General features: G+C 38.3%; 9 protein-coding genes across 15 annotated transcripts in view; 5 read left to right on the top strand and 4 right to left on the bottom strand.

Annotated features, from left to right (window-relative positions):
* The first annotated feature begins 5306 nt into the window (after window positions 1–5306).
* Window positions 5307–18425, top strand: LOC121374212. Of its 4 annotated transcripts, XM_041501207.1 has the most exons (4): window positions 5385–5412; window positions 9167–15804; window positions 16131–16267; window positions 18192–18425. In XM_041501207.1, the coding sequence occupies exon 2, from the start codon at window positions 9216–9218 to the stop codon at window positions 12060–12062; it is 2847 nt and encodes a 948-aa protein (XP_041357141.1). In that variant the 5' UTR covers window positions 5385–5412; window positions 9167–9215; the 3' UTR covers window positions 12063–15804; window positions 16131–16267; window positions 18192–18425. The 4 variants fall into 4 exon arrangements, 1 of the variants encoding a protein (XP_041357141.1); XR_005958209.1 differs by lacking the exon at window positions 9167–15804 and having other exon boundaries at window positions 5307–5402; XR_005958207.1 differs by lacking the exon at window positions 9167–15804 and having other exon boundaries at window positions 5334–5412.
* Window positions 18426–29172: 10747 nt separating this feature from the next.
* Window positions 29173–30213, bottom strand: LOC121377302 (neuropeptides capa receptor-like). The gene has a single exon (XM_041505274.1). It carries the CDS (start codon window positions 30211–30213, stop codon window positions 29173–29175), a length of 1041 nt encoding a protein of 346 aa, XP_041361208.1.
* A 34140-nt stretch (window positions 30214–64353) lies between these two features.
* On the top strand, window positions 64354–69088 carry LOC121367843 (leukocyte elastase inhibitor-like). The gene is made up of 2 exons (XM_041492263.1): window positions 64354–64477; window positions 67654–69088. The coding sequence occupies exons 1-2, from the start codon at window positions 64429–64431 to the stop codon at window positions 68889–68891; spliced, it is 1287 nt and encodes a 428-aa protein (XP_041348197.1). The 5' UTR covers window positions 64354–64428; the 3' UTR covers window positions 68892–69088.
* A 12769-nt stretch (window positions 69089–81857) lies between these two features.
* Window positions 81858–84486, top strand: LOC121377215 (monocarboxylate transporter 12-like). Its single transcript, XM_041505159.1, has 3 exons — window positions 81858–81944; window positions 83829–84059; window positions 84097–84486. Exons 1-3 carry the CDS (start codon window positions 81858–81860, stop codon window positions 84484–84486), a joined length of 708 nt encoding a protein of 235 aa, XP_041361093.1.
* A 15193-nt stretch (window positions 84487–99679) lies between these two features.
* Window positions 99680–122389, bottom strand: LOC121374188. Of its 4 annotated transcripts, none has more exons than XM_041501180.1 (6): window positions 122278–122389; window positions 120658–120770; window positions 113884–113979; window positions 109985–110866; window positions 108258–108290; window positions 99680–106121 (listed from the first exon to the last, which is right to left on the bottom strand). In XM_041501180.1, exons 4-6 carry the CDS (start codon window positions 110859–110861, stop codon window positions 100879–100881), a joined length of 6153 nt encoding a protein of 2050 aa, XP_041357114.1. In that variant the 5' UTR covers window positions 110862–110866; window positions 113884–113979; window positions 120658–120770; window positions 122278–122389; the 3' UTR covers window positions 99680–100878. The 4 variants fall into 4 exon arrangements, with proteins under 4 accessions (XP_041357114.1, XP_041357107.1, XP_041357122.1 ...); XM_041501173.1 differs by having other exon boundaries at window positions 113884–113969; XM_041501188.1 differs by lacking the exons at window positions 120658–120770; window positions 122278–122389 and adding an exon at window positions 119567–119619 and having other exon boundaries at window positions 113884–113969.
* Window positions 122390–129099: 6710 nt separating this feature from the next.
* On the bottom strand, window positions 129100–190724 carry LOC121374180 (cullin-3-like). The gene is made up of 21 exons (XM_041501162.1): window positions 190384–190724; window positions 181957–182052; window positions 173356–173553; window positions 166645–166758; window positions 163910–164070; window positions 162680–162794; window positions 160180–160311; window positions 157435–157482; window positions 155596–155644; window positions 155110–155258; window positions 154028–154204; window positions 152327–152497; window positions 150793–150900; window positions 145240–145364; window positions 143416–143635; window positions 141814–141931; window positions 139902–139970; window positions 138628–138703; window positions 137551–137620; window positions 133416–133522; window positions 129100–132390 (listed from the first exon to the last, which is right to left on the bottom strand). The coding sequence occupies exons 1-21, from the start codon at window positions 190387–190389 to the stop codon at window positions 132366–132368; spliced, it is 2334 nt and encodes a 777-aa protein (XP_041357096.1). The 5' UTR covers window positions 190390–190724; the 3' UTR covers window positions 129100–132365.
* Window positions 190725–190764: 40 nt separating this feature from the next.
* Window positions 190765–219262, top strand: LOC121374172. The gene is made up of 10 exons (XM_041501149.1): window positions 190765–191497; window positions 194854–195022; window positions 196801–197280; window positions 204980–205223; window positions 207964–208146; window positions 211036–211202; window positions 211788–211909; window positions 212657–212816; window positions 214071–214132; window positions 217397–219262. The coding sequence occupies exons 1-10, from the start codon at window positions 191051–191053 to the stop codon at window positions 217643–217645; spliced, it is 2283 nt and encodes a 760-aa protein (XP_041357083.1). The 5' UTR covers window positions 190765–191050; the 3' UTR covers window positions 217646–219262.
* A 15598-nt stretch (window positions 219263–234860) lies between these two features.
* Window positions 234861–245675, bottom strand: LOC121374164 (protein phosphatase 1L-like). The gene is made up of 4 exons (XM_041501136.1): window positions 245208–245675; window positions 242180–242348; window positions 237875–238005; window positions 234861–236368 (listed from the first exon to the last, which is right to left on the bottom strand). Exons 1-4 carry the CDS (start codon window positions 245580–245582, stop codon window positions 235979–235981), a joined length of 1065 nt encoding a protein of 354 aa, XP_041357070.1. The 5' UTR covers window positions 245583–245675; the 3' UTR covers window positions 234861–235978.
* A 909-nt stretch (window positions 245676–246584) lies between these two features.
* The window catches only part of LOC121374155 (RCC1 and BTB domain-containing protein 1-like), a 90787-nt gene continuing 64039 nt past the window's right edge, over window positions 246585–273332 (top strand). The window contains exons 1-5 of the mRNA XM_041501126.1: window positions 246585–246679; window positions 254868–255298; window positions 262251–262358; window positions 264196–264362; window positions 266588–266678. Coding sequence (XP_041357060.1) covers window positions 255013–255298; window positions 262251–262358; window positions 264196–264362; window positions 266588–266678 — 652 coding nt within the window. The 5' untranslated portion in view covers window positions 246585–246679; window positions 254868–255012. The remainder of the gene's footprint in view (window positions 246680–254867; window positions 255299–262250; window positions 262359–264195; window positions 264363–266587; window positions 266679–273332) is intronic.

Here is a 273332-nt window from a genome sequence, read left to right as displayed (position 1 = left end):
ATTGTCGAGAGGGATGACATGGATTTCACTCCATCATGGTTCAGTTAAGGTGATGCGATAGCTAGTTTTGGTTTCCAACAATTAATGTAATTTTTATTCGTTATCCGTTTTTAGAGAAATAAGGTCCTTAAATTCATGACAGTATGCCTTTAAACGCACGTACGCGCACGCATACACACACACATACACACGCGCGCGCACACACTACTTTGTCAGAAATCAATTGATAATTAATAGCACAAAATATTGAACACAAAGTAACGATATCTAAAATAAACAACAAAACACACATTGATCAAACAGTTTCATTTATTCAAACACAAATCGAGACGTGGCCAGGGTCAAAACGACTAGGCCAAGATTGATAGGGGCCGAATCGACTAGGCCGAGATTGATAGGGGCCGAAACGACTAGGCCGAGATTGATGGGGGTCGAAACGTCCTGTAAGCGTCGTGGTGCACTGACTGGAAAGAGAAATAGCCCAATCATGGCCAATGGACTAACCAACGGAGATCGATCCCACACCGACCGCGTATCAAGCGAACGCTTTGCCACTGGGCTACGTTTTTAAAGTTACGTTCTCTGGTTACCATTATATAGATCCCTAGAGTAATGTATCCCAGTTGTAAAGCGCTCGCTTGATACGCGGTCGGTGTTGGATCGATCACCGTCGGTGGGCCTATCGGGCTATTTCTCGTTCCAGCCACGACTGATATATCAAAGGCCGTGGTATGTTCTACCATCTCTGTGGGATGGTGCATATAAAATATCCCTTGCTGCTAAAAAGATGTAGCGGGTTCCCTCTCTAAGACTATATGTCAAAATTACCTAATGTTTGACATCCAGTAGCCGATGATTAATAAATCAATGTGCTCTAGTTGTGTCGTTAAAAAAAAAAATTCCCTCGAGTTAACACGTAACTTGTTCGATACTCGGCTGACGGCAGATGCCTCGGACCACACAGAACCAGAACATCGGTTATTGGATGTCAAACATTTAATAACTCTGACACGTAGTCTTGAGAGGAAACCTGTCACATTTTTCCATTAACAGCAAAGGGTCTTTTATATGCATTTTCCCCACAGACAGGACGGCGCATACAAAAGCCTTTGATATACCAGTCGTGGGGATCTGGTTAAACCATTTAAAGGCATGTGGCAATTTTGAAACTGTGCATGTGCGTGCCCAAACGAGTGGGATTTTCGCTCGGTTGTAATCCGTTCGTTTGAAATGGACTACAAGGGTCGATCCTCTTGGTGAAGCTATTGAGTTTTCCTATTCCAAACAATGATTCATGTAATGATACATCATAGACTGCTGTTTAAATATGTACATACAATATATGTATACGTGTGTGTGTGTGTGTGTGTGTTTTGTGTGTGCTTATTTGCGAATGTGCGTGTATCTATGTATGCATGTTTGGGTGGAGGTATGTAGGCAGGTAGGTAGGTAGTTGGGTTGGTACATAAGTAGGTATGGATGGAAAAATTGCAATCTAATTAAAATTAGCTCCACTATTACATGTGGATCTAACAGCAGCCAGTTGGAGCTCATGTCCACCAATCAAAACCTTACTTGCAGAATCATGCCATTGATTTGAAAATAACTTGAAAACATTCCGAATTATCCTGAGGGTATAAGACATGTTTCGTGTGAATTACAAATACCTTAAAACATGTTTTTTTTTTAAAATAAATAAATAATTTGTAATGTAAAATTGAAGACTGATAACCCATCCCGTACCTATTGGTATGGTTCGCTGTACTGCGGCCACTAAAATAGACTCGCCCAATATTTTTAGAATTTGTATGCTCCCAAATAACGTTATAAAAGGCGAAGTGTGATTGGTCAATTTTTAATTTATATTTACAGACGAAATGTTACTTGGACATTGGAGACTATGCAGTGTTGTTAGCAATCTGATTAAAATTATTTCTACTGGTCTAAATAAGGTATTTGTAATTCACACGAAACATGTCTTATACCCTCAGGATAATTCGGAATGTTTTCATGTTATTTTCAAATCACTGGCATGATTCTGCAAGTAAGGTTTTGATTGGTGGACACGAGCTCCAACTGGCTGCTGTTAGATCCACATGTAATAGTGGAGCTAATTTTAATTAGAGTGGAAAAATTGATGTTTAAAATTTGTTTTGATTAACGACACCACTACAGCACATTGATCTATTACGGCTATTGAATGCCAAACATTTGGTAATCTTTACATAGAGGTTTAGAGAGGACACTCACTATATTTTTGTTTCATTAGTATCAAGGGATATTTTGTATGCACCATCCCACAAACTAGACAGCACATACCACGGTCTTTGATATATCACTCGTGGCGCACTGACTGGAACGATAAATAGTCCAATGGATCCACCGAATGGGTATCGATCCTAGACCTATCGCGCACCAAACGAGCTGTTTACCACTGAGCTAAGTTCTGTCTTGGATGGATGGATGCATGCCTACCGATTATCGTCGACTCGACAGTCGCGTCGGCATTAGGGCAATTCCACGGTGACACACGCGACAATCCGACACATCACCAACATATTAGACACTGGTGACGGGTTGGGCAGGAATGTCCCAAAAGGGTAGGTGACACACGTGACGTGAAATTGGACAAAGTTTTGAAATGTCATGCATTTAATTCAAAAACTCTGTGAAGTGTTCACAAATAACAAGTTAATGACAAAGTGTGTTCATAGAGGGAAAGATGGTCTACATGTACCAGCTTAAAATAAAGGATAGTTATTCATAGTCTCTCTGGCCCTTGCGCGTGCTGTAACCTCACCGTGGTGCAGGGGTGTAACATTCTCGTTGAGAATGGCCAATACAGCACAAATTGAAGTTTAGAGTAAAATTCGGTGTCCGTAAAATTCTGTGATATTTGTATTTGTATTTTTGGCACAGTTCTTTACACTGTTTTTGTTTAAACCTTGAATTTTTATATTGATGTTGATCATCACTTTATTTATTTGCATTACCATAGTTTGACACCCAATAGCCGATGTATTTTTCGTGCTGGGGTGTCGTTAAACATTCATTCATTCATTAGTCTCTCTGGAATCTAAGTCTGAGATCGTGGTAATACACGTGACATAGAGTAACACACGTGGCACTGTCCGAAAATGTCACCAGAACCATTTAGAAAAGACATTCAAAGCAATATGAAACTACGTTTTTGACTTTAAAACAATGTTTTGGGGAATTCCAGAAATAGCTATACAATTCCAAACTGTTAATAAATTATAGTAGTTGCTACTCAATATTCAACTGATCACTGTCGCTAATAAAAGTTTTAAAAACAAAATGTTCCCTGGTTTCATTATTATATTTAAAGTTTTCAACACATCAAATGGGTTCATAATTTATAGGGAAGACAATAATAATAATAATAATAATAATAATAATAATAATAATAAAAATACAATTTTTTTTAAAGAAAGACAATGTTTTGTAGATATTCTGACTAAAATCCTCTAAACATGACCCCAACCCTTACGGATATTTTTCAAGCAACAAAAAGTTAAAGTTTGTTCTGTTTAGTGACACCACTTGAGCACACTGATTTATTAGTCCCCTACCGGTCCAACTTTGTCCGTCCTTCTGTCTGTCTGTCCGTCCCGCATATAGTTTTCCAGATGGGTTTTGTTCCACAATGCTTCGAGCTACTGAGCTACAATTTTGTATATAGCTTTATCATATACTATTACATATCAAAGTTTGACTTTCATGACAATTTAACCAGGTTGGACAGAGTTACGTGATACGGAAGTACGTTTTCCGGACATTTCTCCCAGTGCCTCAAGACACTGAGCTGAAATTATGTGTACAGCTTTATCGTGTAATGTTACAGATCAGTTTTGACTTTCATGATTTACTCATTTTTGAAAGAGTTATATCCCTTGAACTTAGGAGATGCATACATTTATTTTCCAAACTTTTTGTTTTGTTTTTTTGCAATGCCTCAAGATACTGAGCTCAAATTTTATATATGGCTTTATCATGTTCTGTTACAAAGTAAGTTTGACTTTCGTGGCAATTTACACATTTCTTACAGAGTTATGGCCTTTTCGAACTCTCGAGATACGATAATATGCTTTCCAGACTTAGTTTTCTTATGTCTAAATAAATATATATTGAGATTGAATTTTGTATATAGCTATATCATGTACTGTTACAGATCAAGTTTATCGTTCTTGGCGATTTACTTATTTTTCACAGAGTTATGGCCCTTGAACTTAGGAGAAATGAAAATATGTTGGGCCAGGAGGTACTGGTGGTATGTATTGAATTAGCAGTACAGTACTCTCAGAATGCTTGTTAATAATTTGCTATTGAATGTCAAACACTTGATACTTTTGAAATGTATAGTCTTAGTTGAAACCTGCTACATTTTTCGATTAGCAGCAACGGGTACTTTATATCCACTTTCCAATAGACAGCACAACACTAACCATGGCTTTTGTAGGGCATTGGTTGGGACGGGGGAAAAACCCAATGAGAGGATAGGTTCACCGAGGGAGTTTCATCATACAACCATAGAACGTCAGGCGATTACTATTCCGACTGAGCTAGACCCCGCCCCTTCTCAAGCAACGAAGACAACATACACGTACAATACTTAGTAAGATTGTTCAGATATACATGTATGTAGATCCATATAAATTCACTCAGCATCGATTAGTTATGTATCCTCAAGACACACCCACAGTGGCCCACCCATCCATTTAGTTTCCAGATTAGCTGCCAATGCTGAAATATTCTAAACAGGGTATGTGAAAACCTTACCACTGTATGTTGTCTTCCTTTCAGATTTCAGACTACAACCATTAGACATCTTGAGTAATCTTATCACCTTCGCTGAGTTAGAAGTTGTTCTGGGGGTGACATTATACCTTTAACCATTATTGTATAACAATAGTTCTTCATTATTTACCAATGGTTTCATAAAGTGCCATAATTGCTAATATTTATTTTTATGCTTGTTGAGCTATTTTTTTTGCAATGATATTTTTTTCCGTCCACTCAAGATAATGTTAAGTAGCTGAACTAGTAGGTAACAAGTTGCATATATGAATTATACAGTACGGTTTAGTTATCTCGGGCCTTTAGCCTTGCAAACTAACAATAAACCACAATCAGAAAGTATGTTTAGGATTTTCACCCTGAGGTTGATGTTTTCGTGGAATTGCCCATTACTACTGCCGACGCGACAGTCGATTAGACGTTAATCTGTGGGTGTGCGCCGAACATAATATTCTTTAAGAGGGGTGTACGGATGTGACGTATTCTAACTACAGTATGACATGCGCTCAGCTAACGTATAAAAGCAATCGCCATGACGTCATATAAATTACGTCACATTCTTCAGAGGAAGAGAAAACCTAATGGTAGTTAAAGGTAGGAAAGTAATAATTATTTATCGTAGTTGTTAACAGTGTGGTTCAGACTTTAGTAAGGGTGTATTTTTTGTTACGATCTTTATGACACACCAGGAAGTTATAATAATAGGCCCTCGATTGATAAATATAATAAATGGGGGCAAGAAATGGCACCCACGGTAAGACAGATACGATAAAATAAGATAAGATAAGATAAGTTAAGATAAGATAAGATATTATAATTTCTTTAGTGTAAGCCAGGCCTTTATTTCTTTCGCGACTCTCTAAGACCCGGCCTCTATTCAAGGTAGGCTTCTACTCACGGCAGACCACAATCCAAAGATTAATGCTAAGCGCACACCGGCCCGACAAGACAGTCTAGTCGGCGATAACGCCAACTCGATCGTCTTGTTGGGTTGGTGTGCACTAGCAGCCGACTAAATTGTCGTCACTAATCACTTGTTTTGGGCCTATTAAAATACTGAGAAAAGACTCGATTGTCGGCTGTATTCTTGGTCTGCGCTGCATTTCAGTCCGACGCGATCGTCAGCGCTATGCTCACCAATCACTGCACATCATCTGATCATGTGATATCAGTCATGATGGCGGCCTGGTTCAATTCCGAATAGCTGCTCTGTAGTTTGTGTCAGTATTCTCTATTATTGGGAAATAGAATTTGCTAAGCATTCAAAAATGTCAGGGGGCATTCTAAAAATGTTAGTATACGCTGGGATCTCATGGTGTTTTAACCCAGGTATTAGAGTCTTATAATATTTATGCTCCTTCTTCCCTCATTAAAATGCGTGGCCGCACCCACACTTTCCTTTTCGACTGTTGTCGACGACGCCGCCTCCGTACCACCAGCATAGCAAGAAGTGAAGCAGAAACAACTTTCTCGCAAATTGCGCAAAAGTATTTCCATCCCAATTTGATTGAGCTTCGACAGTCGTGTCGGCTTTGTGTGCGCTGAAAAAACGTTCCGCCAACTAGCGCCGATTTTTTCGAGTTGACGTTATCGGCGACAAGACCGTCTTGTCGGGCCGGTGTGAGCTTAGCATTACGGTAACCGTAATTAAAATGTGTTGAGATCTTCGTTAATAACACATTCATTCATTCATTCATTCTGTTAAGATGGAAAAAAAACCCCACTAAACAAACAATAACAACTTCAGCAATAATAATAATAATAATAATAATAATAATAAAGCAAGCGCTAATGACGGATTCCCAAGCTATAATAGCTGTACATTACTCATATTTATAGGTTATTTAATTACAGCAATAATTATACCCCCCCTCCGCCCCCCTTCACAACCCACATACATGCACACACTGCAACTTAGTGTAGGCGTAGTGCTCAGACTTATGTTATCTAATTATATCCATAATTACTCCCCAACCCACATAGGCCTACACGCACATACTGTCTCCTAACCAACTGCCAAATTCCAGCAAATTCGTCCCAGAACGTAATTTACAAACAGCAATAAAACCTTTTTAAAAACCCACACATAAAACCCTATACAGAACAAGGCCAGCTATCGATGGCTGACCTGTTATACACAGCGTTGACTATTGCTCACTGCATCTCAACCAGTTGCCATGCGCGCAGAATGTATTTTAGTTAGGCTATTTCATTAAATGTCTTGTCATGTTAACAAATAACATTGCACTTGTTTTATATTTTACACGTTAATAAAGAAGTAAATGATTAATCTTAACATATACATTTATTTCTGTCTCTTTCATAGATTTAAAGATACAAACTGCGCAAAAATGTGCAAATTTCATTTACAAAATCTATCTGAAAAAAAGAATAAATCGACAGTTTATTACGCTCTAAAGAGTAGATTACAACAGTGAAAACAATAGTGTCGTAAATTCTAAACTTCTCGACATACATTAATTTTCGGTTATAAAAATGAAAACACTGCCTCAAATGGGACGAACTTAACATTAGAAATCCCAATTCCCCCAGAAGCAAACAGCGCGTTAATTCACTATTACTACACTTTTATGTAGATAGATTTTTTTTTTTTTTTTAGAATTTCAAGAGGTTTTACCTGTAAATGTCATAGACACTGACATATAATTCGAAATTCGCGATAGCAGCCAATACACATAACCTACACACATCATTTGTTAATACAATCAACCCCCCTGGTGGAGCTAACTACCTACCAAATTTCACTTATATGGGTCCAGAACGTTTCTTACAAAATGACAAAATAGGCGGCACAAAAATATTTTTAATACAAAAAAAACAACAAAAAAACAACAACAAACAAATGGCAATTGAGACCAATACACATAATCTATCTATATCTTTATATATATTTTTAATATACTCTGTCAAAAACAGAAAGGCATTGACGAAATATTCATGGAATTATCTCTTTAATACAAAGTGGCATAATTTCATTATTTATGATCGTATGACAGTCAAATTTGACTTGAGTATGTGACAATGTTCTTGCTATGGACTGACGGCAGTGGCATTGTCCTGCTAAAAGAGTTCTTTCTGTCGATCCAAAATGGGAAGCATGTGACGGCGAAGAATTTCACCCCGGTAGCGTACAGCTGTCAGGTTGCCTTGTACGAACACAAGTTCACTTCTACCGGTGTATGGGATGGCTCCCCACATCATTACACTCCCTCTACCGAATCTGTTAACTTGGGCGACGCAGTGGTTGGCAAAACGTTCATTGCGGCGTCTGTAAACACGTTGTTGTCCATCACGTCGCTGTAGAAGGAAACGTGACTCGTCGCTGAACCATACTCGCCGCCAGTTTCCCAAGTTCCACACCTGTACATTCGTGCACCAGCGAACACGTAAATGTCGATGTTGACGTCGCAGGACGGGGCCAACATACGGTCTCCTAGCCCGTAAACCAGCTTCTCGAAGTCGGTTCCGAATGGTTTGTGCAGACGCCCTTCTCAAATCAGGTATGCGTCCAGCAGTGTTCGTTGCTGTGGCAGTTCGGTGACGCAAGTGCAGAACCCGGATGTAGCGATATTGTGCTGCAGTTGTTATGCGAGGTCTTCCACTTCTGGGCCGGTCTTCAGCTGATTGAAACTGCTGGTACCTGTCCCAGAGACCTGAAATGGTGCTCTGATGGACGTTCATGTGGCGTGCGACTGCTGACTGCGATTCACCTAACTGGATGCGGCCTATTGCAATGTTTTGATTCGGCAGGTTTAGTCTTGGCATCTTGTAACTTGTCTACGTCGAAATGGAAATGAGACATCATTGCGAGCATTGCAGCTTTAAATACCCATCACTACCCCAATCTTTTCCCCGAGTTTCACATGCATTCGCCAAAATCTGACCATTTCACGCCGATTTCCTGCATTTGTCGCACAACGTGCGTTAAATTTGTTTTAGGGTGCATTTGGGAATGCTGTCCCATTCCAGCAACATTAACAAACATGGTCATTCAGCAACATTGTACGAAAAAACTATATTTTGTAAAATCAAACACTTTTCTTCTTTTCCTATCACCTGTGCGTTTCTTTTTTGACAGAGTATATCTATCTATCTATCTATCTATCTATATGCATGCATACACACACACACACACACAAAAAACAATAGGTTCCCCAGCCGATAAGGCTTGGGAACCTAATAATAAACATAAGTCCGCAACCCCCTTCCGATACTTAGAAAAAAATAAATAAGAAATAATAATAGACAAATTGATAAATGAATTAGTTTATTATTAATAATTCATTTAATACTTTTCTTTCTTTTCTTTTCTTCCCCTCACCCACAGAGTTGAAGTATCGAAGTATCACAAGTATTTTTCATAAGATGTCTGCTTGATGATGAAATCGCGTAGCACTGTGCCCAGCGACTTTTATGACGTAGACCGCATCCACGTCAGCAACGTCCTTCCGCCTCGGATCGGGAGAGTAATGACGCCGTGTGTTGGCGACGTGGCTGACGTCACGCCAAAGAGTCTGGAGTACGTGAATGACAGAATTGACCCGAGAGCCGAAGATGACGACGACTCTCCCAGCTCGACGACAACAGCAGACGAGCGTCGGACTGGGGTGTCTACCGCTCAGCAGAAGATATATTTGAAAAGAGAAACCGCCTTGCAGTCGAACTGTCATCCAGAGTCACTCAGTATCTCGCAGCGCAAACTAGCAACCAAAGAGTCACCCAGTACCTCGAAGTACAAACTAGCGCCGAAAGAGTCACTCAGTACCTCGCAGTGCAAACTAGCGCTGAAAGAGTCACTCAGTACCTCGCAGTGTAAACTAGCGCTGAAAGAGTCACTAAGTATCTCACAGTGCAAACTAGCGCTGAAAGAGTCACCCAATACCTCAAAGTACAAACTAGCGCCGAAAGAGTCACCCAGTACTTCACAGTGCAAACTAGCGCTGAAAAAGGCACTCAGAATCTCGAAGTACAAACTAGCGCCGAAAGAGTCACTCAGTACCTCGCAGTGCAAACTAGCACCGAAAGAGTCACTCAGTACCTCGCAGTGCAAACTAGCACCGAAAGAGTCACTCAGTACCTCGCAGTGCAAACTAGCGCCGAATGAGTCACTCCGTATCTCGCAGTGCAAACTAGCGCTGAAAGAGTCACTCAGTATCTCGCAGTGCAAACTAGCACCGAAAGAGTCACTCCGTATCTCGCAGTGCAAACTAGCGCTGAAAGAGTCACTCAGTACCTCGCAGTGCAAACTAGCGCTGAAAGAGTCACTCAGTACCTCGCAGTGCAAACTAGCGCTGAAAGAGTCACTCAGTACCTCGCAGTGCAAACTAGCACCGAAAGAGTCACTCAGTACCTCGCAGTGCAAACTAGCGCCGAATGAGTCACTCCGTATCTCGCAGTGCAAACTAGCGCCGAAAGAGTCACTCAGTACCTCGAAGTACAAACTAGCGCTGAAAGAGTCGCTCAGTACCTCGATGTACAAAGTAGTGCCAAAAGAGTCGCTCAGTACCTCGCAGTGCAAACTAGCGCTGAAAGAGTCACTCAGTATCTCACAGTGCGAACTAGTGCTGTTAGAGTCATCCAGTACCTCACAGTACAAACTAGTGCTGAAAGAATCACCCAGTATCTCACAGTGCAAACTAGCGCCGAAAGAGTCACTCAGTACCTCGCAGTGCAAACTAGCGTTGAAAGAGTCACTCGGTATCTCACAGTGTGAACTAGTGCTGGAAGAGTCAATCAGTACCTCACAGTGCAAACTAGCGCTGAAAGAGTCACCCTGTACCTCACAGTACAAACTCGCACCGAATCAGTCAGTCAGTATCTCACCGTGCAAACTAGCGACGAAAGAGTCACTCAGTACCTCGCAGTGCAAACTAGCGCTAGAAGAATCACTCAGTATCTCACAATGCAAACTAGCACTGAAAGAGTCACCCAGAGTCTCACAGTTCAAACTATCGCCGAAAGAGTCAATCGTTACATCACAGTGCAAAGTAGCGCCGAAAGATTCACCCAGTACCCCGTACAAACTAGCGCCGAAAAAGTCACTCTGTAGCTCACAGTACAAACTAACGCCCAAAGAGTCACTCAGTACCTCGCAGTGTAAACTACCCCTGAAAAAGTCACTCAATACCTCGAAGTACAAACTAACGCCGAAAGAGTCACTCGGTACCTCGAAGTACAAACTAGCGCCGAAAGAGTCATGCAGTACCTCACAGTACAAACTAGCGCCGAAAGAGTCAGTCAGGATCTCACAGTGCAAACTAGCGCTAGAAGAGTCACTCAGTATCTCACAATGCAAACTAGCACTGAAAGAGTCACCCAGAACTTCACACTTCAAACTATCGCCGAAAGAGTCAATCGTTACATCACAGTGCAAAGTAGCGCCGAAAGAGTCACACAGTACCCCATACAAACTAACGCCGAAAGAGTCATTCGGTACTTCACAGTACAAACTAGCGCCGAAAGAGTCACTCGGTAGCTCACAGTACAAATTAACGCCGAAAGAGTCACTCAGTACCTCGCAGTGCAAACTACCCCTGAAAAAGTCACTCAGTACCTCGAAGTACAAACTAGCGCTGAAAGAGTCACTCGGTACCTCGCAGTGCAAACTAGCGCTGAAAGAGTCACTCACTACCTCGCAGTGCAAACTAGCGCTAAAAGAATCACCCAGTACTTCACAGTGCAAACTAGCGCTGAAAGAGTCACACGGTACCCCACAGTACAAAGTAGCGCTAAAACAGTCGCTTAGTATCTCACAGTGCGAACTAGCGCTGAAAGAGTCCCACAGTACCTCGCAGTGCGAAATAACGCTGAAAGAGTTACTCGGTACTTCACAGTACAAACTAGTGCCGAAAGAGTCACTCAGTATCTCACAGTGCAAACTAGCGCTGAAAGAGTCATTCAGTACGCTGCAGTGCGAACTAGCGCTGAAAGAGTCACTGGGTACCCCACAGTACAAACTAGAGCTGAAAGCGTCACCCAGTGTCTCACAGTACAAACTAGCGCTGAAAGAGTCACCCAGTACCTCGCAGTGCGAACTACCGCTAAAAGAGTCACTCAGTACATCGCAGTACAAAATAGCGCCGAAAGAGTCACTCAGTACCTCACAGTACAAAATAGCGCCGAAAGAGTCACTCGGTACATCGCAGTACAGAATAGCGCCGAAAGAGTCACTCGGTATCTCACAATGCAAACTAGACGAGGGCAGTTGCAGTTTTCAAAGTTAAACCAATGTGCAAAATATATGGCAATTTACCACGGAAACACTAAACCAACCAAACGTATTCACATTTCTCTCAAAAATCTCTTTCTAAAAATATGATTGTTTTGGGGGTTGGGAGGGGAGGGGAGAGTGGTACGCTCCCCTAGCACCCTGTCCTCAATTCACGTCTGCTGTATCAGTGGGAGACACGTTACAATAACAGTCTCTTTAAAATTTAATGTAAAACTACTGGTTTCTATAGCGATATATAGGCCTACTTTAAAAAATCGCATGTAAATATGTTACTTTGTTTTGTTTTTAATTGCGATACGTATTTACGGTTTAAGATTTTAAAAACATGAAGGTGAAGTTTGAAAAGAGAAAGCGCCTTGCAGCTGAACTGTCATCCAGAGTCACTCAGTACCTCGCAGTACAAACTAGTGCTGAAAGAGTCACCCAGTACCTCACAATGCAAACTAGCGCTGAAAGAGTCACTCAGTATCTCACAGTGCAAACTAGCGCTGAAAGAGTCACTCAGTACCTCGCAGTGAAAACTAGCGCTGAAAGAGTCGCTCAGTATCTCACAGTGCAAACTAGCGCCGAAAGAGTCACCCAGTACCTCACAGTGAAAACTAGCGCTGAAAGAGTCGCTCAGTATCTCACAGTGCAAAGTAGCGCTGAAAGTGTCACCCAGTACCTCACAGTGAAACTAGCGCTGAAGGTTTTACTTGGTACCTCACCGTGCAAACTAGCGCTGATAAGTCACTCGGTATCTCGCAGTACAAACTAGCGCTGAAAGAGTTACCCAGTACCTCACAGTGCAAACTAGCGCCGAAAGAGTCACCCAGTACCTCACAGTGCAAACTAGCGCCGAAAGAGTCACTCAGTGCCCCACAGTACAAACGATCACTGAAAGAATCACTCAGTATCTCACAGTGCAAAATAGCGATGAAGGAGTCACCCAGTATCTCACAGAGAAAACTAGCGCTGAAAGAGTCACCCAGTGTCTCAAAGTGCAAACTGCACTGAAAAAGTCACCCAGTACCTCGAAGTACAAACTAGCGCCGAAAAAGTCACTCGGTACCTCACAGTACAACTAGCGCCGAAGGTTTTACTCGGTACTTCACAGTACAAACTAGCGCCGAAAGAGTCACTCGGTAGCTCACAGTACAAATTAACGCCGAAAGAGTCACTCAGTACCTCGCAGTGCAAACTACCCCTGAAAAAGTCACTCAGTACCTCGAAGTACAAACTAGCGCTGAAAGAGTCACTCGGTACCTCGCAGTGCAAACTAGCGCTGAAAGAGTCACTCACTACCTCGCAGTGCAAACTAGCGCTAAAAGAATCACCCAGTACTTCACAGTGCAAACTAGCGCTGAAAGAGTCACACGGTACCCCACAGTACAAAGTAGCGCTAAAACAGTCGCTTAGTATCTCACAGTGCGAACTAGCGCTGAAAGAGTCCCACAGTACCTCGCAGTGCGAAATAACGCTGAAAGAGTTACTCGGTACTTCACAGTACAAACTAGTGCCGAAAGAGTCACTCAGTATCTCACAGTGCAAACTAGCGCTGAAAGAGTCATTCAGTACGCTGCAGTGCGAACTAGCGCTGAAAGAGTCACTGGGTACCCCACAGTACAAACTAGAGCTGAAAGCGTCACCCAGTGTCTCACAGTACAAACTAGCGCTGAAAGAGTCACCCAGTACCTCGCAGTGCGAACTACCGCTAAAAGAGTCACTCAGTACATCGCAGTACAAAATAGCGCCGAAAGAGTCACTCAGTACCTCACAGTACAAAATAGCGCCGAAAGAGTCACTCGGTACATCGCAGTACAGAATAGCGCCGAAAGAGTCACTCGGTATCTCACAATGCAAACTAGACGAGGGCAGTTGCAGTTTTCAAAGTTAAACCAATGTGCAAAATATATGGCAATTTACCACGGAAACACTAAACCAACCAAACGTATTCACATTTCTCTCAAAAATCTCTTTCTAAAAATATGATTGTTTTGGGGGTTGGGAGGGGAGGGGAGAGTGGTACGCTCCCCTAGCACCCTGTCCTCAATTCACGTCTGCTGTATCAGTGGGAGACACGTTACAATAACAGTCTCTTTAAAATTTAATGTAAAACTACTGGTTTCTATAGCGATATATAGGCCTACTTTAAAAAATCGCATGTAAATATGTTACTTTGTTTTGTTTTTAATTGCGATACGTATTTACGGTTTAAGATTTTAAAAACATGAAGGTGAAGTTTGAAAAGAGAAAGCGCCTTGCAGCTGAACTGTCATCCAGAGTCACTCAGTACCTCGCAGTACAAACTAGTGCTGAAAGAGTCACCCAGTACCTCACAATGCAAACTAGCGCTGAAAGAGTCACTCAGTATCTCACAGTGCAAACTAGCGCTGAAAGAGTCACTCAGTACCTCGCAGTGAAAACTAGCGCTGAAAGAGTCGCTCAGTATCTCACAGTGCAAACTAGCGCCGAAAGAGTCACCCAGTACCTCACAGTGAAAACTAGCGCTGAAAGAGTCGCTCAGTATCTCACAGTGCAAAGTAGCGCTGAAAGTGTCACCCAGTACCTCACAGTGAAACTAGCGCTGAAGGTTTTACTTGGTACCTCACCGTGCAAACTAGCGCTGATAAGTCACTCGGTATCTCGCAGTACAAACTAGCGCTGAAAGAGTTACCCAGTACCTCACAGTGCAAACTAGCGCCGAAAGAGTCACCCAGTACCTCACAGTGCAAACTAGCGCCGAAAGAGTCACTCAGTGCCCCACAGTACAAACGATCACTGAAAGAATCACTCAGTATCTCACAGTGCAAAATAGCGATGAAGGAGTCACCCAGTATCTCACAGAGAAAACTAGCGCTGAAAGAGTCACCCAGTGTCTCAAAGTGCAAACTGCACTGAAAAAGTCACCCAGTACCTCGAAGTACAAACTAGCGCCGAAAAAGTCACTCGGTACCTCACAGTACAACTAGCGCCGAAGGTTTTACTCGGTACTTCCGAGTGCAAACTAGCGCCAAAACAGTCACTCAATACCTCACCGTGCAAACTAGTGCTGAAAGAGTCAGCCAGTGTCTCACAGTACAAACTAGTGCTAAAAGAGTCACTAAGTACCTCAGAATGGAAACTAGCGCTGAAGAGTCACCCAGTACCTCACAGTACAAACTAGCGCTGAAAGAGTCACTCAGTATCTCACAGTGCAAACTAGCGACGAAGGAGTCACGTAGTATCTCACAGTGCAAACTAGCGACGAAGGAGTCACCCAGTATCTCACAGAGAAAACTAGCGCTGAAAGAGTCACCCAGTGTCTCACAGTGCAAACTATCGCCGAAAGAGTCACTCGGTACCTCACAGTACAAATTAGCGCCGAAAGTTTTACTCGGTACTTCACAGTGTAAACTAGCGCTGAAGAGTCACTCGGTATCTTGCAGTGCAAACTAGCACTGCAAGAGTCACCCAGTACCTCACAGTACAAACTAGCGCTAAAAGAGTCACTCAGTATCTCACAGTGCAAACTAGCGCCGAGAGAGTCACTCGGTACCACACAGTGCAAACTAGCGCCGAAAGAGTCGCTCAGTACCTCACAGTGCAAACTAGCGCTGAAAGAGTCACTCACTACCTCACAGTGCAAACTAGCGCTGAAAGAGTCACCCAGTATCTCACAGTGCCAACTAGCTCCGAAAGAGTCACCCAGTATCTCACAGTGCAAACTAGCGGAGGGCAGTTGCAGTTTTTAAAGTTATACCAACGTGCCAAATGTATGACAAATTACCACAGAAACACTAAACCAACCAGTCGTATTCACATTTCTCTCTAAAATCAATTAAATTAATTCAATAAAGTTTCTAAAAATATGATTGTTTTTGGGGATGGGAGGGGAGGGGAGAGTGGTACGCTCCCCTAGCACCCTGTCCTGAATTCACGCCTGCTGTATTAGTGAGAGACACGTTACAGTAACAGTCTCTTTAAAATTTTATATAAAACTACTGGTTTCTATAGCGATACGTAGTTGCACTTAAAAAAAATCCCATGTAAAATGTTATTTAGTTTTGTTTTTAATTGCGATACGTATTTACGGTTTCAGATTTTGAAAACATGAAGGTGAAGTTTGATGAGTTGACGTTCACAAGTTGAAGACTCTACGGCTTGAAGATTCATAAACTGACCTTCCAGAAGTCGAGGTCAGAACTGGACACCATGACCCTCCAACTCCAAGGTCAGGTGAGTTACACAAACAGTACCGGACACAGAGCGAGGATAGAAACAGTTGAGTCCCCACCTCATTCCATATTACACACCAGCCCTCGCCTCCAGAAAAATACAAATATGTTAATATGTGTGTTGTTTAGGTTCAAAGGAGCCTGGAGCGACAAGAACCTGTATTACAATATCTTGTTTGTTTGTTTTTTTTTGTTTTTTTTACTGCCGCGCCCCATAATATATTTTACTGTACCTTCTTTTCACTTCAGATCTATTTTAATTTTAACATGATGACAAAGCGCATCGCATGGGCGGATCCAGGACATTTTAGGGGAGGTGGGCAACAAAAAAGGAATACATTGACTCGTTAAATGGGCATCTTAATAAAAAGTTTTAATATTTGCAGTTAATATGAATGCGTTTATGTATATATCACAGTGTACGAACGGAAGTGTACACTAAATGACTAGCTGCGGTTTTCTGTAGCGCTATATTAATAATAAACAATTATTATATGAGCTTTGAGACCCGTCGGAGCATGTTTTTTAAAGTGGGGTGGGCTAGTGATCAGGGTCGTTCTTAACCATGGCACGAGATGTGTAGGGTGGTCCGGGGGCATGGTCCCTCGAGGAAATTTTAAAAACTGGATGGCTTTAAACGCCTCTTCTTAACATCCGAATCGCAAAATTAGCCATTTTTAAACAATAATTTAAAAACTATTTTAAGCATTATTTAGCATTGTATTATGACCAAAGAAGAGTTCAAACCCGTTACTCTTAGATCTAAATCACTAAAATCCATTACTCTTAGATCCCAGTCACTAAAACCCGTTACTCTTAGATCTCAATCACTAAATCGTGAATTTTAGCGTTGATCGGGGACGGGAGAACGGGGAGGGGGGGGGGGGGGGGGAGCCATAAAATCAACTTTGCTTCGTATATAAGTATGACTATCATATATTTCATTGTAATTTGATTTTGATCACTTTTTTAAATGGCACTGTTCTGGAGACGGATCTGTCTAGGTAAGGCAGATATAGCCTACAACCCCCCCCCCCCAAAAAAAACAAAACGATACAAAGGGGCTCTTAAAATTATAACTTTAAAGGGCACTATTCTAGGGACGGCTCGGTCTAGGTAGGGCAGTTATACATAAAAAAACGATACAAAGGGAAATTTGTAAATTCTAGAAACAGCTGTCTAGGTAGGGCAGATATACATAAAAATTACAGAGCCTATTTTTCATTTGTAATTTTGAAAAGCTATAGAATTTCAAAGCAAAAACTATTAGGCTATCATTATGCAACTTTGATCACGCAACTTGAAGGCGCTCATTACTCACGTTAGACAATGTGGTGAGCTCCATTGAGACTCAGTAACACAGACATGTGCACATCTGCAAGCTTGCGCATACACGCACAACGTAACTTCATGCAGCTAAAATACTTCCTCCTGGTTCCTCACCTGGATCCACCTCTGCACCGGAGACACTCGTGATCGAAAAAAAAAGAGAACATTTCTAGCAGCAATTGCCGTTTTAGTTTGAATGTTACAGAACCTTGTCAGAAGGGAAGGATCGTGGATGGGTTTATTGTCCTCTATATCCGTCCATCTATGTCTGTCTATCTTCATGTTTGTCCTGTCTATCTGTCCCTATGTCTATGAATCTCTATAGGCCCTACCCTTATATTTCTCTCTCTTTCTGCCTCAATATCACACTATCTCTCTCTCTCTCTCTCTCTCTCTCTCTCTCTCTCTCTCTCTCTCTCTCTCTCTCTCTCTCTCTCTCTCTCTGACTGTCTGTCCCACCCACCCCTCCTACTCCATTCCGGTGTCTCTCTTCCTCAATCTACCTCACTGTCGGCTTCCGCCCCCCCCCCCTCTCTCTCTCTCCCCCGTATTCTCCCCACACTAGCAATGTCCGACTATTCCAACTGTTATTTCAGTGAGGAGCTGGCGAAAGTGAAGGACGAGCTGAAGGTGAAGGACTCTGAGCTGGCCGAAACTCGCCGATCTGTCCGAAAAATTCCGGACCTTCACGAATTTTCACGATCTTATTAAGAGAAGAGCTATATAATTAGGACAATAATTGTTAACTATTAATCTGTATATTCATGAATTTTTGTCTGTGTATGTCTAATGTGTATTTGTATTAAAAACACAAAGGTGTATTTTTTATATTCACACTTGTATATAATATGTAGGTAGACGTAAACAGTGGAAAAAGTGTACTACTTGAATGTGATTTCTACGTACATAACTGAGGCGCGAATATTATGGAATGAGTGGAGGGGACATGACGACGCCCATCGGGCATGCATTAGTAACGTGAACAATGAATGTGCGGTGAGCTTAAAACAACTTCTGAACCCATCCCTGACTGACTCGCCCACCCATCCCACTGAGATTGTTTACCCTCCACACTGGTATTGCTTATCCACACCACGGAGTATGTTTACTCACCCAACGGATTGTTTACTTAACCACCCAAAGAATGTTTACTCACCCAAAGAATTGTTTACGCAACCCAAGTAGATTGTTACTAACCCACTGGCATTGTTTACTCACACCACCGAGAATGTTTACTCACCCAAATGATTGCTTACTCAACCCAGTTAGATTGATACGTAGGAAGCGAGGGGAGGGGGTATGTGCACCCCACATTTTAGCAGGAGGGTTGGTTTTTACATATTTATACATGTTTGTCTATCTGTTATGGGTCTCTCCCTCTGTATGTGTGTGTGTGTGTGTGCTTCCCCCATTTTGGCACCTTCCTACGCCCGTGCTCATCCACTGGAATTGTTTACCCACACCACTGAGAATGTTTAGTCACCCACTGGGATTGCTTACCAACCCAACTGATTGCTTACTCACACTCTGGGATTGTTTACTTACTTACCCACTGGGATTGTATACCACCTCAATGGAATTGTTTACACACCGAGTGACATTATTTACCCACGTCACTGGAATTGTTTGGTTGTTAGGGCCAAATACATTTTATGAAAACTTACATTGAACCATTTGTTTATATCATCATATCATGTACAAATAGTAATTATTAGTAGTGGATCGCTCGTCTTAGTAACCACTAGTGGTGGAATTCAGCTCGGTCGGTAGATTGCTCGTCTTAGTAACCACTAGTGGTGGAATTCAGCTCGGTCGGTAGATCGCTCGTCTTAGTGACCACTAGTGGTGGAATTCAGCTCGGTCGGTAGATCGCTCGTCTTAGTGACCACTAATGGTGCAATTCAGCGCGGTCAGTAGATCGCTCGTCTTAGTGACCACTAGTGATGGAATTCAGCTCGGTCGGTAGATCGCTCGTCTTAGTGACCACTAATGATGGGGTTCAGCTCAGTCGGTAGATCGCTCGTCTTAGTGACCACTAGTGATGGGGTTCAGCTCAGTCGGTAGATCACTCGTCTTAGTAACCACTAATAATGGGGTTCAGCTCAGTCGGTAGATCGTCGGTAGATCACTCGTCTTATTGACCACTAATGATGGGGTTCAGCTCAGTCGGTAGATCGCTCGTTTTTGTCACCACTAGAAATGGGGTTCAGCTCAGTCGGTAAATCGCTCGTCTTAGTGACCACTAATGATGGGGTTCAGCTCAGTCGGTAAATCGCTCGTCTTAGTAACCACTAATGATGGGGTTCAGCTCAGTCGGTCAATCGCTCGTCTTAATGACCACTAGTGGTGGAATTCAGCTCGGTCGGTAGATCGCTCGTCTTAGTGACCACTAGTGGTGGAATTCAGCTCGGTCGGTAGATCGCTCGTCTTAGTGACCACTAGTGGTGGAATTCAGCTCGGTCGGTAGATCGCTCGTCTTAGTGACCACTAGTGATGGGGTTCAGCTCAGTCGGTAGATCGCTCGTCTTAGTGACCACTAGTGATGGGGTTCAGCTCAGTCGGTAGATCACTCGTCTTAGTGACCACTAATGATGGGGTTCAGCTCAGTCGGTAGATCGTCGGTAGATCACTCGTCTTATTGACCACTAATGATGGGGTTCAGCTCAGTCGGTAGATCACTCGTCTTTGTCACCACTAATGATGGGGTTCAGCTCAGTTGGTAGATCACTCGTCTTAGTAACCACTAATGATGGGGTTCAGCTCAGTCGGTAGATCACTCGTCTTAGTAACCACTAATGATGGGGTTCAGCTCAGTCGGTAGATCACTCGTCTTAATGACCACTAGTGATGGGGTTCAGCTCAGTCGGTAGATCGTCGTAGATCACTCGTCTTAATGACCACTAGTGATGGGGTTCAGCTCAGTCGGTAGATCGCTCGTCTTAATGACCACTAATGATGGGGTTCAGCTCAGTCGGTAGATCGCTCGTCTTAATGACCACTAGTGATGGGGTTCAGCTCAGTCGGTAGATCACTCGTCTTAATGACCACTAGTGATGGGGTTCAGCTCAGTCGGTAGATCACTCGTCTTATTGACCACTAATGATGGGGTTCAGCTCAGTCGGTAGATCGCTCGTCTTTGTCACCACTAATGATGGGGTTCAGCTCAGTCGGTAGATCGCTCGTCTTTGTCACCACTAATGATGGGGTTCAGCTCAGTCGGTAGATCGCTTGTCTTAGTCACCACTAATGATGGGGTTCAGCTCAGTCGGTAGATCGCTCGTCTTAGTAACCACTAATGATGGGGTTCAGCTCAGTCGGTAAATCGCTCGTCTTAGTAACCACTAATGATGGGGTTCAGCTCAGTCGGTAAATCGCTCGTCTTAGTAACCACTAATGATGGGGTTCAGCTCAGTCGGTAAATCGCTCGTCTTAGTAACCACTAATGATGGGGTTCAGCTCAGTTGGTAGATCACTCGTCTTAGTAACCACTAATGATGGGGTTCAGCTCAGTCGGTAGATCGTCGGTAGATCACTCGTCTTATTGACCACTAATGCTGGGGTTCAGCTCAGTCGGTAGATCGCTCGTCTTTGTGACCACTAATGATGGGGTTCAGCTCAGTCGGTAGATCGCTCGTCTTTGTCACCACTAATGATGGGGTTCAGCTCAGTCGGTAGATCGCTCGTTTTTGTCACCACTAGAAATGGGGTTCAGCTCAGTCGGTAAATCGCTTGTCTTAGTGACCACTAATGATGGGGTTCAGCTCAGTCGGTAGATCGCTCGTCTTAGTAACCACTAATGATGGGGTTCAGCTCAGTCGGTAGATCGCTCGTCTTAGTAACCACTAATGATGGGGTTCAGCTCAGTCGGTAAATCGCTCGTCTTAGTAACCACTAATGATGGGGTTCAGCTCAGTCGGTAAATCGCTCGTCTTAGTAACCACTAATGATGGGGTTCAGCTCAGTTGGTAGATCACTCGTCTTAGTAACCACTAATGATGGGGTTCAGCTCAGTCGGTAGATCGTCGGTAGATCACTCGTCTTATTGACCACTAATGCTGGGGTTCAGCTCAGTCGGTAGATCGCTCGTCTTTGTGACCACTAATGATGGGGTTCAGCTCAGTCGGTAGATCGCTCGTCTTTGTCACCACTAATGATGGGGTTCAGCTCAGTCGGTAGATCGCTCGTTTTTGTCACCACTAGAAATGGGGTTTAGCTCAGTCGGTAAATCGCTCGTCTTAGTGCCCACTAATGATGGGGTTCAGCTCAGTCGGTAAATCGCTCGTCTTAATGACCACTAGTGGTGGAATTCAGCTCGGTCGGTAGATCGCTCGTCTTAGTGACCACTAGTGGTGGAATTCAGCTCGGTCGGTAGATCGCTCGTCTTAGTGACCACTAGTGGTGGAATTCAGCTCGGTCGGTAGATCGCTCGTCTTAGTGACCACTAGTGGTGGAATTCAGCTCGGTCGGTAGATCGCTCGTCTTAGTGACCACTAGTGGTGGAATTCAGCTCGGTCGGTAGATCGCTCGTCTTAGTAACCACTAGTGGTGGAATTCAGCTCGGTCGGTAGATCGCACGTCTTAGTGACCACTAGTGGTGGAATTCAGCTCCGTCGGTAGATCGCTCGTCTTAGTGACCACTAGTGATGGGGTTCAGCTCCGTCGGTAGATCGCTCGTCTTAGTGACCACTAGTGATGGGGTTCAGCTCAGTCGGTAGATCACTCGTCTCCGTAACCACTAATGATGGGGTTCAGCTCAGTCGGTAGATCGCTTGTCTTAGTCACCACTAATGATGGGGTTCAGCTCAGTCGGTAGATCGCTCGTCTTAGTAACCACTAATGATGGGGTTCAGCTCAGTCGGTAAATCGCTCGTCTTAGTAACCACTAATGATGGGGTTCAGCTCAGTCGGTAAATCGCTCGTCTTAGTAACCACTAATGATGGGGTTCAGCTCAGTCGGTAAATCGCTCGTCTTAGTAACCACTAATGATGGGGTTCAGCTCAGTTGGTAGATCACTCGTCTTAGTAACCACTAATGATGGGGTTCAGCTCAGTCGGTAGATCGTCGGTAGATCACTCGTCTTATTGACCACTAATGCTGGGGTTCAGCTCAGTCGGTAGATCGCTCGTCTTTGTGACCACTAATGATGGGGTTCAGCTCAGTCGGTAGATCGCTCGTCTTTGTCACCACTAATGATGGGGTTCAGCTCAGTCGGTAGATCGCTCGTTTTTGTCACCACTAGAAATGGGGTTCAGCTCAGTCGGTAAATCGCTTGTCTTAGTGACCACTAATGATGGGGTTCAGCTCAGTCGGTAGATCGCTCGTCTTAGTAACCACTAATGATGGGGTTCAGCTCAGTCGGTAGATCGCTCGTCTTAGTAACCACTAATGATGGGGTTCAGCTCAGTCGGTAAATCGCTCGTCTTAGTAACCACTAATGATGGGGTTCAGCTCAGTCGGTAAATCGCTCGTCTTAGTAACCACTAATGATGGGGTTCAGCTCAGTTGGTAGATCACTCGTCTTAGTAACCACTAATGATGGGGTTCAGCTCAGTCGGTAGATCGTCGGTAGATCACTCGTCTTATTGACCACTAATGCTGGGGTTCAGCTCAGTCGGTAGATCGCTCGTCTTTGTGACCACTAATGATGGGGTTCAGCTCAGTCGGTAGATCGCTCGTCTTTGTCACCACTAATGATGGGGTTCAGCTCAGTCGGTAGATCGCTCGTTTTTGTCACCACTAGAAATGGGGTTTAGCTCAGTCGGTAAATCGCTCGTCTTAGTGCCCACTAATGATGGGGTTCAGCTCAGTCGGTAAATCGCTCGTCTTAATGACCACTAGTGGTGGAATTCAGCTCGGTCGGTAGATCGCTCGTCTTAGTGACCACTAGTGGTGGAATTCAGCTCGGTCGGTAGATCGCTCGTCTTAGTGACCACTAGTGGTGGAATTCAGCTCGGTCGGTAGATCGCTCGTCTTAGTGACCACTAGTGGTGGAATTCAGCTCGGTCGGTAGATCGCTCGTCTTAGTGACCACTAGTGGTGGAATTCAGCTCGGTCGGTAGATCGCTCGTCTTAGTAACCACTAGTGGTGGAATTCAGCTCGGTCGGTAGATCGCACGTCTTAGTGACCACTAGTGGTGGAATTCAGCTCCGTCGGTAGATCGCTCGTCTTAGTGACCACTAGTGATGGGGTTCAGCTCCGTCGGTAGATCGCTCGTCTTAGTGACCACTAGTGATGGGGTTCAGCTCAGTCGGTAGATCACTCGTCTCCGTAACCACTAATGATGGGGTTCAGCTCAGTCGGTAGATCGTCGGTAGATCACTCGTCGTATTGACCACAAATGATGGGGTTCAGCTTAGTCGGTAAATCGCTCGTCTTAGTAACCACTAATGATGGGGTTCAGCTCAGTCGGTAGATCACTCGTCTTAGTAACCACTAATGATAGGGTTCAGCTCAGTCGGTAGATCACTCGTCTTAGTGACCACTAGTGATGGGGTTCAGCTCAGTCGGTAGATCACTCGTCTTAGTGACCACTAGTGATGGGGTTCAGCTCAGTCGGTAGATCACTCGTCTTAGTGACCACTAATGATAGGGTTCAGCTCAGTTGGTAGATCACTCGTCTTAGTGACCACTAATGATGGGGTTAAGCTCAGTCGGTAGATCGCTCGTTTTTGTAACCGCAAGTGGTGGGGTTCAGCTCAGTCGGTAGATCGCTCGTCTTAGTGACTACTAGTGGTGGGGTTCAGATCAGTCGGTAGATCGCTCGTCTTAGTGACCACTAGTGGTGGGGTTCAGCTCAGTGGGTAGATCGCTCGTCTTAGTGACCACTAGTGGTGGGGATCAGCTCGGTCGGTAGAGTAAAGTTTGTTTTATTTAACGACGTCACTAGAGCACATTGATTTTTTTTTATCTTATCATCGGCTATTGGACGTCAAACATATGGTCATTCTGACACTGTTTTTAGAGGAAACCCGCTGTCGCCATATAGGCTACTCTTTTTACGTCAGGCAGCAAGGGATCTTTTATTTGCGCTTCCCACAGGCAGGATAGCACAAACCATGGCCTTTGTTGAACCAGTTATGGATCACTGGTCGGTGCAAGTGGTTTACACCTACCCATTGAGCCTTGCGGAGCACTCACTGAGAGTTTGGAGTCGGTATGTAGATTAAAAATCCCATGCCTCGACTGGGATCCGAACCCAGTACCTACCAGCCTGTAGACCGATGGCCTGCCACGACGCCACCGAGGCCGGTCGGTCGGTAGAGTGCTGATCACTAGTGGTGGGGTTCAGCTCAGTCGGTAGATCGCTCACCTCAGTAACTACCGACTGACGTGAACCCCACCAACCATTTTATCCGTTTTAGCAGAAACAACATCTTGAGAGGAGAGATTTTTGTAAATCTCTTCCTCACAAACTCACGCTAAATCTCTTGATCTAATCACTCCCTTAGATGAATTAATGGAGGAATGTAGTTTCACATTAATAGCTATGTTACATAAAAGTTTAGATCTATGAAGGTTTCTGGAATGGCTCACGGTGGCACATTCTATCAACAAAGATTCTTCCCGCAATTTCTTTACATTTCAATTTGCCAGGTAGAATATTTGGTACGTTGTCTCCGCTTTCTGCTGTTAGATTATACACTTTATGAATTAAATGTCTAAAGCATTCCTGTTTGTTCTCAGTAAGCACAATTTTTTTTAAAGAATCGTTTAAAGGGACATAACCTAGTTTTTAAACACTAAGGCATATTTTTTAAATATTAGAGCCGTTTTTGCTTTACTTAGATTTTATTATTTAGATAATCCATTTCCGCACATTCGAAGTGTTTTTGGTCATCCTGGTGTTTTAATATCACAAAATGCATTTTTCTTATTTTAAAAACGCATGTGCGTCTGAGAAGTGACAGCTATGGAGTCGAGTACTGTTTTAGTCTACTTTAGTGGGTATTTCAGCATTTCAAAGTCACAGACTCATGTTTCACTCAATTGTAACTTTATCCAAATGTGTTACAGGTTTGTAGATTAACTAACCTTAGTGTTAATTTTCACGGGTTCAAACTAGGGTCTGTCCCTTTAATTTGCCTTGAAATACCATAACATATGAAATAATAGTATTGCATCTCGGAGCATGAAAAGCAACCAAACTCAACATTCTGGTAGTAAAAGGTGTTTTCTAATATTATATTTATAGAAATGGTTTTTTTGAAAATATTTTCAATTGATACATGTATATTTGACATGTGGAAAAGCAAAAACCAACAGAATATCAGTGTCTCACTAATATATACAGCAATATTTAGTCAGATAGGTTTTTAATTACTATTTTGGTATCAGATTCCCCGCGCTTGGTCTTTGGTTATTCAACATTCAATTCAGTGTTACTACTCTACACTGCATCATCCTCAGTGAAACCATCCACCCATATTGTATTTAAATGCAAAGTTTAAAAAAACAGTTTCAAACAGGAAATTAGTTAATTTTACATTGCTTTCTGTTCAGTATGAGGCATTGGCATCATTCTTACGGGTTTGTATATCTCTTATTTGTGCATTTAGTTTGGTTAACAGAGACTTGTAGCGATCAAATACAACATATCAGCATATTTCTCAAACATTTTGTTCCCTTTGTCTTTTGGACTTTGAACCAATGCCCGTCCGTCAACAATCAAGACTGACTTCCCGTGATTTTTTTTTTTTAGATACATTTGAATCTTGAGTTTGTTTCAATGGGTATTGGTGTAGTAGTGTAGGTATAAAGTGCTCCTACTGGCAGTAGCTAGTGGGGAATCCCCAAATTTCCCTATTAGCTCAGTCAGTAGAATACTGGACCCTTGTACTGAGTCTATGGTTCGAATCCCCTCAGTGGAGGTTGATTTATCTCTTACATTTGGAGCCGACGTAATCACTGGGTGTGTACTTTATACCAGAATATAATTCCAATCTCTAAAAATCCCTTTATTATAAACCCTTGGATTGGTCAAATTCGTATCACGTGATGATAAAAACTGGCATTCATAGCACCATGAATCTCAGTTTAGCACTATTTTTGGCTATATAGCCGGAACTACTTTATGAATTATGTCAACAAAGGAATCCCCGAGGAATTTCCTTGAGATTCTATTTTTAGACATTGAACGTGAATATTTTTGAGTTTCATGCTAGTATGAAACGCAAAACCGCTTTACACACTTTAGTATGAATGGCTTCGCGCTAACGCGCTACGCCATTCATACAGTGTGTAAAGCGGTTTTGCGTTTCATACTAGCATGAAACTCAACAAATTTCACGTTCAATTCTTAAATAATTATAACTCAGTGAGGAACTGTAACAGTTCAACTGCCCGCGGCCCACAGCTCCGGGACGTAACTTCACTTGAGGGGGCAGGATGTAGTAGTTTTGGTGTAAAGTGCTCTTACTGGAACTGGCTAGTGAGAATTTCCCTGTTAGCTCAGTTGGTAGAGCGTGGGACTCTCGTACCAAAGGTCTTGGTTCGAATCCCCACAGTGGAGTTTTTTTTTATTTTTTTATTTTTTATTTACACATTGGTATGGGTAGCAAGTCATTCTTTATGATCAGCTATGTATTCACTTCCAAGCCGGCTTGGTATGCTGTAAATAGTGTGTGTAAAATGTCTTATTGAAATCAAGGATTGTACCTTATTGTACTATGTTGCAGTTTAGCGCTTTGGGCCGTTTGACCACAAAATTACCACATAAAAATGTATACAGGATTTCATGTTGCAACCGATGAGCATCTGCGTGATATAATAGACAGTGCATCATCGACTGTAAATGTGATCATACAAATGTATCTATAAAACCATGGCAACATGTACCACTACGAGTACAGATACTGATCCCAGTGATCGTCAAGCTCTGTCCTTAATATTCAACACTGAAACCATTAATCAAAATTTAAAATTAGCATTCTGATTAATATTAAATTGTGTGAAGTAACTTGTGAAAGAGCAATAAGAACATACAACGTTGTCATACAAATTTTTATTTTAATTAGTCTTTGGTGAATGTTTCTGTAATTCTGTTCTATGAAAATCATTAATTGCAAACATTAAACGTTGGAGTGCTTGAGATGCTAGCTTATGAGCTCTCATGTCTCTCGTGTATTGTTTTCCTGCCAATTCCTGGGGGTGCAAACTGAAGAGATGAGTTATTAAATGTGCTGTTGTGTTTGAGATTGTTACATAATTATACACAAAATATGTACACACAATTGTTATATAACAATATTGATTGTCTATAATCAACTCCGCCGTATTCTTGTATTTAGATTGCCTTTCAACGGGGTGGGGGGGGGGGGGGGTGGGGGGCAACGCATACACTGACCTCTCAAGGCATTTGCAAAATAAAGGATATAAATTATCAATCCTCTGATTTTAGCTTCAGGGCGTCAATATTTTTATCACCTACAAATCGAAACTTATATTAAAGAGCCATTTTAACGATAGTAATTACATATCAAATATATTTTTTTTCTGCATAAAATGTTAGTGACGTTATATTAAACGTGTTTCTGATCGTTCTAATATATTTACTAGGTTAAATTTAATTTAATTTCCTAAAATATTGTTTTTTTTTTATACGCACGAAATTATTTGAAGACAGAATCCAGTTTGGTCTTCCTACAAATATTAAGACGATCAGAAACACATTGAATATACAGACACTGATAGTGTAAGCAAGAAAATATATTTAATATGTAAGTTTAATCGTAGAAATATGTTATCAGTCAGAAAAATCTTACAATGCAACAAACTCAGGAATGTCCCTTTAACCAATCGATCCCCATTACATTGATATTACTCCCACACACCCACCCCCAAAAATGTTAGATCATGTATATGGTAGGTACAGACATAAAATCTTCCAAAAATTGATGTTAACATGTAGATTTAGGCTCTCCCCCCCCCCTTTTTAACTATTTAAAATACATTAAACAAAAATGCAATTCCCAATCTCAGATCGTAAACTCATTCTCCCTAAATTTCGTTCAGACGGTTGCCTCTAATGTCGATGCCTGTAAACACATTTGTATCTACATTGTTTGAAAACATAGATGTTTTGTTTTTCTATTCTAATATAGGTTTGCTGAATACAAATATATATGTTGTCCATTTGAAAAATTACATTTAAGAGTTTCATAATATGAATGTCTGCACATGTCGAAAATGCGTTGTATATCCAAGTATAAAGGCGTGTTTTCTTTATTGTTATTTTGACTAAATAAGCATTATTTAAAAAAAAAAGCCATCACATCTTTTTGAATTCAGCATATTTAAATTTGGTTAGAAAAATATGTTGGAAACAATCCTAAAGAAATTAACACACAAAAATAGATAAAAACATAATCTGTGACATTCTATTATACTCAGATACAATGCAATTTCAACACACTCCTAATTTCGTATACTACCATTTTGTTTTTGTCACTTTGACTCCCTAAACGTAATTTCTCAGATGATATAATGATATGACATTTTGATATAATCCTGAAGAAATACTCGTACTTCGATAAATAAGCACCTTTTAAAAAAGAAATGGGACCTGAATAGAACAAAATCACACAAAGGTTCTTTCGTTAAGTTTATACTTGTTGCACTTGAAAACACAGCCGATCAGACCCTTACACAGATTGCGTAAAGTCTTTCTAAAGTTTCTACTGAAAATGAGAAACAGAAACACTTTAATGGAACAGTTGGAATATGAAACGAACAAGAGTACCAGGTGCATGAGTCCCTCCCCGTATGACAGATCCGCGATGGTGGGCGAGTTGGACCGCAGCAAATAGTACAACCTGACCACGTGTATGGGCGAGTTCATCACCAAGAACGACACCGACAAAGCGAACAGCATTTTGGCCACTCGAACTTGAGGATTAGCAGCAGACAGCCGTCTGCCCATGAGTTCCCTGTTGGGGCTGCTCTCAGTCCTCCAGCGGAAGGAGTTGGCGGTTGAGAGGACCATGGCGGTGAGCATGATGGCGATCCCGGACAGCGGGATGAGGAGGGTGATGATCGAGTCGACGTACGTGAAGATCGACGTCAGCGTCTGGTACTCGAGGTTCTTTTCGCACAGAGCGCGGGGGCTTCCCGGACTTTGTCTCACCTTCGTGATCATCACCGACAGGCTGTACATGATGAGGGCCGCCAGCGCCAGCACGATGACCACGGTGGTGGCGCGCGCGCGCGTGCACATGATCTGCACGTGCGTCGGGTGGCAGATGGTGATGAAGTTCTCCACGGTGACGCACACCATGTACCAGACAGAGAGGAAGCTGCAGACGTAGGTGAGGTAGACGAGCACCTGGCACACGCCCTGCGCGTGGTTTAGGTAGTAACCGAGCACCTCGAGCCACACGAACAGCAGACTGACCAGGAAGCCCGTGTCGGACACCAGCACGGCCAGCACGTACACGCTGGACGAAAGCTTGCGCAGCGACTTCCTGAAGAAGACCCATATGGAGAGGCTGTTTCCTATGAAGCCGCTCCCCACGATCACTGGCAGGATGTAAGTGTAGAGGACCGTGCCGATCTTCTGGATGAGGATGTCCTCGGCTAGCCACAAGTGGGTGGTGTTCTTCCAGGTCATGTTCCACGCCATCTATTCTAAAACAGAGAATACGAGTCATAAGCTAAACATGCAATCTTTAATCTCCAATGTTTAGCATCCATTCTGAAACAGAAATAAAAAGGAGCTTGGTACTGTTGTTCTTCCTAGTCAAGCTACACGCCATCCACTTTAAAACAGAGAATACGAGTCATAACTGAACCTGCAATTCTTAATCTCCAATGTTTAGCATCCATTCTGAAAGCAAACGACGAGCTTGGCACTATTGTCCCAAATCGTGCTCTCTGAAACCAATTATTAGCTAAACATCCATTTTAGCCATTTTACATCAGTTTCAGCTAATGATATACATTTGCATTATTCAAATTACATAATACAAAGACACCATGTTTTGTTCGTAGTATCTCAATATCTGTGGGGTTGTTTATGGGGTTTTGGTGCGTCTAAAATAAAGGCGTTTAAAGAAAGAAAAAATAGCTGCGGTAATAAATAGAACAAACTCTCAAATTTATATCCCTCGTGAAATAATTTTCATTTGTCACTCGCTAAAGCTCGTGATAACTATTCAGTATTTCACTCAGGACATAAATTCGATAACTGGTATCTCGTTTATTATCCTCTATTTATTATTTATTATTATTATTATTATTATTATTATGGTGACAAACAGAAGTCTTGTTAGGACTGACAACTTAGGAAAGTCCCTTTAATCCTCATTAAGGGGCGGGGCGTAGCCCAGTGGTAAAGCGCTCGTCGGGAGCGTTGTAGCTCTAGGATCGATCCCCGCCAGTGGGCCGATTGGGCTATGTCTTGTCCCAATCATGCACCACGACTTGTACATCTAATGCCGTGGTATGTGCTAGATATTTCAATATTCTCTAGCCCAAAATATATAAATTATGATGGAAAAAACCCCTCTGGACATTGAAATACAGACTAGAGAGGTTTATTCTGAGCTAGCCTGTTTTAGACCCCGGGGTATATTCTGGGCTAGTCCAGTTTATACCCCGGGTATAGTTTGGCGGGGAGTATATTTTGGGCTATTACACCTGGACTGTACATCCATGACAGTAGGTTTAAAAACAATAGTTTTTGTTGAACGACACCACCAGAGCACATTGATTTATTAATCATCGGGTATTGGATGTCAAACATTTTATAATTTTGAGATTTAGTCTTAAGAGTGGAAACCCGCTACATTTTTTCCATTAGTGGCACCATTAGTAATTTATATGCATCATCCCACAGGCAGGGTAGCACATACCACGGCCTTTGATATGCCAGTCGTGGCGCACTGACAGCAGATTAAGAGTTAGTTGTTAGTGGTTAGTGAGAGACAAGTCGGAGCCGGTATCGGGATACGAACCTCAAAACTACCAGCCTTAAGTCTAATGGCTTAACCACTAAGGCACTAAGTCCGGTCAATGCTACTAATTTGATTTCATTTCTTTTTCAGGCTTATAGCCAATTAAGGGTCAGACACTAATACTACAACGTCAATGTTCCCATTTCACTCCTATTAGGTAGCATAACGAGTTAATACTATCCAGATGCAGATCCGGTCAGGCAAATTAATCCAACTAACGGTGTGCGTAGGTTAACACAACACGAGAGACCGCAGGTCAATCAACAGAAAGTCAACAGCACTGAGATATTGAAGAGAATAACAAAGTCTTGGTCTTTGACCGTTTCCTGTACAATATACAGTTTCCGTCAAGAGATAACCAATAGTTATTAACTATTATAATCAAAGATACGTAACGCATGATGATTAGTTGGGGCATTTTCGTAAATAGGGCAGTAATTACTGTTACATTTCATTTCAAATCATATTCGTGCGTATATCCAGTTAAGGTTCAAGCACGCTGTCCTGGGTACACACCTCGGCTATCTGGGCCGTCTGTCCAGGACAGTAGGTTAGTTGTTAGTGGTTACCGAGAGAGAAGAGGGCGTAGTGGTCTTACACCTACCCATTGAGTTTTTAAAACTCGCTCTGGGTGAAAGCCGGTACCGGGCTGCGACCCCTGTACCCACCAGTCTTATGTCCGATGGCTTAACCACGACTCCACTGAGGGCGGTTACTGCTACAAGACGAAATTGAATATAATATTACCAGCGGATCTAACACATCATGTGATGGAAAAGAGGGAAACAAAAATTTGCCAGGACTTTATATTGTGGGGGTACCCACACTGTGTGTGTGTGTGTGTGTGTGTGGTGTGTGTGTGGTGTGTGTGTGGTGTGTGTGTGTGTGTGTGTGGTGTGTGTGTGTGGTGTGTGTGGTGTGTGGTGTGTGTGTGTGTGTGTGTGTGTGTGTGTGTGTGGTGTGTGTGTGTGTGTGTGTGTGTGTGTGTGTGTGTGTGTGTGTGTGTGTGTGTGTGTGTGTGTGTGTGTGTGTGTGTGTGTGTGTGTGTGTGTGTGTGTGTGTGTGTGTGTGTGTGTGTGTGTGTGTGTGTGTGTGTGTGTGTGTGTGTGTGTGTGTGTGTGTGTGTGTGTGTGTGTGTGTGTGTGTGTGTGTGTGTGTGTGTGTGTGTGTGTGTGTGTGTGTGTGTGTGTGTGTGTGTGTGTGTGTGTGTGTGTGTGTGTGTGTGTGTGTGTGTGTGTGTGTGTGTGTGTGTGTGTGTGTGTGTGTGTGTGTGTGTGTGTGTGTGTGTGTGTGTGTGTGTGTGTGTGTGTGTGTGTGTGTGTGTGTGTGTGTGTGTGTGTGTGTGTGTGTGTGTGTGTGTGTGTGTGTGTGTGTGTGTGTGTGTGTGTGTGTGTGTGTGTGTGTGTGTGTGTGTGTGTGTGGTGTGTGTGTGTGTGTGTGTGTGTGTGTGTGTGTGTGTGTGTGTGTGTGTGTGTGTGTGTGTGTGTGTGTGTGTGTGTGTGTGTGTGTGTGTGTGTGTGTGTGTGTGTGTGTGTGTGTGTGTGTGTGTGTGTGTGTGTGTGTGTGTGTGTGTGTGTGTGTGTGTGTGTGTGTGTGTGTGTGTGTGTGTGTGTGTGTGTGTGTGTGTGTGTGTGTGTGTGTGTGTGTGTGTGTGTGTGTGTGTGTGTGTGTGTGTGTGTGTGTGTGTGTGTGTGTGTGTGTGTGTGTGTGTGTGTGTGTGTGTGGTGTGTGTGTGTGTGTGTGTGTGTGTGTGTGTGTGTGTGTGTGTGTGTGTGTGTGTGTGTGTGTGTGTGTGTGTGTGTGTGTGTGTGTGTGTGTGTGTGTGTGTGTGTGTGTGTGTGTGTGTGTGTGTGTGTGTGTGTGTGTGTGTGTGTGTGTGTGTGTGTGTGTGTGTGTGTGTGTGTGTGTGTGTGTGTGTGTGTGGTGTGTGTGTGGTGTGTGTGTGTGTGTGTGTGGTGTGTGTGGTGTGTGTGTGTGTGTGGTGTGTGTGTGTGTGTGGTGTGTGTGTGTGTGTGGTGTGTGTGTGTGGTGTGTGTGTGTGGTGTGTGTGTGTGTGTGGTTTGTGTGTGTGTGGTGTGTGTGTGTGTGTGTGTGAGGGGGTGCACCCACACTGTCTTTGACACGTGCTATGAGGCGACAGGAAATTATAAAAGATTGTGGGGGGGGGGGGGGGGAGAGAAACGCCCCTCACCATGCTTCCATCGGCTACGCCAGTTGTTGTCGATGTTATTGTTCTCGTTGTTGTTGTTAAAGCCCGCCTGGCCATCCTCAAAATAAAACGAAGTGAAATGCGCTACATCTACGCACCAAATGCAACACCTGTCGTACATGTATATAGCTATTGAAGAAAGGTTTTTAGCGCCTTTTCTCACTTGTGCCATCAAGTGATATTCCTCCTACAGACGGGGTTGGAACCATATATAGTGGACAAGATCAGCTCTCCTAGGCCTTTGCAGGCAAAGTACCCGCTAGTAAGGTATACTCCAGGAATCTATCATAACTACTTTGAGAATCAGTATTGTGCACAGATAGGGTACTGGAAATGTATGTCATGGTTTCAGTTACACACTGTCACAACCCACGGAGAATATCACGACTGAAGTACACTGTACCACACTATACAGAAATACTATGAGAATATCACGAGTGGAGTACACTGTACCACACTATAGAGAAATAATATGAGAACATCACGACTGGTTTACACTGTACCACACTATAGAGAAATAATATGAGAATATCACGACTGGAGTACACTGTACTACACTATAGAGAAATACTATGAGAATACCATGACTGTAGTACACTGTACCACACTATAGAAAAAAGAAAGAAATGTTTTATTTAACGACGCACTCAACACATTTTATTTAAGGTTATATGGCGTCAGACATATGGTTAAGGACAACACAGAGTTTGAGAGAAAACCCGCTGTCGCCACTACATGGGCTACTCTTTCCGATTAGCAGCAAGGGATCTTTTATTTGCGCTTCCCACAGGCAGGATAGCACAAACCATGGCCTTTGTTGAACCAGTTATGGATCACTGGTCGGTGCAAGTGGTTTACACCTACCCAGTGAGCCTTGCGGAGCACTCACTCCGGGTTTGGAGTCGGTACCTGGATTAAAAATCCCATGCCTCGACTGGGATCCGAACCCAGTACCTACCAGCCTGTAGACCGATGGCCTAACCAAGACGCCACCGAGGCCGGTCTGTACCACACTATAGATAAATAATACGAGAATATCACGACTGGAGTACACTGTACCACACTATAGAGAAATAATATGAGAACATCACGACTGGAGTACACTGTACCACACTATAGAGAAATAATATGAGAATATCACGACTTTAGTACACTGTACCTCACTATAGAGAAATAATATGAGAACATCACGACTGGAGTACACTGTATTACACTATAGAGAAATAATATGAGAATATCACGACTGGAGTACACTGTACCACACTATAAAGAAATAATATGAGAATATCACGACTTTAGTACACTGTACCACACTATAGAGAAATAATATGAGAATATCACGACTGGAGTACACTGTACTACACTATAGAGAAATAATACGACTGGAGTACACTGTACTACACTATAGAGAAATACTATGAGAATATCACGAGTGGAGTACACTGTACCACACTATAGAGAAATAATGAGAACATCATAGAGAAATAATGAGAACATCACGACTGGAGTACACTGTATTACACTATAGAGAAATAATATGAGAACCTCACGACTGGAGTAAACTGTACTACACTATAGAGAAATACTATGAGAATATCACGACTGGAGTACACCATACAACACTATAGAGAAATAATATGAGAATATCACGACTGGAGTACACCGTACAACACTATAGAGAAATAATATGAGAATATTACGACTAAAGCACACTGTACTACACTGTAGAGAAATAATATGAGAATATCATGACTGGAGTACACTGTACTACACTATAGAGATATAATGTGAGAATATCACGACTGGAGTACACTGTACCACACTATAGAGAGATAATATGAGAATATCACGACTGTAGTACACTGTACCACACTATAGAGAGATAATATGAGAATACCATGACTGGAGTACACTGTACCACACTATAGAGAAATACTATGAGAATATTACGACTGGAGCACACTGTACTACACTATAGAGAAATAATATGAGAATACCATGACTGGAGCACACTGTACTACACTATAGAGAAATAATGTGAGAATATCGTGACTGGAGTACACTGTACTACACTATAGAGAAATAATATGAGAATATCACGACTGGAGTACACTGTACTACACTATAGAGAAATACTATGAGAATATTACGACTTTAGTACACTGTACTACACTATAGAGAAATACTATGAGAATATTACGACTTTAGTACACTGTACTACACTATAGAGAAATAATATGAGAATATTACGACTTTAGTACACTGTACCACACTATAGAGAAATACTATGAGAATATCACGAGTGGAGTACACTGTACTACACTACAGAGAAATACTATGAGAATATTACGACTTTAGTACACTGTACAACACTGTAGAGAGATAATATGAGAATATCACGACTGGAGTACACTGTACCACACTATAGAGAAATACTATGAGAATATTACGACTTTAGTACACATAGCTCGAGTCACCTCTAGCCCTCCCCTTATTGATATATTGTTGTTGTTTGGGGGGGGGGGGGGCTAATGAGGACTGTGTGTATCACTTCGGTAATCATCGACAACCAAATGATAGCTAGCTGCTGTGTCTAAAATGCAGATTTGTTCCTAAATCTGATGCCACAGAGTTTTAGTTTAATTATTCTCGAGTCCAGTAATGACATATAACTTACATGTTGTTAACCAGTACCAACGTGTCACGTGGACACACACTTTGCTCTACGTCACCACTCGAAAGCACAGTACAGATTCGTTTCGCATAGAGACATCGGGTTTCCTCGTGTAGCGTTGGTGCTGGTTAACAACCTGAATAGTGTGGCAAGTACACCGTAGTACATTACAGATACGTAATATGGCGGTACTATATGAGTACAAGTACACCATAGTACAGGACAGATACGTAATACGGCGGTACTATTTGAGTACAAGTACACCGTAGTACACCGTAGTACATTACAGATACGTAATATCGCGGTACTATTTGAGTACAAGTACACCGTAGTACATTACAGATACGTAATATCGCGGTACTATTTGAGTACAAGTACACCGTAGTACATTACAGATACGTAATATCGCGGTACTATTTGAGTACAAGTACACCGTAGTACATTACAGATACGTAATATCGCGGTACTATTTGAGTACAAGTACACCGTAGTACAGGGCAGATACGTAATACGGCGGTACTATTTGAGTACAAGTACACCGTAGTACATTACAGATACGTAATATCGCGGTACTATTTGAGTACAAGTACACCGTAGTACAGGACAGATACGTAATATCGCGGTACTATTTGAGTACACTGCAATACACTGATGCGAAGTCATAAACACCATGACTCAAGTACACTGTGCATACTACCCTACAGAAAAGTAGTATGAGGGTGTTATCGGAGTACACTATTCTACGCTATAAAGTAATTCGTATGTATGTATATGTATGTATGTATGTATGTATGTATTTATGTGTGTATGTATTGATGTATGTATTGATGTATGCATATCTATATATATTGTATGTATGTCGAGGTTGACTATTACATACATTGATATTAACGCACTGGCGCAGGAGATAATTAGATTATTTCTGGCCTCGAACCTATGGCATCGAATCGCCCGCAACTTGCAGACTTGCCACGATACGTTCTGAGTTATCGAGGTATGTATGTATGTATCGAGGTATGTATGTATGTATGTATGTATGTATGTATGTATGTATGTATGTATATATGTATGATGTATGTATCTATGTATTGATGTATGAATATCTATTTACTTTATGTACCTGTACGCATAGACGTACGAGACAGGGGGCAGGGGGCAATTGCCGCCCCCATCCCCGCTAGTGCTGGAGCAAATCCTCAAATTCGGAGAAAAACGATAGACATTCGGGGAAAATGTGCTAACCTTTGGCCTTTTGATTATGTATTTCTGTCATTCTACTCGCAACATTAGTTGTAATCCATGTAAAATGCGCAGTGATTCTTTTGCAACCCTATATAGCTGTTTGGCAGTGATGCTAATATGAACAAAATATTGTCATTCAGATTTGGGCATTTTCGTTTAATTCGGGCAGCCTAAACCAACCTACCCTCTCCCAAAAATACAAATAATTTTTTTTTTATGAATGTATGTATGTGCGTGTGTTTGCGTGTGCATACATACGTGTGCGCGTGTGCGTGTGCGTGTGCGCGCACATAGGTATAATATATGCATGCATGTACTAGTGGGTACTTGTGTGTATATTACACTGTGGGGGGGGGGGGGATGAAAAAAGTAGGAAGGAAAGACAAAAAGGGAAGACACAAACAAACTAAGAAGCAAAACAAAACAAAAACAAAAACGAACAAACGGAAGAAAACCGCTCTTAACAAATGCTACTTAATTATTACTTACAGATTCTCGATATATTCGTCTAACACATGTAATAAAATAACTCTTGGACTGGCATTCAATTTTGTTGCACAGCCAAATGGAAGAATATCCAACTATATGTTGTAAAATATTCCTACGCGCTCTGGGTGTTCCTTTAGAGCATTAGAATAAAGTGTCTGATAACATATCCGTACTGGGTACCCGGGAAGCATAGTCCTATACACACATCCATCATTTATTACTGCTTCATGTCAATCGTTATTTCGTTGCGTGTTGAAAGAAACTGTTATTATTTGACAAAACGTGCATGTGATTGCCAAGCCCGAGTACTCTGACGGTAAGATAGACAGACAGACATTTGGACAGTTATCAACACTCTCTTACCGTCAGGAAGGAAATGTTTTATTTAACGACGCACTCAACACATTTTATTTATAGTTATATGGCGTCAGACATATGGTTAAGGACCAAACAGATACTGAGAGAGGAAACACGCTATCACCACTTCATGGGCTACTCTTTTCGATTAGCAGCAAGGGATCTTTTATATGTACCATACTACAGACAGGATAACACATACTACAACCTTTGTTACACCAGTTGTGGAACACTGGCTGGAACGAGAAATAGCCCAATGGGTCCACCGACGGGGGTCGATCCTAGACCGACCGCGCATCAAGCGAACGTTTTACCACTGAGCTACGTCCCGCCCCTCTTACCGTCAGAGACTAATCTATATAAATGCTGCGCAATCGCTGCCTATCAAACGGAAGTCAAAGATTCCCGCTCTAATTCTACACAATCCTATGTTTAACGTTAAATACATTTACATTGATAATTTTCGAGCTCCCCGTCAGCATCTACGTATTCAAACAGAACATTATTATGTCGGGTTTCTTCCTGTATTGTGTGTATTAGTAATTGATGTGTGATTAAAAAACAAAAGATCGATGTAACGGTATTTGATGTCAAACATAGCATTGTTGTTGTATTAGAGTGGGAATCTATTACTACCATTTGATAGGCAGCGAATTTATATAGATTGGTCTCTGAGAGTAAGAGAGAGTTGATAATTGTCCAAATGTTCGTCTAGCTGTCTCACCGTCAGAGTATATTCGGGCTGGCGATTACCTAGCATTTCAACACTGATATTAATTCAGCATTATCAGTCGAAGCTTCACTGTTTCCCTCTTCTTTCGATTCAGGCTCATATGTGTAGCAATGTCCGCAGAGATGGCCTAGATTAAGGGAAGCGAAATTTATAGGGGGTCGAGACATGCTCACCTGCAAAATGTTTTGTAAAAAAATTAAAGTTACTTGTGCAGGGGGATTCGACCTCCGAAACCCTCCGTCTGCACGCGCGCCTGCTTTCATTCTCTTTCTTTCTTTCTTTTCGTCTTTCTTTTTTCATTAATTCTTTTTGATTATGTATTTATTTCATATCTTCCTTTTTTATTCTCTTTTATTTCCTTTTTTTTCAAAGCTGTGATATTAAACTTGTAGCATCATAGTCGCATGTACATATTTCGTTATTTTAACATTTATTTGTGATAACTAACTACAAATTTATCGATGCTGGACACAATCTTTGCATAAATAACTCTGTAACATCGAAATTGAAATGTGCTTGCACACCATATAAACGTGGGTTGCGTTTAGTATCACTTATATTGTTGTGACAATGTTATCAAGTTCAAGTTCTTTATTGCGTTAAGTTTTGAAACTTATCAACATTATAACAATGAAATACATAGAGAATACTAAACGAGTCCCCGTGAGAGACCGTTTATATTACAACGAGTGTGTTTTCGATCGTACATCACTCGCTTCCGCTCGTGATGTACGATCGACAACACACGAGTTGTAATATAAACGGTCTCTCACGGGGACGAGTATAGTATTCTATTTATTACAACGCGCTACATTATTAATTTGAGTCGCCAAATATATTTTTTGTCTCTCACTAAACAGGACACTGAACGTAAACAAAACAGCGGAGTGATTCAGAGGGCATAACCCTTCTTTGCCTATGCACTCTTTTTATACTATTAAAGTATTTATGCTTTCGCAATGTCATAGAGTCCCTCCATCCCAAAAATAAAAATAATTAAAACAAATAACACACACTAGTAGTAAACAGCTGTAAATTGTAAAGCATGTGTATACTAAAAAGCAAACAAATACATAGAAATTGAAATAATTAGTTTTGAATTTGAATGACGTCGGTATTCCAATGACGTCACTTTGCATCTCCTTACAATAACTATAAATTGGGTACATGACGTTTCCGTTTTAAGAATGCTGGAAAAATTTCAGTGCAAAATTGCTATTGATTTTTTTTTTTTTTTAACAACACACCTGAATGTGTTTGAAGAAAATCTTGTGATTAAAACATTGTACCTTTTACTAAATATGGCTTTCAAGAGAAATTACGGTAAGATATGCTACATTTATTATGTACAAAGCCAAAACAAGGGTGCGAAAAGTGATCGGAGGTCATGACCTCTCAAAAAGCATATCTCACATTGTGGGATATGAAAAATCTCTCACGGGTATCTCCGTCACCGCGGTGTAATAAAATATTATGTACAATAGTGCGGAACAATGGTGGAGGATGACTTACATATAGGGAATAAATGGTTACTGTCTGAAGATATCGGCTTTATCCTGAGCAGGATAAAGCCGATATCTTTAGACAGTAACCAGTTAATTCTTTTATCCTGCAATCCTACAGTAATAGTCGGAAAATCATTATTTATTCCAGTTTTGTGTACGCAAATAGAGTATTGTCAACCTAGCAATGATTTTGCCGCATGACGTCATACAAGATACATGATGTCATTACGCTAGCTACATTCTGACACATTAAAAAAGCGTTTCTAAACTCTAATTCATAAATAAATATATATGTTTTGTATTGTTATCGCAAAATTAAAAGTTATTTGTATTTACTGTACTTCAACAAATGATTTAAAGAATATGTTTATTGAAAATCTACTCTGAAAAACTCGAGTCGAGTCAGGCTTATGTCACGTGATCTATATTTTTGGTCAGTGACCGAAAATATAGAGATTTATCGAGTCATCATATCTTGCCAATGTATAGGCCCTACAGTGATTGCTGGAGGGATGGGATTTGGGGGCTCAGCCCCCTTTTTTCGCCAGTTTTTATTTTGGGACTTTAAAATGTCTTATAATGCTAATACGGAAACCTGACGATAGAACAACCATAAAAATGAGCCCCCCTCCCCCCACTTTGAAAATCCGTCCCACGGGCCTGTAATATTACATAATGTACATACTCTTTGTTTTCTATCGATATATGTTTGTACCTACCAGCTTCAATATTTAGCCTATGTGCACAAATTCTCATTTTTGTTATTTCTTTTATTATTACGTGAATCAATTGGCTTCGTCAGATATGTTTGTAATTGATATTCCTTTATTAAGGGTTTATATAGTGATCCTTTTGGCGACGCTGAACATTATTATACTGTAGAACTTTTGTTTAAATATATCAAATTATCTTTCTTTAATTATGTAATAAAAACAGATATGGGTATGGGTCGATTTCCACATATAACTTATGAAACCGACAATTCCACAATATCTGGCAAGTTGATTGCCGGTAGTTAAGTGAAGTTAGCGACAGATGAGGTGCACAAATCTAGCAAACTTACAATCAACACCCGCTGACCGCCTCAACAAATCCGTCGGCCTATTAGTTAATTGAATTATTTTATGGTTATATATTTGAAGGCATAATGTTTAACAAAAAGTAAATTATCAGTTATAAAACACTACAATCATCACTCTTGGTTCTTTTAAACATACTGTTTTGTCGTTTCAGATTCAGATTGATTTAGATAAGGCTTACAATAGCACGCGGAAGTATTGCATTTTAAAAGACCTTCATAACATGGACCTAAACGGTCGATTCCCTTAATTTAGTTTTAAACATTGAAAAGAAGGAACGTTAACCTACGAGTGAGATCCACTGTATCTGATTCTCACTGCCAAGAGATGGGTGTGCCCCAAGGTAGCATCATGGCAGTAGCGTTATTTTCCGTGAAAATTAACAGCATCACCTTTAAAACCTCGTGTTGATAGCTCGATATGTGTCGATGATTTTCAGATTTGCTACATATCGTCCAATACGAGTATCATTGAACATCAGTTGCAGATTTGTTTGAATAAACTGACATTGGCTTTAGATTACCAGTCAAACACTGTCTGTATGCATATCTGCCAGACTACGTTTCTAGGGGTTATATTTGACAGGAGGCTATATGATGTTGCCCATGTTATAATATGTTAAAAAAACAAAACCCAAACAGTCCTCAACATTTTGAAAGTTAGTAGAAAGAGTGATTGGGGAGCACGGCCATATTTTGCGCATTAAGTCCATCTCTCTGGTCTATCATTAATTAGTCACACGTCTCATTAAAGCTTCGAATTACACCCACACACAACAAAGACATATTTCTCTGTCTAGCTTGATTTTCAAATTCTGATACGATGTATGTTTCGCGTGATGCGCAGCATGATTGATTGAAATGGAAGTGAACACACTGTGTGACAAAGCGATTCCTGGGAGATATCACATCTGTATTCATTTCATGGCGGACGCGAACGGATACCCGACGACACGACAAATGGCACGTGCATTTATAGTAATTTTGTTCTGTAATTCTTGTCTCAAACTGTCAACTGCCACGACGAAGTTGGCCAACTTGGCGGTTGCGTTGTAATTTCTCCAACTCTCGACTTACGACAGGTGCGCTCAGATTAACTAATGGGTTATATGATGAGAATCGAGTTGCAAGAACGCTAGTACTAGCAACTGAACAGTGGTAAAAGTCGTGACAGCAGAAAGTGAGCTAACTTTGTGGTGGCAGTTGGTAGTTTTAGCCTAGCATAAGTATACTTGACGAAACGATAAATGGCACGTTTATAACACACACACACACACACACACACACACACACACACACACTGGTCAAGTGAATTTATTTTTTAGTAAAAAACAATAACAACATAGGAAATTTAATACACATTGATATGCTACACCCAAAGAGAATCAATAGTCGATGCAACACAGGCGGTCAGTGTAAACAAACTCATATCTTACTTTCAAGTTTGACATTAGCTGTATGCAGGTCTAACCAAGACCAATGCCACGGCATGTCGAGATGATCTTATATTCTTATATTCAACCAATCAAAATTCTTACAGAAGAATGACTTTTCGGACAATCATTTGGTAGAGAAATGTCACCTGAAAATTAAGTAACATCCAATAATATTAGATATGTTGATGGGAAGAAAGAGCGAAACGAACAGAAACTGTTTAAAAACACCTCAGCACATTTAAAACTATGGCTATTAGGTGTTTAACATATTGTTATTTGAACCCTTGTCGAAAGAGAGAGAGAGAGAGAGAGAGAGAGAGAGAGAGAGAGAGAGAGAGAGAGAGAGAGAGAGAGAGAGAGAGAGAGAGAGAGAGAAAAAAAGAGAGAGAGAGGAATATATAGAGAGAAACATATTTTGACTTTTTATAGACACTAATTTTCTATAATTGCCATATAAAAAGCCATATATCCTTTATAAAAACGAAATGACTTGACAAAGACCTTTTCTCAGATATGCAATCTTGTGAAGAAGTATGGAGAATTCTTTTTACATTAAATCAATTTAATTATATCAATGGTTTGAATGTAACTTTTTTTAACATCGGTGAGTTATTAATTCGCTCAAGGAATATCTTAAGAGAATGGTTATTAATAATATAGAAACAAATATTCCTCAAGACGAATATCCGGTTGAAGGAAAACTGCTATAATTTCACTTAGCTTTTGATGTCGCATTTTTGCTGTTTACAAAATTAAATCTGTTGCCATTTTAAAATTAAATTACCTAAACATCAAAGCTACAATTCCCATACTTTTAAAAATAATCCTATATTCAGTAGCCACATGTGTTATTATTTTATTATTATATACTCTGTCAAAAAAGGAAACGCAAAGGCGAAATATTCATGGAATTATCTCTTTAATACAAAGTGGCATAATTTCGTTATTTATGATCGTATCACAGTCAAAGTTGACATGAGTATGTGACAATGTTCTTGCTATGAACTGACGGCAGTGGGGGCGTTTTCGTCGCCAAACAGCGTCGCATGAGGGCGCTGAAATCAGTACCTTGTGTGGCCACTGAATGAGTCTCTGAATCCGGGCACGTGGAATCCTAGCCCATTTTTCCTGCAGTGCATGTGACAGTTGCGGAATCGTCTGAGGCTCCGGGTCACGCTGGCGTACACATCTGTCCAGTTCGTCCCATAGATGTTGAATGGGGTTGAGATCTGGCGATCTTGATAGCCATGGCAGCGCATTAATGTTCTCATTCTGTAGGAAATCCATTGTTACACGTGCCGTATGCGGCCTGGCATTGTCCTGCTGAAAGAGTTCTCTCTGTCGATCCAAAATGGGAAGCATGTGATGGCGAATAATTTCATCCAGGTAGCGTACAGCTGTCAGGTTGCCAGGTTGCCTTCTGCCGGTGTATGAGATGGCTCCCCACATCATGACACTCCCTCCACCGAATCTGTCAACTTGGGCGACGCAGTTATTGGTAAACACGCTGTCTTCCATCACGTCGCTGTAGAAGGAAACGTGACTCGTCGCTAAAACATACTCGCCGCCAGTTTCCCAAGTTCCACCCATGTACATCCGTGCACCAGCGAACACGTAAATGTTGACGTTGACGTCGTAGGACGGGGCCAACATATGGTCTCCTAGTCCGTAAACCAGCTTCTCGAAGTCGGTTCCGAATGGTTTGTGCAAACACCCTTCTCAAACCAGGTATGCGTCCAGCAGTGTTCGTTGCTGTGGCAGTTCGGTGACGCAAGTGCAGAACCCGGATGTAGCGATCTTGTGCTGCAGTTATGCGAGGTCTTCCACTTCTGGGCCGGTCTTCAGCTGATTGAAACTGCTGGTACCTGTCCCAGAGAGGTGAAATGGTGCTCTGATGGACGTTCATGTGGCGTGCGACTGCTGACTGCGATTCACCTAACTGGAGACGGCTTATTGCAATGTTTCGATTTGGCAGGCATAGTCTTGGCATCTTGTAACTCGTCTAAGTCGAAATGGAAATGAGGCATCATTGCGAGCATTGCAACTTTAAATACCCATCACTATCCCAATCTTTTCCCCGAGTTTCACGTGCATTCGCCAAAATCTGACCATTTCACGCCGATTTCCTGCAATTGTCGCACAACGTGCGTTAAATTTGTTTTAGGGTGCATTTGGGCATGCTGTCCCATTTCAGGAACATTAACAAACATGGTCATTCGGCAACATTGTAGAAAAAACTGATATTTTGTAAAATCAAACACTTTTCTTCTTCCCTATCACCTATGCGTTTCTTTTTTGACAGAGTATATATCAGGTGCCCCCCACCCCACCCCCCAAAAACCCCCCCAAAAACCCCAACAACAAATAATAATTACAAAAACCAAAAAAAAACCCCAACCCATACGGCTACTGAACATAGGATTATTTAAAAAGTATGTGAATTGTAACTTTGATATTTAGGTCAAATAATATTCGCTGAATAGCAGAATCGAAACAACCTCAAATGACCTACTTGCCCACCTGCGCTGTACAAGTGTGTACGTCAAATCTGTATGTGTGAATCGCTGGCACAAGCTAATGTATATTATGTAATCACTTTTGTATGTGATGTTTAAATATATTCTATGGATCACTGGTCTGAAATAAAAATTATATTATTATTATTATTATTATTATTATTATTATTATTATATATGTATATATAAATATATATATATAATGTATATACTATTAATATTATATTAATTATGCTAAAAATAATTTAAGAACCAATAATAACAATAACTGTTTACTGTCTTAAGATATCGACTTTATCCTGTGAAGGTAAGAATGGCGAATGCCGCGAGGCTCTGCCGAGCTGCTTATGGGAAAATGCAGCTGTTTCCTCTGTAAAACTCTGTTACAATTACCAAATGTTTAACATCCAATAGCCGATGATTATTAAATCAATGTGCTCTAACGGTGCCATAGACCTGGACCTAGTCGGCCTGTGCATTAATACGGCTCTGGGTGCAGCGAAGTAAGATCCCTGTTTAAATCTTAAATTGCACCTAATGACATTTTGTAAAAATTTCAAACATAAAATGTGTCTGAAATCCCGGAAACCAAATGTTTTCTTTTAACAGAATGTCATCTGGTTGTGAAGAAAAACGAAATTAAAATTGGCATATGTTGAGAAATGGAAAAAAAGAAAGCCCGCACTGTCACTTCTATTACCGTTAAATCAATAAATATCATCACGGGATACGTCACGTGGTCTGTGCTGTAATACATAGGATAGAAGTGTAAACTAGCGTTCTGTATGGAAATAGATTTTTCTTGAAAAATGAAAAGCATATGGGGGGAATGCAAGGGAATCGTTGTTTAACAATAGCTGTATACATTTTGTCCTACGGTTATATGATGTCTAACGTACACCTGTATTGGTATTTCGACACTAGATCGATCGACTGATTAAGACAGAGAATGGAATGGATGAACTGCACCCCAGCACACAATGAACGAATGAATGAATGTTTAACGACACCAACTCCTTAAACGGTCAAGAAGAGAATTTTCATTAAGTTTCTATAATTTTCTCGGGTTTTTTTTCTTGCCCCTCCCCCCACCGCTAGCTACGGCCCTGCCAGCATCTAAACAAAAAACAAGCGACAATTGGGTGTCTAACTAAGTTATATGATGATCAACACCAATGTAAAAATTATTAATAAAAAAATAGTGTAGACATCAATGAAAGAGTCACATTTGTGAAGAATAAAGTATATTAAAGTTAAAAAAACAAAAACACCAACCCCTCCCACCCCCACCCCATCCCCGAATCGTCAAAACGTTAATAAACGTTATTTTCAGACCATGAAAAGAGTATATTGAGTTGTGGTAAACAAACCAATATTGAAAAACCCAACAATAACCCAGATTTCACAGTAAACAACTGCGAAAGTTCAACACAACACACCGAAAATAAAATCTAAGAAAAGGCAAAAAAAAAGATAGAAAAAAACAGAAGCCCTGTGGTCCGACCGTGTATGGAGTTGTGGTAAACAAACCGATATTGCACAAAATGAAACACATATACTTAGCCAAAACAGTTTAGCAATTTGGTAAATGTGCTTAAATAAAAGAAAACTCATGAGTTATAAAATAAAATCAGACACTGGATTTAATTCAGGCATCATTTGTCAGTATAAGTAACAGGAGATTTACAATACAAATTGTATGTCTTAATAGCTGCTTCACTCAGCAATACTAACCAGCGCATATGCGTTCAAGGGCGCCATTACCAGCTCACGCCCTATGAACGTAAGCCCAGTAAATGTTTCCACTGTCAGCAGTGGGGATATAGTGCGGCTAAGTGCCGCCATCACAGAGAACTTCCCACCTGTCACAGGTGTGGACACAAACATGAAAGATCATCACGCAACTCACCCTGTACCAGACCTGTGCAATGCCCTAACTGCCTTAGCCGGCGCATGGCTCACGACACCAGATGCCACCACTATCAGAAGGCGCTTCGCAAATTAAACAGAACTAGCGAAAAAACAAATAAACCAGCCAACCAAAAAACGTTTAGCGTTAAGTCATTTCCTACAGTTAATCAAAACTGCTCCTATGCAGAAAAACTAAAAACCAACTCACCGTCAGAAGTTAGTGAACTCAAATCCATCATTCAAACTCTAGTACAGGAAATATCAACATTTAAAGCTAGTCTAATTACCCCCAAAAATTAACCTAATTAAATCTAAAAATAACTAAAAACGTAAAAAAAACATCGGGCCAGGGTCATGGGAGACAAGTCTCTATACGTCCCCGCTAATAATTCAACCATAGGAAATAAGGGCCTTAGCGTTTTCCAGTCGAACGCTAAAGGCCTCCATTCAATGGGACATGGTGCCGAACTCATTCAACTCATTAGCACTAGCAACATCAAGCCAGATATAATTTGCCTGCAAGAAACTTGGCTAGGAATCGGCACTAAAGATAAAAAAAAACCTAAAGTATTTAAAATTCCAGGATATACAAGTTATTATAAAAATAGAGAAAATTGTACCAGAGGTGGAATAGCCACTCTAATTAAAAATACCATACCACATACTAAAATTAAATATGATTCTATTAATAAAAACTTATAAGTCCTAGGACTTACTATACAAAACGATAAAATGCCTATTGATATCATCAATGTTTATAGCCCACCGGGAACAGCCCATAATCAACTAACGTTAAGAGAGTACAATAAACTCATAAATTCAAACAATAACTTAATTCTTGTAGGAGATTTTAATTGTCATAGCACACTGTGGGGAGGTCTGCACTCCGACGCACAGGGAGACAACTAGAGGAATTCATCAATATACACAATCTAGTATGTCTCAACGATGGCAGTACTACTTTTATACATGACTATCTGGGCACATCCGCCATCGACCTAACTATCACCTCTAACAATATAGATGCAAGTGCCCAATGGGAGGCGTTAGAAGCTCTCAATAGCGACCACCTCCCCATTCTAACCAGCTATAAATGTAATACTATTTATACAGAAGAAGAAAAATTTATACCTAAATTTACATTTAATAAAGCTAACTGAGCTGGCTTTACAAACGACTGTAGCAAAATTAAGTTAGAAAATAGCCTAAACATTGACGACGCCACTAATAAACTTACTAATAAAATAATAGAAATAGCTGAAAAGAATATTCCTAAAACTAAACCCTTCAATAAAAATAGACCAGTTAACTGGTGGACGGACGAAATTAAATCCAAATGCGGCTTTAGGAAGAGGATGCGTAAACTTTATTAAAAGAAACAGGGAAACAAGACTATCACACTAAATATAAAATAGCCAAAAACGAAGTAGGTAAGCTTATCATCAATGCTAAACAAGCCAGCTGGCATAAATTTTGCGGTGAAATTATCAATAGAACATCTATTAGAGAAATGTGGAAAAAAATTAAGGCTATTCAAGGACAACGCGCTAATTCCACAGTCCTTCAAAAACATAAAACAGCAACTATTAATAAACAAAAGGCCGACCTTCTCAGTAAAACTTTCAGTAAAAACAGTAGCAACGGAAATTTTCCTAAGCAATGTTTTTGAGAAACTTAAGAAAGATAACTCTCTACCAACTAATGATACTAAAACAGCAAATCACCCAACTACTGATAATTTAGAATTTAATAAACCGATAACAATGTTTGAATTAAAAACAGCTAAAAAAGATACTGCCACCGGGCCTGATCAAATAAGTTACACATTACTCAAGCACATGCCGGACGTAGCCCTAAAGGTAGTGTTATCGCTCTTTAACCGAATCTGGAGGGAGGGTCAAATGCCCACTGCGTGGAAACATGCAGAATGCTTTAGTCTCCCTAAAGTGGGAAAAGACCATTCCCTCCCAGGGAGTTATAGACCGATAACACTCACGTCCCACATGTGCAAAACCTTAGAAACTATTATCAATAAACGACTCAACAATTACCTACTCGAAAATAACCTAATAACTCTGTACGAGCGGATTTAGAACTAAACATTCAACAATAGATCAAATAGTTAGATTACAAAATAGTATTAATGATGCATTTCGAAAATCTCATAAGGTTTTAACAATATTCATAGATATTGAAAAAGCTTTTGATATGGTATGGCGTCAAGGTCTACTAAATAAACTACAGAGTAACGGTATTAAAGGTAATATGTTTAATTTTATCAACAATTTGATCCATAATAGATCAATATCAGTTAGAGTGAACGGTCACTATTTAGATAGAACCGAAATAATTAATGGCATACCACAAGGTTCGGTCCTCTCACCAACCTTATTCAACATTTTTATTAATGACATAACTAAAGCACTTAATACTAAAGGAAAATCAAAAACGACCACGCCATTAAACACAGCACTATTTGCCAATGATTGCGCCATCTGGCGCACAGGCAACACAACCACTAATTTATTTCACCTAATGCAAGCTGATATGAATAGACTTAACAAATGGGCCCTGGACTGGGGCATTAAACTATCAGAAACTAAAACTGTCTATATGCTTTTTAATAAAGTCAATAAATCATATAATCACCAACTTAAATTAGGTGATAAAATAATTCCAAGAGTCAAAAATTTTTAATTTCTAGATGTAACTTTTGACTCAAAACTAACCTTTAGTGACCATATCAATGACATAGTCAGGAACTCAAAAAGTACTCTAAACTTGTTAAGAGCCATCTCAGGTACCAGTTGGGGAGCGCAAACAGAGGCAATGCTTATGGTTTACAAAGCATGCATACTCTCCAGAATAGATTATGGAGCCCAAGCCTACAGTTGCGCCGCCCCCAAACTGTTACATAAATTAGATGTTATTCAAAACCAAGCTCTTAGAATCATAGCTAAAGTTCCATCAAATACCAGCGGACAGAGCTTAGAAGTTGAGTTTAACATTATGCCACTGAAATATCGTCGCAATCTTCAACATCTTAATTATCATCTAAAAATCCACTCTCTTAAACTAGATCACCCAGTTCAGGAACTCACTCCTAACATAGCTAAACGAGGACTAGTATTCAAAACCAATCAAAATCTTAATGATTGTTTCGCCACTAAAGCTAGTAAAATAGAAATAGAAGTAGGTATAGATAACACGCCAGTGGCACTATACCATATCAATCAGCCAGTCGAGTGCCACACACCTTATCTAATTAAACAAGCTACGGATTCAACTCCATTTCCACCATTTAAGAAAATCCTGTTCGAAGCCACAGCCAACGAAAATTACCCTGAGCACATCCATATCTACACGGATGGCTAAACAAATCTAGATAACGGTAGGGTTGGCTTCACAGTAGTTGAAGAAAAAATATCTAAACACTCTAAATTAATTAAATACGCCAGGATGTCAGATAACCTATCAGTCTATACAGCAGAACTGACAGCCATCTATGAAGCCCTAATCTGGATTAAAACTAAACAATACTCTAAAAGCGTTATTTTTTCAGATAGTCTTAGCTCTATCCAATCACTTCGAACTAATAAATCTACCAGGCCAGATATCCTCGCAGCCATCCACAATAAACTTCATGAACTAAACCAGCTTAATTTAACAGTGGTATTCGAATGGGTCCCAGCTCACGTAGGTATAATTGGCAATGAAATAGCTGACTATGGAGCCAAAACTGCACTTTCAATCACTAGTAAAATTACAGCACTACCTTTAGGAATATCAGAACTAATGTCAAAAGCAAGAAAACACCACATTAATCAATGGCAGGCCAACTGAGACCTAACAACCAATACATGGCACTATAACATCAAACCACTAGTCAACTCTATCCGACCTAAACACTTAAACACTTATATGGATAAAATAATTACTAAATTGCACATAGGTAAATCTTCGCAGCTCAACAGCTGCTCTTTCACCAATAAAAACCCTGACTGTGAGTGTGGCACCCGGGAAGACATGAAACACTATCTCCTGGATTGCACGCTACACAACAGCCAGAGAAAACTAATGATAGAATCAATAACCGAAGCCAGCCACAATAAACCAATTACACCTAACTGTTTACTTAACCCTGATAAATATCTAAAACATAAAACCTTCAAAGCAGTATAACAATTCGTCCAGTCCACCAAACCAAAACTATAAGTGCCACGTACTGCCCGCAGGCAGGATGGAAAACCGTTGCACACCCATCGGGCTCCTGACAGTCATAAAGTTAAAAACTAAAATTAGAAAATGATCGCAACCACCCGCCTGTACGTCTCCCGGAGGGAAGAGCGACCTTAATCTATAATTAAAATAAGTAATTAATACGCTGCTTAACTCGTGACACCCGTGACTCCCTGGATGGAACATCCACCCTACGCACTCGAACAGACCACGTATTCCAAACCGGGGAGAGAACGGTGAAACGACAAAAGTAAAAGCATATACCTAGCCAAATTAGCTGGCATAAATTTAACAATATAAATTAACAATTACTCAAAACCACCCGCCTGTACATCCCTTGGATGGAAGAGCGTGGGGGTACCAGCCAGACCTAACCACGATAACCATATTATTTTACTGTAAATATATATTCATGTTCTGAAACTCGTGATTGGCAATTGGTATATATCACTTCCATTAGCGAAACAGCAGCTTTTTTGTTTTTTTTCACTAAGACAGGATCGAAGTCGCAGTAACCCAATTGGCTAATTAACCAGCCAATCAACATCGTTAGATAATCAACCAAGATAGGACACCAATAATTATCGCCTATTTTTTGCAGCACTCTCATTGGTCCAATCCAGCCAATCACGGATCAAGAACCCCACTACACCTAACTGTAAATAAACTGCACGAATTTGTCTTTGCACCCGCACCATGTTTTTCATTACTGATGCATTCCATCCTAGCTAAGGTAAGTCAACTAGGGTTCCAGAAGCAACGACATGCAGGAAAACCGATACACAACTATCCAGATAGCCTGAAGACAAACCAAGTAAGCCTACTAAAATACTATATTTAGGGGGCGGGAATCAAAATTCTTCAAACTAAGTACCTAGATTGGTGCATATATGTATACAACTGCTACTTGCCACCGTTAGTTTCGTTTCATTGCATTGGTAATAAAGTTAAGTATGCCGAGCACTAGGCTTTTTAAACCAATACCTACACTATAAGGGTTTAATCCTTCAAATTAGATAGCTAGGCTAGTTTAAATCCCCCTCCGTCATTGTATTCAGTGCTATACAAGGATGGAGGGGGATGGGTGGTCATGAATAACCGTTGAACTCACTAGAATAGGGACTTAAGACGATAGGTACAACCTTAACACAAAACTAGGATTCACACACAGACTACACGCTCACTGCATCAGTACACAGGGTGCATTGACTAATGATAACAATGCACCCGCCCCCATTTAATGGCCCAGCACGTACTCTAATAAGGAACCGGAGTGGTTAAGTCATCGGACTACAGGCTGGTAGGTAATGGGTTCGTAGCCTGGTACCGACTTCAACCCAGAGCGAGGTCTTAAGGGCTTAATGGGTAGATGTAAGACCACTACACCTCTCACTATCCACTAATAAACTACCCCACTGTCCTGGACAGACAGCCCAGATAGCCAAGGTGTGTGCCCAGGACAGCGTGCTTGAACCTTAATTGGATATAACCTACAAAATAAGTTGAAATGAATGTCACGTCGTTAAATGATGCTTGGGGGTCCATACACGAAAATCTAAAAATTGTCAGTAATGTGTCTGAGCTTGTTTTTAGTATATTTTAGTATATTTGAAAACATTATCACAGATAAAGTTTGTTTTGTTTAACGATACCACTAGAGCACACTGATTTAATTCATCATCAGCTATTGGATGTCAAACATTTAGTAATTCTGACTCGTAGTCACAGAGGATACCCGCTACATTTTTCCTAATGAAGCAAGGGATCTTTTATATGCACCATCCCACAGACAGGAAAGCACATACCACGGCCTTTGTCCAGATGTGGTGCACTGGTTGGAACGAGAAAAAATCCAATCAGCTGAATGGATCCACCGATGTGGTTCGATCCTCAAGCGAGCAATCAACCGACTGAGCTAAATCCCGCCATACATTATCACAGTAAAGTTTGTTTTATTTAACGACGCCACTAGAGCACATTGATTTTTAATCTTATCATCGGCTATTGGACGTCAAACATATGGTCATTCTGACACTGTTTTTAGAGGAAACCCGCTGTCGCCACATAGGCTACTCTTCTTTACGACAGGCAGCAAGGGATCTTTTATTTGCGCTTCCCACAGGCAGGATAGCACAAACCATGGCCTTTGTTGAACCAGTTATGGATCACTGGTCGGTGCAAGTGGTTTACACCTACCCATTGAGCCTTGCGGAGCACTCACTCAGGGTTTGGAGTCGGTATCTGGATTAAAAATCCCATGCCTCGACTGGGATCCGAACCCAGTACCTACCAGCCTGTAGACCGATGGCCTGCCACAACGCCACCGAGGCCGGTACATTATCACAGATGCTTGTAGAACTTGTTTTAAAATGTCCAAGAGACGTCGAATATGTGCTACAAAAAACAACAAAACAAAACAACAAAAACATACAAAAAAAAACAAACAAACAACAAACAAATGATAACCCTATTGAATATGAAATTGTCTGAAAATATGCATTCATTACTATATGGACAAATATTGTTAAAATAGCAATTATAATTAAAAGAAAATGCGACGACAAAAGCTAGGTGAAATTTTATTACTACTATACTTTGAGGGATCCAAAAAGGGAAGCAATTCTTATTACACCTCAATAGAGAGGCAACTTACTTACAACGATGCACTCAACACATTTTATTTACGGTTATATGGCGTCAGACATATGGTTAAGGACCACATAGATATTCAGAGAGGAATCCCGCTGTCGCCACTTAATGGGCTACTCTTTTGGATTAGCAGCAAGGGATCTTTTATATTCACCACTCCATAGATAGGATAGTACATACCACGGCCTTTGTTACACAAGTTGTGGGGATGGGGGGGGGGGGGGGACGTATCTCAGTGGTACAGCGCTCACCTGATGCGCGATTCATCTTGGGTCGATTCCCGTCGGTGGGCCCATTGGGCTATTTCTTGTTCCAGCCAGTGCCCCCCACCTCCCATTGAGATATAGATGCAGGAATCAACTATATTTGTACTCTATACTGTTAAATATTGGACACCTCCTTTTTTAATATTACATATAACCTAACAGTGAAATCAGTTCCGATTGCAACAAAATCAAAAACAGAAAATTGCCACTGTTTTCAGAGGAACTATATTCGGCCTACAAGCCACTGGTTGGCTGAAATAGAGGCATGGACCCGTAAGTTCTGAGTTTGCTTCTCTTGTAACACGATTCAGACAAACCGAACATTTGTAACCGCTAAAATTACATCTTAAACAGTGGTGGATCCATTTGTGGAGGTGGTGGTGGAGGTGTGTGTGTGGGGGGGGGGGGGGGCGCAATTACAACGATTTCGAAGAGATTCATCGGATTCTCCAACATAAAATATTAAAAAGTAAAATAAAAATATAACTCTGTTGCAAAATTTAAGGGGGCGGAGGAGAAGCGGGCTTTGATCCGCAACCGTTAAACACATTTTCATGTTTTAAAAACAATAGCCCAAACCGTAATTTATCGCTAAATAATTTGGTACTTCCGAAAACATTTATATTAGGAAGTAAAATAAAATTCGAGCCACCACCAACATTAGAACCACATTGGAAATACAGAAACTGATATTGTAAACACTAAACAGTATTCCAGATGTAACTATTTCTCGTTCCAACCAGTGCACCACAACTGGTATATTTATGGCCGTGGCATGTGTGAGATATAAAAGAGTACATATAAAAGATCCCTTGCTGCTACTAATGGAACCATGTAGCGGGTTTCCTCTCTAAGACTATATGTCGCAGGCTGGTTTTTACCCGAATTAAACAAAAATAACCAAATTTATTCATATTAGCATTACTACTAAACAGCTATATTATAGGGTTGCAAACGAATCACTACGCAATATTGTATATGGATTACAACTAATTTTGAGAAGGAAGAAAATGTTTTATTTAACGACGCACTCAACACATTTTATTTACTGTTATATGGCATCAGACATATGGTTAAGGACAACACGGATATTGAGAACCCGACCCTACCGTGACGAAAAAGATCAGAGCACTTCTTTGTTTTAATGTGCGATTTTTAAAAATATATATATGAAGGGAGTGAAAATGTAGTTTTTGTTTAAAACTTACCCTACCTAATTTCTTTCGGCACGTTACCGGAATAACATTGTTTTTAGGCCTAAACAAAATGTAAGACTAACAGAAAACAACAACTATGGCTAATAGTCCTGGGTTTGCATCCCCGTATCGGTGTAAAAGGAACGCAGGTCCGTGGGAACCGAGGGCCGTAGGAACAATAGTCCTATCGGACCGCCATAGCTTAGGAACCATAGTCCTACCCGGACTTTCATACCTAGTTTATTTTAAAGTTGTTTTTATCCTAGGACTTGTATGTAGGACTTAAATTCCTTCTACAGCAGTGACAGAAATACTAGTCCGGCAAATTAGATGTCCGTTTGTTATACTCTGCAATTTGCACGAGCTGCCAGAAAGATACGAGAAAAAGTTAGTTTTGGGCAGCCTTCCCTCGTAGTGTGATGGATAAGTGTATGAATCTTAAGATTATTGTGGGTTCAAATCTCTGTCAAAAACGAATATTGTTAAGTTTAAGTATCAACTTAATTTTTTCTTTTCTTTTTTTTACATCATAGACTTGTGGATCAGACACGGAAGTGAATTTTTGTAATCGTCTTAGGTCTCACTACACAGATCACTTCCGGGTGAAAGTTGATTGATGACGGTCCACTATAGTTCCTAATTGTGACACAGGTTATGGTTCACATATTCACTTCTTGGAAATGGTGAAGAATTAAAACAATATGTATGTTTAATGGTAAGCCTTCTGGCTGTATTTTACCCATGTTATTTTGTAATATTGTGCATCGACCTTTTGGGACATGGGTGTACAGCGCAAGAGCCAGCCGGAGTGAATCGGTTAATGAACCACCTGTTCGGACCGGTAGTACAGCCAGATGCGGTCATATAGCAAAAAACTGAGACGGAAATGTTCTCAATTTTGGAGTGAAAATAAATGCTTATATAATGTATATACGCAATGGTGTATGTTGTTAGTGCCAATGAGAACCCGTTCTATTGGAAATCTTCGTTCGAAGTTGGGCAATTTAACATGGGTTTCAATGGGAGATGACATCTGTGTAGTGAGACCTTACATTTTTGTGGGCATATTGAAGTAGGACGAACATCTTGCTTTTTTTAAAGTATATAATACAACTACCGATATAAAGTAGGCTATATGTTCATGTGTTCAACACGAAGAAATATATATATATATATATATATATATATATATATATATATATATATATATATATATATATACACACACAAAAATGTATATAGCCCAAAACTGTTTTTAAATATATATATGAAAACTGGTCACTCCAAAAAACGTAACATTTGGAGAACAACAAAAGACAATTTCTATATACACCAACACAATTTTTAATAATATGTTTTATAAGTTTATATTTTGACGGTAAGTCACAATCTGATTAATTGTGATTTTCTTAATCTTTGTCCAATCATTTCCATTCCTCGGAATCCCAGTCTGTTGGACTTGCATTCCTAGGAATTTAAGTCTGTGAGACGTGCATTCCGAGGAATGTAAGTCCGTGGGACGTTTATTCCTGGTACTCCTAGTCCACAGGACTTTCAATCCTAGTATTCCTAGTCCTCTGGAATTTATTTCCGATATTTTGCTTATACATATATATGATTCCTGAAAATCCCTGAAATAAAACTTTGAAAACTGTACTTAGTTCTAGCAATTAGTACTAATAACTAGTACTATAATGACCAGTTACTACAAAAAAAAACACACAAAAAAACCATGAATAATAAGCATAAAAAGGTGCCTTTCATTGATGAACAATTAAAAATAGCACCAAAACACTTGAAATTAATTATGATTGACTGCCGTATGGCAGTTTTGACCATAAGAGACGAGTTGGGGAAAGAGTCTCTGTATTATTATACCTGGTCGTTAGGAACAACTTAAGCGTTCGAGACTGGGTAGAGTTGGGGATCGGTCACTCCCCCAGGTGCTGGGGGGGGGGGGGGGGGCAATGGACACGTTCGGGCAAAATAGCTGGCCTGAAATCTTCACCATATAATTCCATCATTCTACTCACAACGTTAGTTGTAATCCATGTAAAAATGCAGACTGATTTGTTTGGAATCCTATATAGCGTCTTGGTAGTAATGCGAATACGTTGTGTTCGGGCAATAAAAATCAGCCTGCCCCCCCCCCCCCCCCCCCCCACTTCTCCCAAAAACTGTCAGGTGTAAAAGTGTTATGAGTAGGTTTATCTGTTTAAAAGCATCTTTGTAAATTGTGTGTGCATATTATTGACAGTATGATAGTTGTTCAGGGGTTACTGTTTTGTTTTAGTCGGTACCCACTGAGCTGCTAAAACCTACTCTTAGTCATTGATATTTCCATTAATTTATAAACTTTAATAAAAACAATTTAACATATTTTGTATCGATGGTATGGTTGGTTGGGACTAAGATATCATAGAGCCCAGAGTCTGATATGTTAGATGTTAGACCAAATTAAGTTTTGAAAATGAGCAAAATTGACAAAGCAGGCACATGTTCAGTAAATTATGCAGTGGGAGGTCTAGACTGTGGCAAGTAGAAATTTGCTTTGAAGAGGGGTGTTTAGACCACGCCACCCCACCCCGCATCCTATGTACACACGCCTGCAACATTAATGACAAAAAGGCACAAACTTAAAATTATATAATAACACTGATAATTTATATAACGCAAATAACACATTTTTTTAGTTGAATTATTATTATTATTATTATTATTATTATTATTATTATTATCAAATACCAGTACATTATGTCTAACAGATAATTGTGTTGGTATATCATATGGGCAAGTTATACTTATTTGCGAGTACTAATACATGCTTGGAATTATGGAAAATCCTTTCGAGTTCCTTTTAAATGTTTAAACATTTATAAGTTGCAATTATTACACGCAATGAATAAAGACCTTGGTTCTGCTCATGTTATAAGGTAAAAAATAAAATGTGTACATACTTTTGCAAATGATATTAATGGAAAATACATGTACTGAAATAAACAGAAAATATTTAAATAAAGAGAGGCGCCAGTATCCTAAGTTAATTAAATAAACCAGAAAGGAAACTGCTTTTCGTTTTGTTTTACCACCGGACTTAAACTTGATATCCTGGCAGTCAGACCAGTATTCCTAAGGAACGTAAGTCCTAGGATTTGCATTCCTAGGTATATTAGACCAAGGATAGGTATTCCTAGGAGATCATGACCGGGCAGACAACTGTTCCTACGGACATGCATTCCTAGGTATATTAGACCAAGGATAGGTATTCCTAGGAGATCATGACCGGGCAGACAACTGTTCCTACGGACATGCATTCCTAGGTATATTAGACCAAGGATAGGTATTCCTAGGAGATCATGACCGGGCAGACAACTGTTCCTACGGACATGCATTCCTAGGTATATTAGACCAAGGATAGGTATTCCTAGGAGATCATGACCGGGCAGACAACTGTTCCGTTTACACCGGCTCCCACCCAGAGCGAGTTTAATAACTCAATGTGTAGGTGTAAGCACGGTGTAAGACCACTGTACAGACATCGTTCTCACTACCCCCCCCCCCCCCCCCCCCCCTAAAAACAACAACATCGTTTGTTTTGTTTAACGACACCAGTGGAGCACATTGATTAATTAATCATCAGCTATTGCATGTCAAACATTTAGTAATTCTGACACGTAGTCATCATGGAAAACCCTCTACACTTTCCCTAATGCAGGGGACGAGAAATACTAACTAACCACTAACCACTAACCTACTGGGAGCGGGATTTAACTCAGTCGGTTGAGTGCTTGCCTGAGGTGCTTGCGTCGCAGGATCGAACCACCTCGCTGGATCCATTCAACTGATTGTTTTTTTCTCGTTCCAAGCAGTGCACTATAACTGATCAAAGGCCGTGGCGCGTGCTTTCCTGTCTGTGGGAAAGTGCATATAAAAGATCCCTTTCTGCATTAGGAGAAATATAGCGGGTTTCCTCTGCTGACTACGAGTCAGACTTACCAGATGTTTGACATCCAATAGCCGATGCTTAATTAATCAATGTGCTCTAGTGGTGTCGTTAAACAGCACAAACTAACCCTCTGTTCTAGAACAGTCCAAACAGCTGAGGTGTGAACGTTAATTGGATATAAGTACGAAAATAAGTGCCAATAAATAAACAAACGAACAACAACTGGATAAAAGCACCAAAATAGATTGAAATAAATAAACCTACCTCCATTAAATGTTAGATCACATATGATGCATCTGCCACTATACACAAGATAAAAAACCCTATATATTTGACAAAAGAACGTGAACTACATCAGAGAAGAAGCACTACATATTATTTCTCCGCAGACGTGATTTTTAGCCAATCAGGATCACCGACGAGGCACTACCATGGCGCGCGGAGAACTAAAGATGCAAGTAGGCTCGCGGACACACAATAATGAGAATTTGTATTGCTTCATCGCTTCAGGGGACTCACCGGAAGTAGCGAGTAACTCGACAGACTCGGTTCGCACTGCACGAGATGCGCCTTTCACTCGGGATCTTTAATTGGTCTCGCGCTACAGGCACGCGCAGAGAACGTGAAAGGAATCAGAAGTGGTTAAAAAGTCGCCGCCAAGGGGCGTCTTGCTGACATTATTCTGCGTATAATTACGGAATTTTACCATCGTACAGTATAGTCGGTGTTTAATTGGGTGACGTCCGTATAAACACTTATTGTTATTCTTACATAAATGCCCAAATAAGATTTCACGCCTACAGTGCACTATTTTCGTATTTTCTGTTTCGCTTCGAATCCAAAAAAAAGAAGAAAAAAAAAGAAAGAAGAAAGTATTACTGTGCCAATTTTGAGAACGTAAAGGCAAAACACTTCACTTTAACTTATTTTCGTGCTTATATCAAATTAAGGTTCAAGCAAGCTGTCCTGGTTAAACACCTCAGCTATCTGGGTTGTCTGTCTAGGACAGTGGGTTAGTTGTTAGTGATTAGAGAGAGAGAGAGAGAGAGAGAGAGAGAGAGAGAGAGAGAGAGAGAGAGAGAGAGAGAGAGAGAGAGTGTGTGTGTGTGTGTATGTGTGTAGTAGTCTTACACCTACCCACTGAATCATTAAAACTCGCTCTGGCTGGGAGCCGGTACCGGGCTGTGAACCCTGTACCTACCAGCCTCATGTCCGATGGCTTAACCACGACACCACAGGCCGGCAAAAGCAGGATGAACGAGGTGGGAGGGGAAGGTAAATATAATCGTGCGTAGAACAGACATTTCTATTTATTATTTATTTTCGTACTTATATCGATTTAAAATTGAAGCACGTTGTTAGCGAGACAGTAAAGTGTGTTTTGTTTAACGATGCCACTAGAGAGAGAGAGAGAGAGAGAGAGAGAGAGAGAGAGAGAGAGAGAGAGAGAGAGAGAGAGAGAGAGACGGAGGGGAGAGAGAGAGAGAGAGAGAGAGAGAGAGAGAGAGAGAGAGAGAGAGAGAGAGAGAGAGAGGGAAGACGGAGGGGAGGTAGACAGAGAAACAGAGACAAGGAAGGGGTAGGGAACCAGTACGTTTCATGATATTTAGCTGAAGGATGGGTTCTATAACATGATGGTGGTATTTGGCTGAAGGATGGGTTCTATAACATGATGCTGGTATTTGGCTGAATGATGGGTTCTATAACATGATGGTGGTATTTGGCTGAAGGATGGGTTCTATAACCTGATGGTGGTGTTTGGCTGAAGGCACTGGATGGGTTCTATAACATGATAGTGGTATTTGGCTGAAGGCACTGGATGGGTTCTATAACATGATAGTGGTATTTGGCTGAAGGCACTGGATGGGTTCTATAACATGATGGTGGTATTTGGCTGAAGGATGGGTTCTATAACATGATGGTGGTATTTAGCTGAAGGCACTGGATGGGTTCTATAACATGATAGTGGTATTTGGCTGAAGACACTGGATGGGTTCTATAACATGATGGTGGTATTTGGCTGAAGGCACTGGATGGGTTCTATAACATGATGGTGGTATTTGGCTTGAGGCACTGGATGGGTTCCAAAAAGTAATAGTGGTATTTAACATTGGATGGGTTCCAGGAAATGTTCATGGTATTTGACATAAGATACTATATGGGTTTCACGAAATGATCATGGTATTTGACATAAGATACTATATGGGTTTCACGAAATGTCCATGGTATTTGACATAAGATACTATATGGGTTTCACGAAATATTCATGGTATTTGACATAAGATACTATATGGGTTTCACGAAATGATCATGGTATTTGACATAAGATACTATATGGGTTTCACGAAATGTTGATGGTATTTGACATAAGATACTATATGAGTTTCACGAAATATTCATGGTATTTGACATAAGATACTATATGGGTTTCACGAAATGATCATGGTATTTGACATAAGATACTATATGGGTTTCACGAAATGTTGATGGTATTTGACATAAGATACTATATGGGTTTCACGAAATGTTCATGGTATTTGACATAAGATACTATATATGGGTTTAACGAAATGATCATGGTATTTGACATAAGATACTATATGGGTTTCACGAAATGGTCATAGTATTTGACATAAGATACTATATATGGGTTTCACGAAATGTTCATGGTATTTGACATAAGATACTATATGGGTTTCACGAAATGTTTATGGTATTTGACATAAGATACTATATGGGTTTCACGAAATGTTCATGGTATTTGACATAAGATACTATATATGGGTTTCACGAAATGATCATGGTATTTGACATAAGATATTATATGGGTTTTACGAAATGATCATAGTATTTGACATAAGATACTATATATGGGTTTCACGAAATGATCATGGTATTTGACATAAGATACTATATGGGTTTCACGAAATGTTTATGGTATTCGACATAAGATACTATATATGGGTTCCACGAAATGTTCATGGTATTTGACATAAGATACTATATGGGTTCCACGAAATGTTTATGGTATTTGACATAAGATACTATATGGGTTTCACGAAATGATTATGGTATTTGACATAAGATACAATATGGGTTTCACGAAATGATCATGGTATTTGACATAAAATACTATATATGGGTTCCACAAAATGATCATGGTATTTGACATAGGATATTATATATGGGTTTCACGAAATTATCATGTTATTTGACATAAGATACTATATGGGTTTCACGAAATTATCATGTTATTTGACATAGGATACTATATATGGGTTTCACGAAATGATCATGGTATTTGACATAGGATACTATATATGGGTTTCACGAAATGATCATGGTATTTGACATAAGATACTATATATGAGTTTCACGAAATGATCATGGTATTTGACATGAGATACTATATGGGTTTCACGAAATGTTCATGGTATTTGACATAAGATACTATATGGGTTTCACGAAATTATCATGTTATTTGACATAGGATACTATATATGGGTTTCACGAAATGATCATGGTATTTGACATAGGATACTATATATGGGTTTCACGAAATGATCATGGTATTTGACATGAGATACTATATGGGTTTCACGAAATGTTCATGGTATTTGACATGAGATACTATATGGGTTCCACGAAATGTTCATGGTATTTGACATAAGATACTATATATGGGTTCCACGAAATGTTCATGGTATTTGAAATAGGGCACTGGATGGGTTCCACGAAATGATCATGGTATTTGACGTAGGGCACTGGATGGGTTCCATGAAGTGTTCATGGTATTTGACATAGGGTACTGGATGGGTTCCACGAAATGATCATGGTATTTGACATAGGACACTGGATGGGTTCCACGAAATGATCATGGTATTTGACATAGGGCACTGGATGGGTTCCACGAAATGATCATGGTATTTGACATAGGCACTGGATGGGTTCCACAAAATGATCTAACAGGAGGTTCGGGTGGGGTTGAAAAGAAAGAGAAAGTTTGTGACACCCCGCCACTGGCTATTATGCTACTACATGGGAATTGCGCCATTTTCTTCTCGTCTGCTTTTTTTTTTTAAATTCTTATTTTCGTGTTCATAAGCTATCTATGCTGTCTGTCCAAGACTGTATGTTAATAGTTAATGGTTAGTGATAAAAAAAAAGTCGCTGTGGTACATTTACACCTACCCAGTGAGTCGTTAAACTCGCTCTGGGTGGGAGCTAGTACCAGGAGATAAACCCAGTACCTACCAGTCTTAAGCCCGATGGCTTAACCTGTACACCACCGAGGTCTGTTGTCGAGAGTTGTAATGAATCTGTGTTTTGTTTACCAGAATGTTCTCGGCTTTCACTTGCGACTGATAGCCTAGTTCTAACCACTAATTATTAGAACACGTGTCACAGAGTGCTGCCAACGTGCCATCGTACACATCATGAAGACGTCGCGACTGTCGTTTATAAGTCTGACTAGCTTATGCTACGGTGGGTATATATTCTACTTTAAGTTGTTTTATATGTCAGTGTGTGTGTGTATGTGTGTGTATCAGTGTGTGTGTGTGTGTGTGTGTGTGTGTGTGTGTGTGTGTCAGTGTGTGTGTGTGTGTGTATGTATGTGTGTGTATCAGTGTGTGTGTGTGTTTGTATGTATCAGTGTGTGTATGTGTGTGTGTGTGTGTCAGTTTATGCGTGTGTATGTATGTGTGTGTCAGTGTATGCGTGTGTGTGTGTGTGTGTGTGTGTCAGTGTGTGCATGTGTGTTTGTGTATCTCTCTCTCTCTCTCTCTCTCTCTCTCTCTCTCTCTCTCTCTCTCTCTCTCTGTGTGTGTGTGAGTTTGTAAAATGTAGATACATACATATACAATCTCACACATATACAAGTTTATGTATTTGCATCTCTCTCTCTCTCTCTCTCTCTCTCTCTCTCTCTCTCTCTCTCTCTCTCTCTCTCTCTCTCTCTCTCTCTCTCTCTCTCTCTGTAAAATATATTTGACATCCAAAAGCCAATGCTTAATATCTGTCATCTCTCTCTCTCTCTCTCTCTCTCTCTCTCTCTCTCTCTCTCTCTCTCTCTCTCTCTCTCTCTCTCTCTCTCTCTCTCTCTCTTTCAAAAACTACTAGAAAAACAACAAAACAAACAAACACTCAAAACAACTGACATGTTTCCCACCAACAGAGCCTTTGTAAACAAGAAAATTACATATTGTTTAGACTATTAATTAATGTGTGTCGCTTTAAACGTGTACACACAGTATCTTATACTTCATTATAATTCGTCATATATTTGGTTTTCGTATTAATAAATTATTGGGAGGTTAAATCCAATATGAGCTTCTACAAACAGTCGGATACTCGTAGTTTGTTTTGTTTAACGACACCACTAGAGTACATTGATTTATTAATCATCGGCTATTAGATGTCAAACATTTGGTAATTTGTCATATAATCTTAAAGAGGAAACCCACTACATTTTCCTATTAATTAATAACAAGGGATCTTTTATATGCACCATCCCACAGACAGGGTAGTACATACCACGGCCTTTGATATACCAGTCATGGTGCACTGGCGGGAACGAGAAATAGCCCAATGGGCCCACAGACGGGGATCGATCCCAGACCGACCGCGCGTCGAGCGAGTGCTACACAAGTGCATATATTTAATGTAATGGTCTGCTACACAAGTGCATATATTTAATGTAATGGTCTGCTACACAAGTGCATATATTTAATGTAATGGTCTGCTACACAAGTGCATATATTTAATGTAATGGTCTGCTACACAAGTACATATATTTAATGTAACGGTGTGCTACACAAGTACATATATTTTATGTAATGGTGTGCTACACAAGTACATGTATTTAATTTAATGTAATGGTGTGCTACACAAGTACATGTATTTAATGTAATGGTATGTTACACAAGTACATGTATTTAATGTAATGGTATGTAACACAAGTACATGTATTTAATGTAATAGTATGTTACACAAGTACATATATTTAATGTAATGGTTTGCTACACAAGTACATGTATCTAATTTAATGTAATGGTATGCTACATAAGTACATGTATTTAATGTAATGGTATGCTACACAAGTACATATATTTAATGTCATCGTATGCTACACAAGTACATACATTTAATGTAATGGTTTGCTTCACAAGTACATATATTTAATGTAATGATATACTACACAAGTACATACAGTGAAATTGTCCGGTTTTAAGGACTGTGAAAAATGTCCGATTTTGGGGTAATTCCGGTTGATAGAGGGTCCGGTTTTAAGAGGTTTCACTGTATATTTAATGTAATGGTATGCTACACAAGTACATAATTTTAATGTAATGGTATGCTACAAAAGTACATATATTTAATGTAATGGTATGCTACACAAGTACATATATTTAAAGTAATGGTATACTACACAAGCACATATATTTAATGTAATGGTATGCTACAAAAGTACATATATTTTAATGTAATGGTATGCTACACAAGACATATATTTAATGTAATTTTTGTCCTTAAACAAGTTATATTAATTGAAAACATGTTACAATAGCACCAAACGTAGTATGGTCTCTTTAAATATTTAAAATGCGTTTAGACTTTTGACACTTTCCCGGATCTATTGGATAGTTCGGTGTTCCTACCAGTGCCTCGCGACTGGTATATCAAAGACCATGTTATGTACTGTTCTGTCTGTGGGAATGTATACATGGAAGATCGATCAATTGATCAATGTGCTCTAGCGGTATCGTCCCAAACAAAACATTCATTTCATTTCAACTTATGTTCGTGCTTATATTCAATTGAGGTTCAAGCACGCTGTCCTGGGCACACACCTCAGCTAACTGGGCTGTCTGTCCAGAACAGTGGTTAGTTAGTAAACAAATATAATTATCTGTACAGGTCATCTGGCCAATATCAATTACACAGAAATACATAATACACGACAGCAAGTGTGAAGCTTAATTAAACAGGCACAGCGTTGTAGCAAGAACAGGAGTGGGGCTCGCTTGGGGTGCGATGGCTCGTAGGATCGACCCCTCTTGGTAGATCAATACAGTTGGGTTTGTTCCAGCCAAAGCTGGTTGATCAAACTCAGTGATATGTGCTATACCGTTGATGGACTGTGAAAGATTAGGTCCATCGAGCTGGATCGATCCCATGACCCATCGCATTTCAGACGAGCTCTCTACCATTGATCCTACATTCGCCTACAATCACCCGACAGACATAGTTCCAAATGCTTTTTTCAACTTCGTTTTTCTTTTCGTGTTTTGTTTAGTTTTGCCCCCCCCCCCCCCCCTTTTATATTTAAGTAACCACCTATCGAATACAGCATTCCCCCTACCTGTTATTTACACAAAGGTTATTAATTTTCATGTTTGTTTGTTTTTTCGACTATATTTTCAATATTGCGAAATTGCTAAATTTTAATCAAAAAAGTCTTTATTTAATTTATTTTAACTGTTAAAATAATAAAACCCCAAACAAAATATGAACCGAACTTAAAATTTAACTGACATTCAATGTCATGATACTGTGTCACCATTATTTGGCTTCCCGTTAATTGCACTTCATATTCTTTATTATATTTTTTTATGTTTGTCGTTTAAAAACTCTTCTTTTTTCTTCTTTTTTTTTTGCAGTGTTCCTCGCGACAATAGACGTGGACCAAGCGGTCTCAGGCGACGAAGATGCGAACAATGACGTCATCACTAGAACGTCAAGACGAGGAGGCAGACGATGTTATGGCGGAGGAAGAGATCTGCTGGGGCAGCTGTCGTCTGCTGTGACGTACTTCTCAGCTAATTTGCATACTACGGCCATCGTCAGGATGCCCAACTGCATCTACTCCCCGTACAGCGTCTTCCAAGCTCTGGGCATGACGTATCTGGGCGCGCGCAGACTGACGGCGTACGAGATGAAGAAGACGATGAGCCTGAGGACTCTTGGGAGATGCGCCCACGAAGCCATCCACCTAGCCGCCGCCAACATGTCCCAGCCAGGCGGCCTCGTTCTAAAGTCAGCCAATCGGATTTACATTCGAGACGACGTACAACTGGCGGATGAGTTCCAGCAGACACTAAGATCGAGCTACAACTCGTCCATCCAGCCGCTCGACTGGGACGACGAGAGGGGGCCGGAGGGGCCGATCAATGACTGGGTGTCCAGTGCTACAGAAGGTCTCATTCCCGATCTCCTGTTACAAGGAACTATTAGCTCTGACACCGCAATGGTTCTCGTTAACGCCATATACTTCAAAGCAAACTGGACAACAGTGTTTAAGTCGTCGGACACGACGAACGAGACGTTCCACCAGCCCACGCAGCAGCAGACGACAGTACCCATGATGCATCTGGAGGGCAGGTTCCGGTTCGCACGTCTGGATGACCACCACGCCCAGGTGCTGTTCCTCCCGTATACCGGAAATAGGTTTGGGATGTTCGTCATTCTTCCAGACGACATTGACGGTCTTCCCGCCGTAGAGTCTGCTCTGACGTCTATTCTTGCAGACAGCCTGGACAGCCTGAGTTCCACCGACGTTAGAGTCTCCCTGCCAAAGTTCAAACTGGAGTCCTCGTTCGACCTCAAGGAAGCTTTGATAGACGTGGGGATGGTGCGCCCGTTTTCTGCCAGACACGCCGATTTCTCGAGGATGACCGGACGCAACAATCTCTACATGTCGCGAGTCATCCACAGGGCCGTCGTCGACGTCACAGAGACGGGGACGGAGGCAGCGGGCTTGACGGCTATCAGCATCAGTCTGACATCTTTCATAAGAAGCTGGACAGATTTCAAGGCGGACCACCCCTTCGTGTTCGTCATTCGAGATAATCTCACAAAGATACCGCTCTTCGTTGGAAAGTATTCAGGTGGTGATTAACTGAAACTAGCTGAGCAAGCGTGTGTGTAGGGTGGGGCTCGGGGGTCGGACCCGTCCCCCCACCCGCCGCTCAAGCAAATGTTCTTTTTTTCTCCCTTTATATTTTTCGGGGGTAGCAAGACTGTCACATGTATGTGTATGTGCGCGCATGCGTGCCCACGTGTGTGTATGTGTGTCCAAATAAAGTTAAACTACTACTTTTATTATTAGAAGTCGCATTACTTAGCCATTTAAAACAGACATTCCGCATTACTTTTCTTAACATTACTTTTATTTAGCCTTTCATGGACGAATGAGCCGGCATAAGTCGACACCTGCGCCCATGACAGGCGTGCACTACAACAGCTTGCTCTGAACGTGCACGTAAAGACTGTTAACCTAACCTATTCTTTGATATCATTTGCTATAATAGCTAATCAACGTGTATTTTATTAACCCTAACTCTAAACTTAACCCATTTTCATTCTGGGCGATGCCCCCCTGTTGACTGTGATTGCATTCAATTCCATAACGCCATAACCAAATATTTATTTCTGACAGAAACACTGATTTTAACAACCATATGAGGGGCAATTTTTTACTGTTTTGTGATACAAAGTATAACCTTAAAAACCAAGTTAAAGTTACAGTTTGTTTAAACAACACCACTAGAGCACACTGATTTATTAATCATCAGCTATTGGATGAGAATATTTTGGTAATTCTGATACGTAGTCATCAGAGAAAATCCACTACAGTTTTTCTAATGTAGCAAGATATTTTTTTATATGAACTTTCCCACAGACAGGAAAGCACATACCACGGTCTTTGACCAGTTGTGGTGCACTAGTTGGAACGAGACAACATTAATCAGTTGAATGGATCCACCGAGGTGGTTCGATCCTGCGACACGCGCACCTCAAGCTAGCACTCAACCGACTTGGCTAAATCCCGCCCTATATTTAAAAACAATGCAACACACTTGTATGCTGTATGAACGTGATCAATGATAATCTTTGACAGTAATAGCAAATGGGTTTATTAAAATGGAAAGTGCAGATTTGCATTAGTAGTTGATGTTACAACAGGTGATGTGAGATGACAGATTTAACCATTTGAAGGCCTAGTGTCCAACAAATGTCCAAACAGACAGTCAATATTATAAAAGGTCGTGTATGTCAAGGTTAAGATGAAAACTTTTAAAACAAAACAACTATATAATTATTAAGAGTTGTTGTTAAATCATGTTCGCTTAGGTATCAATACTCCATGAAGGAAGGAACTGTTTTATTTAACGACGCACTCAACACATTTTATTTACGGTTATATGACGTCAGACATATGGTTAAGGACCAAACAGATATTGAGAGAGGAAACCCGCTGTCGCCACTTCATGGGCTACTCTTTTCGATTAGCAACAAGGGATATTTTATATGCACCATCCCACAGGTAGGATAATACATACCACGGCCTTTGTTACACCAGTTGTGAAGCACTGGCTGGAACAACAATACTCCACGAATGCAGAGTTTAAAATGCAAAATTCAATTATTATAAATTATCAAAAGTGTGACATTACAGGTTATTTGTTTGAACCCTTCATATAGAAAAGATCAGCCATGTTTTACCACATCTGTTTACAGATATATAGCACTTTGTTGAGTTTCAGAATCCTTGGGGGCCATCTTGAATCAAGCAGGTTATCGTTGGCACAAACCTTAACTATCCGAGACAGTTGTTAATGGTTACCGGTTGATCACACTGAAAGTTTCCTTTGTTTAACAACACCGCTAGAGCATATTTCGGGCCGTATGAATGTACGTTGTTTTGTCCTACTCTATTTAAATAAAGGTAAACATATGGCTTGCCCTCCAATGGATACTGTATAAACACACACCCACACCCACACATCCACCCACATCCACACATCCACCCACACCCACCCACACCCACCCACCCACACATCCCACCACACACACACACACACCCACACATCCACACACACCCACACCCACACACACACATCCACCCACACCCACCCACACCCACACACACATTATTCATAGACTATTGGATTTTAAACATTTTGTAATTTCGACATATAGTCTTAGAGAGGAAACCCACTACATGTTTCTATTTATAGGTAGTACTAAACCAAATAACTTCCATCTGGGTCAAACGTTTGATAGAGCAATTAGCACCACCAATCCTGTGATTGGTGACAAATGTATGTGTGTTGGCTGTGAAAAAAAATAGTTTCATCTAGTACCACTGTGTCAAGTAGCCTTGTGCTTGAAACATGTATGGGTACCTGTAAACAAAAGTACTCAAATTTGGTGCTTCTTAGGGTAGTCATAGACGCTATCCGTGTTAACTCCCATTTTTGTTCTGATTCACTCTAAGGGTGAGAGGTGGTAGTATTTATATCCGTGGGGTTTATGTCGATTCATACGATGCGGGTAGGAGTTTTAGACGCATATGTTACTATTGTCGGTTATGGGATTTGATTTGGTGGTATACACCCAGTAGCAAGGGAACTTTTATATGCATCATCTCACAGACAGGATAACACATACCAAGGCCTTTGATTTACCAGTCATAGTTCACTGGCTGGAACGAAAACGAGTAATAGTCCAATGGGTCCACCGACGGGGATCGATCCTAGGCCGACCGCTCATCAGTCGAGCGATTTACCACTGGTTTACATCCTACTCGTGTTAGACTGTAGTGGTCTTACAACTCCGCACAGAGTCGATAACGGGATGCGAACCCAGCACCTGTGACCTGTCAGCCATCAACCTGATGATCTAGAAAAGACTCTCTCTCTCTCTCTCTCTCTCTCTCTCTCTCTCTCTCTCTCTCTGTCTCTGTCTGTCTCTGTCTGTCTCTGTCTCTCTCTCCGTGTCTTTCTCTCCATCTCTGTCTCTTTCTTTCTCTCTGTCTCTCTCCGTATCTTTCTCTCCATCTCTGTCTCTTTCTTTCTCTCTATCTCTCGCTCTCTATCTCTGTCTGTCTGTCTGTCTGTCTGTCTGTCTCTCTCTCTCTCTCTCTCTCTCTCTCTCTCTCTCTCTCTCTCTCTCTCTCTCTCTCTCTCTCTCTCTCTCTCTCTCTCTCTCTCTCTCTCTCTCTCTCTCTCTCTCTCTCTCGTCAATTAGCACAAGGCTATTATTACCTGTTACCGCGCTAGGAAGAGAACGTATTAAAGAGGCTGCTACATTAAAATTTGTCTTTTCAATAAAATGTGCTGTAGATCTAGTGAATAAATAAATAAATAAATAAATAAATAAATAAATGTCTTAACAGTTAAACACCGCTTTAATTTGTTATGTAGTCATGTTTTTGTTTTTTTCATCACCAGCACAGAATGGGATCTATACGTCGAGTACAGCGACGGCTGAGGTAGTGTCTCGATAGTTTGGAGATGGGATTCATTGACAGGAATATAGACCGACACTGGGCCTGGATAATTGTGGCTTCGTCATTCTTCGCCCATCTGATATATTTTGGCGTCGCCTGGACGACAGGAGTGTTCAATGCGATCTTTCTCGAAGAGTTCCGAGAATCCAAAGTGGTGACGTCATGGGCGGGATCGCTGATGCCAGCGTGTATGTTTATTGCAGGTATAGTATATAGATATTATTATACGAGTTTGTGTATCTACTAGTTTTACCAATCGAGTGATGCCAGCGTGTATGTTTATTGCAGGTATAGTATATAGAGATTATTATACGAGCTTGCGTATCTACTAGTTTTACCAATCGAGTGATGCCAGCGTGTATGTTTATTGCAGGTATAGTATATAGAGATTGTTATACGAGCTTTTGTATCTACTAGTTTTACCAATCAAGTGTCTGGATTATTTTATTACATACCTATTCAATCTTACTATAGTGATAAAGACATGTTCAAACCGTGTGATAAATTAATCTTGTATCACACATATGTGCAATCTTGACCGGAACTTATTTTTTACTGTTTACTGTTATTTTTACTGGAGTTAGCGCCTTTTATAACTAACTTTTATGTCTGATTGACAAATTACGTCATATCGTATTTGAAACATGACACAAGATTTTCCGCAGAGTATTATTCTTATGGTTTAAAAGTAAATCCAGGAAAGGAGGATTGATTAATAGATTTTAAAAAGTGTAGTTATGACATTAAATTATAAACAGTTTTTGTAAAAAAATAAAATAAAAGAAGGTACAGAACTTCACATACGTTGTTTTCACTTCATATTTATTGCACGAGTTTATTTTGCGCAAGAATATTTTGGGGGTGGTGGGGTGGGGTGGTGGATTGGTGGAGATAATTATTTCAGCTATAACACTGTTGTGATTTCTGGGCTGGCAAAATGTCCCTCGTCCGGAGATTGCTAATTGTAAGCGGTCCCGGGACCTGGGCGGAATTCGTTCACGCTTCGCCTGGACGCGCATTTGACAAACATTTTGATGTATTCAACAGCAACTGTCGATATATATGCATAAAACATGTGAAGCGTACCTTGATGCACTCAAGACAGAATACACATTCACAAGCGAAGCATCGTGGCCCTGTGGGTGAGCAGGGATGGGTGGGGGGGGGGGGGGGGTCAGGTATGGTGTTCATGGAAATTAGGGACATGTTGGGCATGAATAAAATACTGACGCACAGTGACTCACAAACACAAGTAAAACACACACATAAACACAAATTAAACACTGTCACAAACCCAAGTAAAACACACACACACATAAACACAAATTAAACACTGTCACAAACACAAGTAAAACACACACACATAAACACAAATTAAACAGTGTCACAAACACAAGTAAAACACACACACACACACACACACACACATAAACACAAATTAAACAGTCACAAACACACACACATAAACACACACACATAATACACACACACACACATATATACACACACATATATACACACACATCAACACAAACGCACACACACATAAACATACACACATAAACACACATATAAACACACACACACACACACACACACACACACACTGCCCCACCTCTTTTGAAAACGTTTCATAACATTTATGTTCTCTCACCCTCCACATCTTTTACAAATCGTGTCCACGACGGGCGTGCCTAATTAATGTCCTATCTGGGACTCTGATATCGGTTGTGTTCAGTTCACGAAGTAAGACCAGGTCCAATAGCATTGACTGGGGAGCACGTTCTTCTATAAATGCCCCTACCCCCATTTAACAATAAAGTGTCATTCTACGAACGCCAAGGGGCGGGATTTAGCTCAGTCGGTTGAGCGCTTACTTGAGGTGCTTGCGTCGCAGGATCGAACCACCTCGGTGGATCCATTTAACTGATTTTTCCAACCAGTGCACCACAACTGGGCAAAAGCTGTGGTATGTAGCGGGTTTCCTCTAATGACCACGAGTCAGAATTACCAAGTGTTTGACATCTGCAGTTTTGCTCTAGTGGTCTAGGTCCCCTCCCTGAAATATTTCCCATGATGCTCTTGATGTACGTTCAGTCGCGAGGCCCTAGTAATGGTTTTAGTGGGCGGGATCTAGCTCAGTCGGTAGAGTGCTCACCTGAGGTGCTTGTGTCGTAGGATCGAACCAGCTCAGTGGACCCATTCTCTGATTGTGTTTTTTACCGTCCTAAACAGGGCACCACGACTGATATATCAAAGGCCGTGATATGTGCTGTCCTGTCTGTGGGAAAGTGCATATAAAAGATCCCTTGCTGCTGATGGAAAAAATGTTTCCTCTAAGACTATGTTTAAATAATCACCAAATGTTTGACATCCATTAACCAATGATTAATAAATTAATGTGCTCTAGTGGTGTTGTTAACCAAAACGAACTTTACCTTTAACTATTAGTGACTGGACTGGTCGTCACCCTGTCACATTAATATTTAACCGTTGTTAGATTCACCCTAACAGAATATTGTTTACACCCATTGTTTAAATAGTAAAACAGGAAGATACTATTATATGGCTTGGATAGAAACCGGGACGAGACGAACCCCAGTGGTAAAGCGCTTGCTTGATGCTCGGTCGGTTTGGGATCGATCCCCATCGGTGGGCCCATTGGGTTATTTCTCGTTCCAGCCAGTGCACAACGACTGGTATATCAAAGGCCGTGGTATGTGCTATCTTGTCTGTCGGATGGTGCATATAAAAGATCTCTTGCTACTAATGGAACAATGTATGGATTTCTTCCCTAAATTACCAAATGTTTGACATCCAATAGCCGATGATTAATAAATCAATGTGTTCTAGTGGTGTCGTTAAAAAAAAAACTTTGGGTAGAAACCGACGTGTTTGCATCTTCTGTTTTAGAAATGTTGATGATGAATTTTAAAGGGGGGGGGGGGGTGAGACGTAGCCCAGTGGTAAAGCGCTCGCTTGATACGCTGTCGGTTCGGGACCGATCCCCGTCAGTGGGCCCATTAAGCTATTTCTCGCTCCAGCTAGTGCACCACGACTGGTACATCAAACGCCGTGGTATATGCTATCCTAATCGAAAATAGTTGCCCATGAAGTGGCGACAGCGGATTTCCTCTCTCAATATCTGTGTGGTCCTTAACCATATGTCTGACGCCATATAACCGTCAATAAAATGTGTTGAGTGCGTCGTTAAATAAACCATTTCCTGGAACCATTTCCTTCATTTTAAAAGTGTCTATCCATAATTCAATGAATTATTTCTTAAACACACTACGACGCAAGCACCTCAGGCGACTGAGCTAGATCCCCCCTCCCCCACCCCACCCCACCCACCAAGTATCAGAGTGATTACTAACATGTGTAAATGTCTATGTTGCTACAGTAAAACCTAGATCACAAGGCTAGTTGCGTGCCCCACCAACCCTAGCAGTTATGTACCTGCACTGTTTAATAATTGATATTTACTGTTATGTTGTACGGTCAATTGTTTTCATAGTTTGTGTGTAGTTCACCAGGTTGTTGAACATTGGCGCCCAACAGCCGATGATTAATTAATCAGTATGCTCTTGAGGTGTCGTTAAACAAAACACTCTTTTAACTGCATCTGTAATCACCTACTAAAGTTAAAGTTTGTTTTGTTTAACGACACCACTAGAGCACATTGATTTATTAACCGTAGGATATAATACTGGATGTTAAATATTCGGTAATTCTGACAAAACCGCTACTTTTTTCCATGTTTTACATGCACCATTCCACATACAGGACAGCACATACCACGGTTTTTGATGTACCAGTCATAATACACTGGCTGGAACGAGAAATGGCCCAATGGGCCCACCGATAGGGATTGATCCCAAAACCGACCGCAAATAAGGCGAGTGCTTTTTTCCTGAGCTCTCGTACTATACCCATGTCTAAAATTCTGGATAACATTTTTTTTGCCAGCAGAATGTCATCTTGTTTTGAAGAAAATGGAAAATAAGATTGGCATATGTTGGGAAACGTAGATAAAAGAAAGCTCGACTGTGGGCGGGACGTAGCCCAGTGGTGAAAGCCTTCATCTGATGCGCGGTCGGTCTAGGGTCCATTGTGCTATTTCTCATTCCAGCCAGTGTGCATCACGACTAGGTGGTTAGACGCTTAGGCGTAGGCGATTTGGCCATAAGGAGTGATAGGTATGTCCGGGGACGGCCCTTGCCCCCCCCCCCCCCCGTTTCTCCCCCATTCTGCCTTCCACGCCAACGTTCCCGATACAATTGATAACCCTCTTTTCCTTTTTTTAATCCCAACCAATAAACAAAACTTCCTGGGCGGGGGTTGCTACCCCCCCCTCCCCTTTTTTTTTTCCTGCCCAACATTTCCCTCTTTTTTTAGTCTATGGGGCAATTAATTTGTAAGGATAAATAGTATAGTTTATTTAATTTTAGATAGCCCAATCTTTCCTGCGACCAAAATTAAAATTAAATTAAAATCCTAGAGCTATGTAAGTATTATTTTTATTTTTTCGGAATGCGCATCCAAACTTAATAAAGTCCCATTTTTTATTTTCAGATTTAAAATTCAAAATTGCCCATTAAAGTTTTCTGCCCCGAGTCAGGCCACTGGTATCCAGAGACGGGACTCGGGATAGACATGCTCGAAACCTTCGTGGTATATGAGCATGGAAAAACTCTCAAGTCAAGTCAAGAATCACGACTGGTATACCAAAGGCCGTGGTATGTGATATCCTGTGTGGGAAAGTGCATATAAAATATCTCTTGCTGCTTGTGGAACAATGTAGCGGCTTTCCTCTGAACACTACGAATCAATTTACCAAATGTCTGACTTCCAATAACCGATGAATAATAAATCAATGTGCTCAAGTGGTGTCATTAACCAATACAAACTTTAACTTTCAATTAATGCTAAATCAACAAATAGCTTTAACAGACAGTTTGCCAAGGACACCGGTTAATGTTAGGGCTGTGCCTACAAAGAGGCAGGTGGGCTGTGTATTAGTAATACCTAATTCTTAGTTTTATCTCCTTCACCCCCTATTTAGTTTAGGCCAGGTCCGGCCCTGGTGTAGAGTAGTACTTGATGTCTATATCGGGTGAAAGTACCCTTGAATTCGTGTCCAAATGTTTGACAATGTCAAGTAAAACAATGAACAGGTATATCGCCACGTCATCAAGGCAAGATAAACAATATAATATAATACATTCTGTATTGCATCCTTTGCATTTGTTCATTGGTTAAGGGGAATTTTCCCCATTAAGAAAACAAATATATGAACTGGTTGTAACACAAGTAAACAACAGAGATTTGACTTAAAATACTACCCAGAAAAAAAGTTAAGCAATTTAATGTGGTTATGGTTGTTGTTGATTTGTTTTTTGTATATTTATTTATTTTCCTTCTTCTTTCATTTTCTCAATACCTGTGTGGCCCTTAACCATATGTCTGACGCCATATAACCGTAAATAAAATGTGTTGAGTGCGTCATTAAATAAAACAATTCTTTCTTTCTTTCTTTCTTCTTTCATTTTCTGTAAATCATCTTTCCCTCTAATTTAGACATGTTTAATCAATAGCACATCATACTCATTTTCCTGGTGGGGCGGGATCTAGCTCAGTTGGTAGAGCATTTTCCTGGTGGGGCGGGATCTAGCTCAGTTGGTAGAGCGCTTTCCTGGTGGGGCGGGATCTAGCTCAGTTGGTAGAGCGCTTTCCTGGTGGGGCGGGATCTAGCTCAGTTGGAAGAGCGCTTTCCTGGTGGGGCGGGATCTAGCTCAGTCGGTAGAGCGCTTTCCTGGTGGGGCGGGATCTAGCTCAGTCGGTAGAGCGCTTTCCTGGTGGGGCGGGATCTAGCTCAGTTGGTAGAGCGCTTTCCTGGTGGGGCGGGATCTAGCTCAGTTGGTAGAGCGCTTTCCTGGGGTGCGTGCGTCGTAGGGTCGAATCACTTCAGTAGATCCATACTGTAATTGTTTTTAATCCGTCCCAGCCAGTGCACCACGACTGGTATATCAAAGACCGTTATATTGTATGGCCTGTCTGTGGTGAAAAAGAAGTTTGTTTTGTTTAACGACACCACTAGAGCACTGATTTATTAATCATTTCGATGGCTATTGGATGCCAAACATTTCGTAATTTTGAAATATAGTCTTAGAGGAAACCCGCTGCATTTTTCCGTTAGTAGCAAGGAATCTGTTATATGCACTGGCTATAACGGGAAACTGCCTGTAGTGAAGTGCATATAACCACAGACGATTTCTCGTTTTAACCAGTGCACCACGACTGGTATATCAAAGCCCGTCGTATGTGCTGTCCTGCCTGTAGTAAAGTGCATATAACCACAGACGATTTCTCGTTTTAACCATTGCACCACGACTGGTATATCAAAACCCGTCGTATGTGCTGTCCTGTCTGTGGTAAAGTGCATATAAAAAGATCCCTTGCTACTAATGAATTTTTTTTTATCTGGTTTCCTCTCTAAGACTACCAATTACCAAACGTTTGACATCCAATAGCCGATGATTAAAGTGCTTTAGTAGTGTCGTTAAACAAAACAAACTTTAACGTATGCAGGACCACGAGTTTTACGTATTACAATGCATGTTATCAGGTGCTTCAGGGGCGTAGCGTGATCTGGACCTGGGGGGGGGGGGGGGGGTGTTCGAATATGAACAAAGTGGACCTTTTTCCATTTTGTTTTTGCAACGCCAGAAACTCCATATGTATAAACCTGTATGTTTTAGTTCTGAAAGCGGACCATTTGCTTCAGCGGGGGTGGGGGTGGGGGTGGGTGGTGGGGGTTGTTCGCCCGAACCCCCCCCCGAACCCCCGTAGCCTACGCCTCTGTGCTTACTGGTATATTGTACACTGGTTGAGTCGCACATTGCACGACCACGAGGTTTACGTATTACAATACATGTTGTTATCAGGCGCTTGTCGGTATATTGTACACTGGCTGAGTCGCACATTGCACCTCCTCGAGCTTTACGTATTACAATGCATGTTATCACGCGCTTACTGGTATATTGTACACTGGCTGAGTCGCACATTGCACCTCTACGAGTTTAGGAGGCGTGACGTCAACGTTCGGGTTCGTCTTGAGCTGTTTCGCGCCAAATATTACAGTGCTGTACTTTACATTCGGGATCATCACAGGTAGCCACTGCATAAAGTTAAACAGGAAAATAATGTTTAACGACATCCCAGCACCTTGTTCAGTCAGCAGATATTAAAGGGACTTTTTGGCGACTACTATTTCATACTAAATACATGTTCTTGTTTAGAATACCAGTGTCTGTATATCGAATGTGTTTGCGGTCGTATACTATTAAATGTTTGTAGCACTCAGTTTTTACTTCATGACATATATTTTTTCGTATGTAAGATGTAAAATCCGGTTTGGGCTACTACAAGTATTAGGACAATAACAAACACCTTGTAAATACAGACACTGATATTCTTAATAAGAAAGTGTATGTAATGTGTATGTTACGTCATCGGAAAGGCTCTATCGGTCGGAAACATTTTACACCCGTGTCTTAACTTGGTATGCAATACATTTCTCTTCTATTACTGTCATTACTATTAATTTCGGGAAAGTCTGACATGGCTATGACAAAGAGGCGGGATTTAGCTCAGTCGGTAGAACGCTCGGTTACGGCGCTTAGGTTGTGGGACCGCACTGAAATAATCCTATATGGTATATATTCCCAAAACGCAAGCCGCAGACGCAACAGTCTGACCGCACGCATGCACCGCATCCAGTCGACATGAGCTTTATATGAGTCTTTAGGTGTTTGGTTCATGTGCCTGTATGCGCATATATAACTCTGTGGAGAAGATTTGCTTGTTTGTTTAACGACACCACTAGAGCACATCGATTTATTAATCATTGGTTATTGGATGTCAAACATTTGGTACTTGAGACATATAGTCTTACACAGGAAACTTATTTTCGTGCTTATATCCAATTAAGGTTTAATTGGTGGGAAACATTTTACAACTCAGGACTGTCCCTTTAACTGACGGATTGATTGAAACATATTTTATTGCTTTTTAAAGGGAACAAATGGATTAGACACGAGTTATAAAACTTACAAGGCCTTCTCCATAATACATACATGTCACGACAGTAATATAGTATTTGCTATTTAAATATGAACAGAAATAAATATTGAAAGAAAGAAAGAAAGAATGAATGAAACAGAGAAAAGACGCAATGAAGTTATCTATGTGTTCAATAATTAGACAGCAGGTTTGATAAAAGAAAACACAAAACAGAAACAAGGTAATAGCAACAAACAAAATAATAACAGAAAAAATGCATATATTATTTACTAATTAAGGGAAACGTTTTGTTTGATTTAAATACTTATGTACGTGAAACAATATTTCTTCAGTTCGAGCACTTTTACCATTTAAAACCAGTTATAAATATCTGCAAAGAATTCCAGAGAATGCGTCTTTGCCTTTTATATAAAATGCAATCACAAAAAATAAAATAAAAATGGTTTCGAAATCGTATCCACAACTAGACGAGGAATCGGTACTAAGGCCAACTCGATATACGTCTGCTTTTAAATTAATAACTACACCCGTGTCTTAACTTGTTATGCAATATATTTCTCTTCTATTAGCCTACCGTTATAACTATTAACTATCGGGAAAGTCTGGCAAAGAGGCGAGATTTAGCTCAGTCGGTAGAACGCTCGATTAAGGCGCTTAGGTTGTGGGACAGAACCTCATCGGTGGACACATCGTGTTTTTTCACATCCCAAACAGTCCTCCTACGACTGGTATATCAAAAGCCGTGGTATCTTCCGTCCAGTCTGTGGCAAAGTGTATATAAAAGATTCCTTGTCTTGAACACGAATGTAGGATGTTTTTCTCTTCTGAAGATTATGTGTCAGAATTACCAAATGTTTGACATCCAATAGCCGATGATCAAAGTGGTATTTACAAAACTTAGAAACTGCTTGATGCGCCGTCGGTCTAGATTGGATCCCCGTCGTTGGGCCTATTGAGCTAATTGTCGTTGCAGAGCGTGCACCACAACTGGTATATCAATTTGCTATCATGTCTGTGGGATGGTGCATATAAAATATCCCTTGCTACTAATGGACAAATTTAGAGACTTTCCTCTCTAGGACTATATGACCGGCCTCGGTGGCGTCGTGGCAGGCCATCGGTCTACAGGCTGGTAGGTACTGGGTTCGGATCCCAGTCGAGGCATGGGATTTTTAATCCAGATACCGACTCCAAACCCTGAGTGAGTGCTCCGCAAGGCTCAATGGGTAGGTGTAAACCACTTGTACCGACCAGTGATCCATAACTGGTTCAACAAAGGCCATGGTTTGTGCTATCCTGCCTGTGGGAAGCGCAAATAAAAGATCCCTTGCTGCTAATCGGAAGAGTAGCCCATGTAATGGCGACAGCGGGTTTCCTCTCAAAATCTGTGGTCCTTAACCATATGTCTGACGCCATATAACCGTAAATAAAATGTGTTGAGTGCGTCGTTAAATAGGACTATATGTCAAATTACCACTATTTAACATGCAGTTAGGTTCTTCATGGGTATTCTGGTACTCGGGCACGGACCTCGAGTTCCTGAGCAAGGAAGAGCACTCTCATTTGATTACGGTATATTTTTACGTCATTTTGCCATGTTTTCCAACGGTTACATTATAGAGCTATGAGATATGAAGGGAAAACAAAATAAAAGTCGAATGTGTGGAATGCATGATTTGGCATCCATGTTCAGCGCTTGAAGTAAGATGCATAATGCTATTTTACTTTATGTCTTAGTTTTATTATGATATAGTGTAACTGGCGGGTACTTAGTCAGGGTCGAGTTTCACCCTCGAGTACTCAAAGCCAATATTTTGGACTCGTGGAGGCCCTAAATGCACTAGTCGATGATTAATAAATAAATACATTGTGCTTTAGTGCTGTCGTTAAAGGTAGAGTAAACTCAAACAAGAGATTTATGTGTTGGAAAGATGCATACCCGGACCACCAACACATACTGACACTTTTATAAACGAAAAACGCGTAATTTTAGAGTTAATAAAAAAACCTTGATTATTCCTGCTAACTGGGGGCAGCCATTTTGTTTCGTTTTTGTGACGTCCAGTAGTATAGCTTGGGGCGAAGTGACGTCAGCTCCGTCCATCTGCTCTATGCACAGTGTAAACAAACGCTCTAATTTACGACAAGGCGCTTCGCTTTCATCAACCTGACTTGTAAAACAACATAAATGACTTGATAGTATATTAAACTATTTAACTAAATACATTTCAATTTGCATCAATAGATCGAAATGGAGTTATAGTATTTTTTTTTTTAAATCCGAAGAAAAAAATTCCTTTTGATATGCTATGTTCGAGCAAAAACGACCACTCACGATATCCAAGTGGGACTACGTAATTGGTCAGTTTTGTGATTTTAGATAGGAAAGTCTACTTAATCAAGGGTTTTACAGAATTACTTACAATAATAAAGCAAGACGGCTGATCGATTACGATTAGAAGGGGGTCCGTGCGGTTAACACACAATACCCTGTGAACTTAATAAAAGAGACACGTCTCTTTAGTGTGTCTAGACACAGTGTCTGAGAACCGTCTAAATATACACCTGCCAATCAGGAACTACAGGTACAGGCCACGGAAAGAAACGACCAATTAACTAAGAAAACACTCCGATTATTATTTCAGTTTGTGGGTTAATTTATGTACATACCATAATACAGTTATTTCAACACTTTGACAATGGTGGTTTATTTTGTATTAAATATAATATATAATTTTTGCTTGCTTATTGGGATGACTATTATTATAGAATATTGTGATGCATCCGCAAAAATCAGGTATGTTTTGTTTCTTCAGTTAGAAGACTAATTCCTGACGGGACACGTTAGGTATTACGTAACTACCTGCTCGCTAGAGAGCGTATTTACTGGGATGATACAAAATGGCTGCGCCCGTAATATATAATAGCCGTCACATTTAACCGTTTTATTAATTAACTATACGATTATACTTGTTGATATTTAGCAATAATGTGCATTATATATCGTTGAATACGCCTACTTGATGATGATGGTAACTAGAGAGGGTGCATTTGACACCAAACCAAAGTGCTAATTGCAACAAGTGGGCCTACTTGATGATGGTCTTAACTAGAGAGGGGGCATTTGACAGAAAAGTAAAAGTAGGACAAGATGCCCCTATACTTCGCTGCATTCCTCAATTTGTTTCCGTCTGTTATTTTTCTTGACTGAAAACTTATTTCTCCAGGGTTGTGATAGGGCGTCCACAAACACTTAGGTAGCCGAGTTGGGTGGCGTAGAAGGCCGAGGGTCCACGCTGGATCACTGATCCTGAATAAAACATGGCGGTTCTACATGGCGATTTTCATATTGTGCTCCTTGCCACCTTATAAGCATGTCACATCTTGTTTACTCTATAACCCCAAAATATGTTTTCAATTTTGCGTCTTTTGTGTTTTGACTTTTTGTTTTCTCAGGGTTTGAGTTTTGAAGCGGCCGATCTAGCTGCCATCACCGCGGTGACCTTCTACTTTGACAAGTTCCGTAACGTAGCCACGGCTGTGGCCGTAACCGGCGTGGGGATGGGCACGCTGATCTTCCCTCCCTTGATACGGGCCCTGGTCGACTTCTACTCCTGGAGGGGCGCCATGCTGCTGCTGGGAGCCGTCAGTCTCAACCTGTGTGTCTTCGGAACCGGAACTGAAGAAGTCCTAGAGTTCCCTCGACCCGACGATGTTCCGGAAGCTGGACTACTGGATGCTGTCCACGAACAACTTCTTCGTCTGCTTCGGTCTGTCCATCACGTACCTGCACCTTACTGCGTACGCCGAGAACAGAGAGGTGGACTTCGAGCGAAGCGCTCTGCTCATGTTTGGAATCGGTATCTCCAACCTCGTGGGAAGACTCGCCATGGGTCTGGTCGCGCAGCAACAGGGCGTGGACACCATACTCCTCTATCTGATCTCGTTTCTCGTTAGCGGGGCCTTCGTGGCGTGCATGGCCGCACTCGGGACATTTGCGGGTCTTCTGGTGATGGCGCTGGTATTCGGGACCTTCACGGTAGGTATCGAGACCCTCTCGGTGCCCATCTTAGCCGACATCCTTGGAATTCAAAGATTCACTGGCGGTTATTGATTCCTCAGCATCGTAAGCGGCCTGTGACAGGTGGTTGGTGGACCAGTGGCAGGTAACGTTACAAAACGGCATATGATCCAATAAGGACGAGGTCCCCTGACAAATGTGAAGGCTTTTCGTCACATCCTGTCGTACCACACTTATTAAAATCCAAACAAACCAACCAAACACGAAAAACACTTTATTATAAAACTAACTGAATAAAGAAAGAAAGAAACTAAAGAAAACAATCCAATGTAATATAAAGTATATACTACTCAAAACAATTTAAGGGTCAGACGATATTTTCGACATTATTTTCTGAATGTCAATTATATTAGCTAGACCATAATGTCACGCATGGTATTGTTCCATTTTGACGAAAGTGGGTCTAAGCAACCCATAAATGAATTAAAACCCACTGTCATTGACACTGTCGACTAGTTCTAATGGTGAAAACATGCTTACATTTGCACGTAAATTAGGGCGAAAGCGAAAGGTCTGCTAAGTGCCCATTACTTGCTTTTTCACAAAGCGCTTCATTTGTACGCTTTGCACGTGTATTCCATGTTCCCAATACTGAATTTCCGTATAATTGGAGCTTGCGTTCGTGTACGGTGCACACTCCAAATTCGACAATGGTACGACTTCAACTGACTATCGAAAATCGAGGAAGGGCTATTGCTTGGCTTCAGGATGGCAATACGCAAAGAAATGTTGCTCTGAGACTTGGTGTCAGTCAGAGTGTCGTTGGCCGACTGTGGCAACGGTACCAAGCAACGAATTCTGTTCGAAATCGTCCACGTTCGGGAAGACCCCGAAGCACTACAAATAGAGAGGACCGCTACATCACCAATATGGCTCTACGTCAACGCACAACCACTGCACGCCGATTACGTGACAATCTGCGGACTGCGACTGGAACTCGAGTGTCTGATTAAACCATACGCAATCGTCTGAGAGCCAATAATCTACGCTGCCGTCGCCAGGCTGTTCGACCACCACTCCTACCACGTCACAGAACGGCCAGACGTCACTGGTGCACGCTTCATCTGCGGTGGCAACGTGTTCAGTGGGGTCGAGTGATGTTCACTGATAAGTCCAGGTTTAGTCTCCAGTTCAACGACGGTCGGGTTCGTGTCTACAGACGTCCTGGGGAGCGCTTCGCTGACGTTAACGTTAGACAACGTCACCGTTTCGGTGGTGGCAGCATCATGGTGTGGGGCGGCATCTCTATCCACCACAGGACCCCCCTCTGTGGTGGATGGCAATCTGAATAGAATCCGCTATCTGAATGAGATTATCCGGCCGTTGGTTCTCCCAGGCCTTCAGCAGATTGGCGGCGGGGCAGTTCTGCAGGATGACAATGCCAGACCCCACCGCGCCAGGGTGGTAACGGACTTTCTCAGACAACAAGGTATCGGTTTGATGGATTGGCCAGCATATTCGCCTGACTTGGCCCCAATAGAGCACGCCTGGGACGAATTAGGCAGGAGAGTTCGGGATAACCATGCCCCTCCGGCCAACCTTCATGATCTGGGTCAACTTCTTATGGCAGAGTGGCAGGCCATTCCCCAAGAGTTCTTCAGACGTCTGATCAACAGCATGAGGCAACGAAGTGTCGAGTGTATTCGCGCCAGGGGTGGATTCACACACTATTAAACGAATGTTCTAATGTGTAAAATCCATGTTTGACAACCTTCAACTTTGACAGCATGTCATGTGACTCTCTTGTATACAGTGACGTTTATTTGTGGGTTTTTGTAAATATGGAACAATAAATAAAAAAGTTGGTGTAGTTTACATCATCAATCTAATACACTCTGAAACTTATTTGGTAATAAATTTTTGACCCTTAAATTGTTTTGAGTAGTATATATTATTATTATGATTATTATTATGATTATTATATTTTAGTCCTTCACTCGACTGATTGGCGCGCTCGATGTTGACAATCGCAGGCTTGTATTGACAGTCCACTGTCTGTGGGATGGTGCATATAAAAGGTCCCTTGCTGCTAACCGAAAAGAGTAGCCCATGAAGTGGCGACAGCGGGTTTCCTCTCTCAATATCTATGTGGTCCTTAACCATGTTTGACGCCATATAAACATAAATAAAATGTGTCTAGATAACCGTCCAGATTACCGTAAATCTCCTGTTTCAGGTCTGATGTACGACCAGACCATTTCCTACATCTGGATAACCCTCCAGATTACCGTAAATCTTCTGTTTGAGGTCGGATGTACGACCAGACCCGTACCTACATCTATAAAACCCTCCAGATTACCGTAAATCTTCTGTTTCAGGTCTGATGTACGGCCAGACCCGTACCTACGTCTAGATAACCGTCCACATTACTGTATATCGTCTGTTTCAGGTCTGATGTTCGACCAGATCCGTACCTACATCTAGATAACCATCCAGATTACCGTATATCGTCTGTTTCAGGTCTGATGTACGACCAGACCCGTACCTACGTCTGGTCCTTTCTTGTCGGCGGGTTCAGTCTGTGTCTCAGCAATGTTCATGATCGTTCCATTCAGACGCATGCGCAGGATTTCAAAAATACAGACAACTCAAGAAAAATATGTTTTTGATTCTGGACAGAAGGTTGCTATGTTGAAAGGAGATGAAACGAGTACAATGTATCCAAGTATATTCACTATTATTGTTCATTATTTATGATAGATATCGGTGAACATTAGTACATTTTTTCCGTATTTCTATGTAATTCATATATATATATATATATATATATATATATATATATATATATATATATATATATATATATATATATATATATGAAGGGTCTACAGGAATAAACTGTGATGCCACACTTTTAGTAATATATTTTTAAATTTTAATGTTTACAACCCTGCAATCGTGGAATATTCATACTTTTAAGGTCCTACCATAATTAAAGGTTTTTATTTTCTTATGTCAATGTGACCTGAAATACACATAAAACCCAATGACCTGCTATGAAATCCCTATTAAGAAAGAATGTATTATGCTATAGAGGATCTCCTCGAGAATGGCTGTCCTCCTATAGACGAGGCACTAGGCAGAGATTCATGGAATCAACCAGTTTTACTAAAGACCTATTCGACTCTGCATTGTGAGACTGACCACCCCAGCCAAAGATCGATACAATTATTCTACTTATCCCTTCACTTTATCCTTCATCTCCCCTTTTTTTGTCCGTCCCTCCCCCCCCCCCCCCCCGTCATAATTCTTCATGTTTTGCTCTTCTTCATGGATTGTCCATTGCAGAACATCACTGAACTGTCTTTGACTTGTTGATGTATATATTATGTAAATATATAAATATATGCATATGTAACATAATATATGTGTATATCTAACGTAATGTATATGTAATGTATATGTATGCATATGTCTTGTTATTATTGTTGTAATTTGTCAATGTAATTATTAATCCGCTATATTAAGGGAGGGAACTCGATTTACGTGCACATGTCCAATGAAGGTTCAGACACGCCCATCCCGGACGTAACCTCTGACTTCGCCAATTACTAATTCTGGGACGTGGGGAGAGTGGGAGTGGGGGGTGGGGGTGGGGGTGGGGGGGTCTGTGTGTTGAGGTGGGAGGAATTTTTAAAACTTGAGTAAAGTCAAGAATAACCATGTGTGGTAAAATCCGCTGCATAGCCATGTCACATGCATATGTAGTGTGATCTGTACATGTGGCAATACATGAAATAAATAATAATAAATTTTTAAAAAGAAGAAAGATCGACACAAACACTACAGGAACCATACTGTGCGTCACGGGATGACTGGAAGAACGTCCGCCAATGCACCATTCAGAATGTTGCTAGATCCATGCATCGTCGTGGTGTAGGCATGATTGCAACACGGGCAGGATAGGGCATAGCATGCCACATACTGAACCCTATGATTGAAACCCAGTTGCACAAGCAAATGTTCTGTTTTCAGTATAGTTTCTTAGGGAGCATGACGCGACCCTCCTATATACTACTCAAAAGAATTCAAGGGTCAGACGATATTTTCGACATTATTTTCTGAATGTCAATTATATTAGCTAGACCATAATGTCACGCATGGTATTGTTCCATTTTGACGAAAGTGGGTCTAAGCAACCCATAAATGAATTAAAATCCACTGTCATTGACAATGTCGACTAGTTCTAATGGCGAAAACATGCTTACATTTGCACGTAAATTAGGGCGAAAGCGAAAGGTCTGCTAAGTGCCCATAACTTGCTTTTTCACAAAGCGCTTCATTTGCACGCTTTGCACGTGTATTCCATGTTCCCAATGCTGAATTTCCGTATAATTGGAGCTTGCGTTCGTGTACGGTGCACACTCCAAATTCGACAATGGTACGACTTCAACTGACTATCGAAGATCGAGGAAGGGCTATTGCTTGGCTTCAGGATGGCAATACGCAAAGAAATGTTGCTCTGAGACTTGGTGTCAGTCAGAGTGTCGTTGGCCGACTGTGGCAACGGTACCAAGCAACGAATTCTGTTCGAAATCGTCCACGTTCGGGAAGACCCCGAAGCACTACAAATAGAGAGGACCGCTACATCACCAATATGGCTCTACGTCAACGCACAACCACTGCACGCCGATTACGTGACAATCTGCGGACTGCGACTGGAACTCGAGTGTCTGATCAAACCATACGCAATCGTCTGAGAGCCAATAATCTACGCTGCCGTCGCCAGGCTGTTCGACCACCACTCCTACCATGTCACAGAACGGCCAGACGTCACTGGTGCACGCTTCATCTGCGGTGGCAACGTGTTCAGTGGGGTCGAGTGATGTTCACTGATGAGTCCAGGTTTAGTCTCCAGTTCAACGACGGTCGGTTTCGTGTCTACAGACGTCCTGGGGAGCGCTTTGCTGACGTTAATGTTAGACAACGTCACCGGTTCGGTGGTGGCAGCGTCATGGTGTGGGGTGGCATCTCTATCCACCACAGGACCCCCCTCTATGTGGTGGATGGCAATCTGAATGGAATCCGCTATCTGAATGAGATTATCCGGCCGTTGGTTCTCCCAGGCCTTCAGCAGATTGGCGGCGGGGCAGTTCTGCAGGATGACAATGCCAGACCCCACCGCGCCAGGGTGGTAACGGACTTTCTCAGACAACAAGGTATCGCCAGGATGGATTGGCCAGCATATTCGCCTGACTTGGCCCCAATAGAGAACGCCTGGGACGAATTAGGCAGGAGAGTTCGGGATAGCCATGCCCCTCCGGCCAACCTTCATGATCTGGGTCAACTTCTTATGGCAGAGTGGCAGGCCATTCCCCAAGAGTTCTTCAGACGTCTGATCAACAGCACGAGGCAACGATGTGTCGAGTGTATTCGCGCCAGGGGTGGATTCACACACTATTAAACGAATGTTCTAATGTGTAAAATCCATGTTTGACAACCTTCAACTTTGACAGCATGTCATGTGACTTTCTTGTATACAGTGACGTTTATTTGTGGTTTTTTGTAAATATGGAACAATAAATAAAAAAATTGGTGTAGTTTACACCATCAATCTAATACACTCTGAAACTTATTTTGTTATAAATGTTTGACCCTTAAATTCTTTTGAGTAGTATATATACTTTGCCTGTCACAACAACCCCTGTAAATGTCCACGGCATGTTTGTTTTTGTCGTAGGCAGTTTCTTAATTGCAGGAGTTGCACAATCCACTAATGAGTAAAATGTGTTATTCCTACTTTTGTGTTCAAATAAGCGCTGCATTGTGTCTTACAGAATAACTACATTCAAAACTGTATCCGAAAACACTGGGTCTGGGTCTGGGGTCTGGGTCTGGGTCTGTATCTGGGTCTGGGTCTGGGTCTGGGTCTGGGTCTGGGTCTGGGGTCTGGGTCTGGGTCTGTATCTGGGTCTGGCGAGTGTGGCATAGCATATACTGGACCCTATGATTGACCGAAACCCACCAACTGCACCAGCAAATGTACTGTTTTGAGTATATTTTCCTAGGGAGCATGACATGACCCTCCTATAAACATCGCCCGCCACAACACAACCTGGCGTATGTTGACGTCTGGGTCTGTAACTGTAACATGTTATCAATATATACTCGAGGAAAAAAGTTCCTGTACTCGAAATAATTGCATATAGAATATTGTTTACTTCAAATCTGGTCATAAAACTTTCAGTAAATGAACGTGTAACCACTCTCTTCGATATTCCAGCGGTGTCATGTCATTTGCAAGAGCTATTTAAGTTTTGTGATCATAAGTAACATTACTAGCATTTGTGGTCACGTGCTCCTGTTTGACATCATTTTTCTTATCATCGGACTCTTAAAACAATTGTATGGATTCTAATCACTGAGAAAAATACTTTTGTTCGTATCTGATCGTCGTCAGTGTGATGCCACGCCTTCAAGAAAACGAACGATGGGTATGATTGAGGTTGGAATGGCACAAACGTTGTTGCTATTTATTTTCGTGTTCATTGATGTTTGTCAGGAAACTATGCAGTGTCTGCGAAGATATTTTCGACAGTTTAGGGATACTAGGGATCTTCCATGTTTAGGAAGTCGACACGTGACGTCACGTTAACAAATCGTCAAAATCAAGCAGGTACACATATGAAATCATTTGGAAATGACAAGTTTAACATCCCAATACACCCCTTAGTTAAGGCCAATCAGTGGAAGAACTGTCCACAACCGATAAGGTGATCACATACGACCATGACCGTACATCAATACGTTGTTCTGTTACATCATCACCGACGGCGCACCATTGTGTAGACCACACTTCAGGTTCAGAAGGCAGGAGAGGATCACTGTACTTTTAACAGATAAATAGTACATCTATGTACAACACAATATTTTAAAATTTTAAAAATATAAATCTCATTGAAATTTTAATGATGCACAGGAACTTCCTTCCATGAGATATATTAATGCGTTCATATCTTTAGATAAATTTACTTCTATAAACATCAACAATAAGTATGAGGAATCCACATTGATTAATATATACCTTTCCTGTTGGTTATTAAGAAAAATGAACGAGTAAGGTTCGAACTTTGTGCAGCTACCAGTCTGGCACTTTGAAAATATAGCGCATGTTATATAACGTCTGTTGTCAGATCTGTAGTTGACGTCATCCCAGACGTGGTGTGTTTTGTCACATTCGATTCAATGCGTTAGTTTGGATTGGCACCATACTCGCCAGACCCAGACCAAGACCCAGGCCCAGTGTGTTTTGGGCCTTAGACATAACGTCATTTTAATATTTTCAGTACGTACCATTGTCTATAACATGTATATATAAACTGGTATACACAGATGTATAGCTGTCTACTACATTGATAGTGTAAATAATCAACGCAGATTATTTACAAATTGGTGATATGTGGCATACATGTACTTATAATATCCTAAATAACTTAGTGGACATTTTTACACATCTGTAGTTCTTCATGTTATTCGCCAAGCGAATTATATTAACCATTTAAATTAAACTGAAAGTTGTAGGTCAAATCAGACCCATAGTTTTATCTGTGGTACACTGTCTGCCATTTTATTGTTTTTACGTCTTAGTATATATTATATTGGAAAACTAGACATTTATATATCTTTGTGAAGAACTGGGTTTCTTTTATATTTTATTTCAATTTATATTCTTAATATATCTCTTTTATCAGTAAATTAAAATAATTACTATGTCTTTCTTGGTTTAGAAATATAATTATCGAATAAAGACTTTTTATTTTTTTTAACACAGTGTCTTGTTTTTTATTTGTTGTTTGTTTGTGATGCTTTCGTTTGTTTTGTTTTGGGGTTTTCATTATTTTTTGTTTACTTGTTTGTACAAAGGGTCTGAGAAGTGATATGTCGTAATATCGATCCCACACTGTTTAGAGAGATGTATGTTTTTCCATTCCAACTAGTGCTATACGGCTAACATACCAAACATATGCTTTGTGTCCTTTTTTACATTTACCTGTCGTCCTGTAACACAACTCATATACAGTGCCCCAACCCTTGTACCCACCACCACCGCCCATGTGGGTTGCCCCAATGTAAAATCCTGGCTACGCCAATGGTTGAGAACCCACCCCACCCCCACATGTGGGTTGCCCCAATGTAAAATCCTGGCTACGCCAATGGTTGAGAACATATCTTATAGCTTGAGGGGGGGGACGTAGCCCAGTGGTACAGCGCTCGCTTGATGTGCGGTCGGTCTAGGATCTAACCCCGTCGGTAGGCCAATTGGGCTATTTCTCGTTCCAGCCAGTGGACGACTGGTATATCAAAGGCCGTGGTATGTGCTATCCTGTCTGTGGGTTGGTGCATATAAAGTATCCCTTGCTACATGTTAAAAACTGTAGCGGGTTTTCTCTCCATGACTGTCAAAATGACAATATGTTTCACATCCAAAAGCCGATGATTAATAAACAATCAATGCACTCTAGTAGTGTCGTTAAACAAAACATTTCTGTTTGAACTTATACCTTGAATGGAAATATAAAACAACTCAGTATTTGTGTTTATGTTTTGCCAGTGTACAGAATTATCACCCTTACTAGTCTAGTAGCTTATGTCGGAATTTTCTTGAATTGTTCAAAATATGAAAATAGTGTGTTAAGTGCATACTGGAAGTGTTTAATTCTCTTTCATATAAAAGCAGGACATTCTGATTTTCAAAATGACCGCCATAGAAAAACAAAATGCCAATAGTTTGGATCCCAGGACACATAAATACTTGATCTAAGTTAATAATTCCATGTTTTCACACCAAAAGAATTCAATAAACACAGTAACAATAATGCATATTTATCTCTTTATACTTGAAAATAAAATATGGGACCGATAATACAGAAAATGTTGTGAAAAACCAAATTAGTTGCACATTATTCAACTTATAGTCAGTCTGTAGGACAAGACATTCCAGTTCAAGTACATAGTTCAGTAAATGGAATCAATGCTGTTAAAACTGTCCAAGAAGGTCTTTATCAATCCCATACACGATTTGGCTGCATAAAGTAAATATAAATATCGTCAAGTCACTAGCGTTTGTATTGTAAATTAAATTGAAGAACAAGAAACTTGACTCGTATCAACTGTAATATCACATTATTTTAATTTCCGAATCATGTGTATTAGTCTATACAAATGAACATTTGACTAATACTTTCACTGATTATAATTAAGTGAAATTAAGAACTATAAATTGATAAGATTATTTTGGTGTTAATGACATCAGTAGTCTACAAAATATAGATTATATCGCATGGTTATATTTAAATCCATTGATTGTTAGATTTACTTGTGTTATTTTGATTATATTCGTTTTATTTATCAGGACTAGTTGTTATAAAACGAGTCTAGACTCAGAACTGTAATAGAAAGAAAGAAGTGTTTTATTTAACGACGCACTCAACACATTTTATTTACGGTTATATGGCGTCAGACATATGGTTAAGGACCACACAGATTTTGAGAGGAAACCCGCTGTCGCCACTACATGGGCTACTCTTCCGATTAGCAGCAAGGGATCTTTCATTTGCGCTTCCCACAGGCAGGATAGCACAAACCATGGCCTTTGTTGAACCAGTTATGGATCACTGGTCGGTGCAAGTGGTTTACACCTACCCATTGAGCCTTGCGGAGCACTCACTCAGGGTTTGGAGTCGGTATCTGGATTAAAAATCCCATGCCTCGACTGGGATCCGAACCCAGTACCTACCAGCCTGTAGACCGATGGCCTGCCACGACGCCACCGAGGCCGGTCAGAACAGAACTGTAATAGAGTCCGATACTTTAACGTCACGATAATGTCATACAAACTACATGCGTGTGACGTCATCAAAATGGAGTCTGGACAAGTTTTATAAGCACTAGATGATATTCCTTTTAATTAGTTTTTATATATGTCGTTACATGACGAATACTTATATTTACTATGCATATAATTATATAGCGAGCGTAAACAAGTTTTTATTCTCAAGGCAAATAGCTATAAAGACTGAGTTATTATATGATGCAATTTAAAAATGTGTTCAGAATTTTAAACAACAGATTTCAGTGTTCAAGAATTATGGATACCACAAAAAAAGAAGAAGAAGAAGAAGAAGAAGAAAAATCATTCAAAGAAAAGAAAACAAAAACAAAAGTAAAAACAAACATACAACACGCTAGTTAAAATTAATTCACACAAACGTGTAAAATCAGTATGTATGTATGTTTCAATAAATATTGATAAAATCACTGGCCTAATGTTTATACTCTAAATGAAACTGGGTACTTGTAACTTGGTATAAAATTTTCTCACATAGCTACAACAGCAGGAGCTGGCCTTTATGTAAGGCGAGCTTCTATTAAAGACAGGCCTCTCTTTAAGAATTTACAGTATGAGTTCATTTTCTGTATTTTAATTTTAAAAAGATATTTGTTAAAATACATTAATTAAGGCGAATTTAAACAAAATATTTCTGAATGTACATTATGGCATGAATTTCAACCAATATTTGTTTTACTAAATGCTCTGTAACAGTTAGAAACAAATACATCATAATACATGTACAGATACTATAAGATGTATGTCAAATACAAAACTATGTCAAATATTAATAATTAAGTAATATACCAGTATTCTAAATATGAAGTCGATTACTGGGTACGTTCATTATGCACAGTAATGTGTCCTAGAATCATTACAAATAAATGTCACTATCCGTTACAATATTCATGAAATGCACAGTAATAAATATATGTCACTATTCATTAACATATTTATAAAATGCCACATTAATTAGTTTCACTGTACAAGAATATTTTATAGAACTCTTCTAGTTCTGTTTCCCAGTATAAAATAAACTATTCCAGATTGGTAACAAATAATTGTTTTCAATATGTACAATAATAAAATGCAATATTTGTTTTCACGATTTACAATTCTATATTCCACAATTGTCATATAAATATTTATAAATATGTACAATACTATATTTCAGATTTCAAACATTGTTTTCACTATGTACATGTACACTACTACATTCCAGAATTGTGACAAACGTATTTCAATGTGTATATAAAGTGTTATAAATTTCTTTCACTAAATACATCACTATATTCGAGAATTTTCGGAATTGTATTTCACCATGTACAGTACATCACAGATTTAATTCATTATACAGAGTAATATATTTCAGACTTGACACAACTATGTATTATCACAAACCTATTTTACTATGTATATTATTTGTTTCACTATTAAGAACAATTATATAATATATAATTATGCAATTGTTATAACTTCTAGACTTGTCACAATGTCGTCTCTCGGTTCACAGTGCTATGTACCAGAATTAAGAGATAAGTTTCAGTACCCACATTAACACAGTCAAGTGTGTACAATCATATATTCCAGAATTAATGGAGAATTAATAGTGACTTAATTAAGCCAATACATGAATGTCCTGGACTTTGAGTGACAGGTAATGTATTGTACACAGTACAATGTATTAAGATAAGTTAATCAATCAATTAATCAATCAATCAGTGTCCAAAATAACATTGTTTCCAACAAATCAAGTGTTGAAGCCAGATAGTAATAACTTGAGTTCACTAAGAAACACGTCATTAAATACTTCATTGCAACACCATTCTCAAACAACTGGTTCTGTCAAAGTTTTGCAGTAGTTTATTAGTACAGATTGCCCAATGTTTGCACAAATAAGGATTATGAAACAATATTTTCAGTAAAGCAAAGACACACACGATAAATATTATTAACAGTAGACAATATTTACACACACGCATACACAGACAAATTACGAAAATATAGAATAAAACAGTATGTGCAAATGTTATGCTAAATGTATATAACACATGGGTCAAAGCTAAAATTTTGCTACTCATGCAGGCTTTACAAATTATATTAGCCATTAAAATAATACATTCACTAAATCAGATGCATGCTGTTAAACGCGCTCTCTCAGATGGTTGACCTAATTATTGGCCCAACAAGGTATTATATGACAATATATGCATTTAATTTGTACCTAAAAGTACTTTATTCAACCATCTACATAACCACCATATCACACTTATTATTGATATTTTATTTAAAAAAATAACTAAATTATGGGTACAGTCCATAATTCTGAGAAAAATAACCGCCATTTGGAGAGCAGAGTTGTGACGTATTATTTTGAGTCACGTGACAGGCATTCCTCGAATAACAGCAATGCCAAAATGGTTTACCAAGCTCGTGTAACGAGAACGCTTGACCGTCCTCTGCGACGTAGGGTAAATAGAAAGAAAAAAAACACAATAAAAATAAGTTATTAAAAAATAATAAAAACATGTACTGAATGATAATAAGCTTATACATTAATTATTTTAGTAACAAAAGCATGTTAAACGTCGACAATCTCGACTAGTTAGGCCTTTGCATCTATAGGTAAATTTATTGTTAGCCGTACGCGAAAAACTAAACATCTGGATCACAAACACCGTCATTTTCCACCTTGTCAGATTCATTATTATACAAAATATGCCGTAACAGCCGACTTGGGATAGGAATTATTACATTTTTAAAGAATACTCTGATCTAGACGGTGTTTATATATGATGTAACTATATAAACGAGGGCTGGCTATATTCACAGCAAAAATGTATATAGGCGGTAAATAAGTACATGTATTTGATTGATCCATATTACCGAACCATCTGGAACATGAGGAATACATACTAAGTACTGTACGAACAGTGCATTTTGTGAACAGGGGAGGGGTGGGGGAGTATATGAATTTAGCGGATCCTTTTGTATACGTTTTCCATAGATATATGAATAGCATCATAGTACAGTACTAACAATTTTTTTATAAATAATAATAATAATAATAATAATAATAGTAATAATAATAATAATAATGAATAAATAAATAAATAAATAAATAAAAATAACAATTACAAATTATCAGCGGCTGAGATAGATGAACTGAAAGAGAAACTAACTACGGACAGTACACAAACTAACAAAAGGGCTTGAACTTAATAATTTTTCACTGATTGCAATTTTGAGGCTGCTTACGTAAATTTTGTAAAAAAGTTAATTTTATCATAAATAAATATGACTAAAGGTTATTTTGCTGTATTTAGTCACATTTCAAATGCTCAAAATTGAAGAGGCAATAAAAGTCAAAATACATTTTTTTTTATAGGCTACTAGTAAAGCTGAGACCACTCCCGGGTCCCCCTCTAAATTTATGTAATGTTTTTGTAACCACCACCCCAACCCACCACACCCCACCCACCACGACATGATTTTACCAACATTATAATACATGTAATAATAATAATAATAATAAATTGTGAGTTCATGTTCCAACTGTTTATTATTTTATTTCAGCGTATTCGTGTTTATTTTAATCATGAAATAATATATTTTTTATTATTTGCCATGTATATAGCCGGCCCTCATTTGTCAAGTCTCTATACACGGCGATCGTTTATATAAAATCCAAAAATACATTATACGGTTGTCGTATATATATAGCCTCATCACTACAAGTCTGTTTTTCCTTATTTTTTCAGGTGTCATCACAAGAAGACTTCCAAATTTTAAAAAAGAAAGCGTATCATGGAATTCCCTCGATGGTAGTTCAATTAAAATATTTTGAATCATACAATAACTAGGTTTGGTATTCCAATTCGAAATAAATGTAAGTTTCATTTATAATACATATTTAGAGAAACAAGGCACACTAAATCCGTGATTGAGCTCCTTTAATACACATCTATTACTTACAGGCAAATTTAATACTAGTAAAAGTTATATAAATCAAAACTGTCAAATAAATAAGATACACACCTAATACTTACAGGCAAATTTAATACTAGTAGGAGTTGTGCATCTTGTTACTGTTATACACATCTTCTAGTACTTGCAGTAGGAATTTCATAAAACTGTGAAATAATACAAGCATAACTCCGAGAGATGCACAGTGTACTAGCTACACATATATTACATAGCTATTTATATACACTATCTCCCCCACCCAACCCCCAAACCTTTACTTTCTACAGATTACATTATATAATCACAAAATATAGAACAGTAACATAACAGTATATAGATACATTGTATGCAATGTCACATAATTGGGGTTTGTTATAATTTCATTATGAATATAAATCCATGTACTAAAAACATTTTGCAATGGCAGAGTACAATCTGATTAAAATTAGCTCTACTGGTAATAGTAATTAACCAGTGGAGGTAATTTTAATCAGATTGGGCAGAGTATACACGATAATGCCTGTTACACGTTTGGTAGCTTTTTGCCATGTCAAAACATACAAGAAAATGTCCAGCTATAGAAAGTTTGTTTTGTTTAACACCACTGAAGCACATTGGTTATTGAATATTAAACATTTGGGAATTCTGACATATAGTCAACAGAGGAAACCCACTACATTTTTCCTAATGCAACAAGGGATCTTTTATATGCACTTTCCTAGACAGGAAAGCACATACCACAGACTTTGACCAGTTGTGGTGCACTGGTTGGAACGAAAAACAGCCCAATCAGTTTAATGGATCCACTGAAATGGTTCGATCCTGCGATGCAAGCACCTTAAGCGAGCACTCAATCGACTGAGCTAAATCCTGCCCCAGCTATAGGAAGTGTCTGCTAGATTGCTATTATGCCCAGTTATCAGTTGCTAACCCTGTACATACACATCAGAGTTGATAAGGACAGTTGTTTCTCACACAGGCTAACTTCAATCTTCTAAATACTGACTTTCAGTGATTTAGATAAAAGATTATCTTGCGACATTTGCTCATATTCTCCTTCTCAAGACAAAGCTTCATTTTACTGAAAGCTAGATCAAAAGCAGTGATTCCATCATTATTTTTACTATCCACAACGCCAGACTCTAACAATGTCTCCACAGCCTCAACCTGCAACCTCTCCACAGCATAATGCAACACAGTTACCATCAGTGTCTACACGTGACACATCAGCACCTCTGTTCAACAGAAACCTGAGGTTTTTAAGCTCATCACACTTAACACAAACATGTAATGCTGTTTGTCCTGCTTCATTTCTAGCATCAACACAGCAGCCGTGGTCAAGTAACCAGTCTCCTGCATGGACACCATGGACCTTTTTCATATGGTATGACTTATCTGATTTGTCACACAGGTTATCACACAACATATCATTGATGTATTTTTCATCTATGTTAACAGAACAGAACAGAACTTTATTTCACTCAAAGCCACCATCCGGTGGCATCAGAGGAGTACATTATATATATACATATACATGTATACGTTAAGTAACAAGTGTTTATAACAAACAAATAAGTAAGATTAAGCCATATAAAATGGGTTTTCAGGAGGTAAAGTGGTTATTTATAATATTATAAGTTCAAAGTTTTTTTAAGGATGCTGACACGTTTACAGTTCAACAGTTCTCTAAATTTAATTACATTTGGTCTAATAACATAGTATGGCTATAGTAATCTTTTTCGTTCCTTGTTGAATCTATCACAAATAAAAATATAATGAAACTCAATCTCCGATATCACCTATATTACATAATGTACATGTTGTATCTTCTTTTGGAACATTGGACCACCTTGCCCTTTTCAATTGGTAAGACATGATTAGACATATGAAATCGGAGAAAAGTGGTATAATGCTTCGTGTTAAGTATATTAAAATAGCTTTCAAATTCTATTTTCTCTTTAAAAAGCAGGTATGTAGAACATTTCCCCGATTCAGTAATACTATTGTGCCAGTTCTGAGTATATTGGTCTTCTAGTCATAGCTTAATGGTTCGTTTTAGACATGGAACAGATATAAAATGATGTGCGTCCCATACATTATTATAACCCAAGTCTGTAAAATATATCTTGCATATGTACAATCCATTTATATTCTGTGCCATATTGAATAGTCATAAAATATTAGTTTGTAAACACACATGGGTAATTTTGTAATTCTACCTGTTAAAAGTCAACCAAATATTGCGCACTGCCATATGGGTGGACTATTGCCAGACTGTGTAAGAACATTCAGATCTGAACTGCTGCTGTGATATTTCCAAGATTAGGGTCTGCACCTTTTTCTAGTAAACAAAATCACATTATCAGTCTTTGTACACGTACATGCTAAAATCAATGGTGTGTACTTTTTATTATTTTTACAATCAGCTGCTGCTCCATTTTCAAACATGAAATTTACCATTCCCATTGAACAGAGAACTGCAGTATGGTGAAGTGCAGTGTCCCCATTCTCAATTTGTATATTTACATCTGCTCCTCTTCCAACAAGATAAGTTACCAATTTACTTGACTGGTGTTTTGTAGCATGTGTAGAAGAGTGAACCCACTTTCATTTTGTATACTGACCTGTGCTCATTTTTCAACAAGGTAAGTTTCCTCTTCCAGTGAGCAGTGTTCTGCAGCATAGTGAAAAGGAGTGTCCCCACTTTTATTTTGTATATCAACCTGTGCTCCTTTTTCAACAAGGTAAGATACGATTTCCATTGACTTGTGTTTTGCAGCATAGTGAAGAGGAGTGTCCCCACTTTCATTTTGTATATTTAACTGTGCTCCTTTTTCAACAAGGTAACTTACCACTTCCAGTGACCAGTGTTCAGCGGCATAGTGAAGAGGAGTGTCCCCACCTTCATTTTGTATATTTACCTGTGCTGCTTTTTCAACGAGGTAAGTTACCACTTCCAGTGCCTCCTGTTTTGCACCATAATGAAGAGGAGTGTCCCCACTTTTATTTTGCATATTTACCTCTGCTCCTTTTTCCACCAGGTAGGATACGACTTCCAGTAACCAGTGTTCTGCAGCATAGTGAAGAGGAGTATCCCCACTTTCGTTTGGCATATTTACCTGTGCTCCTTTTTCAACAAGATAAGTTACCACTTCCAGTGACATGTGGTTTGCAGCATAGTGAAGAGAAGTGTCCCTACACTGATTTTGTATATTTTCCTGTTCTCCTTTTTCAACAATGCAACTTACCACTTCCAATGACATGTGATTTGCACCAAAGATACAATGTTTTGCAGCATAGTGAACAGCAGTGTCCCCACTTTCGTTTTGTATATTTATCTGTGCTCCTTTTTCAACAAGGTAAGTTATTACTTCTAGTGATTTATGTTTTGCAGCATAGTGAAGAGGAGTTTCCCCACTTTTATTTTGTAAATTTACCTGTGCTCCTTTGACAACAAAGTAAGTTACCACTTCAAGTGACTTGTGGTTTGCACCAAAGATACAATATTTTACAGCATAGTGAAGAGGAGTGTCTCCACATTCATTTTGTTTATTTACCTGTGCTCCTTTTTCAACAAGGTAAGTTACCACTTCCAGTGACCAGTGTTCTGCAGCATTGTGAAGAGGAGTGTCCCCACTTTCATTTTGTATATTTACATATGCTCCTTTTTCAACAAAGTAAGCTACCACTTTCAGTGACTTGTGGTTTGCACCACAGATACAATATTTTACAGCATAGTGAAGAGCTGTGTCCCCACTTTCATTTTGTATATTTACCTGTGCTCCTTTTCCAACAAGGTATGTTACCACTTTCAGTGACCGGTGTTCTCCAGCAGAGTGAAGAGGAGTGTCCCCACTTTTATTTTGTATATTTACCTGTGCTCCTTGTTCAACAAGGAAAGTTACCATTTCACTTGACTGGTGTTCTGCAGCATAGTGAAGAGGAGTGTCCCCACTTTCATTTTGTATATTTACCTGTGCTCCTTTTTCAACAAGGTAAGTTACCACATCCTGTGACTTGTGTTTTGCAGCACAGTGTAGAGGAGTGTCCCTACTTTCATTTTGTATATTTACCTGTGCTCCTTTATCAACAAGGTAAGTTACCACTTTCAGTGACTGGTGTTTTGCAGCATAGTGAAGAGGAGTGTCCCCACTTTCATTTTGTATATTTACCTGTGCTCCTTTTTCAACAAGGTAAGTTACCACTTCCAGTGACTGGTGTTTTGCAGCATAGTGAAGAGGAGTGTCCCCACTTTCATTTTGTATATTTACCTGTGCTCCTTGTTCAACAAGGTAAGTTACCAGTTCCAGTGACTGGAGTTCTGCAGCATAGTGAAGAGGAGTGTCCCCACTTTCATTTTGTATATTTACCTGTGCTCCTTGTTCAACAAGGTAAGTTACCAGTTCCAGTGACTCGAGTTGTACAGCATAGTGAAGAGGAGTGTCCCCACTTTTATTTTGTATATTTACCTGTGCTCCTTTTTCAACAAGGTAAGTTACCACTTTCAGTGACTGGTATTTTGCAGCATAGTGAAGAGGAGTGTTGCCACTTTTATTTTGTATAATTACATGTGCTCCTCTTTCAACAAGGTAAGTTACCACTTTCAGTGACTGGCATTTTGCAGCATGGTGAAGAGGAGTGTCCCCACTTTCATTTTGTATATTTACATATGCTCCTTTTTCAACAAAGTAAGTCACCACTTCCAGTGACTGGTGTTCTGCAGCAGAGTGAAGAGGAGTGTCTCCATTTTCATTTTGTAAATTTACCTGTGCTCCTTTTTCAACAAGGTAAGTTACCATTTCCTGTGACTGGTGTTCTGCAGCATAGTGAAGAGGAGTGTCCCCACTTTCATTTTGCATATTTACCTGTGCTCCTTTTTCAACAAGGTAAGCTACCACTTCCAGCGACTTGTGGTTTGCACCAAAGATACAATATTTTGCAGCATAGTGAAGAGGAGTGTCCCCCCTTTTATTTTGTATATTTATCTGTTCGCCTTTCTCAACAAGGAAAGTTACCACTTTCAAAGATCGGTGTTCTCCAGCAGAGTGAAGAGGTGTGTCCCCACTTTTATTTTGTATATTTATCTGCGCTCCTTGTTCAACAAGGTAAGTTACCATTTCCCGTGACTGGTGTTCTGCAGCATAGTGAAGAGGGGTGTCCCCACTTTCATTTTGTATATTTACCTGTGCTCCTTTTTCAACAAGGTAAGTTACCACTTCCAGTGACTGGTGTTTTGCAGCATCGTGAAGAGGAGTGTTCCCACTTTCATTTTGTATATTTACATGTGCTCCTTTTTCAACAAGGTAAGTTACCATTTCCAGTAACCTGTTATATGCAGCATAGTGAAGAGGAGTGTCCCCCCTTTTATTTTGTATATTTATATTTGCTCCTTTTCCAACAAGGTAAGTTACCACTTTCAGTGACTTGTGTTTTGCAGCATAGTGAAGAGGAGTGTCCCGACTTTTATTTTGTATATTTACCTGTGCTCCTTTTTCAACAAGGTAAGATATCAACTCTAGTGTATACCATTTTGCAGCATAGTGAAGAGGAGTGTTCCCTCTTTTATTTTGTATATTTACCTGTGATCCTTGTTCAACGAGGTACGTTACCATTTCCATTGACCAGCGTTTTGCAGCATAGTGAAGTGGACTATTTAGTTCGTCATCTGCAACATCTAATACAGCTCCTTTATCAACTAATGCTTTAAGTATATCACAGCGAACGTAATGAGCTGCAAAATGGAGTGCAGTCTGCTTGTCTGAATTGACAGCGTTGATGTCTAACCCATGATCTAATAACGTATTCAGTGATTCCAGGCATCCATATTTGGCAGTATTATGTAAGAGAGTTTCACCTTCAGTTACTGTATTCAGTAAAGCTGGGTTAATGTTAATGATGTATTTTAAAACACATGCATGTTTGTACTGCGCTGCCAGTGTAATGGCAAGTCTATAAGTGCATACTTTTGAATATGTGTGTAACCATCTAAACAGATTAGCTGCAGCTTCAGGTTTACATGTCCTATTGAAACTCGAGCAATATCTATCTTCATGAACTATAATATAAAGTAGCCGTTTGACAGCTTCATCAAGGACCCTGACATGGTTCTGCATTGCACCAATTTTATCAATCAACACATGTGATATTTTTTCATTTCTCTCTTCAAGTGCTAGAAATAGCAAGTGTCCTAAATTATCGACATCCAGGTCATTTTTCTTCTCAAAAAGATTAATGAGGATTGAGACACCATCTGTGTCTGACACAGCAGCAGCATTAAATGTATCATTAGTAGGTACAACACCACCTTTTAATAAAATATCAACTACTTCAGTATTACCCTTCAGACATGCAGCTTTCAAAAGATCTTGTTGAAGTTCACTACTGGAATTCAACTTAACAAGATTGCTTGCAAAATAAGTTGACAGCTTGTTTGTATTGTTATTGACAGCTATAGATGCCAGTGTTGCTGTAGTAACAGTAAATTCTTCACAATCGATATGTGGTAAACGTTTTATAGCAGCCATCCTCCAGGTCATATTAACTGCATGCTGTTTCTTCAGCATCACCGTTTTTTCTACTTGTGTGTATAATTTCATGGACAAAATGTTTTGCAGTATTTCAGAATTCCAGAAATGTGTGATTAAATACTCCACAAATAGTTCATCTTTGAACGACGGATGTGAAAGTGTGACTCTGACACTACCTGCATTTTTTAACAATTCTGTAAACCTTTTAGCAAGAATAGAATACTTCTTTTCTCCATCAACCATCAGTGTAAGAGGACCTTGATTTGACACGCCAGGGGTGACAACATATTCCACCAACACTGGAGCAGGACAGATCATAATACTTTGTTCAAAATACTCTGATGAAAACTGCAGAAACAATGTATCAAACACTGACTGGTGAATGAATGAATAGCCCTTGTTGAATCTATTGTGATCTCCATCAACATAGTACACAAGATATACACCACAGAGAGAGTCAGCAGACCATTTGATTTCCCCCAGTGTAACCTTACTGTTAATTCTACATACATCTTTCAGCTTCTTAATTAGATTTGTGGTATCGATGTCATCTTTAAATGTATCCAAACATTCAGGCCTCAGGATTCCCTGTTTAAACATAACCAATAACAGAACAAGATATTGGAGTGAATTGTCTGATTTTATCTGATCAAACTCTGTCTTCAGGTATTCAATTGGCTTTTCGAAAAATTCTGCTCCTCGCTTATGAGCATCTGTAGATTTTACAAAAAACACACAACACTGAGGAAAGCCCAACTCTTTAAATGTCTGTCCTACAGCCATAATCTTATCATTTTTATCCATGATTATTTTGTTGTTTCTCTTAAGATGGTGTTCAAGAATATTTAGTTTGTCAGATTTAGTTAAGGACAAATGCGTAAAATTTAGAAAAGCCTGATATTCTTTCATTGTGGAGCTTTTGTCACATTCAGAATATATCTGGGTTCTCAGTGTAATTAGTACCTTGATTAATCCATAAGTCACTAGTGACCTAATTTTTGGAAATTGTTTTTCCCATGATTCTTTCTCACTCTGATCAAGATTTGCCTTTCCAAACATGTCATCAATCAATACTACATAAGTGTCTTTGGTATTTTTATTCCCCCAATCTTCAGGAACTGGAATAAGGTCAAGCTCTGAAGGCTTTGTTAACATTAACGGCTGTTGTTTCCCCTTTTCACAGATGTGCTTCATGAGAATCCACCCAAGAGTTGTTTTTCCTGATCCTGGACTTCCAATCAAAGACACAGCACCAACCTCACTCAGCTTTTTCTCGATTTCCTGGTATCCTTCAATCTGGACATAGTCTTCGGCTTTGAAGTCTTTCAATCTGCGTGACGACAGATCTGTATGAACAATACATAGTTTACCAATACATCTGACTAATACAAGTAATATTCATTAGTCTAAATTTTACTATACACAAAAGCATTAAGTATGACAGAACCGGCATTTTATTACTTGAGCTCTTGGATGGAGATTCATTCTTAGCAATAAGGTTGTCTTGTACTGTTCACAAGTTCGACAGTGATCTGTACCACCAAAACAACAAACTAAGAATATTATAATGTAACTGCATGCTGTATGCTTTTGCTTCACCAGTCATGCTGTGTGAATTGAAAATCAACGGCAATTATTTTACGATAAATGCACACATGTAGACCTACCATTTTCTACTATTAAAACCACCATGAAAATTCATAGAATGGAATCCAACCACTATTTCATGAGTATAAAACTGGGTATACGTAGAGGGTTTAGTCTAGTTCAGACTTAGGCTGTTTCAGCTGCCTTCACGCGAAAATGGAGTTAGTGTTCCTGAACTTTCTGTGGCATCCCATTACAAATATTAATAATGTCCGAACTAGTGGGCATCGCTAAATTTAAATCTGTTGTATTAAAATAATTCCAATTTCCAAAATACAAAAATGGCGAGACAACACTTGTAAAAGAAACAAGTATGCAGACTGTGTCAACACGCCATAAGGATTACAGTATGTATTAAAATGTTATTTTTTTCAAAATACCTGATAATGGCTCAGATGTTTGTGAATTAATTTATTGTCACAAATAAAATAGTGATATATGGATCTCATGATCAGTTAAGCTACATTCAACTCTTTAACATATATTATCTACATGTTCCCACAAAAAGCACCACCTTTCTGCGGAAAATGACGAGTACACAAATTCAGATATAATTTTAGTAATTGATGGCTTTATTGGCTAATATTAAATTATTATAAGTCAGTCCATCATCTTCGATAGCTAAGGTATACCATTTCATCTATTAATTGATTCCATTTAAAATTAAATAAATGGTAGATGGAATGACCGTTCAGCTAATGCTTAGCTGGCGAAAATGCAGAATGCTAAATTATACGCTGATGGAACTGAACTTGGCAGAGACATTCACGAAAAGAAATCAATCGAGGTTTTCCGAATGATGTCAGATATTTATATGAACCCAAGTGCATTTGGTAAACTTCGGTCAATTTCGGTATCCGAAATACATAATATATAGAATTAATGTTTAATTATTTTTATGAGAATTTGACGATATTAAAGCGAGGTCTATTTACATAATTGTACTTCAATTCATATTTTGCTAATTGGTGAAGAAGGAAGGAAATATTATATTGAACGACACATATATTGAGAGGAAAACCAGTCGCCACTTCATGGGCTACTCTTTTTGATTAGCAGTAAGCAATCTTTTATATCCACCATCCCACAGACAGGATAGCACATACCATGGACTTTGTTACACCAGTTGTGGTGCACTTGCTAGAATGAGAAATATTCCAATGGGGCCACCGACGGGGATCGATCCCAAACTGACCATGTATCAGACAGACACTTTACCACTGGGCTACGTCCCACCCTGGTGAAAAAGAGGCTTTATGTTTAACTGTAATACGAACTACATGTATTAAAAACATTTAAAATGTGAAGTTGTTTCACTATTATTGGTATTATATAAGTTTTAGTTCCTAAATGTATCCAGTGTATGATTCAGTGTGCATCAAAGGGAGGTCCAATTGGGAATAAGTCCCCATTAAATATTAGTGCTCTTTAGATATTAATGTAATATATTTTTGTTATTTTTGTTATCCATTGAAAATAGTGTTATTTGCAATGAATTTTCCTCTATTACTCTTTTTATGGGTTGGTGCATGACTGTATGTACAGAGAGCTGCACATTCTTTTGAACATTTAATTATTTATTTTTTAAAGATAAACATTGTACATGTATAATTGATTAAGCAAATGTATGATATTACCAAAGACTAACGTTTAATTAACCATGTCGTCATTATCAATTGTATTGTATTCATGAATAAATAGTTTTATTTTTCACCTTATTTTTGTGATACATGTGTATTCATTACCCTGTGTATTCATTACACCTATAATATTTTATAAGAACAATCAGCAGACATTTTGAATAAATGATGAAGTAATATTAAACAGAAACTTACTTTTGAGGTTAGAAAACTTGCGACTCTCAGTTTCTGAAATTCAAAATATAGAAAGATTTAATATCAACACAGTAACAACAAAACATTCTATGATACAACCCCCCCCCCCCCCCCTTAAAAACACATTCCAAAACAGATACTTAAGTGGTTTAAAAATGTCTTTTCTATAATTGGCAAAACAGATCATTAAGATAAAAGGAGAAAATTAAAAATTAAAAGACACATATGATAGTAGTCTAAAGGTACAGACCCTAGTTTTTAAACACTAAGGCATATTTTTCAGCTAGAAATTAGTTTTAACCCGTAAAAATGGACACAAGTTTGGTTAATTTACAAACCTGTAACAAATTTGGATACAACAGTCTGTGATGTTGAAATACTCTTAAAAATAGACTAAAACGCGACTCCATAACCATTAGGGTTGGGATTTAGCTCAGATAACAATTCCACCATAAATCATTTGAGCTCTTTTGTTAAAAAAACTCAGCTTCATTGGAATTATTGATGTTCATTATTTTCCATTCAAAACTGCATTGTGGGTGTGGGTGGGGCTGGGGTCGGGGAGGATTTGGAGGGGGTGGGGGAGGCTGTAATTATTCCCACATATCTGTATGTACTGATACTAATGTCATAAAATAACCTGCCCGTTAAACGTGACAAACTAGGGTACCACTGCTGGTTCTAATAGACCAAATCAATTCCTATTGCCGATATTGTTAACGTTTTCTAATAAAACTGAGATAAGCAGCATATAAACACACCCAGGAAGTACAGCAATAAAAAAAAAAGTGTGGCACCTCACATCTAATCTACCTGCAAGAAACTGTCATTTTTTGCTGAAAATTGCAGTTCCATTTTTGGGGGTACACTGCATTAGTTTCAACCTCTGGTATATAGTGCATAACAAGTGTATAAGAAATAAAAGTGTATTTATTTATTGTCAATGGATAATAGTATTTCCACAAATAATCAATGTCACATATTACAACCAATCACAGCCACAGCTGTTTTCACTCCGTAAATAGTTGACGGTACACCTCAAAGTTTGACACGAAATGCTCTTCTTTCGTAACATGCAACCTGCTCAATATAGTGGCCCTGCTTGCGATAGTATCATTTCCCTTAAACACAGAATAATACTTTTGGTATTTCGTCAGAGGTTTTTGGGGTCAAAGAATTAATTTTAACCATTACTCGATTGGTCTGGAATTACATTATATAGTAAATTCAAGATGGCCACCAATATTACCAAAGATGTGAAATGGAAGCCATTTTGGATGCCAGCTTGAATTTCCCAAATCAACTGACAAAAGTAAACTACATGTCTATACAGAATTTCCAGCTTTGATTCTTCTGGTTGACTCATATTTCTTGAAAGAAATACCTTCAACAATGTACCTGTAGAAACTTGAACAAATTATTTGCTCTGTCCCACTTTCCAATGATGTCACTAGATTTGCAGGTGTCATTGTCTGTTTGATGACTGGTTCCCTTGCCGACTTCAGGAGCAAAGTCAAGTCTATAATGGAACCCAGTTATATTTGTTCTTTAAAATTAAATGGGATGTGACTGTTTATTGCATCAAAAATATTTTCTACCAAGAATTAGGTTAGACCCCTTGAACTCTGATTTGGATATATTTCTTGGCCCCCTGTTGCCGTGATGCCACATGCCCTGAACATAACCTTTGATAAGTATATGATGAGTATGATTAGAAAGTATTTCACCTGAAAATGGCTGCTGGCTCTTCTCAAGGTCCATAACTATTGACTGGGGCTGTACTGGTGACTGTGATCCAGCTTGGGGCTGTACTGGTGACTGTGGCCCTGCTTGGGGCTGTACTGGTGACTGTGGTCCAGCTTGGGGCTGTACTGGTGACTGTGGCCCTGCTTGGGGCTGTACTGGTGACTGTGGTCCAGCTTGGGGCTGTACTGGTGACTGTGGTCCAGCTTGGGGCTGTACTGGTGACTGTGGCCCTGCTTGGGGCTGTACTGGTGACTGTGGTCCAGCTTGGGGCTGTACTGGTGACTGTGGCCCTGCTTGGGACTGTACTGGTGACTGTGGTCCTGCTTGGGGCTGTACTGGTGACTGTGGCCCTGCTTGGGGCTGTACTGGTGACTGTGGCCCTGCTTGGGGCTGTACTGGTGAATGTGGCCCTGCTTGGGGCTGTACTGGTGACTGTGGTCCAGCTTGGGGCTGTACTGGTGACTGTGGTCCAGCTTGGGGCTGTACTGGTGACTGTGGTCCAGCTTTGGGCTGTACTGGTGATTGTGGCCCTGCTTGGGGTTGTACTGGTGACTGTGGCCCTGCATTGGGCTGTATTGGTGACTGTGGCCCTGCTTGGGGTTGTACTGGTGACTGTGGTCCAGCTTGGGGCGGTACTGGTGACTGTGGCCCTGCTTGGGGTTGTACTGGTGACTGTGGTCCTGCTTGGGGTTGTACTGGTGACTTTAGCCAAGCTTGGGGCTGTATTGGTGGGTTTGACCAGCTCTGCGTTGCTGACATTTGTTGGTTGTTTTGCACTTCTTCCGCACAGGGATCCCTCCTCTGTCGTTTCCCTAGTACCTGAGCTGGCGTCCCCTTTCTCTTTGAAGGTTTATCCATAATACCTTCAAGAGATAAAAATGAGACACGCCCACTCCAGGCTTATAGTACATAAAATAAATACAGCTAACTTCAATAGATTGTGGTAACTGAAGGTTTCGACACCCAAAAACCCACCCCCTGCATTAATTTGTTATTATCTGAGATGACAGATAGTACTAAGTAACTGAAATTATAAACACAAAGAACAGTTTTCTTAGTAGTTGCCATGGGGATGGGACGTAGTCCAGTGGTAAAGTACACACTTGACACATGGTCGGTCTCTGGTCGATCCTTATTGATGGACCCAATCAGCTATTTCCTGTCCCTGCCAGTGCACCACAACTGGTATATCAAAGGCTGTGGTATGTGTGATCCAGCTTGTTTGTGGGATGGTGCATATAAATGTGACCTTGCTATAGTAATGGAAAAATGTAGGTTTCCTGTATAAGTTTATATGTTAAAATTACCACATGATTACCACATGATTGACATTCAATAGCCAATGATTAATAAATCAATGTGCTCTAGTGGTGTCATTAAACAAACTTTAACTAGTTGCATTGTGACATGTCTAATGCAGGTTTTCTGTTAGAAGATATGTTCCCTAAAATCTTGCTAATTAATGAATAGGCATACATTTTAAAAATGTTTTAGACGGATTATAGTAAGACGTTAACTTTGTCAAAGTTCTTGAAATGCAGTATTCTATTTTAAAAGATTTCAAAGCCAGGACCACCGCAATGTCTGTTTTGTTTTTATTACCGCTCTCAACTTATTTCTACCAGAAAGCCTGTAATGTAGTAACAAAATAATGTTAAACATTGTTTAAGAAATACATTAGTGGGAATTTACTTACAGTGTTACATATTTTATAATCAGTTTTATTACAACACTGACCAGAGCACATACTAGTACAACACATGTGCACTACTTACCTGTAGTCTCACTGACCAGAACACATACTAGTACAACACGTGCACTACATACCTGTAGTCTCACTGGCCAGAGCACATACTAGTAAAACACACGTGCACTACTTACCTGTAGTCTCACTAACCAGAGCACATACTAGTAAAACACATGTGCACTACTTATCTGTAGTCTCACTAACCAGAGCACATACTAGTAAAACATGTCTGCATTACTTACCTGTAGTCTCACTGGCCAGAGCACATACTAGTAAAACACACATTGACTACTTACCTGTAGTCCCACTGACCAGAGCATACTAGTAAAACACATGTGCACTACCTACCTGTAGTCTAACTGACCAGAGCACATACTAGTACAACACATGTGCACTACTTACCTGTAATCTAACTGACCAGAGCAAATACTATAGTACTGTCGGAAATAGAATAAAAATGAGTTTCGTCGATTATTTCTTACATATTAAACAGACAAGTAAATATTTTGTAAATATATATTTAATTATAGTCTACCTAATTTAGCATTTACTTGTTTTGGCTCTCATAGATGTACAAGGTGGTGTTTACTCTTGAAATTAAAAGAAATACGTCAGTAAACAGGTGATTTGTGAACTTTATTGGAACAGACTATAACAAAGTTTGGTCAACATACATGTATGTCAATTTCATTGCTGTTACAACATGTGAGGGACCGTTTTTGATGATGGTTTACCCCAAATCCTCTCCGAAACTAAATATGTGTAGACATTTATAAGTAACTTTTGAGCAAAACTGTCCAGAACCATTTTGAGTTTGTGATCTATTTTCCGGTATTAAAGGTGCTATCTCAAAGTTGCATAATGACAGCTATAGCAAATCATGTTTTTATTAAATTTTGCTTTAACATTTAAAGACTACACATTTAACTATATGCCCATAATTATGATTATAGGAAATGAATTTATCTACTAGTAGAAAATAGTTTTATTGGAGAATCTTTATCACAAACAGATGATCACATATAACTTCTGACATAGCACCTTTAAGTGGTTGCAAGATTGTGTACATTTCTACTGTATTTATATTGAATTTATATTCACTAAATATGCTGGTCAAAATTAATCATTTATGCTGCAATTCAAAATAATCAGTTATCTTGCAGTTTTAAATTAAGTTTGTTTACAGGTAAATGAAAATGACACATATCCATCAAAATGTGTTATACATGTGTAGTCTGTTCCAATAAAGGTCACAAATCTCCTGTTTACCGACATCTTTATTTTAATTTCAAGAGTAAACACCACCTTGTACATCAATGAGAGCCCAAACAAGTAAATGCTAAATTAGGTAGAGTATCATTAAATAGGTATTTACTAAATATTTATTTGTCAGTTTAATATGAAAGAAATAATTGACGAAAATAGTTTTTATTCTATTTCCGACACTACTTTAGTACAACACATGTGCACTACTTACTTGTAGTCCCACTGACCAGAGCACATACTAGTAAAACACATGTGCACTACTTACCTGTAGTCTCACTGACCAAAGCACATACTAGTAAAACACATGTGCACTACTTATCTGTAGTCTCACTAACCAGAGCACATACTAGTAAAACATGTCTGCATTACTTACCTGTAGTCTCACTGACCAGAACACATACTAGTAAAACACATGTGCACTACTTACCTGTAGTCTCACTGACCTGACCAGAGCACATACTAGTAAAACACATGTGCACTACTTACCTGTAGTCTCAATGACCAGAACACATACTAGTAAATCACATGTGCATTACTTACCTGTAGTCTCACTGACCTGACCAGAGCACATACTAGTAAAACACATGTGCACTACTTACCTGTAGTCTCAATGACCAGAGCATATAATAGTAAAACACACATGTACTACTTACCTGTAGTCTCACTGACCAGAGCACATACTAGTAAAACACATGTGCACTACTTAACTGTAGTTCCACTGTCCAGAGCACATACTAGTACAACACATGTGCACTACTTACCTGTGGTCTCACTGACCAGAGCACATAAGAGTACAACACGTGCACTATTTACCTGTAGTCTCACTGACAAAAACACATACTAGTACAACACACATGTACTACTTACCTGTAGTCTCACTGGACTCAGTTCAATGTTGCTTACTATCGCAGTTTCCAGCCATTCTATTTCCATCAAGAATCGTTACCCATCACCTACAGATGTCTAAAGTTGAGAGAAATAAGAACATGTTTGTGCGAAAGCAAGGATATTGAACCTATAACAAAATGTTCATCCACTGAATGTATTTATATGGTGTTTCATTAGCTGGTTCCGAAATCATTCTATTACAAGTTCTTGAAAATCTCCAGGATTATGTGCGGGTCAATGTATATTGGACATGTACTATAAAATCAAGTGCTACTAGTGGAAAACAAATGTTACCTTACGTGTGAAGATTTCTGATAACAATGTACTGCCAGTTACAACAGCAACCCTTTTCAATTACATGTATGTATTATCATTTCATAGACTGAACATTTTATTATATGCATATAACCATGAACTAATTTTATTATATAGATATATAGAAACCATCAAGGTGATATTTGCTTGAAAGTCTTATTTTCACTGCATTTTAGCTGCAATGAAATGTACAGCAAATAAACATGACTGAAAGGTTATTTTGTTGTATGTAGACATATTTCAAATGTGCACATTTTCAATATTGGCAGATAATGTACCCCAGATGTATACATTTTGCCATTATTGAGGTTCAAGGGCAGAGGAATAGGTTACCCAGTAGGGCCTCTACGAGTCCAAAAGATAGGACTTTGAGTACTCAAGGCTCAAACTCGACCCGGACCAGAGTACCCACCACTTACACTAGATGCTAATGAGAGTAAGGGATAAAGTAAAATAGCACTATGCATCTTAATTCCAACATTGAACATGGATGCCAAATCATGCCATTGTATTGCATTTAGAAACCAGTTAATGTTTTAAAATACTAGTATAACGTGGTAGCCATCTTGAATGTGTAAGGTAAAGTTTGTTTTATTTAACGACGCCACTAGAGAACATTGATTTTTTCGAATTTGTAAGGAGAAATAATGGAAACATCAGCTGGTAACATATTTTTTTCTTTATATCAGCATCCTCAAATTATGTAAGATCAATCGAGTTGCCAAAATGCTCTGGGAAGTTCGTTTTTACAAAATATGGACTAATCTAATATTGATTACGTCAGTGCTCACACAATCCTAACATATTTTTTTTTATATTTGTGTTTCTTGCCTGCCATGTGACTCGCCAATGCCACTTCACTCATATTTGACACATCAAATGATTTCTTACATAAAGTACATCATGCCTTTTTGTTGGAACTGGGATCAAAAGTAACCCAGTTCTGATATTTGGGTCTTTGAGTCCAAGACTGAGAGTAAATACATCTCCCCATATTTTCGGAAAATTTGACAAAATGAACAATCTTTTTGTCATATGCATTGCGCAAGCGCGTACTTCAAATCTTTGGTAAATGTCGGCAATTGTTAGTCTCGATTTTCCAAATATATGTTAGTGCCGAGATCAGAAAATTTTGTCAGATTCCGCCGATTTTACGCAATCAAAATTTTCTACACGAGTCCTAAAGACAAATTTCCATACTTTTTCCAAACCAACTCGCAAAAAGGTATTTTTGTATACTTTTTTCAGGTCTGAAAACTGGATTTTCAAAATTCTATACTTTTGAAGGTTTTCCAGACTCCGTACGAACCTGTGTAAATTTTTATCTGCGGTATTTTTATGGTTACATGTAACATTTGAGGTTTTTTCACGGTTATCTAAAGGCATCAGATAATCTAATTCACTTTCTAAAATAATAGAGCCACTTTCATCATCAAAGGCTGAGAAATGGCTCTCTGTCTTAGTCTCTACTAGTTTAAATTGGAAAAAAGAAAAAGAAAGAAATGTTTTATTTAACGACGCACTGAACACATTATATTTTCGGTTATATGGCATCAAACATATGGTTAAGGACCACACAGATAATGAGAGGAAACCCGCTGTCACCACTTCATAGGCTACTCTTTTCGATCAGCAGCAAGGGATTTTTTATATGCACCATCCCACAGACAGGGTAGTACATACCACGGCCTTTGATATACCAGTCATGGTGCACTGACTAGAACGAGAAATAGCCCAATGTGCCTGTCTACCAACAAATGCATAACTTTAGAAACCTTTTCGGTTGTTTCAGTTAATTTTGAAACTTGCTCACAAATAGAAGCCCGAGTCTCCAGTTTACTGACCTAATCCATTTTATTACTCAGTCTGGTTAGTGATCTGACATGTGTCACTGCCCCCATTAGTTTGAACTTCATCGTCTGGTTAGTGATCTGACATGTGTCACTGCCCCCATTAGTTTGAACTTCATCGTCTGGTTAGTGATCTGACATGTGTCACTGCCCCCATTAGTTTGAACTTCATCGTCTGGTTAGTGATCTGACATGTGTCACTGCCCCCATTAGTTTGAACTTCATCGTCTGTAAATCTTACTTTCCTTATCTCTTGTCTTTTACCCAACAATCATTTTTCATTCTGGATTGCACTTTTTACAATCTTGACAGCCTGATCAATTGTCTGCGGATCTTTATCCATTGCTGTCAGAGCTGCCCTTTTATTAATGCATCCTTTCAAAAATTTATCTATTGAAACATTTTCTAAAAGTAAATCTGGTGTTTCTGGGTAACCATCAGTGACCATTTCCTGATTTTTTTCAGCAATCTCCTCCAGACTTTCCTCTGGATCCTGCTGTAATTCTTGTAAGTGCCTTCGGATAGTACGTGGAAGGTCTTTCTTTCCAAATCTCTCACTCAGTTTTTTAACAAATAAATCAAAATCATTTCGGATCATTTGAGATCTTGTACTGTAAAACTTCAAAGCTCTATCTCTCAAACAATCTACCAACATGTCAAGTTTCCATGGTTTCCAATCCTGGTTTTCATCAAAAGTAGCCATTCTTGGTAGTGATGGACCCTCAAATCGTTTTCTAGACACTGGATTTATTTTCCTACATGTATGTGATAATTCTGAATGCTCTTTATCATCATCATCATTGTAAGAATCAACACTGTCATTTGTTTTGCTTTTTATCTCAAATGGAGTTTTATTCACTTTATCATACTGGCTAAAAGTTGACCTACCACTGCATATGCCTTCTGGAGAAAGTTGATCTACTTTGTTAACCTGTTCATCAACATGTTTTTTATCAACTAGCCTATCAAGTTGTAAATGAATTTGTTTCATACAAATTAAGATATTGACATGCTCTTTATCTCGGATTTCTCTTTCTCTTTCAAACCGTTCCTCTCTCAATTCAAACTCTTCCTGTTGTTGCCTATTTTTTAGTTTCAATATTTCCATTTCTTGTTCTAAATTTTCTGTTCTCATCTGAAAATAATTCAACATTTCCCGCTGTTTTTCTCGCCTTTGCGATGTATTTAATGAATCTATATCACTTACAGACTCAAATGATGTTTCATTAAAATCTGTTGACTCAAAAGTTATTATTTTGTTTTGAAAAAGTGGATCCCATATTGTTGATGGTACATCAGTCATCATTTTTAAATTTTCCAATGTCAAAGGACCCCCACCTCCCACCCCTTTTTTTCTCCATAATTTCAAAATACTACTTGCTCTTGTCTTTGCAATATTACGAATTGCTTTCAGTTCTTCTGATGTGGCTGTGTTGATATTACTGGCAGACATTTTGAGAGTACTATGTGAATATGGTCAGAAGGATCAAAATTCAGTTTAAAAAGCTAGTATTCTAGTAACATGAACTATTTGTTAGATAGACCTATAAATTTTGTATAGCCATGATGAAAAATATGACAAATATTAACGTTTCTCCTTTTTGTAAATTTTAAATTTACGATTGCCGTAACTAGACAGTATGGAATAGGAAATTTTTATTTTAATATTATTATTATTTTTTTTTTTTTAATTATTATTATTAAGTCCTACATAACCTGTATAAGATGTATGTGATGCAGTTCCAAGTACCAGCAAGATAAACCCTCCCTCTTGTAAAAAAAACAAGTATGGATATGGCATGTGACAGTGTAGCCCGAGTACTCTGACTGTAAGAGAGCTAGACGGACATTTGGACATAAACACGCTCTCATTACAGTCAGAGACCAACCTATGTCTTTTTTTGGCAATTCCTGACTACCAAACGGTAGGCAACGAGTCCCGCTCTAATACCACAACAATCCTATGTTTGACGTCAAATACCTTTACATCAATCATTTTCGAGTTAAGTGATACAAAAAAATCCACATATTAATCACTAATATACTTACTACAGAAAGAAACCCGACAGCACCCACATTCAGCTACGCTTCGTGACACTCCGTCGCAACAATTGCAAAGCTCGGCGATCTATTTCGAGACTGGGCGATTCCGCCTTGTGCAGCAGTTACAGGGGTCATCTCATAAGAGGAGGCAGTACGTAGCACATACTTTTGCCGTATCCTGTCGATAACACCCCAAATGTATCCTTCAAATTCAAAATGGAATCAATAATGTGTAATTGTTTTGGTTTAATGACGTAATGAAATCCAAATTCATCCAAAACGGCATTAGCCAACTCTTCCATGTTGTAACTTCGCTTGATATGAGACGGCCCCTGTAACTGCTGCACAAGGCGGAATCGCCCAGTGCGCGATCACGTGGTCTACGTCTCGAAATAGATCGCCGAGCTTTGCAATTGTTGTGACGGAGTGTCACGAAGCGTAGCTGAATGTGGGTGCTGTCGGGTTTCTTTCTGTAGTAAGTGTATTAGTGATTAATATGTGGATTTTTTTGTATCACTTAACTCGAAAATGATTGATGTAAAGGTATTTGACGTCAAACATAGGATTGTTGTGGTATTAGAGCGGGACTCGTTGCCTACCGTTTGGTAGTCAGGAATTGCCAAAAAAAGACATAGGTTGGTCTCTGACTGTAATGAGCGTGTTTATGTCCAAATGTCCGTCTAGCTCTCTTACAGTCAGAGTACTCGGGCTAGTGACAGTGATGACAATGAAATTGCTGATGTTGTGTTTGAGCCAGTAGTTAAAGAATATGTCATGTGTCCAGGTTGTAAACTGGGCTCAATGTGATAAGTGTAGTCACTGGTATGTTGTGAGATGTCACACCAAGTTTTTCTGCCCACACTGCCAATTACAAGAAGAATAAATCTGTTATAATCTTGACAAACTTGTATATATGTTCATAATTCATTTACACTGGCTTCGTTGACAATAAATATTTATGGGGTAAATGCTAATAAAGGTATTAATAAGACTTAAATTTAAAAACATTTCACTGTGCCAATTATTTTAGGTCTTCTGACAATTTTTGCAAAACGAAGCTATTTCCCCATAATAGAAAATTTCCATTTTAGGGGGTTAGGGGCAATTAAACAAATTTGTTGTTGTTGATAATAGCTTTTTAAAATGTATTCCATCAGTATAGCAAAATATTGTTATCATTCTTGTCATATTTAGAAAGTGTCCGCGGTCCCTACAACAATCAACAAACTACCGTTATTTAAATTAAAAATAAAACAAATAGCCTTGCAAAATAACATTTTAAGATGGCGCGATTGGACAATTTGAAAAACTGTTTCTTTTTTTTTTACCGTTGTTCATCACAAATTGCACAAAATATTCACACTGTCACTGCAATTTGTGAATTCGATATAAAAAGGTTTCCGAATTACTTCTGAAAACAGTGTTGTATTTACCCGCAATATCTGCGGGCTTACCTCGGAAAATACCGAGCTCCAGATAAGAGGCTACTGTCCAGTCTCGGTCGTCGTCTGCTTTGGTCTCACTACAAGAAGTTTTATTGGATGGTATGGTGCATCTATCTTTTGGTGTACTGTTTAGAGTTCTCAAGTTACACTGGTCTAGTATGGCTTTCCATGGTGTAAATGACCCATATTATCAAATTAATGATGAAGAATTAAAACAATATGTATGTTTAATAGTAAGCCTTCTGGCTGTATTTTGTCCATGTTGTTGTGTAATATTGTGCATTGACCTTTTGGGATATGGCTATATAGCGCAGGAGACAGCCGGAGTGAATCGGTTAATGAACCACCTGTTCGGACCGGTACTTCAGCCAGATGCGGTTGTATAGCAAAAAACTGAGACGGAAATGTTCTCAATTTTGGAGTGCAAATAAATGCTTATACAATGTATGTTTGCAATGGTGTATGTTGTTACTGCAAATGAGAACCCATTCTATTGGCAATCCTCATTTGAAGTTGGGCAATTTAACATGTGTTTCAATGGCAGATGACATCTGTGTAGTGGGACCTTTTCTCTTTGTAACGTCACTCTCTGTAATCTAAAGGTTGTGTTCCAACCACGGATCAAGGACATCGTCTAAACTACGGACGGATATTTACATAGCCTACATTTACCATAATTATATAAACATGTTTTTTGTTTGTTTTTTTGTGGGTTTTTTTTAGGGGGGGGGGGGTAAAAATAATTTCAGTTTTGCTTGATGTAAGAAGAAAAGTAAACATGTTTTGGAAATAATAATTGAAAAAAACAAAAAACCCCAAACAAACAATTTTTGTGTACAATTTAGAAAACAATCGGCTCATAAACAAATAAATTGTATTAAATTACATGGAATCACTAAGCATGGAAAAAAGACGTTTCCGGTGGGACAGACTATGCCCCGTGCTTATAAACCTTAAAGTCTAGACTTTAATCAAGTCCAGACTTTAACAACATGGCTGCTCTCTTACGGTCAAAGAACTCGGGCGACTAGCAACCATAATAAGATACTTTAAGTGGCTTACTTCATTGATAATAATGTGTTGTATAGTAATTAACTTACCTATCCACATTCTTGTAATGAAGATAATTCACCTTGAAATGTTGTTCAATGAATTTCTTCCATGTTGTTTGGTGAGATTTTCTTGTTGGTGTAGCTTTTGATCACGTGACAATCTTTAAAGGGTAGATTATAAATATTTATTAGAGGGTGCGGGGGAGTGTTGACGGGTGTTGAAAAGACTGTTCTGACTATCAAAGTGTTTTATAGCCATACAGGTAGACTACAGGTAGAGACCCACGTAGTCTATGTGTGCCTACAAATGAATGCCGGGTCAAAGGTCTGGAATTAACGTTCTTATATCAAATTAATGTACAAGCCTATTGACACCCAGATAAGTATCGCTTGTTGGCACAAGATTAGTGTTGGCTTGATGTCCCACAATGCATTGTGTTATCCATCCATCGCTTACAGGCCCATGCACTACAAGTATAAAAAAAATGTCCTACTTTTTACACTTAATCTGTGTGTAAGAAAAACGACGTATTACACGGAATTTAAGAGATCGACATGCACACACGGTAAACACACACACGTGTGCGTGCAGACATACACACACAAACACACACACCATATGGGTGCTGGAACGGGGGTGGGGGGTGGATGTCATGCACGACCCTCACTTTTCCCTGTTACTCTGTTCTGAAGGGGGGAGCGGGGGTCAAGGATTTAGCTCAGTAGGTTGAGCGTTCATCGGTCTTTGCACCTCAGGATCAAACCACCTCGGTGTATACGTATCCATTCAACTGATCGAGGGGTTTTCTTGAAGTTGTTCCAACCAGTGTACCACAACTGGCCAAAGGCCGTGGTATGTACTTTATGGTCTGTGGGAAAATGCATAAAAAGATACATTCCTGCTAATGGAAAAATGTAGCGGGTATTCTCCGACGACTACGATCATAATTACCAAATGTTTGACATCCAATAGCCGACGATTAATAAATCAATGTGCTCTAGTGGTCAGTCCTCGAAATTCGCGGCGGCAATCAGCAATGCTTTCGCAAAAGCAATCGACAAACTGATTTGCGACAGCATTTCATTGCCGTCACAAATCTGAGAGTAGTGAAAAGTCTGGAGTAATTTTTCTCTGAACTCTGTCCAATTACAGATCCCAGTAAAAAGCATTTATAATCTAGTGTGGCCCAATGTTTCCTCAATTAATATAAATCGGTTTATCCCAGTATAAAAGCGTACTAAAGTAAAGATGATATGTGACTTGCCATGTTTTAGCATATTATTACTGCAGTGGATCATAGATGAATAATTTTAACAGCATTAATCTTTTCTTTAAAATTACCACCATAGTGCTGTTGCAAATTTGTCCGAATTTCAAAGAGTGGTGTTGTTAAACAAAACAAATTTTAACTGTTCAAAAGGCTGGAAATGCTGTAGGCCTATTTTTAAACCTTAAATTCTGAATTTTCTTTCAGAGGTTGCCCCTGACCCTTCCCCAATAGGTTCCAGCCGTCAGATACATGTTTTCCCCAGACCATTGAACTGACAGTGTCCCTCCCCTTCGAGTTCGAGTACACTCCGTGGGCCCTCACACACACACACACACACACACACACACAAGGCCTGAGAATAAGAGGCGGACGGTCGTTCAGGTTGCCTGGAGGTTACCTGACTTCATATTGAAGCGACCTAAAAACAGATCGCCATGATTTTGACCAGTACATGTACCGCAGTCCTTATTTCATCCCACCCACACGACATATTGAATTTTCTGTATTTTATTTCCTCCAAAAGCACCCTACAACAGAACTTCCTGTAACATCGAGATTCGCTTTTTTCCGTCAGTCATGAATAAAAAATCGTCAGATCTCACGGAGTTTGCCGACTATGTAATCGAAGGATCCCCGCAGTTTTAACCACGTGATCAAAATGGATGATTGCCATAAACCACAATTAATTACGCTAAGTTTCTATATAGTGTTAGTGGCTATAACATTTTTATTAATATCAGCAGGTCCATGGATTTTGGTATCTACCTTTGCTTGCCTGGGAAAGAAAGAAAGAAATGTTTTATTTAACGACGCACTCAACACATTTTATTTACGGTTATATGGCGTCGGACATATGGTTAAGGACCACAGATATTGAGAGGAAACCCGCTGTCGCCACTTCATGGGCTACTCTTTTTTCGATTAGCAGCAAGGGATCTTTTATATACACCATCCACAGACAAGATAGTACAATGTAAACACCACAGCCTTTGTTACACCGGTTGTGGAGCACTGACATAGAGGAAAACTGCTACACTTTTCTATTAGAGGCAAGGGATCATCCCAAGTGTATATCATGGCTTTTCATATAACAAAAACAACAAACTAGTTGAAAATTTCACATGTATTTAGTGCACTTCATTTAGTCTAACATTCAATAGCATAATACATGCATGAGAGAACATCAGTGAAACATTTGACATGTATACATATAGAATTCCACATACATGAGAACATTAATAAAATCTGTTTCACTCCATGCAAGAGAGAACATCGTTTTTACAGACGGGTAATGTGGAACAGAACTTTACAAATGGGTCATCGGGAACAGAACATCGTTTTTACAGACAGGTAATCTGGAACAGAACATTGTTTTTACAGACGGGTAATCGGGAACAGAACAATTTTTACAAATGGGTAATCGGGAACAGAACATTGTTTTTACAGACGGGTAATCGGGGACAGAACATCGTTTTTACAGATGGGTAATCGGGAACCGAACATCGTTTTTACAGACGGGTAATCGGGGACAGAACATCGTTTTTACAGACGGGTAATCGGGGACAGAACATTGTTTTTACAGATGGGTAATCGGGAACAGAACATCGTTTTTACAGACGGGTTATTGGGAACAGAACATCGTCTTTACAGACGGGTAATCAGGGACAGAACATGGTCTTTACAGACAGGTAATCGGGGACAGAACATCATTTTTAGCAATGGGTAATCGGGGACAGAACATTAAACCCGCTGTCGCCACTTCATGGGCTACTCCTTTCGATTAGCAGCAAAGGATCTATTATATACACCATCCCACAGACAGGATAGCACATACCACGGCCTTTGGTATACCAGTCGTGGTGCACTGGCGGCAACGAGAAATAGCCCAATGGGCCCACTGACGGGGATCGATCCCAGACCGACCGCGCGTCAAGCGAGAGTTGTACCACTGAACTACGTCCCGCCCCCAGGACCACACAGATTTTGAGAGGAAACCTGCTGTCGCCACTTCATGGGCTACTCTTTCCGATTAGCAGCAAGGGATCTTTTATTTGCACTTCCCACAGGCAGGATAGCACAAACCATGGCCTTTGTTGAACCAGTTATGGATCACTGGTCGATGCAAGTGGTTTACACCTACCCATTGAGCCTTGCGGAGCACTCACTCAGGGTTTGGAGTCGGTATTTGGATTTTAAAATCCCATGCCTCGACTGGGATCCGAACCCAGTACCTACCAGCCTGTTGACCGATGGCCTAACCACGACGCCACCGAGGCCGGTCTTGCTTGCCTGGGAGAAACATACCCTGAAAAGGACAACTCCCGTTGTCCAGCTCTTTCTCCCAGGATATTGGTTTAAACAAACACACCTACTAAACCTGGCCGGAGTAGGCCTACACAAAAAAAACCTACTTTTGCCTGGGCCGGAATTAACACAAACAAGTCTTCAATGTCAACAAATTACACGTTTACAAATTACATGCTCTCCCCTGTCAACTTCAGTCAAATAGTTGCCACTTCAAAGCTGTCTGCCGTGAAAGAATCACAGTCAAACAGCAGACTACATGCGCGGACAAATTTCCAGTGGAATTCATTAGAGTGAGACAGTTTTTAGAACACCAATTGGACTGATAGGCTTCAGATCAGTTATCTACAAATTGGTTGATCAAAATGTCCGCAAGTCATCTGCTGTTTGACGGATTACTTCATGGCAGACAGCTTTGAATTGACAACCATTAGATTGAAGTTGACAAGGGAGAGCAAACGTGTTGTACATTGAAGACGTTTTTGTGGCAATTCCGGTTCGATGCAAAAGTCGTGTTTTTGTTTTAAATGGGTGTACTCCGGCCAGGTTTGGGGGCGAGACGTAGCCCAGTGGTAAAGCGCTCGCTTGATGTGCAGTCGGTTTAGAATCGATCCCCGTCGGTGGACCCGTTGGGCTATTTCTAGCTCCAGCCAGTGCACCACGACTGGTACATCAAAGGCTGTGGTATGTGCTATCCTGTCTATGGGATGGTGTATATAAAAGATCCCTTGCTGCCAATCAAAAAAGAGTAGCCCATGAAGTGGCGACAGCGGGTTTCCTCCCTTAATATCTACCGGCCTCGGTGGCGTCGTGGCAGGCCATCGGTCTACAGGCTGGTAGGTACTGGGTTCGGATCCCAGTCGAGGCATGGGATTTTTAATCCAGATACCGACTCCAAACCCTGAGTGAGTGCCCCACAAGGCTCAATGGGTAGGTGTAAACCACTTCCACCGACCAGTAATCCATAACTGGTTCAACAAAGGCCATGGTTTGTGCTATCCTGCCTGTGGGAAGCGCAAATAAAATATCCCTTGCTGCCTGTCGTAAAAGAGTAGCCTATGTGGCGACAGCGGGTTTCCTCTAAAAAAAAATCTGTGTGGTCCTTAACCATATGTCTGACGCCATATAACCATAAATAAAAATGTGTCGAGTGCGTCATTAAATAACACTTCTTTCCCTTAATGTGTGTGGTCCTTAACCATATACCCGACGCGATATAACTAAAATAAAAATGTGTGGAGTGCGTCGTTAAATAAAACATTACCTTCCGGCCAGGTTTGGCGAGTACGATTGCTTAACCCAGTATCCTGGGGAGAAAGATCTGGACAATATGGGTCGTCCTTTTCACGGTATGTTGTCCCCAGGCAGGCAACGGTGCATAAAATAATCCATGGCCTTACTAATGTTAATAAAAATGCCAACGTTATATAGAAATATATAGCGTAAATAATTGGTCTGTGGCTATACATACATGTACGTCGTAACCAGAGCCTCGATGATGCTGTTTGTGGAGCAGATTGAACAGGGCATACAGATCAAGACATTGCTATGCCAATGTAACTTCAAACAACAACAAAATAGAGTTCATTAATTTATTCTTATATTTGGTCAGCAAATTATTACATATTTACCAGTATTCAATTCCAGTTCACTCTTGAAAGTCTAATACGACACAAACGTCCAAGGTGCGCTAACTAAATGACATAAACAACTTGTTAGTCCATGCAGAATATTTATATTTCTGTTTTCAATTAGGCCTACACACGCATTTCGTTTCGTATTATACGTTTATTTCACACACACGAATATGTACTGTAATAAGATTTAAATGCCACACAGAAGATAAATATAGTGAAATCCATTACAATGGCCTACCAGTACCACTATTCGATTAAGCTACAAAATATTTAAGGTGTCGCCTACCATTTTTATAAAGACTGTCAACAAACAAATCTACCAATTTTACAAATCAAAAGGTCTTAAAACCAAATTCATCAGGTTGTTTTTCAAAATTAAGCTTAATGATGCATCTTCTTGGAGTTGTGGTCATATAGCAATTGCTCCAGCTTCCGGTACTTTATTCTACTAAATGATCTAGCGTATAAAAGATCAACATGTGTTAAGCAGCAAGAGTAAACGTTTTGTTTTCCTTTTTGGATGGACGTGCAACAGAGATATCACTCTACATTACAGTCTGTGCCAAAGGTCGTTTACCATTCTCCCAAGCTATCCGATGTAGTAACTCTGATGTGCCAATATCCAATTAAAGTGCGAGCATGCCACGATTCAGCAGACTGGATGGCCTCTTTAGGATAGAACCCAATTGTCCAATTGGAAAACCTTTTTCAAAATACTTTCTTGTTGATCCAAGAAAAACTGCTGTGGGTCTGCATACCTCACTCAAACTTTTAAATAAATGTACATGTACCAGTATATATAGTTTTTTGTTTAATCCAAGGGTGGGCATCAGGGCATTTCAGGGATAAACCCTCCCTCCCTCTCCCCCTATATATATATATATATATATATATATATATATATATATATATATATATATATAAATCTCTCTCTCTCTCTCTCTCTCTCTCTCTCTCTCTCTCTCTCTCTCTCTCTCTCAATACGCACACACATACATTCTCATACAAATGAAGCATGTTGGGGGAAAAAAACGTTTGCATTGTTTTCTTTATCAATTTGGTGCTGGATGTACACCATTATTGGTCTACAATAGGTCCCCATCGGTGAACCCATTGAGCTATTTCTCGTTCCAGCCAAGGAACCAAGACTCTGGTATATCAAAGGCACTGGTATTTGCTATCCTGTCTGTGGGATGGTGCATATAAAAAAAAAAAAAAAAAATCCCTTGCTACTAATGGAAAAATGTAGTGGGTTTCCTCCTGAAGACAGATATACATACATATATATACATAATAAGACTACACATTGAGGTCAAGTATAACCTATTGCTTTGAACTTGGCAATACTAGAGGGAAGGTCAAAATGAGCTTTAAAGTCAAGGACCTCAGTTTCTGAGGTAGGGTATAAACCTTTTTAGTTTCACATAAAATCCAATCTGAGCTACGAGAAAGGCCAGGACGACCGAGAAACACGGAATTTTCCAGACTTATAATTAAATCAAGACACTTTATGTAACGTATTATTTAACAAGTCAACCAGTGCCCCATGACTAGGTCATGGTATGTGCTGTCCTGGATGTGAGAAAGTACATTATAAAAGATATCTTACTGCTAATGGACAAATGTAGTGGGTTTCCTCTGAAGACTATTTGTCAAAAATTACCAAAATATCTGACATCTCTTAACAATGCCAGAAGTAACTACTGAACACTCCCCGAAGTGGACAGACTAAGCCCACAGCTAAAAGCTGATAGGGAACAGGTGTGTGGCACAGATAGCCACAAGAGACAAGCACCTGTCGCGGTTGGAGAAACAAGGACTGGGATGTGGAGGTGGACAGCGAAAGAAGTTGAAAGATAGGAGTTGCCAGATCGGGAAGAAATCAGATGGAATTCAAAGGAGAGAAAGGAAAGGGGGCACTGGGATAAAAAAAAAAAAAAAAAAAAAAAAAAATGTCTGACATCCAGTAGCCGAAGTTAATTAATAGACTCAGGTCAATAAGTTTGCTGATCAAGAACAAACATCCTTATCATTCATGGTGCTCACTTAAGCCTGCAGATTAAATTTTTTTACCAAATAATAATAATAAATAATATTAACAATAATAACAATAATTGTAATAAAATATTAATAAATGAATGTGTTCACTGACATTGGGGATGCTGTGCCATTAGTGGGAAGGATTGTATGTCAAGATTTATTATCCCATCAGGCACACATAACGAGGAAAATAAAAATAATAATTTCTCACTGAGAAATTATCATGCGTTTGTTTAACGTACACTACTATTGGACGCCAACAAACTAATCACATTGTCGGTACTAAATATGACGTCATGTAGTTTAAAGCGTGTGTGTTTACGTCGTTTAAAGCGTGTGTGTTTACATGTTTCTTGTTTCAGTGTTAAACTTGTAATAAAATGGTAGTTTAATGCAATTCATTACAGATTATTATTTGGGTTTTTTTACAGAATATATAGAACTTTGGGTTTTGAAAATTATCTGTGAACCGTGAATAAAATACAAAGTTAAAGCAATACCCAAACAGTAGTATAAGTAGTTTACGTCGTTTCTATATACATGGACGTGTAGCCGATGTAGGCTATATCAAAAATAAAGGTTTTTAAAAACACCAAATAACCGGGCTAATAAATAGAATAACAAACTCGGTACCAGTTATTATCCTCTATACGTTTTATACTATTATGCTCCTGGAATATTGACAAAAGTGATACCTGTTGCAGCTATCAAAAAAGAATATAAAAAAATATTGTCCTAGACAGTACCCACCCCCACCCCCCCAACTTGAGGATGGAAATGCATGTTTTTGTGTGTCCTACTGCATATAAAGATAAAAATATGGCTTGTGTCACTCCACTAGAGATCGTGCCCTTTCACTACAGATTATGCCTCTCCCCCAACCCCCGACACACACACACACACTCTCTCTCGCTCTCGCTCTTTCTCTCTCTCTCGATATGTTCCTATGGGCCTGCTATTGGATGTGTCAGTGACTGGGCAATATGCTGGCAGTATGGCCCCGGCCTGTTAAAAATTAAACAATGCAAAATAGGAAAGTAAAATTTAAAAACCCTCCTCCTCCCTCCATATAACACAATAATGGTAACACCCTCTACCCCCATGAAATGCTCTTGTCAACATCCCTCCTTTGATACAATTCATCAACATTATTCAGTTGTCTGCTTCTACTTTTGATTTGTTTGGCATTAAATAACTGAGAAAAAAGGAGAAAACTATCTATAATAATGAATAATAAAGCCCATACTGCATGTTTTAATCCATATTAAATACCAGTACCATAAATCCCTATTACAAACCTAAATTCCTTGTTATATATCTGCATTAACTCCCTTTGGCATGTCTTAAATCCATACAGATCTATATAGTAGTGAAAGTATGTGTTTTTAAATCAAAATAATACGAATCTAAAAACCAAGCAAATACAGAAAACCTTCTTTTTTTCTCTTGGCATAGTAATTTCTAAAAGCAGCTTCACACTTGACCTACTTAAACATTAAACTTCATTTATTAAAGGGACTGTCCTGAGTTTGTAGCCATTGTACGATGATTGCGAGCCTTGTTCATACTAAATACATATTCTTGTTTAGAATACCAGTGTCTGTTTATCAAATGTGTGTGCGGGCCTATACTACTGTTTGCAGCAATCCGTTTTTACTTTAATTTGTGATATATATTTTTTCGTACATATAAAATTATTGGGAAGTAAAATCTGGTTTGGGCTACTACAAGCATTAGGACAACAACAAACATCTTGTAAATACAGACACTGATATTTTAAATAAGAAAATGTATGTTACGTCATCGAGAAGGCTCTATTGGTCGGAAGCATTTTACAATGATTGTACACTCAGGACTGTCCCTTTAAGTTACTGGGATCTCTTTTTAATACACTGTATTTCACTCACACTATTCCCTTTATCATGTGTGTTACATTTTAATCAAATGTAAATTGTTTACATTTCCGAAACTGCATAAAATGTATCCTTTAATGTTTTAAACATGCAAAAAGGCAATTTATAAATTAAAATCAATTAATTTTAATTTATAATCATTTGCAATGATTTTATGCTAGGCTTTACTGCACAGAACACCCAAATACAGTTATAAATAAAAAATATTAGATTCTAAATTTCAAAGTCATTCCTGGAAATCCTTTACCAAATATTAGTAGTCTACTTCTTCAAGATCAATCTAAGCTTATTAAAATCTGTCACATTTATAGTAAGTCATTACAAGCACTGCTAATTAAAAAAACATCAAACCTAAGTTTGCAAATTAAACTTTTTGTCGTTAAAGCAATGCAAACAGATTTTTTAAAAAAAGACAGCAACTATCTGAAACATAAACCTGTTAAAATGTGCAATATCACCATTGTAAGTGCAATATCACCATTGTAAGTGCAATATTTTGCTATTTTAATTTTTTCTTTTGGGATAAATAATTACAAATTAGTAACATAAAAATCTCAAACATAAACCTCTTAAAGGTCCAATATCATTGCGGCACATGCCGTATTTTGCTATATTTTAAACATGTTTTTCTTTACAATAATTAACTACAGATTAATCTATCCTACATATATATTGTTATATTTAACTTGAGAATATCAACAATTGTAATGTGTTGCTGCTTGGCATATGAAATGGCTTCACCAAAAATTCTGGATAAAAACAAACACTAATGTCGTATTATCTATGAAAACAGCAATATGTCGTGATTCTCAAGGAACTATGGAGGAAAACCTGTATGCAATAATTGTGATTTCTCTTCTTTTTTATTCCTGCTAGTAAATTTGGTTGCAATTTTTATGGACCTGATATTTAAAATATTATCTTCACATTTTCGTGTACTGATGAAAAGAAATAAGAAAACACAAAACTAGTTACCAAATCCATCATCAGGAAATTAACTGTTTTACTGACATTCAGTCCTACATTATTTACATTTTTGTATTTTAATACAGGCATAATTACGCTAATACTTAATTTCCTCTCAAATACCAGGAGTTCCCATATTTCTTTCCCTCTGCATACAATCATTAATAAATAATTGCAGGCCATTATGCAACTTTGATATGGCCCCTTTAAATTGAATACATCGATGTATTGGATAACATGAAGAAAACAAACAGTCACCAACAACCATGACATTTTCATATTAAATAACTGCTGACCAAATAAAATATTAATCCACACAAAATAGAAAAAAAAACAAAAACAAAAAAAACATTTGTCTCATCATGTGAACAATATAAATATTGGATTTACTCACTTGTCCCACATATTCCCGTACCAAAATCAAAAAGGGAGACAAGACATTTTATCTGACCTGAGCATGTTTACATGCTCTGTAAACGTCTTGTAAAATATTACAATCAACATAAGTTTTTATATATTTATAGATATATATATATATATTTATATATATATGACTGTGCAAGCATTAAACGATCACAGATTGTTTTTGTTTTTCTGTTTGTCGGTTGAGAGCAAATTAAACATTTTTACATGTGAACCAAAATGACGTTATCTTCAATTTCAGTAAATAACTTCTAGTGCAGTAGACTTTTGACCTCGATTCTTCCACATCCAATCAAATTTCAGCAAACATTCCTCACCAGAAGAACACACTTTATGCATGTGCAAAGTGTACCGCTAGGATGTTATTTCAATTTCCTGATGTCCTTCAAACCTGTAACCGCAGTTCATAGGTCACAAGAAACCATTAGACCTACAGAGCTATAAAAATGACTGTACCCGTCAGGCCTATAAACTTACAAGACTGTAATAATTTGGGCTACAGTTACGTAAGTGTAATTTTCATACCAATAAAGTTACAACAGTGTAACCTTTTTGGCCTATAAGATTACAAAAAATAACCTTCTGGTCTATAGTTAGAGAGTGTAACCTCATCGCCTAAAAGTATCAAAACACTGGAACTTTTCAGACCTATAGTGATACAACACTGAGGCCCTGTGGTGCATTGTGGTGCATTGCGGCATAGAAATGTTACCACACTGTAATGTTCCCGCCTAAATGATGTTTCAACACGGTAACTTTCTGGCCCAAGTGTTACAACAACTCTTTTTATGGTTTGTTGTCGCTGTTGTACACACTACAAATCCTAGACGAAGTCATAAGAGAACAGCTCGGACACAGAACAAACGACCTGTACACAAAACAATACTGAACAACATTCGGGATCCATCCCCACTGGCACCAGCGTGTTCAATGTGGAGGAATTCTGCATTATTCAAACAAAAATGCAAAGAATGGAGACCTTCTTTGAATTACTTTCAAGTCTTTATATATAATTTTTTTTTTTTTATCTTCTTTTTTCTGTTCTTTCTTCCTTTCTCTCTCTTGATATCCATATATGCTGACAAATATACAGGGCAAAGCAGAGAAGTTGTTTATGTTTATTTTATACACACGTTCCTCAAGTCGTCGGAAAACGAGAACAAATAACAAGTCAAAATCCAGATCACAGTAGTTTTTCGTCTTCACGCTACATATGTGTAGACTTTCCTGAAAAACAATATAATAAGATAAACAGAAACAGAAACAGTATTTCACAGTCTGCGTCAGTGATTTTCCTATGGTCACTTAATAACTGATGTATTCTAGCTCTGTAATCATCAATTATGAAATCTATAATTGCTTGTTGTTTAAACAGTTAATATGTAACCATTCCTACAGCCTACACCCACATTCCGACCGCTCTACATTAACGCAATTTCGCAAAGTATGTACCAGCGGCTTAATTTTAATAATCCCCTTGTGAAAATGCAGATTTCTGAGTGTAGAATCGCACTGATGAAAAGCGGGCCTAACTGAGATCTATGGAAATAATTTCAGTTTGGTTGATGTGAAAATAAAATAAAAAAAGTGTTTTGAAAATACTAAAGAACACATATAAACTTGTACAAACATTAGTCAAAATATGCCTACATACAGTGAAGAATGTAATCTAATCCACAAGGAAGGAAATTATATTTTAGTGTGACAAAATAATCCAGAAAATGATAATTTCAAAAGGCTTTTTATTGCACGATATATGCCACCTGATACGTTGTTGTTAACCCCATAGTACCACACATCTGATGTAAAAAAACAACAATCATTCTGAGAGTACCGCTAAAGCAATACTTGTACCGGGTCCAATTTGTTTTATTTCCTAAATTCAAGGGCCATAACTCTGTGAAAAAATGGATAAATTGCATGAATTGAACATTATAAAGCTATACACAAAATTTCTGCTCAATATCTTGAGCCATTGCCAAAACAAAATCCGGAAAATAAATATTTCTATCTCCAAAGTTCAAGGGCAATAATTCTGTCAAAAATGTGTAAATCACTATAAAACTCAAACTTGATCTGAAACAGTGCATAAGTTCAACATCTAAAGGCATTCTGAAAAAACCCAACCCCATCCAAAATCTATATGTGGGACAGACAGATGGATAGACAGACAGACAGGATGGAAATGAAACCTGAAGTCCCCTCCAGCTCAACTGGTAGGAGACTTAATAATGGTGTATTGCAATGCCCACCTGTCTTCTGGTGACCGTGCCAAGTATTCCCTCTCTATCAAGCCTTCTATCCTCTTCTTTATGACCACAGGGCTCGGCAGAAAGCGAGGTTTCAACATCTCCGTACACTGAAACAAGGAAAAGTAACATTTATTCTTAGACTATTCCTTGATGTGGCGAGGTAGCTTGTATGTCTCAGTGACCCGAAGAGCTATACCAGCGGGAGTTTCGGCTCCTGGTAGAGTCAGCCAAGTCGCATTGGTTCAGGTAAAAAATATTTTGTTTATCGACACCACTAGAGCACACTGATTTATTCATCATCGGCTATTAGAAGTCAGACATTTGCTAATTATGACATATAGTTTTAAAGAGAAAAAAACCTGCTACATTTTTCTATTAGTAACAAGGGATCTTTTATATGAAAATCCCAGACACGATAGCACATACCACGGCCTTTGATATAACAGTTGTGGTGCACAGGCTGGTAAAAGAAATAGCCAAATGGGCCTACCAATAGCGATCGATCCTGGACAGACTGCACATTAAACAGGTGCTTTACCACTCTGCTACATCCCGAAATATTTGTTATCAGCGAACTCTAAAATTACCAATGTAATGATATTTCATGTCGAACATAGGATTATTGTTATAGAGTGGGAATCTTTACCTACTCGGTGGTTGCAAAAATCCCAGCGATTATATAACCATCTGTCTCTCGAACATCAGAATACTTGGGCTAGTTGGTTTATAGAATGAGAGCAGATAAGAATGTTTAATCAGAAATTGTTGGTCTATACAAAGTCAAGTAAACAAATGTTTAACCAAATTTTTTGTTTGTTTAACGACACCACAAAAGCACATTGATTTATTAATCATCGGCTATTGGATGTCAGACACTTGGTAATTCTGACTTGTAGTCATCAGAGGAAACCCGCAACATTTTTCCATTAGCAGCAAGGGATCTTTTAAATGCACTTTCCCAGACAGGTCAAATGTTTAAAGGAATGCTAAAGCAAGGCTTTTGGACTGGTATGCATATTCAACGATATATAATGCACATTACTGCTTAATATCAACAAGTATAATCGTATAGTTAATTAATAAAACGGTTAAATGTGACAGCTATTATATATAACGGGCGCAGCCATTTTGTACCATCCCAGTGAATACGCCCTCTGGCGAGCTGGTGGTTACGTAATACCTAACGTGTCACGTCAGGAATTAGTCTTCGAACTGAAGAAACAAAACATACCTGATTTTTGCGGATGCATCGCAATATTCTGTAATAATAGTTATCCCAGTAAGCCAGCAACAATTATATATTTATGTTTAATACAAAATAAACCACCATTGTCAAAGTGTTGACATAGCTGTATTATGTTTTGTATATAAATTAACCCACGTACTCAAATAATAGTGAAGTGTTTTTTTGCTTAATTGGTCTTTTCTTTCCATGGCCTGTACCTGTGGTTCTTGATTGGCAGGTGTATATTTAGACAGTCCCTAGACACACTAAAAAGGCGTGCCTCTTTTATTAAGATCACAGGGTATTGTGTGATAACCTTAAATCGTAATGGACTTTACCAGCTTTATTATTTTAAGTAATTCTGTAAAACCCTTGATTAAGTAGACTTTCCCATCTAAAATCACAAAATTGACCAAGTACGTAGTCCCAAAGAAAAGAAAATTATCACTTGGGTATCGTGAGTGGTCGTTTTTGCTCGAACGTATCCTACCAATAGGCCTAATAATATGCATTTTTTTTTTGGATTTTTTAAAAGAAAAAAATACTATAACTCCATTTCATTATATTGATGCAAATTGAAATATATTTAGTTAAATAGTTTATTATACTATCAAGTCATTTATGTTGTTTTACAAGTCACGTTGATGAAAGCGAAGCGCCTTGTCGTAAATTAGAACATTTGTTTACACTGTGCATAATAGAGAAGTTGGACATGAGCTGACGTCACTTCGCTCCAAGCTATACCACCGGACGTCACAAAAACAAAACAAAATGGCTGCCAGTTACCAAGAATAATCACGTTTTTTTATTAATTCTAAAATTACGCGTTTTTCATTGTTAAAGTATCTGTGTTGGTAGTCCGGGTATGCATCTTTCCAACACATAAGGCTGTTGTTAGAGTTTAGTCTACCTTTAAGAACACATCAGCACATTTGTTAAAGTATCTGTGTTGGTGGTCCGGGTATGTATCTTTCCAACACACAAGGCTCTTGTTAGAGTTTAGTCTACCTTTAAGAACACATCAGCACATTTGTTAAAGTATCTGTGTTGGTGGTCCGGGTATGCATCTTTCCAACACACAAGGCTCTTGTTAGAGTTTAGTCTATCTTTAAGAACACATCAGCACGTTTGTTAAAGTATCTGTGTTGGTGGTCCGGGTATGCATCTTTCCAACACATAAGGCTCTTGTTAGAGTTTAGTCTACCTTTAAGAACACATCAGCACATTTGTTAAAGTATCTGTGTTGGTGGTCCGGGTATGCATCTTTCCAACACATAAGGCTGTTGTTAGAGTTTAGTCTACCTTTAAGAACACATCAGCACATTTGTTAAAGTATCTGTGTTGGTGGTCCGGGTATGCATCTTTCCAACACATAAGGCTCTTGTTAGAGTTTAGTCTACCTTTAAGAACACATCAGCACATTTGTTAAAGTATCTGTGTTGGTGGTCCGGGTATGCATCTTTCCAACACACAAGGCTCTTGTTAGAGTTTAGTCTACCTTTAAGAACACATAAGGCTCTTGTTAGAGTTTAGTCTACCTTTAAGAACACATCAGCACATTTTAAACTACTGCTCCTTGGTTAGTTTGACATTTGGTTGAAAGAGAGAAAACCTGCCTATGCATTGGCTACTCCTACCAACTGATCAAGCAGCAAGGGATCTTTTATATGCACTTTCCATTATACAGGGCAATACATACCAACACCTTTGATGTAGATACCAGTGCCTCATCACTGGTTGGAATGACAAACAAGAGGCCCATTGGCCTATAGATATCCGATATTTAATTTTCAATTTTGTCAGTAGTAAATTTATTAATTTGCAAAGACCACCTTAGAATATTAGAACAATCTAATTAAAATGCTATTAAAATGTAAGACTTCAAAACAAAAGTTGTTGGATTATTATAGACACCAGACAAATTGGTATAAGGAATGCTCCACCGAAAAATGTCGTAGCGGAGGTAATTTTCTATTTAAATCTTTTAAATTTAAAACTCTAGGAGAAAATAAACTTTAACAATTATTAATGTTAAATTTATATTCAAATTTTAATAATTTAAGAATTAATAAATTGTAAGATATCTCTTTATTAGTTTGTGAAGACTGCCCCAGAGAATGATAGTATTATCAAGTTTCAGAACTATCAGAACAATTCAATAAAAACTGTAGGTGAATATAGACTTCAAAGGAAAAGTGCTCTACCACTGAACTACATCCTGCCCCTGTTCAGTTATAGAATGACTTTCAGATGGGATCGCAGGTATGCTGTTTAATGCCAATAATATTTAATTAAACATATGCGATACATGCAAATTTCTTGAATTTGGAGTTAGTATTCTGATGTTTTAAAGTTGTTTTGTTTAATAACACCACTAGAGCACATTGATTAATTAATCATTGGCTATTCGTCAGAGGAAACCGTAATCATTTGTCCTAATGCAGCAAGGGATCCCAGAGACAGGAAAGCACATACAACCGGCCTTTGACCAATCAGCTGAATGGATCCACTGAGGTAGTTTGATCCTGCGACGCAAGCACCTCAAGTGAGCACTAAACTGACTGAGCTAAATACTGCCTAGACTGATGTTTTACTACAACAAACAAAACAATCGTTTTTGTGACCTGTACCCATTGTACAGGATGTTAAAACTGTGCTTCGTGTATAAATGCTACATATTATGTTCTGGTAAAGGAAGAAACTAAAACTCAAAACTTTTCAATTACAGTTATATGGCATTGTGGAAAAAACCCCATGTTTTTGCTAAAAACAATGTAAATGAATAAATAAAATTTTAGCGTTTCGGAAATGAACTCTTCATATTTTTTATGAATGGAGGTTACTGGAACAAAATGGCTACCCCACCCTTTTGATAATTTTATGACCAGCCTTTTCCAGAATTCTACTCACCTCTGCTACCAAGACATTGTGTTGTAACTTCTTCCTGGCCTTCATTATTCTCACGAGTGCTGCTTCTATTGTACAATGTGGTTAAGAATTACTAACTTTGTCAATCAAACATAGGCCGGGAATTACAAACTGTTTGTGAACGGCTGAGAATGCCTTCTCATCACACCAGTATGCAAGGAAGAGTGGGGTTTGAGAACAGGAACGTGTTCAAGAGCACGTTCTTACCTCTTCAAAATGTTTAAGAACATGTTTCATGCATCAGAACTGAGTGTCACCATGAACCTTTTTCAACTTTTACAGACATTTATAAACTGATGTATACTATTATCAATGTTGCTGTATAATTTTCCAATTTACTTCTTTTTAGTTTTTTTTACCTTTTTATTTTTACAAATCAAATCTGAATAAATGCAGTTTAAGACCTCTGCCAGCAACAAAGAAATCACTTGTGCCAAGTGGGGAACGCCTTCTACTTTTAACAGCTTGTATTATAATACATTTAAAACAAAAAGGTTTAACATGTAAATACATGCAGCCCTCTATAAATGTTGTCAAAGTGAATATTTCATTGAAGAACAAAGATCCTGTTTATACACCCCCTACCATATTGATTAATAAGGGGCTATTAAGCAGTGTTTGTGATACATTTTCTTAAAAGCCACTAGCCATTAGGGTACCAGTTAAGTGTAAGCATTTGGCACTTACGTGAATTTGTCTAACTCTGTATTTGATGTCTAACATTGCATAATTGCAAGTTAGACAAAAAGACAATAAAATAAATTTTGTAAAAAGGTGTCAACCTAGAACGCATATATTTTGAGGATGATGAACAACATCACATTGTTTAACAAGTGGGTTATTATGCTTCCAATTCCAGTCATTATTATTTTAAAACTTCTCAGATTTAATCCCAGATGAATTCTATTACCTAGCCATTGTAGAACTCCTCAAATTCCCGTCAGTATAATTTAAAAAAATTTAACTTGTAACAAAAAGGCAGTATAAAATTCATGGGCTTATACCCGATGAATTCCATTCCCTAGCCAAAGTATAACAATTATGACAATAAAAGGATATTCGTGTTTTCTGTCTTCATCTACTTTAGTTCTCGTTTCTTTCCTCTCAGGTTCAGCTTCACCTTTGTTTGCAGCAACTGAAAAAGTAAAAATGTGTTTTGTTTTAACACTAAATAATTAAATTTCTGTTACATTCATTACAATTTAACGTCATACCATTGGTCCAGCCATAGCAATGAGTTTGTTAATTAAAAAAGTAGGTATTTTGAAGAAAATAGGACAAATACTAAAATGTAGGAAAAGTAGAATTGCTGGACAGCCTGCAGTGATGGCACTTGAAATAAAATAAAATCTGAACACGCCATAACTATCAAAAGTGGGTAAATCCCCACGAAATTCAAACTTGGTCTGTAACTCCACATGATATACCTATATATTTTTCAGCTTAATATTTTTAGGCATTGTGAAAGAGAAGTCCTGAAAACTATATGTGAATCAGAAGTACGGATATAAACCTTCGAATGGACCCATAGGGGACTAATAAGAAGAAAAAACCCATGACTCACAGATCAGTTTTATAATGGTAGCAGCTTGATGAATCAAATACAGACCATATACCATTACTCACAGACAAAAGTTTTATAATGGTAGCAGCCTGATGAATCAAATACAGAGCAGGATCCCATTACGTCAGGTCATAGGGCTTTACGTGCACATTCAGAGCAAGCTGTTGTAGCACACACCAGGATCCCATTACTCAAAGATCAGTTTTATAATGATAGCAGCTTGATAAATCAAATACAGACCAATATCCCATGACTCACAGATCTGTTTTATAATGGTAGCAGTCTAATGAATCAAATACAGACCAATATCCCATGACTTGTAGATCTGTTTTATAATGGTAGCAGTCTAATGAATCAAATACAGACCAATATCCCATGACTCACAGATCTGTTTTATAATGGTAGCAGTCTAATGAATCAAATACAGACCAATATCCCATGACTTGTAGATCAATTTTATAATGGTAGCAGTCTAATGAATCAAATACAGACCAATATCCCATGACTTGTAGATCTGTTTTATAATGGTAGCAGTCTAATGAATCAAATACAGACCAGGATCCCATGACTTGTAGATCAGTTTTATAATGGTAGCAGCCTGATGAATCAAATAGAGACCAGGATCCCATGATTCATAGATCAGTTTTATGATGGTAGCAGCTTGATGAATCAAATACAAAACAATATTCCATCACTCATGGCTCACAAGAACTTACAAATTCAAAGCACTGGGAGTATTAAAATAGTTTAGTTTTTTCTCAGTACTTACCCATTTGAATTTTAACCCTGAAAAGCTTGGACGAAAACTGATCATTAACTGTAAAAACGTGTGCAGGTTCTGTAAAATGGAGAAAAATTATTACAGAGGTTTATAAATATAACAAGAATTGCGCAGAATTAAATGTGTCTGCCACAATAAACTGATTTGGTGTTGTTCATAGTTGCATCCATTGATGAGCAACACTAAATCAAATGTTGGTGCTCTCACAGACACACAGAAACTAAACCCCAATTTGGGCAGGGCAATACAAAAAGTATGGCTTCATAGAAATACATAAAAATAGTTACCATTATTCTACCACATCAGGAAATACTTCACTGAACTCACTTTTATGGTTTCTGTACCTCCATTTTGTTCATGTGCAAAAATTGTTCAAACACTATGACCTATTTTTGAATACTAAAGCCGTTTTTGATCATTTAAATTAGAAGTACCTACATTTTATTATTTACAATATTAATTTTCGTACACTGAAGTGGTGCTAGTCATCCAGGTTTTTGTAATGCCCTAAAATGCATCTTTGATCATTTTAAAAAAGCACTAAAACACACATTCATCTGAGAGATAATGGTCATTGAGATAAGCTTTAGTTACTTTTAGACAATATTTCGATGTTTAAAACATCACAGACCTTGCTTCTCTCCGTTATAACCTTATTAAAATGTGTGTTGCAGGTTTGTACATTAAAGCGGCTATGTCTGGAATATTTTTAGTATTTAAGCATTTAGAACAGAAAATCCCATTACGTTTGGTGCATATAAGACGCCGCACTCCGAATTGGTTTCACTACACTGGCTTTTCCAAGTTAAAAATAAACCCACTATTTTGAAAATGGGACACTTTTGCCGGGCTCCCTCTGGGCTAAAAATAGTACGGTTCGGCTATTGTTGCATTACAAAAAGCGAGCGGATTCTAGCAGCCAATTACGCTAGCAGCCAATTTCAGCAGACCCTCATGGCGATGATCTAAACACCGGACTCATACGCCTTTCAATTGTTACCTGTATTTCACACACTTTTATACACACTGTTATGCTAATTTTTAATTATTCACTACAACTTAAGAATTTTAGAGTTTTAAAGAGTATCTTTATATAATAACAACACAAAAACAAAATAACAACCAAGACTAATTTTCACAGTCTTATTGTTACTAATATCCGTATAAATACAACTTAACCGTTTTATTATCACTTTAGTATCACTTAAAAATCCGTCTGTATTACAGTAATATAGGATGTCCAACTAGTATCGTATAGCCCACACCACAACACACATTATAAAAGGCGTAATGGTCCGGTGTTTAGAACGTCGCCATGCGTGTCTGCTGAAATTGGCTGCTAGCGTAATTGGCTGCTAGGAAGTGGCTGCTAGAATGCGCTCGGTATTACAAAATGGCGAGAATTGTTCTAACTGGCTAGTAAGCAGTTAACGACGACAACTTGCGAGTGAATTAAAAGTGCAGTTATGCTTGTATTTGAACTTAGAACTTGACTGTATACGATTGAAACCAGACATTGCAGCTTTAACTAAACTTAGTGTCTATTTTCACAGGCTGAAACTAGGGTCTGTGTCTTTAATTGTAATGTCTCACCAATATCCTTAGGCGGTTTGCTTTTTAATATCATTACAGTTGAATTCTGTTGGCTCGAACCCCGTCAGTGCTCAAGAAAGTGTTCGACCCAATGGGTAGTTCGACCGAACCATTCGGTCAACGTGTAAGTGAAATTTGGGACTTCGTTTTTGGTTTGAGCTCTGCGGTGTATTCAATCAACCCTTGCGAGTTCGACCCAACGATATTCTACTGTACATAGTTTAACATTGATTGTTATGTCTCTACCCCTATCTTTACTTTTTCTGGTGTTACTAGTATTACATTATTTGACATTGGTAGGTCTTACCAATATCTTTAGTTTTTGGTTCTTTGTGTAGCACTCTCTGTGCAAGTTTACCAACTGCCAATGACTGAAGAGCCCGAGTTAGCTCCCTTTCAGGGATGTCAGTTTCCGTTTTAATTTCCTGAAGTAAAAAACAAAAGAATATAAAAACAATTCCAAGCAATACATAAAGAAAACAGTTCAAGGGACATGACTGTCAAAAATAGGTAAATCACCATTAAAGTCAAACTTAATATAATAAAGCTATGCACAAAATTTCAGCTCAATATCTTGAAATATTGTACCAAAAAAAATATTTCTACAAATAAACTTACAAGACAGAAGGAAGAAGATGAAACCTATAATCCCCTCCGGTTAGACCGGTAGCGAACTAATAATAATATATATATATATATATATATATATATATTTATAAACATATTTTGTAAGTCTCAAATCAAACAGTTGTCATTCTTAACTCTTGCCACGCCCAACATATTTTCAAATAAATATGGTAAGTTCAGGAGCCATAACCATCAACAGGCAGCCAATCCCCAGGAAAATCAAACTTAATATCATAAAGATATGCACAAAATTTCAGCTCAATATCTTGAGGCATTGCAAAAAAAAAAAAAAAAAAAAACCCCCACTCCATGGGGTCAGACAGGCCAAGACGAAACCTATAGTCCCCAAGCCAGTTGAATCGGTAGGCGACTGATATCAATTAGAAAATTTAAAAAAAAAAAAAAAAAATAATGACGCCACTAGAGCATACTGAGTTATTAATCATCGCCAACTGAATGTCAAACATTTAGTGATTTTGACTTTTAGTCCATTAGCAGCAAGGCAATTCCCACAGACAGGACAGCACATACAACAACCTGTAATGATATAGCAGTTGTGGGGCGTATTTTACATCCAATAGCCGATGATTACAAAATCATGTTTGCTAATGGTGCCGCTAAACAAAACAAACGTTAAATTTTGCATTTTTACTTTTTACAGCTGTTATATTAAACCTTCTGACTAGTGCATGCAATATATTTGTACACTATATACTGTGCATTCCCCAATTCATATTTCCCGCTGTTTTGCACATTGCACTCACCGGAAGTAATAATAGCACAACAAGAAATAGATTATTTGATAGTATGGTAGTTTTAGTTTTTTGTTTTTCAATGAAATTACCTGGGAATTTTCAGTTGAAAAAGTGATTTTTGGCAAGTATTTTCGATTGACAACAATGGCGGAATTGCTGATTGTAACAGCTAATTTAATAATAAATTTGACCGTTTTACCAACAATGACAAAAATTCATGAAATATTGGGATATGAATCGTAGTTAAAAAAAAAAAAATTCTTTCAGAAAAACAGTAAAACAAAAAATCGCCTAATTTTAATTCACAATAACTGATCTAAAATATCATTAAGATTAGAAAACCCAGGAAAATAATACTTATTTTATATATTTATTAAAAAAAAAAGGTGAAAATATGAGCAAAAGTTATAAATTTGTACCCCCTCGACATGATTTTTTGTCAAAAATTAATCCAGTAGTCTTAAGGTTAAATAATGTCAATATATACAGATTGGTTGATAATAAATATCTACTATTATTATTACTACCTCGTATGTCCACTTTTTACAGTTGTTGTTGAATAACATTAATATACACATCTGGTAGGTGGACACTTGAAGTATATGTTTTCTGGGACCCTTCGCAGAACTAGCGGCACTCTCAGATGAGTCTTCTTTCTTGGGACCGTAGAATGTGGCGTGCAGGTCGGCTGAACCTAGTTGAGGTTGAAGCGTCAACTGCCGCCCGCTGTGTTTTGCTAAATAAAACCTGAAATAAAAAAATTCATTATTTGTAGATATAAAAACACCTCTAACTGGTAACAGGAAAACACAAAAATGTAGTCGGAAAATCTCAAATTGTGAAAAGTTAACCACATAAATACTGTAAATCATAAAATATTAGCAATCTTAAAATCCAAATCCAAATAAGTGACATATTAGCGACATAACTTTAGCGAAGTCATCATATCAAAAACTAAAAAATGAATATGCTTAAGTTGTAGGGTCAGCTGAAATAATGTTTGTTTTTTCATGAATCTTGACATTATGCAGCTTACAGACAACTTAAATTTAGTAGAAAATTGCAGTAATGTGCATACATGCTAAGGGGCCGTCCATAATTTTCAACATTTTCACAAGCGTACAAACCGTACACTTTTGACCCCCCCCCCCCCCCCCCCCCCCATGTTGATCGACATTTTTCATTTTCAAAAAAAGTGTACGCTGGCCCCTTAACCCCTTCCGCCCCGCGTACGGTTTATACACTCGTGAAAATGTTGAAAATTATGGATGGCCCCTAACTAACTATTGTTGTTTGCTATCCTTTTGGTTTAATCAATAACATGTAATCATTGTTGCAAATTCAGTTAATCACAGACAAAACAATCACAAAGTTTTTTTTAAACAGTCTGTTGTTGTAGGTCTATTTAAATTTAGCTGTCAAAATATTGGACCATTATTGTAAAATAAGCAAGGCCTGAGATAACTTGGGGTGGTGGGGAGAGACAGTAAAAAGAAAAAATAGTCTTCTTCAAGACAACTGCATTTCTAAATGCCCAAAACCCCACCCCCAAGTAGAATAAGACTTTACCTCCTAAAAGCTTCAAAGGCCATCCTAGGAGCTTGTGGAATACTGTGAGAATGTTACTTCCTAAAAGCTTCAAAGGCCGTCCTAGGAGTTTGTGGAATACTGTAAGAATGTTACTTCCAAAAAGCTTCAAAGGCCGTCCTAGGAACTGATGGAATACTGTAAGAATCTTACCTCCCAAAAGCTTCAAAGGCCATCCTAGGAGCTTGTGGAATACTGTAAGAATGTTACTTCCTAAAAGCCTCAAAGGCCGTCCTAGGAGCTTGTGGAATACTGTAAGAATCTTACGTCCCAAAAGCTTTAAAGGCCATCCTAGGAGCTTGTGGAATACTGTAAGAATGTTACTTCCGAAAAGCTTCAAAGGCAGTCCTAGGAGCTTATGGAATATTGTAAGAATGTTACCTCCCAAAAGTTTCAAAGGCCGTCCAAGGAACTGATGGAATATTGTAAGAATCTTACCTCCCAAAAGCTTCAACGGCCATCCTAGGAGCTAGTAGAATATTGTAAGAATCTTACCTCCTAAAAGCTTCAAAGGCCATCCTAGGAGCTGTTGGAATACTGTAAGAATCTTACCTCCTAAAAGCTTCAAAGGCCATCCTAGGAGCTTGTGGAATATTTTAAGAATCTGACCACTTCAAAGGCCATTCTAAGAGCTGGTGGAATACTGTAAGAATCTTACCTCCTAAAAGCTTCAAAGGCTGTCCTAGGAGTTTGTGGAATGCTGTATGAATCTGACCACTTCAAAGGCCGTCCTAGGAGCTTGTGGAATATTGTAAGAATCTTACCTCCTAAAAGCTTCAAAGGCCGTCCTGGGAGCTTGTGGAATATTGCACCGCGGCGTGGCTGACTGAGTAGGCCAGAAGCCAGTGGTTAGCACCCTCACAGTGAGATCAACACCCGACAGGTTTACCTGACAAAACAAATCAGCTATTACACATCCAGTGTTTCTGCCAGAGAAAAAATATTTGGGTATGGTGCTATGGAACTGAATACAACCAGTCAACATGAGGTATGGAGGGCCTCCCCAGAAGGAAAATGGGTTAAGTTTAGGGTTAGAGTTAAGAAAATCATACAGTAATTATAAAGAGTAATTAATTTTGTCAAAAGGTTAACTAAAAAAAATAATCTACAAAACATTTGGGTATGGAACCATACCCATTTTACTCTGGCATAAACATTGACATCATGTCATACTTCTCTGTTTATTCTTTGTCTCTCTTCTTTCCCATTTTAAAGCTGTTTCGTTTAAAAGGGACTATTCTGAGCCTGAAGCCATTTTAAAAGGTTTTTGGCAAATAAAATATTTTTACATGATTTTTATAATATACTTACATTTTCTTGCTTACATTGTTACAATATATATCTCTAGAACCAAACTGAATGCATTTCTGGACATCGCAATGTTTTGTAGTACCTCAATATCAATTTGTCTATAATAACATTTCTTCCAACATTCAAATGAAATTTGAAATAATTTGGATAAGGATCATTCCAAATGTCATTATCCATATAATGCTAATAATATATTTGAAACATGTTATGGTAACAGTGTGATAATGTTTGTTTTTAAATGTCTTTATTTTGTTGAGGGAAACAAACACAAGTCTTACTAGGGCTAAAAACTCAGCAGGCCTCTGAAAATTGCAAGACTGATAGTTTCATTCGCCTGTCTCTAGCGCAAGTACAGTTTGCTTAACCAATTTTTCATTCGAGCATTTAATTTAGGACATTTACATGGTCATGATGGGTTTTGTAAACACGAAATGGGTTATCTGAATTTTATTTGTGTGTAGCCCAGTGTTCGAAATAAGCACTTGTCTGTTTGTCCTGACAAGTAAAAATCTGCTCGAATAAACAAAATGCACTTCAGTAGTTGTCCACAAGGAAACATTTTCAATGCAAATTCTTTTTGAGTAGTCAAAAATATCATCCTTGTACGCGAATAAAACAAACCATATATTTGGACAACTGAAAATATTGGTGGGCAAGTAGATTTCTAGATGCATTTGTAAAACATTCTTCTTATTTCTATCACTGTAACCCATAAATGGTTTTCACAAATGTTCAATTCTCAGAGTCCTGCTCATGATAGTCCCTTTAAATGTTAAGTTAAAAAAACCCGTTGTTAGCTAAACTATGCCTGTTGTTGAGCCACAAGGCATCTTTTACATGGGCTTTAAGTTCACTTTACCAGTGACAATGTAACAAAGCCGTTGTTAGCTAAACTATGCCTGTTGTTGAGCCACAAGGCATCTTTTACATGGGCTTTAAGTTCACTTTACCAGTGACAATGTAACAAAGCCGTTGTTAGCTAAACTATGCCTGTTGTTGAGCCACAAGGCATCTTTTACATGGGCTTTAAGTTCACTTTACCAGTGACAATGTAACAAAGCCGTTGTTAGCTAAACTATGCCTGTTGTTGAGCCACAAGGCATCTTTTACATGGGCTTTAAGTTCACTTTACCAGTGACAATGTAACAAACCCGTTGTTAGCTAAACTATGCCTGTTGTTGAGCCACAAGGCATCTTTTACATGGGCTTTAAGTTCACTTTACCAGTGACAATGTAACAAACCCGTTGTTAGCTAAACTATGCCTGTTGTTGAGCCACAAGGCATCTTTTACATGGGCTTTAAGTTCACTTTACCAGTGACAATGTAACAAACCCGTTGTTAGCTAAACTATGCCTGTTGTTGAGCCACAAGGCATCTTTTACATGGGCTTTAAGTTAACTTTACCAGTGACAATGTAACAAACCCGTTGTTAGCTAAACTATGCCTGTTGTTGAGCCACAAGGCATCTTTTACATGGGCTTTAAGTTAACTTTACCAGTGACAATGTAACAAACCCGTTGTTAGCTAAACTATGCCTGTTGTTGAGCCACAAGGCATCTTTTACATGGGCTTTAAGTTAACTTTACCAGTGACAATGTAACAAACCCGTTGTTAGCTAAACTATGCCTGTTGTTGAGCCACAAGGCATCTTTTACATGTGCTTTAAGTTCACTTTACCAGTGACAATGTAACAAAGCCGTCGTTAGCTAAACTATGCCTGTTGTTGAGCCACAAGGCATCTTTTACATGTGCTTTAAGTTCACTTTACCAGTGACAATGTAACAAAGCCGTTGTTAGCTAAACTATGCCTGTTGTTGAGCCACAAGGCATCTTTTACATGTGCTTTAAGTTCACTTTACCAGTGACAATGTAACAAAGCCGTCGTTAGCTAAACTATGCCTGTTGTTGAGCCACAAGGCATCTTTTACATGTGCTTTAAGTTCACTTTACCAGTGACAATGTAACCCGTTGTTAGCTAAACTATGCCTGTTGTTGAGCCACAAGGCATCTTTTACATGGGCTTTAAGTTAACTTTACCAGTGACAATGTAACAAACCCGTTGTTAGCTAAACTATGCCTGTTGTTGAGCCACAAGGCATCTTTTACATGGGCTTTAAGTTAACTTTACCAGTGACAATGTAACAAACCCGTTGTTAGCTAAACTATGCCTGTTGTTGAGCCACAAGGCATCTTTTACATGTGCTTTAAGTTAACTTTACCAGTGACAATGTAACAAAGCCGTTGTTAGCTAAACTATGCCTGTTGTTGAGCCACAAGGCATCTTTTACATGTGCTTTAAGTTCACTTTACCAGTGACAATGTAACAAAGCCGTTGTTAGCTAAACTATGCCTGTTGTTGAGCCACAAGGCATCTTTTACATGTGCTTTAAGTTCACTTTACCAGTGACAATGTAACAAAGCCGTTGTTAGCTAAACTATGCCTGTTGTTGAGCCACAAGGCATCTTTTACATGTGCTTTAAGTTCACTTTACCAGTGACAATGTAACAAAGCCGTTGTTAGCTAAACTATGCCTGTTGTTGAGCCACAAGGCATCTTTTACATGTGCTTTAAGTTCACTTTACCAGTGACAATGTAACAAAGCCGTTGTTAGCTAAACTATGCCTGTTGTTGAGCCACAAGGCATCTTTTACATGTGCTTTAAGTTCACTTTACCAGTGACAATGTAACAAAGCCGTTGTTAGCTAAACTATGCCTGTTGTTGAGCCACAAGGCATCTTTTACATGTGCTTTAAGTTCACTTTACCAGTGACAATGTAACAAAGCCGTTGTTAGCTAAACTATGCCTGTTGTTGAGCCACAAGGCATCTTTTACATGTGCTTTAAGTTCACTTTACCAGTGACAATGTAACAAAGCCGTTGTTAGCTAAACTATGCCTGTTGTTGAGCCACAAGGCATCTTTTACATGTGCTTTAAGTTAACTTTACCAGTGACAATGTAACAAAGCCGTTGTTAGCTAAACTATGCCTGTTGTTGAGCCACAAGGCATCTTTTACATGTGCTTTAAGTTCACTTTACCAGTGACAATGTAACAAACCTGTTGTTAGCTAAACTATGCCTGTTGTTGAGCCACAAGGCATCTTTTACATGTGCTTTAAGTTCACTTTACCAGTGACAATGTAACAAAGCCGTTGTTAGCTAAACTATGCCTGTTGTTGAGCCACAAGGCATCTTTTACATGTGCTTTAAGTTCACTTTACCAGTGACAATGTAACAAAGCCGTTGTTAGCTAAACTATGCCTGTTGTTGAGCCACAAGGCATCTTTTACATGTGCTTTAAGTTCACTTTACCAGTGACAATGTAACAAAGCCGTTGTTAGCTAAACTATGCCTGTTGTTGAGCCACAAGGCATCTTTTACATGTGCTTTAAGTTCACTTTACCAGTGACAATGTAACAAAGCCGTTGTTAGCTAAACTATGCCTGTTGTTGAGCCACAAGGCATCTTTTACATGGGCTTTAAGTTAACTTTACCAGTGACAATGTAACAAATGACCTGTCATGTAGCAATAAGAATTAACCCATCTCCCGAGCACTCTAGGTCTCACTACACAGATACCATCCACCACTGGAACCCATGTCAAATTGCCCAACTTCAAATGACCTGCCATGTACCAATAAGAATTAACCCATCTTCCGAGCACTCTAGGTCTCACTACACAGATACCATCTACCACTGGAACCCATGTCAAATTGCCCAACTTCAAATGACCTGCCATGTACCAATAAGAATTAACCCATCTCCCGAGCACTCTAGGTCTCACTACACAGATACCATCTACCACTGGAACCCATGTCAAATTGCCCAACTTCAAATGAAAATTGCTAATAGAATAGGTTCTCGTTGGCATTAACAACATACACCATTGTGAACATACATTATATAACACATTTATTTGCATTTCATAATTGAGAACATTTCCGTCTTAGTGTTTTGCTACATGACAGCATCTGGCTGTAGTAACGTTCTGAACAGGTGGTTTAGGAACACCAGCCACCTGTTCCGCCATACACCCATGTCCAAAAAAGTTAAACCACAATATTACAAAGTAACAGGGTCAAAATCAAGCCAGTGGGCTTACCATTGAAAAATACAAAGTGTTTTAATTCTTCCCCAATTACTAGAAGTGAATATGTGAACCCACAACATGTCACAATTAGGAACTATATGGACTGTAATGAAGTGAACTGTGTAGTGAGTCTCTAATACCTCTAGCCTACATTGTGCTGAACTTAACCCCCCCCCCCCCCCCCCCCGTGATATTAAGAGTTGACTCTTTTATCAAGGTCTGACTAAGTGGTCAGGGTTTCTGCCAGAAAGAAATTTTTGGGTATGGTGCTATGAAATTGAATGTGTGCTGAATGCATCCGCAGTTCACAGGAGGGTATTTCCCCCCACCCTGAAAAAAAATTGGTTAGGTTTAGGGTTAAGAAAATCATACAGTAATGATAAGTGTCATTAATTTTATCAAAAAAAAAAAAAGATTTATAAAAACAAAATCTGCCAAAAATTTGGGTATGACGCCATACCCGTTTTACCCTCTGGCAGAAACCCTGGTGGTTATGTCCATTCTTTGTGAAAATGAGATGTGTCCACTATTTCACTTTCTTATGTTGTTTTTACAGATAGGTTTTTGGTACGTGCATGTAACAGGAGTGATGGAAAGCTATATAAATTGAAAAAACAACTGCTTTTTTTTCTCATTTATCACAAAATTTTACAGGTTAAAATTAGTTTTTCTTAAAACCATGACAGACGACGCAGTCAGTCTGATTGTCGGCCCACAATATGTTCAACAGAGATAGGATACCCATTTAAAAAAGCAAAAGAAAAAAGTAATCTTTAAAAAGCCATGAACATCCATAGGTCAGTTTTGAGTATTTTAGATCAAATCCGGTTTACTTTGTGAACATTATTTCATGAAAAACTAAAATAATAATTTTTTTGAAAAAATATTTAAATATAGAATAAAAGTGCATACAAACCTGTGCATGAGGTACGAATGACTTGAATTCCTCATTGATTGTGTTAGACACGGTCATGTCTTTAAACATCCCCTCCAACTTGGACGTGAACTGACATCCACATTCAGTCTGAAAGACAAGTCTATAATTAAATGTCTGTTACATTCATTACAATACAACGCTACTTTGTTCATTTCTCAATGAACGTTAAGAGGCGGGACATAGCCCAGTGGTAAAGCGTTCACTTGATGTGTGGATGGTTTGAGATCGATCCCTGTTGGTGAGCCCACTGGACTATTTATCCTTCCAGCCACTGCACCTCGACTGGTATATCAAAGGCTATGGTATGTGCTGTCTTGTCTGTGGGATGGTGCCTATAAAAGAACCCTCCCTACTAATGGAAAAATGTAGCGGGTTTCCTCTCTAAGACTATATGTCAAAATTACCAAATGCTTGACATCCAATAGCTGATGAATAATGAATCAATGTGCTTTAGTGGTGTCATTAAACAAAACAAACTTTTTCTTGATGAACGTAAAAATAACGTTGTCAGGGAACATCATATTTAATGTCACTTTATAGATACTTTGTTTTACTGGGCGTTATTGTTTAAGAACCAACAAATAATTAAAAATAAAATATTAACTTTTAGTGTCGTTTTTAGCAAACTTATTTTTTGGGTTCTTACCCCAATGAATGTAAAAGAAATAACAGACAATCCTTAAATGCATTAGCAGTGATACAGTATAATATCTAACACTCCAACTATTTGGAGTAAGCAGGCTTTTACCTGTCTTTTGCCAAATCACATTAAAATTAAAATTTGGCGAATATATTTCATTATTAATTTCCCTTGGAGATCATGTATTTATCCTAGTTGCAGACATAAAACAGCAAGTACATACCTTGAGCATAGAGATCATGTTTTTTTCCTAGTTGCTGACATAAAATAGTGAGTACACACCTTCAACTTGGATATCATGTATTTATCCTAGTTGCGGATATAAAACAGCAAGTTCAAACCTTCAACTTGGATATCATGTATTTATCCTAGTTGCCGATATAAAACAGCAAGTTCAAACCTTCAACTTGGATATCATGTATTTATCCTAGTTGCCGATATAAAACAGCAAGTTCAAACCTTCAACTTGGCGATCATGTATTTATCCTAGTTGCCAATATAAAACAATGAGTACACACCTTCAACTTGGAGATCATGTATTTATCCTAGTTGCCAATATAAAACATTGAGTACACACCTTCAACTTGGAGATCATGTATTTATCCTAGTTGCCGATATAAAACAGCAAGTTCAAACTTTCAACTTAGATATAATGTATTTATCCTCGTTGCCGATATAAAACAGCAAGTTCAAACCTTCAACTTGGCGATCATGTATTTATCCTAGTTGCCAATATAAAACATTGAGTACACACCTTCAACTTGGAGATCATGTATTTATCCTAGTTGCCGATATAAAAACGGCGAGTACACATCTTGAGCTTGGAGATCATGTATTTATCCTAGTTGCAGATATAAAACAGCAAGTACACACCTTGAGCTTGGAGATCATGTTTTTCTCCGAGTCATCGGACACACTCTTGTTGAGCAGCAGCCTGCGCGCCAGGTGCTGCTTGTAGTAGCGCTCAAACACATCCTTCTCCTGCAGGTAGCGGAACAGCACCATGCTCTTGTCCAGAACGTTCTCAATCTCCTGCTCAGTCATCTGAAAACAAAAATAACAAGCTTTGTCAGAGTACCGCTAAAGCAATACATGTCCCCTGCAGGCTCAAACAAATTTTCATATACCCTAAATTCAAGTGTCTAACTCTGTGAAAAATGGAAAAGTCGACACGAAAAAAAAACTTGATCTGTAAGAGAACATGATAAAGCTATATACCGTATTTCAGCTCAATATATTTAGGCATTGCAAAAGAAAAACAAAAATCTGGAAAACTAATTTTCTCATCTCCGAAGTTCAAGGACCATAACTTTGTTAGACACAGATAAATCGCCTTGAAAGTCAAACTCTATTTGTAACAGTACATGATATACATTTCAGCTCCATATCTTAAGGCATTGTTAAAAAAACCTTCTGGAAAACTATATATAGCAGGGCTAGCAATATCCAAAAATATTCAATTGCCCTCTGGGCAAGTAAATCTCAATTTTCACTTGCCCATAAAAAACTTAACTCGTCCCAAAACTTAAGCAGTTGAAATAAAAATTTCTGTCCGTGTCAAACAATTACACATCATACAAAGCACTTGTAAACCCTGTATTACTAAATATGTTTACTTCCCTTAATTTGTGAATGTAAAAATATAAATTGCTATCGGAATGAAGGAAAATTGGAAATGAATTTATGATTATTATTTTTTAAACTTTAACTCTTTACTTTAGAATGGTCACTAAAAATATGCTACTTTTGAGTTAATTTAGGTTTTTTTTACTGGGTGTGTGTGTGTGTGTGTGTGTGTGTGTGTGTGTGTGTCATAATGGACGAGTGTTTACCCCTCTATTTTTCAGGATGAATTTTACTTGTAGAATGCAGGACATTGCATTTCAGGATATTTAATTTTTAAAATGTTCAGGAAGAGAGTACCCTTGGTTTTCCTTAGAAATTCTGGTGTTTGGCACTCTCAGTGTGAGTCCAACACACAGACTCAGTCAGAGACTGCTTAGATCCCATTACAAATTTTCTTGCACATGCACCTATTCACTGTTCTTTAATTGCATGCACATTTAACACATCAATTTAATTAGGAAACAAATGCAAAATTTTGCAGATGGACAAGCTAATTTTGTAATACGAAACGCCACGACGGTATTTCAAAAACCTATCGTGCGGTGGGAATTCGCTGACCTCGTCAATGTTTCTGCAAGAAATAAAGTTCAACAGGGGTTATGGGAGGTCTTCCCTAGAAAGAAAATGGGTTAAGGTTAGGGTTAAGAAAATTATGCAGTAATTATAAGAGTAATTAATTTTGTCAAAAGGTTAACTTAAAAACAAAACAGATCTGCAAAAAAATTTGGGTATGGTGCCATGCCCATTCTACTTACGGTTAAATATGTACTTGAAATAATAATTATAGGAAACAAAAGTTTGTTTTTGTGATTTTACCGACAAGTTACCGAAAACTACTATTTCTGTAAAACCAGGGGGCCTGACACACACACGTGCATTTTCTTAGAAGAGAAAGGAAAGGGGGCAGTGGAATAATAATAATAAAAAAATACCTTTGCTAAATCTTACCCCCTTGACACCTTTCTTCAGTTTGTCGTCAATAAATAATGATAAAAACTCGGGTGATTTCGTGTTCAGGTTAATGAAGTACTCAAAGTCACTCGAGATCATCTGTTTGAACTGCTTGTCGTCGCTGAATGATTCGTGAAGGAAGTGATCAAACCGATCTTTCAGGTCCAACAAACTCTGGAAAAACAAGTCAATCAAACAATAAAGCTCACTATCTATAATAATATGACATCAATGCAGATACAGTGAAACATTTTTTCTTACACACCTGTTGGTGAGAACATCATGTGTTATTTTTTTATAACACATACTTGTTTACACATGTACATGTTAACAATTTCAAGACATACGACTGGCTGCTCCTAGGTGATGACCAGTTCACCAATGCCATATGTCCAATAAAGAAACAACTCCATGGAAATCGGTTACACTGTGACTTATAGTTAATCTGACAATCATGTGTGTGACGCACGGAAGTCAGCTACAAGTGCAACGGCTGTAAATAACTTTTAGTCAAAAAAGATGTTAAAATTGGCTTAAAACTTGGTTTTTGAGGATATGCAATAGAATAATACATTCGTATCGTTAGATACCATTTCTCACAACTCATTGTTTAAAAACGTATGAAATTAGCTTTCTCTCGTGAGATACATTTTAAAACAACTTGTGAGATAAATTGTATCTAATGATCACTCATGTATTATTTGGAATCACATTAAAAAACTAAGTCTTTTTTTTTTAACGACACCCAGTAGTGCAGGCTGATTTATTAATCATCAGCTATTGGATGTCAAACATAGCAAATCAGCTTTTAATATACCAGTTGTGGTGCATTGGTTCGAATGAAAACAGCCTTTGTTACACCAGTTGTGGAGCACTGACTGGAACGAGAAATAGCCCAAATGGGTCCACCGACGGGAATCGATCCTAGACTGACCGTGCATCAGGCGAGCACTTTACCACTGGGCTACGTCCTGCTCTTCACTGAAACACTAATACACGACCATAACACTGCACTTTAAGCACTATAAAAATAATATAAAAATTCTCAATTAACTAAGTACACAGTAAAGTATTACTACCTGAATATATGAAATGGCACTTTTGCCCTCCTCTACATCTTCGACTGTGAGCGCGCGGCCCTGCTCTCTCAGATACTTGCTTATACAGTCGCACATCGTCTTCAAACCAAGAAACACTCGGTAGAACAGCTTGTACATGCAGGCCAGATCTGAAAAACACAACCGACGCCATTTGATAGTGTAAGCCACTTGACACACTGCTAAAGTGGAAGGCACGATTATAGCTACATTTGTAGTCGGGCTACAGCAAATTTAGCAGGATACTGTGCTTCTGTGAATGTAAAATATATTTAATATAAAAAGCATAGTTAAGCAAAGACTTTACGTTTATAAGACACAAAACAAAAACAAAAACACTGACCTGTGTTAAAAGTTACACCAAAGCTAATACACAGACCCACAACTCCTAGGACGTTTGACATAGATGGATAAAAAGACAATTTGTCTTTCATGGTACACAAATTCTATGAATGAATATAATCTTACCATCTGTTTTGTTGTTCTCCAGCATGTGTACAACACCAGAGTTTTCCATCTGCAAAACAAAATCCACAACAAAGCTATAGTATTTTGCAAACCTTCAAGGGTGTAAGTTAAATAGTCACAGCATTTTCTTTTCTTTTTTTTTAAATGAGAAATACAGTAAAATAAATAAAGTATGTCCTAGAAGCACATTTACACCAAATCCATCCCACCCACTTCAGGGCCCAGTTTCACAAAGCGATCTTAGCGCTGAGATCACTTTAAGGGCATAACTGCCTTCTGTGACCATGTGAATTACGTTGATCTTAGGGCTACGATCACTTCACAGAATGAAGGAATTGTTTAATTTAACGACACGCTCAACACATTTTATTTACGGTTATATGGCATCAGACATATGGTTAAGGACCACACAGATATTGAGAAAGGAAACTCACTGTCGCCACTTCATGTGCTACTCTTTTCGATTAGCAGCAAGGGATCTTTTATGTGCAACCATCCCAGACAAGATAGTACATACCACAGCCTTTGTTACACCAGTTGTTGAGCACTGGCTGGACCAAGCAATAGCCCAATGGACCCACATCGGGAATCGATCCTAGATCGATCGCGCATCAGGCAAGCACTGTACCACTGAGCTACATTCCGCTCCTTCGTGGAACGAGGTCCTGGTCCTATATCAGTAGAATCTTGCACCACTCGAACCAAAAACAAAGTCCCGAGTTTTTTGTTCGGTAAACCTTTATATTAACTGCTGACGGGTCTAACACGTCAAGGGTCGATTATAAGCCTTCGCTAAACTAAATTATCGGTCACATCTGTGTTATTAGCTATATTTCCCTGGAACTGGTGATCCATCAAATATTACATGGGAACACACCGAAAAGGACCAACTATTGCTGCGCTTGCGCAGTTGGTTATTACAACCTTTGGATTAATTAGTTAGGCGGAACGAACTATAGATGAATCGGGGAATCACAACAATAGCCAGGCAATCCTTTCTTTCTGTTTGTTAGGCGGCTATCGGTAATGATCTTTCAAGTACAGCTAGTGTCACGGTGCCTCGTAGAGGAACTGTGATACCAATCAAACAATTAGTGCACAAATGGGCCTCGGCATAAAGCATTACTTTGAACAAGTCTACAAGACCAGTTTTAAATGAAACAATGGGCGAGTTAATCAGCTGTCATCACTTCCACAACCACACATTTAATTAATACCATCAAAGGCTTCTGCATCACACAATTGGCATAATTTCTAACAAATTCTTTCACTCAGATAGTTTGCTATATAACACACTGATCAAATTTTAAAGTTTGCAGTTACCAAAATAATATGTATCTAATTCAACTTTCTAACTGACGTTACATAAATATCCGATGTTGATCGAATGATTTGGTCGAACTATCCGATGGGGTTTCAGCCAACGGGATTCAAATGTATTTATACAATTAAGACACATATTTATAAAAGAAATGGATGAAATTTCTGCTTTTTGCTAGTTTCGAGCAGCTTTTCAGTGCAGGACAATCAAAATCCAAGACTGGCATATCCCTTATATATTACCGAGGAGCTCCGAGGTGTCTACAAATTACACACTTGAGGGTTTAAATTAATACGTAACAATTCCACAGAACTAGATGTCTTGCATACCATAAAATATTTTGTTGCACTGTGCAACTATAAACCAAGTTTCATTGACCTAGAACTTAAAAAAGAGTCTGTCAGAAACTGATCCAAAAACAAATATCTAACGTTAAACTTTAACATAAAAGTTAACACTTCCGCTGACGTAAAGTAAAGACAAAAACATAAAATGCATAAAGAAAACTTCAACCATACCTCCACAATAGTCTTCATATGTTTACATATAAGTTCATCTTCCAAAACCTGGGAAAAAAAAAAAAATACAATTAAAATTTTTAATTCACAAAACATCTAGTGTAGAAATCTGGAAAACATTCGATGTACTGCTGGGGATGATGACATATAGCAACATTTTAACTTATCCTACAGAAGCAGTGAACGCACTTAAAGAACCATTCCACTGGTTTACAATGTAATTAAAAACATGGAGACAAATTTGTGTTCAATGAAAATAAAAGTTTGTTTTGCATAACGATACCACTAGAGCACACTGATTTATTAATCAATGGCTACTGGATGTCAAACATTTGGTAATCCTGACATATAGTCTCAGAGAGGAAAGCTGCTACATGTTTCCATTAGTAGCAAGGGATCTTTTATATGCACCATCACACAGACAGAATGGCATATACTACATCCTTTGATATACCAGTTGCAGTGCACTGGCTGGAATGAGAAATAGCTCAATGGGACCACCAATGGGAATTGATCCTAGACCAACCGCACATCAGGCAAACACTTTACCACAAGGGCTCAACTAGTCAGAAACCTGTTACAACTGCTGAAACAGTTTTTTTAAGACATATATTTTTACGGTATCTTAAAAAAATTTTTTTTTTAAAAAGCATAGTCTTGGAGATATCAATATATTAGCTAACCGATACCTTCACAATGGGATCGTCCATACTCTCATCGAGGTAATGTTTAGAAAGCATAGCATTGGAGCTATAAATGTATTAGCTAACAGATACCTTCACAATGGGATCTTCCGTACTCTTGTCAAGGTAATGTTTAAAAAGCATAGTCTTGGAGCTATCAATGTATTAGCTAACAGATACCTTCACAATGGGATCTTCCGTACTCTTGTCGAGGTAATGTTTAAAAAGCATAGTCTTGGCACTATCAATGTATTAGCTAACAGATACCTTCACAATGGGATCTTCCGTACTCTTGTCGAGGTAATGTTCAAAAAGCATAGTCTTGGAGCTATTAATGTATTAGCTAACAGATACCTTCACAATGGGATCTTCCGTACTCTTGTCGAGGTAATGTTTATAAAGTAGTCTTGGAGCTATTAATGTATTAGCTAACAGATACCTTCACAATGGGATCTTCCGTACTCTTGTCGAGGTAATGTTTATAAAGTAGTCTTGGAGCTATTAATGTATTAGCTAACAGATACCTTCACAATGGGATCTTCCGTACTCTTGTCGAGGTAATGTTTATAAAGTAGTCTTGGAGCTATTAATGTATTAGCTAACAGATACCTTCACAATGGGATCTTCCGTACTCTTGTCGAGGTAATGTTTATAAAGTAGTCTTGGAGCTATTAATGTATTAGCTAACAGATACCTTCACAATGGGATCTTCCGTACTCTTGTCGAGGTAATGTTTATAAAGTAGTCTTGGAGCTATTAATGTATTAGCTAACAGATACCTTCACAATGGGATCTTCCGTACTCTTGTCGAGGTAATGTTTATAAAGTAGTCTTGGAGCTATTAATGTATTAGCCAACAGATACCTTCACAATGGGATCTTCCGTACTCTTGTCGAGGTAATGTTTATAAAGTAGTCTTGGAGCTATTAATGTATTAGCTAACAGATACCTTCACAATGGGATCTTCCGTACTCTTGTCGAGGTAATGTTCAAAAAGCATAGTCTTGGAGCTATTAATGTATTAGCTAACAGATACCTTCACAATGGGATCTTCCGTACTCTTGTCGAGGTAATGTTTATAAAGTAGTCTTGGAGCTATTAATGTATTAGCTAACAGATACCTTCACAATGGGATCTTCCGTACTCTTGTCGAGGTAATGTTCAAAAAGCATAGTCTTGGAGCTATTAATGTATTAGCTAACAGATACCTTCACAATGGGATCTTCCGTACTCTTGTCGAGGTAATGTTTATAAAGTAGTCTTGGAGCTATTAATGTATTAGCTAACAGATACCTTCACAATGGGATCTTCCGTACTCTTGTCGAGGTAATGTTTATAAAGTAGTCTTGGAGCTATTAATGTATTAGCTAACAGATACCTTCACAATGGGATCTTCCGTACTCTTGTCGAGGTAATGTTTATAAAGTAGTCTTGGAGCTATTAATGTATTAGCTAACAGATACCTTCACAATGGGATCTTCCGTACTCTTGTCGAGGTAATGTTTATAAAGTAGTCTTGGAGCTATTAATGTATTAGCTAACAGATACCTTCACAATGGGATCTTCCGTACTCTTGTCGAGGTAATGTTCAAAAAGCATAGTCTTGGAGCTATTAATGTATTAGCTAACAGATACCTTCACAATGGGATCTTCCGTACTCTTGTCGAGGTAATGTTTATAAAGTAGTCTTGGAGCTATTAATGTATTAGCTAACAGATACCTTCACAATGGGATCTTCCGTACTCTTGTCGAGGTAATGTTCAAAAAGCATAGTCTTGGAGCTATTAATGTATTAGCTAACAGATACCTTCACAATGGGATCTTCCGTACTCTTGTCGAGGTAATGTTTATAAAGTAGTCTTGGAGCTATTAATGTATTAGCTAACAGATACCTTCACAATGGGATCTTCCGTACTCTTGTCGAGGTAATGTTTATAAAGTAGTCTTGGAGCTATTAATGTATTAGCTAACAGATACCTTCACAATGGGATCTTCCGTACTCTTGTCGAGGTAATGTTTATAAAGTAGTCTTGGAGCTATTAATGTATTAGCTAACAGATACCTTCACAATGGGATCTTCCGTACTCTTGTCGAGGTAATGTTTCGCACGCTCGGCTTCCTCATTGATCCGCGCCTCGACTTTCTTTATGTACACTGAGGCACTGTTCTCGCCAAGGAATTTCTGACTCTCCAACTGCAACAAACAACAAACGATACAGGGTTTAACAAATCCACTAGCCCTCGGTGCAGACTAGTGAATTGTATTACTATAATACATGTACGGCTTTAGCCACAGCTCCTGTGAGGGCTAGTGACTTTCTCAAAACATTTGTCGAACACTGGATAATAAAAACAATAAATTTTACATCAATTGTTTTAAGTTGATTTCATGGCAATATTCACTTCATTTTCAATAACTCTCTTATCACCAATAGAGACACTGATTTTCCGCGATCACGGAATCGCGGAAATACCTATCTAAAATGGAATTCCCGATTTTTTTCCAAACATTATTTAACTTTAAATAGCGCATTTGATTAATTAAAATTTATTTTTCGAACTAGAAACTATGGACATCGACAGCTGCCTGTGCTACGCTACGACACTAGTACCTTTGTGTGTTACGCCAAATGTTTAATGTAGAGTATCTAGACGTTTTACCAGTCGTGTTTTCTTCGCTTATTCCCGGCGATTTAACGGGAAAAACCGAACATTGTGAGCTAAAATTGTCCGATATTTACTCAAGTAAAAGATATATTATGTTATGTTTGCTTATTAATTTTTAACATTTGCGGCATTGCCATATTTCCGATCTCACAAAGAATGCAGTAATTGCATATTGTATGCCAGGCTTTGTTCAAAATAAATTATACAAGGGAACTGGTTTATAGTGTGATCATTTGTAATTATTTTCCCGATCATATCGTAAAGAAAACCGAAAATGTCCGAAGTCTGTGTCGTGGCGTATTCGTGTTTAAATTTAAACCAAAAATAAATACAAACTACTGACATGTTTTGCCTCATTGCATATTTATTTATTTTATACCAGCAATTAATTGCGGTGTGTGTGTGTGTGTGAAACAAAAACAGAATTTGTTTAATAATAATACTGAAACGGAAAATAACGGAATTTGTAACATTATGAAAAATCTGAAATGGAAAATCAGTGCCTCTACACCAAGGAATTTCTGACTCTCCAGTTACAAATTTAAAACGAAGTAAATTGAAAGTTTGTTTTGTTTATTGACACCACTAGGGCACATTGATTTATTAATCATCGGCAATTGGATGTCAAACATTTGGTAATTTTGATATACAGTCTTAGAAAGGAAACCCGCTACATTTTGCCATGAGTAGCAAGGAATGTTTTTATATGCACCATCCCATAAACAGGATGAACATACCACCACTTTTGATATACCAGTCGTGGTGTTCTGGCTGGAGCGAGAAATATTCTAGTGGGCCCACAGATGGACATCGATCTCAAGACTGAGTGTGCATCAAGCAAGGATTTTACCACCGAGCTACGTCCCACCCATTGAAAGTCAAACTGCTAGTAATCACTGAACAATTTCTGATGGAAGTGATCAAACACATCTTTAATGTCTAACAAACTGCAAACACAAGAAAACCCCATGAATACAGGGAACAATATTTCAAACTCTTACTCTGCAGTCTGTTAACCTTTAGACTACTGGATTAATTTTTAACAAAAACCACGTTGAGTGGGTACAAGTTTATAATTTTTACACACATATGTTCACTTAAATGTTTTATAAATACATGAAATAAAGTTCATATATGAATCGGTAAGTATTATTTTCGTGTCTTTTTTTGTAATTTTTATTATTTTAGATCGGCTAATGGTGATTAAAATTAGGCCAAAAATCTAAAAAGTTGCGTTTACTTACGGGCATTTGTGGCCAGCTGTCCAGTATTTATGTCCATTATTCCCGATAACAGTGGTTTTTTGACCAGGATTTTTTTTTTAACCTGAACTAAGATTCATATTGCAATATTTGGTAATTTTCGTTGTTGGTAAAACGATCAAATTTATTATCAAATTAGCTGTCACGATCAGCTATCGATCCCTGAAAATGACCGCGACATGCCGCCATTGTTGTCAAGCGAAAATACTTGCCGAAAACCACTTTTTGAACTCAAAATTTCAAGGTATTTTCAATTGAAAAAATCAAAACAAAAGCCACCATTTTGAAAAACATTCTTTTTTCTTTAATTATATTTGTTTCCAGTGAGTGTCGTGTGCAAAACGGCGGGAAATATGAATTGGGGAATGCACTGTATACAGTGTACAGTATATCAACTGACGTGACGTCGGGCGAGATATCTCGCCTGCAGTAGTCAGAAGGTTAATGTCATTTTCATGTGTTACCTAGGTAACCGATTGTTCATTTATGTGAACTAAATTCATGTAACCAGTGAGTTGCTACACTATACGATTTTATACAATTGGTGACCGTTGTACATCGATAGATTTACAAAAAATTATGAACAATGTTGGGTGGGGTTTTTTAAAGGCTAAATCATTAAAAGGCACAAACCCGGTAGAATTCGGCCGACTTCTCGAGGAATGGTTTTTCAAAGTCCTCTTCATATACACCACGCGAATCAATCCCCAGGATCATAAGCATCTGACAGGCATTCTTGACAGCACCCCTGAAACAATGACAAACATGTTGCAGTGGCTTGCAGTGTCTCATCAGGGCTCGAAAAAGGCAGTAAAATATGTCAACTTTGTTTTAAATAGCAGGCCAAATCAAATACGTCCTGCTAAGAAAACATATAGCCATGCTGGAAATAACAGCAGCACGGGGTGAGTGGAGTGATTGGGACAATGCATGGAAAATGACGACTTCTGAGATGTATTTTAGGGAATTATAAAATTAAAATATAACAGAATCACGAGCTCAGCTTCAGCTGCATGTAAACAGAAGATGAGACAATCGTAAATGCGTCTCCTAGAAAATGACATGCGTCTTTGATGAGGTTTTTTTTAAAGCAGGCTGCTATTTCGATCCCTGGTCATGAACAGGTGTCAGGACTCTCCACTTGGAAATGGGCGGAGAGCAATTCTTTCCTCTACTGACAATAATTCCAAATGAGAAATTTCAAACCAGGAAAGTAGCTCCACTTTTGGACAAGAATTCCACAGAAATAAATGTCATGCCCACAACAGACTTCTTCGATGTCGTTGATAGTTGCATCCATAAGGCGTCAGCCTGTTGGCCAATCCATAAGCTGTTTATTACAGTAAATAAATATGTTTAAACCATCCATAGGATTTTCATCTTATTGCATTTTAAAAAACGAGGACTTTTAGTTTGTGAGAAATGTTAATGTTCAGCTAAATGCAAAAGTATTTGAATTTATATTGGAGTACTTTCCTAAACACTGTAAAATCATATTTCTTTTCTTTTTTTTGTGGGGGTGGGCTATTAAGGCTTTTAATCAACTTGCATATTACTTTACAACTTCTAGCTTACATTATCAATTTTAGCAAATTTAACATGCTACTGGTTGATCAGATGGAGAAATTCCCAACAGTTGATAATTTTGAGTCACTAGACATTTATAGTCCGTCCATCATTCTATAAAAATAATTTCAGTTTGGTTTGACAAAAGAAGAAAATTTAAAGTGTTCTGAAAACAACAACTAATTTTGTGTGCAATTTACAAATCAACTGGCTCAGAAATAAATAACGTGTAGTAAATTTCATAGTATGAAAAAAGGCGTTCCCTGTGGGACGGACTATAATTTGCTGGTTGCATACCTGTCAACGACTTCTCCCTTCCTTTCTTTGGCGACCATCTCGAGCAGGGTGGTCTTGAGATGATCCCTAATGACCGGGTGCCGGACGACCTTGTCACGGAAGATGATCAAGCCAAGATTGTACACGTTGTCCACGCTGTTCTGCTGGACGTACACACGATCCTAAAACAACAGCAGCAGCAATACTGTACAGGTAGTGCACCACACGAGTTTGAGACACGCCAGACATTGGTCATCATTATATCTTACCTCTAGTTGGTTATGATTTTCAGCTATATTAATTAGTATATACAACTTTCGTTTTCATTTGATACATTTGATAATGATACACGCCTAAATGCCCTTGCAGGAAATAAATAATTTGTGAAATTTTTATTTTAACGACAATGGTAATAAATTTCCACAAAATGTTCCCTATAAATGCATGACATTGTGTGAATTTCAAGCCAGCCAAACATGTATGACAATCAACACTATATTCAGTTTTATTCTGTAGATTGTACTTTTATGTTTTCTCCGTTCTTAATCCTACGTTCATAGTATATTCCAACTAGCTGAGAGAGATTAACTAAAGAGTAATCAGAGTTTAGTAGGATTTTAAAAACCTGAGACTCTATAATTTCAAACTGTGCAGCATACAACATTCTTCTTCAATGGTGAGTATTGCTTAACATTTTAAAATTTATACCATCACAAGGTATCAAAATAAGTCGAGAATGGGTTGTTCCTGAAGGTTAATCCGTTCTCCATTTATAAAATCTTTTTCAAAATTTAATAAAACCTACACAAAATAAATGTTTATCATTTTAACGTTATTCAAATATAAAACAGTGATGTGAATGAACAAAAACAGGTATGTTATTGTGTCTGTGAAGTGGTTTTATAGTTCTAAGTAACCATGGGAATTGTAAACTATATATAAATGTGTCATAACCTACAGATAAAAAGTTTGTTTTGTTTAACAACACCACTAGAGTACATTGATTAATTAATTAATCATCAGCTATTGGATGTCAAACATTTAATATTAACAATAATTCAGACATGTAGCCATCACAACAAAACAAAAAACGCTACATGTTTCCTAATGCAGCAAGGGATCTTTCATATGCACTTTCCCACAGAAAAACATATACCATGGCCTTTGACCAGTTATGGTGCACTGGTTAGAATGAGAGGAAAACCCAACAAGCTGAATGGATCCACCGATGTGAGTTGATCCTGCGACGCAAGCACCTCAAGTAAGCACTCGACTGACTGAGAGAAATCCCGCCCTCATAACCTATAGGTAACCAATCTGTAATCTATCGTAACCTGTACATTGGTTACCACACGTTCCTCATTAACATGCCTCTTTACCAGTGTTCTTATAAATTGCACATAACAATAAAATATTTTGTTTATTTTAAACACTTTCATTATCATTCTGCGACATGCTAAACTGACAAAAGAAAACTTAAGTTTAATGAAGGGTGGTATGTAGTGATGTTCCAATAATCAATTGATGATTGATTATAAAAATCCATAATAGTTTCTGTGGGAACATGTTAACTGTAACCGATTAGATGATGGAACTGATATAAATATATTGGGGTGGTATTTGTTTTCATGAGTACATAAATTTTTAAAAATTAAATTAGCCACTTGTAGTGTCTATATCCCAATGAATACGAAAATAGGTGCCTGGTTCTTGTACTTCAAATCCTTCTTTCTTCCCAAGTCGAACACAGGCTTTCAAATAGCACATCCTGGATTGGACAAAACTGGCCAATCGCAGTGAAGCTGACGAAATCCAGCCAAGGGAATGTACTACGTGCAAATATTACTTGAGATTGCGCAAGACTATTTTCGATCTAACTCGCATGCACAACGCGGCAGTCTTTGGGGTTTTTTTAAAGACGAAATGGAAAAATGCATTTATGTGTAGCTCTCACATCCCTGTATGTAATTGAAAGTCAATTGGTTGATGCTAACCAATAATAACTGATGATCACTGTTGAAATTCAAACTGATTCCCAACACCAGTGGTACGGGATATAGCAGGGCTCGAAATAGGCAGTAAAATATGGCCAGCTATTTATTTATTTTTAAACAGCAAGCCAAAACAAATATGACCAACTAAGAACAAATATGGCCTGCTTGAAGTAAGACAAGGATGAGTGGCGAGTTTGGGACAGTGTGTGGAGAATTATGACCTCTGAGATGTATTTTAGAGGATTATAAAATTAAAAAATTACAGAATCACAAGCTCAGCCTCAGCTAAATAGACGAGTTTATGATACATACATAAAAGATTGTCTCTTGAAGAATGACCTGCGGTTTCTTTTTGTTATTTTTATATCACCTGTTACATGTAAAAAATGGGACTGCTTTTCGGATGGGCGCTATTTCGAGCCCTGTACAGATGTGTAAGTGAAAAAAGTTTGTTTTAACGACACCACTAAATCACATCAATTTATTCATCATTTGCTACTGGATGTCAAACATTTGGTAATACTGACATAGTCTTAGAGGAAACCTGCTACATTTTCCCATTAATAGCAAGGGGTCTTTTATATGCACCATCCCACAGACAGGATAGCACATACCACAGCCTTTGATATACCAGTTGTGGTGCACTGGCTGGAATGAGAAATAGCCCAATGGGTCCACCGATGGGGATCGATCCCAAACCGACCATGCATCAAGCGAGGTGTTTTAGCGCTGTTTTAAGACGTAAGTGTGGCCAGTGCTTACCATGTACATGAGGATGTCTCGGATCATCACCATGGATGTCTGGTGGTCGTTCCAGGCCGTGTTGAGTGTCTGCAGGAAGTTGTTGTTCAAAGCCGAAAGAACATCTTCTCTTACCTAGGAACAAACCATAATAAAATATTCAAAAGTTTGTCTTGTTTAACGACACCACTAAAGCACACTGATTTATCAATCATCAACTTTTGCATGTCCAACATTTGGTCATTTTTACAATATAGCGTGTTGGGGGAAACCTGCTAGTGCTACATTTCTTCATTAATAGCAAGGAATGTTTTAAATGCACCACCATCCTAACAGGATAGCACATACCACAGCTTTTGATAAACCAGTCGTGGTACACTGGCTGGAATGAGAAATAGCCCAACATACTAGTAATGTTCTCATTAATTATTATAAATCACTGCTAGCTCTGCCATACGTCAATTTTGACATTGCAAATTTCAGCAACTGGTGAATTGTATTTTAATTTCACAAACCCTTTTTTTAATAGTAATAATTGATATTTTGCTGAAAAACAGCTACAGGTTTAGCATTTTAAAAGATTTTTCTGATCACCCAAAGCCAGCCCTGTAAACATGAGTTCTACTAATGTGATCATTACTTGTAATTATTACTACAATGTAAAGAAATAAAATCTAGGAATGGCTCAGATTGTAAATAGGGCAATTCCACGGTAACTGACGTAACATTCAGACAATTTTTAACATCTTGATTATTTTATTTCTTTAAAAGTATTCAATAAAATATTCTGCACTAAATCAGGGTTAGTACTCTTTTGGCAAGATTTTTTTCAAGGTAGAGTAAACTCAAACAAGAGATTTATGTGTTGGAAAAATGCATACCCAGACCACCAACACACATTGACACTTTAACAAATGAAAAACGTGTAATTTTAGAGTTAATAAAAAAACATGATTATTCCTTCTAACTGGGGGCAGCCATTTTGTTTCGTTTTTGTGACGTCCGGTGTATAGCTTGGGGCGAAGTGACGTGCACAGTGTAAACAAACGCTCTAATTTACGACAAGGCGGTTCGCTTTCATCAAACTGACTTGTAAAACAACATAGTATAATAAACTATTTAACTAAATATATTTCAATTTGCATCAAAAGAACGAAATGGAGTTATAGTATTTTTCTTTTAAAAAATCCAAAGAAAAAATGCATATTATTAGGCCTATTGGTATGCTACGTTCGAGCAAAAACGACCACTCACGATACCCAAGTGATAATTTTCTTTTCTTTGGGACTACATAATTGGTCAGTTTTGTGATTTTAGATGGGAAAGTCTACTTAATCAAGGGTTTTACAGAATTACTTACAGTAATAAAGCAGACGGCTGATCGATTACGATTAGAGGGGAGTCCGTACGGTTAACACACAATACCCTGTGATCTTAATAAAAGAGGCATGTCTTTTCAGTGTGTCTAGACACTGTCTGGGGACCGTCTAAATATACACCTGCCAATCAGGAACCACAGGTACAGGCCACGGAAAGAAAAGACCAATTAACTAAGAAAACACTCCGATTATTATTTCAGTACGTGGGTTAATTAACCATAATACAACAAATACAGTTATTTCAACACTTTGACAATGGTGGTTTATTTTGTATTAAACATAAATATATAATTGTTGCTGGCTTACTGGGATGACTATTATTACAGACTATTGCGATGCACTGGGATGATACAAAATGGCTGCGCCCGTTATATATAATAGCCGTCACATTTAACCGTTTTATTAATTAACTATACGTTTATACTTGTTGATATTAAGCAATAATGTACATTATATATCGTTGAATATGCATACCAGGTCAAATGCCTTGATTGTTCCTTCCTTTAAGGACCCAGACAAATTATTATGGGCTTTTTCTTACTTCAAAAAGGTAAAGTAGTTTACAGTTACTTTCCTACTGTAAAAAGTGTTGAATTGTATGATCAGTAAATTAGTACGGCAAAAACAAAAAAATTGGGGGGGGGGGGGGGGGGGGGGGGGGGGGGGGGGGGGGGAGAGGAGAGAGAGAGAGAGAGAGAGAGAATTAGGTATTTTTGAAGATGATTTAGTGCCCAACTCCGACTTTACGTAATCTAATATGTTATTCTAAAATGATGAGTGTGGGAACTTCAAAGGCCATGTACATATCTTATGAAAATAATATTGAAGTACTTTTCATGACATTTTGATGCTTTTTAGAATATTCATGGACTTTTGAGTACTTAATTTTTACAATTAAAAATTCATGGACTTTCACGACTTTCAAAGACCAGTACGAAGCCTGTAAATATGATGTGCCAAAGTCATATCAAAAGAATATTTAATTGCATACAATCTCAATACAACTATAATCACAAATGAAGTGTGGTTAACTGAATCTAAATTGTAACAAATACATAAATTTCAAAAGGGAATAAAAAACCCAAAAAACAAACAGGGACATGTTCAGGGGGGTGGGTTGGGGGGTCGACACCCCATCCGTGCTCAAAGAAAATTATTGTTATTATTTTAATATGCATATACCTGCATTTGTCATGATGAATTTGCATTTCAGGACATCAAGTTTTTGCAATTTTTCAAACCCCCCCCCCCCGTTTTTGTGATGTCCGGTGGTATAGCTTGGGATGAAGTGACGTCAGCTCCGTCCAACTTCTCTATTATGCACAGAGTAAACAAACGCTCTAATTTACGACAAGGCGCTTTGCTTTCATCAACCTGACTTGTAAAACAACATAAATGACTTGATAGTATAATAAACTATGTAACTAAATATATTTTACTTTGCATCAATATAACGAAATGGAGTTATAGTATTTTTTTTCTTTTAAAAAATCCAAAGAAAAAATGCATATTATTAGGCCTATTGGTAGGATACGTTCGAGCAAAAACGACCACTCACAATACCCAAGTGATAATTTTCTTTTCTTTGGGACTACATAATTGGTCAGTTTTGTGATTTTAGATGGGAAAGTCTACTTAATCAAGGGTTTTACAGAATTACTTGCAGTAATAAAGCAGGGAGGCTGGCAGGGCTCGAAACTCGCCAAAATATAAGGTGACCCAAAAACAAATATCTGGGCCACTAAAATTTCATTATCAGTGGCCCAAACTTACTTTAGGTAGCCCAAACACAAAACATTCATATTTCAGGTTTTAAGCGAAATATTTAAGTAAGCATATGAAATGTGCTTCTAGATAGCAAAGATACCAACATACATGATATTGAAATAAAAAATTAAAAGAAAACACTGGCTTGTGCAAATTATTTACTTATCTTGTACATATTTTACCAAATATCTGAACTTAATAATTTTTTGTTTACATCATCAACGGAAAATTGCATGAGGTGACTCATCTCCCAGGGATAGCTCACGTATAATACAAAAAACCGCAACTGAGCTACGTAATTGTTATTCACTTGTTAGCTAAGTGTAATTGTTGTTCATGTGTTCAGTGTTTAATATAAGTATTTCTAAGAAATAGATACAAACGAAGTGCGGGTAAGGTTTTTCTTATCCTGATAGAACCTAACTTCATTTGTGCCAGACAGAACTGAAAAACAAATTTAAAATTTCTTGCCATGCTTGGTTTTTTCCTTTGCTTCTTGCTGTGCATTTAAGAAAATAATTCTACCCGGCAGAGGACATCATGATCGTGATTTTACTCCGAAAATGGTAACAATTCATTTCATTAGTCAATTCAATAGATACCAAATTAACTGGCCAATTGAAAAACCCAATTAACCTTCTGACTACTGCAGGCGAGATATCTCGCCCGACGTCACGTCAGTCGATATACTGTACACTGTATACAGTGCATTCCCCAATTCATATTTCCCGCCGTTTTGCACACGACACTCACCGGAAACGGAAATATAATTAAAGAAAAAAGATTTTTTTTCAAAATGGTGGTTTTTGTTTTGATTTTTTCAATTGAAAATACCTTGAAATTTTGAGTTCAAAAAGTGGTTTTCGGCAAGTATTTTCGCTTGACAACAATGGCGGCACGTCGCGGTAATTTTCAGGGATCGATAGCTGATTGTAACAGCTAATTTAATAATAAATTTGATCGTTTTACCAACAACGAAAATTACCAAATATTGCAATATGAATCGTAGTTCGGGTTTTTAAAAAAATCCTGGTCAGAAAACCACTGTTATCGGGAATAATGGACATAAATACTGGACAGCTGGCCACAAATGCCCGTAAGTAAAGGCAACTTTTTCGATTTTTTGCCTAATTTTAACCACCATTAGCCGATCTAAAACAATAAAAATTACAAAAAAAGACACGAAAATAATACTTACCGATTCATATATGAACTTTATTTCATGTATTTATGAAACATTTGAGTGAATATATGTGAGTAAAAATTATAAACTTGTACCCACTCAACGTGGTTTTTGTTAAAAATTAATCCAGTAGTCTAAAGGTTAAAGGAGATTTAAAAAATCAAAAACAAAAGAGAAATCGGAACACCACAAAGCATGTAACAAAAACTAAGACAGCATTAGGGAATGTAAGGATTTGACACGTATTCGGCCGAGAAGTTCCAAATGGTTACGAACTGTATTAGAATGACTGCATTTGGTCTACAACATCAATGTTTATAATATAAATAAATGTTGGCAAATTACGGTAAGACGATCTGTTCAGTTCTGTGACCCACGAGCAAAATTTTAATGTGGAATAAATACCACTCATACAATTATTAATAGTAGCTCATATATTATAGAAAGAAGATTGCCCAAATAATATTATTTGGGCGACTAACACCATTATTTTTTAATATTTAAGTCGCCCAAACAGGGCTTTGGTCGCATTTGGTGACCTGGCCACAGACTGTTTCGAGCCCTGGCGGCTGGTAAAGTCCATTACGATTTGAGGTTATCACACATTACCTTGTGATCTTAATAAATGAGGCACGTCTTTTTAGTGTGTTTAGACACAGTGTCTGGGGATCATTTAAATATACACCTGCCAATCAAGAACCACAGGTACAGGCCATGGAAAGAAAAGACCAATTAACCAAGAAACCACTCCGACTATTATTTGAGTACGTGGGTTAATTTATATACATTACGTAATACAGCTATGTCAACACTTTGACAATGGTGGTTTATTTTGTATTGAAAAATAAACCACATATACACGTTGCTGTGTTACTGGGATGGATATTATTACAGAACATTGCGATGCATCCGCAAAAATCAGGTATGTTTTGTTTCTTCAGTTCGAAGACTAATTCCTGACGTGACACGTTAGGTATTACGTAACCACCAGCTCGTCAGAGGGCGTATTCACTGGGATGGTACAAAATGGCTGCACCCGTTATATATAACAGCCATCACATTTAATCATTTTATTAATTAACTACACGATTATACTTGTTGATATTAAGCAATAATGTGCATTATGTATCTCGTTGAATATGCATACCAGTCCAAAAGCCTTGCTTTAGCATGCCTTTAAGATCTTAGAAACAAAATGCAATACTTAGGTTTAAACCTATCATATTTATCCAATTTTAATGATATTTTTGAAAGAAGGTTTCAGTGCAATTTGGGTGCTTTTCTCAGGAACAAATAGCACAAATTAAAGATGGTCGACAGGTCACAACACAGTTTTAAAACAAAACCTGAGTATTTTATGGTTTATTGATTATTAGCAAATAATTCTTTGTAAAAAAAATATAGCCATAACAGGAAAAAAAAACGTTCACTCCTAAGGTATAATTTTTTATGGAATTGCCCTAAATGTGAATACTTTTCTGTCTTTTAAGTTGTTGGCTAAATGTTTTTAATCCTGCAACCATGTGTCTATTGACAGATTATGATGTCCAATTAAAGCAAAGTCATAAACGTATACACTAGCAGATTATGACTTTTGATGTCACTCATGTGATGTCACACGCTTAGCTACATTACAAAATTGCTCATTATGATTTGACCTCTGGGTCATCATACAATGTAGGTGGATTAACAGAACTAATAGCATGCCTTGCAAAATTTCTCATTCTTACCGTTACAGGATAAAGCAGATATCCTACATCATTATCTAGTGTTATTATCTATATATTCTAGCCAATTTTATCAAATTCAGCTTAATCTGGTATGACTAGGTAACTGATGTCCTAAATAGAATGTAAATGTAGTTTTTTCTCATCAATAACTCATTAACCAAAAGTTTTAATTTCTTGCAGATTTTTTTATGAACAAACAGTTCACAGTTCCTTCATGTGAATGTTTTTTGTATCTAACAATTTTCTTGTTAAACAAAATTAATATTCTACCTTCAAGCCACTTTTATCGATGGTTCAAAGGAAGGAAGGAAGGAAATGTTTTATTTAATGACGCACTCAACACATTTTATTTATGGTTATATTTCATCAGACATATGGTCAAGGACCACAGATATTGGGAGAGGAAAACCTGCTGTCGCCACTTCACTCTTTTCAATTAGCAGTAAGGGATCTTTTATATGCACCTTCCCACAGACAGGATAGTACATACCATGGCCTTTGTTACACCAGTTGTGGAGCACTGGCTGGAGCGAGAAATAGCCCAATGGGTTCACCAACGAGGATTGATCCTCGACCGACCACACATCAAGCGAATGCTTTATCACTGGGCTATGTCCCGCCCCTTGATGGTTCAACATACCATAAATGTGGACCTGTGTTTTCCCTCACGTACCTTGTTAACCAAATGTTCTACGACCACCTCACTCAGACCATTGTAGAGTTTCTCGCCATGCTTGTGTAGAACCATGGTATAGGCATTTCGATACAGCTCCTCGAAACTCAAGCCACTGTTGTTCTTTTTCTGGATCTCCTGAATGGCATTCTTCAGCAATGCCCAGATGTTGTTTACATATTTCTCATCCATTGTCATCTGTGAACAGAATAAAACTAAATTATACGTCTTCGCTCATTATCCAGAACAGGGTTTCTGCCACAGAGTTCAAAGGGTAAAATTACGTACCCTAAAATCTTGAAAATTTATACATTTTCATAATTTCTACAAAAATTGCAGTAAGAGACCTGCTGTTTAAAATTTGTCAAAATAGATGAAATGCAGTCCAATTAGGGATATAACGAATACACATAGTGGTGAATACGATACATTAATATGTATATATTTCATGAATATGAGGTGATTAATACACATATATATGTATTCACATTCATGAATACAACAGTGAAAAAAAAAAATTGTTTATTAAAGTAAAAACTAATTAATCATGGGTGTGATTATCATCTAGTTGAGATTCATGTTCTTTTTAACCTTCTGACTACTGCAGGCGAGATATCTCACCCGACGTCACACCAGTTGACATACTGTACACTGTATACTAGTATAGTGCATTCCCCCAATTCATATTTCCCGCCATTTTGCACACGACACTCACCGGAAACGATTTAGTAATAGGAAACAAAAGACAACTTAACTTCACTGTAAAATGGCTTGAAATTTTTAGTTCAAAAAGTGGTTTTCGGCAAGAATTTTCAGTGTTCCCCCAAGATGTTTGTTCAGAGGGTTGGCAAAATAGTTTGACGTTAACTGAGCCCCCAAAGGGTGCGAAAATGCTAGGGGAGTTCGGGGGCATGCTCCCCAGTAATGTTTTTAAAAAAATTCAGTTGTTTTTAGATGCATTATGGAATACATAAGGGTGTCATGTACACTTATAGAAGAAGATATTTTAAGACAGATTTTAATAATAATGTTTATTATTATTAAATATTTTCATAATGTCAAAACAATAATTTGAAAAAGAAGTATAAAAGTATTAGACTAAGCACACACAAATAATACATATTACTGAATTACTGATTGTAATATGTATTATCCGTTATCTATCTATTTATCTAAAAGTAAAACCCAGGTCTTCTAGAATTAAAAAAAAAACCCACTAACCATGGGATTGGTGATTTTAAAAAATAATTATCCATGATTGAATATTATTAACCCTACTTCTGTATTAGTGTATATATATATTAGGGGTTCTAGAATTAAAAAAAAAAATTACTTCCCATACTGACCAGTGGATACAAAATTTACTGGTCATGATAAAAAAATTCACCTGCTAAATTGTAATCACTCAGTGACTGATAAAACAGATAAAAGAAAGTAATTTTTTTTTGTATATATGTAGGTACATTTTAAATTTGTGTTAATTCATCATACAATGCACTTAAAAATAATTTCTTTCAAGTCTTGCAAATTAAATTATGTAATGTTTAAATATAATTTTAAAAACAACAACAACGCAAAACAAAAACAGACCAAAAAAACAAAACATTTGGAAGTTCGTAAAACAATATGGTTATGTGCAATCTTTAAAAAAACCCACCGGATCTGACGAGACTGGTCACCGTTTATTTTGTTACACTTGCACTGTGTTAGAGTAACATCTGTTTGGGTACCAGTCACTTAGTAGTTAAACATTTTGTTAACTTGGACTTTAATAAAATTACATCTGTAAGTATATTCATTTCAGGGATGGGGCATAGATTACTGGTGACCATATATTCATTAGTGAACTGTTGCATGTGAAAGGAAATCGAAAGTATTGACTTGTAGATCCGTTTTCCTTTTTACATATGATCGATGTTGGTTGATTTTCAACCTAATTAAAATTAGCTCCACTATTACATGTGGATCTAACAGCAGCCAGTTGGAGTGCATGTCCACCAATCAAAACCATACTTGCAGAATCATGCCAGTGATTTAAAACTAACAACACTGCGTAGTCCCCAATGTCCAGGTAACATTTCGTCTGTAAATAATAATTTAAATATTGACCAATCACACTTCGCCTTTTTTAACGTTATTTGGGAGCATACAAATTCTAAAAATATCGGGCGAGTCTATTTTAGTGGCCGCAGTATAGCGAACCATACCAATACATACGGGATGGGTTATCAGTCTTCAATTTTACATTAAAAATTATTTCTTTATTTATTTTAAAAAAAACCCCCAAAAACCAACTAAATCAGTCTTCAGTTTTACATTACAAATTATTTATTTTATAAAAAAAACCCACCATGTTTTAAGGCATTCGTAATTCACACAAAACATGTATACCCTCAGGATAATTTGGAATGTTTTCACATTATTTTTAAATCACTGGCATGATTCTGCAAGTAAGGTTTTGATTGGTGGACATGAGCTCCAACTGGCTGCTGTTAGATCCACATGTAATAGTGGAGCTAATTTTAATTAGATTGGCTGATTTTTTTTTTTTTTTTTTTTTTTCATTCGATCATCATCATGATGGTTTATTTGTTTTCCCCTCACTGGTCACCGGGCTCTAACAATGTACATATTTGTGAAATACTATAGTACTGTCGGAAATAGAATAAAAATAATTTTCGTCGATTATTTCTTACATATTAAACAGACAAGTAAATATTTTGTAAATAAAAAATTTTGGTCAACATGTGTCAATTTCATTGCTGTTACAATATGTGAAAGACTGTTTCTGATGATGGTTTGCCCCTATCCCTCTCCAAAACAAAATATTTGTAGTCATTTATAAGTAACTTTTGAGCAAAACTGTCAAGAACCATTATGAGTGATCCATTATATCGGTATTAAAGGTGCTATCTCAATGTCATTGACAGCTATTGCAAATCTTTCTCTTTTTTTTCTTTTTTTTTTATAGCATTTTGATATAACATTTAAAGAAGACACCTTTGACAATATGCCCATAATTGATTATAGGAAATAATTTTATCTACTGGTTCTATAGCACCTTTAAATTGTTGCAAGATTGTGTAAATTTCTAATGTACTTATATTGAATTTATATTCAATAAATATCAGCGCTCAATTTTTACGGTCGTCTGGTCGTCTGTGACGACCTAATATTCAGTCGGGCAACTTAATTCTATGATACTAGTTGCCTGTCGGATGACTGACTTTTTTTTTAAACACCAAATGGCGAGTTATGTTGCATAATAATGTGCAGTTTCCTTTCCCACAATCGCTTTTAAACTGTCGTTATCTAAACTTTAAAGTGTCAGTCAATCAGTCGAAATCACATGGGTTTGTTTGGCACTTGGAACTCCTTGGCCGATGATTCTGTGAGACATCGGGAAAAATCGCAATTGGCTGAAGTATTCCGAATAGTAAACTTTCTAGTGCATTCGATTGGAACATAGAGTGCATTTGATTGGAAAATAGCTGATGTGTCGCCAAATCACAAAAATCTTAAGCAATTAGGCCCTATGTGTAGAGGCACTGATTTTTCGTTACAGATTTTTTCCTTTTCCGTTTCATGTTACAAATTCCGGTTTGTTCCGTTTCAGTATTAAACAAATTCTGTTTTTGTTTCACACACACACATACACACCGCAATTAATTGCTGGTATAAAATAAATAAATATGCAATGAGGCAGAACATGTCAGTAGTTTGTATTTATTTTTGGTTTAAATTTAAACACTAATACGCCACGACACAGACTTCGGACATTTTCGGTTTTCTTTACGATATGATCGGGAAAATAATTACAAACGATCACACTATAAACCACTTCTCTTGTATAATTTATTTTGAACAAAGCCTGGCATAAAATATGCAATTACTGCATTCCTTTGTGAGATCGGAAATATGGCAATGCCACAAATGTTAAAAATTAATAAGCAAACATAACATATCTTTCACCTGAGTAAATATCAGACAATTTTAGCTCACAATGTTCGGATTTTTCCATTAAATCGCCGGGAATAAGCGAAGAAAACACGACTGGTAAAACGTCTAGATACTCTAATGTGTAAACATTTAAACAAAGGTACTAGTGTCGTAGCGTAGCACAGGCAGTGTCCATTGTTTCTAGTTTGAAAAATAAATTTTAATTAATCAAATGCGCTATTTAAAGTTAAATAATGTTTGGGAATAAAATCGGGAATTTCGTTTCAGATAGGTATTTCCGCGATTCCGCGATCGCGGAAAATCAGTGCCTCTATATGTGTACATGTGTATAACTACAAAAATTTTAAAAACATTAAAAAGGTAATGTATTTTATTGTCAGACAGTACATATTACATTTTACATTGACAACATATTAATTCCAAACCTGTTGGTTGCTGTTTTATTGGAATATAAATATAACTCTAGTTTTAAAACATGGATGAAATTAGGGCAACCAAATTATTGGAGGGGCAACCTCAATGTGAACCCATACTTGCCCGGAGCGACCAAAATCCTTAAAATTGAGCACTGAATATGCTTGTCATAATTAATAATTTATGTTGCAATTCAAAATAATCAGTTAACTTGTAGTTTTAAATTAAAAGTTTGTTTAAGGGTAAATGAAATTGACACATATCGATCAAAATGTGTTATAGTCTGTTCCAATAAAGGTCACAAATCACCTGTTTACTGACATCTTTAGTTTAATTTCAAGAGTAAACACTACCTTGTACATCAATGAGAGCCCAAACAAGTAAATGCTAAATTAGGTAAAGTATCACTGAATGGGTATTTACAAAATATTTCTTGTCAGTTTAATATAAAAGAAATAATCGACGAAAATCATTTTTGTTCTATTTCCGACAGTACTTTAGTATATTTATGACTATTAGCCACAAATGGCCGTAAGTAAATGTGACTTTTTCAATTTTTTGCCTAATTTTAATCAACAATAACTGATCTAAAATAACATAAAAATTAGAAAAATACACGAAAATAATACTTACCGATTCAAATATTAACTTTATTTTATGTATTTATAAAACATTTAAGTGAATATATGCGAGTAAAAAGTATAAACATGTACCCACTCAACGTGGTTTTTGTCCAAAATTAATCCAGTAGTCTAAAGGTTAAGGAACACTAACGTTCACATTTTCACAGGAAAGTGCAGCTCTCTGTGCTGTTACCACATGTATACCCAGCAATTGATGCTGAACGGATGTAGAAAAAACACAGTGGTGTTTCCACCATGCAAGAGAATAGTCATTTAACCTAGTAGGGTCCTCTGTCTTAAATCTTGTTTGTTCATCATTGATTATTTGAATTTTTTTTAATTTCCATCCTCGATTTTTGTGACGAAAACATCATATTTATAATTCTGAAAAGTCAGTGCTTAAAATTTGGCATGTACGATTGTGTTCTTCGTTTGTTGGTTATGCAAAACCAGTATCAACATATATATAATAACAAACTACGGATCGTTCATGCGAAAGCTGTAATCGCTTGTCAGGAAATACAAACGTTTGTTGGCTATCATCAATGATTTGGAAAATTGTGTGTACTACGTGGGAAATCCCTGACCTAAGTGTATGTCAAATGTGCTTGATGATAATATTCTAATCAGCTTTTCCTCCATCGTTTTGAATTGACATAATTTCTAATTTTCCAATGAATCAAAACTGACATTAATAAAAAAAAAAGCAACAAATGTCCAGTTCCTCTAAACTATAAAACAGGCTACTCATTGGTGCATGATTAGATTAATAAACATAAATCTTATAACATAAAAAGAAAGACCACAATTTGACACCGATATTTTGCGGTGGTGATGCTACTTTTACTTTATCGCTGGTACTTCTATACTACAGTGACATTCCAAATGTTTGTTATTTAAAGCTCATTATGCGATGTTAGTATTTTTCAGCTTTTGTGACTTTTTTGCATTTTTGTTTACGTTAAAACCGTTTTCAACCTTTCTAAAATTATAGGCAATCCAATATTATGTCTACATATATTCCTTTAGAGATAGAATAGCAGCAGATAATTTAGACGCCTTAGCGATCCGTGCACATTTCTTTAAAACTTTTGGCTCGACTCTATACTGAGTCTTCAGTCACAAGTTACAACCATTGCAATATACCGTTGGCTACTGGTTTGCTGCACATCAAGTATCTAAAAATCAGTCTAAAACATTTGTCGGAATACTAGTAGTATGTCTGCATGAATAAACTTACTGTAATCGTGAAGTCTGCAAGTTTTAATTTCTGAACATCTACAGGTCACGACGTAACCGATTTGCGGTTCGCATAAATTTAATTTTGCGTAACCGACGCGTGAACAAAACGGCGGTTCGTGTGAAATATTGTGCCCTGCTGTACATGTCCGAAACAGTATTTCTGCGAATCTACCTGAAACATGTACACAGGCATAGGGGTGGGCAAAATGTCAGTATCGGTTATGACCACCACGAGCCATGATGACAACGGCGACGCATGGAAGCAATGAAACGTTACACACCATGTCGTGCAATGTTCTGCCACTCATGCTGCAGTGCCATAAGAAGTTGCGGAAGTGTCTGGGGTGGTGGATTCATATGTCGCACACGCTGATCCAGTGCAGCCCATAGATGTTCTGTGATTAATGGGCAGGCCAAGGTAATGTCTGGACGTTGTGGTGCTGCAGAAACTCCTGACTGACATGTGCAACATGTGGTCTGGCATTATCATGCTGAAATATTCCACCGATGAGGTTCATATACAGAATGATGTGATACTGCAGGATCTCGTCTTGATACCTGATGATGTCAGTGCACCTGCCACATGCACAAGAGCCGTCCTACTACCATGATGGATTCCTGCCCACACCATGACACTGTTTTGAGGGGGATTAGGGAGATTAGCACTTCTTTTTTTTTGCATTACTTTTAAATTTTAAGTAGCAAAAAAAGGATTTGACCAATACCAATGACCAATATCGAAATTCCATGACTTTCCAGGATTTCCATGACCAGTACGAACTGTCTAGCCCATGGTCAAACTAAGTCAAGTATTAAATGTATTTTTTATTTACTGAAAGCATTTTCTAAAAGGGTCTAAGAAGATGTGACATGTAGGCAGAAAGATTTCCACCCGCACCCCCCCCCCCCCCCCCCCCCCCCATTTGGGGTATTGAATTAGCGATGTCAAGTGCTAGGGTCTGGATTCAAACTGTATCCACTGTATCCACTCGGCCACGCAGTGGATCAACAAGTGAGACTGCATGTTAATACTTTTAAATCTCACAGAATGTATTTTGACGGAATGAACCAAGTGCTTACGGAATAAAACGAACCTTTAGTCCCATAATGCCTCATTGTGTCTTCTGTGCTATATTTCTACCAAAAGCACTAACAAAAGCACCGTATTGGAGGAAATTTTACAAAGAATAGTCAAAATCTTTAATTTTTCAAAGGCAAAACGTAGTGATACTGGATTATGAAATAAAAAGATTATGTTGCTTTTATAGAACAATATGTTTAAAAAGGTATTGTATATAACTAACCCTAACCCTAAACTTACACTAATTCTAACAAATATTGTTGGGGAGGGGGGGGGGGGGGGGGTGGTGCGGGCAGAAATTATACCAAAACGTTACCCTGGACCCAACCAAGAGCCTGCAGTCCCTAGATCCTGATTTCTAATTTTCTCACACCTTAGAATGGTAACAGGTCGTTTCACCCTTATTCCTAGTTAACCTGAGTCGTTTTGAATAGGGTTGATTCGGTCTCTAACTGAGTCGTTTCGATTTGCACTAATTTTTATTTTGTTAATAAAGTACATTTATTCATTGATTTGTCCTATATCCATTGATTTTTAGATGTCACACATTGTGTGTTTATATTTACAGATAAAAATAATATTATTATTGTTTATTTCCAGTATCATTTACTAATTTACATGAAATACGTACAGGCCTTAGATAATATACAGACAATGTATTCACATTAATAATTCATTTATGAACAGTCACACTGCATACTACTGATGTGCTGTGCTTTCTTATTAAATATACTACATACACAGCTGAGGTTAAAACGCCGAGTACGGTATGTTGATTTCGCTTAGCTTCAGCTGACAGAAAGTAAACAGCTGATAAAGCATTAATATCCAGACAGAAAATTACCTAATATTTGGTAATGAATGATGAATAAACAGAAGAAAAAAATACTTCAAAACTATAATAAATATATTTATTTTGTGGGGCGAAACAACGCAGAGTTCGAAATGGTTTTAGGGCGAAACAACCCCGATTCATTAGAACTGCCACAGGCTGACAGCTCTGTTATATAGATCTATACAAGTGTTTTAGTTGATTTTTTAAATACATTTTGGATCACGGTTTTTGTTTCAGTGAACTGGTTCCACAATTATGACAATAGTATAAATTAAGCCTAATTAGTGATTTATAAATAATTGTGTTCAAAGAATATTAGGTTTTTTAGACTAATAATTTTAATAAACCAACAGTGAAGGCGTATATTTTTCTGGGAGGCATCATAGTTGATGCCGATATATAATTATAAGATCTTCCAACTTGATGGCGAAATAATTCATACTTACGGGAAATGCACGAATGCGCATCTTCGTGTCTTTTCTCGCCTGAGATCGGGGAATCATCCCACTCGACATTTTGTATTCTTGGTATCCGAGACAGCACTTGAAAAATAGCCAACACAACGGATAGTTAAAAGAAATATAAATAAATCGTTACCCTCACTAATTATCTGATTAGACCACGTTGTTTATAAGTATATGTGCTCTACAAGAATCAATTAAATGCATTCTGAACAGCCGACTTTTAAGGTTCAATTTACATTATCGTCCGCCATTAACGAAAAACCTTTTTACTCATTTCTATGAATGAATCGAGAAACATAATTCGATGCTCTCGTTTACGAACATTGTATGAGGGTAATAAAGTACAATATTTAAACCCTAATTACATTCTCATTCACTGATATCAATAAACATTTATAAAATTGCGCGAGTAGTTTTAGTAAAAATATGGTTCATATGTAAAATTGGTGTAGTAATTTTGATAAATAATTCTACGTCACTTCCGACTTGCGGCAAATAGTTCGCTTTTTAAAGACTTTTCTTCCCCCCCCCCCCACGAAGTAAAAATATCCTTTATGTCACCAACAATCGTCGCCTTATTTTTTTTATAGTTTTTTTTTTTTTTTTTACACACCTTTCTGTGAAAATAATTGTTTAAAATACGGCACATATCTTGTTTTGGGGTGGGGTTTTTTGGTAAGTTTGTTTTTGTGGGCTTTTGTTGTTGTTGGAGTTTTGGGGTTTTTTTTTTCTAAATATAAAATGTTGGGTATAGTTCCTGTAGAAAACTGGTGGGGGGAGGGGAGATGGGAGGACCACAGACTTCGGTTTTTGTAGGGCTGGGAGGGGGTCATGCTGATTTTTGCCCGAATTAAACGAAAATGTCCAAATCTGAATAACCACCTTAATTTATTGACATTAAAATTACTAACAAGCGACGACGAATTACATTTGTACAGCTCATTAACGATCGTTTTGCCCGAATATAAGCTCTTCGTCGTTTTTGCCGGAGTGAGAAGAGTATGCTCGTCGAATTTTTCAAAAATAAAGATGCCCAGATACGCGTTTCTAGGGCATTTTAGTGGATGATGAATTAAAAAACAAAACAAAAACTACCCCTACCCCCCCAAAAAAAAAGAGAGCCAATAAAAGGACACGGTAGGGCCTACTCCTAGGCTGTGCGCTACAACAGCTTTTTAAAAATTATTATTATTATTATTTTGTAAATAGTCTGACGCCCTTTATTTTTGGCAGTCCGTCTAAATCACCTTCAAATCTGAACGAGCAGTCTTAATTTTTGTTTGTTTTGTTTACCTCAATTTTGACCAGACATGTTTTTTTCTCAACTAAATTTTCCCCCAATTCTGCCCACCTCAAAGTTACCCCCCCCCCCCCCGGAATTGGTCACTGGCGATGTCAGGGGCCAAGTCCGGGGTGGGTGTGCCTGAACCTCTGTGCAATGTGGGCACGTTAATAGAGTTCTCAGTAGAACAGCTAGTTCTGAATGTGCACGTAAAACCCTTAGCCTGATTACTCTGACTGTAAGAGAACTAAGGTCGACGACAGCCACTTTTTGCACCCTTGTTTTGGCTTCGTACACAATAAATATAGCATATTCAATGTTAATTATTTTTTTTATGATATATTTGACAAAAGGTAGGCTACTTTTTATTTCTTTTATCTTTCATCAAAATAATTGCTATTATTGCTTTTTTTCTTTTTTTTTTTTAAACATTAATTACTAATACACGTAGCTGAATGTGTTTGAAGAAAATCTTGTGATTAAAAAATTGTACCTTTTACGAAATGTGGATTTCAAGTGAAATTGCGTTAAGATATGCTATATTTATTGTATAGGAAGCCAAAACAAGGATGCGAAAAGTGATTGTCGTCGACCTATCGGCCTCGGTGGTGTAGTGGTTAAGCCATCGGACTACAGGCTGGTAGGTACAGGGTTCGCAGTCCGGTACCGGTTCACCCAGAGCGAGTTCTTAGGGCTCAATGGGTAGGTGTAAGGCCACTACACCTTAACCACACATTAACCAACTAACAACTAACCCAATGTTCTGGACAGAAAATGAAATGTCGTCGACCTTATTGTCCGTCCCACAGCGAACGCCTTTTTTCATACTATGGAATTTACTACAAGTTATTTATTTCTGAGCCGATTGATTTGTAAATTGCACACAAAACCAGGGTTTTTTTTTTTTATTATTTCCAAAACACTTTTAATTTTCTTCTTACTTCAAACAAAACTGAAGTTATTTACCAAAAAACATTTTTAAAGAATGAATGAATGTTTAACGACACCCCAGCACGAAAAATACATCGGCTATTGGGTGTCAAACTATGGTAATGCAAATAAATAAAGTGATGATCAACATCAATATAAAAATTTAAGACTTAAACGAAAACAGTGTAAAGAACTGTACAAAAACACAAATATCACAGAATTTTACGGATACTGAATTTTACTAAAAACTTCAATTTTGTGCTGTATTGGCCATTCTCAAAGAGAATGTTACACCCCTGCACCACGGTGAGGTTACAGCACGCGCAGTGGCATTTTTAAAGAATGATGGACGGACTATAGATGGACATTTTGGACGGTTAATTAGCCCTAACAACCGTCCAAATATCCCTCTAGCTCTAAATTCCAATTCCAATATTTATTTACATGCTCCTATACCACTAGAGTTTCGAGCATGTCTGTCCCGGGCCCGGTCTCTGGATAGCCAGTGATCTGACCCGGGACAGAAATATTAGGACAATTTTGAAACTTACAGCCCAAATAAATTTTAATGGGACTTTATCAATTTGTTTGCGCAGTCCCAAAAAATAAAATATAACTTACTTTTATTAAAAAAATAAAAAAATATTTTGGCGCTTTTAGGCTGGGCTTTCTAAAAATAATCAACATAACGAGGGAAGAGGAGGTTGGTAAGAAAGGTTGGGTTCCGATCACAGGAAATTACTTAGTAGTGATTGGTAAGAGGGGCAGCACTCATATTGGCAACGTTGGTGTGATCAGCCAGGGAAGGGGAGGGAGGGAGGAGGGCAGACCCCCGGACAAACCTTATCTCATCCTACGGCCGAAACCGCCTACGCTTAAGCGCCCTACACCTAACCTCCGGTGGTATACCACCCCCACCCTCAACCCAAGGCGTCCCCAACCGCAGTGCCCTCCATTCATGATGCCCCTCAGGGTGATGATGATAACTAGTTTAAGTTCACAATCATAACAGACAACAATCCATTAACATAAGTCCTGACAACTGCCAAGCTGGATGCGACAGGACATCGATGGCTAGCCGCTCTCGCTTCGTATGACTTTAACATCCAGTATAGACCAGGCAAGCTCAACTCGGATGCAGATGTCCTGTCAAGACTTCCTGGAATCCAGTCAGCTGAGAGTGTCAACATCCCCACTACTTCAGTGAAAGCCATTTGTTCTGCCAGTCAGATCCCCAATTATCTGGAAACTCTTTGCTTATCTACCCATCCTTTGGATGATGTAGATATCAGGAGTGTTGACTGCATGCCATCCAGAGATTGGCGATCAGCACAAATGAGAGATCCCATCATTGGCCAGTTTGCAAGACCTCTAACTTATGGAGAGAGACCATCTCGAGATCGAGTTCCTGTTTCACCAGAGTCAACAACGCTGTTTAGGGAACTTGATCATTTGTCACTTGATAAAGGAGTACTTTATCGAAGAACAAAGATCAATGGGGAGGAGAGGAAACAGCTGGTTTTACCAAATGAATACAGGAAGCGTGCTCTCCGGGGACTCCATTATGATGCAGGACATCAAGGACGTGACAGGACCTTGTCACTTTTGCAAGAAAGATTCTATTTCCCAGGGATGTCCAAGGCTGTTGACAACTGGATTAAGGGGTGTGGCAGATGTGTTAGACGGAAATCGAACACCAATATTCGTGCTCCATTAGTCAGCATCTCCACCAGCCAGCCAATGGAGTTAGACTACATGGACTATCTGACACTTGAGACATCAAAGGGGGGTTTCCAGAACATCTTGGTGATCACAAATCACTTCACCCGTTATGCCCAGGCTATTCCTACAAGAAACCAGACAGCAAGAACAACAGCAGAGGCTCTCTTCAATAACTTCATTGTTCACTACGGATTTCCTCTTCGAATCCATTCTGATCAAGGAGCCAACTTTGAGAGCCAGCTCATCAAACAGCTTTGTTCAGTGGCAGGGATAACGAAGTCAAGAACAACCCCATACCACCCGATGGGAAATGGCATAACTGAGAGGTTCAACAGGACTCTTCTTAGTATGTTGGGAACATTAGATCCTAACAAGAAGACTGACTGGAAATCTTACGTCTCACCTCTTGTTCATGCTTACAAAAGCACGAGACATGAGACAACAGGACATTCGCCTTTCTTCTTGATGTTTGGTCGCCATTCTAGATTACCTGTGGATGTAGCACTTGGCATGGATTTGCAGCAAGACAAGAAAAACCTGTCCAGTTATGTTTCAGGACTTAGGAAACGACTACAGGATTCTTACAAGCTGGCATCCGACCATATTGACCAAAGCCAACACAAGCAGAAGAAGTATTTTGACGCAAAAGTGCGAGGTGCAATCATCCATATTGGAGAAAGAGTACTTGTCAGGCAGTTGGCTTTTGAGTGAAAACACAAACTGGCAGATAAATGGGAGGAAGATGTGTACCTTGTACATCGTCAACCTAATCCAGAAATCCCAGTATTTGTTTTGAAGAGAGAGGATGGACAGGGAAGGAGTCGCATTTTACACCGCAACCTTCTCCTGCCAATCACTTCTCTCCCTTTTATTTTAGCCGATGAAAAGCCAAGACGGATACTGCCTGACACACCACCAACGACAACAAGACTGCGGCCGCGCCTACCAAAGACACCAGTGAGAAAACTACAGTCATCAGAATCCAATGACGGAGCAACCCCATCTGGAGATGATAGTTTGTTGCAGGATGATTCTGATGGGTTTGTGGTTGGTCCTTCGGTTCAAGAACCTCCAGTGGTCAGCACCCCAAACATCGCTGTCACAGATGCTGGAGAAGGAACTGGTTCAGGAGATGTCACCCAACCTGACATTGCGATCAGCAATGGTGTGGAAAAGGATGAAGAACCAGAAGAAGAACCGTTGGAAACAGAAATCTTACCAGTTGGATCAAGATGATGAATGGGATTCTATACCAGAGTCCATAGGATCCAATGGTGGGCAAGATGGTGTCAGCTCCCATAATTCTTCACCAGAATCAGACCATGAAGTTCAAGGTGCAGAGGACACACTACCGATACCTAGAAGATCCAATAGAGACAGACGTCCACCAGCTAGATTTTGAAGTGGAGAATTTAGTATGCTCCAAACAGCATGTACTCCGGAATCTACTTGGAGAGAGAAAGCTACTTTTCTGCAGTCTTTGGCAGAAAGTGATTTTTTCTCAAAAGCTCCTATGAAAGTCTGCAGAGTTATGCTCAATCTATTGGAACAGAACCCTGACAAATGATGAGGACATCATTTTATTTGGGAGGGGAGTTTGTAACCGGATGTTTTAAATTGCATATCACATACACTACAATTTTAAAACAGTTTACATATATTTTATTCTTTCTAACTCTAATAGTGCAAAGCTGTCTCTTACTTTGTTTCTATTGTTTTCCTGTGTCTTTGGAATTGTCAGCTTGGGTTGTGTTCACCCTAAACTCAGTGTTCAGGCCAGGTAGTCGTTCAATAGTAAGCCCATCTATTGTTTCTTTTGTTACCTGGTGTTCTCTGGAGTTAGAGACTTTTAAACGTTCAAGCAAGACAGAGGTGGTTTTCTGCATTGCAAGTTTTCTATTTGATCTAGTTCTGCACAGCACAGTTATTAACAGCACAGGTTATCAATGATGTAGCACAACCAGCATCATTACTCAAACGACCTGACCCACAGTCGGGTCGTTATATAGATATATATTTGTGTTGATGTATGTTATACATGTACATCAGGATCTTCACATCCCTCCAGGTGATCCCCGAATAAAGACCTTAAACCTAGCTGAAGTCTTCTGTGATATATATAGAACTTTCGGTAACACCCATATACCACTAAGGTTTCGAACACGCCGATCCCGAGTCCGACCTCCGATAAGATCGGTGGCCTGACTCGGGATTGGGGGGGGGGGGGGGGGGGGGGGGGGGGGGGGGGGTTGAAAATGGGCAGAATTGTGAAAATAGCAATTAGTAAAAACGTGAACAGAATAAATAAAAAAAGTTACAAGCCAAAAAAAAAAATAATAGACTGCCTCGGCCGAATATTTATATGATTTGGAGCATTTTAGAAGGACAGTCCAAAATTATATGAGCGAAAGAAGAGAGGATCGGACTATTTAATAATATTTTTAAAAAAGAAAGTAATTTCGACATAACATTTTGAACGCAGATCTAAAAGTTTAAAGTCCGATCGATATGTCCACGTGAGTGGCCTCGTTAAGGCCGTTTGGGTGCACAGCTTATAGGGACGAGATGGGTTGCATCCCGTCAAGAAAACCCCATGACTGACAGTCATTAGACGTTGAAGGTGTAGTGCTATGCTGAAATACAGATCTTGAGAAGCCGGATTCGTCTGAACGAGAGAGAGTATCAGACTAGGGTATAGTCCAGTCGTCATGAGTTTGTATAGTGGTGCGGACGGGCCCGACTCCGAAGGATACGAGATGGCATCAGTATAAAGCAAAGTAAAGTCTAGAAAAGAGTAGTAGGGGCCGACCCCGCTTCCTATTTCTTCTTAGAGTGGGGCGGTCAATCTTCCAGTGCTGCTAGGACAGGCTCGGACATGTAGACTAAACGCGAACAACCGTGGCGTTCTGCAGAATGGCCGTCATACGAGTCACGAAAAAACAAGTCGACATACTCAGCCGGAGAAATGACGTGGAGGCAAGGAATCTCGCTAAAAAATAATCCAACCTGGTGGTGCAGGCTGTCAAAACGAGAAGCGTTCCAGCGTTCAATCAGTTCCAATGGCCGCATACATCCTAGTAGAAAACTTCATTTCGCTGACAAAAACAACGAAATGAAGGATCCCCAAGCCGAGCACACGAAAGCACGTGCAGTGTGCACAAGCGAAACAAACACATCTTACCGCGTCGAGCTCCAGACTGGGAATGGCCCCTTAGGGAAGAATTATATCCATCGTTGATGTCACTAGGAGAGTGACGTGCCACTAGCAGAGCGGCATAGTGGTTAACAACGTAGAAACTGAGGAAAGTGAGGCAAGTTAGGAAAGTTTAGCGTCTGGCCGGCCGCCGGTGGAGAAACGCACTCTGGTTGATCACTTGGAGCCGAGGAGCCTCTCTGTCACCAGCTGCAACCTTGGAGATGGTCTAGCTCTCAATCTAATTAAAATTAGCTCGACTGGTTAATTACTATTAGTAGAGCTAATTTTAATCAGATCGGTCTAGCTCTCACGTGATCGAAATTATAATGATTGAGGTCACATTGCATTAGTTTAAACAATATTTATTCCATTTGTTGGTGGGATTGGTCGACAGGCTACAAGCCTATATTAGGACCGTTCCATACATTTATTTTTACAAACAAACTGACAAGATGACAAAGTACAATTAATAACTAATAATAATAATAAAACATAATAGTAGATGAATAACATAAAAGTGAGCTACAGAAAGGAAAGGTACATACATAGAAATAATACAGGAAGAGAAATGAAACAGTGCTAATAAGTTTCAAAACGTTTAGACATAAAAGTAGTAAATTTGTAGTTCTTGGGATTTTTTTAATTTTGAGAATGTATCCTCAAGCTTTTCTATTGGTCGAATACTGGGGCAAGTCAGGTCATAGGGTTTTACGTGCACATTCAGAACAAGATGTTGTAGCGCACAAGAGCCGGCTCCTCCATCCATGACAGGAAAGGTGAGGGGGGGGGGGGGGGAGAGGAGGGACCGCCTGCACTGGCAGGTGCAAGGGAGTACCAGCAGCCCGATCGAATCGGTAGCAGGCGGGTGGGTGGTGGTGGTGCTATGGAATTTTGAATGGAGCCGTTAATGCCAAAGAGAAAGGGTGCGCAATTATTGATTGAGGAAATTTGGCGCAGTGTTTGAACGGTCGGTCGAAAGGTAAATGGCCGAGCTAATATAGGTTTTAATATTAGTGAATCGAGAGTAGCTCGTTAGACCTCTTATACTGGAGCAACCCTCTCTATCACATATTATTTGATCACGTGGTCACGTGATCCAAATTATAATGACTGAGGTCACATTGCATTGCCAGCTTCATTTGATTATAAATAAAAAAACATTAAACATTTTCAAAGATTTCAAATGGATTAAAAGTATTGCAAATGTTCACGGGATGTTGGATGGTGTAATAGCATGCTATAAAAATTAATTATCACTAGCCGATGAATAAATACTTACGTTCATTCAGAGTACTCGGGCTAGTAAAACCCTATGACATGACAGGCTGGGACTCCCTCTAGATCCGTCAATGATTCAACGGATTTTCATAATTATGTACAGTAATATTAACAGATGCGAATCGATGGGGGAGGGGAGCAGGGGACCCACTATACCCCCCCCCCCTCCTCGCCTCTCTCTCTCTCTCTCTCTCTCTCTCTCTCTCTCTCTCTCTCTCTCTCTCTCTCTCTCTCTCTCTCTCTCTCTCTCTCTCTCTCTCTCTCTCTCTCTCTCTCTCTCTCTAGACTCTACCTCTACCTCTCATTACAAAAAAATTTAAATTCTTTGGGTTATCATTTTTGTGCGTTAGTAAATGTACCCCTAATTATTTTCAGCAAAACATGCTGGGGTATAAAATCTAATTTGTCCTTTAAAAAAAATTACATTAATGACTTTGTAGAGAATAGGATTGCCAAATAAAAAGAAATTAAAAAAAAAAAGAATAAAAAATAAAAAAGAAGGAATCACATGACAGAGATTGACTGGTTAACAGTTGCGGAACTCACAAGCAAAACCTGTAGATAAACAAAGGTTAAGAAGGAAGGGATTTCATCAGCTGAATTTTGTTTTAACAGCTAGTTGACAACACACCAGATAGATCTAACAGGACGGTTTGATAGCTGAAACCATGGCGGTCACCCATTTATGGGTCACGGCGGCCGCTAGAGGTGGTGACAGGATCTTATTTCAGAACTTAACTGGGACTGGGAGGGTTTCGAAAATAATTCGTAGCCTCTTCCCAAAGGTTTTTAAAAAGGTTGAAAAACAGGCTGAGTCGAAGGCGATATGGGCTAGCAAAACTGAGGCGACATGGCAAAGTAGATGCAGTCCTTTGCTTGCTGATGTCACAACCCTTAGCCGTGGTGCCTTTACAAAGATTTTTCCACAAAGATCAATGACGTCATTTGCATCAACTTTGAGGCTTGCTGCTGCCAGGAAATTAATGTATTCAGGCTTTGGAAAAAGTTCAAAAGCTAAAAATATTTCAGTGTTTGGTTTTGTTGGTCTTTGCTTTGCAATGCAGGAAGAAACATCTTTGTCAACGAATGAAGAATTTATTTGCACAGAAATAAGGGTTTGAAGCTTGTTTATTTATCACATACATGATACAGCAGCGGCCCCAGTATTTGACTACTTAAAGGTAGACTAAACTCCAAGAGCCGTGTGTTGGAAAGATGCATACCTGGACCACCAACACATACTGGCACTTTAACAAATGAAAAACGCGTAATTTTAGAATTAATAAAAAAACGTGATTATTCCTGCTAACTGGGGGCAGCTATTTTGTTTCGTTTTTGTGACGACCGGTGGTATAGCTTGGGGCGAAGTGACGTCAGCTCAGGTCCAACTTCTCTATTAGGCCTATGCACAGTGTAAACAAATGCTCTAATTTACGACAAGGCGTTTCGCTTTCATCAACCTTACTTGTAAAACAATATAAATGACTTGATAGTATAATAAACTATTTAACTAAATATATTTCAATTTGCATCAGTATAACGAAATGGAGTTATAGTATTTTTTTCTTTTAAAAAATCCAAAGAAAAAATGCATTTTATGAGGTCTATTGGTAGGATACGTTCGAGCAAAAACGACCACTCATGATACCCAAGTGATAATTTTCTTTTCTCTGGGACTACGTAATTTGTCAGTTTTGTGATTTTAGATGGGAAAGTCTACTTAATCAAGGATTTTACAGAATTAGTTACAGTAATAAAGCTGGTAAAGTCCATTATGATTTGAGGTTATTACACAATACCCTGTGATCTTAATAAAAGAGGCACATCTTTTTAGTGTGTCTAGACACAGTGTCTAGGGACTGTCTAAATATACACCTGCCAATCAAGAACCACAGGTACAGGCCACGGAAAGAAAAGACCAATTAAGCAAAAAAACACTTCACTATTATTTCAGTACGTGGGTTAATTTATGTACAAAATATAATACAGTTATTTCAACACTTTGACAATGGTGGTTTATTTTGTATTGAAAAGTTGCTGTGTTACTGGGATAGATATTATTACAGAACACTGCGATGCATCCGTAAACATCAGGTATGTTTTGTTTCTTCATTTCGAAGACTAATTCCAGACGTGACACGTTAGGTATTACGTAACCACCAGCTCGCCAGAGGGCGTATTCACTGTGATGGTACAAAATGGCTGTGCCCATTATATATAATAGCCGCCCCATTTAACCGTTTTATTAATTAACTATACGATTATACTTGTTGATATTAAGCAATGATGTGCATTATGTATTGTTGAATATGCACACCAGTCCAAAAGCCTTGCTTTAGCATTCCTTTAAGAAAGAAAGGATTAGGGCAACAACCCCAGTATTCAACCACTAAGGAAAGAAAGGATTATAACATGTTAATTTTATCGGCATTTGCTAATATTTGTTTTTCTTCGTAAATACTTACTGGCAATGCTATTCAGTGAATAGACAAGTTTTGTTCATGCGGTATACGCTGACTACGAGTAGGTTTGAGTGCTGCAAGGAACAGTATGCAGTATTCGACCAGCTGACCCAGTATTCGAGCACTTTCTAATTAACTAATAAAACTAAACTTTGAAGTTTATTTCATAGTAAATGCAGCATATATCAAACAACTAAATCCAAAAAGTGTTGATTTTAACAACTGTAACACATACTCATCCATTTATGCATGCATGTACGCACATGCTTTTATACACATTCACACATGCACAATTACTTTCTGATGAACAGTTTCTTTGATCCGATCTCAATTTACAAATAATGATATTAGACTGAAAATAAAATAAAACATAATTGTGTAATTTAAGTCCTCACAAACAGCACCAAAAGACATAAAAGTAGTAAATTTGTGGTTCTTGGGATTTTTTTAATTTTGGGAATGTATCCTCAAGCTTTTCTATTGGTCGAATACTGGGGCAACCCTCTCTATCATATATCATTATTTGGTCACGTGATCCAAATTATAATGACTGAGGTCAAATTGCATTGCCAGCTCCTTTTGATTATAAATAAAAACATTAAAGACATTTTCAAAGATTTCAAATGGATTAAAAGTATTGCATATGTTCACGGGATGTTGGATATAGTGTAATAGCATGCTATAAAAATGGCTGGCGTTCATATTATCACTATAGCCGATGAATATATACTTATGTTCATTCACATGGTTAACATCTGCTATTGCGTTTCCAGAAGAAAGAATGTTCACCCTGTCGCATATGTTCAAAATATAAAATCTATATACTATTTAGTTTAAACAAGTATGGTAATGAATTAAATACACTGGTCGAATACTGGGGTCACTGCCCTATTACACATTCGTTTTATTGGCATTTGCTAATATTTGTTTTTCTTTGTAAATACTTAATGGCAATGCTATTCACTGAATAGACCCAAGTTTTGTTCATGCGGTATACATCGACTAGAGTAGGTTTGAGTGCCGCAAGGAACAGTATGCAGTCTTCGACCAGATGACCCAGTATTCGACCACTTTCTAGTTATATCATAACACAAAACTCTTATTTGTATTACAAGTTATGATGTATGCACATGCCAAGCTTTTAAATAAATAAAATTTGGTCAAGCTACACTCGTAAAGCATTGTTTACAGCACCCGTGCTTGTTTTCACTGGTTTGCTATCACTCTGGAGCTTGTGAGGTCTATTGTGATTTCGAATTAAGTGTTGATCAATGTTGGATGTTTTCCAGACTTGTGATATTCCGTGAAAAACTAGCACGTTCGACCATATTCGTCAGTCGTTATCGGCCGAAATGTCTAGATGGTTTTCAGCCTAAATTTAAAATTGGGGTAAACTGCTCAAGCCTGCACGATTACTATCAACACTGATCATGTTTTACTACAGTTAATTGATTGCACACGCACAGTTTTAGTTATCAGATAATTAAATTACTACCAATGTTACATGTTTAACCTGTCATGATGCATTTTAAAAAAGCCCAATTTCTTGCTAGCTATGACGTAAACAAACTAATTTGGTATTTTTTATCGCATTCTTTTGTCTTTGACCACTTGGTGAAAGTCTGAAAATGCTAGGTAAAAGTCTTTGAAAGTCTTTGAATTTGTTTGGTCTTTAAAGCTTTGAACCCTGTATGTGAAATTATATTCAGAAAATTAGGTGAGTGCAAGAACTTGCCTTGAGTGTCACAAAATGTATTTTAAATTTTGACAAGATACACATCTGGTTTCCCATTCAGTGTTTATATGTATGTATAGATCTGTTTTCTGCAGTACTTAGTTTAGGCTGGAAATTACTGCCACGAATCTTGTTCTCTCTGTCAAGTTAAAAGACCTGTATGTAATTCATAAAAAAATGCATCTCTGATATTTTGCAGAATCACATTTAATTCACACTCACCACACAAGACTTCATTCACAAATAATTACTATATACCTTTTTAAATTTTCAGAACACTTTCCAGGGGTTCCACTCTGTAAGTCGAACTGTCACAGATACCAAACCGGCAGCCATCTTCTGTGTTGAAGATTTCCAGTTTGGAAACTTTATTGCCAAAGGAAGCTGTTCGGCTGTGTACGAGGCAAAGCTTGTGAACAGATTTTCATCCAATACTAAATCGGGTACATACAGACTTTTTTAAGCTTTATTAAGTATAAAAGTTTTGTAAATTCAGGAGCAGAGTGCTGTTCCAATTGTTTGTGTTACACAAATGTGTTGTAAAATTGTATGTTGTATGAAAGCACTGACCATAACTATTTATTAAAACTATGTGTGTTTGTATTTTGCGTTAGTAAATAGTTGGCCGGAGCGGGACATAATTCAACGGTAAAGTGCCCTATTGATGCGTGGTCGGTCTGGGATTGATCCCTGTTGGTGGGCCCATTGTGTTATTTATCGTTCCAGTCAGTGTATTACAACTAGTATATCCAACTCGGAGGCTGTGATACATATATGTGCTATTCTGTCCCTTGCTACTAATAGAAACATGTAGCAGGTTTCCTCTCTAAGACTATATCTCAAACCTACCAGATGTTTAACATCCAATAGCTGATGATTAATACATCAATGTGGTCTAGTGGTGTCGTTAAACAAAACAAACTAACTTTCAATTTATTTATCCCCTACTGGTACATTTATACAGTGTTCGAGATTAAACATTTTGGGCAGTATTCCAGGTGGATACTAACATTTCAAAATCTGGTATCCCACCTGAGAATTTAGTATCGCACTTAAATGAAATTCATAAATAACATCGTAACAAACTTGGACGACACTGTTACTTAACTTCATCAGTAAATTACTACTTTCATTGTTTCAGTGAAAAAACCCTGGCAGGATTAAAAAAACCCAACAACATTATATGGTATCCCGGTGGGATACTGGGTTATTGAACTCTGGTATCCAAAATTAAATTCTGGTATCCACTGGATATCAGGATACCGTTAATCTTGAACACTGGTATTTAGGTTTTGTCTCCGTTCTTTTGTCTGTCTATCGGTATAGTTTTCAGGATGGTTTTTTTCACAATGCCTTGAGGTAATGAACTGATATTTTGTATATACATGTAGCTTTATTATGTACTGTTACACATTTTCATTTTTATTTCAACTTATTTTCATGCTTATGTCCAATTAAGATCCTGTCCTTGGTACACACCTCATCAGCTATTTGGACTGTCTGTCCAGGACAGTGGGTTTACACATTAACTTTGACTTTCATGGCAATTTACTACTTTTTGAAAGAGTTATTTCCGTTGAACTTAAGAATTATGAAAATTACTTTTCCAGACTTTTCTTTTGCAATGCCTTAAAATATCGAGCTGACATTTCGTGTATATCTTTATCATGATGTGATATAGATTAAGTTTGACTTTCAAAGCAATTTACCCATTTTTCACAGAGTTGTGGCTCTTGAACGTAGGAGATATGAAAATTTGTTTAATTCAGTATTTTGAATATTTGTATAAAATAATATAGGATGTCTCTCTTACTGATGTTTCATCTTATAACCAGTCATATGTTTAAAATATGTTATTTATATTTCAACTGATAACTAATCAGATGTTAAGAGTAGAATCAGGTTTTGATATTTCAGCCAATAACCAGATGTTTAGAATCTGTTATTGATGTTTCAGCTGATAACCAATCAGATTTTTAAACTCTGTTATGGGTGTTTCAGCTAATAACCAATCAGATGTTTAGAATCTGTTATTGATGTTTCAGACAATAACCAGTCAGATGTTTTGAATTTGATATTGATGTTTCAGCTGATAACCAATCAGATGTTTTGAATCTGCTATGGATGTTTCAGCCGATATCCAATCAGATGTTTTGAATCTGTTTTTGATCTTTCAGCTGATTTCCAATCAGATGTTTTGAATCTGTTTTTGATCTTTCAGCTGATATCCAATCAGATGAGTCGGGGGATGATGATATCTTTCTCTCATCTGAAGATGATGCCAACTTCAGTCTGCCATCCAGCAATACTGAATTTCCCCTTCAGACTGAAATAGCTGTTCAGTTTGCTGGTGGTAACCACACAGAACTTGAAGATGTTGCTGTCCTGTTATCTGAAGATAGCAGTGACTTCAGTCTGCTTGATGAGTCTGATGTTTTTACATCCGATTCAGCTGATGATGACATCGAGGTGATTGATGAATCAGAATCAAACTCAGAGTATCAAGAACGTCCACACAGAGATGACCTTGATGAGCTGGGTGTTGTGCTGGCCACGGCCTTGGTAGACGACGTCCTTGCGGTTGACAGTGTCACTCATGAAAGTGATCATCTTGATGAGCTGGGTGTTGTGCTGGCTGCAGCCTTGGTAGACGATGTCCTTGCGGTTGACAGTGTCACTCGAGAAAGCAATCATCTTGATGGTGAGCTGCCTGAATTTATAACAATTTAGAATCCTTATGTTCCGAATATTTAAATCGGGCAACAGTCATCTTTGCAGGTAGAAATGAACATAAACTCATGGTCACAGTGCAGCAGCAAATGGTCTATATGTAATGATTAAAGTGGAAGTAATTTAATCAAAACAGACATACAGATTTTCCACCAAGTTGTACATTCTTGTAGGGCTGAATTTACAAAAACTGTTTTAGACTTACACATGTGTAACTACATACATACTATGCTTAAACACCAGTGTTTTAGAAAAACACGCTTTGTAAATTCTGCCCATAATATCTAATTCATTCATTTCAATTTATTAGTCCTCTACCGGTCTATAAGTTTTAGTAACAGTCATGTTTGTGGGTAGAAATGAACATTAAAATCATGGTTACATGGCTGTTGATTAAAACAAATATGGTTCAACAAAATATTGCCTGAAAACAAAGTTAAAAAGTTAAGTTGTTTGTTTGTTTAATGGCACCACTAGAGCACATTGATTTATTAATCATTGGCTATTGGATTTCAAACATTTGGAAGTTTTGACTGGTGGGGATCGATCCTAAACCAATCGTGCATCAGGCAAGCATTTTTACTACTGGGACCTGAAAATATATAATTATGTACATTTAATTGCTCGCAAGCTACATAACTGTAAACAGGGAAGAAACTTGGCGTTATTTGCACCAAACTTTAAGTGCAATATTTATATTATACTTTTATTATTTTCCAGGTTAGAGTGTTCTTAAGGTAGTGTCCAATATTCGTGAAATTTACAATTCATGAATAGACGTTAAAGTGCATATTCACATAAAAAAACAAATATTGCAAGATTAATCCGATTTATATTCCATCATATTCCACTTGTTATGATATGTAATTGTATGTTTCAAGTCGCATATTCCAAGTGTCTCTGTCTTTATTTAGAAGGTCTTTAGTTAGAAGGCAGAAACTGGATCAGAGGGTAGAGCGCTCACCTGAGGTGTTTTGGGTCTTACGATTCAACCCACTTGGTTGACTTATTTCTAATTGGGGGATTTCACATCCCAACCAGTGCTCCTTTAGCGGTATATCAAAGATGTGTTCCGTCCTGCCTGTTGGAAAGTGCATATAAAAGATCCCTTGCTGCTATTGAAAAAAAGTAGTGGGTTTCCTCTTAGAATATATGTCAGAATGACTATATGTTTGACATTCAATAACTGATGATTGCTAAATCAGTGTGCTCTAGTGGTGTCATTAAACACAACAAACCTTTATCTGTGGTGGGTCAGTTGATGTGCAGTCTTGTGTTTGAAAGGCCAAATCATACATTGTAGCTGCAGTAACATCGTTGATAATCGTATTTTGAAAGATTGACTTGTACTGATAAACAGCCATAATTTATTCATCGATTTGTTTTCGTTTAAATGTATTTTCTTGCTTTTGTTATGCTAATACTACAAAGTAAAACAAAACTCAAATTTGGCGAAACATTTTTTGATGAGAAAATAACAGCAAAACACATTTAATTACATTTATAGAACAAATTTCAGTCACTTTGTTAACTGTAAAAATTAAATACATTTCTGTATAATTCAATTCAACTTTCATTAGGAATACACCAAATATGTTAATTTGTGCACATCTTACATTTGTGCAACGTGATCAGTGCCACTATGTGGTTTGAATGTTTTAAACATCACCATAGTAATACTTTGGATCCATCGAACACAATAAATGCAGCTGCTTTCTTCAAATATCCCTAGTGAAAGTTGAGTAGTATATATTTAAAGAACATTTAACTAAATATTTTTAATGAACAAACAGCAGTCATTTTGTGTGTATAACCACATACATTTAAATACATAATAATTTAAGCACAGACAGTAGTCACTTTATCAACAAACAAAACAACTTTAAAGAACACACAGCAATTTTTAGAACAGCTACATATACATTTAAAAAAGAAACTGAATGTCATTTAATAACCACATTTTTCCTCTTCAATTATGGCAGTTGCTGAGCAGTGTGTGGTGGTACTGGCAATGTGATGGCCATTTAGGTGTCTTGTACCTGAGCAGGTTTTCAGCCAGTGGTGTAGACTGTCCAGAGGATTGAACTGTTCAATCACTGGCCCATGTTCCACTATCATCAGCAGGTCTTGCAGGGTCTCTGCTTTCAGGGTTGTTCTGCGGTCACTTTTTATCAGATTTATTGAACTAAACAGTCTTTCACATATGTCAGTGGATGGTGACATTACCAGCATTAGTTCAAGGGTCTTCAGAACACTACACAAAGCTGGTGGTCTGCTTTGTAGTAAATCGGTGTATGTCATCAGGACATTTCCCTCTGCAGATGTTACTCAAGCTTTCAGAAGCTGGAACTGACTGGGAATTGCCAGCTTATCTTCTTCAGCCAGGACAGAGGAAAAGTGTTCACAGAGAGCAGCAATATCCTTGTTACCATGGCTTGCCAACTTGGCCAACATCTGTGGTTAAAAACGTTGAATAAAATCAGTGGTGCTTCTTGGAAGACTTCAAATCTAAAAATTAAAATTTAGAGAATGTATATAAAATCATAAGAACAATACATGCATTACTGTAAAATAATAATACAATAATAATAAATAAAACAAAAGACGACAAGAAAAATAACATAAATAAAATTAGATGAAATAAAATGAAAGTAATATACCAATTACTTAATAAAAATAATAATTTATAAATATGTAAATGAATTAAATTACCTCTTGTCGATGTATTTGAGAATTCCCTGGATCATATCTCCAAGGAAAGCATCTCCATTGAAGGAGAATGTCTCTGGACAGCCAGTCAATCTCATGTCACTGAAACTCTTATGGTCAGTCATACTCTTTCATGAATTTTGCCATATTCTCGCCCACAACTGTAGAATCCAGTTTTAGGGCTTCCAGCTATAAAGTTATTTCATCAATTTCTGTTGGCACATCTGTCACAAGTAGACTATCTTTCTGGAATATCTAAAATTGTCAATAAAGGATATATAATAACAATATGTAAAGTAGTTTTAAATAAAATAATAACAAGTAAATAACTGACACGTATTAAATGTTTTAAATGCTTAGCTTATTGTTTAGTGAATAACTGGGTATGTCTTGTGATGCATGTAGAGCATAAAAAACGTAAATTATATAATAGTAATCATGTAGTAGCTTGTAATTAGATTTAGAAGTAATTTACCTCAGACAATGACTTCAGAATTGGCAGGACATCAAGCATCATGTGTTACGTCTTTACAAATTTGAAACTTGTCATCTTCTTGGTGAAGTTCTGTGCTTTATTGAAGGTAGTTCCTGTTCTGGTGGCTGCAGCAGATTCAACGTGAACACATAGTGCTTTGTAGTTCCTGTTCTGGTGGCTGCAGCAGATTCAACGTGAGCACATAGTGCTTTGTAGTTCCTGTTCTGGTGGCTGCAGCAGATTCAACGTGAGCACATAGTGCTTTGTAGTTCCTGTTCTGGTGGCTGCAGCAGATTCAAGTGAACACATAGTGCTTTGTAGTTCCTGTTCTGGTGGCTGCAGCAGATTCAGCGTGATCACATAGTGCTTTGTAGTTCCTGTTCTGGTGGCTGCAGCAGATTCAACGTGAGCACATAGTGCTTTGTAGTTCCTGTTCTGGTGGCTGCAGCAGATTCAACGTGAACACATAGTGCTTTGTAGTTCCTGTTCTGGTGGCTGCAGCAGATTCAACGTGAACACATAGTGCTTTGTAGTTCCTGTTCTGGTGGCTGCAGCAGATTCAACGTGAGCACATAGTGCTTTGTAGGTTCTGTTCTGGTGGCTGCAGCAGATTCAACGTGAACACATAGTGCTTTGTAGTTCCTGTTCTGGTGGCTGCAGCAGATTCAACGTGATCACATAGTGCTTTGTAGTTCCTGTTCTGGTGGCTGCAGCAGATTCAACGTGAACACATAGTGCTTTGTAGTTCCTGTTCTGGTGGCTGCAGCAGATTCAACGTGAACACATAGTGCTTTGTAGTTCCTGTTCTGGTGGCTGCAGCAGATTCAACGTGAGCACATAGTGCTTTGTAGTTTTTTCACACCGCCTTTATGGCTCGATCTTTGCTGGCCAACAAATAAATAAATAATATATTAACAAAATAAATGTATTAAGTAAATAAATGTATTGTTAACTAAATAAAAAAAAATTGTTTGTAAATTGTTTTATCATCTCTATTATACTATAATTGTCTCCATCATTGTATTAAAAAATTTTTGTAAATAATTTCAGTGTTTTGGAAATAACAAAAATTACTGTCATGGTTAATGAGAGAGGTGCAGACTGTCATGGTTAATGAGAGAGGTGCAGACTGTCATGGTTAATGAGAGAGGTGCAGACTGTCATGGTTAGTGAGAGAGGTGCAGACTGTCATGGTTTGTGAGAGAGGTGCAGACTGTCATGGTTAATAAGAGAGGTGCAGACTGTCATGGTTTGTGAGAGAGGTGCAGACTGTCATGGTAGGTAAGAGAGGTGCAGACTGTCATGGTTAGTGAGAGAGGTGCAGAATGTCATGGTTAGTGAGAGAGGTGCAGACTGTCATGGTTAGTGAGAGAGGTGCAGACTGTCATGGTAGGTGAGAGAGGTGCAGAATGTCATGGTTGGTGAGAGAGGTGCAGACTGTCATGGTTGGTGAGACAGGTGCAGAGTGTCATGGTAGGTAAGAGAGGTGCAGACTGTCATGGTTAGTGAGAGAGGTGCAGAATGTCATGGTTTGTGAGAGAGGTGCAGACTGTCATGGTTTGTGAGAGAGGTGCAGACTGTCATGGTTAATGAGAGAGATGCAGACTGTCATGGTTTGTGAGAGAGGTGCAGACTGTCATGGTAGGTAAGAGAGGTGCAGACTGTCATGGTTAGTGAGAGAGGTGCAGACTGTCATGGTTAGTGAGAGAGGTGCAGACTGTCATGGTTTGTGAGAGAGGTGCAGACTGTCATGGTTAATGAGAGAGGTGCAGACTGTCATGGTTTGTGAGAGAGGTGCATACTGTCATGGTAGGTAAGAGAGGTGCAGACTGTCATGGTTAGTGAGAGAGGTGCAGAATGTCATGGTTAGTGAGAGAGGTGCAGACTCATGGTTAGTGAGAGAGGTGCAGACTGTCATGGTTAGTCAGAGTGCAGACTGTCATAGTAGGTGAGAGGTGCATACCGTCATGGTTAGTGATAGAGGTACAGACTGTCATGGTTAGTGAGAGAGGTGCAGAATGTCATGGTTTGTGAGAGAGGTGCAGACTGTCATGGTTTGTGAGAGAGGTGCAGACTGTCATGGTAGGTAAGAGAGGTGCAGACTGTCATGGTTAGTGAGAGAGGTGCAGAATGTCATGGTTTGTGAGAGAGGTGCAGACTGTCATGGTTTGTGAGAGAGGTGCAGACTGTCATGGTAGGTAAGAGAGGTGCAGACTGTCATGGTTAGTGAGAGAGGTGCAGAATGTCATGGTTTGTTAGGTGCAGAGTCATGGTTAGTGAGAGAGGTGCAGACTGTCATGGTTTAGTGAGAGAGGTGCAGACTGTCATGGTTTGTGAGAGAGGTGCAGACTGTGCAGATGTCATGGTTGTGAGAGAGGTGCAGACTGTCATGGTTTGTGAGAGAGGTGCAGACTGTGATGGTTTGTGAGAGAGGTGCAGACTGTCATGGTTAGTGAGAGAGGTGCAGACTGTCATGGTTTGTGAGAGAGGTGCAGACTGTCATGGTTTGTGAGAGAGGTGCAGACTGTCATGGTTAATAAGAGAGGTGCAGACTGTCATGGTTTGTGAGAGAGGTGCAGACTGTCATGGTAGGTAAGAGAGGTGCAGAATGTCATGGTTAGTGAGAGAGGTGCAGACTGTCATGGTTAGTGAGAGAGGTGCAGACTGTCATGGTAGGTGAGAGAGGTGCAGAATGTCATGGTTGGTGAGAGAGGTGCAGACTGTCATGGTTGGTGAGACAGGTGCAGAGTGTCATGGTAGGTGAGACAGGTGCAGACTGTCATGGTTTGTGAGAGATGTCAGCAGTGGTTCTGTGCGTTAATACTGGTGTGGTAGTTGTGTGCTTTAATACTGGCATGGTGGCTGCAATGGTTCTGCGCTTTAATACTGGCGTGGTGGCAGCAGTGGTTCTGTGCCTTAATACTGATGTGGTTGTTCTGTGCCTTAATACTGACATGGTGGTTCTTTGCCTTAATACTGGCATGGTTGTTCTGTGTCTTAATACTGATGTGGTGGTAGCGGTGTTTCTATGCCTTAATACTGGCGTGGTGGTTCTGTGCCGTAATACTGATGTGGTAGCGGTGGTTCTATGCCTTAATACTGGTGTGGTGGCAGCAGTGGTTCTGTGCCTTAATACTGGCATGGTGGCAGCAGTGGTTCTGTACCTTAATATTGGCGTGGTGGCAGCGGTGGTTCTGTGCCTTAATACTGGCGTGGTGGCAGTGGTGGTTCTGTGCCTTAATACTGGCGTGGTGGCAGCGGTGGTTCTGTGCCTTAATACTGGAGTGGTGGTGGCAACAGTGGTTCTGTGCCTTAGTACTGGCGTGGTGGTTCTGTGCCTTAATACTGGAGTGGTGGCAGCGGTGGTTCTGTGCCTTAGTACTGGCGTGGTGGCAGCAGTGGTTCTATGCCTTAGTACTGGTGTGGTGGCAGTGGTTCTGTGCCTTAATACTGGTGTGGTGGCAGTGGTGGTTCTGTGCCTTAATACTGATGTGGTGGCAGTGGTTCTGTGCTTTAATACTGGCGTGGTGGTAGCGGTGGTTCTGTGCCTTAATACTGGCATGGTGGCAGTGGTTGTTCTGTGCCTTAATACTGGCGTGGTGGTTCTGTGCTTTAATACTGGCATGGTTGTTCTGTGCCTTAAGACTGATGTGGTGGTAGCGGTGGTTCTATGCCTTAATACTGGCGTGGTGGTTCTGTGCCTTAATACTGGTGTGGTGGCAGCAGTGATTCTGTGCCATAATACTGGCGTGGCAGCGGTGGTTCTGTGCCTTAATACTGGCATGGTGGCAGCGGTGGTTCTGTACCTTAATACTGGTGTGGTGGCAGCGGTGGTTCTGTGCCTTAATACTGGCGTGGTGGCAGCGGTGGTTCTGTGCCTTAATACTGGCATGGTGGCAGCGGTGGTTCTGTGCCTTAATACTGGCGTGGTGGCAGCGGTGGTTCTGTGTCTTAATACTGGCGTGGTGGCAGCAGTGGTTCTGTGCCTTAATACTGGAGTGGTGGCAGCGGTGGTTCTGTGCCTTAGTACTGGCGTGGTGGCAGCAGTGGTTCTGTGCCTTAATACTGGAGTGGTGGCAGCGGTGGTTCTGTGCCTTAGTACTGGCGTGGTGGCAGCAGTGGTTCTGTGTCTTAATACTGGCGTGGTGGCAGTGGTTCTGTGCCTTAATACTGGTGTGGTGGCAGCGGTGGTTCTGTGCCTTAATACTGATGTGGTGGCAGTGGTTCTGTGCCTTAATACTAGTGTGGTGGCAGCGGTGGTTCTGTGCCTTAATACTGATGTGGTGGCAGTGGTTCTGTGCCTTAATACTGGTGTGGTGGCAGTGGTGGGATGACTGGGCAGAAGTTTGCAATATGCCCCCACCCCCCCAGTTCTTACAGGCCTCAAAGTATCCTAGTATCTACTGACCTGAAATCTGATGGTTTAGCTATTACATATACCACTGCAGCTGTTATGGTTATTCACTTTGAATTGTATTTTTTACAGAAACCGTCTTTCTGCATGATCTAGACAGTAGTCTGCATTCTAATGATGATTCACAGTTCGACTTGGATGATTCACAGTTCGACTTGGAAGATTCACAGTTCGACTTGGCTGTGAAAATGATGTTCAACTATTCTGCTGAATCTACTGCAGAGGCTGTAACCATGGCAATGGAAAAAGAAATGGTTCCACTGAAACTGGCTCACTCTGACACAGCAGTTACTAATGTCGAAAAGTGGAAATTTTGGTTAGTAATATAATTGATGGCAGGTTAATTGCGGTATCCATTTGAAAAAAAAAGCAATTATAAATGAAAAATGAAGAGAGACCAAGGTGTACTTGAAAGAGGATATTGATATAGTTGTCACCTACACTGTATTCTGGATTCATAACAAATTGAAGTTTTATTATTTATTTGATGCCTTTGTATAGTTCACTCAAGGGCGGGATTTAGCTCAGTCAGTTGAGCGCTCGCCTGAGGTGCTTGCGTTGCAGGATCGAACCACCTTGGTGGATCCATTCAACTGATTGGATTTTGTCTCGTTCCAACCAGTGCACCACAACTGGTCAAATGCCGGGGTATGTGCTTTCCTGTCTGTGGGAAAGTGCATATAAAAGATCCCATGCTGCTAATGGAAAAATATTGCGGGTTTCCTCTGATGGCTACGTGTCAAAATTACCAAATGTTTGACATCCAATAACCGAAGATTAATTAGCCAATGTGCTCTAGTTCACTCAAATCATTGGTTGATCTGCAGCCCAATAAGCCATGACTGATACATCAAAGGCTGTAATATATACTGTACCATCTATATGAAAGTGTATGTTCAGTCCTTGCTGCTTTTCATAAAGAGTATCGATATGTGGTGCAGCAGATATCTTCTCTTGATTAAGTTTCAAAATATTGTTATAAATTATTAGTGATCTTAAAATTTAGCGAAATCCAAGTTATAAGTGACATGTTATAGTGACATCAAACTTTAGTTAGGTCATCATATCAGAAATCTTTAGCGAGGTCATCATATCAGAAAACTTTAGCGAGGTCATCATATCAGAAAACTTTAGCGAGGTCATCATATCAGAAAACTTTAACACGATCATCATATCAGAAAACTTTAGCGAGGTCATCATATCAGAAAAATTTAACACGATCATCATATCAGAAAACTTTAGCAAGGTCATCATATCAGAAAACTTTAGTGAAAAAAAAGAAAGAAATGTTTTATTTAACGATGCACTCAACACATTTTATTTACGGTTATATGGCGTCAGACATATGGTTAAGGACCACACAGATTTTGAGAGGAAACCCGCTGTCGCCACTACATGGGCTACTCTTTCTGATTAGCAGCAAGGGATCTTTTATTTGTGCTTCCCACAGGCAGGATAGCACAAACCATGGCCTTTGTTGAACCAGTTATGGATCACTGGTCAATGCAAGTGGTTTACACCTACCCACTGAGCCTTACGGAGCACTCGCTCAGGGTTTGGAGTCGGTATCTGGATTAAAAATCCCATGCCTCGACTGGGATCCGAACCCAGTACCTACCAGCCTGTAGACCGATGGCCTACCACGACGCCACCGAGGCCGGTAAAACTTTAGCGAGGTCATCATATCAGAAAACTTTAGTGAGGTCATCATATCAGAAGCTAAAAAAAACATCAGCTTAAGTTGTAGGATCAGCTGAAATAAATTTTTTTTATCACTTTTGATGTTATGCAGCTTGCAGATAACTTACTTCAGTTTAGTAGAAAATTGTAGTAATGTACTTGTTGTACCTGCTAAATAACTATTGTTGTTTGCTCTCCTTTTGGTTCAGTCAATAGCATATAACCATTGGTGTATGTTACGTCAATCACAGACAAAACAAGCACACTCAACATTTTGGAACAGCCTATTGTACATCTCTTTAAATTTAGTGTCATGAAATATTATCTTCTTGTATGGTCACACTAAATTTACAAAACTTTGTGCTTACTAACATTTCCTGATTTACAGCAACCATATGTTAAACCCCAATCTGGCATAGTTTAAAACAAACTGTAACTCCCAGTAACCCACAACTGATCAGTCAAGGGCTGTGGTACTGTATGTATAGCAAAGTATAAAACATCCCTTGCTGCTTTTTGTTAAGAGTAGCATATGTGAAGAAGACCAGACTTGGTGGCGCAGTGGTTAAACCATCGGACTAAGGCTGGTAGGTACAGGGTTCACAGCCCGGTACCGGCTCCAACACAGAGCGAGTTCTTAAGGGCTCAATGGGTAGGTGTAAGGCCACTACACCATCTTGTCTCTCACTAACCACTAATCAACTAACAACTAACCAATTGTCCTGGACAGACAACCCAGATAGTTGAGGTGTGTTGCCAGGACAGTGTGCTTGAACCTTAATTGGATATAAATACGAAAATAAGTTGAAATGAATGAAATGTGGAGAAGCAGGTTTCTTCTCTTGACTAAATTTCAGAATAACAATATGTTAAACGATAATATTAAACATTAAATATTATTGTATGTATGTTTAATAGACAGAAGGCCACAATGGAGATTAGTGAGCATTATTTGTGTAACCTTTAGGATTGATCCCCGTCGGTGGACCCATTGGGCTATTTCTCATTCCAGCCAGTGCGTCACGACTGGTATATCAAAGGCCATGCTATGCACTACCCTGTCTGTGGGATGGTGCATATAAAAGATCTCTTGCTGCTAATCAAAAAGAATAGCCCATGAAGTGGCGCCAGCGGGTTTGCTCTCTCAATATCTGTGTGGTCCTTAACCATATGTCTGACGCCATACATGTGTATAACTGTAAATAAAATCTGTTGAGTGCATCTTTAAATAAAACATTTCTTTCTTTCTTTCTTTCTTTGTGTAACCTTCTTTGAATAAAAATTAATATTATTAAACCATAAACTTGCATAGTTTAAAATGTGCGGAGGATTCGTTAAAAAAACATTCCTCTCATGTTTGTTTTCTTTTCTCACAGGAGAAGGAGAAAGAAGAGGAAATGTCTGCCGCTGCACCCAAACATTGTGGAGATGAAGGCTGTATTCATTGACCAGGTGGCCGACTTCCCAGAAAACCACACCCAGTACCCGGCTGCCCTACCCCAAAGACTGAATCCTGATGGTCTGGGGAGGAATATGACTATGTTTCTTGTCATGAAACGGTGAGCTATAGTCAGAGGTCAGGGAAAGTCTGGGCAGGAATATGATTATGTTGCATGTCATGAAACAGTCAGCGGTCAGGGAAAGTCTGGAGAGGAATATGACTATGTTTCTTGTCATGAAACGGTCAGCTACAGTCAGAGGTCAGGGAAAGTCTGGGGAGGAATATGACTATGTTTCTTGTCATGAAACGGTGAGCTACAGTCAGGGAAAGTCTGGGGAGGAATATGACTATGTTTCTTGTCATGAAATGGTGACCTACAGTCAGAGGTCAAGGAAAGTGGGGAGGAATATGACTATGTTTCTTGTCATGAAACGGTCAGCTACAGTCAGAGGTCAGGGAAAGTCTGGGGAGGAATATGACTGTTTCTTGCCATGAAACAGTCAGCAGTCTGGGGAGGAATATGACTATGTTTCATGCCATGAAACAGTTAGAAGTCAGGGAAAGTCTGGGGAGGAATATGACTATGTTTCATGTCATGAAACAGTCAGAGGTCAGGGAAGGTCTGGGGAGGAATATGACTATGTTTCTTGTCATGAAACAGTAAGCTTCAGTCAGAGGTCTGGGAGGAATATGACTATGTTTCTTGTCATGAAACGGTGAGCTACAGTCAGAGGTCAGGGAAAGTCTGGGGAGGAATATGACTATGTTTCTTGTCATGCTACAGCCAGAGGTCAGGGAAAGTTTGGGGAGGAATATGACTATGTTTCTTGTCATGAAATGGTGACCTACAGTCAGAGGTCAGGGAAAGACTGGGGATGAATATGACTATGTTTCTTGTCATGCTACAGTCAGAGGACAGGGAAAGTCTGGGGAGGTATATGACTATGTTTCTTGTCATGCTATAGTCAGAGGTCAGGGTAAGTCTTGGGAGGTATATGACTATTTTTCTTGTCATGCTATAGTCAGAGGTCAGGGAAAGTCTGGGGAGAAATATGACTATGTTTCTTGTCATGAAACGGTCAGCTACAGTCAGAGGTCAGGGAAAGTCGGGGGAGGAATATGACTGTTTCTTGTCATGAAGCAGTCAGCTACAGTCAGAGGCCAGGGAAAGTCGGGAGAAATATGACTATGTTTCTTGTCATGAAACGGTCAGCTACAGTCAGAGGTCAGGGAAAGTCTGGGGAGGAATATGACTGTTTCTTGTCATGAAACGGAAGCTACAGTCAGAGGTCTGGGGAAGTCTGGGGAGTAATATGACTATGTTTCTTGTCATGAAACAGTAAGCTTCAGTCAGAAGTCTGGGGAGGAATATGACTATGTTTCTTGTCATGCTACAGTCAGAGGTCAGGGAAAGTCTGGGGAGGAATATGACTATGTTTCTTGTCATGAAACGGTGAGCTACAGTCAAGTCAGGGAAAGTCTGGGGAGGAATATGACTATGTTTCTTGTCATGAAATGGTCAGCTACAGTCAGAGGTCAGGGAAAGTCTGGGGAGGAATATGACTGTTTCTTGTCATGAAACGGTCAGCTTCAGTCAGAGGTCAGGGAAAGTCTGGGGAGGAATATGACTATGTTTCTTGTCATGAAACTGTCAGCTTCAGTCAGAGGTCAGGGAAAGTCTGGGGAGGAATATGACTATGTTTCTTGTCATGAAACGGAAGCTACAGTCAGAGGTCAGGGAAAGTCTGGGGAGGAATATGACTATGTTTCTTGTCATGAAACAGTAGGCCGTAGAAAAAATATACAGATCTTTTATTCTTCCAGTTTTTTTATTATGCTGATATAGTATGGGATAATTGTACACTGGAACTATCACTACTTGAATCTGCTCAGTTAGATGCTCTTCGGACAGTATGCGGTGCAGTTAAAGGTACATCTCATAAAAAATTGTATAATGAAACTGGATTTATTTCACTAATAGACAGATGAAAATGCCACAAGCTCTGTAAGATGTATAAACTTGTCAATGATGGTACACCCACTTACCACTTTTCCTGTCAAGTTCTAATATTAGAACATATGGCCTAAGGACTAAAGAAATTCTAAAACTAATAGAGCTCTAGTTGTACAAAGTCTTCTGGAATACGGTTGTGGAATGCATTAAATGTTAAAGACCAGAAAGCTGAATCAGACATCTTTTAAAAATCAATTAAAGAAATCAGACAGAGCTGTTCCTAGATATTTTTATCTGGGTTCTAGACTTGAGCAGATACTCCACTGTAAACTTCGTCTAAACATCAGTGATCTTAATAGCCAAACATTGTTTAGATATATCTCAGCTTATCCGTCTTGTTCTTATGAACATCCCATAGAAGATACAGATCAATTCATTCTCTACTGTCCCCTGTACAATGAACAAAGAAACAATTTCATGTCAAACTATTTACACCTAAATTATAAAAGCATCTTACTGGGAAATCCAGAATTTAGTGAAGAAAATGAAGAAATTATTAAAACAACTTTAAAATTCATAACTGCTACTAAACATTTTTGCTACAGTTAACACATTAATTTTATGCTAGACATCACCCAATCCAATGTAAAAGATCTGCAGTTTTCTACTCACTATATCCCTCTTCCCCTCTTTTTCTTCTTGCTAATCTGTGTAAGTCTGTTGTATTTTAATATGTATCCACTTGTAAAATGTAGGGAGAGGTCTTAATATAGGTTAAGCCTGTTGACCAATCCCAATATGTTTTTGACAATAAATAATGTTTAAACCAATGTTTCATAGAATTGATATTTTCAAGGTTTTATATTTTTGATGACACCAGCTTACCCTCAAACACCATGCAAATAAAACCCAAGAATATGTCCAGTTATAACATAACACCTGATGATTTTGAAAGCTATCTTCTGTTTGTTTTTAGATACTCAAGTACTTTGCGAGACTATATAAGATTAAATAACATCTGATTATTTTGAAAGCTATCTTGTTTGTTTTCAGATACTCAAGTACTTTGCGAGACTATATAAGATTAAAAACGCCTGATGTTTATGAAAGCTGTTTGCTGATTTGTCAAATTCTGGAAGGTGTAACATTTTTGCGAGAAACAGGAGTTGCTCACAGAGATTTGAAGAGTGATAACATCCTGTTGGATTTAACCAATCAAAGTGAGTTAAGCATTTACTTACATGTATAAAATTATTATGTAATTATGTGTCTACGTATCTAGATAAAAATTGTAAAATGAGTACAGTTTCTGAATTAATTATAATAAATTAAAAGTGTGTGTATGTTTTGTAGGCCTTGAAATGTGAGTAAATTAAACAGATATTCGGGACAACAATTTTCTGATTTTGGGAGAGCATATTAATTTTAAAAAATTAAGTTTATGCTGAATAGGCCTAATTAAAATTGAAATTGAGAAAATGTGAGAAATGTACCTGGTGGTTAAAAAAAACAAATCATGGAGCTAAAATCAAGCTGCCTTTTTTTAGCTTTATTTTGTGAAATTAAAGTACTTATATTAACTTATTATGGTATAAAATTATTAAATGTAAATTGGGGGGGGGGGGGGGAGTGTTGTTTTAAAAAAAAAATTGTCATGTTTTAATAACATTTAAACTACAAACTGCATTAAATTTTGTTCACTTTTCCATAGAATGAATGGTGGTTGCTTAATACAGGTGGCTGCTAAGGCAGGTTTGATTGTATATTGTTTTAGCTAAGTTAGATCTAAACTGGTTTGTTTGCAGATGCACCGTGGTTAGTGATCAGTGATTTTGGGTGCTGCCTTCGTGATGATTTGGGACTAGAGATCCCGTATTACACGGGCGAAATATCAAAGGGTGGAAACAGAGCTCTCTTGGCTCCTGAGGTAGGAAACTTTGATTCATCTTGGATCTGTTATTGTTAAAATGGGTGTTGACATTTCGTTTATGACACATTATTTATCAATGTCAGTGGTTGATACTTGTTGTTTGTACATCTAAAATAAATGTTTGCTTTTTAATGTGTTTTAATCAGAAGTTGTATTAAAGTTGGCGATTCAAGTTTTTAAGATGAATACCTTTTCTATTTCACATAGCTAATTAAGTAGCATTTTTAGTCTGTCTTAACTTGCACATTTTAGCTACTAAACAATTAGCACTGTTACCAATATGATTATAATATAATTATCTGTATCCGTAACCTCTCTGTAAGCTAATATAAACCAAAAGTCTACATCGAAGTGAACATTTCGTCCACATATTAGTAGCCAAAATGTGACCACTCTTCACACAACTAAACTGGATGACAGTGAAGACCAGACCAATACCATAAGTGTTTATTCATTTACGAATGTCTGAACAATGAAGTACTGAAGTACCTTACAAATAATATTCACTATATTGGAGAACATTAATATGGGAACCGATATGTAAAAACCCAAAACAGAAATAGTCAAAAAAAACATTTACTATATAGTTACCCTTGCTTCAATAGTATGGAATCTACTACAAAATAGTATTCACTTTTGACTAGATACCGTGTAACTCTCTCATCCCCCCCCCCCCCTCTTTTGTATTTCATGGTAATAAATATGGTTAAATCAACTCCTGAGTGTTTGTGTGTAATATTACAGATAGCTTGTACACAGCCCGGCCGATTCTCTGTGTTGGATTACAGGAAGTCTGATGTCTGGACAGTGGGCAGTCTTGTTTACGAAATATTCGGTAGAGAAAACCCGTTTTACAGGCTCGATTCCGCGACCTATAGAGAAGGTGACCTTCCTCCACTTCCAGGTGAGACGTAGCTAACTAACCTGTTGATGAACCATGATACCATTGCAGGGAACAGTTTGTGTTTAATATTTTGATTAGCGAGAGAACTTTGCTAACTTTATAATTAACTGTTGACGGACCTTGATACCATAGCAGGGAATTATTATAATAATACATATTTTATTTTTATTTTATATTAGCAAGAGAACTTTGTTAACTTAATAACAAAGTAAAGTTAAAGCCAGACAAAAACAATATTTTGCCAAATTGTAGTCAAATAGCAGGAGATGACAATACATATGTTTTCATATCCAATAAAGACTTTCAGTTTTATAAAAATTATTGAAAATCCAGCATTAAACTTAATTTTCGACTGAAATGAAAAATGACCATGGTTAATATTTTAGATTGCGTAGAAGTATTTTGGGGGGTTATTTACCTTGATATCAGTGAGGCATGTGTACCTATACAGATATCAACTGGTATTTTCCAAATACCCATCATTCTGTACACGCATTATCAAGATAAGGCCCACCTGCTAATTTCATCACAATTCCACACAGGGCCTTCTTCTAGTTCTAGTAGTTAGGGTTAGGTTTCATTCAAAACTAGCAACATAATGTTTATACATGTATTGCATTGTTCATTTGAAAATTTGACATATTGGATTTTCTGTGTTAAATTTCTGCCGCAAGGGAGTTGTGTAGTGTACATACTGAAATGATCCAGAATGTTTTTAAATAAAATTTAAACTGCTATTTTTTAGGGGCGAGATGTAGCCCAGTGGTAAAGCGCTCGCTCGATGCGCAATCGGTCTGGGATCGATCCCTGTCGGAGGGCCCATTGGGCTATTTCTCGTTCCAGCCAGTGCACCACGACTGGTATATCAAAGGTTGTGGTATGTACTACCTTGTCTGTGGGATGGTGCATGTAAAAGATCCCTTGCTGCTAATCGAAAAGAGTGGCCCATGAAGTAGTGACAGCGGGTTTCCTCTTTCAATATCTGTGTGGTCCTTGGTGGATCCATTCAGCTGATTGGGTTTTTTCTCATTCCAACCAGTGCACCACAACTGGACAAAGGCCGTAGTATGTGTTTTCCTGTCTGTGGGAAAGTGCATATAAAAGATCCCTTGCTGCATTAGAACAAATGTAGCAGGTTTCCTCTGATGACTACGAGTCAGAATTACCAAATGTTTGACATCCAATAGACGATGATTAATTAATTGATGTGCTCCAGTAGTGTCGTTAAACAACACAAACGTTTTCTCTTCACAGATACCTGTCCATGGATTGTAAGAAAATTAGTTTCGAGTTTACTTCTAAGAGATCCCAGTAAGGTAAGATCTCATTCATCATTAAAGGGAAATTCCTGAGTTTGCCGCATTGTAAAATGTTTCCTACTAATAAAATATTTCTACGATTAAACTTACATATTAAATATATTTTCTTGTTTAGAATATCACTGGATTTTGTAATCAAATATGTACGATTTTTTTTTTTTTACGAAATACAATAAAATTTAATCTAGTACAAATATTAGAACAATCAAAAACATGTTTACTATACAACCACTAATATTTTATGCAGAAAAATATATTTGATATGTAATTACAGTTGTCAAAAAGTCTCTGTTAGTCGATAACATCTTAAAAATTGCAGCAAACTCAGGAATGTCCCTTTAAAGAATCATTTATTTTTAGATTTGTAATTTAAACAAAAACAAAAAACCCAGATGCAGTCAGGTATTTGCTAGAATCATGACAATTCTGCAAAAGGGCTCTGCCAGTGAGGTGCTTGGATCCCTAATAATTTACATTCATGTAAAAAGCAGTCTGCTTCATGCTTAAGAATTTTAATTTATATACACGTATACAGATATGTCATTTCAGTAGATGTTTTACACACACACACCCACACCCACATCTACACAACCACACACACACACACACACGCACATCTACACACACACACACACATCTACACAACCACACACATCTACACAACCACACACACACACACACACATCTACACAACCACACACATCCACACACACACACACACACACTGATCTTATATAAACCTTCGGGGCTACAAAATGTTTCTCTGGTTGAACTAAATGCCAATGTGGCTAAAGTAAAATTAAATATGCCAGTTTTTCTAAAAATATGTAATTTGGGAATTTGGCCAGTGGCAGAGTTAGCCCTGAGTCCCAGGCTTTCTGCTAGAAAGTAATTTGAGGCGCCCCATTTTACACAGCGATCATAGCACTAAGATCACCTTATGTGCATTTAAGTATTGTCTCTTATTTCTTTTACCTTCATCGGGGTATGAAAACAAAATCATCCACGAACTGTGTGAATCGGCAAAGCCATTCTCACATAAGTTTGTGTATGATTGGGTGTTTTTCATACCCAAATGAACGTAAAAGAAATTACAGACAATACTTATAATTAAATTTGAATTACACAGGCTGATAATAACACTAAAACTTCATACTTTATTTTGAATTATTTTTGGTCACTAAACAATAATGCTTAATTAGAAAATGACGTCATCAGATAGGATGTTCCCCGGCGACATAATTTTTACGTTCATCGAGAAATGAACAAACTCCTGTTGCTACGTCTTGACCAATGCGATGACGTTATGTTGTAATGAATGTAACAGAAATTTAATTATAGCTACATGTACCTTATGCACTTAAGGTGATCTTAGCGCCAAGATTGATTTGTAAAACAGGGCCCAAATCCATAAGTGCCGCTTCTAAGTGATTATGGGTTTGAAATGTTTTGAAATTGACCACTGCATTTCATGCGCTTTGGCAAATTTTCAACACAGTTCTCTTACTATAATCTATCTAAAAAAAAAATAAAAAAATATGCCCATTAATTTCAAAGATTTTAGGATACGTAATTGTACCCTCTGGCAGAAATTCTGCGGAGCCATTCATATTTGTATATTAATGTCTCATGGATTTTCCATAAACACTAGTCTAGTACCAAGCTTGGGTAAATAAAAGGAAAACAGGAAAAACATTTAGTGTGTGGTTTTGACCATGTTGGCAACAGCATCAACTGCATATAGGTATTGTGTTTAGCCCAGCTACTTTGTATGTTAAAGGGGGTGTAAAACATGGAATTACTGTTTATCCCCCAAAATAAAAGTTAAGCAAGCCGAAATGAGAATGTACTAGTGTAACATCCTTATAAAAGGAGGGTTGAGACGTAGACCAGCGGTAAAGTGCTCGCTTGATGCGCGGCCAGTTTGGGATCGATCCCCATTAGTGGGCCCATTGGGCTATTTCTCGCTCCAGTCAGTGCACCACAACTGGTACATCAAAGGTCGTGGTATGTACTACCCTGTCTGTGGGATGGTGCATATAAAAGATCCCTTGCTGCTAATAAAAAAGATTAGCCCATGAAGTGGCGACAGCAGGTTTCCTCCCTCAATATCTGTGTGGTACTTAACCATGTAACCATAAATAAAATGTGTTGAGTGCATCATTAAATAAACCATTTCCTTCCTTCCTTGTATGTTAAGTGTTTGCATCTGTACATGTTCATCACAATGCATGTTAAAAAAGTTAAAATAAATTCAGTAAACTTTATAATAATTTTTGTTTGTTTGTGGATCTAGATTAATTAACTTCTTTTCTTTTTCTTTTTCTTTTTTTTTTGGGGGGGGGGGGAGTGGGGTGTTTAAAAGATAATATTTTATTAATGTTTGAAGAAAATTATATTGTACACTAGTCCAGCGTATGGTAAGAGAGATATTTAATTGCATGGACTCCAGGTAAAAACAATGTCAACATAACACACCTTTCTTTAAACAACATAGAAGTGATTGTGAAATGTTTTAGTATTCAACAGGGAATGTTTTGTTTTAAAAATTATTATGATTACTAACAATTGCTGATCACATCAAAGGCCATGGTATGTGTTATTCTGATGGTGCATATAAAAGATCCCTTGCTGCTAATCGAAAAGAGTAGCCTATGAAGTGGCAACAGCGGGTTTCCTCCCTCAATATCTGTTTGATCCTTAACCATATGTCTGACGCCATATAAACGTAAATAAAATGTGTTGAGTGTATTGTTAAATAAACCATTTCCATCCTTCCTTCATTGATTTAAATTAAGTTTTACTGTAAACACATTACAAAGAAATCATTCTAAAATAATCCATTTTATGAACCATACTTTGTTTGCCTGAACATTGAATATTTTCAGTGTGTAATAATTATAGAATATTAAACAAGCTTCCATTTCGTATCATGTTTATGTTCTGAGTGAAATGATTTTCAGTTGTCATAAGCTTTAGCGAGTGACAATGAAAATTATTCCATGAGGGACTTGATACAAAATGGTCGTGAGTTTAATATCCTATTTATTGCCCATAATTATCAGTCTTAATTTATTATCACACAACTCAATTTGGTTATCGTTCCTATATGGTTGTAGTACACCAATCGATGATGTCATCATGTAATGTCCCACTAGTACGACGTATCACTATGATATGTACAAATTGTACCAAGATATTTTTTACCATATGGGTAATAAATATGTACTTTACATTTTTATAAAACCTTATATATTTTAGAGATTGGAACCTGCAGTGGCAGCCAATGTGATGCACTTGTTCTTATGGTGGCCTTCTTGGTTTTCGAAACCATCCAATGAAAAGGTTCAAGACTGGCTGTTGGCCTTTTCCCGTGAAGTTGCTTATCAAGATATTTCCTTGTTCATTAGCGAATCCAAGGCCAGTGTGGAGCACATGCTACAGCGAAGCTTTCTCTTACGACTTCACTTCCACGAGTTGATTGATGCTGTGAATTTCATCTATGACTAGATATTTCGAAGTTTAGGTTGTGCTTGAAGTGCCTCTGTGTGTAAAACAAAAAATTTAAATGAAAACAATAACAGGAAAAAACATCAGAAAGCTTTGTAGGGTCTTTCCATCTTGTGAGTTATGGTGAATTTTTCTTCAAAGAACAATAATAGGAACAGTTTTCTGGAAGTGTGAAAATCTCAAAATCCCCAAAAGCCAGAGTTTTATTTTCATCTCTTCTAGAAACTAGCAGCAGACATTGACTTTCGGATTCCAAGTTTCAAGGAATTAAATTAATATCAGCCTTGTTAGTGTGGTGGTTAAGCAATAGGATGTGAGGCTGGTAGGTACTGGGTTCGCATCTGGGTAACAGCTCCTACCCAGAGCAAGTTTAACTACTTAATGGCTTGGTGTATGGCCAATACACTGACTTCTTTTTCACTAACCACTAACAATTAACCACTAATCGACTGACCTGGCTAAGCCTGACAAATTTGTTCGCCCCCATTGCTGTCGTTTGCAGTCACTTGAGTTGATATAAAAAATTAATTCTTCCACATATGATGAAAATATTCAGGAAAATCCTGTCTCACCATTATAAATAAAATTAAATATTCTTAGACTTAATAAAATATATCCTGCGATTATTTTTGTCAAAAGGTCAACTGAAAAAAATGAAATCTGCAAATTTGTTTGGGTATGGCACCATACCCAAATAATCTTTTGTGGGGATTGCATTTTACCCTCTGGTAGAAAGCCGGTCTAGATAGCTGAATTTAGTGTGCACGACATCATTCTTGAACCTTAATTGGATATAAGTACAAATTAAAATAATTATAAATGATATGAATTCCTTAAAATGGAATTGTATTCATTTAATTAAATAAGTAGGACTATACTTGTTTTATTTCTCATTTTGTTTTGTTTAGTTTTAGTTTGAAGTGGATTCATTTGTGTACCTAAATGGTAGTTAGTGTTATATTTAATTAACATTTGTTTTGCATTCAATTTTCTCCCCACTTTTAATTTTTGTTATTCATGGTGCAAAATGTACAGAATAATGTACATTTGTTAATTTATAATAATCAGAATTATACCTTGATTAAATACTTCATAATTTTTTATGTATTCTAAATTTAAACACATCCATGAAAGTTAAAAGCTAATATTTGACTAATGAATGTTATGAAAAGAAATGTACCAGTTAATTAATCGGTTGTTTGGAGTTAAAACTTCTTGTAGAGTTCATACCTCTCAGAATGCTTGTTCTTTCTTGTTTAAGAACTAGATTAGGCCTAGTCATGAATTTAATGTACATGACAAATTATTTTATAAAATTAATTAATAAATTTTTCAACATGCATCAAGATAAAAATTTTGTAACTGTGACACTGAATCTATTTACAGCAGGTAAGATATTTAATTCCACGGAGTTGTTCTTTAATATATTTGAGATTATGAAATATTTTGACAATTAGTGAACAAAGATTGTCGGATTGTTTAGTTTTCTGTTTTTTATATTTTAGAGTAGCCTACTTACATGTACTTAATTGTACATACATTTTGCATCTTGATGGAATTTTATACACATTACATGTACACATGTTAGTAAAAACAATTAATAAATTTTATTTTTGATTACTGTGTTCTTAAAATATTCTCAAACAGGAATGGAATGTTTCTTTAATGACATCCCAGCACATTGTATAGTCGGTAGGCGTTAAATTAAAGTTTGTTCTGTTGATCGACACCACTAGAGCACATTGATTTATTAATCACTGGCTACATTTGTCCATTAGCAGCAGTGGATCTTTTATGTGGAATTTCCCACAGGCAGGATAGCACATACCACTGTGACAGTCTTTGATACACCACTTGTGGGACATTGGTTGGAACAGGAAAAATTCAGTCAGAGAATTGGTCCCCTGAGGAGATTCGACCCCAAGTACCTCAGTCAATTGCTCTCTTGAATGTACTAGATCCTGTCACATTGGATTGTTTAAATTTCTGCTTGTTATATTTTTAGAGTAATTACAGAATTGTATAATATTCTGTACATGTACATGTATACTAGTCACAAAAAGTTACGGGCCACATGGACACCGTGTCTGAGAGGGGTAGCCTATTCACTGTGTCTGTGGTATGGAAACACACTTGCATGGATGACGGAATGGCTCACTTGCAGGTATCTCGCTACTTGTCTTATGGATATGCTATCATTAGGATATGACAGGGCTCAAATACATTTTAGTGGCATGGTTATCCAGATGTCCTGCTTAGTCAGAAAAAGAAAGTTTTAAAAAATAAATCTAGGATTTTTTATGCATTTGCCATACACTTTCTACTGGCAACCAAACAAGCTGTGAGTAAAAGGCTCATGCACATGCAATCTGAAATGCTTTATTCAAATCTGTAACCTACTTTTCGTTACCTATCACCACCCCTGATTTGTTTTTAATTTTTGAAAAAAGGTCAAATTTGATACTGGCCCTTAACTTGTATATTTTATTTTATTTTATATAGTATATTTTTACAGTCTTGATGGAATGTTATGCATGACTAAATAAGAAAGTCAGTAAATTGTTACTTTCATGACTCTTCTTGAACAGGAATGGAATTTTTGTTGAATGATTCCCCAGCACATTGTTCAGTTGGTAGCTATTAAGTGTTTATTCTATGAAGGGTCATTCCGTGTCAAAACACCCAATGGGTTTAACCCCACCCCCTCTGATTTGGTTGAAATTTGGTTTCTGATTCGACTGAGCTTACATGTGTATCTTTGAAAATTAAGCTTTTTCAACCAAAACCACCCTAGAAACAAAATTCCAGACAAATCTGAGGGGGTGAGGTTAAAAATTTCTCTTTTTTGAGGTGTGATTTGACACAGAATGATCCTGAAACATGATTGTGACACTTGTTAAAATGTTTAAAGTTTATGTTTAATGACACCACTAGAACACATTTATTGATCATCGGCTATTGGAATTTGGATGTCAAACATTTGGTAATGTTGACATGTAGTCTTAGAGAGGAAACCTGCTACAGTTTTTCATCACCATCCCAGACAGGATAGCACATACCATGGCCTTTAATATATTTGTGGTGCACTGGCTGGAATGAGAAATAGCTCAATGAGCCCTGATGGGGATCGATCCTAGGACACTTGGTAAAGACACATGGTTACTTTCTGTTATGCACCATCGACAGAGCAGCACATTACCATGACCTTTAGTCTATAGTTATGACAGCACATACCACAGCCTCTGATAACCCATCTATGGAGCACTGGTTGCCAAGTGTAAGTAACTACATGTATCTCAAGACCAAAGTTGTACTGGGATTATCATTTCATACCGGATCTTATCATTTCCAACCAACCTTTAAGAATTTTAAGAACACAAGACTAAATTTTTAGTCTTGGTGAGAACATCTTCATTATTTTTGATAACATATATGTGTGATAACAATTTCAAGACCTATTGCTGGTTGCACCTAGGTCGCCAATGCCATACCACAGGGTTCTTAAGCGTCCTGGAAATCGTGGAATGTCCTTGAATTTTATGATTTTAAAATCCAGGCCTGGAATGTCCTGAAAAAAGCATTAAATTTAATATGTCCTGGAAATGTCCTGAAAATCTAGGCCAAAATTTGGTGGGTTTCTTTTTGTCCTCATAACCTGTCTAAATTCAGACAACAATTTGTTATAAAAACATTCATTGATAGAACATTGCATGTCCTTTAAGATTTTTTAAATGTCCTGGAAATATCCATGAATTTGATGTTTTTTCAAGTGTAAGAACTAATGAGAAAAAAAGGACGCTCGAAATAAGATTACACAGTGACATAAATTACCAGTAAACTGACATTCATTTGTCTGTGATGCCCAAGTTAGTTACAACCGCAAGGTCCATAAATATCTTTCAACTGGAAAAGATGTTTAAATTTGCTTAAAACCTGGACGTTTAAGGATGTATTGGAAATAGAATACTACATTCATGTCCATTAGATACCATTTATTTTTACTCGTTAAGGTACATTTTAAAGCAACTCTCTACAAGGGGTGGGACGTAGCCCAGTGGTAAAGCGCACACCTGATGCACAGTTGGTCTAGGATAGATCCCTGTTGGTGGGCCCATTGGGCGGTTTCTTGTTCTAGCCAGTGTACCACCATTCTGTTTGTGGGATGGTGCCACATATAAAACATCCCTTGCTACTGATGGGAAAATGTAGCAGATTTCCGCTCTATGGCTTTGTCAAAATGACCATATGTATGACATCCAATAGCCGATGATTAATAAATCAGTGTGCTCTAGTGGTGTCGTTAAACAAAACAAACAAAATATTCTCCATGATTACATACATGTAGTTCAGTTGCAAATGACTCTTCTAGTATTTTGCGGATTTCAAGGATTTCTACTTGTCCAGAGTATAGCCGGCTTATGGAATTCTTGCTAGATGCATGTTGTACATGTATTTATCATGATAGCATTAAAAAGTTTGTTTTCTTTAACAATACCACTAGAGCACATTGAATTCTTAATCATCGGCAACTGGATGTCAAACAATTGGTCATATGAAGGAACTATTTTATTTAACAGTACACTCAGCACATTTTATTTATGGTTATATGACATCGGACATATGGTTACTGATCACAGATATTGAGAGAGGAAACCCGCTGTCACAACTTCATGGGCTACTCTTTTTTCGATTAGCAGCAAGGGATCTTTTATATACACCATCCACAGACAAGATAGTACAATGTAAACACCACAGCCTTTGTTACACCGGTTGTGGAGCGCATGGGCGGATCCAGGAAATATTTTTAGGGGGGGGGGGGACCAAAAAAGAAGGGCACATTGACTCGTCAAAAGGGCACCTTACTACAAGTTTTGGTATTTACAATTAATATGAATTCCTACAGTTCTACGTCATAATATACTAGCAATAATGAAGTAAATTGGCGTCACTCGCGTTAGAACCTCAAGCTTGCACATGTACACGAAAATCTTGATTTCATTTATCTACAATATAATTATTGTTTACTTAAAAAAAAAAAAATTCTACAAACAAAAAGGGCACTTGGACATTTTGAGGGCACTTGAACAATTTTTGGGGGGGACGCGTCCCCCTGGTCCCCCCCCCCCCCCCCCTGGATCCGCCCATGCACTGACATAGAGGAAAACTGCTACACTTTTCTATTAGAGGCAAGGGATCATCCCAAGTGTATATCATGGCTTTTCATATAACAAAAACAACAAACTAGTTGAAAATTTCACATGTATTTAGTGCACTTCATTTAGTCTAACATTCAATAGCATAATACATGCATGAGAGAACATCAGTGAAACATTTGACATGTATACATATAGAATTCCACATACATGAGAACATTAATAAAATCTGTATCACTCCATGCAAGAGAGAACATCGTTTTTACAGACGGGTAATGTGGAACAGAACTTTACAAATGGGTCATCGGGAACAGAACATCGTTTTTACAGACAGGTAATCTGGAACAGAACATTGTTTTTACAGACGGGTAATCGGGAACAGAACAATTTTTACAAATGGCTAATCGGGAACAGAACATTGTTTTTACAGACGGGTAATCGGGGACAGAACATCGTTTTTACAGACGGGTAATCGGGGACAGAACATCGTTTTTACAGACGGGTAATCGGGGATAGAACATTGTTTTTACAGATGGGTAATCGGGAACAGAACATCGTTTTTACAGACGGGTAATTGGGAACAGAACATCGTCTTTACAGACGGGTAATCAGGGACAGAACATGGTCTTTACAGACAGGTAATTGGGGACAACATCATTTTTAGCAATGGGTAATCGGGGACAGAACATTATTTTTACAGACGGGTAATCTGGGTCGGAACATCGTTCTTACAGACGAATAATCGGGGACAGAACAGCTAAATTAGCTGGTATTCTTGTTTTCAGTTTAAAGCCCAGTTTCATGCAGCTATCTTGGCACCAAGTTCACCATAAGTGCATAACTACCTTAATTATGTACTTAAGGTAATCTTGGCGCCAAGATCGTTCAGTAAAAGAGGGACCTGTTAGCTCAGCAAGAATTCCACAACATAGACATTTACTGGAAATACAAAATGAGATCGGTACTACCTTGAAACGTACTCCGGATTTATTTATTACCGAAAGCAGCTCATGTAGTCGGTCTACATGTAGTATTAGATTGTCTTAAAGCTGCAATCTCAAAAGTATTTTATTATTCAGCCAAGATTTATACGTACAATGTTAAATAATATTAAAGCTTTTTAAAATACATCTTCATTATTAATATGCCACCATTGAAATGCGTTGCATTGACCATGAAAAAGTTCCCCAGTAACATAACTTTTATTAAATTTAACAAAATCGAACTGGATTATACTTTCATACTTATAAGCACTTACATTTCAAATAGACTGCTTGTGAATATTTTGTGCAGTATCTGCTATCATGTCGCAGTTTTCTAGTGACAGACTGCCACACAAATTTAAAATGTAGTTGCTTATCAATTTCAAAATGATTAGTACGTTGTTAATTAATATTTGAAAAAAAAAGAAAAAAGGTTCTTTATCCAGAATAAAAAGTTCAAATTTGTTTTGTTTAACACCACCACAACTAGTTAAGAGCACATTGATTTATTAATCATCGGCTATTGGATCTGTGACTCGTTAGATTATTATCAAGGGAGAAAAACCCAAACATGCACAGCCTTTGACGTACCAGTCATGGGGTACTAGTTGGCATGGGGGGAAAAACCCAAATCGGAGAATACAAGCAAGTCTACTGCTGGAATTGGACCCAAGTGCCTCAGGCGAGCACTCTTCCAACTCGACTCTGTCTGGGATGAGGATTGGTGGTTAGCAAGAGAGAAGTGAGCAGTAGTGGCCTTACAATTTCACCCTGGGGTCCAATACTACCCTCAACACTTACTAGCCACAGTCACTACGCCACCGACACCGGTTTATACAAAATATCAATCAGTTGAGGCACGGAACTCTTCAGGCACGAAATTCAATCTAGAATATATATATATATATTTTTATATATTTTTTTTAAATAGAGGAAGCTCTTAACTTTAATGGAATGTTGATTAATGGCATTAACAATCAGATTCTTAACCTTGCAAAAAGTAAAATTTACATGTAAGTACTTAACCAAAAAATAAAGTAATTATTGAACACTCTCCTCAGACTAAGCACACAGCTAAAGCTGATAGGGAAATGGTGAAGTGTGTGGTATGTATAGCCACAAGAGACAAGCACCTGCTGTGATTGGAGACAAGGACTGGGATGTAGAGATGGACAGAGAAAGAAGCTGAAAAATGGGAGGAGTTGCCAGATCGGGAAGAAATGAGACTGAATTCAAAGGAAAGGAAAGGGGGCTGTGGGATTTAAAAAAAAAGAGGGAGCCCCCACCTAAATCCAACACTTGTTCTTTAAAGGAGAGGACAATTAAGGCATTTGGCCTGGTATGCATATTCAACGATATATAATGCACATTATTGCTTAATATCAACACGTATAATCGTATAGTTAATTAATAAAACGGTTAAATGTGACGACTATTATATATAACGGGCGCAGCCATTTTGTACCATCTCAGTGAGTACACCCTCTGGCGAGCTGGTGGTTATGTAATACTTAACGCGTCACGTCAGGAATGAGCCTTAGAACTAGAGAAACAGGATGATAAATAGTCATACATTGTAATACACATCCCAGTAAGTATATCCAGCACTATATATATTATTTTTCAATACAAAATAAAATACCATTGTCAAAGTGGCTACACAACAAGTCGAAACAATTAACAATGTTTTTCCCATGCATTAACCTACGTACTGAAATGATACACGGAGTGTTTTCTTAGTTAATTGGTCTATGCGGTTAGTTGCTTCTACCTGTGATTTCTGATTGGCAGGTGTGTATTTGATTGGTAACCAGACGAGCCAATTAATTGACGCTGTCTAAACACAAAAATACATACCGGTATTGTGGAATATGACCTGTCGTCCCTAAAATTGTAATGGACATGGTTTATTACTGTAAATAGTTCTGTAAAACTATTGATTAAGTAGACTTTCCCATCTAAAACCACAGAACTGGCCAATTACGTAGTCCCAAAGAAAAGAAAATTATCACTTGGGTAACTTGGGTTGTCGTTTTTGCTCCAACGTAGCATATCAATAGGCCTAATAGTATACATTTTTCCTTTGGATTATTAAACAGAGAAAAATACTATAACCCCATTTTGTTCCGTTAATGCAACTTGAAATATATTTAGTTAAATAGTTTATTATATTATTACGTCATTTATGCTGTTTTACAAGTCAGGTTGATCAAAGAGAAGCGCCTTGTCGAAAATTACTGCTTTTGTTTACACAGTACACACAGGAGATGGTCAGGAGCTGACGTCACTTTGCCCCAAGCTATCCCACCGGACGTCACAAAAACGAAACAAAATGGCTGCCCCCAGTTAGCAGGAATAATCATGATTTTTTATTAACTCTAAAATTACGCGTTTTTCATTTGCTAAAGTGTCAGTATGTGTTGGTGGTCCAGGTATGCATCTTTCCAACACATAAGGCTCTGTTTGAGTTGACCCTACCTTTAAGTCTTAAATTGCTTGTCAATCCCATAATTTTACTGCACAAGATTACATGAACAGTTACTATCCAAAAATAGCATAGCTTCATATGGTTGACTGTACAAACACATATATGGTATTATCAAACAATACTTTAATTGAACCATACACTAAGAACATAACTTTTGGTTTTAACTGACGACTTTGGTAAACACTCTTCAGTTAATCAACTATTGGAACATTACATCCACCAAAGGTCCAAACAATCCTATCTTTGGTTATCCAGATGGTTTCCCAGAGATATCTGCAATGGAACAGTGAAGGGCTGATCCATAAAATTTGGAATGGGGGTGCAGTGTATGTGTAGTTACATGTGGTTGGTTTGAAAACACCCTCCTTCATTAACTGAATTTAAAAAATGTTTTTTTAGATGATTGGTATACATAAAAATAATAAATTACAGCTAAAATAATGACTAATGAATCACTGTCTTCGTACTGTACATATTCAGAATATGCCATAAAAATAAGTATGGTGTGCACTGGCTGCAACCCCATGAATCGGCCAGTGGCAGTAATCAGACTAGAGTGAAGGAAGGAAGCAAATGTTTTTATTTAACGACACAATCGACACATTTTATTTACGGTTATATGGCGTCGGACATATGGTTATAAGAACCACACAGATATTGAGAGAGGAAACCTGCTGTCGCCACTTCATGGGTTACTCTTTTCGATTAGCAGCAAGGGATCTTTTATATGCACCATCCCATAGACAGGATAGCACATACCACAGCCTTTGATGTACATTGTACCAGTCGTGGTGCACTGGCTGGAGTGAGAAATAGCCCAATGGGCAGACTAGAGTGAATGCAGGCATGTGAACAGGAATTTATTCATGGGGGGGGGGAGGGGTCTAGATAGTAGTGAGTGTGAAGTTTCTAGGGGGTGGGTGGGTAGACATGCTGCCCCAGAAAATACATTTTTAACAAAAAATGTGTTGGGGGGGGGAGGGGGGGTGGGTTAGTGACCCCTGCACATACACCTGGAATGGGTCTCTTACATGTATGTTCTTGAAGCACCACATACCATTACCTTGAATCTACTGGCTATAATCAACAGAAAATAATGCACAAATTTTCACTTAAACTTGTTAACAGGGACACAAATCTTAAACTATTTTTACTATTAAGCTAAAATAACAAATACATTACCATAAAATATCACACACTGGAACCTAATACACAATGCATAATTATAGGCCTACACATAAAATATTGCTAATTTAAATAAAATCAAATACTTAAGAAATGGAAATTGTGCGCAAAATATACGAGACCACTAAGCAGGCGAATGGTATATTCTTACAATAAGCAAATTTAATGTAATACATGGATTTATCCAGGCGTTCCGTGGATCCCATCGTAGGCCCCTTCTCAAAAGAAAGTGGCATTGAAAATTCACAATATGAATACTAAAAGTTCCCAAAATATACATTTAATTATGTCTGTTCTAATAAATAGAGAATAATACATGAGTGGTCGTGAGATAAATGGTATTTAACGGACACAAATGTATTATTCTAATTCTTACATATCCTTAGGTTTTAAGCAAATTTTAACATCTTTTTTGACTAAAAGATATTTACAACATTTTGCACTTGATTGTCAGGTTAATTATACGTCACAGTGTAATCGATTTCCATCGCATTGTTTTTTCATTGGACGTATGGCATTGGTGACCTAGTCATCACCTAGGAGCAGCCAGTCGTATGTCTTGAACTTGTTAACACACGTACTTGTGTTAACAAGTATGTATTATTATAAATAATGTATAATATGTTCTCACCAACGGGTGTGTAAGAAATTAATTTAACAGTGGTGTACTGCATTATTCAGTGGCCTGAAAAAAATATCCCAAGTATGATTTACTAGTGTTAATTTTCACAATCCCATCAGACATGGGACCCTGGCTAAATCCATGTAATATATAAGCAAAAATAACCTTTAATATTACCATATGGTTATTAAAAATACCTTGGCACATGTCAAAATGATATGTCCCACTATAGAAGGCCAAGTGGGACATAACACATCGATGTCACACGATGACGTCATCAATTGATGCACTATGGCCTTACAGGAACATCAACCAAACAAGTTCAATGATATAAATTAAGATCGATTATGGGTAATAAACTGGATATTAAACTCACTACCATTTCATATCATGTTTATGTCCTTATTGAAATAATTTTCCTTATGGCTCGCTTGTGACAACTGAAAATCATTTCACTCAGGACGCAAACATGATACAAAGTGGAAACTTGTTTAACATCCTATAAATATGGCAAGTATAATTTTATTACATCCCCTTCTGATTTATATTTTGATTCACTATTCAAAGTTTCAAACTGTGCTAAAAGATGGTCGTTAGTTTTAACAACACTGTAAGAGCCTTTATCTGTTTACTGAGCCTTGGACACGGGTTGAATGTTTCTGGGCCCGTGCTTATAAAACTTTTAGAGTCCAGACTCAATCTCTAATGACGTCACATACATACAATTTGTATGGTTTTGTCATGTCATTACTGTCTCAGGCTCTATTAGTCTCGACTCTAAAAGCTTCATAAACACCAGGCCTGATCCCAGTTTACATGTGACCAACAATATGCAATGTATAGATTTTCTTTTTTTTTCTTTTGGGGGGTGAGGGTGGGGGTATGCAAGTAAATGGAATTAAAAAAAGATTGGTAAACCATATACATGTATTATTAAATTATATATTGCTATGAATACAAAATCTCTAAAAACCATTTGCATTTGCTCGATCTTTGTGGCAAGAAAAACAAGCATTCCACCATGAAACTTTTATCACAGAAATAAATTAAGGGAGGATGGGACTTGGTTTTGTTTGGCTGTTTGTATTAAAATATTATTTAATATCTAATCTAGAGCTGACTGCCAATACATTAGCTCAGTACAGAGACTGCAGAGAGTTTACTGCTCAAGTCACAATTTTTTACTAACAGTCTTTTTTTTATTACATTTTAAATATAGTTGATTTAGAATATCAATGTCTACATGTGTATACACTTTAAAACAGATTCATATCACACTTTATGTTTTTGTGCATGGTCACGAGGTTATAATTTTGCGAATGGCAGACATTGCCGTAAGCATTCTAAACTGGAAAATAAGGTGTGCAGATAAATATATATGAGGTTAACACAAACAGCATGAAATTAATATGCATGAATTTCTTTCCTCTTTACAGTATTCAATGTATTTCTGGTTGTCTTAGTGTTTTAATAGCCCAAATATGATTTTACTTCCCAATAATTTTATATGTAACAAATAACAAGTATAAAAAAAGTTATATTAATTAAGCAAATAAAGCTACAATAAGCAAGAACAAATGTAGCTGAAACTAATCCACATTAAAAACACTCAACCAAACCTACGATATGGCTTACAATTAACAGGAGTACAGAAAAAACATCTGGACCATTACAGCGAAGGAGGAAAGAAAGAAGTTTCAATCATGTGACCAACAAAGAGAACAAAGGACTCAGTGGAAGATTTCAAGCCATCCCATTGGATGCTGAGATGTTTACATAGCGCAATATGCTCTTAGTTGAGGTCAGGCCAATTTGAAAAGAAAAAATATATATTGTACAATAAAATGAAAGTTGAGACCATTATAAACATTAGGATGATAAGAAGCACACTGAATATATTAATTAAAAACCACTGATATTCTAAAGAAGAAATAATATTTAATATGTAGCTCTTAGTGATTAAAACAATCTCCATTAATGTGATTTTGTGCACATTAATTTACGTGTACTTGCCAAACCAAGTGTATGATGTTTTGTGAAATTGTGCTCAGTTCTTTGCTGTAGTATACTCTGAATAAAAGTTTTCTTTTATTCTTATCATTAATTTTATTTATTATTACCATGGTATATACGGTTAAACAGATGTAATAAAATGTATTTAAAATACTAAGTTCACGATTACATAATTGTTTGTAAATCCACTTTGGCAATCACACATATTTTACTAAAAGCAACAAACCATGTGACAAAATGTTTGTAAAGAACTAAAAAAAATAACAATAAATAAAATTAAAATGATTACAAGCATGAAAATAATACAGATAACAAAATAATACTAGTATCAAATAAAATGCAAAATGCATACAATGTTATCTAGCTAACAATAAGCACTAAATTATTTTAACATATATTAATGTAACATTTGTAAAATGATTTAATCATTTCCATTTATTAACAACTATCAGGGGCAAACCAGTTTGTTCCTGTAAACAGAGCCATGCCTTGCATGGGGATTTTTAAAAATTCTGCATTAAAATTGCCTGTTAGCTAAACAAAAAAAGAGTTTGTTTTGTTTAATGACACCACTGGAGCACATTGATTAATTAATAATCAGCTATTTACGTTAATCATTTGGTAATTCAGACACGTAGTCATCAGAGGAAACCCTCAACCTTTTTTCCTAATGCAGCAAGAGATTTTTTATATGCACTATCCCACAGACAGGATAGCACATACCATGACCTTTGAAATACCAGTCACGGTGCACTGACTGGAGCAAGATCATGGCCAATGGGCCCACTGATGGGGATCGATCTCAGGCTGACCGTGCATCAATCGAGCACTTTACCACGTCTCGCCCAGCTCAATGGAATAACGACACTAGAATAGTGATGCAATTCGTAAGGATTTTCTCCGACTGCAGCACCCTGAACATGACCATGAATAAACCATCATGTAAAGAACAAGCATTCTGAGAGAACTGCTAAAGCAATACATGTCCCTACCAAGCCCAAACAATTTTCATATCTTCTAAATTCAAGAGCCATAACTCTGTCAAAAATGGGTAAATCACCGTGAAAGCTAAATTTTATCTGTAGCAGTAGATAATAAAGCTATAAACACAATTTCATCTCAAAATATTCAGGCATTGCAAAAACAAAAATGCTATAGAAACTAATTTCATACGTTGAATGTTCAAACCTGATCTTTAACAGTACATGATAAAGATATATAAAATTTCAGTTCAATATCTTGAGGCACTGTGAAAAAAATGTCTACTATATGTGGGACAGATGGACAGACAGATGGATGGAGACGAAACCTATAGTCCCCTCCGGTTGGACTAATAACCATGTCGTCCTTTTATTTTAAGTTTTGTAAGACAATTTGTGATGCAATGAAAGCAAAAGTAGGAATAACACATTTTACTCATTACTGGGAATATAAAATACATTATAGTAAAATAGATTTAAACCATTCAGTTCATAGTTCATAATTATATTACAAAGTTAACATTAAATTTTGAAAGCTCTCTTTTTGTCTATATTTCTGTGCCTCAATTCTTTTGATAGCTAAACATCAGCACTATAAATAAATTATTTATATTATTTATTGTAACATCATTCTGTAATTTTTTTTATCATCTACATATATCTCATAGTCAACAAACAACAACATACTGAATGAATGTTTAACAATACCTCCAGACAAAAAGTAAACTGATTAGCTAAAATAAAGAAATACATGTGGTTCTCGTTACCAAACCAACCCTAATTTTTTCCACCAACCATAAACCTCTTTTTTCACCTACTGATCTTCCAAACTGAGAGGACAGAGCATGTTTGAAAAGTTACTTTACTGCTCTTTGCCGATTTTAGGAATAATAAAAAAATATATATATGTTATAGCCTACCTAGTATGTACATATACTCTAAAATAATTCACATGTAACCAGAACCACACATTTTTTTATTTGGCCGTATCAAGTATCAAAAACATGACATCAATTTGTTTCCATACATGTAGCACACTGCACTTGGCTGGTTCCTCTCCCACATAAGCATACAAAACGGTTGCTTGCACCCCCCCCCCCCCCCCCCCCCCCCCCCCCCCCACCCCAGTGCTAGACCAAAATCTCAAATTTGGGCAAAAATGTGTTAACCTGAGACCTTTTTACCATGTACTTCCATCATTCTACACTCAAAATTAGTTGTAATCAATGTAAAAATGTGTAAGTGATTCATTTGCAACCCTACATAGCTGTTTGGTATTAATGTTAATATGATTAAATATACCGATTCAGACATTTTCGTTTAATTCGGGCAAAAGCCAGCCTGTCCCCCTACAAAAATGAGAGCCTGTACTAAATGTATGCTATCCCATTAACATTATACGGTCCGAATTTAACTGGGAGAAGGAATATAAGACTCCATCATATGTGGTCATGTGGGATAGTAAATTTACACCCGAGGTCGTTGAAATTTACACCACCTCGGGTGTACTTTTTCTATCCCACATGAACTCATATGATGGAGTCTTTTTCTCTCATTCATTCGGTAAATAATAAAACCATTATTTTATACGAATAGACAAAGATGGGGTTGTGTCTGCATGTCATTTGTTGACAACAAAACAACACAAATTCCCATAATGGCCGGTAGCAGCAGATGGCTAAACAACTAACTTTCTTTATTTGACCATTTTATCATAAATAAACTACACTATCATATTTATTGTGTTTGTTTCATGTGTTAAATAAAATTTAAGACTACAAATTAAGTTTAACAAGATAGCTTTTATAATGAAGGTTTTAATAACAAAATATTAATTAAAAACGGTGTTTAATGACCTCAAGTCACCATCTCACATTAATATGATGTCATATATTACCAATGATGTCATGTTAATTAAACGCAAGCGTGTGATATCCCATGTAGGATAGAAATTTCTCCCATCCCTAGCCATGCAAGACAGGCGTATTCCATGACGTCAGCCCATGCAGAATAAATCGGTCTTGCATGACCACTGTTGTTTGAGCTGATATTAACATTGGGTGACGTCATGTAAACGGCAAAATAACGCAAGCAATGCTTTTTACATTTCATAAAAACAAGGAAACCTGCTGTCATAATGAAATTATACCATCATTTTAGTTTTATACTTTTAATATAAACCATTTTGGGTACGATCTTTTCAATGGTTATGATTATTTTATTGTAAGATATAAAAAAAAAAAAAGTAGGTTTTTAAAATTTTCCCAAAATGCTTGTTTTTCATCAACTGGATGGGAGAAAAATAATCCTCCATTATGCAAGCCTCGTCCCTGACAACAAATTATTTACCCTCGGGTGGAATAACCCTGTCCCACATGGACACATATGAAGGATTCTTTTATTCTCCCATCCCTTGCCATGCAAGACGGACCCATTCCATGTCATCCCATGCGGCTATGACGTCATTGAATTTAACATGGGGAGTATTACGGTGTTGGCAATATGTGACATCATATCAATGAGAGTTGGTTAGTTTTAGATCAATATTTTGTTATTAAAACCTTCATTATATAAGCTATCTTGTTAATTTGTAATTTTAAATTATATTTAACACATGAAACAGATTAGCAAATGTGATAATGTAGTTTATTTATGATAAAACAGTCAAATAAAGAAGCTACTTTTTCATCCATCTTTGGTTTGTTCATCAATAATAAGGGTTTATTTGTTGAATGGATGGGAGAAAAAGACGCCACCATATGCAGTCATGTGAGATAGAAAAAGTACACCTTCAGTGATAGAAATTTCTACCACCTCGGCTGTACTTTTTCTATCCCACGTGACCACATATGATGGAGTCTATTATTCTTACATAGCTTTCATTCATGGGATAGCTCTGTCCTATATACCTGAGAATGAGAGAATTTGCTGTGAACTTTCTTTTACTGTAAGTTGCACATAAGTATTTTATACACAAGTATTTTACACGGACAGAAACTAATATTTTCCTCCCTACCCCACCTCAGGATAACAGAAACTGCTGGGGATGAATGCAATGTCAATTAGTGATGTTCCGTTCATGTGACTGATTATAAAATAAAATTGATCAATTGGGCTCTACCGATTTGATGACTGATTATAAAAATCCACAACTGACTGACTGTCGTGGGGAAGTCTGAAATGGTGGACTGGTTTTGAGTCCATGCAGAGTAAACATAACCAGCTCTGCTAGTCATTCCTCGAACATATTCTCTCAATTACACAGAAGTAATGTTTGTATTTGTTGAATGACACCACTAGAGCACACTGAGTTATTAATCAATGGCTATTGGATGACAACCATTTGGTTTCTTAGAGAGGAAACCCTCTACATTTTTCCATTAGTATCAAGGAGTCTTTTATATGCACCATCCCACAGACAGGATATATACATACCACGGACGTTGACACACCAGTCGCGGTGCACTAGCTAGAATGAGCAATAGTTCAATGGACCCACTGATGGGGATTGAGCCTAGACTGACCACGCATCAAGTGAGCATTTTATCACTGAGCTATGTCCCACCTTTACATAGAGAATAATACATCAGTGGCCGTTGGATACCATTTATCTCACAACGAATTGTTTTAAAATGTATCTAACATGCAAAAGCGAGTTTGATACATTTTTAAACAATGAATTGTGAGATAAATGGTATCTAACGGACACGAATGTATTATTCTTTTTTTTGCATATCCTCAAAAACCAGGTTTTAAGCAAATTTTAACATCTTTATCGACTAAAAGTTATTTACAACCCTTTGCACTTGTAGCCGACTTACGCGTCACAGACATATGATTGTCAGGTTAACTATATGTCACAGTGTAATCGATTTCCATAGTGTTGTTTTTCATTGGATATATGGCATTGGTAACCCAGTCTTGAAATTGTTTACACACGTAATGCATGTAAACCGGGCATGTGTTGTCATAAATAATGCATGGCGTTCTCACCAACGTGTGCTTAGATTCCGGCGAGAATGAAAGTGTTGTTCATGCAATATTTGCGCATATCTGGATTTGTGTAACCCACATTTTCACCAATGCATTAAATTTAGGAAAAGAGGCAGCATCCAGCCAGTTGGTCGAGTGCTCGCATTGAAGGATCAAACCACCCCAGTGGACCTATTCGCCGATTGGGCTTTTTCACGTCCCACCAGTGCACCACGACTGGTGTATCAAAGGCTGTGGTATGTGCTGTCCTGTCTGTGCAAAAGTGCATATAAAAGATTCCTTGTTGCTAATGAAAAAATGTTGCAAGTTTACCGACTACTAGTCAAAAAATGGCTATAAACATATCATTTCATTTCAACTTATTTCCGTGCTTATATCCAATTAAGGTCCAAGCATGCTGTCGTGGGCACACACCTCAGCTATCTGCTATCTGTCCAGGACAGTGGGTTAGTTGTTAGTGAGAGAGAAGAGGGTTTAGTGGCCTTACACCTACCCATTGAGCCCTTACAAACTCGTTCTGGGATGGAGTCGGAACCGAGATACTAAACCTGTCCCTACCAACCACTGCGCCACTGAGGCATACCTGACATCTAATAGCCGATGATTAATAAATCTAAGAGCTTTAGTGGTGTCGTTAAAAAAAACCTAATTTTTTAACTTCATATTTAGAACATAACTTACATAGACATACATGTATCTCATCATGCAGAAATAAAATGGCTTACCTGAATTTGTGTTGCATAATCCGTACATGGGTTATGCCAATTTTGTATTCTCAGATATCCATCTTTTGACAAATTTGACAAAAACAATGACAGTGTAGACAATAACCATTGATTACTTAACAATGAATATATAACATTTACCCCCACAATAAGTACATATACATATCTACATGGTTGTGTTATTGCTGCCGCTACCGACTAGGAGTTCTGTATAAGGAAGTCCTATTTGCGACAAAGTTTACAACCATCACACTGATGTTATCAACCGAGCCCCGGTAGTATGCCTGTAAAACGAGGCTCTTCGCTCCAAAATGAGGCTCGTTCAGTCGATCTTTTATATACTCCACTGCTTCATCATTGCTGAAGCAATCCCACAATCCATCAGTGGCGAGGATCATAAACAATGGCTTCAGATTGTTGAGGTCAAAGGTCATAATGTCTGGGTCGGCTATGACGAGGTTTTTCTCTTTCAGTGGATAATCGCCAAGAGCGCGCGACGTTGCTAGGACACCGGCTACTCTCCAGACTCCATTAAAGCTGATGAAACCTCCCGCCTGTCGAATTCGATTTCTTTCTTTTACCTTCAACCAAAAAAAAAAAAAGTCATCACAAAAGCATTAATTCCACGTGAAAATAAACATATTGAAAGTCTGTTCTAAACAACAACCAAAATAAATAAAACAAAAGGTAAAAACAAACTTCTTTTTTATTTTTTTTACAAAACTGGAGATAATGGTATTATTATAAATATATAATATAATTTTTTTTTTTTAAATTGGAAATAATCCTGTGTTAAAATTTCACAAAAATTAAAATTTAGCATTGTTATTAACTTATCTTCAACTGAGAGAAAACATAATAAATATATCACAGGTGTGAAACTTCAAACCAGCTCCCTACTGCTCCCAGGTGTGAAACTTCAAACCAGCTCCAGTCTACTGTATGCTACAATTATAAAATAAACAAGCATTCTTAGAGTACCGTTAAGGTCTCATTACACAGATCACTTCCGGGTGAGAGTTCATTCATCACGGTCCACTATAGTTCCTAATTCACTTGTAGGAAATGGTGAAGAATTAAAACAATATGTATGTGTAATGGTAAGCCTTCAGGCTGTATTTTACCCATGCTATTTTGTAATATTGTGCATTGACATGAGTGTATAGCGTAAGAGACAGCCGGAGTGAAGCAGTTAATGAACCACCTGTTCGGACCGGTATTACAGCCAGATGCAGTCATACCTGAGATGGAAATGTTCTCAATTTTGGAGTGAAAATAAATGCTTATATAATGTATGTTCGCAATGGATGTTGTTAGTGCCAACGAGAACCCGTTCTATTGGCAATCTTCATTTGAAGTTGGGTAAGTTAACATGGGTTTCAATGGCAGATGACATCTGTGTAGTGAGACATAAAGCAATACATGTCCCCTACTGGGCCCCTTAGTTCACAGGCTACAACTCTGTCAAAAAAATGGGTAAATCACCATGAAAATCAAACTTATTCTGAAACAGTACATGGTAAAGCAATATGTAGAAAATTTCATCTCGATATCTACAGGCATTGGGGGGGGGGGGGGGGGGGAAGTCAGAAAAGCACATTTTCATAGCTTCTAAGTTCAAGGGCCATAACTCTGTGAAAAATTGGTAAATTACCATGAAAGTCAAACTTGATCTGTAATAGTACATTTTAAGGCCATACACAAAATCTTACTTCAATATCTGGAGGCACTGCAAAAAAAAGTCTGGAAAACACATTTTCATATTTCCTAAATTCAAGGGCAATAACTCAGATAAAAAAATAGGTAAATCGCCATGAAAGTTAACCTTAGAATAAAGCTATACATGAAATGTCAACTCAATATCTCATAGCAGTGTGGAAAAACCCCCATCAAAAAACCTATATGTGGGACAGACATATGTACAGACAGATATGAAACTTATAGTCCCTTTCCATTGGACCTGTAGGGGACTAACAAATATATTACACATTTGAAATTCTGAAACAGCTCCAGTCTACAGTAGTCTACAAAAATTATTATAAATTATATAATGTTAATTAGGTGATGGTGATTATGAAAATGCTTACCAGTTGTGGTTTATGGTCGAAAGACAGTGGTATCATCTTGCCATTTTTATCACAGATTACGCCCCTTGAGTCACCGACATTGGCCACAGTAAGCTGGTTGTCGTGCAGCATGGCAACAAGTGCTGTGGTACCTGCAAACAATATCTAATACACTGAATTCCTCTTATATAACAGGGGTGTAGCGTGATCTGGACCGGGGGGGGGGGGGGGGGGGGGGGGGGGGTTGATTATGAACCAGGTGGACCCTTTTTCTATTTTGTTTTTACACCACCAGAAACTCTGTATGTATAAACCTGTATGTTTGAGTTCTGAAAGCGGACCATTTGCTTCAGCGTGTGTGTGTGTTCATCCCCAAACCCCCCAGCATACACCTCTGTATAAGAATTTTTGGTAAATTTTTGAATTTCAATTTTGGGGGGGTGGGATGGGTGGGCACGGCAAATGTTGCCTACGGTGTAATAACAAAAGTTAGGGCACCAAGGCAAGTTCAATAGGCACCAAGGCACACTTTTCCTTCAAAAGCAGGGCACAAAGGCTATTTACTTTCCAACAAATTTCTCAGACAAAACTTATTTCACCTTATGGCTTGAACTCTTAAGTCTTTGCAACTTGTTGGATACTGATGCCTTTCAATAAAATTAGAAATGTGATAGACAGCTGTGTGTTAAAACTTTGCACAACCTTTATTACATACCTATTCAATCTTACTATAGTGATAAAGATATTTTGAAACCATGTGATAAATTTATTTTGTATCGCACATATGTGCGATCTAGACCGGAACTTTTAAATGGGGAATTCCCTTTCTATTTTACTGCAGTTGGCGCCTTTTATTTAATTACGTCACATTGTATTTGAAACATTACACAAGGCTGCCGCAGAGTATGATTTTTAACATTAAGTATATCCATGAAAGGAGTTTTTGATCATAGATTTAACAAAATGTTAACTGTTATGACGTTAAATTAAAAACCGTTTTTGTAAAACATAAAAGAAGGTATGTAATAAATACATAACTTCACATATGTTGTTTTCACTTCCTATTTATTGCACTCATGGTCTCTTGGTATATATTCTTGCACGAAATAAACTTGTGCAATAAATAGGAATCGAAAACAAAGTATGTGAAGTTCTGTATATTTATTAGATATATATTAAGTATATCAATCTTATTATAGTGTCTAGTGATAAAGACATTTTCAAACCGTGTGCTCAATGTATCTTGTATCGCACACAATGCTATGGGACAAGGAAAGATACATGTACAACATGGAATGTATGGGAAGGGCATGATGGCAAACCAGGTAAAGGCAATGCAGCTTTTTTCTTGCCGTCAATGCCGTAAGATATTTGGAGCATAACGGCAAGTAAGGAGGGCCACTATACGGCAAATGCTGTCAGAAATTCAAACCCTGTCTTATCGATGTATAAGTCACAAATTGTATAAAATCATCAACAAAGCAATTTTATGCAAAATTTGTGACCGTTATACATCGATAAATTCACTAAAAAATTACTTACTTTTTTTAAAATAATTACAAACAACACTTCTATTTAGTTAAAAATACACAAAATTCAGTTTCTAACATCCTTTCCATGACCCGTTTTACTTAATGATGTCACATTTGAAGTAATGACATCATCTTCTGACATCGTCCAGTGAGAATAGAGTAAATTGTATAATGTCAGGATGTTTGTAATTAAATACATGTACATTGTATGTACATATAGGTACCGGGTATAACATTTTGTGCCAGGCACGTGTGCAGAAATTGTAACAAGGTGGGGTGGGGTGTGTGGGGGGGGAGCTCAACAGAAGTTTACATGGAACATACATTGAGAAAATAATTTTGATTGAGCAGGGAGAGGTTTTTATCATGCGGGTAGCTTTATAAAACATTGTAACAGTTATAATGTAGCAATTTATGGACTGAACAAAATGTACTTAACAAAAATACTTATTGTAATTTAAAGCCCAAATTGTCCAAATTATTATACAACCTGAATACTAAAAGTTTGTTTTGTTTAACGACACCACCAGGCATGGGCGTCAATCAGTGGGGGACAGGGGGGGGGGCGTGTCCTTCTCACTTTTCAATGCCAGGGTACATTCTATATAAATGTCCCACCCCCATTTTCGTTTAGCATACATACACACACACTAACATGTTCCCCCCACTTTTAAAGCAGGATTGACACCCATGCCACCAGAACACATTGACATATTAATCATTGGCTATTGTATGTCAAACATTTGATAATTGTGACATATAGTTTTAGACAGGAAACCTGCTACATTTATCCATTACTCACAGACAAGACAGCACATGTTAGCAGCCTTTATACAAGTTGTGGTACACTGGCTGGAACAAGAAATAGCCCAATGGGCCCACTAACTGGAATCAATCCTAAACTGACCATGCATCAAGCGAGCACTTTACTACAGGGCTGCGTTCCACCCCTACCTGTATACTAATGCAAAAATCGCAAACACTACTTCAAAGTAATACAAGTTACATTTTCCAAGGGCAGATCCACTAAATATTTCAGAGTGGAACAACTGCAAAGGAGCACATGTACAACTTCTAAAAAGGGCATCCGAATAAACTTTTGACAGCCAGAACTCATTCTATCCAGTACTCCATGGCTGGTATATCAAAGCCCACAGTATGTGCTGTCCTGTCTACGGGAAAGTGCATATAAAAGATCACTTGCTGCTAATGAAAAAACGTAGTGGGTTTCCTATGGTATTTGTGAAAAGTACCATAATAGTATACGTTTGACACCCAATAGCTGATGATTAATAGATCACTGTGCTCTTCAAACTTTCATAACTCTTATATCAGCGTCCATTCAATTCTGTCATAATCTAATAGGTTGTGAATCTGTGGTGCACAATTCCAGTCGACAGTTGCCACGATATTGATCAGCATTACCCTCACAAACACAAACATCAAAACCACTTGCAAGGACTATAAATGTCAACGAATTTTGTAAAAAAAGAGCACTTGAATGAGTTTTTTTTAAGAGTAGGTCGCCCCAGTCCTCCCCTTGCATCTGTCCTTGTTTTCATTATCACCGTTCATGTACATGTATATAAAAGTATATATGCCTTGATCCAGCATGCAAGCAGGTTAGTGGATTTCATGGAAACCATAATTTCTAGTGATGTGTTGGCAAAATTATGAAAATGAAAATTCATTACCCATCAAACATTATCTATTATATCTATTATATGTACCATCCCATTACCTTGATCCATCATGCAAGCAGGTTTATGGATTTCATGGAAACTATATAATTTCTAGTGGTTTGTTGGCAAAATCACAAAACCGGAAATCCATGATTACCCATTAAACATAAATCTTTTATAGATGCCATCTCTCAGACAGAATAAACAGGGCACAATATTTCACGAGAACCGTTGTTCTGTTCACTTGTCAGTTACGCAACTTTAAAATCACGAGAACTGCCAATCGGTTACGAGGTGAATAATTACATTCTAAAATTAAAAGTATCATATATCAGTAATGAAGAGAAAATCAGTTTGTTTTAAAATACATTTGAACCACCAATGTAGCACAGAACTGAAGTTTAAGTGTTTTAGGATTAGGTAGGCCTAACTCATCGGTTACAAGAACTATATTCATGAAACCGAACAATCGGTTACCTAAGTAAAACTTACTTGCACTGACTTCCGGTTACCTAAGATTTTGAAATATTGTCCCCTGAATAAACCATATTTGCTATAACAGTTGGCTGGTAATAATGGGCATGCTGATGGGGAATGACCATGGACCAATCACACACTGAGCGGGTGATTTACAACTGGACTACATCCAGCTCTTACCCCTTATTATGAAACACAGTTCACCATCATCATGATTACAACAAAATACAGTGTTTTAAATTTGTTCAAATGATCACAGAAAATATGGAACCAAAAAGTGTTTCCCAAATTTTAAATCCTGAGTCGGATTGTTATTTTTTTCAATAATATATATACAACGAATCAGATCAATAATATATTTGAGATTTTTGTCTTTTTATTATGATTTATGCCCTGGTATTTTGTCAGCTGTTGTCATTGGCATAATTGAATGGCACATACAATGTATACAACACTGTGTACTTTAAACTTGTCGGCCCATTGTTTCAAAGTTATCTTAGCGCTACAAAATCCTATAACAACAGTAAGTTATGATGTAACTATGGCATGTGCTGTAATAGCCTACAATGGTTTTACGATTTCGTAGCCCTAAAATACTTTGAATATTCCTAGATTTATTATGTTGAGACATGTACCTGAAATTTCCATAGTTTCCTTGCATATCTCCAGCAACTGTTTATCAACAATCAGCATTTCTTCCATTAGAATGGCGCTAATGTTACAACTTTCATCAGCAAGTGAAGCACGTAGAAGACGAATCATGATACTTTTAAAAAGAGTTTTTTCCACAAAATCTGCAGCAAACTGAAAACATCATATAACAAACATTAAACATTGAATGTATACGTACAATATTGGTGATAGTTTTAATAGGAAGAAAGGAAATGTTTTATTTAACAATGTACTCAACACATTTTAGTTACGATCATATACAGCATCGGATATATGATTAAGGAAACATTTCTAATATTTCATTACGAATTGCTGAATAAACAAATGTCAATAAATAAAAATCACCAGTTACAAACAATTTTATGTTGTTTGGTTCATTAGTGTAGTCTGTCTTCTTTTCCCTTTCAGACATCATCATAAATGCAAAACAAGTTGTCAAGTAGACAAGCAGCCAGACTTCCAACAGTAAAACATTAAAACATAATCTGACCCTGATAGCTCTGATCAGTCAACATGTCACAGACTACTGTGCATCAAATCATATTCCAGTCACATGGTCTGTGACTTTGTAACAAACGTATTGAAACAAAAATTAAATAGTCGGTTATGATCAATGATTACTGTTACTATATTTGTGTACATATATACATATATAAATAACAGATGTAGATGCATTAACCTCTGGCTGACATACAAATATTTATATGAAGTTTGATTTGATTCATTTTAAAAAGAAAAATAATATACGTAAAAAAACCTTTAAAATATTTTGTTGGGTAAACGAGACCTAGGCCTATTCCTAAATACATGTACATTATCATTTCTTTTCCATCCTTTTATTATTCTGTCTACTTTTGAATTGTCTTTGTCTAAATATCAATTCTTTTTCAAAGAAAGTAAAAAGTTACACACTTGCCATTTTCGGGACCTTGCATAAGCTTTGTTGGCTAACAGTTATGAACTAATCGAAACAAATTTACCGACTTCGCTGATTTCCATAACGATTTCATTTGTGTGGGCTCAGAAGCCACTATTTAATTCAATTCCTTTTGTTTTTCTCATAACTATATGAACAGCATAAATGAGTTGGCCCTATCAGACGTGATCTATTACCATACAAAAGTGGACTGTATCTAATTAATAATAAATTAAATAGGCAAAGGAGTTTTGATCGGATTGGTATGTCTTCGAAGATGTCTATTTAATAATTTATTAAACAAGTGCTTTCTGATTTGTATGGCAAAGATAAGTACCAGTCATATATTAAAAGCTTGCATGGACACTACCATTCTCATCACATTTTTTTTTTTTATGGTATTATAAAACGGGTCTTTCTGTTAGCTACATGAGGTAAATAGTAGCAATCAATATACAAAATTATATTACGTGCGCTGTTTGTTAAGTGTAATGCACATTATTTTTTTACACTTGCCAGACTGAAATTACGTGTGCTGCACGAGCGCGATCACGCACCTTAAAGGGACAGACCCTACACTTTCAACACGTGAAAATTAATTAACACTAAGCAGGGCACAATATTTGACACGTACCGCCATTCTGTTCGCATGTCGGTTACGCAAAATTAAAGTTACGTCATGACCTGTAAACGTTCAGAAATTAAAACTTGCAAACTTCACGATTACAGGACGTTTATTCACGCAGACATACTACTAGTATTTCGACAAATGTTTTAGGCTGAATTTTAGATACTTTATGCGCAGAAAATCAGTAAACAACGTTATATAAATTTCAACAGTTGTAATTTACAACCAGTCTAAATTAAATGTTCAGTATAGAGTCGAGACAAAAGTTTTAAAGAAATGTGCTCAGACCACTGGGGACTGCTAAATTATCTACTGCTATTTTATCTCTAAGGGAATATATGTAGACATAATATTTGATTGCCTATAATTTTACTAATGTTAAAAACAGTTTTAACATAAACAGGAACCCAAAAGTGTCACAAAAATTTAAAAATACTAACATCACATAATGAGCTTTAAAAAACAAACATTTAGAACGTCACTGTAGTATAGAAGTACCACCGATAAAGTGGAAGTAGCGTAACCAGTGCAAAACGAAAAAAGGAATCCCTTCAAATAATTATGTATCTATTTCAAAGGCGTAGTGCCCATTACGCACGTGCGTAATGCAAAAACATAATCCAGGAATAGGTCGAGGCTGTATGTAATTGTTCTATAAAATATCCTCTTAAAATTAATTCGAAAAAAGAAAGAAATTTTGAGGTAACCAATCAGGTAACCCACGGGTTACGTAAATATAATTCACGTAACCGAACAATTGGTTACCTAGGTAAAAAAACATGTGAACCGACTTCCGGTTACCTCAGATTTCGAAATATTGTCCCCTGCTAAGTTTAGTTAATCTACAAACCTGTAACACATTTGGATAAAGTTACAATTGAGTGAACCATAAGTCTGTGACTTTGAAATGGTGAAATACCCTCTAAAAATAGACTAAAACTTGACTCCATAACTGTTACTTGTCAGACACGTGCATTTTTAAAAATATGAGAAATGCATTTTGTGATATTAAAAAAACCTGGATGGCCAAAAACACTTTGAATGTATGGAAATTGATAATCTAGCTAAACCATAAATTCTAAAGTTTGATTTCAGTTATCAAAAATGGCTATAACAGTCAAAAATATGCCGTAGTGTTTAAAAACTAGGGTATACATGTCCCTTTAAAAGGCAAGGTCTGCTGTTCAGTGATTTTTTTAAGTGTGTGAAAAAAAGTGTGCATTTTGAAATAGCGGAGCTGGGTGCTGTAAAATATTGTAGAATGCGGGAAAAATAAAGCGGGGCTCAGAAAAATAAGGGGGGAGCAGCACAACATGAAAGAGGGGTGGCAAAATTATTGTAACCATCCAAATGTCCGTCTAGTAAACTACTTGGACTACCCATCTCCTAGAGATTTTCATAGTCTGTATTTAGTTTTATTTTAAGGAAATAACATAGCCTATTATACCTCGCCTCCATGCCCATCAAACATTCCATATATCGAGGTGTCTGTGTGCTCTAAATCATTGACAACGTTGAATCTATCCTCCATATGAGGCCTGCGTCCTTGGATTGCAAACACAGCGACATTTTCCTTTCTTAGCTCCCAAGAGGCTTTCGTGTGCTCTTCAGACACCTCGGTCTCACCCTGCTCTGGTATTACATCATACTGACCACGAAGTTTTAGCTGCAGTTTAACCCGAGCTCGGTTAGCAAACTTCAACAGCGGTTTGACGTGAAGGAATGAGTTGTACAAAAGAAGCAGTAAAATGCACAAAATAAATGCTTCTGGGCTGAAGACGTATATTTTAGCAAACCTACTAATTGAAGCTACCAGTGTCATGGTGTGTTTCACAGTGACAGCGGCAGAATAGCATAATAGTTGGACAAACAACGCTGCCTCGCCACAGCTGTCATCTTTTCACCACCATGCTTGACGTTGCATTACGGGAAAAAAAATGTGACAGCCATTTCCGGTTGTGTAGATTTGTTGATGAGGTAATTTTCTCTCCTTCTTAACGGAGATCCTCTCCAATGTTTAATCCACATTTACCTTTCGACCGACCGTTCAAAACTGCGCCAAATTTCCTCAACAAAAATGCGCACCTTTTCTCTTTGGCATTAACAGCTCCATTCAAATTCCAAAGCACCATCACCACCCCTCCCTCCTGCTGCCGATTCAATCGGGCTGCTGGTGCTCCCTTGCACCTGCCAGCGTAGGCGGTCCCTCCTCTCCCCCCCCCCCCACCTTTCCTGCCATGGACGGAGGAGCGTGCGCTACAACAGCTTGTTCTGAATGTGCACGTAAAACCCTATGACCTGACCTGACCTAATGTTTAATCAGGTAGCTAACATAGTAATTGTGTCATTTGGACTAAAAGTGTGAGAAGAAAGATCCCTTTGCCACACAGATAACTTATACTAATAAAAGCAAAATTTAATTATGTACACAATTTTCTATCAGATAAGATTATAGATTGGATATTTCTATCATTCTGTACCACGTCTTTTCAAATTGATAGGTTCACTAAATCATTAAATGGGATCGACAACTGGTTAATTGGCATTCTATAGTGTATGTATGTTCATGTCTATGGTTTAAATTACATTTGGCAATGCTTTTGTCACGGTTAAGAGTTCGTTCTAATTGCATCTAACCTGCTACTGTTTAAATTATTATTATTATTATTATTATTATTATTATTATTATTATTATTATTATTATTATATTAATTTGAACAATCGAAGGGACAACATATTTGTTGCATTCCGTGTTTGGTCTCTCTTGATCATAGTACATGTTATCTAACATGCTACGGTGCGCTACATTATGGAAACAGAACACAAACAACAAAACGAAGATGTCAGCTTCCATAGTCTGCTTTGTTTTTGTTTTGTTTTTTTAATCTAACTAGTAACTAACTACTTTAACCAAAGCAGGTAAAATATCATCCTGCCACTTCCGTCAGTTATTTTTTTAAAAACGTGTATTTGGGAGTTATGCCTAACACATTGCAGGGGTCGAAATTCAATTTTTGGGGAGCACGGCAAGTGTTGCCTTTGTTTTAATAACAAAAATTAGGGCACCAAGGCACACTTTTCCTTCAGCAGAGAGGCACGAAGTCAACATACTTTCTATCAAGTTCTGACAATTATAATTATATAATTAATTACATTTGTATATTTTTAATAAGTGCAACATACATATTACATGTAGTCCAACATAAAACGTTGTTTGTCGATTGACTGGGTAGGCCTACTGTTCACAGGGTATCTTTGTTTCCATGTCAGTTTGGTTGGGGCTTTTATTATTATTATTATTTTTTTATTTTTATTATCTTTTCAATTTTCATTTCAATAAATACTGACGTGTATTAGTATTACGAATGAATAACATACAACAAACCTTGTATAAAATGACGATCTCCATTGTGGGATGGGCAAAGTTGATTGTTGTCAGCTTTAACTGTTCAACGTTTCGCTTCCACTGTATTTGATGAAACTAATTTCATAATCCTTACTACAGTGACTTGTGCATCTAACAACAACGTATGAAATTACCATGACAAAATACCATTCATCAAAACTAGTCTACACTGATTTAATTGACTGAAAAACATTCGATTGTTCATTACTACTAATGCCAGTATTGTCAACTGGTTTCTTGCCTACCAGCGCTCACGCGGTACCACGTGATCAAAACATGTGACGTCACCGTGGCTTCTCCTATACTATATTTTTTAATTAAAAAGGAGTCATGAACTGTGATGAAGTGATAATAAAAGTACCTAACATTATTATAATATGGTAACAGTAAATACATGATACAGGTACAGGTCCTCATGTCTAAGATGCTTATCACTTAAGTTTAGTTTAATTAGCGTCAATGATTTTGTGTTAAACTTAAATAAATGTTTGATGATATGTTATATATTGGATACAAGTAGATACGTATTACATAGTCTAGTACTATAGACTTGCTGAACCAGGGCCGTAGGAATGATATCTGGAGTGTGGGGGAACAATCTCTAGTGAAAGGGCCACAGTGTTGACTTGTTTGGGGAACCGGCCTCGGTGGCGTCGTGGCAGGCCATCGGTCTACAGGCTGGTAGGTACTGGGTTCGGATCCCAGTCGAGGCATGGGATTTTTAATCCAGATACCGACTCCAAACCCTGAGTGAGTGCTCTGCAAGGCTCAAAGGGTAGGTGTAAACCACTTGCACCGACCAGTGATCCATAACTGGTTCAACAAAGGCCATCGTTTGTGCTATCCTGCTTGTGGGAGGCGCAAATAAAAGATCCCTTGCTGCTAATCGGAAGAGTAGCCCATGTAGTGGCGACAGCGGGTTTCCTCTCAAAATCTGTGTGGTCCTTAACCATATATCTGACGCCATATAACCGTAAATAAAATGTGTTGAGTGCGTCGTTAAATAAAACACTTCTTTCTTTCTTTCTTGTTTGGGGATGTGGGAGGGAGCAAAGCCAGATTTTAAAAGTTATTTATATGGATGGGTTTACTGACCAGTGACGTGCGCGGCCATGTTTAGAAACGTGATTGGTCCGCCATTAAGCGAGTGAAACGTGTACAATAATAACGTGAAGGCATTGCATCTGGGTGCATTTTCAGCATTTATTACTTTTTTAGTACATTTTCTGAAAGCAAAACCAGTATGTCAGATAATTCAACCTCATTTAAAGATTGTAGATTCATGTCAAAGTTGGTGGAAGTGTGTTAATAATTAAAAACGTAAATAATAAAGCATGTATATGCACGTGAATACAAAAGCATAACAAATAATTTAAAGTTATGCAAGCAAATATAATTTCCATGAACACCTGTATATAGCCTAATATATTGAACTTTAAAACAGTATTTTAGTCACAGCGGACGGGGGTATCACATGACACCCCCCCTCAGCCTATGCTCCTGTTTTGTTTGTACGAATCATAGTCACTTCGTACCCAAGTCATATCATACCATCCATTTCGTACCATGCTGTCTGGTCATTTCGTACTCTAGTCATTTCGTACCTTGGTCATTTCGTACCATTGCAAAAAGTCGTTTCGTACCATTCTGAAAAGTTATTTTGTACCCCAGTCATTTCGTACCCAAGTCATTTCGTACCCCAGTCATTTCTTACCCGAGTCATTTCATACCCTAGTCAGTTCATACTGGTCAGTATGTAAAAAACAAATCGACTATAGCATAAAAGCAGTGGGTTTTTTAAAAACTTTATTTGGACAGTTCGAAAATCAGAACACGTTATTGTGCAGCATATCGTTATCGATAACCATAATACCTGTCAACTGTTATTTCCATTTTACCTGACACGAGCCGTATATGGTATTTATTACTAACTGCCAACTTCGATTTTGTGTGAAATGGCTCCAGATAATTAGTCAAAAACAACAAAACAACATAATGGACCAACAAAATATTATTTATTTATTAGGTCTTCTTTTCAAACTTTGGACAAGTTAACATTTTGCATAAGAAAAAACCCCAAGTTATACATGTATGCAGTCAGACCTCGTTTCAGCTTGCAATAGCATAACCAAAAATTATACAAAGTGGCAATAATTTTTAGTCTTTTGCTAATAAAATATCCCTTAAATGAACCACAAATGTGTAATTTAATGTTATTTTGTGATTTTGTTATAAATTGTTACTAGTTTGCCATGGTATGATATGACTTGCAGTTATGGTACGAAATGACCAAGGTATGAAATGACCAAGGTACGAAATTACTAGGGTACGAAATGACCAAGGTACGAAATGGCCAGGGTACGAAATGACTTTTTGCAATGGTACGAAATGACCAGGGTACAAAATCACCAGGGTACGAAACAACTAAATTAGGTCCGAAATGACTATGGTATGAAGTGACTAGCAACCGTTTGTACTTTTCTTGGGCATCGCCAGTAGGCCTAAGTGTCAAAGGGGTTTGTTTTGTAAGTAACTAGTATATAGAACATTTAATGACTAATTTAGTATTGAATATTGTAGATGATTAATTTAATTTAACCTTTTTCCTAGAAACAAATATGAATATATATATATATAATTTTTTTTTTTTTAATTTGATGAAGTGGGTGAGGGTGCGATTTTTGGTGTGGCCTGCATCCGTGTTACGTCAGTAAATTATTTATCATTTTATTTGCACATATCTAATAAAAAATTTAATAAGAAAGCAATATTTGGAAATGTGAACTGCGCCCCACTTCAACCCCACTTCAATCCCAGAGCTAATAATAGTAACAGCTAAATGTTGACATCTAGATCTAAGGTCAGTCTTCTTTTTTCTTTGTTTTTCTTTTTTTTTTAAATGGTACACCACATTTTTTTACAAACGTACATAACTGAAATATTTTTCCATATTTTAGGATGCATTCAGTAAAGTTTCACTTAATAACCATCAAACTTATTTACTTGCGTGTGTTTAATTTATTCGCTATGCTTTTGTATTGGCGTGTATAGGTGCTTTATTATTTGTGTTTTTAATCATTCACAGATTTCCACCGACATTGATATGAATATACAATCTTTAAATGAGGCTGAATTATCTGAGAGACTGGTTTTGCTTTTACAAAACGTTCCAAAAAAGTAATAAATACTGAAATTACACCCGGATGCAATGCCATCACATGTTATTGTTGCATGAATTTCACTCCCTTAATGGCGGCCGTACGGTTACGCCATCTATCGACAACATCATAAACTGTTGGGCGACAATCTAAAAAACCAGTCAGTAGAGTAGGAAAAAAACCCCACATATACTTTTGTCCTCGTCCCCCTGTTACAAGTCCCTGTGGGTATTGACATACAAAGTGACAGGTACAAACTGCTAAAATAGCCATGATAAGAACGCAATTTATAGCAGTTACCGACATTTATACATATTTTCTTTGTTACTTGCGCATTATTATTCATTATTTAATGTTTGGATACCGCTCTAACTGTCGTGGTTTATAATTATAAATATATTATAATATGATTATAAACTATTGCATGACATTTAGTTATTTTTAACAAAACGCCTGTGTCAAACACCATTTACAAATGACGATTACATTCAGGTATTTCTGTTGCTGCTCACTTATTACAAAAACAAACACATCCTTTCTCTACGAATCGACTCGGAATATCTCGGCAGATCAATCAAAAAACACTTGAGTGTAATTAGACATGTGTACTAAGTTAGCCAACGAACCTTTTTGGTAACGTTCGCAAACTATTTGATTGCTTCTCAACATGGCCATTTGGTTTACTGTGATGTCTATTAACCAGTGGAGGTAATTTTAATCAGATTGTGAAATGCATAAGCATGTCTAGCGGATGTTTATCTGCTCAGTCTCGCTGAACTTGGCCCAGGTGTTCTGATCACAAATGCTTCACGTGATTCTGATATGCTTGAAAGTGTTATTATTAGTTAATTTGTTTGAGGATGAGAGTGGTATCCAAACATAAATGAACATATGTGTAGTTTTGATTGCATCAAATATGTATATTTTTCTGCATTGTTGGTTCAAGTAACAATTAACAAGTTTCTTCAACTAATAATTATAATAAAATTACAAAGCAGTTTTAAAATATACTAATTATACAATTATTAAGCAGGGTTAACTCTGGCACTCGCCAAATTCACCAATTGCAAATTTTAATAACATTTGGCAAATTTTATTTTAATTTGGCGAAAAAAAGGTGTGTAATACTTAATATTTTGTTTGAAAATAGCTATAAATTTAGCATTTTTAATGATTTGGTGAAATGTTCTGATTACCCAGAGCTGGCCCTGATTGAGTACTTCGAATAACCAGGGACCCATGCTACCCAAACTGAAACGTATCCATTCTTGGTCAAAACATACCCAGGGCTCGAAACGTTTGCCTCTAGGGATATCGTTAAACCAAACAAACTTTAACTTTAGATGCTTACTTGTCTGAACTTTATTGTAAATTAACATTTCCCGAACTGTGAAGAAAATTCTCACAAATTAACGACGAGAAGACGGCAACAAATCAGATTTTGATTGCTCGAACCATGCACAAAAACCCCAAACTGAATGGTGTTCGAAGTACAATGTAGTTAGGGACGTTGATGATATGTACACATCAAAAATTAGCAATGTTTGGTAACACATACACGTGGGTTGACACTTTAAAGATCTACGACTGGCTGTTCCTACATATAGGTGATGTAGGTCACCCCAGCTACTTTTATCCAATCGAAGAGACTACAATCGAAATTGATTACTCTCTGACGTATAAGTCAACCTAAAACAAATTACCCTGTGACACATAAGTGCCGTAGATAATTCTATTTGGAAAAGATTTGTAAATTTATTTTAAACCTGGTTTTTGGGGGGGTTTTCACGATATTTTAATTTATCTTACAACACTTTGTTTAAAAACTTATCCACCTCACTTTTGTTCGTTTGATACATTTAAAAAAACCTCGTAAGATAAATAATATCCAACGGTCACTTATGTAGTTATCTCTATATACGAATCAGTTGGCTATAATGTGTTTGGTCTTGCATCATTTTAATATATATTTGTATTCTTTTGTGTGGGTTTTTTTTTTGCATACTGGTATGAACAAGCTGGTAATGCTTTTAGTTTTACCCCAAAGTAAATCAGTTATAACAATAATATCACAGCTTTTTATTTTATTGTATATAAATTAACAAAAAATCCCAAAACTAAACCCAAACTTGTACACAAATAACATTGCTTTGGTCTCCACTGAAAATCTGGTTTCTTCTTCATAATTACTTATTGCATTATTCTAACAGCGACCGGTATAATCAAATCAGAACGTTTGGCCAAAAATTAGTAATGATGAAGATCATCACTTTTTAAAAACACATGCAGTAATTCCAGGTTTAAACATTATATGTTAAATCGAAAAATAACTGGGGCTTGAATGACCAGGTTATGGGGCTGAAATTGAAGTGGGGGAAAATTGTCTGTGGCCGATTATGTACATGTGGTGGGGTCAAATCGTTTCTAAAACCAATTATGCACTTAGTTTTACAGCGTTCTCAAAACAGAAGCATTACACTTTCAGTTTATTGTTATTACCCAAGCTACAGAAGCACATAACAAAAGAAAGAATGTAAAGCTGTATCCTAACCGGCCGCGACCTATTATTTTAGAAATAATTGATTTCAATTGCTGTATCCTGACCACACACGTGCGACGCGACATATAAATCTGTTGCGTCGTGCGCGTGCAGTTGGAATGCGGCAATGGAAATCATTGATTTCTAAAATAATCAGTCGCGGCAGGTTAGGATAGAGCTTTAGTTTGACAGATAGCATGCCCAGGTGAGTTGTGCAGAGCATGGTATAGCTTTAGTTTGACAGATAGCATGCCCAGGTGAGTTGTGCAGAGCATGGTATAGCTTTAGTTTGACAGATAGCATGCCCAGGTGAGTTGTGCAGAGCATGCCCAGGTGAGTTGTGCAGAGCATGCCCAGGTGAGTTGTGCAGAGCATGCCCAGGTGAGTTGTGCAGAGCATGCCCAGGTGAGTTGTGCAGAGCGTGGTATAACTGAGTTGTGCAGAGCGTGGTATAACTGAGTTGTGCAGAGCGTGGTATAACTGAGTTGTGCAGAGCGTGGTATAACTGAGTTGTGCAGAGCGTGGTATAACTGAGTTGTGCAGAGCGTGGTATAACTGAGTTGTGCAGAGCGTGGTATAACTGAGTTGTGCAGAGCGTGGCGTGAGTTGTGCAGAGCGTGGTATAACTGAGTTGTGCAGAGCGTGGTATAACTGAGTTGTGCAGAGCGTGGTATAACTGAGTTGTGCAGAGCGTGGTATAACTGAGTCATCGGCTGAAATAAAAGACTTAAATACCTCTAACAAATAGGAAGGAAATGTTTTATTTAACGACGCACTCAACACATTTTATTTACGGTTATATGGCGTCAGACATATGGTTACGGACCATACAGATATTGAGAGAGGAAACCCACTGTCGTAACTTCATGGGCTACTCTTTTCAATTAGCAGCGAGGGATCTTTTATATGCACCATCCCAAAGACAAGGTGGTACATACCACAGCCTTTGATATACCAGTGGTGGAGCACTGGCCTGAACGAGAAATAGCCCAATGGGCCCATCGACAGGGTTCGATCCCAGACTGACCACGCGTCGAGCGAGCGCTTTACCACTGGGCTACTGTAACAAATAGATGAAATACCTAATAAAATACACAAAGGACCCTACTTCACTAATTATTACTTTCATTTTAATATAACAATGACACACTAATTACCAGATACTTAGTACTATCACAGTTTTAATTAAAATATTAATTTGTCTTGCATGAATGTTATTATTGAGAGTGGTAATATTTGATAATGAAATAATTTTTATTCAGACTGAGTATAAATTCAGAACATTTCAAAATTAATGCAAAGTGTACTGATAAATTAAATGTTGACGTCTCCAATTTTTAAATCAATCTTTTCGTCTTCTGATAATGGTAATTTCTCCCACTTTTTCAGTCTCAGATTAATTGGTGCCTGAGAGATTACATCATAAGCTTTAAAACCTCATTAAGAACTTTAAAAAGTATTCTTATAAAAGATAATAATCATTGTAAATTATAAAACCAGAATCTATACAAATCTTTACAGAATGAATTGAAACATTCTTACGCAGGGAATAAATTTTTGGCTTTATTCTATCAGTGGTGGACCTAAATTTTGCAACAGTTATATATAATTTTATTTTTTTATTTTTTATGTTGCAGAATCCAAGGAATCTCTTCGGGAATATCTGTGCCCTTCACCACATGTCATTACCCCTCCAACCCCACCCACCCCAAAAAAGGATTTTGTGGATCCGCCACCAACCACATGTTACATTATTCTTTGGGTGAATTTACAGACAAATTTAACAGAATGTTCTACAGTGGTAGATGTGTTTTATAAATAAATATATTTTCCATTGGACAAAAAAAGTAATAAACATATAATGCAGCTAATGTGTTATTGCATTTCAGATCCATCACCTTCTTCTAGGCTATTTCACATTACTACCCTTTTTTTCTTCTATGAAATAAAAATTATTTAATAAATAATTGAAAAAGTAATTTTATCTTCTTCGTTTAATTTCAGGTCATAAAGCTACATTTGTATGTTCACTGGACTCTTGTGAGTTATGTGAATATTTAGAATATCTGATCCTAATACTGCACTGTTCTCTGGTCACAAGATCCATCAAACCCGCGAGAAGATTCAGATGGCACAGTGTTGAACATTCATGTCTACAATGTCTTTCTTTAAAGCAGTCTCAGGTAAAGACTCTGACAATAATGAGAGGGCATCTCCGCCAGCAGGCAATCTCAATAACAGCCATGTGGATTCGGTCAGATGTCACATGACCGATTTAAGTCGGTGGCCCATTTTTAGCATTCTTGACCCGGATGTCTTGTCAACGATAAAGAAAGTGTGCGTGTTTGGAAGCTCTGGCAATGAGGCAATATTTATCACGGACGACGATGATGTGTTTGCTATTGGCTCAAACTGTAGCAGCTGTCTTGGGCTTGGTAAGTATAGCTATTTATTAAAGGCTTTTGTAGGAGATATCGCTGGCACGATAATTTGTGATATCTGCTGCGATATTTTCCTAGGAGATATCTGACGATGTGACAAATTTACTTCCCAGAATGCAGGAAAATGCATCTCCTGCATTCTAGATTTAGAGCATGCCCCCGGACCCCCCTAGCAACTCAGGCCCTTTGGCCGTCGATTACGCCCTACCCCCCTTGAGTGGAGCATTTGGGACAGTGTGTGTGATAAGACAGTACAATACTACGGTGTGAGTGGAGCATTTGGGACAGTGTGTGTGATAAGACAGTACAATACTATGGTGTGATTGACAAGTTTGGGACAGTGTGTGTGATAAGACAGTACAATACTATGGTGTGATTGACGAGTTTGGGACAGTGTGTGTGATAAGACAGTACAATACTACGGTGTGAGTGGAGCGTTTGGGACAGTGTGTGTGATAAGACAGTACAATACTACGGTGTGAGTGGAGCGTTTGGGACAGTGTGTGTGATAAGACAGAACAATACTACGGTGTGAGTGGAGCGTTTGGGACAGTGTGTGTGATAAGACAGTACAATACTACAGTGTGAGTGGAGCATTTGGGACAGTGTGTGTGATAAGACAGTACAATACTATGGTGTGAGTGGAGAGTTAGGGACAGTGTGTGTCATAAGGCAGTACAATACTACGGTGTGAGTGGAGCGTTTGGGACAATGTGTGTGATAAGACAGAACAATACTACGGTGTGAGTGGAGCGTTTGGGACAATGTGTGTGATAAGACAGAACAATACTACGGTGTGAGTGGAGCGTTTGGGACAATGTGTGTGATAAGACAGAACAATACTACAGTGTGAGTGGAGCGTTTGGGACAATGTGTGTGATAAGACAGAACAATACTACAGTGTGAGTGGAGCGTTTGGGACAATGTGTGTGATAAGACAGAACAATACTACAGTGTGAGTGGAGCGTTTGGGACAGTGTGTGTGATAAGACAGAACAATACTACGGTGTGAGTGGAGCGTTTGGGACAATGTGTGTGATAAGACAGAACAATACTACAGTGTGAGTGGAGCGTTTGGGACAGTGTGTGTGATAAGACAGTACAATACTACGGTGTGAGTGGAGCGTTTGGGACAATGTGTGTGATAAGACAGTACAATACTACAGTGTGAGTGGAGCGTTTGGGACAGTGTGTGTGATAAGACAGTACAATACTACGGTGTGAGTGGAGCGTTTGGGACAATGTGTGTGATAAGACAGAACAATACTACAGTGTGAGTGGAGCGTTTGGGACAGTGTGTGTGATAAGACAGTACAATACTACGGTGTGAGTGGAGCGTTTGGGACAATGTGTGTGATAAGACAGAACAATACTACAGTGTGAGTGGAGCGTTTGGGACAGTGTGTGTGATAAGACAGTACAATACTATGGTGTGAGTGGAGCCTTTGGAAAAGTGTGTGTGATAAGGCAGTACAATACTACGGCGTGAGTGGAGAGTTAGGGACAGTGTGTGTGATAAGACAGTACAATACTATGGCGTGAGTGGAGAGTTAGGGACAGTGTGTGATAAGACAGTACAATACTACAGTGTGAGTGGAGGGTTAGGGACCGTGTGTGTGATAAGACAGTACAATACTATGGTGTGAGTGGAGCCTTTGGGATTGTGTGTGTGATAAGACAGTACAATACTACGGTGTGAGTGGAGCCTTTGGGACAGTGTGTGTGATAAGACAGTACAATACTATGGTGTGAGTGGAGAGTTAGGGACAGTGTGTGTCATAAGGCAGTACAATACTACGGTGTGAGTGGAGCGTTTGGGACAATGTGTGTGATAAGACAGAACAATACTACAGTGTGAGTGGAGCGTTTGGGACAGTGTGTGTGATAAGACAGTACAATACTACGGTGTGAGTGGAGCGTTTGGGACAATGTGTGTGATAAGACAGAACAATACTACAGTGTGAGTGGAGCGTTACAGTGTGAGTGGAGCGTTTGGACAGTGTGGACAGTGTGTGTGATAAGACAGTACAATACTACAGTGTGAGTGGAGCGTTTGGGACAGTGTGTGTGATAAGACAGAACAATACTACGGTGTGAGTGGAGCGTTTGGGACAATGTGTGTGATAAGACAGAACAATACTACAGTGTGAGTGGAGCGTTTGGGACAGTGTGTGTGATAAGACAGTACAATACTATGGTGTGAGTGGAGCATTTGGAAAAGTGTGTGTGATAAGGCAGTACAATACTACGGCGTGAGTGGAGAGTTAGGGACAGTGTGTGTGATAAGACAGTACAATACTACGGTGTGAGTGGAGCATTTGGGACAGTGTGTGTGATAAGACAGTACAATACTACGGTGTGAGTGGAGCATTTGGGACAGTGTGTGTGATAAGACAGTACAATACTATGGTGTGAATGGAGCCTTTGGGATTGTGTGTGTGATAAAACAGTACAATACTACGGTGTGAGTGGAGCATTTGGGACAGTGTGTGTGATAAGACAGTACAATACTATGGTGTGAGTGGAGCGTTTGGGACAGTGTGTGTGATAAGACAGTACAATACTATGGTGTGATTGACGAGTTTGGGACAGTGTGTGTGATAAGACACTACAATACTACAGTGTGAGTGGAGCGTTTGGGACAGTGTGTGTGATAAGACAGTACAATACTACGGTGTGAGTGGAGCGTTTGGGACAGTGTGTGTGATAAGACAGTACAATACTATGGTGTGAGTGGAGCATTTGGGACTGTGTGTGATAAGACAGTACAATACTACGGTGTGAGTGGAGCGTTTGGGACAGTGTGTGTGATAAGACAGTACAATACTACGGTGTGAGTGGAGCATTTGGGACAGTGTGTGTGATAAGACAGTACAATACTACGGTGTGAGTGGAGCATTTGGGACAGTGTGTGTGATAAGACAGTACAATACTATGGTGTGAATGGAGCCTTTGGGATTGTGTGTGTGATAAGACAGTACAATACTACGGTGTGAGTGGAGCCTTTGGGATTGTGTGTGTGATAAAACAGTACAATACTATGGTGTGAGTGGAGCCTTTGGGATTGTGTGTGTGATAAAACAGTACAATATTACGGTATGAGTGGAGCATTTGGGACAGTGTGTATGATACAATACATTATGATACTATGATCTGAGTGGAGCGTTTGGGACAGTGTGTGTGATAAGACAGTACAATACTACGGTGTGAGTGGAGTGTTTGGGACAGTGTGTGTGATAAGACACTACAATACTACATTGTGAGTGGAGTGTTTGGGACAGTGTGTGTGATAAGACACTACAATACTACGGTGTGAGTGGAGGATTAGGGACAGTGTGTGTGATAAGACAGTACAATACTATGGTGTGAGTGGAGCATTTGGGACTGTGTGTGATAAGACAGTACAATACTGCGGTGTGAGTGGAGCGTTTGGGACAGTGTGTGTGATAAGACAGTACAATACTACGGTGTGAGTGAAGCATTTGGGACAGTGTGTGTGATAAGACAGTACAATACTACGGTGTGAGTGAAGCATTTGGGACAGTGTGTGTGATAAGACAGTACAATACTACGGTGTGAGTGGAGCCTTTGGGATTGTGTGTGTGATAAGACAGTACAATACTACGGTGTGAGTGGAGCCTTTGGGATTGTGTGTGTGATAAAACAGTACAATACTATGGTGTGAATGGAGCCTTTGGGATTGTGTGTGTGATAAAACAGTACAATATTACGGTATGAGTGGAGCATTTGGGACAGTGTGTATGATAAGACATTATGATACTATGATCTGAGTGGAGCGTTTGGGACAGTGTGTGTGATAAGACAGTACAATACTACGGTGTGAGTGGAGTGTTTGGGACAGTGTGTGTGATAAGACACTACAATACTACGGTGTGTGAGTGGAGTGTTTGGGACAGTGTGTGTGATAAGACACTACAATACTACGGTGTGAGTGGAGGATTAGGGACAGTGTGTGTGATAAGACAGTACAATACTATGGTGTGAGTGGAGCCTTTGGGATTGTGTGTGTGATAAGACAGTACAATACTACGGTGTGAGTGGAGCGTTTGGGACAGTGTGTGTGATAAGACAGTACAATACTACGGTGTGAGTGAAGCATTTGGGACAGTGTGTGTGATAAGACAGTACAATACTACGGTGTGAGTGGAGCATTTGGGACAGTGTGTGTGATAAGACAGTACAATACTACGGTGTGAGTGGAGCCTTTGGGATTGTGTGTGTGATAAGACAGTACAATACTACGGTGTGAGTGGAGCCTTTGGGATTGTGTGTGTGATAAAACAGTACAATACTATGGTGTGAATGGAGCCTTTGGGATTGTGTGTGTGATAAAACAGTACAATATTACGGTATGAGTGGAGCATTTGGGACAGTGTGTATGATAAGACATTATGATACTATGATCTGAGTGGAGCGTTTGGGACAGTGTGTGTGATAAGACAGTACAATACTACGGTGTGAGTGGAGTGTTTGGGACAGTGTGTGTGATAAGACACTACAATACTACATTGTGAGTGGAGTGTTTGGGACAGTGTGTGTGATAAGACACTACAATACTACGGTGTGAGTGGAGGATTAGGGACAGTGTGTGTGATAAGACAGTACAATACTATGGTGTGAGTGGAACATTTGGGACTGTGTGTGATAAGACAGTACAATACTGCGGTGTGAGTGGAGCGTTTGGGACAGTGTGTGTGATAAGACAGTACAATACTACGGTGTGAGTGAAGCATTTGGGACAGTGTGTGTGATAAGACAGTACAATACTACGGTGTGAGTGAAGCATTTGGGACAGTGTGTGTGATAAGACACTACAATACTACGGTGTGAGTGGAGAGTTAGGGACAGTGTGTGTGATAAGGCAGTACAATACTACGGTGTGAGTGGAGAGTTAGGGACAGTGTGTGTGATAAGGCAGTACAATACTACAGTGTGAGTGGAGCATTTAGGACAGTGTGTGTGATAAGACAGAACAATACTACGGTGTGAGTGGAGCGTTTGGGACAGTGTGTGTGATAAGGCAGTACAATACTACGGTGTGAGTGGAGAGTTAGGGACAGTGTGTGTGCTAAGACAGTACAATACTAAGGTGTGAGTGGAGCGTTTGGGACAGTGTGTGTGATAAGACAGTACAATACTGCGGTGTGAGTGGAGCGTTTGGGACAGTGTGTGTGATAAGACAGTACAATACTACAGTGTGAGTGGAGCATTTGGGACAGTGTGTGTGTGATAAGACAGTACAATACTACGGTGTGAGTGGAGAGTTAGGGACAGTGTGTGTCATAAGGCAGTACAATACTACGGTGTGAGTGGAGCGTTTGGGACAGTGTGTGTGATAAGACAGAACAATACTACGGTGTGAGTGGAGCGTTTGGGACAGTGTGTGTGATAAGACACTACAATACTACGGTGTGAGTGGAGAGTTAGGGACAGTGTGTGTGATAAGACAGTACAATACTACGGTGTGAGTGGAGCATTTGGGACAGTGTGTGTGTGATAAGACAGTACAATACTACGGTGTGAGTGGAGAGTTAGGGACAGTGTGTGTGATAAGACAGTACAATACTGCGGTGTGAGTGGAGCGTTTGGGACAGTGTGTGATAAGACAGTACAATACTACAGTGTGAGTGGAGCATTTGGGACAGTGTGTGTGTGATAAGACAGTACAATACTACGGTGTGAGTGGAGAGTTAGGGACAGTGTGTGTCATAAGGCAGTACAATACTACGGTGTGAGTGGAGCGTTTGGGACAGTGTGTGTGATAAGACAGAACAATACTACGGTGTGAGTGGAGCGTTTGGGACAGTGTGTGTGATAAGACAGTACAATACTACAGTGTGAGTGGAGCATTTGGGACAGTGTGTGTGATAAGACAGTACAATACTATGGTGTGAGTGGAGAGTTAGGGACAGTGTGTGTGATAAGACAGTACAATACTACGGTGTGAGTGGAGGATTAGGGACAGTGTGTGTCATAAGGCAGTACAATACTATGGTGTGAGTGGAGCCTTTGGGATTGTGTGTGTGATAAGACAGTACAATACTATGGTGTGATTGACAAGTTTGGGACAGTGTGTGTGATAAGACAGTACAATACTATGGTGTGATTGACGAGTTTGGGACAGTGTGTATGATAAGACATTACGATACTACGATGTGAGTGGAGCATTTGGGACAGTGTGTGTGATAAGACAGTACAATACTACAGTGTGAGTGGAGCGTTTGGGACAGTGTGTATGATAAGACAGTACAATACTACATTGTGAGTGGAGTATTTGGGACAGTGTGTATGATAAGACAGTACAATACTACATTGTGAGTGGAGTATTTGGGACAGTGTGTATGATAAGACAGTACAATACTACATTGTGAGTGGAGTATTTGGGACAGTGTGTGTGATAAGACAGTACAATACTACATTGTGAGTGGAGTATTTGGGACAGTGTGTATGATAAGACAGTACAATACTACGGTGTGAGTGGAGGATTAGGGACAGTGTGTGTGATAAGACACTACAATACTAAGGTGTGAGTGAAGCGTTTGGGACAGTGTGTGTGATAAGACAGTACAATACTATGGTGTGATTGACGAGTTTGGGACAGTGTGTGTGTGGTGGGGAAATTGAGATGTATTTTAGAGCATTATACAATTAAAATATTTAACAGAATCACAAGCTAAATAGATGAGATAATCGTACAAATTTATATACATGTATGTCTTGAAAAATGACCTGTGATTTTTTGGTAATTTTATCTGATATATTTCTGTTTCAACTGCTAGTTCTAAAAAATGGACTGTATTCTGCTTTTCACAGGCCGCTGTTTTGAGCCCTGCTTTCCAATTTGGACTGGTATGGGACTAATGTATAAATAAATAAATATATATATTTGATAATATATACTCAATGATATGTTTGTATTTTTCAGGTGACACTCACAGCAGTTTTGTCCCCCGTAAGATCGAGATTCTGTGTCGTAAGAAGATAGCTGACATTGCTTTTGGCAGTGGACCACATGTTCTGGCCGTGTCGGGAAGTAAGAAGACCTTGTAACTCTTAATGGTCACTCCAACTCTAGGGCTTTGAGGCCATTCAACAAGGGATGCGCAATCGATCTAGGATCGATTCCTGTTGGAGGGCCTATCGGGCTATTTCTCACCCCAGCCAGTGCTCCACTACTGGTGTAACAAAGGCCATGGTATGTACTATCCTGTCTGTGGGATGGTGCATATAAAAGATCCTTTGCTGCTAATCGAAAAGAGTAGCCCATGAAGTGGCAACAGCGGGTTTCCTCTCTCAATATCTGTGTAGTCCTTAACCATATGTCTGATGCCATATACCGTATTTGACCGGAAATTAGCCCATGTCTTTGAATAAGCCCCCCTCCATTTTGATAGCATTTAAGAAATTAGGCCCTCATTCGTAAATAAGCCTACCCCCAACTTCGTCACCTTATAAATAACACAAAACTGCAAGTTTGCTCAAAGTTCATTTAAAAGGTCATACCTCCTGCAAATAATTAAACACACAAATGTAACACAATATTGTACCACCAGTGAGATTTAGTAGTCTAATAGTAACAGTGTGTAACATTGTTTTCAATTTCATGCCTGCAGTATTTCTTTTGAAGTACCCAAACCCAAGTCTGAACTAAAACCAATGTCTATTTTTACCACCACACTGTGTCCGCAGTTAATGCTAATTAGGCAAATACCGTATTCTGATTGGCTAAGAACAATGGCCTAGATTGACAATTCTTTGTAGTGTAAGCTGACTGCCTGTCAGAAACGTGTGTATACACTATTGAGTTTGTTGTTTTAAGTCTTCTCAGAATTAAATTTTGAATGTAAATAAACAGCACTGGTAACATAGAAGGTGCGTTTCTGATAATTAGATACTAGTAAAAAAAAATTTTTAATTAATAAACTATTATTTATTAATAACAAATGGAACACTAATTAATAGATGTGCTACTGGACGTTTTTCATTTTCTTCCTAGTTCATTTAATTATTATTTATTTTAATTATTAGTTTTTTTGTGTTTTTTTCAACAAAACTGGCCCCTTGTCTGGGAATAAGCCCATCCCATGCTAAGCTTACAATGAGTTGTCTTGGCCCCCTGGGCTAATTTCCGGTCAAATACGGTAACTGTAAATAAAAAGTGTTGTTTGTGTCGTTAAATAAAAACATTTCCTTCCTTCCATTCAACAATTATGTAACACTCTTCAGGGTGAAGGGGTTATTATGTGATATCACAAAATGTTACGGAGTTGCATAACATTTTCAAAACAATATCTTACTTTTTGTCAAAGTAAAATGCAGCCATTCATGGCTGTTTTGTTCTTTAGGAGATGACGTTTTAGTCCCTAACAGTCCAACCAGAGGGGACTGTAGGTTTTATCTTTGTCTGTCTGTCTGTCTGTCTCCCATATAATTTTCCAGACAAGTTTTTGACAATGTCTCGAGATACTGAGCTGAAATTTGGTATATAGCCTTTAAAATGTACTTACTCAAGTTATTTATCCATGAATTAACATTTTCAATTCAACTTATTTTCATGCTTATATACAATTAAGGTTCAAGCATGCTGTCCTGGGCTCACACCTCGGCTTTCTGGGCTGTCTGTCCAGGACAGTTGGTTAGCTGTTGTTAGTGGTTAGTAAGAGAAAAGAGGGTGTAGTAGTCTTACACCTACCCATTGAGTTGTTCAAAGTCACTCTGGGTGGGAGCTGGTACCGGGCTGTGAACCCTGTACCTTACCAGCCTTATGTCGGATGGCTTAACCATGACATCACTGAAGCCGGTTGAATTAACATGTCATAATCTACAATTATCAAAAGTATAATTTGAAATGATTTTGTGTTTTTGTTCAGGTGGTGAGGTGTTCAGTTGGGGTCACAATGGCTACTGTCAGCTGGGTAATGGTGGCTCGAACCAGGGGTTTCTTCCTGCCCTCGTCACCACAAACCTACAGGGGAAACGAGTTGCACAGGTCGCCTGTGGAGGTCACCACTCAATGGCACTCACAGCAGATGGGGAGGTAACTCTAATTTTTTTAATTTTTTTTTTTACAGTGTATTTACATGAATACATGTATATTCAATTACGGTTAAATTAATTAATTATAAAGTTACTGGAAGTTGAATTTATAGTAGAATTTTAGTTTTAAAAATATATACATTGTATACATGTACATGTATACACACTTGAAGTCAGTATTGTACATATTTGATATATACTACTCACAGGGGTGGGAATTCTCAGATCAGCTGTTTTCCTCTCATGGAACATTGCATTTCCTCACATTTTAATCGTCCTTTTCTCCAAAATGTGTCAGATTTTAACCTAGGATTTCAAGAATTTTCGCGACCCCTCTAGATTTCCTCTTTTTTACAGTTCACAGATTCTCCCTGCTGTACTCAACTTTCACTAGGAATACACCAAAAATATGTCATGATAAACAATTTGTGCAACAGGTGATCAGTGTGACTATGTGATCTGAACACTCCGTACATCAACATAGTAATGCATGGCAACAATAATTATATATGTCATCTACTGAACACAATAAATGCATTTGCTTTACTTAACATGTTTTTCCTTGTTTTGGGGTTTTGTTTTGTTTAATGACACCACTAGAGCACAATGATTTATTAATCATCAGTTATTGGACGTCAAACATTTGGTAATTCTGACACGTAGTCTTAGAGAAGAAACCCATTATATTTTTCCATTAGTAGCAAGGAATCTTTGTATATGCACCATCCCACAGACAGGATAGCACATACCACGGTTTACTGGTTGGAACAAGAAATAGCCCAATGGTCTCACCAAAGGCTAGCACTTTACAACTTGGCTATATCCTGCCCCCCCTCCCCCCAAATATGCCAAGCAAACGTTGAGTAGTATAATTTGTTTTAGTTTAGGTGTTTGTTTAATGTCTTTATTAGTCCCCTACCAGTCCAGTCCGTCTGTCTGTCTGTCCCACAAATTGTTTTCCAGACTTTTGTTCATAATGCCTCAAGATATTGAGCTGACATTTGTGTCTATACCTTTATCATGTACTGTTACAGAAAAGGTTTGGCTTTCATGGCAATTTACCCATTATTTTACGGAGTTATGGCCCTTGAACTTAGGAGATACAAACATTTTTTTTCAGGATTTTGTTTCCATAATATCTCAGAACATTGAGCTGAAATTTTGTGTATAGCTTTATCATATACTGTTACAGATCAAATTTGACTTTCATTTTGATTTACTCATTTTTCACAGAGTTATGGCCCTTGAACTTAGGAGAGGCACAAATGTTTTTGACCCGGTAGGTGAAATGTATTGCTTTAGCAGTACTCTCAGAATGCTTTTTGAAATACTGACAAGTTGAATATACTGATGAAAAGAAATGAGGGAGAAAAAACTCACGGTAGACAAATATGTAATTTGGGACTTTGTTTTGTTTAACGATACCACTATTGGATGTCAAACATTTGGTAATATTTACATATACATGTAGTCTTAGAGAGGAAACCTGCTACATTTTTCCATTAGTAGCAAGGAATCTTTTTATATGCACCATCCCACAGACAGGATAGCACATACCACAGCCTTTGATATACTAGTCGTTATGCACCGGCTGGAACGAGAAATAGGGACTGAATGTCAGTAATGCCGTTAAACCTCCTGACAGTATTTGCTGTTGTTGTTTATGGTTTGTAATCCCATATTTCTTTTAATCACTATATATTTGTATTTATTTTTGATATAAATACATGTATATGAGGTTGAATATCATTAACACAGATAACTTCTTAACACTATCCATGAGCATAAGCATACAAGATGGTGTGGGGGGGGGGGGGGGGAGGATGGGTGCAACTGCCCAACTAGTGCTGGAGCAAATTGTCAAATTCGGGCAAATTTTTTAAAGAGATATTCAGGCAAAATGTGTTAACCTGAGGCCTTTTTACCACATATTACCATCATTCTACTCATACAATTAGTTGTAATCCAGGTAAAAATGTGATTTGTTTGCAACCCTATATAGCTGTTTGAAAGTAATGTTGAAGCTAAACAAACATTAGTATCCAGATTTGGGCATTTTCGTTTAATTTTGGCAAACACCAGCCTGTCCCCCCTACGAAAATGGGAGCCCTTACGCCTTTGTCCTTGGGAGTTTTGGTTGGAGTCACTACCTGCTGTTAATCTTTATGTGCTTCCTTCCTTCCGTCAGTAAAGTACTATATATTTCTTGTATTTATTTTTATCTAGATATACGCGTGGGGTCAGAACAATTGTGGTCAGGTTGGCACAGGAACCACAAGCAATCAGCCGACACCAAGGAGAATTACGGCAGTCATAGGTGAGGAAAGGAATGTTTACCAACATCCCATCACATTCTAATATATGGTGGGCTATTACGGTCAATGACACAATTCACACACTGTTGTTTTGGTTTCATACACAATAAATATAACATATCCATCTAATATTTTGTAAATATTATACTTACTGAATGGTCATATTTTGTAAATATTATACTTACTGAATGGTCATATTTTGTAAATATTATACTTACTGAATGGTCATATTTTGTAAATATTATACTTACTGAATGGTCATATTTACTTCTGTCTTTTTATACTTAAAGGTACAGACCCTAGTTTCAACCCATGAAAATGGACATTAAGTTTAGTTAATCTACAAACCTGCAACACATTTGGATAAAGTTATAAGCGAGAGAAGCTAAAATCAGTGATGTTTAAACGGGGAAATATTGTCATTACTTCTCTAACAAACATGCTTTTTTTAGAATTATGAAAAAGGCATTTTGGGGTATTGCAAAAACCTGCATGACCAGAACCACTTCAGATGTATGAAAATTAATATTGTAAATAACAAAATGCAAGTACTTCTAGTTTAATTTATCAAAAACAGCTTTAATAGTGAAAAATATGTTGTAGTGCTCTACCATTTGAGCTAATGAATGAATGAATGAATGTTTGACGACACCCCAGCACGAAAAATACATCGGCTATTGGGTGTCAAACTATGGTAATGCAAACAAATAATGAAAACCAATTGAGCTAATAGGGAAATTCCCACTAGCTGCTGCCAGTAGAAGCACTTTATACCAATACTACTACATTAAGCTTTTTTTGTTTGTTTGTCTACAGTTGTCAAAAATAAAAACATGCCGTCATGTAAACAGTGTTGTCTGCTCAACATGGTGTCACGTTGCAATAACAGTGAACTGGGTGCATGAAGTATCCATTTTCAGAATGCTGCCAAACATTTAGTGCAAAATTGCTATTGAGAATGTTTTGTTTGAAATTACTGATGCATCTAACTGTTTTGTTTGAAATTACTGATGCATCTAACTGTTTTGTTTGAAATTACTGATGCATCTAACTGTTTTTGAGTGGCCTAGTGGTAAAGCGCTTGCTTGATGCACGATCAGTTTGGGATCGATCCCTGTCGATGGGCTTTTTTGGCCTATTTCTCGTTACAGCCAGTGCACCACGACTGGTATATGAAAGGCTGTGGTATGTGCTACCCAGTTTATGGGATGGTGTATATAAAAGATCCTCTGCTACTAATGGAAAAATGTAGCGGGTTTCCTCTCTCAGACTATAATATGTAAAAATTACTAAATGTTTGACATACATGTACAATAGCCGATGATTAATAAATCAATGTGCTCTAGTGGTGTCGTTAAATAAAACAAACTTCTTTTTGCAACAACAGTAAACTGGGTGCATGAAGTATCCATTTTCAGAATGCTGGAAAACTTTTAGTGCAAAATTGCTATTGAGAATGTTTTGTTTGAAAATTATTGATGCATCTTACTGTTTTTGAACAAAATACAGGATTTAAAAAAAAAAAAAGTGTATTATTTACGAAATACAGATAAGAAGTGAAATTACAGTAAGGTACATGACATTGTATGTTATATTTATTGTGTATTAAAGCTGCACACCCTAGTTCCATCCAGCGAAAATAAATTATAATTTGGTTAATCTACAAACCTGTAACACACTTAGATCACGTTTTTATCAAATGGAGTGAAAAAGCAGGTTTTATATCGATAAATACCATGGGAATCGCCATGTCCCAATTGCTTGAAATAATTTTGAAAGTTTGTATTCTGATGTCACCGGTAGATGTCGCTCGAAGCACAACAATGCCTACGTCACGACAAATTTCACAGAGTGCGCACAGACTAGTGGTGCGTTCTTTTCACCTCTCCTGGACATGTTCCAACTGTTCTGTCCTGGTTGTATCCCCTCTCCAGATATTATAAGACTTAGCAAAATTATTGGTTTTAAGGGTTTGTAACGTTTTGTATTGAGACACTTACTTGTCTGAACTTTATTGTTACTGAAAATGTTCACGAACTGTGAAGAAAAATCTCACAAATGAACAACGACAAATCGGATGTTGATTGCGCGAACTGTGCACGAGAAAACAAACCGAACCAAAATGATAATGGTCACGTGGTATACCAACATCTGTGACGTTTACACAGGAAGATTCCCTCTAAAAATAGATTGGACCTCGCTTGCTTAACGGTTTTTTCTCGATAGACGTCTTGTGAAAAAATGCAAAAAATGCATTTCGTGGTTTTACAAACATCAGGATTAACAAAAAGCACTTCAGGTGAATGGAAATGTGTATTCTAAATAATAAAATGTAAGTAAAGTGCAATTTTATTTGTGAAAAATGGGGTTTAATAGCGAAAAACAATGCCGTAATGGTTAACAAATAACTGTAACTAGGGTGTGTCCCTTTAAGGAAAACTGATGTTGCAGAAATTATCTGTCATCAACCTTATGTGTATAACATGGCAATTGCAGTCTAGATGTACAATCATTAGCAGCAAGGGATCTTTTACATGTACTTCCCACATTACAAGTAAAGTAATTCATTAGTAGTGTGTTAATATAAAAGATCCTTTGCTGCTAATCAAAAAGAGTAGCTCATGAAGTGGCGACAATGGGTTCTCTTTCTCAATATCTGTGTGGTCCGTAACCATATGTCTGATGCCAAATAACCGTAATAAAGTGTGTTGAATGTGTCATTAACTAAAACATTTCCTTCCTAGTAGTGTGGTAGTGCATTATGGTAGTGGTGAATACAGGCATCAAATTAAGCATAGAGCCTAGTAACCCATGTACACTACACGTTACTATAAATTGCAGGGCTGGTAACCTAGGTTACGACACGTTTATCAAGTTTACAGTTCCCATTATCATTCGTTCATAAACATGTTCTTCATTCATATGGCTACTGTTCTTGTAATGATACTTATGTCTGTAGCTTACATTTAAACACGTACAGACCACTGAGAATTGAACATATGGCTACTGTTCTTGTAATGATACTTATGTCTGTAGCTTACATTTAAACACGTACAGACCACTGAGAATTGAACATATGGCTACTGTTCTTGTAATGATACTTATGTCTGTAGCTTACATTTAAACACGTACAGACCACTGAGAATTGAACATATGGCTACTGTTCTTGTAATGATACTTATGTCTGTAGCTTACATTTAAACACGTACAGACCACTGAGAATTGAACATATGGCTACTGTTCTTGTAATGATACTTATGTCTGTAGCTTACATTTAAACACGTACAGACCACTGAGAATTGAACATATGCGAAAGCAAAAACCAATTCAGGTAACGCAAATTGTTTTTACGTACCCTATCATGAACTTGTGAATGTTTTCCGCTAACTATACTACCCGAGTGATGGACGAACGAAACTGTCGCTCTCGCAATTTTCAGATGCCTGAGGTACATGTAGTGGTGTTTTTGTTAATAAAAAATATAGTTGAAGTACATGTACCACGTGGTAACTTCCTGGCTTGGGATTTTTGAATCTATCTTAGCACTACGAAATCACAAAAACCATCATAGACTACAGAACACACCATATTGACATCATAACTTACGATGGTTTTATGATTTCACAGCTCTAAGATACATTGTAGCTTTGAAAATAGAGCTGAGCGGTATTGAAATTTCAGGTTCGGAATCGGTATTTTTTGATGATTTACCTCGGTATTGGTATGGTATTCGGTATTGATACCATACAGATACCAAGTGGTATTTTTTGTATACTCTGCTTTAAATGCATGCCCGAGTTAAGTCTCACCCGCTAATTTCATCTAAATAAAATTAAATTCCATACTCATGGCCATCTTCAGCTATTTTGCAATCGTCAGATATATTGTTAGTGCTCATGAATTTTTCAATACCGAAATTTTGGTATTTTGAAATTTGTTCGTTACGATAAATCAGTGTTGACATAATACCGATGCCGAATGGTATATATGGTATACTACCCAGCTCTATTCGAAAATATGGGCCCTCGTAATTGAACGACCATTTTCGACTTACATGTATTTCAGTGGCTATGAATGACAATTCGGCTATTGGATGTCAAACATTTGGTAATTTGACATATAGTCTTAGAGAGGAAACCTTCCACATTTTTTCATTATACACTAAGTAGTTAGCACTGTACATTACACAAAAATAGCAAAACACTGGAATGTGGACGTTGTTTGTTGTAATTAGTGGCGTCCATGTTACATGTTTGTGTACACAACAGTCTTCGCCTGGACAGGTGAGTGATCACTCCTGCTCCCATCCACACTCACCTGCAATCTTTCAGGAGACTGACAAATTGATTGCCTTGCAATATATTTTTCACTGAATTTCATTTGAAACTTTATGTGACTGCTCGCCTAGTACCATTTCAGGAGAGTGATCTTCAGCTCACCTTGATTTAGCTCACGGCAAAGACTAATAGTTAATTTAAAAGCTTGTATTTTATTTTTAGTACATATCTTTTTTCTTCTTTTTTTCATCTCCAAAATACACCCAAAAAATGCAAGATATTCTTTTTAGTCCATAGAGATTGTTCTTTGGTACATGTTTAAAACTGTTTATGTTTTTGTCCCTTCCTGTCCAGAAGGTAAGATTGTGTGATTAAATGCATGTTTTGTTTTTAACAGTAAAGTTAAAGTTTGTTTTGTTTAATGACACCACTAAAGCACATTGATTTATTAATCATCAGCTGTTGGATGTGAAAAATGCGAAATTCTCACATACAGTCTTAGAGGAAACTGGTTATGGGTTTGTTTTTTGTATTAGTGGCAAGGCATCTTATATATGCACTATCCCACAGACAGGATAGCACATACCACAGCTTTGATATGCCTTTTGTGGTGCACTGGATGGAACAAGAAATAACTCAATGGGTCACCAACAGGGATTGATCCTAGACCGACCGACAGGCGAGCACTTTCCACGTCTACAATGTATAATAAGATCTGATCACAAAAATATATGTTATGGGGATAGGAACAAATTCATTGAGAGAGTGGATCCAACAAGGCAGTTTGATCTTATGACCCAAGCACCAAACGCGAGCTCTCCATCAACCTGTTAGAAAGCAGCATCCATCTGCTGTAGAAAGACGGTGGTTTTCTCATTACAGTGTGATATTTAGAGAATAACTAACGAGCTACAAGGAATTATGAATTATCTGTCCCGAGTGAATGAATGTTGTAAACCCAAGCCTTTGGCGAGGGTTTTACAACATTCATTCACGAGGGACAGATAATTCGTAACTCCTCGTAGCGAGTTGGTTATTCTCTTTATTACCCATTGTCAATTTTAACTGATTTTTAATGTAAAAATTCCTCTGCAGTCTACAACAAAGCCATCAGCCATTACGTCATATAATCTTACGCACATTACATGACGTAATGTAAGTGACGTCATAGCATAACGGCGTTCTTTTTACAGCCAAATGTTTACAGTACAAAATAATACAACTGTATTTGCATTTGAAAATAATTATTTTTATATATTACTAAAGCCGCTGCTTATGAAAATATACCATTTCATGTTTACGGAACAAGTGAGTCCATTTGTTTTTGTAAATCTTTGTATATCGTATAACGTATGTGTAATCTGACTCATGAATGGAAACATTATATGAATGAAAGTGAAGTTCCGGCCATGACAAGCAACCAACCAAACATCGTGATTTTTAAGCCAGCCAATCAGTGGCTGTAGAAGCAATCTGCACACTGTGCAGAGATCGAAAAAATATTACCCCGTATATTTGAGCCCATATGGGTAATAAAGGTCGATACATACTTCAACATACAGGTGAGCATGTATAAACAAAGCACAGTCTGGTTTCATCTTATATGCATTCTGTTGATTTGGTATCAGATCTGGCTGTCATTAACCTTTGCAAGGATTGATATACAGTAAAAAAAATATTTTTTTATCAAAACCAGACCATCAGTAAACCAGAATTCCCTCCAAATTGGACCTTCGAATAACCAGATTTCCCTGAAAACCAGACCTTTAGTAAACCAGATTTGCCTCAAAACCAGACCCTAAAAAAACCTGAATTCCCTACAAACTGGACGTTCAGTAAACCAGAATTCCCTACAAACCAGATCTTCAGTAAACCAGATTTCCCTGAAAACCGGACCTGCAGTAAACCAGAATTTCCTCAAAACTGGACCTTCAGTAAACCAGATTTCCCTCTAAACCGGACCTAATTCAATAAACCAGAATTCCTTCAATAAACCAGAATTCCTCCAATAAACCAGAATTCCCTCAATAAACCAGAATTCCCTCAATAAACCAGACCTTCAGTAAACCAGAATTCCCTCAATAAACCAGACTTTCAGTAAACCAAAATTCCATCAGTAAACAAGAATTCCCTTAAAAGCAAACATCAACTGTTGGATATGAGACATTTGGTAATTGTGACATATAGTCTTCTGAAGAAACCTATTGCATACAGTAAGCGATCTTTTACATGCACATTCCCACAAATAGGACAGCACAGTCGTGGGGCACTGGTTGGGACAGGGGGAAAAAACAATCAATGAATGGGTTCACTGATGGGATTTGATCCTTCGGCCCAAGCACCTACGGCAAGTGCTCTGTCAACTGACCTACAAACGTA

This window comes from Gigantopelta aegis, chromosome 1, assembly GCF_016097555.1.
Source record: "Gigantopelta aegis isolate Gae_Host chromosome 1, Gae_host_genome, whole genome shotgun sequence".
Taxonomy (NCBI): domain Eukaryota; kingdom Metazoa; phylum Mollusca; class Gastropoda; order Neomphalida; family Peltospiridae; genus Gigantopelta; species Gigantopelta aegis.
This window is presented reverse-complemented; position numbering and strand designations above follow the sequence as displayed.

Excerpts from the sequence above, each read along its gene's own strand:
- LOC121374212 (XM_041501207.1), top strand. The coding sequence starts at position 9,216 with ATGATGAAATCGCGTAGCACTGTGCCCAGCGACTTTTATGACGTAGAC.
- LOC121377302 (XM_041505274.1), bottom strand. The coding sequence starts at position 30,213 with ATGGCGTGGAACATGACCTGGAAGAACACCACCCACTTGTGGCTAGCC.
- LOC121367843 (XM_041492263.1), top strand. The coding sequence starts at position 64,429 with ATGAAGACGTCGCGACTGTCGTTTATAAGTCTGACTAGCTTATGCTAC. Across the intron at positions 64,478-67,653 it reads TCTGACTAGCTTATGCTACG|TGTTCCTCGCGACAATAGAC; the intron begins GTGGGTATATAT and ends TTTTTTTTGCAG.
- LOC121377215 (XM_041505159.1), top strand. The coding sequence starts at position 81,858 with ATGCAGTTAGGTTCTTCATGGGTATTCTGGTACTCGGGCACGGACCTC. Across the intron at positions 81,945-83,828 it reads AGCACTCTCATTTGATTACG|GGTTTGAGTTTTGAAGCGGC; the intron begins GTATATTTTTAC and ends TTGTTTTCTCAG. Across the intron at positions 84,060-84,096 it reads TCGGAACCGGAACTGAAGAA|CTGGACTACTGGATGCTGTC; the intron begins GTCCTAGAGTTC and ends ATGTTCCGGAAG.
- LOC121374188 (XM_041501180.1), bottom strand. The coding sequence starts at position 110,861 with ATGGATAAACCTTCAAAGAGAAAGGGGACGCCAGCTCAGGTACTAGGG. Across the intron at positions 108,291-109,984 it reads GAGCCAGCAGCCATTTTCAG|AAACTGAGAGTCGCAAGTTT; the intron begins GTGAAATACTTT and ends TTTGAATTTCAG. Across the intron at positions 106,122-108,257 it reads CAAGTTTTCTAACCTCAAAA|ATCTGTCGTCACGCAGATTG; the intron begins GTAAGTTTCTGT and ends TTGTTCATACAG.
- LOC121374180 (XM_041501162.1), bottom strand. Across the intron at positions 150,901-152,326 it reads ACATGATCTCCAAGCTCAAG|ACTGAATGTGGATGTCAGTT; the intron begins GTGTGTACTTGC and ends CTTGTCTTTCAG. Across the intron at positions 132,391-133,415 it reads GCACGGTCACCAGAAGACAG|GAAAGTCTACACATATGTAG; the intron begins GTGGGCATTGCA and ends ATTGTTTTTCAG.
- LOC121374172 (XM_041501149.1), top strand. The coding sequence starts at position 191,051 with ATGGCGGTCACCCATTTATGGGTCACGGCGGCCGCTAGAGGTGGTGAC. Across the intron at positions 195,023-196,800 it reads TTCATCCAATACTAAATCGG|CTGATATCCAATCAGATGAG; the intron begins GTACATACAGAC and ends TTGATCTTTCAG. Across the intron at positions 208,147-211,035 it reads ATGTTTCTTGTCATGAAACG|ATACTCAAGTACTTTGCGAG; the intron begins GTGAGCTATAGT and ends GTTTGTTTTCAG.
- LOC121374164 (XM_041501136.1), bottom strand. The coding sequence starts at position 245,582 with ATGACACTGGTAGCTTCAATTAGTAGGTTTGCTAAAATATACGTCTTC. Across the intron at positions 238,006-242,179 it reads GGAAACTATGGAAATTTCAG|GTACCACAGCACTTGTTGCC; the intron begins GTACATGTCTCA and ends TATTGTTTGCAG. Across the intron at positions 236,369-237,874 it reads TCGACCATAAACCACAACTG|GTAAAAGAAAGAAATCGAAT; the intron begins GTAAGCATTTTC and ends TTTTGGTTGAAG.